This window comes from Falco rusticolus, chromosome 2, assembly GCF_015220075.1.
Source record: "Falco rusticolus isolate bFalRus1 chromosome 2, bFalRus1.pri, whole genome shotgun sequence".
Taxonomy (NCBI): Eukaryota; Metazoa; Chordata; class Aves; order Falconiformes; family Falconidae; genus Falco; species Falco rusticolus.
In genome coordinates this window covers 37,539,185-37,827,542 of record NC_051188.1, presented here as the reverse complement: position 1 = coordinate 37,827,542, position 288,358 = coordinate 37,539,185, and the positions used below count along the sequence as shown (strand labels likewise).

General features: G+C 38.1%; 1 protein-coding gene and 1 long non-coding RNA gene across 4 annotated transcripts; one reads left to right on the top strand and one right to left on the bottom strand.

The window, feature by feature from the left end:
* Positions 1 to 169,603: 169,603 nt before the first annotated feature.
* TDRD3 (tudor domain containing 3) lies at positions 169,604 to 279,924 on the bottom strand. 3 transcript variants are annotated; one of them, XM_037375857.1, is made up of 15 exons: positions 279,713 to 279,924; positions 235,588 to 235,672; positions 232,354 to 232,419; positions 224,767 to 224,927; positions 222,498 to 222,639; positions 216,842 to 216,913; positions 216,155 to 216,304; positions 215,319 to 215,459; positions 208,999 to 209,155; positions 208,507 to 208,632; positions 196,922 to 197,760; positions 194,809 to 194,934; positions 189,653 to 189,718; positions 175,088 to 175,224; positions 170,600 to 171,155 (listed from the first exon to the last, which is right to left on the bottom strand). In XM_037375857.1, the coding sequence occupies exons 1-14, from the start codon at positions 279,751 to 279,753 to the stop codon at positions 175,105 to 175,107; spliced, it is 2,292 nt and encodes a 763-aa protein (XP_037231754.1). In that variant the 5' UTR covers positions 279,754 to 279,924; the 3' UTR covers positions 170,600 to 171,155; positions 175,088 to 175,104. The 3 variants fall into 3 exon arrangements, with proteins under 3 accessions (XP_037231756.1, XP_037231754.1, XP_037231755.1); XM_037375859.1 differs by lacking the exon at positions 279,713 to 279,924 and having other exon boundaries at positions 169,604 to 171,155; positions 232,354 to 232,415; XM_037375858.1 differs by lacking the exon at positions 189,653 to 189,718 and having other exon boundaries at positions 279,713 to 279,921.
* Positions 279,925 to 280,085: 161 nt separating this feature from the next.
* On the top strand, positions 280,086 to 281,512 carry LOC119142680. Its single transcript, XR_005102386.1, has 2 exons — positions 280,086 to 280,759; positions 281,137 to 281,512. It is a non-coding gene; the product is annotated as an uncharacterized LOC119142680 (long non-coding RNA).
* Positions 281,513 to 288,358: the final 6,846 nt, after the last annotated feature.

Genomic DNA, 288,358 nt, shown 5'->3' with positions numbered 1-288,358 from the left:
CTGAACTGAATGACAAAGTGACTAACTCATGCTTCAAATGATATAGGTGATGTTACTCTCCAGAGCATCTGTAAGAGTTACTGTTGTTAAGTATATCTTCAAAATACATGACCCACCTACTGAGTCTGTGTATATCCTAAGAAAACATATTCATTATCTTTTCAGTTCTTTTTCCAAGCCCTAGAGGAAACATGTGCCTCAGCTTTCACGGTTCAAGATGTAAATTTCTAGTAGCAGCAAGAGATGAGCAATACAATACCTGACGCCAGCAGCCATTATCATAAGTCAGATCTCACTTGACTGGATTTCTCTTCCTTTTTTCTACTCAAGCTAAAATGCAGATAAACAGTGACATGAAGAAATGGCATTAGTTTCTGTGGTGACTTCACTTTATCTAAGTTAAAGCTTTGTGCAAAGTCTGTGGAAGATGCTGGTCTTTGTTTATACAAAGCAGCAGTTATTACCCTTAAAGCATGTTTAGATCAGTGCTACACAGAGTGGCTTGTACAAAGATGAGTTTTATATGGGAGAAATATTTTCAAACGGAAGAACCCCTCTTTGATGTTTATACATCCATGCTACTTTTTTCATGGTTGGAAAAAATTAAATATTATGCCCGTATTCACGAAAGACCAAACTCTGCTTTGACTTGCATACACATTAATGAGGTTTTTGAGGGGACAGTATTGCTATCTGTTATTTTCAAGGTGTGAATATGATGTAGCATAGGAAAGACTGAATAAACAAGATAAAACAATAAGCAAATGATTGATACAGAAACCTTTACTGAATCTGGAAAAACAAACAACAGTTGCTGAAAAGAACAGTCTGGCTTGTACACGTGACTGAGGACCTCTGAATGAACACTGAGGAACTAATTCTAAACTTCTGAAAATTCCTATTACAGATTAATAATGTTCTCAGATTTCTGCTTCAGAGACCAGAGACAAGACTATCTAGGTGCATTAAAATGTGTTTCTAAAATGCAGTTCTGTGCCATACAGCCCCTTTTCCAGAAAAAAAAAGTCCACATTCTGCCATAATTATAAGAAATTTAAAAGGAAAACCAAAATCAGACTGCCTGCTAAGTATGGAAACAAGAAGACTCATCTGCATTACCATTCTTCCAGCTTGTGTTCAGCTACATAGTACATTTTTTACCAAAGGGTAAAAGGTCAGTAAAGATAGTAGATCAGCAGATACACGTGAAACTGCCCATCTCATTCTGCTTTGAAATGCTCCTTCCCACCAAAAAAAAAAAAAAAAAGTTTACAAAATGCATCATTGTACTTGCAAAAATGGAGTTCTGCTAGAAACTCAATAGAAAAGACAGGAATTTAAAGGACTGATTTTGCAAGCTGGTATTTACATAGGCAATGGGCGCTCCAGAAGAGAACTCTTCAAAGAAGACATTTTTCTAGAGCTAGGCTTATGGGGAAATAGTCCTGCCACAGCAGACAGATGGAAATGCTGCATATTGTAGGTGACTCGCAGTTGCTACACTTTTTGGATAGAATTATTTGGATTTTGCTTTTTTTGTGATGTCTGTCTGCATTAAATGCATCTCTGATCTCTTCCATCATCTCCTTTCCTCTGCTGTTTCTCATTTATTTTCTCACTGACCTCCTTTTCTTTGTCTTCCTTGTGTATTCTTTATGTTTTTTTACCAACTGATTCCATCAAAGTGGTTGAACCATCTCCCTTCTAAGGCATTTACTGCACTTGAATTTATCATTGGCTTGATATTAACTCATGTCACACAGCATCAACATTAAGTGTAAAGAGAAAAAACACCATGCAGAGATGAATAGTTTTGTGTTGAGTATTTGTAAAGTTTGTAATAAAGTTAAAAAAAAGGAGAAAAAATCTTAAACAGGTTTGAGTAATCAAGTAGGGAACAAAATGGAGCTAAAAGATCCTGAAAGCCCAGAGTTTCGTGAATAAATAAGTATGTAGCCTCTAACCTTGAACTGGTTGCATTAAGTCTAAACACTGTTTTCTAAACTTTTTATGAAGTTCAGAAACTTCACAAAATAAGGCTGTTTAATTAGTAATAGCTTCACAGTGTGAAGTGTCAAATAATGTATCCAAGTACCAGCATTTTCAGCTTACACCGCAACGTAAACTGCTCTGTTCTGTCTTTGAAAGGCAAAGCTCTAACACAGATTCAGGGGCACTCAGCCCAAGAGGAATTTTACTGTCAGGCAGCTGTAATACAGGAATGCACAGCACTAATTGGAAAGTAAACTTGTTTTCCAAATGCTGAACTAAATTTCTGTATTTGCTATGAGAAATCCATATCCTGGAAGATGTCTGGTGTTGGGGGTTTTTGCTTTTCTGATATTTCAAAAATGAGGTAGATTTTAGTCATTAATGCTGGAATAAAAAAGAAGAGTGTTCCTCATAGTCATTCTTTTGTCCAGTAATAAATACAACTCAGTTTATTCTGTTCAATTATTTTAAATAAAGTGTTTAAGTTTCACCTATGAAGTCTATTTGAAACCCAGCTGTCTCTTTCAGACCCAGAGAATGAAGAAATACAGTTTTATTCCCTGTCTTTTTCAGTGTTCAGAAATTTGCATAGGTGGGGTTTCAATCCAAATCCCGTGTGATTTTCACTTTAGCCTTCCTTTGCAGATCAGAATACTTCAGATCTCCAAAACATTCTTTAAACACAAAGTATTTTTTAAATTATTTTCAGGTTTTGTATTTGTCATTTTTTCCCAAGGGGAAAACATTTCTAAGCAGTGTCACAGCAGATCTGTAGTAAACACCAGAACAAATAATGCTATGTCATATTTCTTTTGACAAAACTGGTAATGCTTCCTGAAAGAGGAATGCATTAGTCTCACTCTGCAGATGATGAAACAGGCCTATGAGAACAGAAAACAACAATGTGTATCACTGGAAACCCTTATGTGACCTGCAGCAGCTCTACTCATGTCAATAATCAAATCAAATTCTGATTTCATATCAAGAAAGAGCTTAATACACTGTCTCCTGACTATCTGCTCCTGATCCTAACTGTGGTTAATTGCCTGCCTGTGGAAGTGCTATTTCTGATGTAATTCTACAGCACTGTTTGATATTTAAGCTCCCAAAATCTAATCGCAAGCCTCTATTTCACAACAGGCTATTTTTTTGTGAACAATTCAAGAATATTTTTGTTAGTTAGTATCCTAGAATCATGTCTTTTATCATTTTAACGTTCTTCTCTGTTCTTTGTTAATTGTCTTCTTACCATTTTAATATGATTTTGTTCTCTGTCAAATAATTGCTGCTGCAGCTTACTTGATGATCAAATGGACTGGGTGATCTAATTCATCTTTATCATCTTTCTTTTTACTTGAAGCATAAATCACATCTTCACTCATAAATGTATTCAGATCTACAGCCAAAAGGTTATAGAATTAGTCTAGGAGATATAAACTTCCTTTATGCTTTTCTCAGCAAAGATTATCTTTTTCCCCTCTGAAAGATTTTATTTGTTATCAGCAGTTTAGTCAGAAACCAAGACATGAAAATAACCTCCTTTCTTATTTATTCAGGAAAAACACTGAGCCAAAACTCTCTAAGCAAACTGTACAGGGCAGTAAGAGTTTTTAGATGGGCTATTTCTGCAAAGAAACTCTTAATGAGACACATGCAGTTTCACACATTGCATGCTGGAGCTTCAAATATGTTTTCTTCATAAAGCCAAAACTAGACAGTTTAGTAGGTCTAAAATGACAAGCTCATGTGTAGAGATAAGAAGGCTTGGTTCTGTTCTCAGTTCTGCCTCTGACTGTATCTTGATTTCTCTGTGTATGAAATGACAAGGGGAGCATTTACACTTTGCTATAGTTCCCTTTGAGATCTAAGAAAGAAAAGAGGCATGTAAATGTCAAGTATTATATTTAACTGCATATATACGTTCTTGGTAACATAGCTGTGTTGCCAAAATACTGTTCTGGAGGCAGCCACAGACAAAGGAAAAGAGTACAAGCTAAGAAGGAGATTCACTTTTTTCCATGAATCTTTGCGATACAGTTAGAGCATAGGTGAAGACAGGGAACTAAAACAGGGACTATTGTTTTTCTGCTAGTGTACGAGCTAAAGACATAAATATTTTCCCAGTGCATACTATGTTTTCAAAAGGAAAGGCATGTGAAACAAATCTGTGTAAATTGTACTGATAGCTAAAACATATCAGCAGGTACCTCCTAAGATAAAGTTTAAAACACATTTCTGATGCCCATGTTTCTCACTGACCTGAAAAATTTCCATTCTTTTGTAAACAGAAATACCTTGAAACAGGAAGGAGTAGGTTTTTCTTTCAAGCGTAACTCCCCAGTGCATATACCTACCTTAGAAAATCTTGTATGCCTGAGAGTTTGATCTTTTTTTCTATTTTGGCCTCATCAAGTAAAACCTCATACTTCCACCTACGAGCTTTTTCTTTCCTCTGTCACCAGACTATGGCAGCTGTAACAACCACAACTGTTCCTTTCTCTGCCATTATTAGAGTGAAAGCAGGCTCTTAAAGGCATTGATTGGCCTTCATGGCTATTCTTTTGCCACCCAGACTGTGAGTCAAACCAAGGCAGGATTTTATTTAGTTTGCTAAATTAGAGCTGCCCTGTTTGAACAACAGATCTTAAGATGTTATGCAGCAAGGCTGAAATCATCTTGCTGCTTTCTCCTTAGAGCTCGCCTCAGAGAAGCAAATGAAACAGTGGCATAAATAGAGTTCTGCAGATGGTCAGGGAATTGGCCAAGAAAATACTGCAGAATGTAAGGCTTTATACTGCACAGCATCAATTCCAGCATGTCAGTATTAATGATATTTTGAGTCAAGAGTGAAACCCAGCTGACACAGACCAGCCCTCCTTGTTGACTAGGGAATATTTTCTACGGCTAACTCTCATTTAGAATTCTTCAGTGATGGCTTTCCTACCTCACAGCTGTAAGCTGAGAAAGCTACAAATGAGACCTCTTGTAAAAATAAAAAAATAAAAAAAATTAAAAAATCATAAAGTGGAATTCCTCATTTTTTAAAAAAACAAACACAAGAAGGAGAAAATGTTCTTAGTCATTGGAAAGTATCACTGAAGAGCATCACTTTTGCTGCACTCCAACTGAAATTCAGCTTTGCTTTCTTATCTGTCCTTCCATTTGTTCACTACCTTTGCTGGTGGGTAGTAATTGGTTACCTGCAGAAGTAAATAATACTTCTAGCTTCTTTTACAAAACATTAGTAATATAGATCCCCTGGCTTAGTTATGCACAGTACTTAAGCAATTTCTCCAAGGAGCTAAGCACCGTTACTTATCATTTGTTATACATTCAGCTTCTCTCTTCTTGCAGTTCCAACTTTCTCTGTTCCCTTTAGCATTCTGGTTATCTTGTGTTGAATTTATCCATTTCCATATATAAACAGATTTGAATGATTTGGCAAGGCCATTTGTATGTCAGGACAAGGAATGCAGATCACCTTTTAAAGCTAGAAATGGTTATATGGAAAGCAGCAAATAAAAATGCAAAGATAAAAAAACTATAGTAAAATTTTTCTGCTCTAATCCAAATTGGATGTCCAAACATGGATTAGAATAAGGTAAATCCTGCCTCCTCTAACAAACAAGGAAAAGACAGGCACCTCTAGAAGGGAACTCATCTCTTCCAGCTGCCATACCAAGCTTAGAATTATTCACCTTTTGAAGTGTTTATTGATTGACTATAAAAAGAAACCTACCATTCTTAGTCCAGGCACAGATGTTTCACTCTAGATATCTAAAGGTAGATGAATCTCTTCCTACATGTAAGGAACACCACATCATTGCTGCACAACTGTCAAATGTACAACCCTGCAAAAATCAAACAAGTATCAAGGTGATAGTAAATGTATATAGATTTAATGATATTATTCCTTGTATAATGTTCCTAGTTAAAGAGTTTTATAAAGAATGTTAAAAAAGATTTGAAAGAATGGCTTGTAGACTGGACTGCCTGACATACAATGACAGGTCCGTGTGAATCTGCAGCTCATCAACCACATGCGTTGTGAGCTCTTTGCTTGTTACTAATTCATAGAACCCACAAAATTACTCAGGCTAGAAAAAATCAACTACAATGCCTCTGATTATCTGAAAACAGATACAATATTCTACAGTGCTAATGGCATTAGTCCATGTGACTACTCCTGTTATTGACATGCAACAATATGTAAATTTCTGCATCATTTAATGTGGCCACATCTACAAAACAGACCCTCTTACCCTTCTTACTACCTTGAACCCCATTTCAGATCACAACTGAATTTGCCTTTGGGATTGGAATAATGTCTTTTAGATTTATCTTAAGCAGACCAATTCCTCTGAGGATATAACTTGGCATAGCACCGTGCAGTCTGAAGATCTACCTCAGCATCCACTGAAAAGCTCCCTCTATTACCTTTCCCTGAATCACAATTATTCTTCTTTTTCTCACAGAAAGCCAACATTCCCATGCTGAGTTAATGAAATTTAATTCAGATATCTATTTTTCATGGGCCATGCTGTCAACCTGAAACGTCTGTGCAACTTCATCCCTGCAAAGACAGTCAAGCATTGAAAGAGTTTGCTCAACAAGGCTGTGTACTCTCTGTCCTTGAAGATTTTCAAGACTAGATCAGATAAAGCCCTGAACAACCTGGTCTGACCTTGTAACTGACCGTGCTTTCAGCAAGGGGATGGATGATATCCTGAGGTTGCTTCCAGCCTGAACTGTCTTATGATCCCACAAGCACTGAGACACAGCTCGAAACCAAAAACTGACTAACACCTGCTTTTCTGATATGGTGAAACATCCTTCTGGCTGGCTCTGGGAACTGCAAGAAAGAAATCCATTGCTGCACCCTGTTCTTTGGGGCCTACTTTAGGCATATTTTTTGCCACCATGAAGGGATTGTTCTTGGACCAAGAATGTCCATCTGTTCCATCTGCCTTTGTGATATGAGGTCATATTATCAATAGCAACTCAACAATTCTCTGTAGAGAATTCTAACAGAAATATTAAGCTTATCAAATGTAAAGGATGAAGTTTAGCATCTGGTGTGGAAAAAATGAAAGGAACAAACCCCAAGACAGGGTTTATGAGAATGGCATACACTGATGTCCACTAGATTTACAGGTCACCAAGAGCTCAGACACCCAAACTGAGAAACGAAGGACAGTGAGTAAAAACCTGAAAACTCACACAGCTGGTATGGAATAGAGAAGTCAAACACTGTCAGCATCTAGAAATTATGAAAAAGCATACCAAAACCACTATGGCTGCCAAACTGAGATCCATGAGATGCGAGGAAGACTTGATGGCTGGCATCCTTTGTCCTGCAGGCCGCCGAAGGGAATCCTGGACAAACAGCCTGCATACAAGCATCCTGGTGTATATGAGTATATGGGTAGGAGAGTGTAAAGGTGAATGAATGAAACCAATTTTGCTTAAAAATAAAACCACCTTCTCATGTAAAGTCTGGCTTTGAGATTTGCTGTATTGCTGATTTTCCTATAACAAGACAGACTGACTCTCCCCAAGGACACAACAGCAATGTGCAGGCGGGGATTGGGAGTGAGTGAATTTTAGGACACCACTCTTGGAACTGCCAGGTGAAATTAGAACAGCCAGTAGGACTCCTGAGGCACCAGACCAGACATCTTCATGCAGTTTTATTCTCAGTACATGCAGGGGGTTACATACCGCACTTTGATACACTGTGATTCTGTATAAGAAAAAAATATTTACATGTTTGTTCTTTATAGTTTTCATCGTCATACACTTCTCAGAATTCTGTGGTGTTTGGTCATTTAAATTTTATTTTCTTGGCTTTAGTATGAAACTTTAGGAGTTTAAATTTCTCAGTATTGAACTATTTTTCAATTCAGGCAATTAGATTACCTAAGTAATTTTGTACTATACTTTCTTTTTCTATCAATGACTACTATGCCTCTCTGGTTTTTAGTATCGGGGAATTTTATCTCTCTACTGCACATCTCATCTGGGTCATTGCTTTAAAAAGTGAACAGAATTGCTTTAGCGCTCATCTGTAGTCATGCACTCCCTCTGCCCATTTATTTAAAACATTTTCTCTCTCTTGGTGTTCCAAAGCAGTAGGTCAGACTGTAATGTATTCACCAACTCCGTAGGTGTATTTAAAAAAACATTCTTGCACCCACAATTTGAAAGTAGGAACCAAGGTTTCATTTGCCATCTCTAATGGGAATTATTCAGCTAACAGCCTGTGTAGTACTTTGAGAAATGCAGTTGTAAATTAAGGCACAGACATATTATGTCTGTGACTTTCTCTCATCAGTTTTTTATTACTTCTGTTTTTTAAAAAAATCAAATACTGGCTATAAACGTATTGTTCTAAACACATACTCACTGTACTTAAATTACTGCTCACTGGATACTACCCTCCAGACTGTCACCGATTAGTGTTTCTGGTATATTGATGCTGCAGGATTCTAGCTTAAATATCTACTGTTACTTTAAATTTTCTTAACTCCTTTTTTAAAATGTAGATGGCATAGAAGACTATTCCATTGGTTCCACCATCTGCTTCCAAATGTAGGTGTACAAAGATATACCTTTTTCAAACATTGCCAGCCCATATCCTTGAAACAATCCCTTTCTGATGATAAAGAAAACATAAATCTAAAGGAAAGGACAATTTAGACAATCCTTCCCATCACTCAGTGCCTGGTGAAGTCAATCAGAGCTTCTGATGCTAAAGTTCCAGTTGAGATCTCCTCAAAGAAGGCCTGCATGACTTCGAAGAGCTTCTCTATACGTGTGCTGTTGGAAATCCTTTACTTCTACAGACCAAATAGAAAAAGGTTATTTTAGCCCTTTATTAATTGAGGTTTGTCATGATCTACTCTTATGCATTTTCATCTGCTGAGCACATTTTGATTTCAGTTACATAGACTGTGGAATAGATTTCACAGGAGTGTAATGTGGCAAGTACCCCATAGGTTTGCTTGAGCAACTATCATCTCTTCAGGGGTAGCAAACAATATGAAATAGTCTCGAGACACTGTTTTCCTTGCTGATTTGCCCAGTCAGACACTGAATCTGTCAGTAAGGCAAGAGGTTCAAAGGGGATAAATGCCACTTGTATCCTTACCATGCAGAGTGTTAATTGACTGCAGATGCATCTATTGCTTTTCTTTTCCATGAGACATAGTATAAATCTACTCATTTTAATAAATTTATATTTTTTTCAGGTTTTAAAGAAAACAGTGGCTGTACAAGTAAACTACTATAATTTTTATGGTATATCGTATAGGTTCCTACTTAATTTTACAGTTTGTGGTGGTCAAGAGCTTTCCTATTTACATGTTAGCAAAACAGAGGGGAAAACGTGCTTGAGAGCTTTGACTTGGGCTAACCATGCCACCTGATTTTGCAAGCTAATTATCATTCTTTGATAGCTAGAGACCTCTCACTCTACTGGCATGAATGTTGCGTTTTGTTGTAATTGAGCCTTTAGTAGTCAATATCACATATAAAACTAGCAGTTAGTTAAACTAACAAATGCATTAAGGGAAAAGAAAAAATACTTTTTTTACTTGTCTGAAAACTGAGCGTGCCCTTAAACTGTTAGACAAATTACAAGGAAAGTAGTACACAAACGAAAATAAAATGAAATAAACAAACCTAAAAGTAGTCTGCATGATAATTATACATTCCTCTCACTGCAGTCTCCATTTTGGTTTGTTGGGGTTTTTTTTCCCCTGTATCTCTGAGTGTAGTATGTTCCATAGGGCTGAGTATAAAGGCAAGAGTGCTTACTTTTTCTCCAGTTTTAGCTCCAATAAATAAGAGTTACTGATAAATCCATAGCACTACTGGTTCCTGAAGACAATTTCTCAGTATTTTTATGTAAAGGTCACCTAGCTTTTTAGTTAAAAAAAAAAAAAGGAGTTACATGGTCTATTTACTTTGCAAATATTTTTCACAGATTATAGAAAGAGGGACACAAGAAAAATACATAAAGTGCTTGGTACCCTTGTGAACCCAATTCTTGTTTTCCAGAGTCATAATCAAAATAGACATAGACCTATTCAAAAACAGATGAAGGGTACATCTACACTGTCAAATAACTTTGCACTCATGTTTGAACCTTGGCCTCTTTTTTCAGTCAAGCAGTACAGATAAAATACTACAGTAGACAAGGGGTTCCCCCCCCCCACATTGTCTTCCAAAAACATCCCAGCAAATTATCCCTCAAATGACATCACACACCTTCATGTTAAAGATACACTACTCTGGTGAGCACTGTTGCACTTTGAAACATTATTGAATATTAAAAAAAAAAAGCCACATATCAAAAGGCATTTTTCAGTCTTGGAGTTTACAGTTGGGGCCTAGGGGAGATGCACAACCAAATCCTATACAGTGTGGATGTCTCCAGCATGGGTGGCAGGGGAAATGCCACTCATCATGTGGACATGAGAACTTGTCTCTACTAGGTTGGGTTCCAGACCTTACTGTCCAACATTGAGGTACTTCATATTGGAGAGCTTCCCAGAACAGGACAGGACCCTGTGGCATATGAAGGTACAGACCCTAGGTGAGATCCCCCATCGCACACATAAGTGCCAGTTATATACAATCACTTACCCACCCAGGTTCTGCCCTGGAATATGCCTACATGCAGCAAAGCACCTTTGCAGCTCACTCACACTCCACCAAGCTGCTTACACTCTCCATGCTCATCTGACCAGGTCTCTTCTTCCCTGATACTTAAGCTGTGGGAGGCTCTGGGCACGCCCCTCATTGCAGGCAGGTGGGCACAGAACTGATTTGCAGGTGAGCTCAGAGGCCCAGATTTAGTGTTAGTTGCTTCCTCACCACATTTTAATGCATAATCACTCTGCAGCCTGGCAGCCAGAGAATGAGCAAAGCCTCTTCTCAGAAAGGGCCCTTACAGGACCCCACTGATCAACATTCCCAGCAGGGAGGGGCACTCATCCAACAGCTACAAGGGCAGTGGTGAGGCATATATGAGGGTGGGGTTTTTTTCTTTAATTTCTTTCTTTATTATTTCTAGTAACCACTTTGTAGATCCCTTCCTACTACTATCTTAGAAATCACTAACACTGTGGAAAACCTTAGGGTCACTTTATCTGGTCAGAAATAAGAGGCAAAACAGTAGAAGAGCCCTTGGCATACCAGGGGGCAAAGTGATAGGCTTCAGCTCATAACTCTGCCTTATGAAAGGCTACGAGCATAACTGTCTTAATGAAAGCCCGTGTCTTGTCTCCCCGTATGAGAAGCATTTAGTGAGTCACAGACCAGTGTTGACCAGCTAGGACCGTGGCACAGGGTCTCAGGCTGGGAAAAAGCATGCAACACAACATGGCAAGTGGGAGAGACATGGGCTTACATCTAGGTGCTGAGGTAAGAGCCATGCATTCTCACCCTTAGTGCGTAACACTGTGGCAATTCTAATTACAGACTACAGATTTTGAAACATAACATTAAATCTAACCAAGAAGCATATTTTTAAGATGCTCTGTTTTGATACCACGTATAAAGGGATCATAGAATGGCCTTATTTTCTGTGGATTTAAGATTTAATGTTACTTACTCCCAAGGGAGTCTATTACGCTAGCACTGTTCTGCGGCCACCTGTGAGTTACTGATTAGACAGGATATGTAAGAAACAAAAGGTATCTTTGGGAAAATACAAGAGCAAAAAAATGTCACTGAAACACTATTGTGTATTCCCTTTAGAAACATTCATTTAAGGCAGTAACACTTCTTCAGGAGTGAGCAATGCTTTTCTAATTGCTTGTATTATCTCATTACCGGTGTTTCACAACAGGTAGTAGATAGATTGTAACTGGCAAACCTCTAAAGACTCTAGAGAGAAGCATAAACACACACACACACACACAAATATAATTTCAGTGATTACCTTCCAAGCCTTTAATAAAAGTAGTTAAGGCCTGATTTAAAATCCTTCCCTCTGATGATAATAGCCTATTTGTCAGATGTTATTATACAGTGATGATAGTCATTGTGCAGTAAAATGCTTAGCATTTGGCACTAAATGCTGATTATTTATTTTTTTTTAGTTGTTTATATCATGGCAAGTGGCAGAGAAATTGGCCTGAAGACTGGCCATCTAACCCCAAGAGACATCAAGCTTTAAAATAAACTTTCCAAGCCCACACTTCTATATCTTTGAAAGGGAAGCTATTGTACATTAACAAATAAGAGATATGACCAAGTGCCAACACAATATAATTCTTAAAATGAAAAGGATTTATATTAGATCTAAAAAAAATACTGAATTAATGTTTAACCCATTTAATACTTTATCTTTGAGCTGAAACAGCCTCTTCCTTTTGACTGAAATTGGAACTCCATGAGTGATGTTTCTTTGCAAATTCTAGCCCTTAGGTATGCTATAGCTTTTACATTGTGGTTAAATCTTAATTAATTACTCTAAATTATACTCAGATGTATTTAACTGTGGTGCCATAAACCCAAGCAAAGTATTACTAACCTTTAAAATCTTGACAGCATCCAGAAGAAAACATCAAGTACTCAAGTTGTCTGATCTATTTTTACATTCATATTAGTGTTCAGTCAAAGGAAGTATAAAATACTCACTTAGATGTAAACACACTGTAGATGTCAGAACTTCAGCAAGAGGAATCCCCTTTTCACTAATCCCAAAAGACTTGAATCAGCTTCTGCCTTTTAGAATAATATTTTCCAGACATCTTTTATGGAGTTTTATTACATCACTTTGACAATGAGTCAGATCTTGTACTCTATTTATTTCTGTCCTTTCATAGAATATATGATGTGGAAATCTGATCATTGGTGAATATGTGTTAGACAAAAATTGCTGCTATCCCTCTATAAGGTATTTAAAATCTCTGTGATTTTTCCCATAAATTTACATTAAATTAGACAGATCATAATCGAGCAGTGATAAAAGAAGCAAGACTAAAATTTAGTTCTAGAATACAGAAATGGTAATACTTTATTTACCTTTATTCTATTTACAAATAATTCTTGTGTGTGATCTTTATCTAAAACAGTAAATAAATCAGTGCAATAGCAATAACTGTTTTGAAAAGAACTACAGATTATATTTTCCTTAATCAGCTGTTACTGTATAAATAACATGGATACTTGATATTCAGTGTATGCAATGCAATAGACACCTCACAGCATTTACTTAGTGCAAGCCAAAGAATTTTTTGCTTCCAAAAATCCTTACTTAGAATAATCAGTCTGAAATATGTCAAATTTCCTGTGAAAAGTACCAATATTTTCTGTATGAATGACAAGGTATGCACCTAATTGATAATGGATGCATGCAAAAAATGGGAATATGATCACTTCATAGAAATAATGAACTGGAATTTATTTATTTATTAAAGAAAAATACTGAACCATGGTTAAAAATATGTTACACTGTTACACACTTTTGCAGTCAGGATCTTCTGGGTAAAAATATTTCATTTTATTTGAGAAATTGCTTTAGAAATATATTAGATTTATTTACCTACCTCACTCAATTTTGTCAAGAACTTACAAGCTTATATATATTCAAAATGTAAAGCACTCTTAATATGAGATAAAATGTTTACTGCTTTTATTACTATAGAAGGTACTGGTTCACTGTTTTTTACATATTATCCTCAATGAGATTTCTATCCATCATTATTTCTAATTTAGTCTTCAGTAATTTGTAGTAACAGATTAGCTTGTTATCAAGGAATAGAAGTACACACAAAACCCATGCTTGGATTGGCTGATGAAGGTGTGGAGGCAGTGGTTTGGGGACTTTTCTAGATAAGAAAGGACCTTCTGCTGTTGGACTGATAGCAGACAGAGTTGTACTCTAACAGAGTTATGTTCCTATGTGAACATCTTTCCAACAAACTAAGCACCCCCTAAAAACATTTCCAGATAAATGCACAGTGCAAAACCGATAAAGATCGTCAGAATAGTTCTTTATCAGGTTGCACAGGAAATTCCTCAAAATTTCGTAATAAATACCATTTATTTAATTCCACAATGAATTCATCATTACATATAATACTTACATGTAATATATAACTGGTTTTGCCCTGAATCAGAAAGAAACTGCATTGCATCACCTCCATACATTTCTTCAACACAAATGTTTACTAAAGCTACGTATATGTTGCTGAATACATCTGCCACAGGATCTCAAGCCAAAAGGGGCTACACAGGTTTTTCCACTCTGCCCATGGCTAGCCATGATTATCTATAACAGATCTATAGCAGATTAGCTGCATCAAGATCTCACAGATTTCACCTTTGTGTCTCCTGGCTTCATATGGTGCTTTTGTTGCCATAAGAAAAAACTGGGTGAGAAAGACAGAGGCTGGATGTTGTTTTCAGTTCAAAATGTTTGAAATAATTTGAGGACTGTGTTGCAGGCCAGCAGAGTAGTTTTCTGAAAATGCAACGATGTGAATAACCAACACATTGCATGTAGGGTAGGTGATGGCGTTTGAAGGTGCAAAGCCTTCTGGCATAGCACTGAAGGGTAGAGGATGCAAAACCTGGGGCAATCTTCCCCACGCTGCTTATTTGGGATGAGTCACTTGCACTTCCTACACTATCCAGGAGAAAAAGGTCTTTGTTTTTTCTAAACTGCCTTTTGCAGGCACTGTTCTTCACTGGATATGTATGGGTATGGTGAGTCTAACAGCCAGTTAAATTCACCCGGTTCGTCTACGTAGTCATAGCTGAGCCACTATTAAGCAACTTCCTCTAAGCACCAGTCTGACAGCTTAGGACCACTTCTTCAATGTTGCCCTTTACTCTCACTGTATGCACAAATGTTCCCAAAAAAACCATGAGATGTTTTGAAAAGCCAGTAATTCATGTTAAGCACTTAATGGAAAAAGCGCAGTTTGAAAATCTGCCTTTAACTCACAAGAGGTCTGCCACAGTTTAATTAACTATAACGTACTGATAAGATTACTCACTTACTGCATCCAAATATTAAAAGGATTATCTAGATATTGATTATAAAGGAGCTTGGCCACAGCTGAGAAAAGCATCAATTTTCAGGAAACCATTTAAGCAGTTACTTAAAACCTTTCCTGACTGAAGGTCACTGAAGTTTAGGAGGTTGTCATCAGAACATTACTCTGGTGCTTACGTGTGTTTGAGATTAAAGATAGCATCCAATGATTCTTTTGTACAGACAGCAGCATCTGGATTTCTTCTTTAAACTAGATGAAAATATAAAGATAAACTCAAATCTGTATATAACCTCTGTCAGTGAATCAAATATTGTTATAGTGAGGTTAATTCCCATGAAACAAATATGGAATTCAAGTTTCATCAGAGATGTTAAATACAAAGCTTATTAGTTCTGGAAACATAGATGAGCATATTTTTAATTTCTTTTGATGATATAATATCTTTAGGGAAGATTATCCTTTTGGTTTTTCTCTCTTGACACATTGTATATGCTGTGTGTTGTTTATTAAAACGATGAAATGTATAATCTGTAATTTCTTCTGGACAAAACTGATAAATGCACTATAGCTACTGAAGAAAAGAAAGTTGCAATATGGTGTTGAATTTGTTCTTTCAAAAAAACTGGTAGTAGGTTGAATACGTCACCCACCAGAATTTTGGAAAAAAATTTTTGGAAAAAATTGTGGAAAAAGAATTTTGCATACCTTGGACTATTCAAAAGGCAGGCTCATTCGGTTCTTTTTTATGCTTTCATTATTGCTAATAGTACAGCCACAAAACAGTGCTTCGTTGATTTCTAGTGCTTGATTTAGTATCAGTATATAAATTGTACCATAATTATAGCCTTACTAACATCTAAACTGAATTTAACAATGCTGCAGATTGCGTGGGAAAGCTTGCAAAAGGTGATGCACACTGCACTAAGACCATAATACATTCATTAGATAGCAATTTGTTAGTTTGAGATTGAAAGCTGTACCACAGTTCACAGCTATTACTGAATTTCTCATGTTAGAGACTTAAATGCTAACAACATCCTTTCTAGATTCTGAAATTGCAGCCTGAGACGTACACGGTATTTCTCGACTTCATTTCATGCTTTTAGAACTTTTAATTATTTTTCTGTGTAGGCAGAAGCTACCACAAAGACTCAAATACTTTATGATTACAGAGATTCTTATGTCACTTCCAGGCAATCTCGAGCCATTCACAGTTTATTCCCATGACTCAAACAGAAGTTTCTGCAGCAAGTCTGCATATAGAAGCTGTAAAAGCTATTGATGAAATAATAGTTTTTTCCCCAGCATCATACTACACTTATCCTGAATCACTGAGAGCAACCCTCATTATAAATTCTCAGCTATCCAAGGCTGATGTCCAAATACTCACAGGGGTCTCTTTTTTTTTTTGAAACTTCATGTAATTCCCACAAATGCTTTTGAACCATATTGGCTGTCAGAATATATATTTTATTCACGTAGATCCTTTAACTATTACACATGTGGGGGGGGGAAAAAACCACATTGGTTTTACAACACTAAGAAGCCTGCTGAAAAGGCTGAAGCTGCATTTCCTGCAATAAGATGTTTGCTGCTTGAAATGGAAAACTCAAAGTTAGTAACCCTTGTGGCAAAATTGGTATCCATGTTAAACAGCACCCAGAATGAAATAAAGCCACATAGTGCTTCGTCAGTCTAAAAGATATTCTCTTGTACTGGGTAAATCTCACAGCACTCTCAAAACTATCAAGCTGCAACAAGGTCTTTTACCATCTCATACCAACATACTCCTCAAGCCAGACCCTCTGCTGTCTTTTTCCCCTATTTCACCTAATCCAGGACCCACTCTTTCTTCTCTTGTTTCTTCCTCGGCTGCTCTTTTCATTGACTTTCAACCACTTAACAGAACCAGCCACAGCTGCACCTTACCTACATCAGCCAACCCACCACCCCTGAAGCCAACCCACAGTTGTATATTATCAATGGTAATTAACCCAGCTTCATTCCTCTACAGGTAAAAATACAGTTTCCAGGTTCTTTTAGGTCTTTTGGCTTCCTTATCAAGTGTGTATGTATTGTGGCCCCTTCAATACAGGGAAACAATAGGGTCTTAGAAGACAATGGGGTTTAGTACCTAACTCTCATGGCTTGAATTCTAAGTGATAATCTTAAAATATGTAATTGAATCACTGAGACCTCCCTCTATTCTACAACTGTTAGGCAACATCAGCAAGATTGTGCTTCAGAAATAATATTGGCTCCACTAAGCTTTAGGCAGCCATAAATTCAGGCTACTTGAGTACTTTAAATGCAGTAGAAACACATATTTCATTCCTCTGATACCATTAAAAATATTTATGTTATCATCACAAGTATTCATCACTTACCAGTATATATCATCATTTCAGAAATATTGATTTCAAAAAGATCATATAATAATAGTACATTACTTATATTCTATTAACTCATATTGGTGATACCTGGATGCCCTGTAAAGATAATAAAATTTATCCTGACAACACATACAACTTTCATCCCAACAAATATCCAAATGGTATATGCAAGCCTAATTTTTTATATTTTTTTTTTAAAGTATGTAAACCAGACTTCAGGCAGAACATGTAATTAACACTGACTGAAGATCAAAAATTGTAGATGTTGCTTGTATGGAAGACAGATGTATGTTTTTATCTTTCCAATCTTATTTACAACATGTACCAATAAAATCTTGTCTCATCAGAAAGAAGCAGCTTGTATCTAAAAGTGTTCTGAAATGCCCCTGCTTCATACCAGTGGATAATAATGAGAAACCGAACCTTGATTCAACTGATTTATTAATTTTTCAATATAGCTATCTTCCCACTCCTTTTCAGCCTCCAGACACAGGTAACCATGGTTGCGTCTACACCATGGGATTCCCCACAGTGCAAGTTTAAATCCTGGCTATATCTCTTACCATGCTGTGGTCTCCATTAGAAGGACACCCTGGCATGGGTAGACTGAAAGTCACAGCACTCTCCAGCTGTTTTCCTGACCTGGAATAAGCATACTACGGAATATAAACGCTGCGTAGTCTCATTTCAGCCACTGGTACAAAGTCAAGTGCCGATTTATATGCAGAAGACACATAGTACTGCCTTATCTTCACTACATCAGATTACTATAATTGTAATATTAGAGTGCTGGGAGAGGATTACCTCTTGAATGAAAGTTGGATGAAGATTCAGCTGCGACCAAAGGTGAATCCAATTGGCACAGCAATATTTCTAACATCTATATTCAGGTTGGCAATATTTCTGCTGTTACCTGACAAAAGGCTCTGACTTATCTTGATGGAAAATGATCTAGGCTCATTTATTTATCATTGCTCAGCCAGAGAGTGCCGATGCCATTTAGGAAACAGTGACACCTTCAGTGCTTTGGTATTCTTAGCTGAGATAGAGTGCTTCAGCCCATCAGACCTGCCCTGCAGAAACAAGTGCATACTGGTAGAATTAATGATCAAGTTCAGTGCCTCTAAATGCTTTGTGTAAATGGTCTAGGAATTTCAGCATGGAAAAAATGATGGAGCTATAATAAGAGTCAATAACGTCATGTGTGGTGTGAAGAAGTAAGCAGGGACTGGCTGCTCACTCTTTCTTCATACCAAAGAAGCACAGCAAGCTATCAAATAAAGCTAGGTGTGAGATTAAAATGAAGAAAAGGTGGATTTTCATCCACTGTGTAAGTAATCTGTGGAACTTCCTGCCACAAGACTTTGTAAATACTAAATGGATCTTTAAATTCAAGTGGAGGCTATGCAAGTTCATGGAAGAAATTTTCATCAGCAGTTATTAACTTCAAAAACATCATTTCTTCTCCAGAAATTCCTTCTGCTGCAAGTTTCTAAAGACTGCAAGAAGAGTATGCTGAGAAATTTTAACCATGTTTGTTCCGTTCCTATACACTTTCCTAGATACCCACTTCAGGTTAATATTAGAAAAGCGATGCAGGACCTTTTGGCATGACTTCCTACTGTAATTTTACCTTCATTAAGTCTTCTTTATCATGAAAGCACTCCATAACCATGACCACAAATATTTGAGTTCTGTGTTAATGAAAGAAGGTTAGTGGATTAATTTGAACAGTAGATAGTCTCTATCTGTCCTTTTCTAATATCCCTCCCTGGCTTTGGGCTCATTTCCTATGTAACAGATTTCTGAGCAAAGGCAATCTGAAGGAATAAGAGTTAGGGAATGAAATCTGCTAACTGTCTACAGGGTAAATAAGCTTGTTTTGGTTTAACTCTGGCCAGCAACTAAGTACAGAGCAGTTGCTTGCTCAGTCCACCACCCCTCCCTAGTAGGATGGGGAGGAGAATCAGGGAAAAGGTAAAATTCATGGATTGGAATAAGAACAATTTAATAATTATAATAAGATAAAATATTACAATAACAACAAATGTAATGAAAGGGAGAGAGAGGGAGAGTGGAATAAAACCCAAACGAAGAAAAAACCCAAGTGATGCACAATACAATTGCTCACTACTCACTGACTGATGCCCAGCCAGTCCCTGAGCAGTGATCAGCAGCCCCCAGCTTATATACTTATATACTCGCATGTGCTTATATACTGAGCACGACGTTCTATGGTATGGAATATCCCTTTGGCTAGTTCAGGCCAGCTGTCCCGGCCCTGCTCCCTCCCGGCTTCTTGTGCCCCAGCTCACCGGCAGAGCAGGGGAAACTGAAAAGTCCTTGACTTAGGGTAAGCACTGCTCAGCAACAACTGAAATGACAGTGTTATCAATGTTTTTCTCATACTAAATCCAAAATACCGCATTGTACCAGCTAGTAAGAAGAAAATTAACTCTATCCCAGCCAAAACCAGGACAATGCTGCATCCCTGGGTGGCATAAACATGTCAGCTGATGCCCCTTGGCTTTAGTGCCATGGATTTTTTTCTGACCTTTACTATTTGCCAACAAATTTAGAGCCTCCTCTAAGTGACACCCTCAAGACCAGATTTTCATGCCTTTTCTGTTGTAAACCTACAGAAACACCATCAAAGTTTGTCATCTCTAGCATGTATGACCCTGCATGTCAGCTTGTGCATAAAATCTCTGTACTTCCCATTAAAACTTCCATGTTATTTTTGCTCCAAAAAACATTTCTTCTTAGTGTTATCTGAAAATAATAACAGAAAACTTCAATGTTGTGGCAGATCTGAACTTTCCTGCAAGAAAATGGTTTTCATATTCAGGCAGCCCAAGACTGGAAAATTATTCAATCAGGAGCTGACAGTTATGAATGTTGGCACCATCTGTTCTTGAAGTAAAAGTTACTTTTTTCTACCGTTTTGTCTATTCCACACATCTGCCAGGTTGAAATAATGTAGTACATATATTTCTTCCTCACAGGGATAGGCAAGAATAAACACAGCACTAACATTATTCGCATTGCCTAACCCAGCACTGAGGCTCACTTTGGATGTGAGTGCAGTATAAGAATCTATACATTGTGGAGCAGAATTCCACAAAAAAGAGAAAATGCATACAGAATAAGTGGCATCCAAAGGTTATAAAGTTTATAATTTCTGTAAGAACAAGAAATAAAATTTAGACCTTCCAGTCCAGTGCTTTCATCATAAGATCATTACAAGATGAAAGTCATCTCTGGTCAACACTGCATGCTCTATTCCCAGCTGTACCACATTCTCCAGACAGTAGCTATCAACTATTATGAAGCAACTTAAGACTCCTTTATTAGAGCAATAAGCCAGCCTTTCATAGACATAAAGCTAACTGCCAGTCCTCCCCTATTTAATAGCTCCACAGAGAAAATTTATGAATGTCACTATCTTGACACACCCTTTGTTTCTATCATTGTGTTATGGCCCTGTCCCTAAAATTTAAAGCATTTTGTACCACTGAGGAAAACTGATGCTACATATTTACTGCATGTGCATAAGTTTATCCTCCCAGATGAAGTTTTTCCAGTGTAATTTTTGAAATGTCAGAAGTACAAGTGCAATCTAGCTATTAAAGCCAAAATTCAAAATAGGGACGCCTGTGTTCTAGCTGTCCTTAATCTCCAGTTTTTCAAGTACGAAAAGTCTCCACTTCTTGAGACTGTTACAAGGACAAAAGTTATTCATAAAGTAGGTGGAAATCTCTGTGCAGAAAAGTCACTATATGGTTTGAAAATGTTATTAGGGCACCTCCTTTTTATATAAGCTAGGGCTTGTCCACACAAGAAGATTATTTTGTGCTGATCTGTGGTACTCTAATCAGAACAGAACAAATATTCCACAATTATTTCTATGGCTAGATTGCTCAATGCAAATTTAGTACTGCACAGGGCTACTCTCTCCACAAGATTCTGTACAGGTATTTTGGGGGCCTACGACTGAGTTTGAGATGTCAGTGATCTAGATGTCTACATCTAAGCTAGACACCCTGCTTTTTTGTTCCTAGTCAATGGAAAGGAATGGGCACTTATAGGACACAATCCACATGATCCTTTTAATCATGTCCAAGTTAGAGTGAGATGAATCAGTGATCCTGAGTGCTTTCTTGTGAAAATAATATAGATAAACTGTTCAGATACTGACATTTGCACTGTCAATGTCCATATTTCTCAGATTAATTTTACCTTTCATTGTGTGTGTTAATGGAACACTGTCCTCCAGCAGCAAGCCAAATGCTCAAGTTTTCACTATTCTCTGCTTCTTGCTCCACTGTACAGCTTTTTCTGTACTTTCTGATATAGATACTAATTTTTATCTTCCAGTAAGGAAATCAAGACTAGTAGCAAAATATTTCACATCTTAAGGTGGATTAGCATGTGTCAACTTGGACAAGGAGCTTTGCAGTAGTACCAGTAGTTGCCCGATATCAGCAAAAAAATGAGAAGTAATATAAAGCTCAACAGTTTGTGAAGTTGTATCCATGGATCAGGCTGTGATTCAGCCACAACAGTAAATGAAGCTTCCGCACTCCTGGTCCTGGACAAAAAAATTCCACCCCAACAAGCATTGATTTGATATCAATTATTTCTAATAATTTGAAAACAGAACTAAAACTTTTTATGACCTCATTCCTAGGAGGAAAATACTGATCTGTGGCAAAGGTATAAAGAAAACAAATACCATTTTTCTGGAGCTCTGTGCTGATCTCATTTCAAAACTGCAGGTCAGTATGAAACTCCCTCTATCTATTTATAAAACAGTGGCCATCACTCACGGTTCCGAACATCACTGTAAACATCAGATCTGAACTACAAAAAGCTCCTTGCAGTAACCAACACCTTAATTCCGTCTGGGTTGTCTGTATAGGTTTTAAAAGTGTTTAATTTCTCAGAGGCTGTGGATAGCTTTGAATGGATTTTTGATTACCAAGTTGCACAGGACAACAGACAGAACCTTATTTCTACTGCCTCTCTTCATTCAAAAGTCATCAGTTTCACCATAGGCTTTAAAAGTATATGTGTTTTGAGATGTTACGGATGTTAGTGCTGTGGAAATCCCTTTGTAATTTTTAATAATCCAGTTTTGTCTCTGCTTACATGGCCTATGAATCTCCACTTAGATTCCAGAAAGAAACTCCTTATCTCTTGCCTAAAATATTAAATGACTGTACAGGGTGCATGTGGGAGACTAAGGGGAAGCTGCTGCTGCCTCATACTTAATATTACTTGCTTTGTGCCATGACTGTACAACACATACTCCAAGATACCCAAGGGGAAAACAGAAAGAGCTTCCCTGTGAACCCTGGGAGGTACAGTAAGGGAGATTCTTAAAATGCAGTGAGTTGTCAAAAAACCTTCTCTCCCTTGAAATGATAGATGCCAAAAGCAGTGACTCAGAGATGCTCAGTGTTCCTATTCTGAAGATTAGAATTATTTTAGCAAATTTAAACTTACACTTTACTCAACTGGCTATGAGGTTTCCTTGCATTATATATTATTAAGCATTTCGTATAAAGTCCATGTGATAGTTCATGAAAAAAATCATAGATAATTTTAAGAAATGTTGCAAATAGTTTTGTCAGCTTTCATGTTTAAGAACTGGGATGGCTTGCATGATTGAAGTGTTCAAATGGAAGGATCCAAGATCTTTAGGAAGGACAGGCTGGGAAGATGAGGTAGAGTAAACTGGGGTTGCTGATGTGCAGTAATTTGAACGTGAGCCAGCAACATACCCTTGCATCTGACTATCCTGGGCTGCATTAGGCAGAGCATTGCCAGCAGGTGGAAAGAAGCAATTCTTCCTCTTTTACTGAGCACTGGTAAAACCATAACTGGAGTGCTGGGTACTGTTATGGGCTCTCTTGTAGAGGAATGAAGGCAGTGGGTTGATTAGCATTGATAACATGCAGCTGTGGCCTTGCCTCAGAGGCAGTGGGTTGATTGACATGGGTGATGTGCAGCTGTGGCTCGTTCCTGCTAAGTGGTTAAATAGCACCGAGGAGCGTGGGGTGGGGGAGCAGCAGCAGTGTGGGCTGATCTCTGGAGGAAGGAGATACAGCACAGACAGTAGACTCTGACCAATGGTAAAGCCTTGTTGCAGTCTACTAGTTTCAATGTGCTGCCACAATTGGTGCCCTACGTGAGGCTGACTGAGTTGGACTCTGACTACAACAACTGGTGCCCAATGTAGCTGAGACAAGTGGGAGAACCTGTGCCCATAACAGACACTGTGAGAGGTGAGCTGTTGATAACTAATAGATATGGGTGTATTGCAATGGTTTTTGTCCATCTTAACTCAAATTGTAACTCTACCTAATACATGAGTGTCATGGACATACTGGAGAAAGTCTGATGAAAGGTAACAAAGATGATTAGGGGTCTTAAAGACAATTAAAAGCTCCTATGAGGAAAGCTTGAGAGAGCTGGGACTGTTTAGCCTAGAGCAGAGAAGGCTCAGGGAGGTCTTTTCAATGTATACAAATAACTACAGGAAGAGTGTGGAGAAGATGGAGGCACGTTCTTTTCAGTGTCAGGACCAGAGGGCACAAACTGAACCACAGGAGGTTCTGTCTGAATGTCAGGAAACACTTTTCCACTGAGCACTGGACCAGGTTGCCCAGGGAGGTTGTAGCATCTCCATCTGTGGAAACATTCAAAAATCATCTCAACTTGGTTCTGGCCAACCCATTCTAGGTTGACTTGACTTAGACCCTGCTTGTGCAGAAGCGTTGGTCCAGGTAACCTCCAGAGGTCCCTTCCAACCTCAACTGTTCTGTGTTCTGTGAACAGTTCTTCTGGAACTTTTCATGACTGGATATTTCCTTTCATGTGGTATTTTACTTTAGTTTTAGCTTAGTGTGCTTTTTTCTTTACACATGCTTAATATTTCACAAAAGCTTTATAAATCGTATATGACAATTTCAGAGAGATTTCTCATGAGTGTTTCATGAACTTTCTTATGCTTGAGGGCAAAAGATATTATCAAACATTTCATGAATATTTTCAGAATACTATCCATGTTTCTATGGTAGTTAGGGTATTTCAGAGGTAGTGATGTTAAATATTTATTGACTACTTTCCAAGCAAGCTTTGAATATGTAACTTCTGAAAACAAATAAAGCACCAAAGGGCAAACACTTTAATGTCCTCAGGTATTTTTCAATGGCAGTCTGACACAGAAAGTGTGACAGTATAAGTGTATCCAAGAACATTCATAGCCATACGCATTGTCAAAAGGTGAAAATACATGTCTCTAGAAATTCAACTTGCATCCAGGCATGGAGTTACATAGGGAGGGTGCTTAGAAGAATGTCTCCTTTGCTAATTTTTCTTTCCACCTGCGTTACTACTGTTATTACAGCTATATGCCACTAAAATCAGTTATGTGTATTTCAGGCTTTATATATATATTTAGTCCCTTTACTTGTGGAGAGACACACCTTAGAAAAATGCACCTCTTGATTGTAAAGTCTGATTCACACTGTCTGATGTGAGGTGACTGTGAGATACAACATGTATCACTTGCCAAAAGTGATGGGCTGGATGGGTTGCATTTCTGTCGTAGACAGGAAGGAGACCACTACAGCTGTTTTCAGGTAAAGGAGTATCCAACAGATGCCTCCATTTGTCCTTGGCACTTTTATAATGTCTTGAGCTCTATTGAATCAGCTCTTTAATCTTCCTCTTCTGAGCCCACAGGAACTCCATTTCAGTGATACCTCACTCTTGTCCTTTGAAACTCAGAAAAATCACCAAACGCAATTTTTGCTTTCTTTAGCTACCTAGTCATAGGGGTTGGAAAACCAGTAACACACTTATCTTTGAGTACCAGACCAGTTAAGATTTTGATCCTGTGGGAGAAAAGTAAAAATAAGCTATTACTGTTTACACACTTTGTTCAACATCAGATAGAATATATCACCCTAAGTTTTGGTATAACACTTTCAGCTCTTCTTTTGCAGTATACAGATTAATATAGAAACAGTAAGATATGCTCTACCTTACTTATGTCATGTTTTGGAACTATGCTGCGCTAAGTTGTTTTTTTAGTACTATCTGATGTGTGAAAAATGAATGCAAGTTCTGTGCACTGCTGTTTGGGAGAGCTTGGAAGCATACACTTGACTGGCTCATGAAAAATGCTTGGTTGACTGGCAGAAGTCACTCCCTGCCACTCAGCCTGAACCACTGAAGGAAGCCCCAAGCTACTGAAGAAACATGACCTACATGATAATTTTGGAATCTGTGGTGGGATTGCAGAGAATTGCAAAGAAGTCGCACATGTGTCTTTGCAGAAACTGCTTGTGTTGGAAGATGTCATTGAAATAATTTTTCACAAGACTGAGCCCACTCAGACCAGAAATGCACTCAGTGACGTTGTTTACCCACAAAATATTTGAGAAGGGATCCAATCCAACCTCCTCCTCCAGGCAGGGTCAGCTCTGCAATCAGACCACGTTGCTCAGGGCTTTAACCAGTCAGTCCATGAAAAAACTTCTAAGGATGAGGAATTAACAAACAGCCTGTTAATCTTCTGTCTCCATGGCAAAAAAAAAAATACTTATATTCTGTCTGAACCTTCCTTGTTTCAGTTTATGCCCATTGTCCCTAATCCTTAACCATTCAGCACCGTGAAAAGCCTGTATCCATCCTTTTGGTATCTTTCTCATAGGTTTGGGGGGAAAGCTATTCGATCCCTTCCTGAAACAAGTTTCTTCAATCTGTCCTTACAGGGAACATACTCCAGAATATTAGAAATTATAACTGGATATTCAGACTCAGGTAAAAACAATCTAGAAAAAATATAACCAGAGGTCTAGCTCTGCTTAAGAACCATTTTATGTCCTGTGCAATGTTCGAAGTAAAATAAATATTTTTGCCATTAGTGCTCAGAACCTCAGAGACTGAAAAATTCTCCACCATTTGCTTCCCTGGTGCCTTACTATCTCTGTAAATCTCTATCTACATGTGAGTTTAAACTGTGAAATGTTCCCCCAAAAGGGTTTATCTACTACTAAAGTGCTAGTCTTTGTATGCAAATAAAAATTGCAATTAAAATGCTGTACAATAAATGCTATGGTAACGTATTGTATATGCAGCTATGAAACATGTCTCAAAATATATTAAATCTAATTTCAGCCATAGCACTAACCAAATATTGAAGAAAATAAATTTGGAAGGTGTTTTCTTTTTACAGTAACAAATTCAATTATGTTATTAGTACATTGCAATTTGGACATATAAGAGAGAATGTGTTCTAACAATAGCAAGCAGGGGATGGTATAAGAAATGATCATGAGAAATAAATGTTTTGGAAGGAGCTAAAGCTGACTTTAGGCAGAGAATGTAGAAACCTCAAAAGCAAGTATGTTTTAGAAGCAATCACTTTGCTTCCAACCATATTTCAAGTGTACAGTTTGAGGGGAAAATACTTTGAACCTGCTCCTACTTCTGCACTGAATGACAACACCCAACCACCATCTCTCAAACAATGATTATGTCTTACAATATTTCAAAACTTTTCTGAATACCACTGCAATTGACCATAATATGTCACAGAAATATGTGTACGTAACCATATCACTGTCTTCTGAATTGCCTCAGACTTTTGTCAGATAGTTCAGCTCACTAATAAGATTTCTTTCTGTCCTGGTTTTGGTTGGGAAAGAGTTAATTTTCTTATTAGTAGCTAGTGCAGTGCTATGTTTTGAATTTGGTGTGAGGATAATGCTGACAGCACACTGATGGGTTTGCTTACTGCTGGGTGATGTTTATAGTAAATCAAGGACTTTTCACTTTCTCAGGCCCTGCCAGCAAGAGGGCTGGAGGGGCATGGGAAACTGGGAGGGGACAGAGCCAGGAGAGGTGACTTGAACTAGACAAAGTGATATTCCATACCATGGGACACCATGTTGAGTATATAAACTGGGGGGTGGGGGGGTGGCTGGGGCTGCTAATTGTTGCTTGGGGACTGGCTGGGCATCAGTCAGCAGGGGCTGAGCAGTTGTGCTGTGCATCACTTGTTTTCTTTCCTCCTTTTCCTTTGGATTTCATTCCGTGCCCCTCTTCCTCTTTTTCATTATAAAGGTTATTGTTGCTGCTGTTATTATTATTGCTCTTTCATTTTTATTTGAATTATTACATTGTTCTTATCTCAACCCTTAAATTTTACATTCTTTTCTGATCCTCCTCCCCATCCCTCTGGATGATGGGGAGTGAGCAGCTGTGGCTGTGTGGCCCTCAATTACTGGCCTGGGTTAAACTGCAACACTTTCTCATAAGAACTTGTCTTGGGGTAGGAAAATTAATTAAATTGCTGCACCTCTATCAGCAAATAAACCAGAAACTGCTCTTGATGTCAGCTAGCCTGGAATGTCATGTGTTCATACAGCTAAACCCTTTTGCTTCATCAAACTACATATCTGCATTTCAAACTGACAAGTTGAGAATGTTCCCTGGCCACTGCTTTCCCCCAGAACTTTCCTGGTCATTTTCTACCAGGGTGCTGCTTTGCCTGCATTAAAATTTTCCCTTGGAACATGTGCAGCCACTGTACAGACCATCCTATGCTGGTACAAACATCTGTGCCCAGCATAATTTTACTTCCCCAGACAGAACTGATGACTTCTTAAGGTCCCCTACAACTCTGATTTTTCTTATGTTTAGGAGAGCCCTAGCTAGGCCTTAGGTCTTTGTTCATCGCATTGCTCTCCATAATGAAGGATCTTTTTATTCACAACACAAAATGCTTCCCAAGGGAAAAACAAAAAAAAGCTGCCAACTTAACAATTCTCTTTAACATGGGCAGACAGCACAAACAGGAGAGGTTTGGATATCACATTATATTTTTTTTGTCCATTGCTAGATCTTCCAGGTATCTCCTTTTTCTGATGTGATGTCCTCCTCATTCAATCAGTAATAAAGTTTCTTACTCTGACTAAAGCAATCCAGTGGGCTGAAAAGCCCTCACACAGAAAATTATGCAGGGGCACAAGAAATAGTAGTATATTTTAATATTGTAAGGGTGTGGATCAATGCCACGGATGTCAGGAACTTGCAAACATATTCTCCAAATCTGGCTGTTGTACAGTATTTAAATAGGTGGTACACAGTCCATATGAACCTGAAAAATAAAGAAGTCACATGGAAATCTGCCATTGACCCCTGCAAAATGAAAACGAGCAAGTGATAGTTGGAGGGCTGCCAGGGCATGGTGTAGCAGAGCATCTGCACAAGCATTAACTCAATCCTAGCACTGCAAAGTAAATTTGATATCTAAGATTTCAGGCTAAACATTATCTTGCTCTAACAATTGCATGATATGTACACAGATCGTTTCAAAAGAAATGAAGCTCAGTAAAAATTCAACCACACATAAAGCACAACTTGACAAGCGTTTATCAAACTGCCTGAAAGTAGAACTCAATCAGCTGCCCCAGCTTACCATCACCTATCTCAACAAAACGTTGAGCAAGATGCAGGAGAGTGAGCAACAGTTTGGAGTCACTTCCACTAAAATTATCAAATGTTTTTTGGAGAAAGATGATGATAATATGAAATTATTATAGCGGTGAAGTAACTGAATAAACTTAAAGTAATGTAGAAGCAACTTTTTTCTGGTTAAATCTCATTCCTAGTCATTGCACCTGGCACTGACTCCACTGATCTTGCATCTCTTCACAGCTGTTATCTTCCAGTCCTTTAAAGGCTGCTCACAAGGGCACAGTGCTGGGGGCTCTGTGGGCTCTTTAACCCTTTGTGTTAAGCTGATGACATAACTTTATGACCTTGAGTTTTTCCAAGTGGGCTAGTGCTGTCACATGTTAAGAATTTATAGTCAAGAGTAATATTTGTTACCTTTTTTTATGACAAAAACTCTTAATCTGTTTTTTGCTTTGTGTGACTGCAGTAGTAATGTGCAAAATAGCACCTCTCAGACTGTTTATTTTCCCAGTTCACAATTTTTCACTCCCAATCTTTTTATTCTTAATCTTCGCATATTTTTAAATACTTTCTCAAGTTCATTTATATCTAGCCCCAATTTGTGACATACTTTTTTAAAAATGCTGATAAATACATTTTATGGACAGTTAAAATTTTAATGAGTGTTTCATAGCTTATGTTTTACTTGCCTTTCATACTGATGCAATCAGGCAACTATAGGTCCTATCTATCATGACTCTACAGTCTTGGGCAAGGATCTTCTTTGTCAAATCTTGCCTTGTATTAATTGTTCAAAGCATCGTGAATGTTGCAGTTAATTAGGTAGAAGAACAAAAATTCTCTGCAGTATGCAAGGGTGAGAAGGGAGGCAATAACCCAGCTTTTCCTGACAGAGAATATCATACTGCCACAACAAATCCACTTTTCAAAATTACCAATGCTTGTGAAGGTGAACACAGAATGAAATTTATTGGTAGTATATGCTGCATGTTAAAGAGGAGGAGGGTTTCTTGGACAAAGGCACTACTGCTGAGACATGATAGATGACTTTACATTTAGAAATTTGTAATGTATTTAAGATTTACAAGGACAGATGCTGTAGGTTAAATATCAGATGGTTGTTAGAAGCATTGTAAAACATAGCTATAACAATCTTAATTGTATATAACAAAGTCTTGCCACCATTTAAAACACTAAGAATTTTGCAGCTTTGGTCACAGAAGAACTAGCAAAAACTCTTGCTGCCCTCAGCTAGGGATGTTTTCAAATTTCATATTGGATGGATCCAAAAACCTATAGGAGACTTCACACTGCTTTAGGTAGGCTTTTGATTCAGGATATTAAGAACTAAGTATTAATCAACTGAGATACAAATTGCACTAGCATACTGTGATTTATGTGCAAAAAGATTGCATGTGCCACTTGTTCCTGAAAATCAGAAGGTATAGCCTGAAGCAAGGTTCAACAAAGCTCTTTGCTTCATCTTCATGTTATTAGCCTAAGAAAGGAAAACTTTGCATTGCAGTCACTAGCTTTTCACATATTGTACTAAACGATTAAAAATTACTTACATTTTTTGCTAAATATTTGTGAAAATATATTTGTCTTTCTAAAATGTGTCTACATATCATACTTGAATAAATAACTGAAGTAACAGAAGAAATAACCACTCCCTCTCACATTTACAGTTGACCTGTAAACTGCAATTTAACTTGATGTTATCAAGTACAATGGGGTGCATCTGTGCATCTGGGATACCCCGTCCACCCTTCTTTCTAGAAAATATACTTTTGAAATAGAAAGGGGTATAGTTCTACAACTTTTAACTCCATGAAAGCTCAGCTTGAATGGCTAACACTCACAAGGATGAACAAGGCTGGCTGTTTTGACTTACCTCCTTTTATCTTGGTGAAAAATGTGAGCTTATAAATAAGCTGGTTTTCCTTAACCACATAAAACCCAACATTAATTGTTGTACATACATTTTTTGAGAATTTTTCATGCCTATTCATAGTAACTAGGTGAAGAATTAGAAGCATACTGATGCTTCAAATTTCTTTTACTTTCTTTTTTCTTAATAGGACTGAGTTTGTCTGTTATAGCCCAGTTTCTCCTACCTCACAATCATAAATAATTTCCAATATGTCAACTTAATACTGTGCTAGCAGCATAGCTATTGTTATGTACCACAGTCTCTCTGAGGGGAGGCAATTATGTTTGTCCAGGTCGGACAAAATACAGTAAATAAATTGGAGTAAGGCAGAAAAGTTACGTTGTATCATATATTCCTAGCCTGATATAATGTCATACATTGATTCAAGAGATCCTGAGTATAATGCTTTCGTGCACACAAACAAGCACAAAAAATATCACATTTCTAACCTTACTATTTGTATTACTATAGTCATGAGTAAATAGTCTGAGTTCCTCTAGCTAAGTATATATAATGGAAAGTTTCTAATGTTTCCCCCTATAGCCTACTGCTTCTGAAGCTATAGACCTACTCTAGTTCTACTGCCCTGAAGAGTCATTCCAACCTCAAGCAGAGCTTGAGCACCACATGGTGCAGCACCACATCTCTGTTCTAGAATTATATTTCTTGCCATCACATGGACTCTGTGACATATTAACTAGAGATCATGTTGTTGGCAAATTGGGGTTATGCCTTATTGACCAGTACATTGGACTAGTGCCAAGACTGTGCAGTGACCTGTATAACATATTCACTCCTCTGTCTTTTTTTTAATTCTCTATATTCCCCTTCCTGTTCCCAGTGTTTATTACAGAAGTAGAATTAAAAATGTTTTCGGTATGTTTCACTAAATATTTCTGTTACCTGATTAATGTGTACCAATCCAATGATATTGTATTTCTGAAATCCAAGTAACTGCTTACCTCTAAGCAACAGTAAAAAATTTTAGGTGAAATTCCTGTAAAGACTAAAAAATAAACAGAGCAGTGTAGAATGTGTCTTCAAAATCTGGCATTTGGCTTTCATACTGTTACTCTCAAATTAATTACACTTCTCAGAAAAATGCTTGTCAGGTTTAGAAATGCTATTTTGAATTTTAAAAAGAGGCTTAGCTCATTTTTTTCTCCATGTTAACACATTTGGTGCAAAATTGTTGTGCATTCTCAAGTTTGTTGCTATTCTCTGACATTGTGTTAGTGCAGAGCATCCTGATGCCCCTTTCAGAAGGGGCAATACAGAATTTGCAGCAATGTCACCAGATGACCCAATAGTCCTGAACACCAATCTCTGCCAAGAGCATTCAGGATACCTCGGAGCACTGTGTGTTTGATACCAAAACAAGTTTAATTTAAAAAAAACTTGGAAATCTATCAGCCATTTATACCAAGAGTTCATATCATATTTTCTGTTGAAGCAAAACTCTTTGCAAACGCCTCTCATAGCTTGTATTTCTGAAGTATTTCTGACTTCATGACTTTGTGACTTCTTGTAGTGAGCAAACTGGCCACAAACAACAATAAGCTCTGAATCCAGATGATTTTTTTCTGTTGCTATATAATTTTTATTGGATATTATAGTCTGGTAATTTTAAAGGAATAGTTATATTGAAAAGTTAGTAAGAATAACCACAAATTCATGAACTGTGAAGCTGATGCATTGAAATAAATCACACTAATTTGGCACTATATTTGAAAACTGTCAAATAAATCCTCAGAACATGATAATAAAAAAACCCCACAGTAGAAATATGTCAACTTACGGTATGAATGAGCCTTTTAAACAGAAATAAATGAGTCAAAAAAAAAAAAAGAATTTTACAGATGACATGTTTTCTGAGCTGTCAGGAAAGACTGAGTTCCAATAGTTATTCTTTCATTGAAGGAAAAAAATGAGTCAATATCAGTTCGGTCCAAACAGCCACCAATTTAATGCAAATTAGTTTAGGAGACAACTTAGTTAAGCCACTCAGTACCATCTGCAGAGTCAGAAGCTAGTTTTCTACTGCTGAATAAAAGAGGTCAAGGCTAATGGGCACTGACTGCCTTTACATCATTTAGGACTTCACCCTTTCTAAAGCAGTTTGTTCTTGGAGAAGGCTTTATGGAGCAATCCAGTAAGAATTAGGCAGTGTGGACCACCTTTATTTTTATTTAGCATAGCTTTAGTCTTAGCTGCATTATCAGTCCAAGACTACTCTCAAAATCAATGGAATTAATTTGAAAATATGCTTCTACTAAAACCAGTATAGGAGCTAATTACCTGGGTTTCAGAGCTGCAATTAAATTGTGAACACTTACTAAATTATCCTGTCAGAGGAGTATCGCTGTATTACGGGTAATCTGTCTGCATGATTTAAACCTCCCTGAAAAACAAGGTAATAATGAACATTCAAAATAAGCTAAACAGTCATGTACCCCAGATCAGTAAACAGCAGCTGATAACGGGCTGTCAATTGTATACCCATATCCACAGATTCATTTAAAGTAGATATACTAAAAGTAAAGAACTTTTTTTTTTAGCAAAACTTATTTTAAGTGAAACCAATTTATACGTGCTCAGGCTTTAAGCTATTAGAGTTAAGCCTTTGAAACTTTTCTAATTCAGACAAAACCTGTACTACACCCTGACCTTGTATGCACCTGTCTTTGTTCCAGATGTTGAGCTGTTTGGCCAAGTGGTATCTGTGCATTGAGTAAATGAATTCTTTCCGTTTTACGCAGCTGCTCTGTGGGGATGAAGAATGCCTGATCAAATTCAATAAATGTCATTTGGACACTATGACCCTAATATGTTTCCAAATTCCTGCTTCCAGTTGTCACTTATTGCTATTTAAGTATCTTTCAGCACTTGGACTGTTAATTTACATGATCAAGAACAAGATCCAAAAAGACACCTTCTGGGTACCAAGAATGGGATGTACCCTATTTATCAAGTCTGCCTAAACCTGTAAGTTAGGTTCCCTTCCAAAGCAATGAAGAAAAAGTCACTTTCAGGGTACGGTTGATCTAACTTAAGGCATCTGTATTATGATAAGATTCTGTATCACTTGTGATTTTGCTTGTATAATTACTTAGGTATTGAAAGCTTTATGCACATACAAGGTGCTACCATCTTTGACAAGCTGGCATCACAGCAACTACCTTACAAATACGCAGTTTTGAGGTTCAGATGTCTCCTGAAAAAACTAAACTGCTGTGCACAGTCATGCCCACCAGCACAAAACAAGTTGTTGAATTCAATACAAACCATAACCCTTCGTGCCACTTTCATTCAAAAATGTGGAAGTAATGCAAGTTCCCAACTTTTTATGAGGTATGCGATTGCAGCATTCTCCTGAACACCTGAGCGAACTAGGTTCTATGTTAGCTTCAGCTAAAATGGCTGTTTACTTATCCAGGCCACCAAAGACCTGAAAGTAAAGATCAGTCATCCATTTTTTTCTATACCTTCTGCCAAAATGCAGCCATTGAGCCCAGCCAGCTACAAAAACTTTATATTACTAGATACAGACTCAAGAAAGGCCATATTTACACATTTTTGTCACCTTCCATGACAGTGAATTATGACCTGCGCTCCTAAGGGCCACCAGTTCATTTTAAACCAGAGCCACAGCATAAAACATGCAAGGAGTGAGGCAGTGAAGGGCATGTTCCATTCACTTTCTTCCCAGGCAAATGTATTATTTGTCTACTGTTTTAGTGATGTGTATTTTCATATTAACATTTCAAAGAAGGGGAATTAATCAATCTGTTATGGTAAAAAGGATGAAAAGTAATTAAACAAACAGATTATTCCTAATATCAGATGGGTGTTTATATCAGCATTGCAGAAAACTCTTTAGATTTCAAAGACCTTGAGGACTACAGATACCCCTCTCCAGCCTTTCAGGGTGTCCAGGCAAAGCCATCTCATCCCTTCTTTTGTATTCAGGGTTTGGCAAAAAGTACTCCTTTCCTACATCAGATTTATGGAACCTGCTTGCAGAGCACAACAGCTGAGACACATGTGGAGGGAGTCTGTGTTTTCTTCCATAGTTCTCAAACTGTCCTCAGCAATTGCCAATTGATCATCAAGTGCTTTCTGTATGGGTGACCAGAATGAAAAAAATGGATTCTACATGGCAGGATATGGGCAAGGAAAGCAGCTCGTGATGGCTTGCCTCTGTTGAGAAAAACGGGTAACCTAACTGAATAATAATAACCATCATTAATGCATTTTATGACAGCTCCCAAAAAACCCTTGTCTGGATCTAGGCCTGGTGGACTACGCTGTGGGCTGCAGTCTGGTGCTCTCCTGCTCCAAGAAGAGTGAGAACGATGTTCAAAATAAAACTGAGCTAACAGGTTCCATTATACTGCTAAAAGTGAAAAATATTTACTGACTGTGGATTATGTGGAACTTGTTATCCAATGAAAAATGTAACTGATTGTAAGAATCTGCAATAGCAGTGAACTCCTTCTAAGAGTTACCAGTTCAGAAATCTTGAAGGCAGTTATTAATTCCATACTTTTACTTTTTACAGGGTGATTACATAGGCTGGGGATTAACGCAATGCTTGGAGGAGGGCTGAATTTACTGTTTACCCAATCCTCTTTTCACTGTTTGTCTGCATGCCAGACCAGGAATTATCATAAAATTGACTGCAGGAAAAGAGAATAATATCTCTGGTTGATGATAGGTCAAAACTGAAAAGAAGATAAATAGGAAGAGATGGAAAAGATAGAGCAAAATCAGTCTTTCTCTGTAGTGTTCTGCAGTCTCCTTATATCTGTGTTCCTGAAACACAGAGGCTCTTTAATTTCAGAAATATTTAAAATGAGTGTTTCTGAATTATGCTTTGCATGGAGCATTTAAAATCTAAGTCAAACAGTTTAAGTTTTGTTCATTGCTTTTGTTAACACTAACATTCATAGGATTCCAGAGGTTAATAAATGCGTTAACATGGAAGGATTAGAAGCTAATGGTAAATAAAACCTTGGTAAAATGAGCTTAGGAAGTAATAGCATTAAAAATCAATGGTTCCTTCAAAAGAGACTAATGAAACTACTTAAATTATTCTGTCATTACAAGGTTTCTTATCTTAACAAATTAAAGACAGAATAAGCAAATTAGGTTATTAACACAAAGGCCAACAGATCTCTGTAACTATAATAAGATTTTTTCTATAGATACGGTGGGAGAGAATAGAACCTCTTAGATGCAGAGGAATACAATTGAACCACTTCTTAAAACCTTCATACTGAATCCTAAAACTGTCATTTGTGTTCACATAAGGACGGAGGGACCTAATTATTACACCTTGTTGGTGTGAAAATGGTGCAGATTTGGGACCTTCTGAACACCATCATTAGTTTTTAAAATACAAAACTATTTCATACAGCAAAATCGCAGAAATATTGGCTACTGTATAATGTTTTATATTCCTGTCAGGACAACTGCAAAAGAGTACATCCTTGTTCTCTTCAGGAGATGAAGAGCTTTACCAACTTTGTGAGACTTCTGACTATACTACACCAAAAGAGATATTGACCAAATATTTATTTATTTATTTTTCATTATTATCATTGTCAGTAGAAACTGGAGGGAGAACAAGTTAAAAATAGTTTTCAACTAAATGTGGACCAATGATCAAGTCAAGAACCCAAGAATAATGGAGCAGAGCAGGAGAAAAAGTAAAGGGGGAAAAGCAAATCATATTCATTGTTGCAGAAAGCAACAGATAGCCAATAGGAGATCAAATAAAACTTTACAATATGTCATTTAGAGGAAAAAAAGGGAAAATAATAGTGAACTTAGACTGAAGATGACAAACGCTGGTTTCCAATGGCAATCCACAAACCTGGGCTGATAAAAGGATGGATAAAGGAAAAGATGTAGAGACACTAGGAATATAGAGCTGACAACTTCAACGAACAGATTTAAAGAGGATTTCTATCAGTATATCATGGAATTAGGTTTTCACAAAGTTTTTCCAAGACATTTCATTTTTTTAACAACAGGAAGATGAAGTCACTATCTCTTGTTTTCTCTCTTGATAGAAGGATAAGTGAGATGTCTTCTAAAGGAAGTGGAAAATTTTCCACAGGTTCAACCTTTGTACATCTGATTGCCAAGATTAGAATGGAAATATGACTCTTATAGAGCTTATGTCTCTTCCTTTTTCTCAGTTTCTTTTCTTTATAATGCGTTAAAGCATAAAGGCCAGCTTTTCATTAAAAAAGCAAAAAAAATAATCAATTTGAATCTAACTCTTTTGCTATGTAATTAATTGCAATGTTTGGACAGAAAAGGTAGGATCTCAAAGATGATGTAATATCATCCACTTGTATAACCCAACCAACCATGCTCTGCAACTACCAATAGATCCTTCTTTTCCATGCATATCTAGATAGCCATCTTGAAGCCGTAACTTTACTTTTGTTCACCAACATTAAAGATCTCTATCTTTATCTCATATTTAATAAACATAAAGGCTGAGTAATTAAGATGAAATATACAAAGTTCATCAAAGTAAGCAATCTCTCAAGCACTATACAGTGTTCCTAAGTATGGAAATATAAAAACAAACCTTTCAAAAGTTATTTATTTCCTTTATTCCCAGATACCATAGTTCTCTTGCTCAAAACAGTGACATTTAAAGCAAGCTTTCCTTGTCCTGTATAGAGATTGAGGTCTCAAAGCTAGGAGCTCAGTTAGCCTGGATTTTTTTTGCAAACGGAAAAGCAGATAGTTACAGACTATTCTGCACTCTATGTTCCTCATTTTTAGATTTTTTTTTTTTTTTGACACACAGGAAGACTATATGGTTAATTACATGTCACATTCCCAACAAGTACTTCAGATAAGAGTCTAAAATCAGACGGAATAAACCTAGATGTGGGAAATCTGCAATAGGACATAAAAATAGAACTCAGAAGATGAGTGTTTGGAAAAACTGCCATCTAATTGAACCTGAAGGGCATTTTTGTAGACATACTGTACATGGATTAAATAAACTGTTTGGAGTAGCTACAATGACTTGAAAATTCATTACCAGGGAGAAGTTATGACTCAAAAAAAGTATCTTCAGACTAAATATTTTAATATTTTGGCATAATATATCAACATAGGTAAATTCAGCTTCTTTAAGACAAAAAATACTTGAAAATTAATAATTTCAGGTAAACAAAATGGTTTGATGCAATATTGTGTTGTGATATTTTCCAATTTTTATTCCAGGTAGTTTACACATTTGTGCAGAGGGACTACTCAGTAAGGATGGTCACAATATATCCTTCATTGTCTATGCTGAACTTTAGTTTTGATTTTCCAAGATGAAGATATTTCCTGTGCTACAAAACAGAAGCAACATTATTAAAGCAAATGGCTTGCCTTAATCAATGCAATGCCTTATTTTCTTTACATGGACATTTTTTAGCATGAGTAACATGCTAGTAAAGGATCAATTGCCTGAAAACCGGAAAGCTTGGATTTCCTGGGAAGAAAAAGCAGCACAGTGCAAAGTACATGCATTATTCCTTTTTTTCCTGCCTCTATCCAATCTACAGTTTCTTAGTAAAAATGTAACTGTTGCAGTAGTAGCAGCTATGAAAGCCACAAGGCGGTTGTTTCAGCAGGAGACTGAAAAGCAGGAACCAAGTCATTAGCTGACACACTGATAAACGTGGAGGGTGGTGCGAGGCCCAGAACTACCTTGCTGGTCAACAAGAGCTAGTAATCAGTTAAGGAGTTAAGTACTATATGAAACGGATGGTTTGCTACCTAAAAAAAGTCTTGGAGATGAAGTGGTCATAGAAAATTGAAACATCAAGAGACTGGAAACAAACACAGAAATGTCTTTGGTCAGCTTGTTGCCACTTTATCAAGTGGATCAAACCCAAGTCCTAAAAAGAACCCCTTTAAAGGCTGTTGTGTAATATTATGTGAGCTGCTTTCCATTCTTGGCTAATATCACTGGAAGTTGTTCTAACTAGGATTAACATACTTTGAGAGTGAAAATGCTCCACCACTGAATATCTGGTAGCAATGCAGGGTCCCACACATGTTCCTCATCTGCATTGGATTCAGAGTCTTGAGATGCAATGAAGACCTTGTCCGGACTGCAGAGGATCTTAACTTGGGTGTCCCTCTGCCTTATCAAAAATAGAGAGCATATGTTTGGGTTTGTGGCATCTTTTATAGCTCTGATGCAACATCACTGAACTGTAAAAGCTAGAGAAGCTAGCTCTGCAGACTTTATCGCATAACTACTGATGACCCAAGCACAATATATTTGGAATTGTGTGTGCTCAGTACCATCATACTCAGAACAAAGGAGAAATGAAAAGGAAAGCATCATCTCAGCTCTTTAGCGCTGAATTATGAATGCTTTATTATATCAAACAGCAGGCTGAGAAACCACCCATCTCAGCTTTCATTAAATGCAAAAGCTGCAACACTAAACTATCGAGTAAGCGCAAAACTTTGCTATACATGAATGGATCATGATAGCCATGAATAACATATATTCTGGCCTCTCAAAAGTATTATTATGCATAACTGTCAATTCATATTTATGCACAACAATGTATGTGAGAGATTACATCCAAAAGACAGCATTTTAAAATACCATTTTTATTAAATCTGAAGCATATTGTAAACTATGAGTCTGACGTAAAATATATTTTAAGGAAACCAGTTTTCAATTTTATGGTTAAAGTTAGAAATCTGCATTTAGGCATGATGATTTAAGTACTTAAATGTACACTTAGGCCCATTAGTTTGATAGCTAAGGGCTCGTTTGTAGCAAGCACAACCAAATCATGTTACTTGAATCAGAACCACCGAAGGGTGATTTCTAATTTTAAAGTGGCAACGATAGCGTACAGTGGAAGAATATAAAGGAATGTAATGCAACTTTCTTTAAAAATGCACAACATTTTATCATATTTCATAATATAACATAGGTCCAGCTATTCTTACTGAAGTGCGTTTTTCCATTTGCCTTGTCTCTTTTGATTTGCGAGTGCTGTTATGCAATTTTGTAGGTTACCCTAGTAGGAAATTTATTTGGGAAGGGGGCTGAAAAAGATTCAAGAGAATTCAGCTAAAACCTCAGTTATACTTGTAGCATATACAGTATTTTTTTCTCATATGCCTCAGACATGAGTACATAAAATTACTAGAATGATATTTTTTTCCAAACAAAGAAACAAAAAAAATTGAAAGGGTACACTATAGTAAAATATATTCTATTCCAAGTGGCTCCAGGACTGTCCGACATATAAGTAGATATGGAGGAATACAGTTTAAACACCTATATTTCAAACTGAAAAATTCTTTATCTTCTATCTTATATAAGTTTATGCATTTAAAAATATATTTTTTCCATAAATTATCATTTACACTATTCACAGTTACAGGAGTGAGACATTATCACAAGGATGATTTAGCCCACCATAGCTCTGATATTTGAAATAAATTAGATTAAGTCACTTTTCAGATGTTTGTCCCTCTCAGTGACTCTAGAGAGTGTCTAGATGACTAATCTAGACCTTTCACTTTTAGATAGCTCTAAATAAAGTATTCTTCCTTACACTAAAATGAATCACCTGGGAACAAAATTCTTGAGATAACTCAAAATCAAAAGAAGGCTGCTATATGAAGTTGTTATAGATAACTGCTTAGATACCTATATTTATCTGAAGTAAGACAGCTGAAAATAGGGGGTGGGGGTGAAATTCTCTTCAACTTTCTACATGAAAGGTATAAGACAGATAATTTTTGAGTTTTAGATTAATCTTAACAAAATCAATGGCAGCACCTTTTTCCAGGGTTCAATAAAGTTTTATTTCCCAGAGGAGACTGTGAAACACCTGGTGTGAAATCTTATAATAAAAATTTTAATGTAGCTTTAGATTCCATTATCTGATATCTCAACAGATCAGATCTCATCTTTCTACCAGCAAAACTAGTCTTTTAATTCACATGCAGATTCCAGTAATGGAAGCTGAGCGCCACATACTGAACTGGGGATATATCTCCAGAGATACACGCTGTCCTTGAAACAAGAATTCAGGATCTCTCCGTAAAAGTGTTAGGGCCCTGGAATCATTCATGGGCTTCATCATCCCTTCCCAGCATCCCCAGGGACCTCTGCCACTCTGCCCGTGGCCCAGGGCCCCATTTTTGTTCATCCCAGAGCTTTCAATCCCTGCTCCAGCAGCCCTGTAGGAGCACAGGTCTCTGGTCCTGCCTCCTGGATAGGCCTCTGACCTACACCATGGCTTTGCCTCTTGCCCATTCTCTGTTTGTTTCAGACTGGAGCCCTAGGTGGACTCTGGATCTGGTGCACTACTCGCCATCCCAGGGGCTGTCAATGCACCCTTCTGTCACCACCTATGCTCTGCCTACCATGCTCAATCCTTTCCCAATTGCACTGCTTCAGTGGGGGCACTGCCCATGCTGGGGCCACCCTCAGCTCCTGACTTATCCCAGCTCATAGAGCAGCCCTACTCCTATGGCTCCCTGAAAATCAGTGAGAGGGGCATTAGGACAAAAGCAGATCTTAAAGAATAAATGTCATTCCTTTGAGGGGCAAAGCTGTGTGCGCTATGGAAAAAAAAAAAAAAAAAAACCACCAAAAAAACCCCAAACCACCATGGGAGGCTTGTCCTAGCTGAAAGGAGCAAACTTCTCATGTTTTTCCTTCATGTGAAAGGAATATTACAGAGAAACCCAGTGCAAAATCCAGTTTTGCAAGCAAAAGCATTCAGAAGCAAGAAAGAAAAGGTTTTGTCTTTAACTTTGATGGGATTCCTATGCTGACATAGCCAAATGCAGGAAGAGTGCAAATACTGCACTCTGTATCTCAGAACTATGAGTCCATGCCAGAGACATAGACAAAAGAAAGTAATTTTTGTAGAAATGCAAAAGTATTTCAGAACATCATGCAGGACTACTAAACTTTTTATCAAATTATTACCTGATTTTTATCAATTTTATAATGCCTGGTCTTATGTTTATGCTAAATAACAAAAATCTCCAAAAAATTTACTGTCATAATATTATGACAGAAGCCTTGTTATTGAATCCTTTATAGGAACAGACTAATATAAAGATAAGAAGGAGCCAATTTAACCCAAAACCAGATCATAGCCTGCAGGTCACTCACTGCAAGGAACAAGCTATGAAAATAAACACCCACCCACACACCCACACCCCCCCACACACACCCCCCCACACACACACCCACACACACACCCCCACACACCCCCACATACACACCCTATGCCTGTTAGAGGGCTGGAGTAGTGCATATGCATACACATTCATATATATATATATACATATTCAAGTAGGCTGCCTTTACTGCAAGTGTCTAGTAGGGAAAAATACAACTACTCAGGTACACTGACCATAAATAGAAAAATGGGGAGCAAACAAGACAAGACTCCAAAGTGAAAGTATACAAAGATCTGTCTTCACTGAAATTACATACAGCCCAATATTAATCAGGCTCAAGAACCCAGTGAGCTGAGAATTTATTTAAATGATCAGAAGGTGAAAATTCTAATATATTAAAAAGAACATCTCTTTGTAAACTGTAGTGGAATGAAAACCAAAGTAGTTTTATACAAAAAGTTCCAGAAAAAAATCACAGAAAGCATTTGTTTTTATTGTCAAAAATATGTATGACACAACAAATATAATGTAATACACTAACCAGAATGAAACAAATGGAAAATATAGAATCCAAAATAAAACACTCAGTGTTAACAAAATAAGAAAAAATGTTCAAATTGGTTTTTCAGCCTCTTCCTGTTTTGAAATAGACATGTTCCAATTGAAAGATTCAGTTCCAATAAAGCTTCAGTTTCCAGCAAGAACACTGCTTCATTAAAATTTTTCACCTTTTGGTGAAACAACTGAAGTTCTGCGGGTCACCTACTCAAAGGTGAAGGAATTGTTTTTTTCTGGTGCAATACCATAAGGTCATCCAATCTGTCTGGAAACCCCTCTTTGGGAAGGACCTGGGGGTGTTGGTCAACATCTGGCTGAATATCAGCTGGCCATGGGCGCTTGCAGCCCAGAAGGCTGATTGTATCCTGAGCTGCATAAAAAGAAGCATGGCCAGCAGGTCAAGGGAGGTGATTCTGCCCCTTTATTCTGCTCTGGTAAGACCCCACCTGGAGCACTGTGTTCAGCTCTGGGGTCCCCAGTACAGGAAAGACATGGACCTGCTGGGGTGGGTCCAGAAGAGGGCTACAAAAATGGTCAGAGGGCTGGAACACCTCTCTTACGAAGAAAGGCTGAGAGAGTTGGGTTGTTCAGCCTGAAGAGGAGAAGCCCTCAGGGGCATCTTATTGTGGCCTTTCAATATTTAAAGGGAGCTTATAAGAAGGATTAGGACAGAAGTTTTACCAGGGCCTGCAGTGACAGGACAAGGGGCAACAGTTCTAAACTAAAAAAAGGTAGATTTAGACCGGAGATAAAGAAAATTTTTTACAACAAGGGTGACAAGACACTGGCACAGGTTGCCCAGAGCAGTTGTGGCTGTCCTGTCATTGGAAGTGTTCAAGGTCAGGTTGGATGGAGCTTTGAGCAATCTGATCTAGCGAAAGATGTCCCTGCACACAGCAAGGGAGTTAGACTAGGAAATCTTTAATGGTCCCTTTTAATCCAAACTATTCTATGATTCTATGACTAGTCTTGAAATTAAAAAGTCACTCTAATATTAGTATATTCAAAATACTTTCTCAGCAAAAATGGGTAAGTCTTGATCTGCATACGTTAAAAATGTATTAATGCGATAATTAAAACATTAAAGCTACAGGGGTAATAGTGTTCCTATGGTATTGGCTGTATTTTGTTCTTAGTGATCCAAGGGTACAATGGAATACTGCTGATAATTATATAGTGAAAGTTAAAAAGATGCATTGAAAATGGCATAAATGTAGTCCCCTCAGTTATCATCACAGAATTAGTTGTGTCCTCTCTGGTTAAAAAGAGTCAAAAAGGATTAATTCACATATAATCTTTAAGAAAAAATCTTCATACATCCAGCCTAAATGGTAGCATGTTGTGTAGCTAGAAAAAATAGGTAAACCTCAGAGGAATCAGCCATTCACATTACATCTATCTGTAAATGAAACTTTTGTGAGAACTTGCTTGCTTTTACCTTGTGATTCCTTATCCTTTTCCCCAGTGATCTGAATGCTTCCCAGACTCTGCCACTGAACTTCATTAAACTGAAGCCCACAGTGCACAGCCTAGTCCTCATTTTAGCACAATAAAGATATAAAATTTGTTATGTATGCATAAGGCAACCTAAATAAATCATGATTTAAATGTCTGCAATCTCAAAGTTAAATAACCTAATTTACTTGGAAACAATGTGTACAAGTGAAACATAAATTATATAAATCCAGAATCAAGAATATAAAAAGATCATTTTAGTTTATTTGAGCAAATACTCTTGCCCTTAAATCAAAGGAAATTAGACTAAACTTCACCCTTCGGCCTTTTTGTATCCAAAATTACTTCATATTTCTCCAATTCCATTTCTGTTTAACTAAAACTTATTTCACCATTTATTTTCCTCAGTTAAAACTCACCAAAAACCAAGGGCTCTTCCTGAAAGCCTTCATATTTGCTTCTCATACCTCATGTCCTACCAGTAATTCTATCAAATTTTAACATACATGGCTTCTTCTTTGCCAGCCATTTGAAACCAAGACTAAGGGGTCCAAGGAAAATGCTTACCTGAATTCTGTATTTTCTCATTAAAGGCCCAGTTAAATAATATTCATGAACTTCAAAACATCTTGCAGCAGATCCTCAGTGATACCTGAGGCATGCAGATTTGGTTTCCCTTTTTCTCACCTAATTTCTTTTTCTTAATATGTTCCTTCAGCTAGCTTTCAGTGTTACCTTCTTGTTTCCCAACCACTTTCACAAACGATACACTTGATGTTTTCTCCCATTCACTGTCATGTACCTCCATAACTTTCTTCACAGCACTTTCTTCCTCCCTATGTTTCAGAATGTTTTGACATGCCACACCTTGTGGCTAGTCCTCCTGATGCTACCTATGATGGTCCTCAGCTCCCCTTGAAATCTGCTGCCCTTCCTGGAACACAATGAAGAGAAGATGCAGCATCCCAAAAGGACTGCAGACACAGCAGCCATGCAAAATAATAGGAGCTGACAGCATTTGAGTGTAGCCATAACTAAATTATGGGGTGAGTTGTACCCATATTTGAAGCTACATCCAGATTTCCACCCACAGAATGTATGATCTATGCTATGGTATGGTGCACAGACATTCAAGAGTATATTCATTCCCATTTCTGGGATGCTGGGTCAGAAAGTCAAAGCTGGTACTTCAGATTTGTTAGTAATATAAACCATGATAACATCTAATCTGAATACCAAAATATATTGTAAAGATTTTCTATAGCACAAATAATAAACTAGACTACTGACAGTCTTCCATAAATGAGGGATAGATAGCATAGATTACCAGCTTTAGTATGAAACCTAAGTGTTTGTACTAACACTACTGCTTTTCATTTTCTTTCTCAGTAGAAAAATAAAAATACCATGCACACTAAAATCAGCATATGCTTCAGTAAGATTTCATAGTAATTTTACACATTTCAATTATACACAAGGCATGAAATCCCCATTGTGAGAATGAAAAGTTAAAAACATTATGTAAGCACTGACACTGCATATTTAAGCAATAAAATAAAAATGGAATCTTAGCAGAGCATTGTGTTTCTGGCTACAGAAGTGAAAAGACAGGTTTACCTTGGATTGTGTCACTCTTCATTTGTGTCTTAAGAAGCTTTCTCTCATTTACTGTTTTCAGTTAGCTGCCCCGATATATCTCAAGCCCACTAAGGGGGGGTGGGGGGGGTGGGGGGGGGAAGATTAGGTGGCTTATAGCTAAACCATGCTACACTGACCCTATTATGAGCTTGGTCCAATGCCATGAATGTGAAAAAAAAACCAGTATATGGCTGCTGTGGAAATGGTGAACACTGGATTGAATCCTGACCCTGTTTTTGACCAGCAATGTTGCACTCCTCGCCAATGGACTTTATCCACAAAACTGGGTTAATTTGCTGTAGGGGGATCATCTCAGGGTAGAAACATTTTTTGGTTGCATAGGACTTGTGTTGCATGAAAGAAGAAGCATTGCTGGACCACCTCTGAGATATTCACCATATCTGTTGACAGTGCAAATCTCTTTCATAGTGCTTTTGGTTTTGCCAAGTGGAGATTTTGTTTTCCTAAAAATACTGAGTATAAACTGTACCCACAGTCAATGATATTAACATAGGTACCAGCTTCAAGGCTGGTTATGCCTTAATACAACTGGATAGCTCCACAGCGCACAGATACGGCCACATCCAGAATATAAACTCGTGCAAAAAATGACTTGTAACAGAGAGAAGAAAATCAAAATCATGAAACTAATGTGTAACAATTTAAGGATGCCCGACTTCTGGGACATAGAATATACACAGTGGTTCTGGAGCTACTACTTCTGAGATTAGCATTCTAAGGTCCCTGTATAGTCATTGGGAAGAGGTGACACGTGACTACATCTAAAGCAACAGGAGAGTGCAGTTACTGGGCCTTAATGGAGCTCACTAGGGCTCCTGCCTTATCTGTGTGCTTGGTTTTCTTCAATGAGTTAACTAAAAGCGTGTATCACCAGGTCTCATCTCAGGACATAAGGTGTGACCATATTACCCACCTTGAGATGACTGCTAGGAAGAGCTTTTCTATCACATCATTTAGATACAGCCTCTGAAACCTGGGGAGGACAACTCAGACCAACTAAACTGGGTATTCTTGTGCACGAAGCTAAGCCCTTGTATGGGCAAACCAGACTGCTCTAGGTGACTACCTTTCTTCTTCCATGAGCAAAACATGGAGGTGTGAATACTGGTTTATAAGGAACAGAAGAGATATGCACATCTGTCTGTGCAATCATACAAATATGTTACTCTCCTCTGAGTATAGATATTGTATGAAAAGATGGTAAAATCAGCATCCTCCACATTTTACATAATAGCCTATATTACTAGCCCAAGAACAGCAAGACCTTGGTTCAGACTCCCAGCTTCCATGCTCAAGAAGAGGGCCATAACCACAGACTCCAGGGATTTCCAGGGAAAAGGTAACACTGTGTCTTCAGAACTGGGCCACTGTTTAGCTAATGAAGCCAGAAAGCAGTCAAGAGGGAACCACAGGTAGCTCTGACCTTGATGGATTACAGCTAATATCACCCTTCTGGTTCTTAGTATACAATCTGTACACAAGTTTTGACTTATCATGTGGTATTTACAGTTCAGAAATGTAATTTGTTATATTCTGTTCATTCCTGAGATAAGCCTTGGGTAGGTAATGATAGTTCAGTTTCGTAGTTGCAAACATGTTTCTTTTTTATGGTTAAACTGTTGAAAACATTTACTTTTGACATACAAACCACTATTTCCTATTTTTAACAATTTTTAGAGAAGCCACTCTTCTTTTTGTTAGCTAAACTTTTTCACATTGCTATATAAGTATTTATAGCACAATTTAAATAAACAGCCTCAACTGAGGTTTCTTATTTGGAAACCAACAATACCATCAGGTGACTTTATTTATAAATTAACCACCCAAATATTTATAGAAACTGTCTGTTAAACTACAAATAAACATACCCTAGAAGCTCTTCTATTTCTAAATATTTATGACATAAAACATTTTAAAGTATTTTCCAACAATTCATATTTTCCTGAGTTTCCAAAAACACTCTAAAGGGCTTGTAAAACAGGTCTTTTTCAATAAGAATGTTCCTAAAACTTTCCAGATCAGGTCAAAACAAAAGTTCGCTTTGTGAACAAAGGGCACACAAAAAGGGAGGAGGATGTCTCTTGTCTCAGTGTTCTGCAGTTTTATAGAGTTGTGGTATACATTACTTCTCTCTGAGATCACGTTGAAGTAATGTCAATGCTTAGCCGTTTAGTAATCCATTGTTTGTAGAAATTTGCTTTCTAACTAAAAAGTTTGAAAGGCGGCAATTAACAGTTGCTTTACCATAACTGACACTTAAAAGTTCTTATCAAGTAATGCATACAAAATAAGTATGCATTAAAGTGTTCAATTCTACTACCTTGCAAAATAAATTTCACAAAATGCTTCAACTAAACAGAGGTTGCAGAACTACATTCTAGCCACTGCAATTGGACCTATGAGTCGATAGTGTAGATTTATGAGCCAGGAGGATATATACTTCTTATAGCTCCACATGTCTTTATCTAACATCACATGGGAGCTGCTTTTAATTAGGCAAAACACTCCCTTCACTAAAACCGCTATAAATAAATATACTGCTATTCTACAGGCACCCTGTATATAAGTAATTTTTTCACTTCTTATAAATGTTGCAAACAACCTAGATGAAACAGGTGTAACAAGCTAGCAAGATAATTAAAGTAAGTTTTCTACTGTCCACATCTGTCCATGCATAGGAGAATACTCCCCACGCTTCAATGATGTAAGCACTTAGATACATTTTTGATAGCAAGTCTATATTTCAGGGCATGTAATCAAGGCAACAGACAACACACATTTGATACCATCACTAAGGAGATAAGATCCCAGCAGTCACAAAACTTGCTGAAAATCTCTGTATAAGTGTATCAAGAAATGGCTAGGGCACAGGCTGAGCACACACCTATAGACATCTGCTGCATATCTTCTGGCTCTTGCTCTCTCACACGTGTGGGTTCTGGCCCGCGCCAACTTATCACTTTCCCAGACAATGTCAGGCACAGTTGAAGGACAACAGAAGACAAGGACTGCTCCATGAGAAGGTTTAGGTATAACTGTCTTGCTTTGGTGTGATATTTGGTGTGCAGTTACCACGATGTGCCATGCCATTTGCATTTGGCCTCAGAGCTAGACATAGAGGCCCCAGACTCAATTATTTTCTAGTACAGGCATAGACAGTGTTTCTCCCTTCCCTCAGCCTCCCAGCAAATACAGAAATCAGAATTTGCTCACCTCTTGCAAACTGCTTTGCTTGTCAAAGAAGGCTTACCTGGTCTGTTTCTGTACCACATCTTCCATGGATGACTGGTTTTCAATCACTGTTAGGCAGAAATCGTATCTCTGAACACAGCTGTGCTATGTGCAGCCACCTGACAAGTTTCGGTAACATTAAAGCATTACTAGCCTGGGATCCACAGAAAATGTCTGTCTCCTGCTGCTGAGATGAAGTAATTGGTCCATCAGGGGATGCCTGCAATCAGGAGATTCAGCTGATACAGCTTGATGGCTTTCATTCTCCCCTCTACCTCCTTATTTACTCCAGGTTCTTTATCCCAATACTCCCTCTTTCTCATGTCTGTTTCCTATTCCAGCATTTCACCCTGAAACTCTGTCTATTTCAGAGTTGTTTCAAGCAAGGACTCACCAGAACAAATGGAACAGCTAGGGTTCTCCCATCTCTGCACCAGGAGGGAGAGAGGCCAAAGGACTGCATCTGGACATCTCAAACTCCCAAGTGTGTCTTTTGAACCTAGCAGAAAGCTTCAAAAGAAAGAAGTTTTCTTTTGTCCAAATCTGTTTGTTCATCCTCAAAGTGGAAAAGAAGACATGATTTCATATTAATTATAAACTCTTATTTTTTTACAAGAACAATACCTCAGCTAGTGTTAGTACTTGGAAGCTCCCCAAAGCTTATTGGATTACTTATTTGCAAAACTTAAACTAATTTGTGACTGCAAGGGGAAATATGATTAAAGCAGAAAGCAGCATTAAGTCTTCTTAACAGCTGTCTGAAGAACAAATATATGAGGTGCAGGAGATGAGTTATTTGAAACTACATACAAACCATAAATACAATTCTTCCTGAATCATGTTTAGAATTCTTCAGATTTCATTAGTTGCAAGTATTAATCTTAGGCACCCATCTTATTTTTTTATATAAGGCACTGTGGCAAAAAACATAACTCATAAATACAGACATATAAATTTTAACATTAAGGGTTCTTTCTCTCTTCAAACTTGGTAGCAGATATAGTGAGAATCTTACTGCATTTTCATTTCTATAACACAAAAATACTGCAGGCACTAATTTCAGACTCACATGGGCTGCATTTTTGCTCTACTGTGGCAGCACTGTAGGTACATGCAGAAGCAAAACCCCCAGACAGCTCACAGAAATTCAGGAGGAGGTGCAGATCTTAAATGAAATTTTGAGAGACAGCAGTGGGTGACCTAGCAGATGTATGTGCTGATGGCACATGGCTTTTCTTATATTTGAACTACATCCAACCATATCCAAGATCATCATAGGGCTGGGAACTGTAGTGTATCTGCCCTGTAGCCAACCTCTGAACCGATTTCAAAAGTGCAGATTGTGTCATGATGACTTTCATGACTGCCTTGATCTTATAGGCTGCACTAGCAGGTCTTGAACCACCAGAAAGTACATTTAACATCTTGCAAGAAGGAGTGGTTGAACTCTATATGAGTACTCTGGTCATCAAAGTGGGGACACAGACAACTTGGATAGCTAGCTGATGAATGTTAACACTGTTTTCTGGGAACACAGCATCATTTTTGCCCTGGAGATAGAAGCTGCAGTTCCAAAGATGTGACCATCATGTGTAAGACTGGTGTCCTCAGTGTTTGTGCATAAATCATCCATAGTCATCAGTGAGGTTTTGAAGTACAATAATCAGTAAACCATGAACCCCTCTTAATGAGGATGGCTAAGAGTTCTATACTGCAAGAGACCTGAGGAAAACAGGTCTAGTGGGACTGCTCCTAGAAGGTCTTTGCTGCAGATGTCACAAGTTTCATGGACATGTCTTATGTCTAAGACTGCCCCATGCCCATGAGCAATACTGGGACGGTCAGTATGGCAGGTTAGGCACAAAGGAAGCAGGCTAGTTATTGTACTTGCCGCTGTTGGACTGGCCTCAAGAATGGCTGAACACAGTGAACACAGCAGCACATGAGTTGTTTGTGCTCAAACATGAGCTCAAAAAAAGCATGAGAAACTTTTTTCTCTCTTTTTTAGTAGACTTATTGCCATCTCAATTTAAAATTTATACGAGAGTTGATATTGATTTCAAAGGAATAGAGTCAATTTCTGATATGTGAATGCAAGTCAAAGAACTATATTGTCAGGAACATATAGAGAGAAATCAATAAGGCAGTGGTGTGGAATGGGAAAAAAACACTGGACTGAATTTTGACCAAATTAAAGCCATCCAAGTGCATAAGTAGTGAAAGGAATATTAATGGATTTCTGTTTAGTTGTCTCCAAGAGCACATAATAAAGAAAAATAGTGGCCCATGTCTTTACCAGTTTCCATTGAACTAGGCAAATTGTACATTTGGCAGTATTATACTCAACAGAAGAAAAAGGAGGGACATGGTGACTAAACCACAGTCTCTCCTGAGGGTGCATAAAAGACTCTAGTCAGGGCAGTCAGGGCAGATTATTATCACATACCTTGGCTATTAAAAAAAAAAAAAATCCAAACCAAAATCTCTCTTCTCTCTGCTCTTGAGTAAATTGCTTCTCATGAGAATTCAGCATAAATTCAATCATTTAATTTCAAAAATCTTCAGAACAGGGTTCTTCTGCCATCATGATTGTATGATGACACTAAGCTGAAAATACAGGCAGTACTCCACTAACAATAAAACGTTACAGTGTTTTTATAATCACAATAATAAGGAACAGTATAACTGAAAAGGAGGAAAAGACACTCAGCAGAAGTGATATGACGAGAACTCAAAGAGAAAACTGTCAATTCCTAACTAAATACAGACCAGGTTCCTTAGAACACACTACTGCCTCCTAAACCTATCCAGTAATGAGGTCTTTCCTACACTTCCCCTTTATTATTTTACTTTTTTAACAAGATCTCACAATTTTTCAGGTTAAGAAAACATGAAAATCTACATTTCTCTGGTTATTTCCTGTTTGGATATTGCAAAATTCACAGAATTTAATCTTGCTTACATGATATTGATATTCTGCTGATATATATACTATTTGAAAGCTTTAAGTATACACAGATGAATTCCTCTTAGAGGCCAGATGGCACTTTAAAAAAATTTTTCTTAAAATAAAATCACAGCCTGTTTATCACAGGCTTTCTGCAATTTTCTTTTTCTGAATCTTTTTGTTATTAGAGGCATTTGCATAAAAATAGGAACTTTGTTTCTGGGAGTTTATGTGTTCATTCCTCATTTTAAGCCGTCATCTTTCAGGTATAACAGCATAATCCTGTCTGCTTAAATAAGGAGTGATATCTCAAACACTGTATTTCTGTTTTATGGAAGAATAAACTTCAGGTATAGATAAACTCTTAAAAGGCGGGGGGGGGGGGGGTAGGGGGGGTAGGGGGGGTAGGGGCATGGAAGGAGGTGCTGCAGGGGTGGTTTCAGTGAGAAGATGCCAGACGCTTCCCCCACACCAGACAGAGCCAACACCAGCTGGCTGCAAGCCAAACCCACTGCTGTCCAAGGCTGAGCCCATCAGCAACAGAGGTAGCACCTCTGGGATAACATATTTAAGAAAAGGTAAAAAAATATTGCACAGCAGCTTTGAAAGAGGAGTGAGAGACTGAGAAACAATTCTGTAGACACTGAGGTCAGTGCAGAAGGAGGAGGAAGAGGTGCTCTGGGCACCAGAGCAGAGATTCCCCCCAGCCTGTGGTGGTCCACAGTTGAGCAGATCCCCACCTGCAGCCCGTGGAGGACCCCATGCCGGAGCAGGTGGATATGTCCTGAAGGAAGCTGCACCCCATGGAGATCCCATGCTGGAGCAGACTCCTGGCAAGAGCTGCAGCTCATGCAGGAGCCCATGCAGAACCAGGTTTTCTGGTAGCACCTGTGACCCCTGCTCCTGAAGGAGTGCACCCAGTGGAAAGGATCCATGCTGGAGCAGTTCATGAAGAACTGCAGCTTGTGGGAAGAACCCATACTGGAGAAGTTCATGAAGGACTGTATCCCATGGGAGGGACTCCACATTGGAACAGGCGAATAGCATGAAGAGGAAGGAGAAGCAGAGACAAAGTGTTATAAACTGACTGCAACACAGATTTGCTATCCTCTGTGCCACTCAATGGGACAGGGTAGAAGAGTCAGGAGTGAATTTGAGCCTGGGAAGAAAAAAGTGATGGGAGGAAGGTTTATTAGTTTTGTTCTTATTTCTCTCTATCCTAATCTGTTGCAAGTAATTGGCAGTGAATGAAATTAATTTCCCTAACTGGAGTCTTTGCCTGTGAGATTAATTGCTCAGTGATCTCCCCGTCCTTGTTTTGATCCACAAGTTTTTTATCATATATTCTCCCCCTGCCCTGTTGATCAAAAAGGAGTGATTGAGCAGCTTGGTGGGCACCTGGTGGCCAGCCAAGGCCAACTCACCACAGCTATGATGATGTCAGTAAAAACTCTAAGCTCAAAAAATACAAACCTCACAACTAAAAAATCCAGTAAGATTTTTTCATTCTTAAAAAAAAACCAAATAATAAATCTAAACAATACAGTGTGTATTGGGGATACAGCCTTGCAGGCTTTAGTTTCTAATATTTCAAGATAAAATTATAACTCTGTTCATAGGCCTAATCTTTTTTGCTATTTATAATTTATTTGTGGGTAATAAGCATCTCCTACAAAAAATATAGACAAACACCTCTACATTTTGCCATCTTTTCAAATCTCATTCATAAGAAATCCTTGAACCTAGCTATGAAATGTGCATCTCAATTTCTTGCTTGTTATACTCACAGTATCATACTATACCTGTTATGCTTAGTTTAGTAGCTTGAGTTTCATAGAAGACTAAATATCCCCTGGTTCAAAATGTTTCCAGAACAAAACTGTAAAGGTTAGCATCATCCTTCTATACTCATAAGAATTTAGTCCTTCCACATTATGAATAATTCTAAAATTTGCCCACATTAAGGAAGGATGGTTGTCAGCAGAGGTATGTGAAGGAAGGGGCTCTCAAGAAATCTCCTCCCTTTCTCTACAGGTAGTTTTGCAAAAGATTTGACCACCACAGGCAGATGGCAGAATGTTCAATAGATGCTTAAACAAATCACTAATGTTAAATTAATGATGAATCATTGGTTACATTTAAAGAACTCAGGACCTTGGGATTTTGCTTGGGAAATTAGTTGGAATGGGGCTTAAATATTCTTTACATGCTCAGGGAATGGGGATCTGCCAGTGTCAATTCTATTTTTAAGAAAAGTTTTTACAGTTCATCAAATACCTTAACCTATAGCCATGCTCAAAACAGTGATCTTTTAATACTGACTACCTTGACTGCTTTTAAACATAACCAACCTTTCTTTTTTTTAACTGATAGACAGAAGTAGGAAGCTGCCACTAATATTACCCATGATGATGTTTTATTAGAGAAAGGCTGTGGAAAATTAAATAAATTACTACATCCTCCACAGATTGTCTGACCCCATCTGTTTATCAAGTGTCTCCTCCTTCCTTCCTTTCCTACATAGGAATGTCAGCTATTTTGTAACCCCTACCCACTTTCCACCCTGTCTATTAATTCAGGAAATATTTTATGTAATGATACCTTGATTTTAGTTTTCTGCTTTTATAATTGTGTGGAATTTGTGTTAACTCGGAGGTGCTAAAATCTACAGGATATGGTTATAGCTACTGATCTTCTCATCACCTCCTATGACACTCTTAGCACTTACTCTTAACTAAACTCTTGCAAAGTCTTTGAAAGCTAATAAACATTTTCTCATTCTTGGGATTTATTTGTTTACACTGTTTTAAATTGCTAGAGACTGTAAAAGATAACCCTTCATCCTCCATACCATCATGACCTTTCTGAATGAGAACTGCCATAAAAGAAAACACTGCAGCATTTCAAATCTTTATGACAGTGTCTGGCTGACTGTTCTTTCAACAGTTTGCTGGTTTCCTAATGATCTCTCTTTCTGTTTTATTTCTTCAAACCCACTTATCTTCAGGTCAGTATTATTTGCCAAGGACGTATGCTTTCTCTCAGTACAAGATACCTCCTTTCAAAAAGTGAATAAAATGAAATTGTAAGATTTATTATAATTACTGTTTACAATAAATATATTGATATGTGTATAAGCACTTCCCTAAGTAACAGGCAAGGAAACACCTCATTTTATTGCCAAATATTATTGTCCAAGGAATTCAGATGTTCAACCACTTAAGAACAACATATGTAATATGTGTTCTTTTACAGCAGAGAAATTCAAGATGATCTGTGATCCATATTGTCATCTAATAATTGTAGTCGTGAGACACATCGGGCTTACTAAACTGAACCTACAGTTTGCAAAGGGAATGTATCTTTGACTTGGAAATTCAGTAGAATACCTAGCGAAACCTGGGGTATTTGAAGGAAATAAATTAGCATGCTAAGAAACAATCTAGTAATGTTATCATAACTGTCTTTAAAGATATAAGTAAGACCAGGTTTATAGTAATAAATAAACTCTATTATTAGTTCAACTGACACAGTTAGAGAAAACAGGCATGCAAGCACTTCAAATCCTACAAAATTTGCATGCTTGAAAGCACATTTGTTTTTTTCAGCTACATTAGCTGGTTTATTAAAGTTTATTGCCTTTCCAAAGACAAAATAAAGCATAGGTCAAAGACTGATAACATCTCAAAAGTTGGCATTATATAGTTACAGAAGTGTTGCCTGCATTTATTATTTTTATATATATATATGCATATTTTTCAACCAGCTTCCTAAACTACTGCAATCACTTATGCCTCTGTTCGATATCAACACAGAAGTAATGTCAACAATGGCAAGAGCAGAGAAAGTAAGTTTTTATATTGGAAATTCTATGATCGCCTTAGTGAAAGAATCTTCTTTATAATATTTTCCACTGATATCCTTGGGAAAAGAAGGTTCCTTTTGATGACTGCATTATTATTTTGTAATACATACCAATATAAGGCCCTTATTTCCTTTGGAGTTTCTAACATTACAAACCCTATAAATATCAATATACATAGAAAGAAAATATTTTCAAATTAAAAAAAAAAAAAAAAAAGAAAGAAAAACAACAAACAGCAAAAAATTAGTATAATGATTCCTTAGCCAGGGAGGCTATACAGCTATACTGAGCAAAAGAAATAGGTATGCATACATAACTGGTTGCCATTTACTTTGAATGTCTGACCTCTAATTTTCAAAAAACAGTGCATTTCAATAAGGGATGTTATTATTGTACTTCTCATTAGATCCACACTCCTGAAATAATCACTGCTCAGAATTTCATCTGTTAGACTGACCTTCCCATTTGACTTCTTGCTTTTCAGAACTATTTGGCCTATTAGCTGTTCACAAAAAAAAAAACCCAAAAAACCCAAACAAACCAAAAAAGAAACCCCAACCTGATCCATTTTTCGTGTACTGTCCTAAATAAAGGTGGACCCCTCTTTATAAGTGTATAGGAAATTTCAGGAGCTGACTTCCATCTTTTTTTTCCTTTTGCCTGATGAAATCCTCCAATAAATAGTATTAGCAACAGAAACAAAAGGATGCTTTAAAATATGAAAGGAAGTCTTCAGTTTAGAATAAAATGACAAGTCCCAATTTAGCTTTAACATACTGTCCGTTACAAAAAACGACATACAAACTTTGCCTTCATTATGTTTCTGTGTCCTACATTTCTTCCTTTCTGAATTTTTTTATCCTACTGTTTCTTTTCTGAGAAAATCAGAAATTATGTCTGGGAGAACACTGACTGGGAGAATTTTGACTTGAAGTTTTATTCCAATATGGGGCAAAACCAAAACAAAATACATTTATAATGCATAATCTCAATTATGCATTTGATTTAAAACATGACAGTAAACTTTAACAGTACATTTAGAGGGAGAATGTAAAGGCCTTTTCCCCCATTTTCCAGACAATTTTTGCATAACCAGTCTCAGAATATCACTAGAATAGGACCTTCTTTCCTTTCAAGGGCAGAAGAAGAAAAAGATATTTTTGCATGTTTTCTCCATGTGAAGGAGAATTCGTGCTTTGCCTTTATCTCTAAATGAATTATTATGATTTGCTAGAAGTCCTGAAAAATAACCAGGTCTACCTTTTTTAAATGTTGTCTAATACTGATACCCTGGTAGCTTACCTGAGGCACCAAAAGATCCTGCCGTGTGCATAGCATAAACAGCTGAAGAAAGCCTGTGAGGTCTACAAAAAAATCCTATTCTAAGAGATACAAGGGAAGGCAGAAGCAATCCATCATGCCCCGTAGCTTTGAAGATCTGGTAATATTTGACACTGAGATTATGACACTACAAGTGTATGTTATCAAACATTTGGAATTTTGTGATTTACCACAGCCCTAACAGCACCCCTAGCCAGCCCTAATTTGCACTGCTTAACTTCATCTCATGACATAAGTCATGAGTGAGTCAAATAAAAGCTCTGGAGGCATCAAACATGCTGAGACTAGAGATACTAGAAGCAGCTGTGATGTACCAAATATTGAGTAATGTTGCATATTTGACTGATTGTGAAACTTTGTTCATTTACAGCCAAGTTTCTGTTGCATTTCCTTCTCCTAAAGATTTATGTCCTTATTTGCATGTTGATGCACTTTGAGTAAGAGCAGAGGCTCACTAAGCAGATATGGAATTACAGCCCTTTTAAAATGAGACTATGAGCACTGTACACCTGCTTGTATGATCTGTGGAGATAATACTGCAGACTATATTCAGAATAAAATTGATTGTGTTTACATATTAAATATTCTTTGAACATGACAATGTGATAATACAAAGGGCAGTTCAAGCTCTTTCTAATCTCATTCTTCCCTTCTCAGTAAGAATCATGAAACGCAGACCTGGCCCTTCAATGGGTTATGTATCCCTTATCTTAATATTCAGAGCACTCTACCAAAGCCAAATTTAAGAGGCTGGGTGGTGCATCATGAAGGGAAATGACATAAAATGTAGCTGAATAAAAAAGGTCTTGACAAGGATGTGTGTCTTGTGGGAGAACATTAGATACATGGCAAGGACAAGAAAATCAGATGTTAGGAAACCTTTTATCTTTGTTTTCCTTGGCAGTATAAATTGTGAAGTCATATCAAGACTGTTTGATTTCTGCTTTTCTGCTTTTGAAAGGAAGAAGCCTAGTGAGGGGGGGGGGGAAATGGTGGATTATCTCTTGAGTAACTGTAAAAATAGCTTCCAAAACAAATGGATTGCCTCAAATGCCAATCTGATATATACAGCGAAATTACTTTTTAGCTTAAACTTTTCAATTCTAATTTATTCCCCTTCCTCCTTTCACAGATCAACTGCATGTCTCTTTTTTCTCTGCTATTTAATTAGATTTGGGCTTCTCGGCCTGCGCAGAAGAAAAAGCAAGAGAGCTATACTGGTCTAGTAGAACAGAAGAGGCATTCAGTACAGCTGTGTTAGAGTCTAGAGTTTCATTCCTTGTCAGACTTTCTGTGTACTTGCACAGTCTGAGAGTTGCCCTCTAAATGCCAAATTAGCTCTAGTAGAAGACAAAACTGACTGCAGCCATAGCAGAACAACAGGTCCCAAGTTTTTCGAAATGGAAGTTTCTATTTGTAGAAAGAATATTTTCTTGGAATTCTCTTGGGATCCTTACAATACTGGAAACAACAAAATGTAGTATAGCCTTTTGGAGGTAGAAAAATCTTTTTAAAGGGAGAATGCTTCAAAACACCATAAGAATATGATGATCACTAAATCTTTCCAGACAGTAAAAGAAATTCTACACGTAAATAAATCTTCAGGAATACTTAAGCTATAGTCACTTTTGACCAAAAATATTATCAAGATAGTTTCTTTGACAGTGTGGTGGCAAAAACCCCTGATGCAGAAGATAGAAACAGAATGAGAATTGCCAGGGCTTTTCTAAAGAAACTGGGTTGTTATTCAGAGAGAGTAAACATTTCTGAGAACATTTCTGGACCATAAAATGTCCCCCAAAAAGCACAGTCTTAGGGGTTATTTACTTTTCACTTTGAAACAACCCACCCATATAACACAGCCAATAGGAGCTCAGATAAATTGACAAATAAGCAATTCTTTCCCATCCCATCAGAAAAACAATTCTACCACTGGGTATCAGATCTGTAACATTTTCAGACAGTTTTTGTTTTCTGTCAATAAGATCTTAAGATAAACTTGTTCCATATGCCTAGGAAATAGCCACCTTTAAGTTTTCTGATGAATGCTTTTATCAAGTTACATGTAAACAAATGTTCCATTTCAGCTTCAGGAGATAGAAGTTCTGGTCATTTAGGTGCTTGGAGCTGTCAAGAAGGCAGATTAGGTACAGCAGACAAAATGAGTTTTTGAAGGCATCACCAGCTAAGGACAAATGTCAGTCATTAGAAAAGCCTACAGCCTGGTTCAAAGAATTGTGTTAGACCTTCTCTGCTGACAGCCTCAGTGGTTGATGGCAAAGAAAAGCTGCTCACAAAAGAAGAAATCATAGCCTAACCATGAAGCAATGCCAGTAAGTCAAAAATTCTCTGATGACCTTATGGAAAGACACAACTTTCATCCACCCTTAATACAAGTTTCCAGGTATGATCTTAGTGGCAAGAATTTTGTGGACTGCAAGAGAGTGAACCCAAGAACTATTAGGTTTAATTGTATTTACCTGTGTGGCTAAGGTACTCTTCTCTTGCCTTAGCACTGTTGAAGCAGCTTGATAAAGATCAGTCCCTCCAGGCACTTAAATCTTGGATTGTTTCTGGAGATATTTCTGGTAAGTTTTCCACTGACTGTGCTGGAACAGATGCACCAAGGACCACTCCAATAATATGTTGACATATTTAGCCATGCAATTAATTCATTGCAGAACACTGTTATTTGATAAAGGCCCTGTTAGAATAGTTGCCTTAGGCTGTATAACTTTCAAAACAATGGCTTTTGTACGTTTTCTTCCACTATATGTACCTTTTGCTGCTTATGATTCATACATATATCAAATATGATGCCTAAAAGGTTTTTTTCTGTTGACAGTGCCAACCTGATTAATCAAGTCTTGTTGATTTTTCAGTCCTTCAAGCTCTGCCTTGAAAAACAAAGATCGAGTTTAATCTTTGAATTATGGATGCTTGTGCTCTAAATGTCACAGCAACAACTTCTTCACTCTCAGCAAGCCGGCACTTTATAACACAATGTAAACTTTGATTTGAAACTAGAGAAAAACCACAAACTACATATATATATATATAAAATGTTATATATTTTCTCCACTTTTCAGATTTTTTTCACAATTTAGAACTTTCTACTATGATGCAGAAATTCCTTCTGGATCCTCTGAAGCAGAGCTCATATGGTTTTGCCCCTGCTAGCAACAGAGCACAGGCTTTATACTGGGTTTGCTGCTCCTTAGGGCTGAAGTTTGACAGACTTGCTTTGTCTGAAGTTGTTTTGACCTGTCTTCCACTTTGTTCTAGTTTGTTTAGATGTTACATATCTTTTTTCTAATGAACAGGTGGCAAAGCTTGATTTATTTTACTTTTGTTAATCTCTGCATCCTATAACCATAATTTTATAAAGGTAGTAATAACAAGTAGTTATTCTGTGCAGAATGAAATATTTATGACATTGAGATAATGATGGAGTGTAGAAGAATATGAACCTGGTATGGCATCAGGGGCCTTCAATTAGCAACACAAGACACACTGTAAAGGGGTTAAGGGCACAGGGTGACAAGAAAATGGGCACAGGCTGGCACTGGCAATCTAGAACCTGGAAGGCTAAAAACATGGCAACAGGCAGTTAGAGAAATGCAGACATGAAGCTGGGCAAAAACAGGTAACAAAGAGAAGAAAAAAAAAAGCTATGTAACATATATAAAAAACACCACACAGAGAAAATTCAGTTATAATGTGAACTTGCAGACCAGAGACAAAAGAGCAAGGTGTAGTGCTTGTTAGCAAGTAAATAAAGAAGATTCCCAAATGGATCCTAGATTAAGAAGAAACTATCATTATGATTATACTTCTCCCAACCAAGGGATCGTGATGCTGATAATTGACTGTACACACACCACACACACATATCTGAATTAAATCATTCCTTTTAACATCCAGAAGAACACTGGAAGGGTGACCACACTACCAGCATAAAAACAAACAAACACAACTGGTGACAACATGAAGTGCTGGGTCCAGTTCTGGGCTCCTCAATACAAGGGACACATGGACTGAGAAACAGGACTGTGTCCAGCAAAGGAGCATGAAGATGATGAAAGGGCTGAAGCACCTGGAATCCAGGTGGATGGGACTTTAAGCAGCCTGGTCTAGTAGAATGTGTCCCTGCCCACGGCAGGAGGGGTGGACTAGATAATCTTTATGGACTTTCCAACCCAAACCATTCTATGATTCTGCAATTCTATGATCTCCCCTGTCAGGAAGGGCTGAGAGAGCTGAGACTGTTCAACCTGGAGAAGGCTCAGGAGTATCTCATCAATGTGCACAAATACTGCATAAGAGGAGTAAAACAAAAGAGCCAGAACCTTCTCAGTGATGCCCATTGACAGGACGAGAGACAACAGGCACAAAGTGAAATACAGAAAATTGCACTTAAAGGTAAGAAAAAACTTATTCACAGTGGGATGGGGGGCAGTGGGAGGAACACTGGCACAGGTTGCTCAGAGACATTGTGGAGTCTCCATCCCTGGAGGTATCCAAAACCCAAATGGACATGGACCTGAGCAACTTGCTGTAGTTCACTCTGCTTTGAGGGTGGGCTTGGACTAGGTGATCTTAAAAGGTGCATTTTTTTGTTGTTTTTTTTTTAATTTTAAAATTAAAATTTGAAAATTTTACTTTCATGCAAAAACACCTCAGCCATCCCGTGATTCTGTAATTCTGTGTGAATCTATGATGCTATGAAAAAGGGGGGTGTATAAAATTTTTAACTCTTTTCTTTCTATATTACTCTTTTTTTTTTTTTTTTTTTTTTTAAGAAATCACATCTGGACTAATAATAACTCATTGATGAAAATGTTAAGATTTTAAATACACTAATAATTGAGTAGTTTACATATGAGGTGTGTTTCTTTTCTGCCAATGGCAAGATTTTAAGCATACCACTCTATATACTCAAAAAGTACTATAGAGAGATGCCAAAGTGCCTATGTAGTGTATTGGTAGTATAGTGAATGACTAAGCAGTGTATTCACCCAGATAGCTCATTCTGTCAGGGACTGTACACATGACTGCTTCGCTTCCATAGGGTGATTGAATCTTCTTTTAAAATGGTTACATTTTTTGGTTTTTTTGAAGGTCAGCCCAGTCACATAGACTGTTCCAGCTCTAATACAATTTGACTAGCTGGCAGAGTTTTTAGGAAGTTCAATACCCTTATTCACAACTAAAAGCAATCATGGTGTTTCTCAGGTTACAGCAATAACTGGAGCATACTTTATAGTTTCCATTTCACATGCAGTAGCCACAGCTTTCAGTGTACTTGGTGGGCTTCTTTTTGTGGAAAGGTTTGTTGCTTGTTTGTTTTTTTGGTTGGGAGGGTTCTTTGTTTTGTTTACTGGGCTTCAGGAGAGCTAACTTTGGCCTCTTCAAGGACCTACTTGGAGGAATCCCATCAATTAGGGCTGTAGGGAGGTCCAGGAGAGCTGGCTAATAGTCAAGCATCACTTCCTCCAAGCTTAGGATAGGTGCATCCCTAGGAGCAATAATCAAGCAAAAGGGGCAGAAGGCCGGCACGGATGAGCAAGGAGCTTCTGGTAAAACTTAAACAGAAGAAGGAAGGTTACAAGATGTGGAAGAATGGACAGGCTACTTGGGGGAATATAGGGATGTTGTCAGAACATGCAGGGAGGTGATGAGGAAGTCTAAGGTCCGTTTGGAATTAAAGCTCACAAGGGATTTCACAACAATGAGAAAGGCTGCTTTGAGTGCATTAGCAGGAAAAGGACTAGGGAAAATTTGCACCCACTGCTGAATGAGGTGGGTGCCCTGGTGACAAAAGGCACAGAGAAGGCAAATTACCGAATTCATTCTTTGCTTCAGCCTTTACTGCCAAGGCCAACCCTCAAGTTTCCCAGACCCTGAAGGCAAGACAGGAAGTCTGGAGAAAAGGAAGACTTTCCCTTGTGTTGCAGCTTGAGTCCAAACCAGTTTACCTCACACAGGGCACCAATTGTCACAGTACAAGCAAAACCAGCAAGCTGCAACAAGGCTTTTACTGCGGATCAGATTCTACTGTTCTTACTGTTTCTCTGTCCTCCAGACCACACTCCTCCTTCTCTCTGCTTCATCCAGGTTCTTCTTTCTTGGAGCTCATTCTCCATCCAATCTCCCTCCCACAATCCTCAGTGCTATTTAACCACTTTGTAGGAACGAGCTACAGCAGCACATCATCCATGTCAATCAACCCTCTGCCTTCAAAGCAAGGCCACAGCTGCATGTTATCAATGTTAATCAACACACTGCCTTCATTCCTCTACACCCTTGGTCAAGGAGGATCACGTTAGAAATCACTTAAGCAAACCTGATACTCACAAATTAATGGGCCCAATGGATGCACCCTGAGTGCTGGGGGAGATGGCAGATATTATTGCCAAGCAACTCTCCATCATCTTTGAGAGGTCATGGAGGACAGGAGAGCTGCTTGAGGACTGGTGGAAAGCCAATGTCACTCCAGTCTTCAAAAAGGGTAACAAGGAGTACTCAGGAAACTACAGGTCAGTCAGCCTCATCTCTACCCCTGGAAAGGTGATAGAGCAGCTCACCCTGGAGGTCACCTTGAAGCGTGTGGAGGAAAAGAAGGTCATCAGGACCAGTCAACATGAATTCACCAAGGGGAAATCATGCCTGACCAACCTGATAGCTTTCTATAATGGAATGACTGGCTGGATAGGTGAGGTGAGAGCAGTGGATGTTGTCTACCTTGACCTCAGCAAGACTTTTGACACTGTCTCCTGTAACACCCTCACAGGTAAGCTCAGGCAGTGTGGGTCAGATGAGCAGACAGTGAGGTCGACTGAGGACTGGCTGAATGGCAGAGCTCAGGAGGTTGTGATCAGCAGCACAGAGCCTGGCTGGAAGCCTTTAGCCAGCAGTGTTCCCCGGGGGTCAGTACTGGGTCCAGTCCTGTTGAATTTATTCGTCAGTGACCTGGATGAGGGAGAGCATCTACCCTCAGCAAGGTTGCTGGTGATACTGGGAGGAGTGGCTGACACACCAGAAGGTTGTGCTATTATCCAGCAAGACCTGGACAGGCTAGAGAGTTGGGTGGAGAGGAACATGATGAAGTTCAACAAAAGCAAGTGTAAGGTCCTGCACCTGGGGAGGGACAACCCCATGTACCAGTACAGGCTGGGGGCTGACCTGCTGGATTGCAGCTCTGTGGAGAAGGACCTGGCAGTTCAGGAGGACAGCAAGTTGCCCATGAGACAGCAGTGTGCCCTGATGGCCAAGAAGGCCAGTGGGATCCTGAGTTGCATTAGGAGAAGCATGGCCAGCAGGTTGAGGGAGGTGATCCTGCCCCTCTCCTTTGCCCTGGTGAGGCTGCATCTGGAGTGCTGTGTCCAGTTCTGGGGTCCCCAGTTCAGGAAAGACAGGGAACTACTGGAGAGGGCCCAGCAGAGGGCTACAAAAGGAACTGGAGCATCTGCCTTATGAGGAAAGGCTGAGAGAGCTGGGCCTGTTTAGCCTGAAGAAGAGAAGGCTGAGAGGGGATCTTATCAATATCTACAAATATCTTAAGGGTGAGTGTCAAGAGGATGGGGCCAGGCTCTTTTCAGTAGTGCCCACTGACAGGACAAGGGGTAACAGGCACAAACTGCAACACAGGAATTTCCATCTGAATATGAGGAAGAACTTTACTTTGAGTGTGACAGAGCACTGGACCAGGCTGCCCGGAGAGGTTGTGAAGTCTTCTCTGGAGACATTCAAAACCTGCCTGGATGCAGCTCTGTGCAACCTGCTGTAGGTGAACCTGCTTTAACAGGAGGGAGGGCCAGATGATCCCCAGAGGTTGCTTCCAACCCTGGCCATTCTGTGATTCTATAATTGGTAATTTCTGAGTCAGAGAGTAATGTCATCATTTTCTCAGCCTTTGCTTGTGTTGATGATTACAAATTTAGGTAGCCCTGTCAACAAGGAACATAAAAGTCAGGAAAATACTTATCATCTCAGAGTTTTTTCTTTTTTAATGTTTCACACATGCATTTTAGATCACATTTCACATTCTCTGTTCAGCAGCAAAATGGTATGTTTCTCTGTATATCACATATAAACGTACAAAACACATACAAAGACTTGTAGGAGAAATATGGTGCTGTATAACTCAGCATTGATTCTAAACTCTGGTGCTTCAGTCAGCAACCAAATACCAAAAATCTGACAAAAGAGGAATTGCAACTTCTTCTTGGAGTTAAGTCAGTCAAGACCCATCTGGTTTTAAATAGAGCAAGACAATAAATTTTGCTGCTTATATTGTCAAGGAAGTAAAAGCAGTTGCAGTGGAAAATATGAGTAAAATATTAGAGATGGAGAGACTAATCTGGTTGTAAAGTATTGGAGTGTTGCTTGTGAGTCTTCTGAGAATAAAATCAACATTCATGCAGAAGAAATTTCTGACTCTGTCAATCAATTTCATCATAAAAACCACCCAGAATATTTGCTATGGCTTCTGTCAAAAACCCAAAACAAAAAAGAAAACAAACAAACAACAAAACCAACATTGAGAGTCAGAATTATTTCATGTGTTTAGTGAAACGTTACATGAGTACAGCTACTAGCAGTAATAGGCAAAGGTATCAGCTTTGGTTTCTTTACTATTGGCATTTTTGTCACATCTCATCCAAGGGACAGCGATGTCTTTGCTGCCCTGTCCTTTTATTATAGCTATCATGCTGCGTCTCCATGATGAGGGTCATACTCTGATCAATCAATATTTGTTACTGCTGCTCCTAAGTGCAGAAATAATACATCACATCACCTGTCTTCCTGGTAATTACAGTGGATCCTGCTTGTGCCATTTATACCACAGATTAAAAGATAATTTAAGAAGAAAAGACTTGTTAACCTGCAACTTCTTTTAGCTCTTCAGCATAGGAATTATCCCTAATTGAACTGTTTTACATACAATATAGCAAGAGTGATTAAGCTTTAAGGAAACTAAAAGTCAACTGACATGACAACTGGTGGATGGCATACTGAACAGAGAGTCTCCCTAGAGCTGGCCAAATGGAAAGAGATCCAACACAATATCTTTTCACAGTTTTCTCTGACTTAAACCCCTGAATTAAACAACTTTATCCACTGAGACTATTGCTTACAGAAGTAAATGTGCAGTGCTGTTCTCTGGCATCAAAGTAGCTAATACAGAACAGCCCACATCATACTATTAAATGTCTATACCCTTCAAAATCAGATGACCTCACTAAACAGACAAATTCAAATGGGTCCTAGCCTTTTTGAGTACTGGAAACTGGCACAGTTAACACTATACACAGTAGAGATTTAAGGTATAAGAACATTACCAGGCATTTCTTCATTGATACAGTTAATTACAATAAGAACCATTGATTACTTTCAGAAGATAGGTACCTAACTGAGCCTATTGAGCGTAATACAATAGCCCAGGGCTTAGAGCAGGAAAGCTGGGTCCCAGGCTGCCTAAAGGTTTTTGCTCTTTCAGAGGGGCTAGCCTTTCCTCTTTCTACTGATCGTAGTCCATAACACCATAAAGAACACAAACCCATCAGTTTCATCCCATTTAAAAGATATGCAAGAAATAACATGAATTATAAGAAAGATTCACACTTTTGCACCTTACTTTGGAGAATCTCAGATTTGTTTAAAGCCACTGCAAATCAGTAATTGAAACTGAAGAGCTGGCTTCAAATTTCTATTATGATGTAATGAGACTGCACTGTAATGTTAGGTACACTACAGCTTCTAGGTGTGCACATTGTGAACCAGACACTTTTGGACATGGGATGAGTAAATCTGAGATGAATATTTTTATGAGTTCTTCTTGCATGCTTGGTCCCCAAGTGCTTTTTGAACTTAAGGACCATTAAGAGATGAATTATTTTTTTCTCCCTTCCTGATCCCTCCTGTGGACTTACTAAGCTCAACAAGACAAAAAATAGCTGGACTAACATAGCAACAACAAACAAAACAAAACCCACACAGATTCATGCACTGTCTACACTTTACACCTATAGAAGTCCTTCCACAGCTAATGTACCTGATACTTTTCATGTTCTGGCAGTGAAGCACTAACTCCTTCTTGTCTCACCCCAGAGGTGTTGGCATTCTCAAAAAGTTGGCAGATCCTCATGGTCCTCAATCAGTTAATGACCTATCCTGAAGGCTTTTGCTATTGAGTGCTTTCAGGAGACTAAATTCTGCATTTGGAGCACTCTGAGAACTACTTATATCATTGCAGGTATTAAACAAGACTGTTCCCCATGTCAAGTGAGCACTGTGATCATTAACTAACTAAAAATGGAGAGGTACACCTCCCAGGGATGTTTTATGAACATACCTTGTACAATCCTCAAGTCTCTACCCTTTAAAAGGGATTCAGAGTGGTAAGCCCCATTTGGAGACAGACCCCTCTGCCAGTCTTAGAAAATGTGCTTAGATTCTTGGAAATTAAGAAAATTATTTCAACCACAAGCATTCCCTCTCTGCTTTCCCTCGGCTAATTGGGAAGTATCTCATTGGGTGAAGTGAGGCTTCCATGTTTATGCATGTAATTTCCAAAAACTTCTCAGGCAGGGATGCAATGTACCAAAAAGCTAGGTTTCACTATCATAAATTCCTCTAGGGATCTTAACTTTAATGCCTGCAGCTGCCTGCTTCATGACATGTGGAGACTCTCTGGATGTCAGCAGAACTTGCCCCCAGACACCCTGGCAAACCATAGCTTCAGAGAGAAGCTCCGTCCTGTGCCTCTCTTCAGGTCTGCAATATCAAGTTCATAACAAATGTTCTCAGAATAAAAAGTAATTATTCTTATTATATGATACTCATTACAGACTGAAAATAGAAATGAAAATACCAAACAATTTTTAATAGAGCAGAGTATGGCATGCGTGCTTCAGTTTCAAAGCACACGTGAAGTACCCATTTGCAGTGAAAAAATTGTAAATTTCTGATGCAGTATTGACTGATATAACTAAGCAGATTTTGTAGCACTTTCCAATATTTCAGCCACAGCTGAGCTTTACCGAATTTTCTGAAGTATTCTAAAAAATTACTGAAAGCCTGAATGAATGTAAAAAACCACAAGCATTTGCCATCAGAGGGTTAATAACACTGTGACAGATATATTAAACTGATAATATTACTGATTTTAATCCAAGAGACAGGAATTTTTTTTATGCATATGTTTGTACATACAATGATTATTGTGTGTAAGAAAGAGGATACAAGGGAAAAACAGATTTCTTCCCTTTGGGACATTTGTGAGTCATACTACAACAAAAAAGGAGTTCTTCTTGCACATGTACATAAAACTGCTGCTTATTATGTAAATTCAGTCTGCCCAGCATTAACCCGCCTCTGTTATTCAAAAACACTTCAACAGAAAGCCCCCAAGGACATGCTGCAGGGGTGCAGTTGTGTGACTTTGCTATCACTCATATAAAAATAAGTAATTAATTAAAATGGGAGTGATCATGAATCAAATCTATGAACTAATTATTATCCACATAAACTATCTTAATATAGCCTTATTTATGCATAAAGTCTACCTAATTACCATTGAAAATTGAGATTTCTGAGTTGGCACAAACACTCAAAATAAAGCAGAGTGAATATCTAATTAATGTTTAATTGTAGTACCAGTTACTGTCCCTCATTCCCAAGTCTCTAGGCACATACGCCTCCCTTTTTCTTACCCAAGCATAAAAGTTCTGAAGTCCTACAAAAGGCTTGCACTTTTCTTTTTTTTTTTTTTTTAACAACACAAAGGAAGTCAAGCTCAGAGAAAAAGAAAAACCCTCTTTGTTCTGCTAATCCACAGTTCAGGGACTTCCCAGATGTTTGGTTTTATGTTGTCTTTGGAGTGGAGCTGTGCTTTAAAATTTTTATGTCCTCTTCCACAGGACTATTCTGCTCCTTCACTAAGAATTTCAAACAAAATTTTAAACTTTTATATTTATTTGTAAAACTTGATATACTTGTTAAGTCTAATTAAAAAAATCTTTATACTGTAATATTTAATTCTGCTACTTTTAAAAACTCCATTCTTTTAGCTGTAATACTATTTCAGAATCTGGATCTCTGTTAGAAGTAAAACTATCAACCACCATCATTCAAAAGTAACCACCTGGAAAACCCAGACCTCAGGTCCCATAGGAAAAAAGACACAAGACTTCAAAAGTAATAAATATTCCTTTCTGTATAGCTATCCTTGAGTGTCCAGTGTGATTATATTTCGGATGTTTGTCCTCAACTATAAGGAATACCAAAAACTCCACAAATTTACTTTCATGGTGTATAAACTGAGAGCATAACTGCAGAAACTAGGACTTCGTAACAAGCCAAACATCATGAAACAATAACTTAAGCAACTAGGACCATTTCAAAAGATATTAAGTTTCACTGACTTTATGAATTGGGGGTGGGGGTGGGTGGGGTGTATTTTAATTATTATAAAATATTTTATAAAGTAGGATTTGAAATTATTTTTTGTTTAATATATTATAAAATATATTTATGGGTTTTATTTAATTAATTAACTCTTTATAATTAATAATATCTGTTGCTCAGCCAAAACTCTTGAGACCAGAAGTAAAAAGAAACTTGTGAGACAAAAGCAGAATTCAAGGTTCTATTCCTGGCAAGATCTTGGCTGGTTAATATTAATGCTTCTCAGGTACACAAAAACCCTATCATAAGTGTCCTGACGCAGCTGAGCTGCTGAACAGCTATCTCAGGCCTGTCCGTTAGAAGGATTCCAAAACTGCATTTTTCCTCCAGGCTGGTCATGCAGGTCATGCACCCTCTGCACAGCTTTGCAGTTAGCACCATGCTAGGGACATGGTGCCCACCACTTCCTTTTAAAACAGTGTCAAGAGTGCGCACACCGCTTGAAGGAGGTAAAGGTTTTACCCCTTTGCCTTTGAGAAGATTCATGCCTACAGCCCCGTTCCACCAGAAAGAAAGCCCAACGCATGAGCCCACGAGCTGTTCTGAGTTACAATATTTTCCACATCCCTCTCGCTATATTCCACCCAAGTACAGCTGTTGGTTGATATCTGGGGTATCTGTCCAAAGTGTCCTTATGGTCCCCATGCTCATATGAATGGCTGCACTAGGTAAACCAAAAGTCCATCTAGCACAGGAGTCTGCTTTCCATGATAACCACAAACTGATACCCTGTCAAAAGTAACCCCATAAAAAAATGTGTAATACTTCTTTCTAATTTCTAATAATTCTTTTTTCTCCAACTATTTTTGACATTATAAAATGAATGTAGGCATTTACCACCTTTTAGATCTTAATCAGGGCTTTCAGTCTTGTGCCTCTAGATCTCTTTAAGAAAAACCACATAACTTTTAAAACAATGTCTTACAGAACTAAGCCATTAAGACACTTGAAAATAAAGCTGCAAGACCTCAGTGGAACCCTCCTTTGCTATTCTGTATGTACCGTTCCATGGTGCAATGCAAAATGATTGAATAATGGAAGCAAGCAGTAATTATTCCTCTCATTAAATGAGTAGCTCAAAGTACATTAATAATACTAATCCATTTCATATTTTACTTACAGCAGGTAAATTATGAGAAAGACAAATTACTAGAATGCCTCCTCCATAATCAAGAAGAATATTATTTGTTGACTCTTTATTATTATCAAAACCACATTCATTGAACCACTACAGCACTAGTGACAAATTATATTTATATTGGTATTGATCACATTTATTATTAACCATGACAACAGTAGTATTATTAGTGCTAATCCCAGCTACTGTTATACATTTATAAAAACACATACTTAAGTACCTTGGACCAGTTTTATTTCTTTCATAAATCCAGTAATATTCAACATAATCAGTCCAATATCTACTCCAGAGAATTCACCATCAGATGAAGCAAGGCAAAAAACTAGGCACAGAATAATTCAGATAAAAATTATCTGAGGAATTAATGGGAAGAATGGAAAACTGGGAGAAGTCCTGAATGAATTGTGAGATTTAATAAAGAATTGGGGGAAATGAGACAAGCTCACACACACCAAAAAAAGAAAGGAAAAAAAAAAAAAAGATAGAGGAAAGATAATGGTAGAAGCAACCATACCAAAACCGGAAGAAAAGGAGGGGGAAAAAAAGACATTATGCAGGAATATGAAGGTTATAATTTGCCATGCCAGCTAGGGAGAAACTAATTACTGCCACAGTCAGTGTAACATTTAGCCCCAGAAAATGGTGGGTACTTTTAGTTAATTAATTCCTCAGTGTATTCACTATACATTGAATACACACACACACACAAGTTGTTGACATGCAGCAGCTTGTAATTGCTAATTAGTTGTCCTGTGTCTTGCATGTATGTCTGACCTTTCAGATGCTTCAAATGACCCCTCGTGCTGTAGATGACCCTGCAGCATGAACTGCATAGCCATACACAACTAGTAATAGATTCATTAATTCAACATTTGGTTAAGATACCATCTACTGATTTCTGTAGTGCAGGCAGGCTCTTAAATTGTTTATATAACCGAGGAACAAACATAGCATTTGTTCAAATAAAGTGGTTTTTTTCCTCAGTTCAGAGCATGTTTTACAATACTTCTTATGCCATTTTATATTTCTCCCCTATAGAATCACACAAGCATAAAGTACATTATATTGGAAGGGATTTCTAGAGGCTCTCCTGCTTCTGCTCAAAGCAAGGCCATTTAAGCAGGTGGCTCAGGGTCATGTTCAGTCAGGTTTTGAGTATCTCCATATACAGGGACTCCACAACCCCTCCGCACAACCTGCTCCAGTGTTTGGCCACCCTCACAATAAGAATTTTTCCTTCTATCTATAAGAGTTTTCTGTGTTCCAACTTCTGTCCGTTGCTCCTTGTCCTTCTGCTGTGCATGTCTGAGAAAAGTCTGACCCCCTGATCCCTGTTCCCTCCTGTTAGGAAGTTACAGGCAACAGTAGAGGTCTACCCTTGACCTATTCTCAAGGCTGAATAGACCCAGCTCTCACAGTCCCTCCTTGTACTCCAAGTGCTCCAGTCGCCTGATCAGCTTGGTGACCTCAGTATGTCAATGTCTTTCTTGTACTGGAAAGCACAAAATTGGACACCATACTGAAATGTAGCTTCCTAGGTGTTGAATAGACATCAATAATCACTTGCCTTGACCTGCTGCCTACACTTTTGCTGCCCAGTATGACGTTGACCTTCTTTGCTGCAAGGGCACATTGCTGATTTATCTTAAACTTCCTATCTGCTGGGACCCTAGGGTCCTTTTCTACAAACTAACTTTATTTCCCAGCTGATCAGGTGCAGGACTTCACTTGCCTTGGTTGACCTTCATAAAGTTCAGTAGGCTCATTCCTCTAGCCTATAGAGATCCCTCTGAATTGCAGCCCTACCCACCAGTTTATAAACTGCTCCTCCCAGTCTAGTATCACACACAAGCTTGCTGAGCACATCTGTGCCTCTAGAATGAGGGCTTCTGCTAAATATCTGTCCTTCTTGTTCTTAAAGGCACTGAATGGAGAAGATGTCACTCTTCTCCAGGCAATTTCTCCATTGGTTTAACATTCTTTGTCTTCTTGATTATTCCTTGTTCATTTTTGCATACGCTTATCTCTGCAGAACTGAACTCTATTTTTAAGGTCTCTTCTCCAGCACTGAAATTATCTGAATTCTAATCTTGTCCTCCAGTTCACCATAGGAACTATTGAGGCTTCTATTTCCATAACTGTAAGAAGCAGTCTCCATATTCCACCATCTAGACCAAAAGGAATATTCTGAACAGAAATAAGCCTCAGAAAAAATCCTTTCAGAACAGCCTCAATACACCTTTCCATTTTATTTAGATCCGTAACAAATTACACTACACTCCTATTACATTTTTCTAATCTATTGTGCGTGCATCCAGTGTGTATGATAAGAGCATGCTTCCTTATAAGAATGTCACGACAGAAAGTGCCCAAAGCTTTATTAAATTCAAAAAAGAACTATCCTTTCACTTTCCCTTATTCACAAAGCTCATGAGGTTACTGTGGAATAATGTTCATTTGATTTGGAAATATTAATTTTTGACAAATTTCTCCTGAGTGTTCCTTATCCTTTTAGTAATCTTCCAAATGTCTTGAAATTATTGATGATTTGTTACAGAATTCTCAACAGTACAAGCTTAACCAATATGCTTGTCATACTTAGCTTCCTCTTTTTTTGAGCACTAGCACTACCTTTACCCCATTTCCTTTCTTTCTCCTTGACTTCTCAGGTATTAGTATTAATGATTCAGAACTTGCTTCAGCATTTATGCTTTTAGGATACAGTGCATTCTCAAATGGGTTCTTTATTCAGTGCTTTGCAGCTGGTTATGCTTTAATTTTATATGCATCAACAATATTATCTGCTCAGGGAACTTTAAGGTTTATACTTTTCTCTTTATGTCAGATTAATACCATTAATTTGTCTCAATTTTTATCAATGAAAGCTAGAACCAGACCATCATGATAAGTCAAGAAAATTTGTATTGAAGACAGTGAAATTATACTGATCTGAATAATTGGATTCCTGGACTTCATTTAAATTTCTCAAGCTGACTTTTGTCATTTTCTAATGTAAAGCAACCAAAAATGCTTTTATTACAGCAGCATAATCACCTCTGTTCAAAATTTGAGTAATGCATGAAAAACACAGATGATTTATATTTTCTAAAAACTGGAAGTACATTCAATAACAAAAATAAAGAGTTCAATTTTTAGGTACCCTACCCAATGTTTAGATAAATTGATCTCTCAACAGTTAGCAAATGACTGAGAGAAAACAGAAAACAAGTAATCATCCAAACTTACCGCAGAATTAAATATTTCTAGGCAGTCATTTCATAGGGTTTTGAAATGAAAACTACACTGCCATGAGCAGAGTTAATTAAGCAGGAAAGAAGTATTAATACAATTTTCATGCCATTAAAAAAATTGGGGGGTTAAACATTTTTAAGGGAATATTTCAGCTTAATTTTCTCTTCCTTTTAGCACTGTAGTTAGAAATTAAACCTCAAAAATGATAAATGAGATCATTAGCTCACTGTACACTGCCATCATTGCCAAGGACTTTCATATCTGTATAAAGATAAGTCAAGAAAAACAACAACTTTAGGTGTGTCCAGAACTCTCAATAAGAAAAAAAAAGTCAGAGGAAAAAAAAAAAAAAAAACTATATCATCTCACCTTGCACACTACCAAAATTCCCAGGCCTGTCCAAGACATGTCTCATTTGTTCCGCTCACAAGATTCAAGATTCCAGTGCAAATTCTTAAACTGGAAGTGGCATCTATATAGCACAGTAATACTACATTTCCAGTCTGGTTATAGAAAAATAGACCAGACAATATAACCTTGAAGCAGTTGACCTCTGTGGCACAGATGAAGGCATGGTTTTATCCACAGGTAAATCATGGATATTGGTGATTACGTACTATGTAATGAGTAGCATGACCTAGATTATGGGCTATGGAAGCAAATGGTTAAGCATTTACACTTCATGTAAGGAGATACCTGAATTTGAGAAGCATCACTTAGAGACACAGAAAACCCTGCAGGTCCAATACCCAGCTATAAAATCAAATAAATATAGAATAGCTTTGGTTGGAAGGGACCTTTAAAGGTCATCTAGTCCACCCCTCCTCCACAATAAGCAGGGACTTCATTAACTAAATCAGTTTGCTCAGAGCCCCGTCCAACCTGATACTGGATATTTCCAGGGATGGGGCATCTACCAACTCTCTGGGCAACCTGTTCCACTGTTCCACCACCCTCATGGTAAAAAAAAATCTTTCTTATATCTAATCTGAATCTATCCTTTTTTAGTTTAAAGCCATTCCGCCCTTGTCCTATCACAACAGGCCCTGCTAAAATCTTTATCCCCATTTGTGTTATAAGCCCCTTTAAGTATCAAAAGACCACAATAAGGTCTTCCCAGAGCCTCTCTTCTCCAGGCTGAACAACCCCAACTCCCTCAACCTTTCTTCATAAGACAGATGTTCTATCCCTCTGATCATTTTTGTGGCCCTCCTCTGGACCACTCCAGCAGATCCATGTCTTTCCTGTACTGAGGACTCCAGAGCTGGACACAATACTCCAGGTAGGCATCCCACCAAAGCAGACTAGAGGGGCAGAATCACTTCCCTCGACATGCTGACTATGCTTCTTTTGATGTAGCCCAGGATACGGTTGGCTTTCTGGGCTGTGAGTGCACATTGCTCGCTCATATCCAGCTTTTCATCCGCCACCACCCTCAAGGCCTTCTCCATAGGTCTGCTGTCAATCCCTTCATCCCCCAGTCTGTATCAGTTGCCCCAAACAAGTTACAGGAACTTGCAGGTGGCCTTGTTGAACTTCATGAGGTTCACATGGGCCCATCTCTTAAGCTTGTCCAGGTCCCAGTGAGGTCCCAGGTTCTATATGCTGTAGAATATACCCAAAAATACAAATGTAAGCTTATAAATTTTAGAAGCCAAATACTCATTTCAGAAGCTATTCTGAACTCCATAAGCTATAAGCTTTTATATATTTCTAAGGTCACCCAGCCCTGACACTGTAAAGATCAATAGATCTTGACTGAGTTATAAATTCACAAAGGCTGTGTGCCTACAAGCCGTGTGGTTCTTCTATGACAAGTTAGCATGAGGCATTGCAATTCCTGAACCAGCAGTACAGTGGAAATAACAATGAATGTGCTCCCAGTTCAAGTTATTTCCTTTCTCATCGATACATATTTATTGTAAAAACTCTTCAAAGTCTCCAGCTAGGAACTAATTCCATTCCCCACTCTGCCCCATCAAAACCGCTAACCTATATCTATACTATTCAACTTTTTTAACTCTCACACAGCATTTTTGCCTAAACTGTGACAGTGTCATAGCTGAAGATGCGAGAGTCACAGAAAAGCATATAAATTCCTTTCTTGAGCAAAAAGTTCCTAAAGTGATATGTATATCACAAAAGGCTTCAAACATATTGTATAGCCCTTGCACCTTCCAGCACTCAAATACTAAATTTATTATAATCATGCTCCAAACACCCTTCTGTCCAGCATGAGTGAGTCATTATTTACCAAACCAACAGATAAAGACACATGCCTATGTCCTCAGTTCCAAGCCTGAGTTTGAGCAAAAATGTAGAAGGGACAGTCACTCTCTCACCTACTAAGATTAAATAACTATAAGCGATGAAATATTACTGTTATCTTCAGAACCACCACAAAAAATTTGTTCTAACCGTATTGAGATAGAGTTCATTTTCATGTTCAGACACCTAAATGTATGTGCATACCATGGAACTCTTTCAATGGTGTCTAGGCTTCTATTATGGACAGTGAAAAAAAGATCTTTCAGAGTTTAGCCTGAAGAAGACATGTACATTTGCCCAGCTGAACAGCTGCCTCAGCTCCACTAACTGTATTAAATAGATCTTCCTTGACTGTGTGTGATTTTCTATACATAGCTCACATATAGATATCTGCACTGTACAGACCTTATAGTCAGGAGTCTGAACCTGGAACTGAACCCCATCTTTTAAAACAAGAATCAAACCCCTATTTGTTGCATTCTTCTAGATAAAAGTACTATATTATGGAAGTGAGGTTTAAGCAACAGATTAGCATAGGATTCATCTCAATTTAAATTTATTGTATTTAGATGTCAACAGATGAGCTATTCACCCTAGGCTCTCTTGGTACTCTTACACCACCATTCACTTCACCTGTTTTAGACAGGCACTTTAGGATGAGATTAATTATGCCCTGAAAGTACTTATTTCTTTATATTAACTGTAAAAGAGTTTAGGATACCTAGCTCAAATCTGGCCATCTATAACAGAAGCCGGTCAATCACAAATACGAAATGGCAGAGCCATGCTGTAAACATTTCCTCTGTTCTCTGAGAAGCAATGAATCTTTAACAGCAAGGTCATGTAAAGCTCCTCTGCTCATTTTTACAACCCACAGAAGAGTCAACTGTAGCATCATTGTCTGGTCTAGAGTGGAAAATAGCTAATCTGCAGCTCTCTGAGGATTTAACCTATGAGATAAAGTGGGATCAGGTCTTGATTTCCCTACGAGTGCTTAAGCATAGACCAAATGGAGTAGTACTGTGACATGTAACTACAACATGGCTAGACATGCTTTATGCCCTGGATGAGAGCTTTCAGCCACTGTCCTTTAGTTTAGTAGCCAAGCAACCTGAAGCCAGAAACCTTCATTTTAAAGTATTGCAACATAAATCTAACCAGGGAAGGGCAATACTCTCCCAGATAAAATAAAAGCGAGAAAGCAAGCACAACAAACTCGCAGCCAACAAATCTCGCACAGGCAGCTCAGCACCCTGGAGTCACTGAGGAGCCTGACAGAAGCTTACACCAAAGTGCCCTTTGTGAGAGCTGTCACCTTGTCTGCTGTTAGCTCTGAGCCCCATATAACGGCATGTGCTACTCCTTGGGGTGGGGTGGGGTGGGCGGGAAATGTGCAAACAGAAAGCAACATTGCTTCCAGGTTTCACAACTACTTTAATTTAGACAAAAAAAAGTCTGCTTGAAAGTTACAGTGCAGAGTGAAAGGCAGGAGGCAGGCAGGCACAGTTTCATCAGGGAGAAGCCAGAAAGATACCTGGAAAGTTGGTCAGGAATTTGCCTGGAAATGGGAAAACTGTTCGATCCTGCTTTCTGCTGTGCCAGACTTGCAGTGGGTGCAGGCAGTAACAGGTATCAAAGACAAACTTCATAGCATCCTGACTCTGTTCCAGGGCTGCCCTGGGTTTGGCTGGGACAGAGTTAATTTTCTTCTTAGTAGCTGTGCTTAGTAAACAGTGCTGTGTTTTGGCTCTGGTGTGAGAACAATGCTGACAGCACACTGACGGGTTTGGGTTTTGCTGGGTCATGTTTATACTCAGTCAAGGACTTTTCAGTTTCTTGGGCCCTGCCAGGAGAGGGCTGGAGGGGCACGGGAAATTGGGAGGGGACACAGCTAGGACAGTGACCTGAACTAGCCAAAGGGATATTCCATACCATGGGACACCATGCTCGCTATATAAACTGTGAGGGAATTGTACAGGGCTGCCAGTTGTCGCTTGGGGCCTGGCTGGGCATCAGTCAGTAGGGATGAGCAGCTGTACCGTGCATCACTTGTTTTCTTTTCTCCCTTCCCTTTGGATTTCATTTCTCTCCCCCTCTCCCTTCTTTTCATTATAACTGCTATTGTTATTACTGTTATTTCTCTTTCATTTTTATTTTATTGGAATTATTAAATTGTTCTTATCTCAACCCTTGAGTTTTACATTCCTTTCTGATTCTCCTCCCCATCCCTCTGGAAGAGGGGGAAGTGAGCGAGCAGCTGCGTGGTGCTTAATTACCATATGCGGTTAAACCCCAACATGGGCCAAGCCCCAAATATGGATCATAGTGAAGACTGGAAGCAATTCCACCAAAAAGTTGAAGATTATCTCAAGAGAATGAACAGCTGAGTATTTCCAGCCTATAATGCTTGCCCGTGACTTCTTCTTCTCTGTCTTTGACTTGCACCTTTTGCTGAGTACTGCAGGAAGGAACAAACTTATTCAGCAGTGTCTAGATTATAGGCAGAGTTTTTGTGGGGAAGCAAAATGGAGGAAGCAGGACAGAAAAACTGCCATGATTCACGATGTATGGTAGACAGTCATGGGACTAAATGCACATTTAATGCTTTTTCCTCAAGAGATGCAATGAAATATCTGGATTCCTGGTACACATGTGATCAAATTCTACTTTGCAGTGCACCTTATGTCCTTGCTATGTCTTTGCCTTTTATGTCTTTGATTCTTGTCACAGGATGAGTCAGATCCAACATATTGTTTTAAAACACTTAATGCATTGTGAGAGGCAGCAAAAAAAATTGTGAGCTAGGAATATATGTTTGGGAAGAGAATGTGAAGATCTGTGAATAAGTTTATTTATTGACCGACATCTATGCCTCCCCTTCAGCTGTTGAGTTGTGTGCCATTTAACATCAAAGCAACACTTCTGAGACCTGAAACACCAGTGATGACTAGAGACTAGTAAAAAAATTAACATGAAGACAGGAAAGTAACTACTCTTGATATGTTACTCTAGGATCTCAAATAAAGACCTACTCCATACATATTTTCTTCTCTTCCAATGCACTTCATTTGGCCTTTTGCTTTTCTGAACAAAAGCAGGAAATTAGATCTGAAAGATTCCTAGGTCACTGTCTTACAAATATGTGGTCTTCTCAGCAAATACCATCATATTTACTAAGCTACAGTCCTGAGTTTTGTTCTTGATTGATCCAGTCTTTGTGCCTTGGCTATTTACTCCATTCCAGAAAAAGAATATATGACTGCTTTTGCAATAACAGCAAATAGTTGAGACAACTTCCTTTAAAATATATTTTAATTTAAATTTGAACTATTTTTACATCAATATATTCACATGTATTAGTAGCAGCATATTTCTTAGGTCTGATATGTTAGGTTAATAATGGATTTCCCAACATTTTCAAGGAGAAATTCAGCTCTTTTCTGTTTCACCTGAGCAGGTGATTCAGACATAGGATCCCTGTATATTTCCATTCTAATTTGTATTTAGTTACGTCTTTGAACTCTAGGCATTAGTGTCAGGAAAATATAGCTCAAAGTAACCATACCTCTCAAACCAAAGACATGTAACATTGCTCATTAATGTCACAGGGCTGTCCACTCATTTTTAGATGATTCAAGTAGAAAGAGGATTGGCTAATACAGACCTTCTTTTTAAATATCTTGAGGTAGTACTCACATGTTTTGAAGGCAAAGTGGAACACAACTTTCTTTTGTAGTACAAATCACTGTGACTTATATAAGGTTTTCCCTGAGAATAATTATGCACAAAAAACCCCCGAAAAAAAACCCAAAAAACCCCAAAACTTGTCATAGCTTTCTGGAAAACCTAATTCAATCTCCTGGAACACTTTTTTTTTTTAATAGTATTTATCACCTTGGTTGGTATGTAACAGTATTTCTCAAGAGTACCCTATAGTTAGTATTTGGCCCATTGACACTTCACAGGGAGTTTAAAAGAATACTGTAAATAACAGATGAAATTCTGTGATGATAAATGCAAAATTATGTCCATGGGGCGAAAAGAATCCTAAATTGCATGTAGAGTGATGAGTTCTGAATTACCACTGAAGAAAAAAAAATATCTTTGAGCTATAATGGGTAGTCTAAGGAAATGATCAGTAGCTGTCAAACAGAAAAGCAAAATACTAGAAATTATTTGGAAAAAGATAACACAACTGATGACAAAATTATTTCACATTCCAGTTCTGTGAGGCACCTGTATCTTGTAAACCATGTGCAGTTCTAGTTCTCACATCTCAAAAAGGAATATGGCAGCCCTAGAAGATTCATGAAGAAAGGTAGCAAACTTTGTCAAAGGTAATTGTAGTGCGTTGCCCCAGCCAGCAACTAAGCACCCACCTAGTCACTCGCTCACCACCCCCAGCAGGATGAGGGAGAAAATCAGAAGAGCAAAACCTGAAAACTTATGGGTTAAGATAAAGACAGTTTAATAAGTGAAACAAAGCTGCATGCACAACAAAGGAAAATAAGGAATTTATCCACAGGCAGGCAGGTGTTCAGCCATCTCCAGAGAAGCAGAATCTCTGAATACTCAGTGGTTGCTTGAGGAGAAAAACACTGTTACTATGAACATCCCCCTTTACTCCTTCTTTCCCCAAGCTTTTATTGCTAAGTATGACATCATATGGCATGGGAAAACCTTTGGTCAGTTGGGGTCAGCTGTCCAGACAGCTGTGTGCCCTCCCAACACCTTTCCCACCCCCAGACTACTCACTGGTGGGACAGCTTGAGAAACAGAAAGGCCTTGAAGCTATGGAGGCATTGCCTAGCAATAGCTAAAGTGCTGGTGTTTTGTCAACACTCCTTTGATCACAAACCTAAAACACAGGACCATATGTGCTGCTATGAAGAATATTAACTCTATCCCAGCTGGATCCCATAAAAAAAGAAAAAGCTTAAATATAAGAAATGACCAAATAAAACAAATAAAGTTTAATGATTAAGTAGATGATTCAAAACAAATAAAGAAGAAGTGCTTTCACACAATATGTAATTAATATGTAGAATTAGTTGCCACAGGTTGCTGTGGATTCCAAACTTTACATTTATTCACAGAACAATTTTAAAAAATCATAGAAGAAATATAAATCAAATAACAGTCAGTAAATGCAAAGGTAACTTAACCAGGAACAGATTTCCCTGTACTTGCAGATCTGTGGAGGCAAAGGGAATATACCTGCAAAGAACTCCCACATAATCTCCATGTTCATATATTGTCACATAAGTATCTGTTGTTAACTGCTTTTGGACACAGGACTTTTCTCACTTTTACGTATTGAAGACTTCAGTTTCCTTTAAAAACATGAAGGAAGAAGAGTTTTTGAAAAAGTAGTGAGATATCCATTGTAATGACATTTTAAAACAGATGCGGGTGTTTTCTTTCTCACCTACTTAGCCCATTAGCCTGCAAACTGATCCAGAAACAAGGGCAGACACATTCACACCATTCCCTTTTTGTTTCATTCATTTTCCTCTCCTTTCCTTTCCCTGTGGAAATATCAGCTTGCTTTCTTTTCTTTTCTTTTTTTTTTTTCCTTCCCCCCTTTTTACCTCCACACAGTTACATAGCTATCTGGAGCTAGTAGGTATTACACTCTCACAGAACCTAGATGAGAAAGGGTATATGAGCTCCATTTATAGCAGCATATGACATTGATGCAGTGGACTGCAAATAACATTGAAAACTTTGAAGTGAATGAACTGAAAAGTATCTTAAATTTCTTTCTGATCTGGTGATTCCAGCAGTTACATGTAACGGAAAATCTAAACAATAAAGGCCTTGGTCCCATAGAAGTCAATGCCAATTAATTAATGAAAGTCCAATAACCTATATTAGCCAGGACATTAAACAGTGACTTCTGATCTTAAAATATATGAAGGTCATGGCCGTTTTGTTTTTTTTTTTTAATATTAAAATGACATTACTGTTTTGTCCCACCCCCTCTTTCACCATAGATCTAATTACAGCTACATTCCCTAAATACAATTAATACGTATTGACTGAATTTTTAGCTGCCTGAAGTCCAGCTATACTGGCCTTGTCACTGGTGGCACAGATTGAACCCTGGTTACTAGGAAAAGTGTGGGCAATGGCTCATGCCAATTTTCTTTGCGCAATGCAACTCCCCAAAACACACTACTCTTTCTTCCATACCCAGATTTCTACTGCTCATTTCACTAGTTAGAATCCATGACTGAATTAACATGTGTAGTGTGCAGATTATTGGTAGAGCTATGTGCCTGAATTAAAACAAGAAAGCAAACAGATTTGACAGTATATGTGCAAACAGTGCAATCCCATTCCTGCCCAGGCTAAGAATGTTGCTATTTATTTTAATAAAGACGTAGACCATCTGATTGCTAATGATTGTTTGGCAGATCTTAAGAATACTGAACTTTTAAACACTATTTCATTGGTTCAAGCATAATCTTGAGAAATAATGACACAAAAAGACCACATGTATGTTAGTTTTTAAACAAAGATGCTAATTGCAGTGAATTGGGGCTACCACTCGATTTCCATGCAAAAGATTGTTCATACCCCATAAATCAACATTGCAAAGCATGTCTCTTCTATTAGACTCAGCATACAAACTGAAAATTAAGCACTTAATTCAGCTGTCTCCAATCTCCAGATCAGGCATAGAATATAAACTAAATAAAACCCAGCCAATCATAGCTGTTACCTTACGCTTCATGTAGGAAACCCCTGGTTTTCATTGCTGTTAAGACAGGGATTTCCAAAAACATTAAATATATTTTAAAATAAGTCCACACCTAGTGATTTAAGAAGAACATGGTCATAATGCAAATAATGTATAATTTATTTCATTAAATTATTTTTAGATCTTCCCATATTTAAATGTGTTTCACCTGTATTTAATTGTTATCTAGGCCAATGCAATGTAAATCTTACAGAACTTATTCACTCTACCTATAATTTCCAATTAATATTTATACTTTGGTATATAGATTCATAGAAATAAAGGTCAAAAGGGATCTGTTAGGTCATTTAAACTGACTGTCTGCAGATGAGTGATGGTAATATTTCAGCTGGTCCTTTTCATAACTGAACAAATGCTTGCATGTGACTACAGCATATAATCTTGAAAAGTCTTGATCTGAAGCTACAAAAAGGTGAAAAATCCAGTGCTTCCTTTGGTAGAATATCAATCTACTGCTGCTTGTTTCATCAGCTTACTATTAATAATTCATACCTTACTTAATCTCTCTGGCTTCACTTCCAATAACTGGTTCTTGCTGTGTCCTTTTTCACTTGTTTGTAAAGTCTTTTATACAGTCTACTTTCCTTCTCTGGGTATTTATACATTATAATCACATCATTTTCTCACCCTTCTTTTTAAAAAGCCAAATAAGCTAAGTTTTTCAAGTGTTCCACTGATTTGGATTATTTCTGTCACTCCAACTACTTGATACTTTTTTGAAATCTTTAGAATTATCCTGTACCTTTTTTAAAATATGTGCACTAAAATGATCTCACTATTCTAATTAAGGTCTCAGCAGGTGCACTACAATATAGAAAGAAGACTAATGAATGATCTTGAACACCAGTCATCCACCCTGATGGCTAATTCCTTTCCTGTCTCTGCTTTCTACTGTTCCAACCAGCTCTCTTCAAGACAAACCTGCTGTACAGAAGGTCCTAAGCATCATGGATGTGAACTAATAAGTCCACCCTGACCCCAGGGCACAGACATAATCACTGGCCCTCTTCTATTTATCTGCCTCAGAGACATTAAAACCACAGACAGAAGTAAAAATCTCTAATTCATAGCATCCCAGGATTATTGGCTTTTCTCTCCACAGCTTTATAATGGGAGCTCAAACTCAGTTTTTTATTTATTATGATTCCTAGAAGATCTTTTAAAAGGTTATCTTAGAAACCTTACCAAATTACAGCCCACAGATTTTAGCTAAGCTTTGCATTTGTTATTTTGAAAGGGCTGCATTTGTATGTGGCTATACTGAGGCACATATTAATGGAAAGGCCACAGATAGGAATCCAAAACTGTTAATTTTCTGTGTTGTGAGCACTGTATTCTACTCTGGCGGTTGATTCTGCAAAGTTTATCAGTGGGACTTCTATATTCCCTTTCAAATTATTAATGGAAATGTTAAAAACACTGGTCCTATTATTAACATCAATGAAGTAATTAAGACAGTTCCTTTCAATAAGGATATTTCTCCACTGACTACAGCTTTATTAAACCTCAGAATCCACATAAGGTGTGTTTTGGTGGTTCTGGATAATTATGTTTATATAATCAGCATGCCAATAATACTAAGTTAATAGTTATACACAGCTCTAACTATATTCTATGTAGCTACAAATTTCAGTCAAATATGTCAACCTGTTGGAACATGAAATAGCAAGACATCATTTTTATGTCATCACGTGGGGCTGGCATTAATAATTATTCTTCTCTTTATATCTCTTAGCTGTTTCAGCAGTTAAATGTTTTATCCAGTAACTGTCCCATGCAGGTATTTCACATTAAGATGGAGCTCATGATCTTCCTCTCTCCTTTGTAGCGGACAAACCTGACCATTGGGTGACTGCTATGCTCTTCATCATAGGGTTGTTATCTTTTGCATAGCTTCAGTGTGATGGGTGGAAAGTATCTATAGCTTCCCACGTGAAAGGTAGAAGCAGTTGATTTGATCCCCTCAGGTACTACAGAGAAATGAATCAGTTTCTTGTTCCCTTGATGTGTGTTCTCACCACAGATATTTGTTAGAGCAGCAGAATGCTACTGTTCCTGCTGAAACAGAGCAAGGTTTTAAAAAGATTAGTCAGAATGAGTTTGGTACAATGCTCTGGGTGATACTCTGTTTGTTGAGAAAGGAATGTACTCTGAATAATAAGAAAAGGTTCCACTGAGGATGTTAAAGTAAAGGAATGTACTCTGAATAATTAGAAGAGATAAGGTGGGCACCTGAAGGAGATAAGGAGACCATGAGTTAGGAAATCGTTTAATAAAGAAAGTTGAAAGGTTTATTCCACCTAGATTCCATCTATTATGAATAGAATCATTAGGTGTTGAAATCAAATGAATATGTATATAAAGATGTTGTAACCTCTCATGAAAACTGTATAAATTACCTGACTTTTCACTGAAAACTTCAGAGCTAGTTTGTCCGGTGTGAATCCGCTAGCTCCCCAGCATTGCACAAAATAAATATCTTTGCTGCTTAAAGACAAAATTAATCTCTGAGCAGTTACTCTGTGCCATTTTGGCATCACTGCCACAAAAAAAAAAGGTGGATTTTTAAAAGAAAATTATGATCTTTTTTTCATCATCATCTACCTATGTCTCTTCAGTGAGAAAAATTATTTTCCTGCGCTGTTACTGAGATATGCAGTAGTGGTATTTCAGGCTTGACCCTGTGTTTGGTGTTCAGTGGCTCGGAAAAGCTTTCCCATTAGCAAGCTGACTTCCAGCTATAACCTATTCAAGATTTCTCATGGGGGACTTCAGCCTACCAGATGTCTGCTGGAAATACAACATAACAGATAGGAAATAGTCTAGCAGGTTCCTGGAGTGTGTGGAAGAGAACTTCCTGACACAGCTGGTGAGTGAGCCAGCCAGGGGATATGCCCCACTGGACCTGCTGTTTGCAAACAGGGAAGGACTGGTGGGTGATGTGGTGATCGGAGGCCACCTTGGGCATAGTGATCATAAGATCATAAAGTTTTTGATTCTTAGGGAAGTAAGGAAGGGGATCAGCAGAAATGCTACCTTGAACTTCCAGAGGGATAACTTTGATCTGTTCAAGAGCCTGGTTGACAGAGTCCCTTGTGGATAGTTCTGAAGGGCCAAGGGGTCCAGGAAGGCTGGACATTCTTCAAGAAGGAAGTCTTAAAGGTGCAGGAGAAGGTCATGCCCATGTGCCAGAAGATGAGCCAGTGGCAGAGAAGACTGGCCTGGCTGAACAGAGAGCTTTGGCTGGAAAAAAGAAGTTTACCACCTTTGCAAGAAAGGACAGACAGCTCTGGAGGACTATAAGGATGTTGCAAGGTTATGCAGGGTGAAGATTAGAGAAACAGAAGTCCAGTTACAGCTCAGGCTGCCCACTGCCATAAAAGATAACAAAAAATGTTTTTACAAATACATTAGAAACAAAAACAGGGCCAAGAGTAATCCACATCCATTATTGGATACAGCAGGGAACATTCCCACAAAAGATGAGGAAAAGGCTGATGTACTCAATGCTTTCTTTGCCCCAGTCTTTAATAGCAAGACCAGCTTCCCTCTGGGTACTCAGCCCCCTGAGCTGGAAGATAGGGATGAGGAGGAGCAAAATGAAGCCCTTAGAGTCCAGGAGGAAACAATTAGTTCCCTGCTGCTTCACTTGTGCACAGACATGCAAAAGTCTGTGGAGCCAGATGGGATCCACCTGAGGGTACTGAGGGAGAAGGCAGAGGAGCTGAACAAGCAGCTCTCCATCATTTATCAAAAATCCTGGCAAATTGGAGAGGTCCCAGAAGGCTGGAGATTATCCAGTGTGATGCCCATCTACAAGAAGGGCTGGAAGGAGGATCTGGGGAACTAGAGACCAGTCAGGGTGACCTTGGTACCAGGGAAGGTTACGGACCAGAACATCCTGAGAATGTGCAGGACGATTGGGTGATCAGGCCCAATCAGCATGGATTTATGAAAAGCAGGTCCTTCTTGAAAAACCTGGTCTCCTTCTAAAACAAGATGACCCATCTGGTGGATGAGGAAAGGCTGTGAATGTTGTCTACCTGGACATTAGTAAAGCTTTGACATCATTTCCCACAGCATTGCCCTGAAACAACTGGCTGCTCATGGCTTGGATGAGTATACTCTACAGCGGGTTAAAAGCTGGCTGGATGGCCAAGCACAAAGACTGGCAGAAAATGGAGTTACGTCCAGCTGGCAACCAGGCACAAGCACTGTTCTCCAGGGCTCAGTATTGGGGCCAGTCCTGTTTAACATCTTTAACAGCAATCTGGATGAAGGGATTGAGTGAACCCTCAGTAAGTTTGCATATGACACCAAGTTGGGTGGGACTGTTGATCTGTTTGAGGGCAGGAAGGCTCCTCCCATAGGGACCTGGACAAGCTGGATTGATGGGCTGAGGCCTTGTATGAATTCAACAACGAGAAGTGCTGGGCCCTGCACTTGGGTCACAGCAACCCCACTCAATGCAACAGGCTTGGGGAAGAGTGGCTGGAAAGCTGCCCAGAGGAAAAGGTCCTGGGGGCGCTGGTCAACAGCCGGCTGAACATGACCCAGCAGTGTGCCCAGGTGGCCAGGAAGGCCAACAGCATCCTGGCTTGTACCAGAAACAGTGTGGCCAGCAGGACAAGGGAAGTGATTGTCCCCCTGGACTCAGCACTGGTGAGGCCGCACCTCGAATACTGTGTTCAGTTTTGGGCCCCTCACTACAAGAGGCGCATTGAGGTGCTGGAGTGTGTCCAGAGAAGGACAATGAAGCTGGTGAAGGGTCTGGAGCACCAGTCTTATGAGGAGCGGCTGAGGGAACTGGGAATGTTTAGCTTGGAGAAGATGAAGCCTGGGGGGACCTTATCACTCTCTACGACTCCCTGAAAGGAGGTTGTAGCAAGGTGGATGTAGGTCTCTTCTCCCAGATAACTAGCAAAAGGATAAGAGGAAACAGTCTCAAGTTGCACCAGGGGAGATTTAGACTGGATATTAGGAAAAAACTTTTCCACTGAAAGGGTGGTGAAACGTTGGAACAGGCTGCCCAGGAGGTGGTGAAATCACCATGCCTGGAGGTGTTTAAAAAACACCTAGATGCGGTGCTTAGAGACACGGCTTAATGGTGGACTTGGCAGTGCTAGGTTAACTGTTGGGCTTGATGATCTCAAAGGTCTTTTCCAACCTAAACGTTTCTATGATTCTAAGGTGCTGGCGGTGTGGATTTCCTTCCATAGTGCCTCAGAGGGTGTGCATAGTGAGACACATTGCCGCAGGATGTGGGACACTATAGGACATTCTTGTCCATAACACCTAGGCATTCTAGAGGTAAACTTGAAGACTCACAGCCCTGTAGTGGATCTTGAACAGTGAGCCTTTGCATTTCTGTGCTTTTGCAAAAAGAGGGTGTGCATAACTAAAGCTATGCTTGGACTAGGAAAAATTCAGTCCTGATGGTGCGTTGTATCATCCTGACAAGTCATGATCTCTTCTAGACATTTCAAGCAAAACTATCTGATTCAGCAAAAGCTCAGTATTGACAGTACAACTGTTTGTATAATGGAAGCTTCTGCTGTCAACCAAAGATCACATTCTTGATGACAATCACTGTGCTGGAGGACGATTTTATAACAGACACAGAATAAATTGCATACACTGTGAACTGCTTTGACAGGCCTAAGTAATCTGGGCCTAAATATCTGTATTGCTATTGAAAGGGTACTTGGACTTGAAAGGCATTTAAACATTTTCAAAAGTTTTACTTGGTATCTCATGACAAAGTAAACAATGAAAAACTGCTATTATTACTTTTTCATTTTAATAATGTGTTAGAATATTCCAATTTATTTTTTTTTATTTTTTTTTTTATGAATTTCTAGCCTTAGCTCAACAAGCACTCCTACCTGGGTAAAAAAAAACCCAGGGTTTCATTTATCTACTGCTCTGAGGCACTCAATGCTGGTCCAGCTGGTGATTTACAGCTGTGCAAAAGGTAAGTAAAATGGTAGTCAGAACACTTGCTATTTGCACCTGCCTTAAATACCATAAATAACAGTATCAAATGGTAAGCCATAAAGAATCAGAACCCAAGCATCATGCATTTTCTTTCTGAATGGCAGAATAAACATGTTGAGTCTTGAGTGTTCTCCTAAATTTGGGAAAACTTCTGTTCATTCCAGTTACTTCAAAACTCCCTGGAGTTAAACATTATCAGTCCCACAGAATTTTGTGATTTCACATAACACAGAAATTATTGACTGCTTTTCCCTCAAGAATGTTCTTCTAACCTCATTTTTTACTACCATTTGATCCTAGCTATTTAATGGACCTAGCATGTGTTACACATAAAGGAACCATTAAGACAACATTTGCTTTATTGATTCTACAAAAGTAAAGAAGGAAAGAATGGGACATCACATAGACCCAGCAGACAATATAAATGCAAGATCACATCAAGCCAACACATTGTCTTTACTACTGGAAAAACCTATAGGCAAGCATCTGGGAGACATTAAAGGATAAACACTTTATTAGTGTATAGTGCTATGTATATATTCCATGGCCTTACCACTTTATGATGTGATCAAACAAAATGTCACAAGCAGAGCAGAGAGGAGCTAGTTTGGTACTTGGCCAAAAGAGCTCCAAGGAGCACATAGCTACTGCAGGAAGTGATGTTAGCAATTCATGGCATGGTATTTTGCTTTGAGCAAGCATCCAAATGTAATAAAAAGGGTGACTGCTTGCAAATTGTCATCAGTATATGAAACAAAAATTGATTTCTGAGAACTTATTTGAAGCAACAGGCTTATCTTAGCACCAGCTTTGCTAACTATTTTCTGCCTATCTACATTTTCATGACTTTTCAAGTAGGCATCATTTCACATCAAACTGTTCCTATCAAACTCTTCATGTGCAATAGGACCAAATGAAACAAAACCACACAAAAATTGAATGGTAATGCTTTTTGATGAGCTGAATTTATGACATATTTTGCTGATGCATGGTGTAATCACTTTTCAAAAATACAGTAAAGAAGAGTTGAGTGGCAAGTTACCATCTGCAAAAGAATTTTGATCACATGGGGGAAAAATGAGCCAATGGGTAGTTTATTCAGATTTAGTATTGCAATATTTCTAATTAATATCAGGTTTTTTCATAATAACACTTTCTTCAGTCAAAAAAATTGTGCTTGAACATCTAGAAATTTTGAGCAAAGTAGGTTGGATCCACTGAAAACTATTAACAGTTTTGGGGGGGTTTCCCCCAAACTATATATTTAAAGACACACTTATGTTGGTTCTAGTCTTTTGCACAGTTATCCAATAACCAAAGTTTTCAGCCAGTATATGCAAGATCAAGGTTCCGGATCTTTCCTTGTTTCTTGTTGTTTGGGCCCGCCATTCAGATAAATGCTTTTATTCCTGCTTTTTGGAACATTCTGAAAAGTTCAGTTACGTGTACAAAAAGAAATTGTGTCAATAGTAATTATGTGTAGCCTGGAGCAGGAAAATGAATGTAATGCTTGTGCTGATAGGGAATGTCTAATCTATAGAGTCACTTGTAAGATCTCACTTAACATCTTGACATAGAAGTAAACAATGGAATCTCCACAAAAAAAATGCAATTCATCTGATCTTAAATTAGGAACGGGATGCAGTTCATCCTACTAGATTTAACTGTGTATGATGTAGGATACAGTTCACCTTCAACTCTTTGTCTAAATATGTATGTCAACATATGACCTAGGAACTTCAGTTCCCATTGAAGTCAAAGGAAATTAAAGCCAATATAAAAATAAACCTATATTGTGGTTCACAGCTAATTAGACAAATAGTGGGTTTTTGCCATGTTTTAAAATACATCCCCAATATAATAAAATAAGAATAAAAGAAACCATTGTATTCCATCTGAAATCTGCTAACCTACACATTTCAGTAAAAAAAAAAAAGAAATTTTTTGCTTCCAATCAAATTCTTTGATTAAAAAACTAAAAATCGATTACTTATCAAGCACCATTCTTGACATTCATCTTCCAAGAACTCCTATTAGCATGTTATTTGCACCAATTCACTCAAAAGATTTCTGTATTTTGTTTCAAGATCTTCAGCTCTGAATCTATTTGCAAAGCTAATTTCATTGAAATTCTTCTAATTTTTTAATGCTTCATTGCTAATTGCCATGGATTCACTTTTCACAATTAGTTCAAAAGAATACAGATGAATATAGCCCCAACCTTGTAATGAGTCCTTTTTCACTTTCTTCTAGAAATTGTAAGGAATGAGACTAATTTGATACAGTGCTTTATATAGTTAGTTGAAGTAGATGACAGCTTGGTAAGGCACTTTATGCTGCCTTTGAGATACATTTGAATTAGGATTAAATTTTTTTTTATTAGTTTATCACTGACATATTAACAAAGAGATAAAAAAAGAGCTGAGATATGAAAGACTAACTTAATTCCATGTTATTTGTCAATTATTTGGAGGATAAATCACAGCTTTCTCATTCTATGGTATTTCTTTATGACTATTAAATGAAATAAACAGCCTGTTTAAAAGCAACATTACAGAACAAACCTCAGCAATGGTGAGCAACACATTAATCTTAGTGAGCACATTTCACCTCATGTTACTTGCAGTTCTGTTAATGACAATAATAGCTGACTCTCATCATATCTTTTAATATCTGTGCTATCAAAAAAGAGTCCCTTAACACACTTTGATTATATAGTAGATGAGCAGTCTATCAGTAATAGGTTTAATGGTGCCTTTTGACAGTCTTATGTAACCATGTCATTAGTTCAGGACATATTCCCAAACTAAAGCAATTATAAAAAGACCTTTCCTCCTTGTTCCAGCTTGTTTACTTTCATTTAATCAGTTTCCTTTTCCTCAAATTGTATTTTTTCTGTCTTTAGAAAGCTTGTCATTTTTATTAATACTCAGTAAATATCTCAGCTTTTATTCAGTTTCTTCTTACAGATACTGCTTTTGACATCATGTTGCTTATTTTTTTCAAAGTTCTGTTTTCTGTGTCTTTTAATAACTTCCTTTCTAATATTAAAATCCTTGTTACTAGCATTCCACATAATTTAGTTCTCTTCATACACTGTCTTCTATTTGTATTATCTTAGCATAAGTTGTTATTGTAGGACATAGCCTTGTGCATTATGTGATGACACACTAATTTGTTGCTCTTTTTTATGACTTGTTGACAAATACTATTTCAACTTTATCATAGATGAATGCAAATAGCTTGGCCTTAATGTTTTGAAAGCAAAATCATTACAGGTTGGCAATCCATTTGCCCTGAAAATTTAGTAATTTTTCCTTTTAAACTTTTAAACTTTTAAATTTTTCCTTTTAACTTTTCCTTTTAAAAAGAAAAAAAGATGATAGTGTTTCAGGTTTGAATACTCATATAAAAACTGAAAGATCTGATTCCTCTTGTTTTTTAAGCTATGAGGCAACATGTGCATGGTTTCATTTGGTTCTTTTACACAGCTTATCTCAGAACTTTGACTCTTTAGTATATTGGCTTGGCCAATTTTTTTATCTTGTATGTTGATTGGTAAGTGTGATATAGTTTATCTTCCTAATTCTATCATTCAAAGACAGAAGCTTTTTCCAAATGCAACCAAATGAATTGGCTAGGAAATTTCCATACTATGGTAAAAAAAAAAAAAAAGTTACAAAAATATCTAATTACCTACGTTTAAAACTTCTCATCTGAAATTAGAAATTCTAAATCACAACTTTTTTATCAAGACATAGTCAGAGTATATGCTTGGGGCCTCACTAAGAACACTACATGACAAGTGTTCCCAGGATTTCGGATCTGCTTCCTGTTATTTGTGAACAGAGAAGGACTTGTGGGTGATGTGGTGGTTGGAAGCCATCTTGGACATAGCCATCATGAAATGATAGAGTTTTAATTATCAGAGCAGTAAGGAGTGGAGTCAGCAGAACCGCTACCTTGGACTTTGGAGGGGAGACTTTCAGCTCTTAAACAGAGCCTCATTGACAGAGTCCCTTGAGAGACAGTCCTGAAGAGCAAAGGAGTCCAGAAAAGCTGGATATTTGTCAAGGAGGGAATCTTAAAAGCACAAGAGCAGGTTGTCCTCATGTGTTAAAAGACGAGCTGCAGGGGAAGAAAACCACCCTGGCCAAATACAGAGTTTTGGCTGGAACTCAGGACAAAAAGGCAAGATTATGACCTTTGGAAGAAGGGGCAGGCAGCTAGGAGGGCTACAAAGCTATTGTGAGTTTATGCAGGGAGAAAATTAGAAGAGCCAAAACCCAACTAGAACTTAATCTGTCTACTGCTGTAAAAGAAAATAAACAATATATTTTTATAAATACATAGCAACAAAAGGAGGGCTAAAGAGAATCTCCATCCTTTATTGGATGTAGGAGGAAACATAGTGACAAAGGCTGAGGAAAAGACATTTCCCACAGCATTGCCCTGAAACAACTGGCTGCTCATGGCTTGGATGAGTATACTCTACAGCGGGTTAAAAGCTGGCTGGATGGCCAAGCACAAAGACTGGCAGAAAATGGAGTTACATCCAGCTGGCAACCAGGCACAAGCACTGTTCTCCAGGGCTCAGTATTGGGGCCAGTCCTGTTTAACATCTTTAACAGCAATCTGGATGAAGGGATTGAGTGAACCCTCAGTAAGTTTGCATATGACACCAAGTTGGGTGGGACTGTTGATCTGTTTGAGGGCAGGAAGGCTCCTCCCATAGGGACCTGGACAAGCTGGATTGATGGGCTGAGGCCTTGTATGAATTCAACAACGAGAAGTGCTGGGCCCTGCACTTGGGTCACAGCAACCCCACTCAATGCAACAGGCTTGGGGAAGAGTGGCTGGAAAGCTGCCCAGAGGAAAAGGTCCTGGGGGCGCTGGTCAACAGCCGGCTGAACATGACCCAGCAGTGTGCCCAGGTGGCCAGGAAGGCCAACAGCATCCTGGCTTGTACCAGAAACAGTGTGGCCAGCAGGACAAGGGAAGTGATTGTCCCCCTGGACTCAGCACTGGTGAGGCCGCACCTCGAATACTGTGTTCAGTTTTGGGCCCCTCACTACAAGAGGCGCATTGAGGTGCTGGAGTGTGTCCAGAGAAGGACAATGAAGCTGGTGAAGGGTCTGGAGCACCAGTCTTATGAGGAGCGGCTGAGGGAACTGGGAATGTTTAGCTTGGAGAAGATGAAGCCTGGGGGGACCTTATCACTCTCTACGACTCCCTGAAAGGAGGTTGTAGCAAGGTGGATGTAGGTCTCTTCTCCCAGATAACTAGCAAAAGGATAAGAGGAAACAGTCTCAAGTTGCACCAGGGGAGATTTAGACTGGATATTAGGAAAAAACTTTTCCACTGAAAGGGTGGTGAAACGTTGGAACAGGCTGCCCAGGAGGTGGTGAAATCACCATGCCTGGAGGTGTTTAAAAAACACCTAGATGCGGTGCTTAGAGACACGGCTTAATGGTGGACTTGGCAGTGCTAGGTTAACTGTTGGGCTTGATGATCTCAAAGGTCTTTTCCAACCTAAATGAATCTGTTTCTATGATTCTCTGACTCTAGTCACGAACAAATTGGTCAAGACTTCCCATTACAGAAGTTATATAGTATTGTAGCTGAAAATTTTCCTGCAATAACAGATTAATGTCAAGAAACTTACGTGCATTTAAAAAAAAATATAGTCACTGGGCTTTCTTTTTTGGTTGTTATTTTTTTTTTTCTACTCATACTACAGAGACATCTATCTCCTATTTTTTATCCTGAAGCTTAGAAGATTAAAATAACAAGGGAAAATGCCTTTATTTTCCTGCCTTTGAACTTCGTTATTTAAGGTAATGGAACTATTTCTTCCACAGAGTTTACTATCTGTAGTTTAATTCTTTCTAACTCTGCCTGTTGCAGTACATTGTATGGGATTTTCAAGGAAATATTTAACAACCTTATCTAGGTTCACTAGTCACCAGCCCAAAAAGTCTAGAAAATGATTGGTGACTACTGAAGTTATTCACATCAATTAATCTAACCTTTACATCATCAAAATATTTAAATCCTAAAGCCAACATCCTACTTAACAGAGACTCTCACTGAAGCCAGTCACTTGCACATAAAGTGCAAGAGCATGTTTCCACAGAAGTGCAATGAAGAACTGTAACACAAGGAAAAGGTTTACTCATTCACCTGAAACAATTTCCCATGCTACGTGGCACTCAAATACTTAGCGGTAAGTTTTAAAACATGAAACAGTCTTGAGGAATAGTTCAAAATATTAGTTGTTTGAAACCTGTTAACATAGTTCCTGGAGGGCCAACCTTGACAATAAAGTCAAATTCACAGTAGCTTTAAAACTAGCAATTGTGTGAGAGCTAAAATAAAGAATCCTGGTTACTATGTATGACTGTAGAAAATATCAATATAATCAAATATTTAAGGATTCACATTAAAAAAAAAATAATATTTTAAGACATCTCTCTCTGTCAAAGCAATGAATCAACCAGCAGATTCATGCAATGAACATGAATGCCTACTACAAAACTGAAGCATGAGCTCTATTCCTTAGAAAGTTTAGTAATAAAAAAACCCTGAAGTAGCACCTTCCAGTGAAATTATTGTAAACTCTTCACGCAAGACAATGTTGGTGATTAAATGGGAGGTATATAATGCAGAGAGGAGTAATGACAGAGAAATGTGAATTAACTTTGCTGATGACTGCCAATTCACAGGATATGGGAAGATTCATTGAAGAAAAGGAAAAAAGAAAATTTCCAAAATGAGAATGACTATAGAATGGTTACCTACAAAGTTATTCAGCACAGACAACTCTTACTTATTCCAGCAAGGTTGCACTTGCTTTCACTGTACCTGTAAAGTCTTGGCAAAATGCTTTACATAAAAATTATTCTTTGAAGATAATAATTCTGAAATACCATTTCTATTCAGTAATAATTCAGCAGCTCTTGTTAAAATTGCAGAAAACTTTTAATAAGCCATCAGCTGAACAAAAAATACATATGTATGTTAGATTTTAACTACTGCCAACAATGTTTTCTATTTAAAAAAGAAAACTGCCAAACTTTTCTTTCATTCTTATTTCCTAGAAACGTTGACTTATATTTTGTAACAGCAGTTCTGAAAATACCAGATGAAGACTCCTGGGGATAAATCAGCATTTCTCAAAGTGATTTGCAGGAAAAATCCTGTAATGCAGGACATATTTTTTACCACTTCATAGCAAAGTGCAGCTTGGCCATCAAAATACTGAATCTGAACTTCCACGTGCACATTGTGAGCTACTTACTTGCAATAACTGAATTTTTCACCTACTGGTTAGAAACTGTCAGTCATTTTAATTTCAAAAGATGTATGACAGACCCAACAAATTATTATTGCCCACTAGATTAGATGAACTCACATACTGCTATACCTTTCCTTTTTTTGCACAAAGTAAATATGTTTTAGAAATGTAACTTTTCTGCCAGGCACTTACTGACAGAATGCAGTTTTTCAGTTTTTCTAGAACTACTGCCCTAGTTCCTGCCCAGAAAACCGTGGACAACAACTACATTGTCTGGCTACCCAGTAAACAATATTTTGTACCTCACAAAAAATAAGCTAATAATAAACAAACAAAAAAAATATTTAAATAAATAGATTTTATTGAAGGGAGAATAAGAAAGTGCAATGATATGACATTTGGGGAAATGTGCATATTCTCTGAAAGGCAAAATACCTTTCAGAATACAGGGAGAACACTCCCAAATAAGCCTTTCTTCTTTAGCTGTATGTAACTGCTCCAGTAGTGTGCCATCACCAAATCTCAGGCTCTCAGGAGCCCAAATGACAGTGTGTTAATGATGTTAAATACAATGTACTCCAGGTTTGTGCTCTCGGATTAAGAGGTCCCACTAGGGTCTGCTCAATTCGATTGCATGTTTTACAGCCTGTTCGTCCACACTGATAAGGGTAACTCACGTGTGTTTGTTGTGTATCAGCTGTGACTTTGATTAGCAAGGAAAACCCTCACCATCCCAGCTTGCTACTAGCTCCTGCTATTAACTGCTTTCTTTGCAGTTTCTTCTCATGACCAGTTTCTCCACCAGCTGTGTGTGTTGCCCAGGACCAATGAACCAAACTACATACCCAGCTTTGTAGCATAGTATTTCTTAACAGCAGTACAGCAGTAAAGGGGGGCTACAAGCAGCCTCTCCTAAGAAAATCTTTTCTTTCCTTTCAGAAAAGATTTACCAAGCTTTCCTTGCCTAAAATTTCTCGCCTATGGACTACAAAGCTGTGCCATCAGCTTAAGGTATCTCTTTCTACCGTTATACATGGAGAACAGTTGGCTTGTCTGCATTTCTCCAGCCTGATTGTAAATCTTACATTTCCCCCAACTTTTTAACTGATTGGCTTTAACAGAAATGCCTCCAGAAGTTTCAAGACCCATAAATTAACCTGTTTCAGTGTGTCTATTGGACCGTTCTGGCCTGCTTCCCAGCAGACCCTGAAAGCCCTTACAGGCTTCCATCTCACTGGAGATCAGGGAAAGATCAACCTTTCTCCTCAGACTTCAAGCTGCCAGGTTTACCTAGGATTATTCTTGCATTCTGTGGGAAAAAATACAGGCAATAATTTCTAAACTGGTATTTTTTATGGAGTTAAATTAATAGGTATCAGAATGTCTTCAGCTAATTCCAGCTCTATCAGTTAGCTGGAGATATGCAAGTACTGTCCTGATTCACAACTTGGGATGCATCTCACCACAGAAAAGCACATGGAAGTACAGTTAAGATGAAAATTGCACTGTATTTTGATTTATATTCACTGGGACAAATAATATGTTCACAAGCTGTGTGCTGTGAGACAAAGTCTTTTTAGGTAGCTGTTCTTTTCTCACTGCCATCTTAAGAATAAGTATGTGAATATAAAGACAAGCCAATTTGGTTTTACAACAACAAACTGAAGGATGTATAAAGCAATATGAAAAGCATGCACAAAATATGAAATCAATTTCTTGCATGAAAGACAACTTACCTCATCAGATGAGTAACCCAGTGACTGAAGCAGTGAAGCCATACACTGTTGTTGAATGATAGTGAGAGCAGGAAAATGAACTTCATCATACAGCGTCATACTACCTGGATGGCACAGGAGAAAATATTCTCATCTTGCACAGAATCTAGACACTCCATGAATACAGCTGATGTTGTTTTTCTCTTGGCTTATGTGCATTTTCTCTTGGGTTATGTTCATTATGTGTACAAAAATATTCTTCATGAAGTTTTTTTCTTTTTCTCATCCCCTCCCTATCTGAACAGCTGTGAAAAAAAATAGAATTTACTGCTTGATAGCTTCATGAGCAAGAATATCATTGACTACTCCTGCTCCACAGGAATTTGTACTGAGGGGGTAAAACCAATAATGGGGGAAAAAAGCAGACTGACAGCATGAAGTGTGCTTTTAAGTCACAGCAACAAAGGCTACAGGAGTACCCTGCAGCATCCACTCTGATTGCCAGAACAGACTTAGGCATTTTTGTCTGTTTCAGTTAAAATAACTATCAATAGGACAAAGCCTCTAAAATGAAGAAAATTTTTTTTGTCTTGTGTGGCTAAACAGGAAAAGGATACATATTGTGCTGCTGTGCTTTGAGGGTGCAAGCTGCATGGTGGTAAAATGTCCTCTGAAACCTCTCGTAAGCTAACACTTTTTCACATAGATCATGCCTCTAACTGTCCTCTGCCTTGAAAGGCAGTCCCTGCTTTCAACATTTACCCTCCTCAATTTCTGTTTGGGTTGTGCTTTGTGCAGTTTTTCAGTGTGAGGGAAGGATGGGTTGCCTACATGAGATGAAGTCAGGCCCTGAAGTCTTTTTTTTTTTTTTAAATACACAAATGGAATTGAATCAACGATTAAGAAGCAACAATTTTCATCCAGTTGCCCAACAGAAACATATTTTGCTACATTTCAACACTACAAGAAATCCTTGCAGGAAAGATTTTGTAGCTGGATGAAGACTCAAGCTGACATGAAGAGTCAACTTAAGACACCGGCTTTAGGAGTACTATCCCAAAATGGGTGAGACAAATACTTGGCTGCACATTTGGTCTGCATCTTTTCTTCTTCCTCATCTGTCAAAACACAAGCAGACAAAGTTTTTAAAACTCTCTGCTAAGGCTGAAGTAAGTGCTTTCCCCAAGCCTTTGGCAACCTTTCAATGAACTGGACAGAGAAGCACCTGCACAGGTTTTGTTGTCCATTTCTACAATGTACCATTGGAATACTGTTTCTTTTTTACTTGACAATAAAACCAAGTGCCATTCATGATTGCAGGTGGAAAAATATCAGCAGTAAAAACTGACTCCAGGTTTTCCTTCCATCTCATATATTCAAATCTGAACAAATCCATGGTAGTAAATTTAGAAAAATATACTTCCTTATATTTTAATGGACTATCATGATTCTGTGTCCAATGGGATACATGGTAGAGTAGCTTATCTGCAAATCACCTAAGTTTGAATAAGCACTGCATTAGAAATTTGGTAGCTCACCAGTTGTCCTTTCAGAGGAAGAAATATATACAGAAGTTAGCAAATCTCCATATCCCCTTCACTGTTTTTCTCCAAACTTCCAATTTTTGCTTTCTTCTTTCTCAGTAACCTTATTAGAGAATTCTTTCAGTGAAGTTTGAAAGCTAGTGACTCAACATTCTTTATCAGTCAATTAAATAAAACAACTTCTCCAAATAATAATATAAAAATACTTACATCGGAGTTCTACTAGAAAACCTCTGAATTTCTGAATAACCAGATAAATAAATACAGTAAACTTGTGCAGAAATGTTACATCCTACAAACACTATTTTCTTACTTTTATCATCCTGCCAAAAAAGTAAAGAACTGAAATAGCAAACAAAAACAAGCAGAGGAAGGAACTGCTGAGAAGAGACATTTGGTGTAAAGAGTTCCAAGTTATACCAGGGCTTTGGGCAATGCTGTCTTCTCAGAGCTGATCTGTGTTTACATGGCTTACAGAGGGGTTTGGTGTCCTGGATGCCTCAACGACAGAAATACAGTCATTGTCTATCCTTTCCTATTTTATAGAAAAACATACTGATACTTAGGTCTGGAGACTTACTCCTGGAAAGTTTCAGTATACAAGATAGTTCCCTGAGATTTCTGTTATTCAAATGGAAGATTTCTCTGATATTGCCTAGAAGAATTACTTCTCAACAAAAGTGTCTTTGTAAACTCCTGATTGCGAAGAGGCCCAGAATTTGGAAAGGAAGTGCAATCAGCACTGTTCCTCTCATGTCTGCTGTTTATGTCCCTTGTCTCTGGGTGGTCAGAGCCTGCTGTAACACCTTCTTATCTGAAGAACATTATGCTCTATGAAGAGTTCCACCAGCTCCATTGTGCCTGTGTGCAGAATAGGTTCTACACAGCAGAACTAAAAAGAATTACATCTGTACAAGGAAAACATTATTACTATTGTCTAAAAGATCATAGAATAATAGAATCATTCACATTGAAAAGACCCCTTATGATCATTGAGTCCAACTATACACCTAACACTGCCAAGTCCACCATTAAACCATCTTCCTAATCACCACATCTACATATCTTGTAAACACTTCCAGGCATGGGGATTTAACCACTTCCCTAGGCAGCCTGTTGCAATCCTTGATAACCCCTTTGGTGAAGAAATTTTTCTTAATATACAATCTAAACGTCCCCTGCCACAACTTGAGGACATTTTGTCTTGTCATAGAATCACACAATCATAGAATGGTTTGGGTGGGAAGGGACCCTTAAGATCATCTAGTTCCAACCCCCCTGCCACAGTCAAGCACACCTTCCACTAGACTAGGCTGCTCAAACCCCATCCAGCCTGGCCTTGAACAATTCCAGGAATGGGACATCCACAATTTCTCTGGGCAGCCTGTCCCGGTGCTTCAATACACTCATAGTGAAGAATCATCCTATCATTTATTACCTGGGAGAAGAGACTGACACTCACGTCACTACAACCTCCTTTCAGGGAGTTGCAGAGAGCAATAAGGTCTCCCCTGAGCCCCCTCCTCTCCAGGCTAAACAACCCCAGCTCCCTCAGCTGCTCTTCATCAGACCTGTGCTCCAGACCCTTCACCAGCTCCATTGCCCTCCTCTGGACACACTGCAGCACCTCGACGTGCTTCTTGCAGTGTGTCAGTGTGCCCAGAACTGAACACATTATTCAATGTGCAGCCTCAGCAGTGCTGAGTCCAGGGGGACAATCACTTCCCTTGTCCTACTGGCCACGCTGATTATAATCCAGGGTGCTATGGGCCTTCTTGGCCACCTGGGCACACTGCTGGCTCATGTTCAGCCAGCCATCAACCAGCACCCCCAGGTCCTTTTCCTCTGTGCAGCTTCCCAGACACCCTTCCCAAGCCTGTAGCATTGGGTGGGGCTGTTGCGACCCAGGTGCAGGACCAGGCACTTCTTGTTGAACCTCATACAATTGGTCTCAGCCCATCAGTCCAACCTGTCCTGATCCCTTTGTAGAGCCTTCCGGCCTCAAGGAGATCAATGCTCCCCCCGCAACTTAGTGTCATCTGCAAAGTTACTGGGGGTGCACGTGATCCCCTTGTCCAGGTTGTCAATAAAGATACTGAACAGGACTGGCCCCAATACTGAGCCCTGGAGACAGCATTTGTGACCAGCCACCAACTTTTCTATCCTGTGGCGTTTTAAAAATTTCCTACTGTTTGTAAGCATATTTTGCCCATCATAATCTTTTGATCCTGTTGTAGAACTTGCAGAATTACATGGCCTATTTATCTTTTTAGAGTAGTGGTTAGTAATTAAAAAATAGGTGCAATTCAGGAGATTTTATTTAAAAATGTAGGCATACAACAAATACATAATGTAGAGGTCCTGACTTTCAAGTTAAGATACTCCTTTTTTTATGGGGCTGTTCTAAGTTGCTTCATGGACAGTTTCACTTTTAAGACTTTCGTAAATTGCTGTGCCCCTGCAGCACCTGTAAGCAGTTTTGGTTTGGTTTGGTTTGGTTTGATTTAATTAGAAATGAGGATATATTTGCTTGTTTGAAATTTTTCTGTATATTTACTTAAATATCTTTTGCCATATTTTAAATTTTGGCTCCATTCGTTATGTTCCCAGCGTTGAAATATACTCTCAGACCATGCTGTCATTGTGGCTGATGCTAGCTGAGAGCACTGTATTTCTTGACTAGCAATGAAAAACATGCATGGCTCCCAGTCGGGTATTGTACTGATTCAAGTCCACTTAACGTATGAGACATGGAAGAACAGCAAGAGAAGTTTAGGAAATTTTTAAGTTTTATCATTCTGTATCAAGCTATAGTCTCTCTTCCAATACTGGCTAAAGTGTGTCTGGTTCTCAGTTAATCCATCAAATGACACCTGTACATCACAGAGCTCGCTCTGTTTAACTAAGCATTGCTTCTCGCTCTTTGAACTTTGAGCCTGATTTTAGAGAATCATCGTCTTACATTCAGAAACTAAAAGAAACATAAAATAAACCTGTATCTGTAACTTTTCCATTTCTTTTCCTCAGTTGTCTCAGATTTTAAAGAAAAGAAAGGGGAGGGGAGAGTTTTCTTTGACTGAGTTTTGCTATAGCAGTTGAGAATGTTTAAGAAAATGTGACTCCTGGGAAGAACAGGAAAAACATAATGTTCATAGCCCTTGCAAGAACATAATTACAGTTCCCTTCTGCTACTCTAAAATATGCACACCTTCCACTTCATGGCTGTGATCAGACACAGAAATGGGCATATTTAAACCTGACGGGTGGAAAATGTTCTTGTTCCATGCACATTTGCTTTCATCCTTACCTGTTGATTGTCAGTGTTGCTGGAAACAATAAACCAGCCAGGAGATCACAGCTTGTTTGCCCCAGAGCTTGAAGCTTAAGCTATTTTTTTTTCTTACTTGTACTTCTAATCTAACTTGAGATGTAGTTAATACTTCTTCATCTGCCCCCATTTTGATATGTCAACTTAGATTCTCAATGATTCGCTATTTAAAGTTTAATTTTAAACAACTGTATCCAAAGAGCCCCACAGAGAATGGCATACCTTTTTAACAGTTTATGCAAAGTTCTCTCCAAGAAGAGAGGAACTTTTGTGTTATTTTAATGCATTGGCTCAGCAGTATCTTCTGTTGCTGAACAACAAAACAACTTTCTTGAATCTCTTACCCTGAGGCAAGGACAAAAAAGCTAGTTAGAGTTAGACTATGGGATTCAGGTGTCACTGTGCCAGCAGAGCTTAGCAGAGCAGACGGTGGCTGATGAAATGCTCCTTTATGCAAGGAGGATTTTAAGCCTCATGAAACATTTCTTCTTCTGTTACAAAAGCTTATCAGGTTCCAGAGGCTTTAAAAAGTCCACATGGGAAATTCAATTTATATAGAGGTGATTTAATCAGCTATATTAAAAAAGACTGTGAAACAGTGAAAACTTATCCAAGTGAACAATATCCTACATGGAACAATGAAGGAAACAGTATCTGTGGTGTTGCTGGGGCACAGCTGAAGGTCAGGACTCCTTTGCTATTGTGGGTATTAACACTATTTACATAATGCAGTTATCAATGCAGTCATCCAGGCATGATTTCCAAATTAACAGCAAAGAAAACTAGGGGCTAATTGAGCATTAGGTGTTTGAAACAGAATGATAAAAGCTCATCATTACATCCAAAATCTAGATCATAGTTAATCCATCATAAGCTATACTACAGTCACAGATAAGTAAAATTTATCAACATTTTATTTTGGTCTCTTCTTTGGACTAACAGTACCAAAGAGACTGACTGAGTCTTACTGTTGGAAACTAGAAAACAAGTTGTAGTGAAACTACACACAACAGAGAACTTGGACGGTAACAATGAAGTTAAAATCAGAAAAACAACCTAAATCCAGTGCAGTAATTTTCTATTAATTGATTAACTGTTAAAATAAATACGTATTTTTGAATTATTGCTAAAGAGAGTGAAAAGAACTGTGAGAGGATTTCATGCCATAATAAGAATTGCAAATGGAGAGGAGATACAGCATTTTATCTTATAAGGAGGCCAGAAGGGAGTATTGACAGATGTTTAAATCATCTTCAAGAAGATCAATAAATATTATGAGAGGTGCATAGTTCATCATTCCTGTTGACCAACAGGAGTAATGAAATACACAATAGATAGGTGTAAACATTGAAATACTACTCTTTGAGGGCATAAATATGCCCTCTGAAAAAGAAGAGATCCCCATTTTAACAAATGGAGTATCAGAGGCAAATCCATTCACTACAGCAAGTCTATTTTAAGTAAATTATGTATTTTAAATGGGGAGAGTAAGCTAGTAGGTCTCACCTAAATACGTATTTGAACATGTATGGACCACCAAAAGAGAGTTCAGATCTGCCATGGGGACCTGCATATATGACATTTCACCTAATTAGTATAAACCTGAACCAAACACCAGCCATCTCTGATATAAAATGGTGCATTGGAGTGACACTAATCTTAAATTATTCCCTTCCTAAATCTCAGAAGAATCGCTTGCATTGTATCAGGTACAGCCTTGCCTCCAAAGGCTTACAAATGCATATGAACGTTTACAACCATAAAACAAGGATTTGTGCAAACAAATTATTCAGAATTTGTGTACATTTTTGAAATTGTACAGCCATTCTGGTTCCTGCTTTTGACCATTACATAAAGATTTAAATAATAAAAAGCCACCAACTTAAAAAAAAAAAACAAAACACAACAAAACCAAAAAAACAAACCCTCACCATAAAATCTGGTATGGGAGCCAGTTACATGCTTTGGCAAAGTATGCAATGAGACTTTTGAAATTTAGTAACTTTTCAATCTCAAATAAAGGCTTAATAGCACAAGAGATCATAAAGCCAAATTGATGCTGCCTTGGTGAGGTCAAGTTGCCACTGAGGTAGCAATACAAACTGGCATAAAGTGGCTGAATATAGATGGGAGATGGGCTTAGTCAAAGAGAAAAAGGAGCAGATGCCACCTGCCATAGCTTTTTTCCCTGTGACGAGAGGGACATGCTCTATAAGGTCTCTATGGCAGTGTGGAGTGTGTGCCAACAGGAGCTCCAGGCTCTTAGGAAAGCTTTCCCAGACCTGGAAGCTGGTGAGGCAGAGAAGTGCATGACTGGCTGAGCCAGCAGCCTTGCTGGAAAGCGAGTGCCTTAACCTATGTTCAGAGCTGCCTTGGCCCATGCAGTATCATACACAATGACACAGTGCAGACACACTGTCACAGCACCAATGTCCTGAGCCATTTGGTACAGAGGTTCAGAAACTGTCTTTAGCCTCATTCCACTTCTAGTACCTGAAACACACAAAGTAGGAGCTGTAACCATCCCAGTCAACTTTGGCACTACTTCTTTGACCCATAGAGGACAACAAGCATCTACCAGGAAAAATGAGCTCACACATAAGAGCTGAACTGCCCTCTGAAGTCATATCTCTCACTCTCTTTCTCTCCTCCTCCTCAGCCTCTGGGAGACATGACCTCCCTTCTAACAAAGAAAGAGGCCTAGCTGAGGTTGGATAAATATGCAACTTAGATTTTATTATCAAGTCTGGGAAAAAAACCTCTATACTGTTAACTTGCAATCATGGAGGGAGGAGGCGATTCTTCATAATTTCAAAAAATTCCATTCTGTTGGCTGAAAGTACACACTGAACAGCTCTGGTCCACCAGGGTAGTAAATAAACTGCCCTTAACTGAGTGTCAAGCAGCAGCTACTGCCAGCACCCAAAAAAGAAAAATTAAAAAAAAATAATCCTAAACATGTTTGTTACTCAATCGGCAGCCATACACCTCGTGTTGACTGTATATTACTGATCAACAAATGAATGTTAGTTTTGCCCTGAAGAAATCAATAAAGTGGGGCATAAAATTAATAATTAATGTCAGTGCATATGAGTAATAAATAGGTTTTAATGTCTTCAGCTCCTTAGAGGGGGAAAAAAATCAATTTCTCTGTAAAAGTTTGATACTTTTACACAAAGCTCATTCGGACAAAAACCACCCAAACATTTTAATTTAAAAACAAACAACAGCAATAACTTTTCCAGCTAAACTATTATCCTATTATAGATTTTTTTCTGAATTCTTTCTTATAACTTTAGTTTAGCAAAGAACTAACAACCCTGTGATCAGATGACATAATAAATCAATGAATTAGTAATGTATAACTTTTTTTTTTTTTTCAGTGTACTGCCTAAATTCAAAAGATGCAGGTATCAGTTTGAGGTTTACTTGAATCAAAAAGCTTAAAGATATGGAGCCAATTTACACTTGGAAAAGAAATGACTTGGCAGATGAGAGTGTGCACTGGCAGTACCACTTTCCCCCACAGCTCCCATCCCTCTGCTTCATCTTTTGTTTGCACAGCATCCATCCAATTTAGATCTGTCCTGATCTGTAGCTTGGGTATTTGCAACACACCTATCATCTTTATATCTAAACTCCACAGATCAAGAACTTTGTCCCACAGGGCAGGTAATCCATCCAAGTCATACAAGTATGCAATTTCTGAATCACTGTAATTAAGCAAAGGTGTCTGTGACTGTGACCACTGGCATAAAGGGAAAAAACACTAGATGTAAGGAGATAAAAACCTACAAGGGGAAGACAGCAGAAAAGATAAGGCGAGTGAAACCCATCTCCCAGAAACAGGAGGGAGACACCAGGCCCTGGAGGCTGAAGTGTCCAGTTTTGAAGTTCGAAAGCCAGAGCCAAAAAGCACTTCCCAGAGATGTTGCCTTGGAAAATCTGTGTAAACCAGGTGTTGAATCTAGTCAAAAAAGGACTTGGATAATTGAAGAAAATGTTTTAAAGCTTTTATAATTTTCCTCACTGAGCAGCTGCCAATAGTTTTCAACAACAGCTTTCCGGATCCATTTCTGTTAAATCCCATGTTGCAGCAGGACTTAGGGCCAAATAACTATTCTTGTCCTCTTCCTTTTTTTCCCAATTAAAAATAAGGATGAAAAATTACTAGGAAAATACAGGTATAATTGACATATTTGATGAATGTGTTACTCTTGGTTCCTGATTATCTGTCCAAGAACACTGGTAGCTTATCATCCTGTTCAGCAGTTAAAAAATGCACTGAGGGCTGAGACAAAGACCTTGTAGGAAGAAAATAGAGGAAGCACTTACACAGGAGAGATTTTTTAAAAACAAGATAATAATCCATCCTCATACATGATGCAAAATCTGGTCAACTGTAACACCAAATTGTATGTCCTTCAAAAATATTGTTTTGAGAGCTATTTGCAGAACAATGTGAGATGAGTTACCAAGCAGGACTTTTACATTGTAACAGCTGGTTGCAACACACTTTCAAGGAAGGATCTGATCTGACCTCCTCCCATTTGACTGCAGAATTTAAATGTGCTCTTTAAAGTGCTTTTGTTTTTTCTAGTGAAATTTCCTCAGGAGGGAAGATTTAATTTTTGGTTTAGGTTTTTCAGTAGTAATTTGTTTTATAGAACATTTACTTTTTTCCTGAAAAATCTGACTGAGTTCTTCCTCATGTCTTCTTCCTCTCCCAAATTTTTCCATGTAAAAATAGCTAAATAACTGTTCCACATAGCTACAACATTCAGAGACATGTTCAGGGAAACAGCATCTACAGTAGAAGGAATGGTTTGTATTTCTTAAATCTTCAAGCTTACTATATCCAGCAGACTGAACTGGTAGCAAAGGGGAGACCTTGTATTTATAGTAACAGAGCTGTCCATCATATATGAGATTGATTACTGCTCATCCATTAAAGTCCGTATATAATCTGTTCACTCCTTGCCCCTGGATATCTAAATACATCAGAATCTTTTCCTGGTAGGACAGCAACGATCACAGTGATAGCTAAAAACCCAAAGACTAATCCATATTTAAACAAAACCTTCCCCTCAGCTATCAAGGTACCATGAAATAACATAATGAGCCACATGCTTCATCAGAGAGGGATAGTGACCACCATGATGAAATAACAAAACATGAAAACCTCTGCTCCTACAGTTACAGTGACCAATACTTCTTTTTTCTTTTTTAATGAAATGGTTATCAAACCATACTGAGAGTCGAGTATGCAAACTAAATGTTTTCTCATATAGCTGATCCCTTGAATTTGTGAATACACTCAAAAAACTGATTTAACCTGATACTGTTCTCATTTTGTGTGTCTTAGAAGCAAAGAATAAAGTTAACATTCATACACTGTGTTTCTAATGCGGTTCTGTATGGATATTTCCTTGGCTTAATGCTGTTGAAATTGTGCTGAATCATCTCAAAACAACCTTGTTTGTGTGGCCTGTATTTTAATAATGTTAAATTATTATTTAATTTAAATTAAACTTTTTTTTTAAAGTTTAAAGTTCTGCAAACTTGCTTTTGCTCCAGAGGGCACACAACTTATTATTACATAGTCCTTTGCTAAATACAGAACAAAGATTTAAACTGTGCTTTTCCAAAATACTTCACCATAATGTCATGGAATCAGGTATGTTCATTTTTTTCTGGTAGACCTGCTCTGCTTTGAAGAACCACTCGTAGAAAACTTCTTGGCTGCTACAATACCTGTTTTCCTCAGACCTTCCCTCAAATATATCTGGATACATCAAATCTGTAGGAGATCTGCCAGAAGATCAAATGACAAAAGCGCAAAAGAGGCTTAAAATAAACCTTGTGAACTTCATCAGTACCAATGTTAACATGGAATATTTTCTACTCTTGGAAAAACCTACTGAGCTGAGAAGACTGTTCATTGTGCAAATTTCTTCTCTGCTGTCTGTGGAAACACAGTGTTCAGTGGGAGACATAATTTTTCTTACCTCTGAAAGGTATGGTTTACATAGATCTTTGACTATGGTAAATTACCTAGGCTGTATCACCCAAATGAACTCTTCATAAAAACCACATTTTAGGCATTTGCAATATAGTAAAAATATAAAAATTTTCTGTCAGCTTCCATACTTCAAAGAAATTTTTAAAAACCTATTCTGATGAATACTATAGCTCAACTGCATATTTTATTCAAACAATTTCTACTTTAGACATTCACTTAGGACATAGCACTTGAAAGACAAAGAAAAAAGGATAACTATGCTTTTTGCTCATCTAAAACAAACTAGCTCTACTAAGAATATGCCAAATTAGAATCATAGAATCATAGAATTGTTTAGGTTGGAGAAGACCTTTAAGATCATCAAGTCTAACTGTTAACCTAACACTGGCAAGTCCACCATTAAACCTTGTCCCTTTAAAGGACATCTATGCATCTTCTAAATATCTCCAGGGATGAGGACTCAACCACTTCTCTGGGCAGCCTGTTCCAGTGTTTGAAAACCCTTTCGGTGAACAATCTTCTAAACATCCAATTTAAACCTCCTTTGACACAACCAGAGGCCATTGCCTCTCACCCTATCACTTGTTACTTGGGAGTAAGCAGTCTTTGCCCTTCTCTGGACACACTCCAGCACCTCAGTGTCTTTCTTGCAGTGAGGGGCCCAAAACTGAACACAGTATTTGAGGTGCGGCCTCACCAGTGCCAAGTCCAGGGAGACAATCACTTCCCTAGTCCTGCTGGCCACACTGTTTCTGATACAAGCCAGGATGCTGTTGGCCTTCTTGGCCACCTGGGCACACTGCTGGGTCATGTTCAGCCAGCTGTTGACCAGCGCCCCCAGGTCCTTTTCTGCCAGGCAGCTTCCCAGCCACTCTTCCCCAAGCCTGTTGCATTGAGTGGGGGTGCTGTGACCCAAGTGCAGGGCCCAGCACTTCTCCTTACTGAACCTCATACAATTGGTCTCAGCACATTGATCCAACCTGTCCAGGCCCCTATGGGAGGGCACCTGGCAAGGTGGGGTAGTCATGGAGGAGATGCACCTGCTACGCTGGGCAGGAACTTGTTGCCATTTCCCCCCGTCCCATAACTCATCGCTTTCAGCCAGGCAGAGAGAGAACAAGGAAACTTCTGTACCATGCATCCTGTCTGCCTGCTGGGCCAATCTCAAGGATGGTAGGGTGGATTTCAGCAGTCTCTCTCCCTCTTGCACTTCCTGCTATTCCTCAACCTACTCCCCTCCTCCCGGAGCCCTGTCACTAAGCGGAGTATCTCCTCTCCCCGGGCGCAGCTCCCACAGGAGCGCTCACTTGTGCCACCCGTACTGGCACAGCAGCAGGGCACGGCCGGCAGCCCGGCACCTGGGTGGCTGCGTGTTCCCACCCGAGCTCTGCCTGGGCAGCTGCGTCAGCCGTGGTGGGTGCAGAGCTGAGAGAGGCCGTGGCTTTCTGCTGGGTGGGTGCCATTGCTCCCTGGTGGAGCTGGCAGGGCTTCAGTGCCCTTCCTGCGCGCCCTTCTGTGCGCACTGCTGCGCAAACTGCCGCGCCGTGCCCTTGCTGACGCACCACGCCCTGTTTGCCCGCCCTGTAGGTGGCGTCCTGGTCACGTGTGCTCCCTCAGGGCTTCCCTGATATGTGGAGTGCGGCTCTGCCACCGTTGCTCCTGCCCACGTCCCATCAGCCACTTTTGCATGAGCTGTGGGCTCCTGGCAGCTCTCTTGGCTCCTCATGAGGTTCCCTGGTTTTGGAAACCCCCTTGTGCACTGCACTGGAGTGCTCCACTGCTGATCATGCTGACATCAGAGCTTCTCACCTCGGTGACTGAGTGATTAATCATTATATGAATTTTATATTTATATACATATTCATAACTGTGTATATAAATATTCATATATGTAGTCACATATGAATTATATTAATTTTAAAAAATACTTATTTATTCTGTGTAAAATTTATACAATTTTTATCAATTAAACAATGGTCAGCCAGTGCTTGACTGGTGTATCTATTGCAAATTATAAACTTATACTGATGCCTCATTGTAGATTATATGACCAAGTAGTCTAGGATGACACACCTATGTATTGTTCTTCCCTTCCACACTTTGATCTCTGCAGTACTGTCAGTTATGCAAGCTACAGACAGCTGAAAAATTCTGTTACATCCTTTGGGATACAAATACTTGAGTGCACAACTAATTCTACTCAAAGCTGAAACTTCCATCTTAAATCTGCTAATTTTTTTTTCTGATATAGATAATATTTTCCACAGATTTTACACAGTTTGTGTCAAATATTTCCTTCCACGACGTGCTGAATACAGCATATTTTTGCACATCCCTCCATACAGGAAGCCAATTTTTAATTAGTGGGATCCTAAGCCAGTCATGCTGCTAGCCTTTTGGCACAGAGATGACCTCATTTGCTCATTCTACAGGAGCACCCTAACATTATCACTAGATGCCTGTGGTTCAGAACTGTACTCACCAGACAGGATTTTGGTTCTCTCTGAATTAATGAGAATGACCACAGAAAAAAAGGCCATCCATTTATTTATTTAGGTCAGATACATTCAATTAACTATCTTATCTTTTTTATTATTATTATTATTTCCAAGGCAGAAAAAAAAAATAAATCTTAACATGCTGAAAATCTTTAGAGTGAGGGGCAGGGTTGTTTGCCTGATATTCTCATCTGCCCATTGGACTGAGAATGTATTACACAAATTTCTGTGCAAGTGGATCTTCAAATATTAGTCCACAGGCACTTCTCCATTCCATATTGATTTCATTTGATTGTTTTTATATGCTTCAGGCCAAAAATACAAACTTCTTCCCTACTAAGCACTGTGTAGCTCTAAGCAGATGTTGCTTTAACCCTATTTCCAACATAGAAACTAACAGAAACTTCCCAGAATTCCTGTGGTTTGCCTTATGGCTAGCTTAAATGACTGCAATATAAGTCTCTGTAAGCTTTTTCCTGAGCTTAGTTATTCATTATTGTTTTTTTCTTACAAAAGACTTCTTTTCCCTTTCCTAACTCCCTTTTCTACAAAGTAACGCTCCATCTTCTACCCCTGCTGATAAAAAATTAGGTTTTCATTTTTCTAGCATGTTGTAACAAACTCAGATTCTATCATCTTATTATGCATCTCATTAACTCACATTTCTCACTTTTTAACTATATAAATTTGGTGTCATTAAAATCTGGCATTGCCAAGTGCAATCACTATTCTGATAATTACATAGTATCTCCAGTGACTGAAGATACCTATATGGAAGGATAGGAATAGCATAACTGTGGACATCCTACCAACTAACAACCTCTTCAGAGTCTTCATTTTCATAACATTTTTCTTTCCCCATTTTCCAGCTCAAAACGCTAGCCAAGGGAAAGAGTGATGGAAGCAACTTCTGGAGAGGTATTTGAGAAAAGAATAATACAATTGGTAGCTCATTAAGAAAACAAGCTGTTCAGACTTATACAGAAATGTTATATTTGCACCTTCAACAAGGTTTGCAATCCATCTAATACCTTGTTTTAGTTAGACTCCAAACAAATATAAAGTAAGGTTTCCAAAGAAGCAAGACTTATTCTTAATATTCAATCTAATTTTGCCTTTAAGAGGTGAGGTATTGTGATAGGGAGTCATGACTACTCATCACACAGCACAGCAGTGCTGGCAATGGTGCTTGCAGGGTCCACTGATATGAAGAAAGCAGACAAGCCTTGACTTTGTTTATACAGCCTGTGTAAAAACAAATTGATTACTCTTTTTTTTCTTACACGTTTTACAGGGAGGATTATTTTCTACTATTTAAAGTTAAAAAAAGAAAATTCACATCTTGCATATAGGTTGAGGATAGGATTTACAGAGTTTCTAAGACTGCTTACGCATTAACGCTGTGCAAGAGTCTCAATACAGGTAAAGTTTAGTGTGAGCTCTTCAGTCAAGTTAGTGTAATGGACTAATATATTGACTGTTAGTATTTAATCTACAATGTCAGACAAAAATCAGAGGAACTGATGAGATAACAAAGATGATTGACATGGAAATGACATACATAACCAGAAAAGATTAACTTATATAATGTTATCGTTTAAACTGGGGTAAAGCCATCTGTCATTTGCTGTCCCAGCCACAAAATCATACATCCATAAAGTAGAGAAACAAGAAGCATATAATAGTCCCGAACCCCTTAATGATTGACTCAGCAAGCCACAATACAATTTGCCCATAAGAAAGGCAGAACAATTTGGAATGGGCTGTTAATTAAAAGCAAAGCACCTGAAGATATGTGAATTGAATCTCACCAGCACTTAGTGCTAAGAAAAATCTGAAGAGATATTACTCAACCGAAAATGCGGCAACTGAATTTACAAATAAAACTTGGGTACAACCCACAGCATGACAGACAGCAGAACTTTTCTAAAAAAGCTGAAAACTGCAGTAGCCAGTGATGAATGGAAATTGAAAAGAAAAAAAATATTAAGATAATTGAAAAGGGTATGTTCCTAACTAGTCAAAGAAAGAAGCGAGTGGTCTCATGTAGGATTGATGAATACACAGACTTCCATGTATATATGAAAACAGTCAGATAAAGGTTGAATGTGCCATTCCTCAAAAGTACCACTAATAGAGAAACATTGCACATTCAAGCTTTATTTGGTTGACGTCTCCATATGTTTCATCTCTCACTCTTGTAACTTCCTTGTTTCATTGCATGTAGCATATTCACAGACCTGTCCCAACTACTGTTTGATTCTGCGAAGATTCAAAAAGCCCAAGTCCAAACAGCTTAACCAGAGTGCAGTGCAGCAAGTAGCAAAAAAGGCAGGTTGGGCTATTACAGGCAGTAAACTCGAGAAGGTAACAGGCAAACATTGGAACAGGTTGCCCAGGGAGGTCATGGAGTCTCCATCCTTAAAGCTATTCAATAGCAGTCTGAACATGGACTGGGGCTACCAGCAATAGATGACCCTGCTTGAACAGGGGGGTTGAACTAGATGACCTCAGAGGTCCCCTCCAATCTGAACCATTCCATGATTCTATGAAATGAGAGGATGCAACTACCCCAAAAAAACTGAAGAAGGTGCATGAAGCCTACTAATAGCAAAGCGATAAACAATTCATCTAATATTTTGACTAGCCTGATGCAAGTCCCTGCAAGCCTGTACAAGTATCTACCTTACTAAATTTAGCAAGCCTCCTTATACATAAAGCTGTCCTATTGAAAATATATTACTGATAACTTCCTTTAACATACTCCTGAAAAGAGGTTGTAGACAGGTGAGGGTAGGTCGATCTCTTCTCACAGGTGACAAGGGATAGGACAGGAGGAAATGACCTCAAGTTGCACCAGGGGAGGTTTAGATTGGCTATTAGGAAAAAATTCTTCACTGAAAGGGTGGTCAAGCATTAGAACAGGTTGCCCAGGGAGGTGGTGGCATCACCATCCCCGGAGGTGTCCAAGAAATGTGTAAATATGGTGCTTAGAGGCATGGCTTAGTGGTGGAGTTGGCAGTCTTGCATTAAAGGGCCAACTTGATCTCAATTTTTTTTCTTTTCCAACCTAAATGATTCTATGATTCTATATTGTACTCAAAGCTGCATGACCATCTTTATATAGTCTTGTTAGCACTTTTCAGGAAGCTTGCAGAGCTATTTTCACCATCCCCTCTATGCCATTTACAGCACTGACTGCTCTTGAAGGTTTCCCAAGTGATGAGGTCATTTTCAGAGTGAATGGGACCATGTGTACAAATGGTCAATCTGTCTGCTCAGGCAAACACAGATAAATCAAAAAGACTCAAGGACAATATCAATAAACTTATGTAAACAAAAAAAAAAAGTATTCGAGCCTGATAGGTGCCTCTCAGGTTAGCTATACATTCATTTTCATTACAAGCTAAGGAGCACTGAGTAGAAACCCACCAAGAACAACATCACAGTTAGAAAAGAGAAGGGGAAACAGAAAACTGTTCCAGTGCCATAGGGAGCAACTGCTAGCATATTACATGTTTATAGCCATTTTTCCAATGACATCTAATTTGATTCAGTATCCCAGTGAAATTCTATATAGGATATATATTTATTTAATTACTGGATTTCAGACTGATCTCCAGAAGCAGGACACTATGTTTTTTTCTTGCAGTTAATAAGCTATATAGAGAGTAATTGACTCATCCCCACCTAGGCGTCACAGGACATGTCCATTTTGATGCCACTTAAACTGGTCATAAATTATCCCAAAACCAGACACACCACAACCACCATCTGGTTACCACTCCAAGTGCTATTTTTCTTTATATTATTAGTTTTTTCTTAGGACTCAAAGGCAGAAATTAAGTTGGTTCAAATTAACACAATATGTTTGGGTTTTCAAAATCAGTATTATAACTTTGAAATAAATAGTATTCAAAGACAGTTCACAAATATTAGATACACTTTCACTGGTTATGGTCATTAGTTATGTATTTCACAATAATCAAGTGCCACCAAATAGTTTTTGGACATAGCTACTCAGTTTTCATCCATATGTCTCATTCAGAAGACAACTCACCTAACTATCAAACTCACACCTTGGTAGTCAATATAACATGTTCTCTGGCTGTATTTAATTTAATTAATGGAGTTAATTAAGTTAATGGAGAATATCCATACCACAAAACCAATCAGTCCTATGGGCTCAGTTTCAGACCTGAACACAGCAAAAAATATAGCACCTATCTCATGAAGAACTGGAGTCTTGTCAATGTTTAGTCGGTGTGATTCAAAGAACATTGCATTTTGAACTGCAGTCTTGTAAGTATTGCATAATTACCTTTACTATAAACCAAAGAGCATTAAGACAGGGGCCTGCAGGTCAGGGAAATCCATAAGTAAGGAACACAACAGAGGATGTGATTTTGCATAATCACACAGATCTAGCACAAACTGGGGGGCAATCCCCTTGCAACTGAGCATATAACCAGGGGAAAGGAACCATTCCACTGAAGAAGCTCTTCAGTAGCTATATCAGACAGATACAGCAACCAAAGCCAGCTCTCCCATTTCTGGGATGAGGAATCACTAGACTGTTATAAGACAGGCTGATGGAATTTTTTTTCTTTCCAAAATAAGGAGAGAAGGTCTGATTTTTGCAAGAAAAATATTTGTGTTAGGCATCCTCAAGATATGACAAATAGGTCTGGCCCATTGGGGGACATAACAGGAATCTGGTTTCTGGATCTAAGCTAGGAACAACACAAAAAAAAAATGCTATAAATAGAGCATGATGATGCAAGAAATCTGGTAAACCTTAAAATAAATTTTAAAAAAGAATGGCATATAATGACTATATTTATTGTGAGGCAGTACATGACAACAGGGCATAAGGCAGATAGAAATGGTGAGTCTCTGGTAAACAATTTTACATCTGTGCCACTTCATTCTAACAGCCTTGCTTCACCCATCAGTCCTTTTCTGGATCTACTCTATCATCAATGCAACAGAGGAAGCAGGAAACAGTAGAAAGCAATGCTTTTTATGCCAGGAAGAGGGTTTAAATACAGTCATCATCTATGTTCAGATTATGCCTTTCCTTTTACCATTCCATTCTTTAATAAGAATGTCTACAGTTCATATAAATTAACAAGAACACTGTCTGCATTAGATAACAACACATTGTGTCTTTCACTGTCGTCTGATAATACCACTACTAATGAGCTGTGCATGGTAAACCAAACTAAAGACACCAGCTATCACAATGACCATGACCTCCATAAAGCTGATTTCACTGAATTAAATGAGTTAAAAAGTCACACAAATAATTCTGTTTTAAGCTAAACTCACCAAGTAATAAGAACCTGTTCAGAAAAAATGTTACCATTTACTGCACTGTACCTAGAAATTATGCTATCTATAAAAATGGGTAAATAGACTGCGTTTCTCCTGGAGCGTTAGAAGTAGTAATAGCAGAAATTGTAATCTCCTTTATGTTCTAGAACAACCTGTAATTATTCTCTCTCTGCTCCTTCTAGGTGGGGGTTTTGGTGGACAAGAAGCTTAACATGACCCAGCAATACATGCTCGCAGCCCAGAAAGTCAACTGTATCCTGGGCCGCATCAAAAGAAGTGTGACCAGCAGGTCAAGTGAGGTGATGCTCCCCTTCTACTCTGTTTCTGTAAGACCCCACCTGGAGTACTGTGTTCAGCTCTGAGGCCCCCAACATGAGAAGGACATGCAACTGTCGGAGTGAGTCCAGAGAAGGGCCACAGAGATATCAGAGGGCTGGAACACCTCTCCTATCAAGACAGGCTGAGACAACTGGGGTTGTTCAGCCTGGAGAAGAGAAGGCTCTGGGAAGACCTTATAGCAGCCTGCCAGTACCTAAAGGGAGTCTACAAGAAAGCTGGAGAGGGACTTTTTGCAAGGACATGTAGTGATAGGATGAGGGGGTTATAGTTTTAAACTGAAAGAAGGTAGATTTAGATTAGGTATTAGGAAGAAACTCTTCACTATGAGGGTGGTGAGGCACTGGAACACGTTGCCCAGAGAAGCTGTGGATGCTCTGTCCCTGGAATTGTTCAAGGCCAGGTTGGATGGGGCTCTGAGCAACCTGCTGTAGTGAAAGGTGTTCCTGCCCATGGCAGGGGGTTGGAACCAGATGATCTTTAAGGTCCCTTCCAACCCAAACCATTCTATGATTCTATGATGATCTGATGCTCAAAACAGCACAAGTGAAAAACTCCCCTATTAATAACAGGTGTCATCTGCCAAGAAATTATGAGGATTTCATACAGACAAAAAGGTGCTACAGGCAAGACATGCAAGAAAAACCCTATGATGCCCCATGGTGGGGTCAATAACGGACTAACAGAGACCAGAAATAAAGGAATGATAGGAGGTGAGAAACTGAAAAAATAAAACTAACCTAGCAGAAGAGTGAAAATGCAAAGCAAAAACAAGGTATGAAGATTTATAGACACTGGGCAGAGAATTCAAACTTTCAAACTTACTCCCAGCTCTGGAACGATCTAAAGTGCATGAGTGGGAGAGATAGGGAAGAAGTCCCCAAAGCATCAGACAGCTGCTCTTCTAGCTTCATCCTCTTGGACTGGTTGAAGATCACCTTTATTGGCACTACGATGATGGAGGAATCTTAGGACTTCTGTGGAGCTCACAGAACATCGTACCCAAGCAAAAAGAAGTTGTAGCTTCTGTAAAAGATTACAGAGAAATAGGAAAGCTGCATTTAACAGGAGCATCACTGAAGTGCCAGTAGCTTTTTATTTATTTTTAACCAAAAATGCTTGATTTCTGGTCACACAGCCACGTGCCACAAGAAAACTTATATGCCTTCTGCTCGAGGCTAACGTATCTCCCCAGCTTCCCAAAAGCAGATTTGCCCTGGATGAAGGTGGCTGATGGGGTCCACAGCAAAGTGAGAGAATGAGCAGCGTGGGTAATCAGGATCCAAGAACTTGAGCATGCTTTCAGATTCTCTTTTTTTTTTTTTTTTTTTATCAAAGTGCATGTACTCAAATGTGTGGATTGGCAGCTGCAGAAAATAAAATACCTATTGACCCCTGAAGGGGGTCTGACAGGTACAGGGGAGTGAACGTTTCCCATGCGTTTCTCCAATGTATCTCAAATCCATTATGATAGGACCACTTCCAGGAGGATGTTGAAGCCATTCAGTTTCAGAATTACTTACAGAATATCACTTTTCTCCACTCTGTACATGCAAGAACTTCAACAAACACACCCAGTAACAACTGTGGAGGCGGTTTTATGATGTGGGTATCTGTCCCCTGGGAACAGGTTTGACACTACCAAACCCAATTTGCATGGACTACCATGCACTTCTCAGATGGTAATAAATTAAGGTGACTACTGCTAGCTAAAGGCTTGGTATCCTTATTACAAAGCCCTCAGCAACACAGACAGTATATAGCTTTTGAGACTCTAAATCAAACCTGCAACATTTTGTGAACATAGGTGGGGGCATTTTGTATCTTGTGTTGTGTTGGAGAAAGAAAAGGCAGACGCTTTTAGAAGCTGTTTCAGGGTGGGGAACATATCAGCAATGTTAAAATTAGCTGAGCATAACACATTATTCTTAATATGCATTCACAACACACACTGTAATCACTGAGAATGCTGCAAATATTGAATGTAAAGTACTGCTAATGTGTTTTACAGACCCACACCACAGAGCACAGTCAATCATGTTTCAATTTGCAGTTGACAGATTGACATATACCAATTGACAAAATACACTGTAGTGGAATTCTTGACATTGCTATTATCTATCATAGAGTGTAGATGCACGATCACAGTAGGACACATTTCAATGTGAAAGATTAGTCATAGGAAGTGGTGCATTACCGTGTTTCAGTAACACTGACTGTATGGAAAATTAAGGATGATGAAGGTACACTGGCAGTTTTTGCTGCCATTTCATAAAATGTTTCTTTAAATATTGCAAGAAGTAATTAAAAGAAAAATACCAATGTGAACTAATAAACTGAAATACTTGGTTTACGTAATCAATTTGTATCTGGAAAATAAACAGGATAGAAGCAGAAAAGTCAAAGGTGTGTTTATACCCCAGCTCTTAAAAGTACATCATTCATTTTAACTTGCAAAAAAGTCACTCTGTGGCCTTATGGCTCCTCTACTGAAAGATAATGACAAAATAGAAGTTTCATCATCGATTTGAATAGGAGTAAGACCGTCCTTTATTTTTCCTTAAGATGCACAGATAAATGCATTTTTATATATATGCATATGTATGCATGCATATCTGAACAAAAGTCCTGAGAAAGGAAGTTTATGACATAAACTTCATCATGGCTTAGGTTAATGCTCTCACCAAAACGTAATACAAAATTCTTAAATGTTTGATTAAAAGTAACACTCAACAGGCAGCATGACAGCATAAAGTGCTAAAATACGCCTATAAGAATTGTTACTCTTCATATATTTTATATGCCACGTGGATTTTCTTCTTTTCTAGATGTCTCATATTCATGTTTGTTAACAAATTCTCACAAATGCCACAGGAATGAATCAAAAGACCATCTCACGAAGCATAATGTTAGAGGCAAAATAAATAGATTCAGGCATGTATAGAACATGCCGGTCTCAAGAACATTCCCACAGGAATGTCACAAATACAGAAAAACTGAAGGCTTTCTGATTTGTAGAAGAATGAACCTCTAACAATGGAAAATCTAGATAGTATTAAATATATATAAATTGCTTTAGTAGATATTTCAGCAGACTGAAAATCTGAATCACTAGACAAAATATTTTTGAAATTTGAATTGTCATTGCATTACCAATAGAATTATATTGCCATAATGTAAATCAATCAAAATAAACCATAGATTTCTTGTTATTTGCCACATTTAATTAAAAATCATTCTCTGATCCATACTTGTATAATTTCCTAGACCCCCTGTGGCTCCTGGTGACAGTCTACAGCTACGATAGGGAATCAGCTCATACAACAATGCATACTAATGAAGCAAGTGATGCAGCATTCTCTGCCAGCATAAGAGAAAATACAAAAAATCTTGTTGCCTTAATTGTGCAGATCGCTGGGAATTATAACAGGATTTTTTTTCTGTACTATTAATATATACTTTAGAGTTCAGCTGCACAGTGTGCCACAGCAATATGTTAATTCCTTGATGCAAGTTTAATCACTTCTTGTTGACAGAATGCCAAAGGCTTCTAAGTTGCTTGCACAGCTATACCATTTAATTTTTTCTTTTCCTTTTCCTCCTGACTTCTCTTTTCAGAGCACAGTTTAGCATGTTGCAATCTTCTGCCAGTTATGGGAGAATTATAGATGTTGCTTTGAAAAAACAAGATTCCTTGAAACATTCTGAAAGGAAAAAAATAAAATAAAAAGGACATACAGCTAGACATGTAGAGCATTCTGTTAAAGGTTTTAACAATTAATTTACTGTCTGACAAAGAAATGATTCACTTACTACACCTATGTTTCTTATTACTGTATACACTTTCACTTCTGTCAGTTTCATATGATAAGGTGGCATCTTGTTTGTTATATATTAAGTACCACAAAAAATCCCCAAATACCTATCTGTCGCAGCATAAACAGGACAGAGAAGGAGCAGTCTGGCCTCTGGAGGAAGGAGAAACAGCATGGACAGTGGAATCTGACTGACCGCAAAAGCCTTGTTGCAGCCTGATAACTTGCTTGTGCTGCGACAACTGGTGCCCCGTGTGAGGCTGAGTTGGACTCCAACTACAACACCTATCAGCAAATGTTTCAACTAAATGATATTTTTCACATTTCCAGCTGCAGCATGTTCTCACTCAGGTGCTGGATATAAAGCAGTTTAAGGAGATGGAACTTAAATTTACAAAAACCCCAAAACTTTAAAAAGGAAAATATACTTCTTCCTGCATTTTTTTAGCAAGATGTCTGATGTTCTATTTGTCATTCAAATTGGACAGCTCAGTCCCTACCTCTTCCTAAAGTGTGCACAATCCAGCTGATTGAACACCGTTTTACATGAAGTCAAGAGACAACAGAAATGCATCTCTAGCAGCAACTAGATGTTCAAAAATGCAAAACAAACGTGTTGCTTAGGGAATATAATGTTTTGACAGATTCATTCCTCATGTTAGTCTTAGTTGAGACGTAACAGTTCCCCATGTGTAGAGATAGTGCAGCAGAGCAGGGGTGACTGAAGTGTGGACAGTGGAACAAACCAACCCATAAAGCAGTTTTAGATGGTCTCTGGGAATGCTGCTGGCCAACCAGTCAGATCAAACTATCAGCTGGCCACCCCAGAGACAAAGCTCATGACTCAATAATTCCCAGACAGGTTTTAACTCATTAGTGTACGAAAAGAAGAGCATTTTTCCTTCTGCTTCTGAAAGTTTTCTCTCAAGTCTTATGTAAAGTGAAAGGGCTAATAATGAGGCAAGTAATCAGCCAGGAACAAAAGTTGGGCCAAACCTTGGCTCACATTCTTACTGCTGCTCAACCCGGAAGAGGAGACCTGGCTGAGAAAGACCGCATTTTTCTTTGCCTCCTATTCAAAACCTGAAGTAGGAGGAAGGAAAGAAATGCAGGTGTCCCCATACAGAGTTAGCTTCTGCCTACCTGCAATCATTAGGTCTGGCTTAGCCCCATACAAACACAAGGGCCAGCCTTGTACTGTTAAGGGAAGTTAAGGGTGGTCACCTCCTCCAGCCACCCCAGCCCAAGTACCCTCCCGCCTGGCCAATGGAGCCCAGCCCAGTGCCCCAGGAGCCCAGGGTCTCTTGGTAGGCTGAAGGATGCAACTTCTGCTGTCCCCTTTGCAGGTTCAGCCAACAGTGAAGCTGAGCACATATCCCAGGCACACACAAAGGACATGGACACAGCTGGTCACACAGATGGCAGCAGACAAGGCGCCGCCCCAGCAGCCCCCAAGTTCAGGTCTCACACCAGACACAGGCACAGGCAGCCACGTCCCCTCCTCCTCTGGGGCTGGCAGAGGCAGAAGGTCACCAGTGCAGCGCACACACCACACTCTCCAGGTTCACAAGTGTGCACACACACTCGTGGATCCTCTAAGCACCAGCATAGCCCCTGTGCATGCCTGGCCCCCCTTACACCCCATGGGTCCCCAACTCACTGGCTGGCCCAGGGCGTGCTCGCTGCACACACGCAGCACTCACACACTCATCCCACAGGCACCCCATGCTCATGGGTCCCCCTGAATACCAGCACAGACCCTCTGGCCACCTGATACCCCTGTCCAGACCCTGGGCCTCCTACTCCACAGCTGGCCCAACTCAGAGTTTGCCAGTGAACCCACACCCCACACACACGGGTTGGGAAAGGCACAGACACCCGTGCCCAGCAGCTGGCAGCCAGCACCAGGGATGAGACCTGCAGTCCTGATCCAGCTGCTTACACTGAGCCCCTCATTCACGCCTGTGCCCCAATGCTCCCACCCCGGTGGCTGGAGGTTAAAGACCGCCCCCCAGCTCCAGTAGCTAGCCACCTCCTTTTCTTATTATCCCTCTTTATCAGTTGCAGAGAGTCCTTAACCAGATACCCTTAAAGAAACAGAGACTCTCTTTCTATATACCTTTACATGAACCAAGGGGGCGGGGGGGAGCATGTGTGCCCGAATAAGAGGTATCCTGCAACCCAGAATTCTGGGTTAATACAGAGGTTATACACACACACGTAAATTAAACTTGACTGTGGCGATTCTCTGGCATTAAGGAGATCTGGCATGGAACAATCCACAACCTAATTTTCAAATTGCCTTTTCCTCCAAAATCCTGTGGTTGAATTCAGACTGTTGGGAATGGACATTGGGCTATGCGAGCTCACAGTTTAGTTCAGACCATGCCAGTTAGCATGGGCAAAAAGCACACTACCTATTCTGTAAAATTGTTAGAACAGTTTCTAATGGATCCCCAGTGCCTAGGTATGTTCTTTGGCATTTCTTAATTTGCTAGTGTAAAAATTGCCTATAAAGCTCTGCAAGAGTCAACTGGGGTTCAGCAAAATCACCACAGAATTAGAAGTGATACAGCTAAATAGACCAGGGGTGATGTAGTATGGTCTGACATCTCTCCACCGATGCCCACAGTTACCCTGTTTTATTTATACCATCCAAATAACCACATTACTTCCGACAATTAATTTTAGAGTTACTCTGTTTTAGTGGTCAACTCCCCAAGTATATACATGAGAAAAAGGAGAACAGAGACATGTAGACTTTGACCTTCCATGAATATGAAGCCTTTTTAGCTTTTGCATACACAATTTCAGCAAGGATTTTAAGAGTGGTCAGAACCACAGGTCCAGATCAAATAAAATATAACAGCCTATATGTATGGGGGGTGTGTGTGTGTGTGAGACAAATCTTGAGCTATTTTCTGAAACTTTGGTAGCACTTGATTAGTGATGAGCAAGCAGTTGAAATGTTCAGAGTATCAATGTAGTTATGTTTTAATAGATTTATTTATTAGCTTTGACAAACAGCATAGGGGAACACTACCATGTTTCCTCAGACCTAAAAGAAATACTGACTGACTTACTCCAGTCTGCTAAGACTCCACTGAGAATACTAAATACAGCCCTGAAGTCCCCTATACAGGAAAGATATGGAACTATTGGAGCAGGTCCAGAGGAGGGCCACAAAAATGATGAGAGGGATGGAATATCTCTCCTATAAAGAAAGGCTGAGAGAGCTGGGGGTGTTCAGCCTGGAGAAGAGAAGGCTCCGGGGGAGACCATTTTACAGTTTTTCAGTACTTGCAGGGGGCTTATAAGAAAGATGGGGACAAATTTTTAGTAGAGCCTGTTGCTACAGGACAAGGGGTAATGTTTTTAAACTGAAAGAGGATAGATTCAGACTAGATATAAGGAAGACATTTTTTACCATGATGGTGGTGGAACAGGTTGTCCAGATATGCTCCATACCTGGAAACATTCCAGGTCAGGTTGGATGGGGCTCTGAGCAACTTGATCTTGTTGAAGATGTCCCTGCTTATTGCAGGGGGGTTGGACTAAGATGACCTTTAAAGGTCCCTTCCAACACAAGCCATTCTATGATTCTAGAGGCGGGGGGGTGGTGTGCATGTGTGTAGGTGGGGGGGTGGGGTGTGTGTGTGTGTGTGTGTGTATATATATATAAACCTAACAGTATCTAATCCACCACTAGGCCATGTCTCTAAGCACCTTAACTACATAGACTTTAAATACCTCCAGGGACTGGGACTCAACCACTTCTTTGGGCAGCCTGTTGCAATGTTTAACCACCCTTTTGGTGAAGAAAGTTTTCCTAATATCCAATCTACACCTCCCCTGGCACAACTTGAGGCCATTTCCTCTCCTCCTATCACTTGTTACCTGGGAGAAGAGACTGACACCCACCTACACACAACCCACTTTTAAGTAGCTGTAGAGAGTGATAAGGTCCCCCCAAGCTTCATCTTCTCCAGATTAAACAACACTAGTTCCCTCAGCCACTCCTCCTCAAACTTGTGCTCCAGGTCCTTCACCAGCTCCGTTGCTCTTCTCTGGATACGCTCCAGCACCTCTACATCCCTCTTGCAGAGAGGGGCCCAAAACTGAACACAGGATTCGAGGTGCAGCCTCACCAGTGCCAAGACCAGGGGGATGATCACTGCCCTGGTCCTGCTGGCCACACTGTTTCTGATACAAGCCAGGACGCTGTTGGCCTTGCTGGCCACCTAGGCACACTGCTGGCTCATGTTCAGCTGGCTGTTGACCAACACTCCCAGGTCCTTTTCCTCTGGGCAGCTTTCCAGCTGCATTGACATAGCAGTGACCAGAAACACCAAACAGCACTCATACGTCACTAAGTGGAAAGTTCAAAAGGCTTATTAACAAAAAGATAATGGTTTGCATAACTTGATAAAGAAATTCAACAATATATAACTTCCTGCTGATAGCTTTTAGGTCATATTTGTCATCCACTATATTTTATATATCACAAAATTACAAGGCATTTCTGTCAGTTTCCCATTATTCTTTCTCTTGACAGGAAAGCTTTTTCAATGGGAAACTCATAGATGAACAGTGTCAAATTTTTAGGTATTTAAAGAAAAAGTATTATTACTAAAGAAATAATTTACATGTATCTTTTCCTGCCAACATCAACAGTCAAGTGCAAAATTATTGCCTTCTTGATTTGAGGTATGCACATCATTTCAAAGTTTTATTTCTCAGTGCCTTTGAACATCTCATCATAATAAAAATACATCCCATTAAAAAAAGCCTGCCTGTGAGTCTGAGTGTTTTTTTGGGTTCCTACCCATTGCCCAGCGATTATAAAGGGCAATAAGAAAATTAAAGCTAAAGAGTGAAAACCTGAAAATAAAAACATCACATGGACCATCTGCAGCATCACACAGCACAGCTAATTTATGGTGTGATGTTGAAAGTCAGAACAAAGCTCAACTGTACATGCCTAAACTTTTTCCTCTACAGAGATAAATAGAAAACAACCAATCCAGTGTACTGCTCTTTCAGTAGACTTAATGTACAGTGAATGGATAGTAATTAAACTTTAAATTTCTAAATTGTCATTGTGCTATGATCTTACTGTTGGTGGGGTTTTTTTGGTACCAGCTATAAATTACACTATAATGTATTACTAAAAGGATAAAGGAGTCAGTATTGAGATTAGAATATCAAAGTACCGCAGCAGCAAACAAGTAGGGCTCTGCTTTCAAAGAAATTTTTATCCTACAAGTGCAGTAAAAGAGCACGTGATGTTTCCCTGGGAGCAGAGACGGAAGTTATACGTGATTAAAGTATTTGAAATGTATACTAACGAAAACAGATCCCCTTTTGGACAGCATAGCAGAACCAGATGAAGGACTTCAGACATGAAGTCATGAGCTTCTACAGAAGAAGCTAAAGGCCAGCTTTGGTCATTAACATCATAGTAGACTAACAACTCGTAACTAGCAACATAGCTCAGATAATTAATGCATTTGATAGCTGCCCATTCACTGTCACGGTCAATATCCCATGTCCTCCCTTGCCCACACTTATTTATGTCTAATTTTAGCTAACAGACTTTAATGTTCAAGTTACTTGTCCAGTTTCCTCACACTCCCTTTATTGTCAGTTGGGAAAGGCAAGCTTCTACAGAGTAATTTGGAAGAGGAGCCTAAATGGAAGAGGTCCAGATTTCCCTTGAGCAGATTAATGCACTCTGCTGACTGGGGAAAGGCCAGTGACAATGCCTCTGGTTTGTGCATCTAAAACTAGGCAGCTCAGTCCCAGTCAGTCTGGCCTAAAACATCAGTACACTCTTTGTTTTTTAAATAACAAAAGGCACATTCCACTCTCAGTTTCTTTTCTCACAGAGAGTTTTGCACTGGGAAGGAAATAATTTGCTTTGAATCACAGTGAAATAACCTGGTCTGTAGCAGGGCAGGACCAGCAGCTAGCTCATTTCTCCTTCAGCTGCCTGGGAGAATTCATCCAGCAGCTGATAGACCAAGGCTTGCCATCTGATATGAACAGATTTGGACAGACAGAGCTGGTTGAAATTGACTGCTGGCCACCAAAGCATGGTCAGTTTTGTGTGAATAGTCCATGACAAAGTGATATGTGAGAGTGTGTGTGTGTTTGTACAAAGATTGCAGCAGCAGAACAGAGCGTTAAAATTTAACAAAAGATGAGGTGCTAACCTCCTCGAGAGGAACCCAAGATGTCTGTCAAGAAAGAGAAGAGCTAGTTTATACTGGAGATATCAGAATGAATAAATCACCTGTGCATGACTCCATAGTGTAGAATTCCTTGCTACCAAGGGGTACTGATGCTAAAGGTCTAGGTAGGTTCAAAACTGATGGGACATCACAGGGGAAAAAAAAATCCACCACGGGCTGTTAAATGCAGATACCCCTCAATCCGTAAGTCCGTCTGCCAGGAACAACTGAAAGTTGGGAGAATATACTGGAAAATACCAAACACTGACTTTCTTCACATACTTTTCCTTAGGCTGTTGTTGGATAGCAGGTATTGACTCTGATACAGTAGGGACATTTTGTGTTTCTTGTCATATGCTTAAATACTCTTACCAGACTGGGGATTCTCCCTCAGTTCCTAGAAAATCTGTCACTGTCTCCCTCTAGAATGAACCTAGACAAGGATGTTGGGAAAACAGGAATGTTCAAAAGAAAAGTCTTGCTTGATCAAGGTGCTCCAAAGGGAACAGAAAATGATTTTTTTTTCCTTCCATAGGCACAAAGGAGATGAAAAGAAAATTCCACATGCAGCAAAGAAACATAATGGCAGAAGAAGATTTAGTCTGTATCTCTTACACTGACTTTTACAGTCTGAATGATGATACAAATGCAAATTTCTGGATTCAGGACTAGCTACCTGACTTGTTCAGTTCCCTGTTAAGTCACTTTCTTCATCTGGTCATCTAGAATGTTTTAAGTAAAAGCTCAGACATTCCAAAGAGCTACCAAAAATACCAAGAGATTTCCACATCTGTTAACCTGCAGCTATTCTAACCTTTCTTATAGAGTAGCTCAGTAAAACATGAGCATATCCTTCATCCTCTTCTATTCAGCAAGCATTCTACTACACACACATGTTTTAGAGATTTGTAACGTAAGGATAATTGGTTGAATCAGGGTTCAAACAGCCACACTTCTTTATAAATCAGACTTCTATATAAGCTCTGAGGTTCAGAGAAGGGTAAAAGAGGCACCATAGCTATGACAGTGTCTATTCTGCCCTGTAACACAGGACACAGGTATTAAATTCTGCTTTGGGTCCAGTAACTGTGGTTAAGCCAGAGCATATATAAAGGTTTTAGCAAGAAATAATTAAAAATTAAATGGGGCCAAAACACTAAACTTTTCAAAGCTGCTCAGAAATGACATTTCTTAGAGAAACAGAAGACAATTTCTCTCAACAACAAAGTCTAGCACATGAGTAAAAACTAAACCGGAGATTGTAAAGATAATTCAGTCTTATGTATTCAATCAGACTGAAAGCAATAAAATACACTAACTATGCTAGACCTAGATATTTCAGTTTAAATTATAACCCTAAATCAGAAATGTTAGTTTCCTTACAAAGGCAACCAGAATACCCAAAGCATCTGGCTGCTTTGAATAATGCATGAAAAGGTAAAAAAAAAAAAAAAAAAATCTTCCTTAGAAAAACAAGCAGAATTTTTGTTAGAATTCTAAACTTTACAGTCTCATTTCAGAGAAATAAAAATGCCTTAAGAGACAAAAAATATTCTTAGACTAAAGCGATATATGTTAATTTAAACAATTTATTCTGATTTTATTCAGAATTTATTGATATACCACATTTAACTAAGACAAACTGTAAACACCTGTTCATGAAAGGGTTATGAAAGCTAAACACTGATATCATAACATCACTTTAACTTTTAACCAAGATTCATTTTAATAAAAGCCTGATATCACAAAGATTTTGATGTGTGCTTCAGTTTATGTACTCTGAGTTGTCCTATCTGCTTCAATAGGAATAGTCACAAAGGATAAAACTGAGCAGTCACATAAGTCTCTGTGTAGGATTAGAGTTTAGTACATCTGGGAAAAATAATTTAACTATTAGCCTCTGGGTGAGAAGAACCTGAAAGGCACTGATCCCAAAAGAGATCTTGGAAATTTTAATTGGGAATTAATTTGATTACTACATAATATGACAGGAAAATAAAAAAGGCAATGCAATTCCGATTGAGGTATCCCATCACAGAAGTAGGGAGAAAATAATCCTCTCTGTTTTAGTCAGATAAGAAAAATAGTATCTATAATTAGAAAAAAATACATATAATTACATTATTGAAAATGAAGACATTGAATAATTATTAGAAAAAATATTCTGATAAGGGGAACTATTAAACTGTGGCATTATCATTTGGAGAAAAGAGTAAAAAGCAGAGCAACACTTAAGAATTTCAAACCCCATGAGACATAATGTTAGAAAAAGGATTCCTAGGACAAGCCTCATAGGCTAGAAGGCAAGGTACATAGCTTCCTTTTCGTATTTCCACCACTTGTCATTCCATGAGCTTTCCGCTGTGTGAATAGCACTAGGGACCCTGAGCCAATTTTCAGTGCAGTGGCTCACACAATATATAAACACACTGTGTCTGAGAGCATTCCCTCTTCACGGGCGAGACACCAAACACATCTCATGACTGAGTCTAACTGTGGTCATAACTAAATAATTATAATTGCTTACATTAACCATAATTTAATATAATTACCTAAATTATCACTGTAAGTTTGTGTCTCAAATTAGCAACATTTTCTGCCGTTCAGAGACAGATGCCCTTTGTGGTAACTGTCAGTGCTTTTGTTTGGTTGTTTGTTACAACCTCTCTTCCCTTGCCAGTTTAACTGAACAACAGGTCCCTCCCTGGCCCTCAGAGAATTTATGTCATTAGTTAAAGAATTTTGAACCCAGCTTAGTCTTAAATAGACATGTAATTACAGCTCCTGCAAGGCTGTAACAGTGCAGAGGACACAGGTTTCCAATACTTTCTATTCTAGAAATGTGAGGCTTGTTTTTTGATTCTTCAACAAATTGAACAGTTCAGACCAAAATTTTCTTTGTGCTGTGATTTCAGTTTTAATGTTTATAACCATGAAATACTCTATAAGCACTGAGAACACTTTGTCACAGTTTCTAAGCTAAAAGAGACTTTTCATTTGCCATCCACATGGAATCATTACCTCTTTCCACTCAGGAGCTACTGGAGGCCAAGACAGTTCCTTCCAGGATAGTTTATGGAATTTGCTAGGCAAGAAGGCAAAATTGAAAACAAAGAACCTGGCCCACCTCTGGTATCAGGGGCAATCATCTTCCCCCCTCCCCCACGTAGGAAAGCGTAATGGACAAGGAAACCATCTGATTTGACTGCATTAAATACAAAACTTAAAGGAGGCAGTGGAGGAAAAAAAACCAGAACGTTGCCAAAAAAAAAAAAAATAAAATATCTGGTGAGGCTGGAAGAAGATAAACCAGGAGCTTAATGAGAGAAGACCATGACTGCCTGGTTGATAATTTTATTTGGCAGAAAGAGATTAGGCAAGAAAGCTGTGACTAGAAACATGCAAGGGTGAGGGAAGAAGAAACTATCTCAGCAGAGGTGGTTAAGCACACACAGTGTGAAGCGCAAAGCATGGTGCTGTGCTCACCAGGCTAACCAGCTTTCAGCAAGAAGTCAGCTGTGTTGGCCCAGCCCATGGCACTAGTGGAACACACAAACAACTGTGAAGCAGTTATAAATACTTCTGGGACCAGCATGCCACAGGGATGAGAAAGGGAGAAACGATGGCTTTGACTTCTCATGCAAGGTAATTATTCCTACACAGATGTCATTTGGAAAGCATGTTGTCTTCAGACCTGTGATTGTGCAAAAAGGGAAAGGCACATTCCCTTGGGTGCCCCAAAGGAATCAGCCAAAAGGAAAACCATGGAGCAGAACAATGGCATTCCGGAGTGGGCCAAGGCAGAACATCTGAGAGGGCTGGGCAGGGCAGTGCTGAAAGGAAGACAGGATCAGGAGCTCCAGGCCATACTAGGAACATTCCCATTTGACCCTGTACCATTTGGCAAAACTTCCTTTAACATCCTACTTTTCCTAGTTCATATATTTTTGCTTAACAAACTAGATCTGTTAGTTACATCATCTAACAAGCACTACATAGAGTAGGTATCACATATAGATTCATTGCAGGTAAGATTTAGAAATGCTTTAAAATTATATGAATCCACGTCACCACACTAAATAAACATACACAACTAATAGAATCCTCTATCATGAAAACAGCAAGTTTCTTTTATGTCTTTACAAGGGTCAGATCAATCTGCCTATGAAGCCAAAGAAGAGGCACAGCCTTCAGCAGTTCTTGGATCAGGTACCTACTCTCTTTACCTGGTAATATCAAAGTCTGGGTGCAAGTAGAGGCGGGGATATATAATTGTGCGTCAAATACAAAAGTAATTTAATCTTTTTCTGTTTCATGGGAACATATGCTGCCTTTAGCCACAGGTAACATGTAAACTAGATCCTACAATTTAGCATGCAGCCTCCCACCCCAGTCCCACACCCCAAAAAATAAACCTCAAGCTAGTAATTTCCCTAACTGCAACACTAATTGTAATAGCCAAGTGTTCATTGCTATAACATCAAACAAAGAAGCTTTTCTTGTTCTGTTGTTCAAAAAAGGCAGTTTAATAAAGTGAGTTCCCCTATTCTTTGTGTTTTATGACTTCTGATTCTTCTGCTTGTCAGCTCATTTTGAGTCTCCTCATTCCATGAAAATAGCTTGTGACACAATCTTAAGAATGAAAAGTCTCTAAGGATTACAGAGCAATATTAGTGGATGTATGAATGAACCACCCTCTGCAAGAAGGAAGTTTAAACCTGCCTGGCAGTAATAGATCCATCTCAAAAAATATGCTTGCACATAAGGATTTTTTGGTAGGCTGCTGCACCTCTGTGACCACATCTCCAGCCAGTAGTAAGGTTGAGCATTCATTCTTAGTAAGCACACATGCACATTGTACAGTGTATATGTATAGATAGAACCATATTCACACACATCACATAGATCAACACAGACAGAAAACACACAGCACCTGCACAAACAGGCCACGTGATTCCTGTTCCTCCTCTCCAGCTGATCAAGAATGAAGTCTGTCAATAGAATGTAAATAGGAATCCATACAGACAGTTATAAATATGTACATTTGTTACATGTGGATGTGCAATATCAACGCCTCCAGCAGCTGGCCTAGATACTCAGTCTATCCAGTAGCTGGTCCCCGATCCCCTGGTCTCCCCATCTGTGGGCCCCTGAAGGTTCATGGTCCCACCCCAGCTGCTGGTACTAAGACCTCTTCTCCTGCTCACTGGTTAGTCCAGTGTCCAGTTTTAAATTCATTAATGTTCACATACACACACTCAGGATGGAGAGCTCACTCAGACAGTAAAAACAGAGCTTAATAAGAAGATATGGCAAACTATGATAATTAAGCACAAGGTTCAGTTAGACAACTGTAGGGACCAGCAACCTGATTACACTCAACCAGGTCCTTTAACCCCTTCTATTTTCCCCACACTGTTCCTCCCCAATCTCCTCCTCTCTTAAAATATCCCACAATCAGTCCTACACAATCATCAACGTGCTCTTCCACCTGCATCCACGATGGGTCCCATTAGCCCTGTAGACAGTAACATACAACTAAAGGGTGAAGAACATTTCCTAAGTCTCACATAACTTCCCCTTGTGCAGGAGACACAATCAATTACTTTTTTTTAGAGAAACCTGAAGCCTAGCATAATATAGTAATATTACCAGCAAGGAAAAACAACAACAACAACAACAAAAGGTTTTGGATTTGCTTATGCACATCGTTATATTTAATATTAGCAATTCTTTACTCTGTGGTGTAGAAGTCTCTTTTACATCTGAGATGGATGAGATAGTAGCTCCAAAGCATGTATCAAATTATCTAATGCAAAGTGTTAAATAATTTCCCCACTGAGGGCTAATTACAAATACAAAATCATGCAACCATGAGGATTAAATGTTTGCATTAGCCACAGAGAAATTAGTAGAGCAACTGTCTGTACTGGACCAAAATCTTCCCACCTTTTTGCAAAAAGTATCTAGAAACTCTGGAATAATCATTAAGCATCCTCTTGTGAACATCATGTTTAACTACACTAAAGCAGATGTGTTGTTATATCTGGAGCTACTTCCTTATGCTCAAGTGGTGGAATGGACAGAAACATTTTTCCCTCAAAAAGAAGAGTATCTGGGCCTTTCCAGACAGAATCTGATTTGCCTCAAAATACAAGGCTAGTCTGAACTTGCAGGCAGTACAGATTACTGCAGTCTGTTTTAAGTGAACTCACTGCTTAAGAGCTCTGCTTTCCAATTCATTTCTCAGTAGAACTGCTGGATTTTGATGTAAAATGTTTGCTTTAATCTATAAGACTGTAAGTAATTGCCTCCAAGTGATATGAAAGATAGCTTACAGCCACAGGAGAGAGCAAAGTCTTTCTCTGGACCCCCATTGCTGTTGTCAGGACTTTCTCTGGAAAACAGCCTTGGTTTTTTTGAACTTGTTCACTTTTAATCTCTTCCTTTTTCCAGTGAACAGATCTGCTTCTGCTTTCAGACATGTAGCAGAGGTCACCACTTCTCAGGCTATTTCTCTAGAGGAGATTGCAGTGATTAACTTCACAGCCCCTGCTTTTCTCTCTCTGTAACCCACAAGATTGAATACATTAAATAAATAATAAGCAAACTTCTTGTTGCAAAGCAACCAGGCAGAGGGAGATTTCATACCCATGGCTGCTTGAACCGTTCATGCTGGGTACTCGGGCAAATGAGGCCATTTAGCTTCAAATAGAAAGAGGAAAATGCACTATAAGCAGAAATGATTAGTGCCCAATCTTTATTTTTTTATTTATTTATTTTTCCTCTGAAAGCTCAGTTTTCTGAGCATATATCATACTGCATAGTACTGAAGTGGAAGGAGAGATAAAGCTGCCTTAGTTCATCATTTGAGCCCCGCTAGGAAATCATCCTTCACGTTCATCAAGTGACATGCAAACACGTAATAGACTCTTCATCTTGAGCAGTTCACAATTCCAAAATATCTTTCAGGAACAACTACAGGTACATAAAAGAATAATAGAGAAAATGATTTTTTAACAAAGTTACTGAAAGTTAACATTAAGGAAATATTTAATACTAGAATTTTAAGACTAAATCATAATAGTTCACATACAGTCCTCAAATATAAGCCTACCAAATACTTTAGACTTGTGTATGTACAGTAAACGTCAAAGTATCTCTTTACTTTGAGGTGATAAAAATCATGTCTCTTGAGTATTTTCCAAGCAATGCTGCTTCTCAAATACAATAAAGTTCTTCACTTATGTTCAAAATTTGTATTGCTTCGATTTTGTAAGGTTTAAATTTATCTCATTAAAAGATTTGCAAAATATTTTTTTAGGACAATAACTCTGACCATAACATGCAAGAGGAATATACACACTTCTATATATAAATGCGTGTATAAATATATATATACACAAACACAGGTATTTAGAAAATTCACACTTACATGTGTGTGTGCACAGCTATGTATACACAAACATATACACACATATGTGTATACATATATGCACATAAAAGTGCGTACACACACACACTCTCACACAAAGATCTGTGGTTCATATGATCTATAATTTCCTTTTCCTTTACTGAAAGAATCTATCAAAAGCTCCATTAATCTGAATTATGAGATGTCTTTAAAGTAAACAAGTGAACCCTCAAATACTAAAACAATAAAGTTCCAATTGTTTCTCAGAAAAATTCTAGATCACTTTCATCATCATAATGGAAGTGTTAAGATACTAAGGTTTTTCTATGAATTTGCAATAAAGCAGTACATAGCACTCTCTTTTCCAAAGGCAGCTAGCAAAACTTTTCAAGTAGTCATTGTTGTAATTTTTTTCCAGACATTGTGGATAGCAGATGGCATCCATGGAGGAGCAGCATCCATTGTTAAGACCATAGATGATAGCTTCCCACCAACGCCATGGCTTTGTAACTCCAGAAAGGAGCACATAAGGGAACACAGATTTTCAGCCTAGAAAACTTCTCAACAGTTCATCCTGCAGACAACTTCATCAGAGAAAATCAACAGGATTCCCTCAGTCACCATTTTTGCTCTTTTCAATTATTAAGAACATCACATTTACATAACTTCAGGCAAGCTTTTAGAGTCCTTGAGAATCGCTGTATCCAGCCATGGTTCTCTCTCCTTGTCCCTCTGATCCCGTAACATTCTGAAGCGCACTGTGTCATTTCAAGGGTAGAGCACAAAAATGAGTGACAAAAAGAATTATTAAAAAAAAAAAAAGAAAAAAAAGAAAGAGGAATGTGACTATGAGGCAGGAGGTTGAAGTAAGAGGAACAGACAGATTAGAAGAGCCCTGATTTTTTTTCCTGCACATCAGCAAGCCTTCAACAGTAGGGAAGGAAATGTTATCTGTTCAGATGAACTATTGCCTAATAGCTAAGGCAATCTGTGGGAGATGCAAATATGATTCCCATCAAATGAGGAAGGGATTTGTAGGTTTACTGTGAATGCTCTTGTATCATTACCACCTTCTGCTTCTGTTCTGCCATGTTTTAAAGGAGGAACATAAGCAGAAAGCAAGCTAAGTGCCTGGAGTCCAGTCCTCCTTTGGCAAGTGGCAGGTACTAGTATGAAAATCAAGACTAAAACATCTCTGAGCATTTTTGAAGTTTAGGCACTGGCCAAAATGCACAGCCCTTTCACATCAGGCATCATAGATTACAAGTTTGCACATCAATGCTGAAATTTCAATGCAGGGTTAGCATAAAGGATCAAGGTTTTTCTTTGCATCGCAACCTTTGGGACTCTCCCACACGAGCAAACCATAGCATTTGTCAGAACTCTGCATGGAAACGCACAGCTTCAGGACAGGGCACCAGCACAGATAAAAGCTAACCCTATTGTCAGCAAGTCTAGGTGGTGACTTTTTAAGTTGTTACCTTTCAGGGACATCACATATTATGTATCTGAGTATGCACTGAAACTGCCCAGAGTTTCTTTGCAACACGTGCATCACGTGTGTTGGCAAACCATCCACTCTGTGGCAGCTTATCAGTGTTTTGCCATTCTTCTGCCATGAAAGTGCTGGCATTAAAATGTAATCAATACAATTCTGTAAGTGATCTTGATCTAGCTTCATAAAAGCATATAATTGGATTATCTATTTAATTGTAACCTAACAGCAACTGCAGATGGGGCTTCTTGTGTCTTAGTCAAGGACAGGTGAAGTATGAGAGCATGTTATTGAAAGAGGAAATTCCATTAATAAAGTCTATGTTTAATACATTTCAGTATGACCTGAATCTCCTCAAGTCTGGAATCTTAATCTTCTCTTTCCAATTTATTAGCAGAGTACCTTTGAGGATATGAATAAAGGAAAAGAATTAATGGAGAGAATGCAGGAATTTGAGTTTTTTCCTCCACACATCCTACTAAGGACTGAAGAACTCATTAATTACCAAAGAACAAAAATCAGTCATTTAGCCTTTTGCACACAAATAAAAATTAGGAACTCTGTAGGCACTATAGGTTGCAAACTGGTTTTGTGGATTTGTTGGATTAGTAGCACAAAGCAAAGCACCTAAACTTTATCTGAAGTTTACCTTACAAGCTTGCCAGTCAAATTATTTAGGAACCATTCTTGGCTCCTAAGCTGGGAACAATATCTGAAGTGTGAGTAAAATCTTGTATCTTTATTCAGAGTGCTGCTACCTTTGTTTAGGACTGGGGCAAAACAGAGATCTACTCTCTTTTGAAGGCTAATAGGAACGGCCATGCTGTTCCACAGGGAGGGATTTTAATAGTAATATGTATATCAGCTAATTACATAGGACTGGACTTTCCCTGAGTGCTTTAACTAACATGTTTCCAACTACGAGAAAGGCAACAGCAGTAGAACTACTACAAATATTTTAAAACAAAGGTCACACTCAAAGCATTATCCTCCCCTAACCTCAAGCAGCTGAAACCCTAAAAACCAAACAAAAAAACCCCACCCAACCAACCAACCAAACAAACTTCAGAGCCCTCGATCTGGAGGGAAAGAACAACAGAAGTAAGGAGAGGCTTTTCATGGATCAGAAGATAATGACTACATGCAAAAAAACCCTTCCTTCTTTTTTTGCATCTTTGTTCCTTTCTAAAAAGCTTCTTAAGTTTTGAGACCCCATTCTTAGGGGATTAGTTGTACAAAATGTTGTAGAGGGAAGCCCAGATACCAGGTTTGGGACTAAAACTGTCTTTGACTAGTTATGTGTGCATCTAGTCCAACATCCTTTCATTTCAAATAAGACATGGGGACAAGGAGGACGAGAAGAAGGAGGATTGTGCTCTCCTTTACCCTTCAGACTGTGACTCGCTAGTGCACAGGCACTGACACAGCACCTCATGCTGCCAGGCTTCAATATCGCAGCACATCCCAACCACAGAACCACCTATTCAGGCTTAATTTAACTTAATTTAATCTGCTATAAAAGCAAGAGCAGTAACATCCCAATGTACATTTTGTTGCTGGGTTATGGTAGGCGCCTGTAGATGAATAAGCATAGCTTTTGGAATATTCCAGGAAGTATTACTGTGAAATAGTCATGCAGGCAACTGGGAAACAAATGCAACAGAAGACTGAAATTCCAGGATGACTTTCAAATCCACTCTGTTATTATGCTGTTTATATCAAAGCCCACGGCTTTGTTAAGGGTCTTGTCAGCTTTTCCACTATATGTTCTTATTTTCAGGGATTTGTTGGTCACAGAGATTCACTCCAGGCAAAATGAAAACACTAGGAGACTAAAATTTAGCCAAAGGCAAAGAGCATTGTTTACAGTTGATAGATTCACAGCTGGACCAACTCTCTGCTTTAACAATGTCAAAAATAAATGAAGAAGTAAGCATGTCTTCCCGTAAAATGAAACACTAATAAGAACAAAAATCTTTAACTTGTTTTTTATAATATCAGAACCTATGAAGTGCTAAAATGTTGGTGAACAAGATAAATTCTAGGCAGAGCTTTTCAACATGGTCACACGCACTTTCATACTCATCCGCAACTCAGAATTACAGGGTAGGAGTAAGAGTACTTTGACATCTGCATCCACATGGTCAGAGTCTGCCTGCATACATAAGCTGGATTCAGTTACAGACCTGAAAGTACATGTTGACCACCTCTACAAATCTTTTCCCAGGTCCTCTGAAGCACCAACAGCCTCGGTAAAATGGATGGTCCTGAGCTGTAAACTGAGATCCAAACACCCATTTCAGCTCACATATCATAACTGATATGTATGAAATCAGAAACACATACAAAGCACCTCAAAATAAGAAAAAAAAAAAAAAAGACATTATTTAAGCATCACCTAGGTATATCTGAAGATAATAATTCACTATATTTTTAAACTTCTCTTACTAAAGATGAATATCAAAGTATCTGATAAACACAGACATGTTTTAATTTTTAATGACCACTGAAGAAAAATTTCAAAGAAAATTCAGATGTTCACTTCTTCAGAGAAACTCTTCCAACAATCTCATCATCTGATTCTTACCTAGAAAATATTACAATGTTGAATCACATTAACACTTGAATCAAGTTTATTCAAAAATAAAAAATGAGAAATTAAGATATGTAAAGCACAAATAAATAGCTTTAAAGAAATAGTGCACATTTCTGAATACCTTCTTAATTTCTTTCAGAGCAGTATATATAAACTTCAGAGTTACAGACATTTGGATTTAAGTAGCTTACCAAGATTTCATCACTTACTGGTTGGTATCTGTGATACTCTCAGCTTGCCAGCAAGGAAAGGAATGTAACATGGGGCTGGGAGTGAGGGCGCCAGGTTCAGTTTCTGGCTATGCTCTTCACTGCCTTTGTGATCCCAGGGAAGGTGCCCTGCTGTCCTTCTACAGAACGGTGTCATGAGATGTTCAGAGACAACAGGCAGCAAATTAATCAATCATGTTAGAAAAAACCAAAAGATGAAGCAAGGCTTGCTTCTAACATGAAGAGACATCTTTCCCACTTTGTTCTGCAGATTAAGTGACACCATTAACTCTTGGGGTGATACGTAGAACCATTCAGGCTCTGGAAAGTACATGTCTTTTGCCCATAAACACATTAACAAACATTTGTCTGAATATTTTGATTACAGTCCATTCCTGCAATACTTAAAAAGGCAAGCCATCCCAAAGCTTTTCTACAGAGTGGCACAGCCTCTTGGATGAGCACAACAGTATTAGAGCACCACAGTCACCCTGTTAGATTTGAAACCTGTGCAGTTATCTACAATATCTTTTCAGCTCGCCTCCAAGTTCTAGTCCTTACACCTCTGGTTACTGCAGTGGTCTGCAAACAGTGGGAGGGAGGTCTCATGTATCATGCTAATACTTTTGGCACAGCAGCAGGACACACTATAATTGCCTCAGCAAAATCACTTCATTTATGTGTTTACATCACTGAAGAATTTGCAATTATTTTAAAGTATTTGCTGGTCGGTCTTTTAAAATATATTTATTGAGCTAACATTCTGTGCAGCTTAGAAAATATAAACCATACAGTCTGTTCATTATTGTTTTGTATGTTACACTTCACTGATGCTACCATGTCTAACAGAAGGAATCCTGATGCTTCTATTGTCACGTGGATGTTAACAGGCTTTCCAGACCACGCAGGTACTCTCTCCAACTCTGCAAAGGGTCAACATGAGCTGTTGCATTTCTAGTGGCCTATTAAGATGAAATAGAAATTACAAAGCACATAGGATATACAAACCAAAAACAAGTGCTCCAACCTCCTCAGATGATACTCATCAGACAAGCCACAGTGCTACAATTTCCTTCTATTTAATATATAATCTTAATATCTCTATGCTCAGAATAAATAGATGTTCTTTACACTGCTGCCGCTTTCTAAGTGAAGAACATTAAACATTTTGATAGCTTTACTGTACCTCATTGTGCATGTTTTCCTTTGTCAGGGCAAATTGGAAGTAAATAATATCAGCAAAGCATTAAGAAGGACAAGCAAAATATCCCTTGGCTAAGAACTTGGCTGAATGGGAAAGTTTCACCAATAATAAAAATTTCCCTCACAGCAAACAACTCCCAGTACAAATGGAGATTTTTTAAATTATGGTTTGAAGCCCCTTTCAAGTAACACACAATGAAATTAAAAAGGATAATTCTTTTTAAATCCCAGAATAAGCCTCAACACTTGCAGTGGGTTGGGGAGAGGCAAAGGCTGCAGAAAGTTGCTTTAGGAAGCAAGAAGAAAGATGTACCATTGACAGTTAAAAAGAAATTGTCAGTGTGGTTAAAAACATGCATTTGAAAGCTAATTTCTGGATACCTACAGGCAAATCATAGTAATGAATTTCTGTAGGTAAGAATCATGATTTAGAGTCAACAGCCCCAAGAGAAGTCCTTTTCCATCAGCTGACAGTAAGAATGTACCAGGCTCAGGTGATTACTTGGTGTAGCATGACTTTAAGGTAGCAATAAAGGGACTGTCTTGAAGAATATTTGCATCCAACTTAAAATACGGGATTTCTGAAACACTGTGCAACTAACACAGGAAAAAAACCCCACACACAAATTCAAAAGTAACTAGGTATATTAGCTAAATTACAAGGTAAGCCAGTATAAAAGACAGTCTGAACATAGAATAATGTATTTATAAATAAAATATAGAAATTGCCAAAAATTAACACTTTTAAGAGCAGCTGAAAAGTTACAATAGTCACAGAAGTCCATTTGCAATTACTGAAATTTTCAAACGTGTGCTGCCACATCTAACTCATTTCAGATGAAATGGAGGGGTATAAAAAGCTATACTAATTCTACACACAAAAACAGACCACTAACTTGCTTTCATGCGCTTTCCTGCAAAATCACTTGAGCTTTCTAGTCAGAGTATCTTCCTAAAGCACTTGGCTCCTTAAGACCCACCAACCACCTGAAATCTGAAAAGAAACTTAAATCTGTTCATGAATTAAATTGAGCAATGATTTTATTTTAACTCTAAATGAAATTAAAAGCAACACGACAGAGAAAGAGCAAAGCAGCCAACTTCAAGTGTAGTCACTTCCCTTTAGAGCACTTCTAAGTAGCCGGATTGTACTGAAGTACTAGAATAATACTGAAGTATTAGAAACTGAAGCACAGTAAAGGGAACAATTCCAGAATAATTGCCATTATCTTTCTAAAGCTGTAATCAGTTAAGAAGCAGTGAAGATATTTAGCCAACTTCACTCAGAAATCAACACAAAATTCAAAATGTAATGATCAACACTAAATTCTGAGTTGCATTTAGCACGTCATTTGCTTGATAACAATATTGAGGGCAGTGATTAGAAACAGACATAGGGGAGCACAGGAATGAGTCTTGTGCCCCCCTCCCTCCCCCCCATCTCTAAACCCTTTCTTCTGCTGCAGGGAAGCAGCCCTGCGTTGCACTGCAGGCAAGAGCTCTAAAACTGACATAGCTATTAAAAAGGAGGATTACTCCAAGTGCTGGGGAGCCCTCCAGTGGGACAGAGTTATCATGACGATTTCTCCACTGCCTCTGGCTCCAACTTGGAGTGAACTACACTGATGTTTGCTGGGCAGATGAACACTCTGGGGAGTCAATCTCACCTAGAACAATAAGCATGTTGTTCCAAACCATACGGGCAATTGTCCAGCACATGTAGAAACCAGCATGGAAGAAAAATGAAAGAAAACCATCCATTTACATTAAAGCTACATGTCTGCGAGAAACACAAGCTCTTTGGTTAAAGCATGTCTTTGAGTTATGAGAGCCAAGTTCAAGCCCCAGACCTACCATGGGGTTAAGCAAATCATTGTCTGATCTACTACAGGGTTAGGGCAGACCCCCCTCCCAGTCCCCACTGCCCCACCCCCACTGAAGGATGGGGATCCAGCTACACAGGGTAGGTTTTTAAATAAATACGTTCAAGGCAGTTGAAGCCAGACTGCAAACATGTGTAACTACACAAATACTACAGAAGTTTCAAAGAACAGACAGACAGCTCTCCTCTGGTTCCTCTGTGAGTCCTGGCCTCAGTTCCCAGCTATTCCTGCTGCATTTCTCAGTAAAGGCCATTAACTGTAATGACCCAGAACAGCATCATGGAAGACAGAATTTTTTTGTTAGAAATGCCTGTGGATTAATGCAACATTGATCAGCATTGATCAAAGCGTGGATCAGCTGCTATAACCCTCCGGCATCAGGGCACTTTATGAAGCCTCAGTTGAGGTCCTAAGCCACAAGAGATATCTCCAGCAACAAGGGAGATTTCCCTAAGAGAGATCAAAATACTGTATCAGTCAGCTGGCATTACCAGGTAAATTGACAAGTGTTCACAGCCCAAGGACAAGTGCTCCTATGAGGGTATTTCATCACAAAGCAAATCTGATACTTCTGGTTGCTCAATCTGTTCCCATTCAACTTCGATTTTGCTTCATACTGACTGCAGCTTTGGGAAGTTGTGTCTAAATATCCAAGAACAAATTAGGTCAAAGAAATAGAATTTGAGATTGTTTGCTTCTCACATGTTTGGAAGCATGCTATTTTCATAAAGTAGTCCATGCAGTAGCATCAAGCTAACTTTTTTGTGCTCCATTTCTTCTGTAATTCCATAGATTTCAGTTTGACCAACAAGTTCTGTAGTCACTTCAGAATATAAACCCTTCCACTAGCGTACATCACACAACTTTCAGTCCTCATGCAGACATTCTCTTGACTTTAACGTAAAGTACAAGTACATTCAAGTGGCAACAGAAGTAAATCTCTGTCTGTTGTTGCAGTTTAAATTGCACAGTTTACAAAGTAGAAAAGCATATTAAATTGTTCCTGAATGTTATATTTCTAAAATATATACGATTGAGCCTGGCTCAATCATTTGCATTTTTTTGTAAAACATTGAAAATGTTGTTGAATTCTAAGAGCAAAGTGGTGGAACATTGGCATTTCAAAAAGGCGGCAAAGACTAATTACTAAGAAGTCAAAGCAAAAATATGGGTTTGTTCTGTGCTTTCATTCTCTTCCATTCAGCAAGAACGAGAGCTGATTGTACTAAAATATTACATTAAGCCTTGAATTTTCAAAGGTTGAAACAAGCTGTTCAGTGTTTAAATGCTCACAATACAGGAAAAAGAGTGTAATCAGCATAATTACTGAGGAAGACAAAAGAAGCTTTTCTTTCACTGATGCCAAACAAAATATAACTTGTTCAAGACAAATGGCTGCATCATCACTGTATCAATTTACTAATATTAAATTAGAACACATAAGATCAAATTTATATAATTAATCTCTTCCAAAAAGAACCAAAACCCAAGGAAATACAAAAATGTAAATTATAGGGGGAGAAAAAAAGAGCCTTATTTCACTGTACAACAGGAACTTCCTATTTCTTATCATATTCTCACTACATGCATGTAACAACACTCTTGCCCATAGCTTTTGCTTATAGAATAATTAATAGCTATTAATGGATGGTTATGCTGCATAGCTTCCCATTGTTACTGTAATAGAAGAGTACTCTAATATACAGTAGATTGTTCTAATAGAAGACTATACTTTAATGGAAGAGTATTTAAAATAGAAATTAAGGTAAATACATGCATTATTTAAAAGAAAGATATAAACTTACTAACTAGTTAGTTTCCAAATTAATCTCACAATAAGAAGTGTCTGATTAGTTTTAAAGAGTGACTTCTCTGCAAAGGAGGGGAACTAGGGCAGTCCAGTTCAGCCACCAGACCCAGCGGGAAATGAGCATGCACTCACATGTAAACTCTGTAGCCCTGGGGCAAAAACCATCATCTAACCATGGATGAAATGCCAAAAATGTTTAACTTCATTAAGCTACTGAACATACCTGTCATGGGTAGAGATCAAGAAAGGGAGATTTGGCATAGACTGGTTTGGTCCTTTAAGGACCAACTGGGCATTTCAACAAAAATTCAGTAGCACCTGGTGAATTCACGTGATATGTTCCTGAATGACATTCTGGTTTTACCCGTTTTGAGGTCTGTACATAGAGATGTCCTGCGCCTACAAAATATAATTACCATAAGGAAGTAGTTTACCATGCACCTAAGGTTCAGACTCTGCCTGCTGCAAATATAGGAAACAACCCACACCGAAACATTTCTTGGACTAAGTGGAGGAATCACAGGCCTAATTCAGTAAGTATTTAAGTTTTATGAGCTACTAGCATGAAAATAATCATGTAAGTAAGAAATTTCTTAGACAAAAATGTTTCTAGAAGCTAACTGTAATTATCAAAAATCTACCACTCTTTTGACAAACAGAATGGCTTTTCCAGACTTCATATCACTAAAATTTAAATTCAAATGGATGCTTGCAGCATCATTTGTTAAATGTTTCTCAGACAGAAAAGAGAAAAATAATCTGCCTATTTAAAAAAAAAAAAATTAAACATAACACAATATGCCACAAAAAAAAACATAGTGCTGGGTCAAACACTGAGGATGGTAGTCATCTGACAAAGCACAGCATTCCCCCAGCTATACATCTGATCCAAACTGTTGTTAGGAGGTAACTCCCTTGCAGACTGAATGGTTACATCATATGTTGTCTTAATACTTCATCAATTTACTAATATTAAATGGAGTCCTGTTAGTAGGAGCATTTTGGAAATGCTGGTGCTTTCACTGGATGAACTGCTCTCTGAAAGTCCTTTAAGGTAGATGAGATGATTCGTAGTCTTGAATACGCCGAGTTTCCAACTTTTATTTGTTATACACAGTAAACCAATATATGCTAAAGTGATTCTGATTTAATCCCAGATCAGGGTCAGGCAGGAGCAGGAGAGAGGCTGCAGGGAATCAAGTTCTGGGAGTGCATGAGGCCATCATTATGGTATAACTCATGTGGAAACAGCTCGGAGTTGATCTGTGCTCTTATTTTATTCATGACCTGCTCTGCCCCCCAACAGAATAATTTGGTCAAAAAGTTCACTTGGAGTCTTCTCATTTCAAAATCAGCAACAAAACAAGAAAGAAATGCATAACCTCAGGGACTGTCAGTTGGTTAAACTGCTTTTGCTATACTCACTTCAACGGAGTGATGAAAATTTACACCAGCTGAGAATCTGCCCTGATTTGTTTCATTTACTCTTGAAGTCTTTTATAAAACATACCAAGTTCATGTGGTAATTTTTTCCCCAAACTTTTGAGGTCAGTTACCCCTACCTACTTCTGAACATCTCTTTGAATCAAAATGGGAATTATAGTGTTTCTGTGCATGGAAAGAGATCGATTCCTCCTAATTTTCAAAGATTTCAGTGAACAAAGTAATGATTCTATCTACTGTGATACCCCACAAATAAACATAACAGCAGAACCAGTGCTGTTGCCAGTTGTTCCACAGGAAGCTATCATCCTTACTAACAATATGTCAATATGCTTAATTAAGGACTAGAAAGCCAATGAAAGCTCAAGTTCATGGCAGGTTTTTAACCCAAAATTCACAAATGTGTGTTTGCATCCCAGGATACAAAGGAATTAATTAAAACGTAGCAAGGCACACATAAAGAAAAACTACTTTAAGACAAACAGTGATATAACCCATGCAAAACCCACTTAAAAATACTAAGTCATTCTACTGGTACGTACATGGAGAACAGATTTTCCTATTGAACGGCAAGGGGGCAGAAGAAAAAGAGGATAATAAAAAAAAATATAAACCTAGAAACTTATAGAAGCTCAGTCTCAGTGAGACTGACAAATAGAATTCTCTCTATGCTATAAAAATATTTTTAAAGTAACATGCAGTTTTCAGGAAAAAAAATAGGAAACTTTCTTAGGTCTAGAGATAATGACTGATTTAGGCAAATGAATATAATGAAAAGCTTTCTGCCAAAACAAAATACAGTTTTGTGTTTTGTATCACCTGTGGTGACTAGCATTTTACTGCTTAAATTACATTACCTATAAACAAATAATCATCAGTGTATCAAAGGCAAGAAAAAAATTTCATACAGACTGAAACTGCCTTTAAACTGCAAAAGATTCTGGAGAGAGCTATGTCACACACTGCTTCATAACCTTCTGTAATACCCCTGGATGTGGATTAGAAAGACTTCTTGGATTAAGGACAGCATCTCCTAATGGAGTCATAGAATCACAGAGTGATTTGGGTTTGAATGGACCTTAAAAATCATCTGGTTCTAATCTGTTTCCATCACCTTCCCCTAGACCAGGCTGCTCCAAGCCCCATCCAACATGGTCTTGAACGCTTCCAGGGATGGGGCATCCACAACTTCTCTGGGTAACCTGTTCCAGTGTCTCAACACCCTCACAGTAAAGAATTTCTTCCTCAATATCTAATCTAAATCTACCCTCTTTCAGTTTAAAGCCATTATTCCTTGTCCTGTTGCTACAGGCCCTACTAAAAAGTCTGTTCCCATCTTTCTAATAAGCACCTTTTTAATTATTGAAAGGTTGCAATAAGGTCTTTCCAGAACCTTCTCTTCTCCAGGCTGAACAACTCCAAACTCTCTCAGCCTGTCTCCATAGGAGAGGTGCTCCAGCCCTCTGATAAATCAAGCTTTTTCACCGTTAGTAAACACATCCAAACCCTACACCCTTCTGAAGGTTAGTAACCTTCTTGTGATTTCTAACCTGATTTTACCCATGGAAAAATGAATACATCTCTGGCCATGTGCTCCCACCTCCCTCCTTTACCACCTGACCTTTATTCAGGTGGTATAAAACCACCACCTGACCTTTATTCCATAACAATGCTCAAGTGACAACTATCAGTGGTGGTTGTAAAGTAATAGATGCTCTGGTCATGGCGACTGCCTCTGACTCAAAGTGGATTCCAGGGAGACTGATAACACCACAATAGCCAAGAGTTAGTTTGAACAATGCTCCCATCTAACAGTGCTGGTCAAGGTCCAACTCAAGCCAAGTCTGAAAGAAACTAACTTCTGTACTTGGTATGCAAATATGACAGTAAGTCAATTGCCTTACTCCATAAATAGTGGACAGCCCAGGGCCTGTTGACCATTCCTGCACAGCAGTGGGCTGCATGACGGGATCTCCCCTGAGCAGGGACACCTCTCAAATTTACTCCTGGAGGCTGAGAGATTCCTTGCTGCAACACGTTCTTAGTAAGCAATTAATAGCATGCTAAACTTTGAAATCTTAGCAAAGGGGTATAAAGGATTGCTAGTGCACATTTAACCCTTTAAATATAAACCATTGACCAAGTCTGAGACTAAGCCTGGACCCAGCCACACCTAAAATCCCCTCTGAGAAGGAGTTCAGGGCACAAGGGGGTCCTTTCTGAGCCTCATGACTCAACAGGAGGGTCTCCCAGACAGTTTTGTCTGACCCTGTCCTCTGTGCAGTAAATAAGTGTACCTCACCACTGAATCTTTTGAAACCACTGTCACATATACCATCAAACTTTGTTAAATTGCTGTTTTATAGCAATAAAACCATTGCTTCCTTTTTTTTTTTTTTTTTTTTTTTTTTTTTTTTTTTTTTTTTTGGTGTGTGAAGTGCATCACTCATTCCACAACATCTGGCTTCTCTTCTACCATTCTCCTTTAACACATTTCCTAGCATTTATCTGGATACAAATCAGACCTTCTATTGCTAGACTGAACAAACTTATTCCTTTTTACTTGTTCTGGAAAGATTGGCTCTCCATTCCCAACCTAGTACCACTTTCCTGCAGCTTTTTGCATTTTGAAATAACCTGAAGTCAAGGAGGTTATATGAGAGTAAATCTGTAGTAGAAAGAAATAGGAGATGGTCTATGGCTGGGGTCCTCAAACTTTTTAAATGGGGGGCCGGCGCGCGGATGAAGTGGCAGGCAGTCATCTGCGGCTGCTTGGTTTCCCCCCCCAACCCCCAGCAGGGAGGGGGGGGGATTCTGTAAATACCTGGGGCCAGATTGAGGACCCTGGGGGGCTGTATCCGGCCCACGGGCCGTAGTTTGAGGACCCCTTGGTCTATGGTATAGACTTAATGGCACCTGCGTGCCCTAGACTATATTTGCTGCTTATACGGGGTGAAATAACATTGCGCTAATAACTTGGCCTCTCTAGTCTCATTGTTTGTTTCTTCTCAAACTGCTTTATTATTAATTGCAAAGAACATATCAAAATAAAATTGGAATGCAGAAACTAGTCTGTGCCAAAAAAACCTCTCCCTAACTTCAAGGACATTTTGCCATTAGCAAATGCCTCATATAAAACTAAAAATAAATGCATGGACTCAGCTTACAAAACTGAATTTCCAGCACCCTCGTCACACTGCCAAACCAGACAAGGGTAATAGAGCCTAGGGTGCTCTGTTTCCTCTCCCTGAAGGTTATAATTGCTTACACATTAGCTTATGCTTCAGGAATTTATAGTGTAGAGTGATAAACTCATCATTATTTCTGCCTAGCTTTTTCATTTTTCCAGTTATTCCTGGATTTACATGGAAATGTATACCAACACACATAATTTCATATTTCATTGGGCTGATCCCTGAAGGCTTATAATTTTATATGTGGCAACATATGTGAAATAACCTCAAATGTCACAGCCAAAGTCTCAGGTCTTCTTATTTTTCTTGTCTTCTAAAAGACTGAACTAAATTTTGCAGAAAATGTCAAAAACACACAAATGAGCACTGTTGCTAACTAGGGTTCCACCACTAGATCAAAATCTACCATGTGAGAAAGGCAATTTCAACCGCAGAGACAAAACATGGCAAGCAGACTTTACTGAATTCTATAGTATTTTCATAGACTGAAGGACTCAGATTTTAACCAGTCTCAGGTTGAATCTTTCCTATTTGTTCCTACCAATATGAGACAATACAGTCTAGATTCATCCAATCGAAAAAAGTTACTGTCTTTACCAGTTCCCTCATCACATACTTGCAAAACCGCAGATGTGATAGGACAAAAACATTAATTTGCACATTAGTAGCAATGACTAAGGAGATAGTAACCACTTATATCAACTTAGACAGCCTTACTATGCAACAGGTAACAGCCCTAGACTTAGAAAAATGTTCACAATTTTTCAGTTAGATAATTTGCTGACTGCATTAGTGGCAGTATGGCCTGAGAAGGCTGGATCTCAGTCAGCACAAGCATCAGGATTATTTCTTCATGAGTGTTTCAGAATTATATACTAATTTAAGTTGAAAGGGACATGAGAAGGTCATCTGGTCTAACCACACATGTGAAGCTTTGCCATTAGATAAGGTAGCTCACAGCTTTATCCAATTGAGTCCATTTTAAGCATCTTGCACAACTTTTTAGAGGTAACCTATTCCAATATCTGATTGCCTTAACTATGATTTTGTTTTTCCTTAATGTCTAATTAGGATTTTCCCTGAGGAAGCCTGTGTCCTTTGTCCCCCCCACCCCCCGCCATCCTTTACTTGTGTACTACTTAAAAGAGACTGGCTCCATCTTCTTTATAGAAGGAAAAAATCCTCCTCCCAGTATATAGCTGAAGACAACAGTTTATGCACAGGAAATAGGGAGAAAGGTGAACATCACCATTTTAACACTTGTGACATGTCAGAATACTGAAATAGTCTGTTATCCAAGAACTGGAAAAGACAGGTTCAACCTATGAATAAAAGCATGTGTTGGTGATCTTAAGCTAACATCAGTAAGATTAACCTTCTCAAGAATGGGAAAACATTTTGTTGAGATAGAAAGCCCTGTAAAATGTTTTTATAAATGGTTTAGACTGGCTATCTTCTCTCTGTGAACTCCAAAATTATATTTCCATCACATGAAAAGTGAAAAGCAATGAAAAAAATTTAAATGATTCACTGAACTTTGGCATGAACATTACTGAGATAAAACTCATACTCTACATTCAGTCAAGCCTTAATGACTTGCAAATTTTTCCCCTGAAGGAACAGTGATTGGATATAAATTTAGAAAAGGTAAAGGGATGTGATTAAAAAACAAACTACAACAGAATCAAATTACAACAATGTGGAATCTCATTGTATGATGAAATGTAACTACCCTATATACACTACTCAGCATGGGAAGAAGAAAAAAAATTGCATGGTTCTTCATCTCAGAGGAAGCACAGTATAGATAGAAAAGTCATCATGCATTGCAGAACAGGCAAAATCCATCCCTGGAGTGAGTTACCTGAGCTCTTTCTCAGTCTCCAGATGGATTTTATTAAGCCTTCTATTTCATTCTGCTCAAATGATACAGGAAAAACTTAAGTTTTATTCATTTCAGAACCAGCATTATTCTAGAGCTTGCTCTGTACAAAGAGTAACAAGATCCAGTGTGTGCTGTGTGGGTGGCTTGAATACCGCCTCTGTGTCTGTTTACAGACAGTTGGTTAAATGCAGAGACTAATGAATTGGAAAGTACCCTTAAATTATGATGGTGATTCAGTTTTAAGGAAATAGGTACATTGAGCTGAAGTGACGTATGCAAATCTAGAAGAATTTAATTTCATTTTCCTATTTGATTTCAGCTCACCTGTCTCTTTAATGTCTCCCCCTCCCTCAGTATTTCAGTAGACATGAGGTTTTATGCCATATTATCTCCATCCCAAACCTAACCCTAATCTCAAAACAACATCCCAGAACTAACTCTGCCTTACCAGAACATGAATCTATCTTAACCCTGCAAAGCTTGCAGGATCCATCAATAAATCAAGTTCTTCAGATTCTGGTACCCCTAAACTTTATCCCAGCCCTGACTATTAAAACTATTACACTGGCTCCTGTCCATCCCAGGTCTAGTCAGAGGTCACGTGCCCCCTATCCTAGCATTCTGAGTCATCTAAACTTCCAGGTCACCATGATCCCAAGAGGGAGTGTGCGCCTCAGTTGGGCTGGTCATGTCCTGTTCTTCATGTATTACCTGCATTTCCCCCTTCCTTCACCTTACAGAGAAGACTCACACCTTCCTCTATTAATAAAAAACAAAACAAAACAAAACTGTACATATATATCTATTTTTTCTAGAGGCTGAAAGTTGTCTGCACATGTAAACATATACACAAAGGTGAAGCCTACATTGCTGTGGAGAAAAGAGGTCTGGGGACTGATCCATAGCTCTGAAGTCAAATGGCACTGACTGTCTTACACCTACGCACTACACAGTGCTTGTGGAAGAGAGGGTCCATCTCTCTCTTTCTCACACCCATCCCTCCTGTTATTGTTCCAACCAAAGAACTTACTCTGAAGTCACTTGCTAGGTCTCCTCCTGTAACTTCTCCTACATTCTATAAGTTTACTTCTGCTACCCACCTTCCTCTGTTCACAGCCCTGTGTTGTTTTTCAAATGCTTTCCCTTCACCTATCCTAATCAGAGCTGAACTACTGAGCTTTAAATGTTTCACACACACCCTTGATTCCTTTCCTGTTGATCCTTCCTCATTATCTCATTAGGTATCCTTGTCCCATCATTCCTCCTTCAGTGCAGCCAGAGGAGCTAGCATCCATTTTCCTTTTCCCTACACCTACATGGTTATCATTCCCTTAAATAATTCTCCATCATCTGACTGAATTACCTCACTAGTCACTCTCTTTTTCCAGATTATGTATGGTATGTTAAACAGTATAGATCTATTTCATAACACCTTATTATGACATTCCTCCTTTTGGAAAACTGATTATTCCTGTTCCTCACTTCATGGTCTTCTAACCTCTCCCAAAGGTACATTTTTTTCTGATAGCAGCTTAGTTTTATGAAGGTTAAATCAGGTCAAAGATTTGTTTTGACTTCCATGTACACTGTGTAACAAGATGATATTTAGTTATGCATTTGTTGATTTTTTCAAACTTACACATTTAAAAGATGCAATACACTAATGTAGTAGAGAAGAAACAGTACTTTGTAGAGGGAGGTTAAATCTTGTGGAAAGAAATAAGATGGTGCAGGGCCAGGGGGAAGAGTGTGAAGAGAGATTTGTTGACAGATTTTTGAAGACTAATAATGGATAATGCAAGAGCGGTTGTCACAGAGATGTTGCAGTTGATCCAGGGGTAGGTAGGGATGCCTAGGTAAGTACAGGGGTAGGGCTATCCAAGTCTTGAGACAGAAGAGTCTGGAAAACGATCTTTAATATTAACTATTTGTTGTAGTATTCTACATTGTCCATAGCAGTAGTATAAGGGTCAGAGCTGGTAAAAAATAATGATATTTGGTTATTTTTGAGGTATACACATCAGAGATGAGAGAAGACCTGCACGGCATATTGATAGTTCTTGCCTCAATTCTAGCCAAGAAAAGATGAGATCGGTAGTCTCCGAGGTTAGGCTCTTATAAGTCTGGAATGGAAGAATTAAATGTCCTGGTGAATCATGCACAGCACACAAGCTAAGATGACTTACACCACCAACAAGGACAACTAACTGGGACAGATCACTCTGTCTGGTCATAGTAGTTGTACTCAAGGAACAGTTAGGAAACTGCTGCAACTTTTGAGGATAACCCAGATAGAAAATAGGGTAACATAAATGCCTTATTGCAAGGCTCTTCAGAGAATTGCGAATTAGAAGATATAAATTAGAAAATTAGATTATGGTCAGAATTGTGGCTAGGATGGGAGGGGAAAAGCTAAACTCCCTGCACATCATTAATCCAGCCCAGTGAGCAGTTAGAAGTCTGTATAATGGCAGGTGTTCTAGTGAGAAATCTAGCTAGAATTAAGCTAAAATGGGATTAAGATTTGGGCCACTGTGAGTAAAAAGAAGTTAGATCCTCCGAGACCAACATGGCTAGAATGAAAGAAGGTACTGGCAGAAACAAGGCTATGGTTACTAATAACCTCAGATGAGGACAGCATGTATTTCAAGTATGGGTATTCTAGGGGTTCAGCTGAATTAAGATGAGTGATAGAAGCCGGACAGCTAGGTGCTTACACTGAATTGTGCACACCTTGAAGCTGACAGCTTCTGCCAGGGAGGGAGAATGGCTGAGATGACTGCTGATGCAGGAAACGCACAACAAACCCTAGTGTTAAGCCACAGAGTCAAGGTTAAGTGTATCTTAACCTTCAAGACATCTGGGAGTCTGGTAGCTCAGCGAATTTCACAGGGGTCAGAATGAACTTGAGAACGGTACATTACCGGGCTGTTTCAAATCTAATTTGGGTAACTCCTAGTTTCCAGCCTACGTGTATTCACAGCCAATTTATATTAATTTGTTGTTGCAGTTAGTTAATGATCTAGCGATATAGGAATCCCTGTGCCCATGTCCAAGTTATTATGCAATTAAAACCCACTTCTCACATAAATAACCTTGCCTAACTCTTCAAACCAGATGGAGGGTCTGTGTGGGTCTTACAGTCTGTGAAGGTTATTTCGCAGCTGAGCCATCAGCTTTACCTATTTATGTTAGTCAGCAGAGCCATTCACCTTTTCAAGACCCATCTAGTAGGTTAATACACTCTATTCCATAACCCTAATTCCTTTCTGTCATACCTGAGGAACAGACCTTTAACAATCTCCTCCCCAGCATTACCCCCTTCTGATTAAAGGTCTGTATCTTCAACAAGAATGCACCTTCCTCTTCAATAGGTTGCTCCACTCAATATATTTGCCAGTTACATTAAACTTGCCCTTGTCTCTCTAATAAAAATGGAAAACTTGACAAACTGAAAAAAAATAACTAAGAGCACTAAATCCTGCTGTACATCCAAGGGAAAACAAAAAACAAACCCACACCACCAACAACAAAACCACAGAGTTCCTAGCATGCGCTCAATCGACTGACTCACAGTCATATTGGCTGAAACTGAAGATCAGATCCAAAGCTCCAAGGGTTAAACAGTAAGGTTTTGCTCAGCCGTGTCTCAGGGCATGCTCGGGCAGCAGCTGTTAGAAATAGAGAAGAGTAGATGGGCTTGAACAGCAGTCCATCTCAGATTCTTCTGACTTAATTGGAGGCTTTCTGTGTTAGCTCAGGAATGACAACACCTATGATGGACCTGGAATAGGAATGCATAATCACGCAATTCTCCTTCCAGGCATAATAGTACAGCCTCCTTCTACGGACAACTTCCAGTACCTAGAGAGAGCTGAGAAGAGCCGTATGCCACTCTTCTGACTCAGCCCATGGCTTTTATTTTCTGTGGGCACTGACCCAAACAGAACTTGCCAGTTAAGAGCCCCTTTTTGTTATTACAGGTCAATCTGACAAGACTCCATAAGAATCAGTGTAAGTTTTTTCACATAAACATGGAGTCTGCACATAGCAAGAGGGGCTACGGGAGAAAAAGAGAACGTGAAGAATGAAGGATGGAATGCCAGCAGGTCCAAGCCCAGCATTAAAGAATTTTACTCCACTTGCCGCAAAACTTAAGGACAGGTGTAATCCTGTGTAATCTTCACTTTATTTATATAAGAAAGTGAACCTGTCTCTCACACACACTCTTTCACACTATTTCTTTTTTCCTAATGCTCTCAAACCTCTACCTTTAGTCAGTCAACCTTACTGTAAATCTCTTTAAACTGTAATTGCATCAACGCCCAGTTCTGGGGTGCTCCTTTGTCACAGGAATTCCTGGGGAAATGGCTCCTATCTGAGGAAATTATTTGTACATTCATGCTCCTGTAATTTACTTTCTGTCAAATTAGACTCTGAGTTTATGAATACTGTGATCTGTGTGTGTAGGAATTCAGATCTTAGCCTGTGCGCTTGCCACCCCCAGCCTTAGAGATCTCATACATCTAGGCACTGTTTGACTGATTTTCCACAATCAGTTTCTTTTTTCACTCTGTGTACCTATAATCCTTAGTCACATGCAAAAGCCCTGCACGTAACAAAAAAACATGCTACTGAAGCCACCAGCACTGTATAAACCCATGTAGTTTCCAACAAGTATAGCTGCATGGAGAAAATGCAAAATTACTGTAGTATTTCCATGGCATGTATAGATTATTTGATTTTCCCTGCTGTATCTTGCATTGCTGCTTACCACAGCAGCAGGGGTGAACAGCTTTGTTGTGAGGTGCGGTCTAGTCCTTTCTGTAACTGCCTCTATCAGGAAGAGGTATCTATCACATCAGAATGCATTCAAGGAGCTACTCTGGAGATGTGGTAAGGAACAGCAATTGAGCCAGTAATATAGGAATACTACTGAGCTGAAAAGCCACCTTTCTGCAGGTCCTCTCCTGTTCCTGAGAAGAGAGTGCAGGAGTTATCCCCCTGAACTCCCTGACATTTTGAGCCAAAGAGTGAAAGTAAGCATTAGCTGTGATACACACAGTGCTGCCTGGGGCAAAGGAAACGAAACCCTATGTGTCTGTGATACATTAAACAGCAGGGTGCATCAAAATGCACCTGTACATCTTAATTTTTTGTTCTAGCCAAAGAACTCCATATACCATGTCCCCCAGACTAACAAGTACCACCCTGCACAGATTTATACACTGGCTGGTTGCCTTGCTCCCCAGACAGCTGTGCTTCTGAAAAGAAACCAAATTATCTGGTAGGGGAGAACCTTGGTGAGAAAGAGAGGAGGTGAAGCTGAGCTCTGTCTCGTGGCAGTGGAGCTACTATGGCCACTCTGCAGAGCAGAAGACTATGCCTGTATCTGAAAAGGGTATGCTGCCAGAGGTACTAATTAAACATCTGAAAACTCACAGCAATTCATTATAGTCACATTGATACAATCAGCAAACCTTCTCTTAAGAATACTCACTTCCATTTGCACGACTTGGTTCTAACTGTAAAATTTATTAAATTCTCTCCCTTTGAATGCAGACAAAAAAGGCAAATTAAATAGAAGGTAAGGTTTTCCCTGCAATATAAAAAAATTTGAACAGAGAGCCAGTATTAGATGAAAACAAGAGAGGCAATGGGAAAAGCAGTCCTTTGCTGTGGAACTTCACTCTATTTTATAAACCAATAAAAATACAAATTAATAGATTCCTTGTGCAATTAAAAAGGCAATAGGACAGATATATTTCATCCTCACAATCCATTTAACCAGAAACTTCTGCACTGTTCTGCGAGAAGTACCTTCTAAGGACAGAAAGAGAAGGAATGCAAAGAAAGGCAAAATTTTGTGTAACAGAAACCCAGCAAATTATCCAAACTGTACATGATTCCTGGAACTAATAACAAAGAAAGATAAACATACTTTTGGAGTAAGAGGTACTGCTCTATTAAGAGAAAAAGACAGTAATCTTAAATACAGGATCGACAAAGCAACTAGCAATTACACTGGACTACATCAGTTCCTTCACATCACATTACAAATAGAACGTGTTGAAAAAAACACAAGGAAACAAGGAATATAAATCATTCTATGAAAAAAACATTATGACAACTCAAACTGAGACCTTAAAGCAGTATTATACACCTCAGCTGGACATAAAGACATTCAACTGCAAGTATTTATTCACCATTTTGTCCATTATTGCCTGCAATTACAATCTTGCCTTTCACAGAAAGGTACCATCAGTTTAAGAGGTTAAACCATGCTGGAAAGTCAATTAGCCTCCACTGCTTCATCTTAGCTTTCAGGCTAACAAGAGGCCCAGTGACATGGGGAGTGGGGAGCAGAAAATTCACAAATACCCATTTTAAGAACCTCCTCATGGGCATCCACTAGGACATTCTGCCCCATAACTGAAATGGCCAAGGAATGAATGGCCTCCAACTACAATCCACCTGTGAGTTCCTATGGCTAGGTCTGTACAAGCAGACGTCACCATCCACCACATGCTTCTAGTGTCCCTTGCTGGACAGTCAACGTAAACCACATTGCTAGACCTTCTTCAATTCACAGAACTCTGTCTTAAAAGTTCAAGCACTTCACTCAGTCAGTATCAGGTTATAATAAATTTATCTGTGAAAGTCTAAGCTCTTCTCCCAAAACTTACACACTCAACAATCAATCACCTCCATGTGGATGCTTTGGGGATTGTTTCTTTGCTGTCAGGAAGATCTAGAATGCTGACTTCACTCCTAACGTTCCCTCCCTGGGATGGGAGGCAGGGAGGAAGAAGGGATGGCTCTCAAGGTAGCCATGAAGACATGACTGTAGTTCACAGATTCCAACTCATATTTGCCAACAAACCATTAAATATTCTTACTAAATGCAGCTCTGCTAATCAACAAACTGCTTATAAATGACAACAAAGGATACTAAACTTCCTTGAAAATAAAATGCTGAAATAATTCCTTGAAAATGCAAATTAAAGGCTGAAATCAAGACCAATTTGGAAAAGACAACTACTGTACTTGCAGTGATGCAGTGAGGACAATGACTATGTTTAGATAAACCATAAACATAGACTCCAAGGATCTGGGAGGAGCTTTCAAACAGATCAGCAGACACAAGCCTGTTAAGGTCATAGATTGAACTGTGAGCATCTCTGGTTAAAATACAATGCAGTGCAATTTTAGCCAGCATGGATAGAGGTGTAACATACTGCATTTATTAATGAAAACAAACATAACCGAAATCAGAAATAAAACCAGTTAGGTTTTTTTCATGCTTTTGTACCTTCTGTTTCAAAGAAGTTTGCTCTAGAAGTCAATGCTTCTAGAGAAAGCCATTACAGAAACATAACGTCTGAAGTGAAAAGGAAATTGCAGTTGTCAGTCACGTTCCTCCCCATCGTTGTAAGTAGCATCTGCTTGAAGTTATCCCTAATAAGCAAGCTGTATTCTTAAATTTCTGCACAATCTGAAAAACTTGATTTAGACATTTTTCATTCAGAACTGGAGGGATTCAGTTTGAAAGACTGCCTGGATGTTTCTCAAAGTAATTACCAAATTCTCAAAGTAATTACCAGTTCTTGAAGTAATTACCAGAGAATCACTGTCAAAAACTCTGTCAAGAGGTGCAAAAAATTCAAGTAATCAACATAAGCACATTGAAGAGTACACATCACAGGCAGAAGTTTAGATATTCTTAATGTAAGTATCACTGAAGAATTAAGATCCAGCTTTTACTGACTCCAGAAAGTCCTTTAAATCCCCTTCCCTCAAAGATGGAAAAGCAAAGCATACCGTGTGAGGAGTTTTGAGACAAAGTCTCTGTATTTGCCTGAATGCAAGTGCTTTCTGTCAAAAAAAACCATAATTACCCCTTTCTTCTACCCGTGAAAATACAGGCTATCCTAAGCTCTCACATTAACAGGATTCAGCTGTCAAGGGCAAAGGGATTTTTCTCATTATATGCAGATTCAATGGTATTCCTTATGCAGCATTCAGATGCTCTGTAAGAAGGAATTTTAGGTCTGGATCCCTCAAAAGGATTCAGGATTATAATATTTTTTTTCAGGTAATGAAACCTTTCAATGGAATACAGAATGATTAGACGTTTAAAAACGGAGCTTTGCTGTAGAAGCTTCCAAATAACAAAACCTTAACCATGTGAGAAAAATAATTCATGCAACCTGCAAAAAACTTCGCAGTTCAGGGGTGTTAATAAGAACAGGAATGATTCCTTTCCAGTTCATGGAAACCACACTTTTTTGGCAGTAGGCAATGCACACATGAACACATGTATTAAAGTCATCTTAGCTATTGGTAATTACTCTAGTCTTCAATACATACTGACACAGAGTGGTTACCGAGAACTAGAATGAGCAAAAATTTCTCAATTTCCCATGTATCTCGGGGTGGGTGGGGTGGGGTGGGGAAGAGAGGAGTTTTGTATATTTAGAATAAGCACTTACTAATTAAAAATATAAAAAGAAATTAGCATACAGTGCTTCTCCTCATATGAACACTAATTTTGAATATTATTTTGTAAGTAAAACATTAGAGAAAAATATTTCTGTATTTTGCAAGCTTATTTAGTGAATCTGTCAGCATTCATAATCAGCGACACCTTTTCACTCTGTTTTGAGCACAGCACATACAGAAAGCTCATTTCAAATGTTTTATTAGAACATATATTTCAAAAGCCACAAAGGCAAGAAGCCACAAAAGGATAATGCAGGAAATTGTTTTGGTTTCGTTTCGTGTGTTTTATGTTTGTTTGATTTAGGAAAAAAAAGTTATCTACTTGTTACTGTATCATAGAAATGTGAGCTTTGAGCTAGTCTAGCTCAACATACAAATTCCATGAGCTTCCGGTCATTCAAGCTGACCTCCCAAGTCGAGGAATACAAGTGCCATTAAGGTTTCCTTGCAGAATCAAGCCCTAATTTTTATTATATAAATAAGAAAGTCTCTAATTAGTGTTTCTGTATATCCTGGACCGACCTTAATTTCAGACCTAAATTAAACTGATTTAAAACTGAAATTTAGGGATATCAGCATACAGAGAAATCTTAATCCCTAGGAAAAGTATCTTATAAACCATAGTGAATATCAGAATTACTTTAACAGAGAAACAGAAAAGCCACAATTCAAAACAAAGGTATCAAACCAGAGTAAAAATAATGTTAGAACTTATGCTAGAACCCAAAGCAATTAAATATTATTTCTGAAAGCAACGTTTTTTATTCTCATATAAGAAGTAACAATTTCAACAATATATCTGCAGTTTTAAAACTGGTTTTGAGACAGATACTTGCAATTGTGACACTAATTTAGTATGTTTTTACATTACACCATATAGCCTTCCAATACAGTAATTTTCCTGCACTACAAAAAAAATGTCTTCAGTACATGGACATAGTTTTCTAGGGATTCAAAACTCTGTTCTGCTTGTAGAGGGTTTAAAACATTTTTCTAGTGCAAAAGTTAATCCTTAGCGCTTGTTAGAAGAAATGCAGTTCTGCATGGCTTTAAAAGAGCACTTAAGCCTATTAGCGCAAACCTGGATTCCTGTAAAATGACTGACAAAAATGCAAAATGTGGGCAAAGACAATGTACAGAAGTAGCACAGCAAATCAAGAATATGCAGAGCACACAGAGATGAATAGCATTTCACGTCTGGCTGCTCTAGATTTACCATTATTTGCTGTAATAAAAGTAGCAGCAGTTTCTCTGTTTTCTTTCTCAGGTACAAGATGAGTGAAATACAGCCAGCATTCACTCCAACCGACTGCCAATTTATATCCTAATTGCAATGTAAAATTGTAAGAATCGCCAGGTAAAAGGTCCATTGACTACAACAGGCTCTGTTGACAGCAGGATTGCTTGCCTGTGTAGAATTAAAAAATAAAACTAAAAATAAATCATACTAGGTTAGTACAATCCACACAATGAAACAGGGTGAGTGGGGCAAGACAAAAAAATGTCAGCTCTTCTTGGACAGCTGTTACCATATAGACAAAAGTATGTGAGGTGATGTATGGGCAGAATTTTCACTGGAAAAAGGTTGCATGGAGTACTGCGTTTCTTACTGTGTTTATACAGTAAGGAGGAAAAAGGGGGACGTGATGTCCATTCATATTCTCTGCGTCAAACGGTAGCACAGACCCCTGTTTTTCCATAGTGCAGAGGCAGCCACCTCCAACCGTCTGGAGCAGGGCATCTTCTAACACTTCCTGAAGGTGGTGAGCCAGCCTGTTTCAAACATTGCCCAACAAACATTCAAGAACAAGTCCTTATGCTGCTCATACGGTAGAAGACATGGACACATGACACAAAGACATGAATAAAAATCATTCTGTTTTGGCTATACTGGTACAGTAGCAGTGTTTATATACTGCAATCTGGTCCCATAAGGGAAAAGGAATGACTCTAAATGATCATAAATCTGTAATAGGAGTATTTCTACCAGTATAATTAGCTCTGGAAGGAAAAAGTATACCCTTATGTGATCTAGTTATTAGGCAGAGAACACATTTAAATGTATTCTAGGCCCAGGTTTAACTGTGCCAAGATATTTATAAAGAACTCTGTTCTAGAACAACTGCTAGGCTCCAAGTCACGCATTTCCCTAACAATGTAAATATTAAATGAAAGGCCTTAGGTGAATGAACAATGATCTTAATCACGCTCAATGGACCATAGTATCATAATTTGATCTTGCTCATTACGTATTACTTGGCATTAGATAAACTGGAAGTACTTTTTGAATTTGCCAAGCACAGCTGAGGTATCTCCTCCATAACCCCTTCTATTAATCAGATATAAATGTTGACTTTTATATCATACTTTGGGTTATTTATCTTCACAGCATATCATAACTCATAATAAATGAACTCGCAGTATAAATCTCCATGCAAAGTTTCAAATATAATAACCATTTTTGTATTTGGTACATTCAAATAAGCAGATGGAGGAACTGAACCAAAAAAAAGCTCAATAAATGTAGAGTCTTCAAAATGTACTCTCACATAAATCCTCAGGTGATGCTTTAATTCTGCATTCCACAGGCAAACTCAGAGGAGGAGATGTACCTGAAGTGATGTGGCAATCTAACAGAAAATAAGATATTCTGATCTTTCAGATTACTCTGTAACCAGCACAGTCTATGCCAGGTTTTATGGGATAAACAGATATGTTACAGCTCCTGCTCGTAACTGTTAGCAATAAAACATACCCATTGAAAGCAAGTCCTGGAGAAAATGAGCATTTATTTTTCATTAAATGGGCGCTTCAGGATATGCTGACCCTTTTTTATTTGTCCAGTTCCGAGTTTCTTTGAAGGCAGTTTGGAGACCATGCCAGGAGCTACATGTTCCTCAGGTCCTGCTGCTGGGAATAGACTCATTAGTCCAGCCTTTCTGTTGCCAAGTCAGTGTTCGTCAGACTTTGTTCATCTTGTGCTCAAGGCCAGCCCTGCTCCTGACACTAAGACACTAATTTCTATTCCACACTGGAAACACAAGTAGCGAGCACAGAGATTTTACTCTGACAGCATAGACCATTTTGCTTCTGGATGCCACCATACTACATAACTTATTGCTGTCAGCAGATGGCTTCCCTGCCCTACTTCAAAGCACTCCAAACAGCATATTTAAGATAAAGAAGTTGCTTCATACTGATAACATCAACATAATAAGCAGCCTCTTCTTCCCCAGGCTCAGTTACTACTGTCTGAGTTTCTGTGTCAGGTGTACTCAATTCTTCACCTGTCTTTATATTCAGGGTGGAGTTTAACAAGCAGTCAGGTCAACACCTTGTCAAGAAACATCAGCAGGTTGACACAAAACTCCCAATATCTGCCAGCAGAGCATGGTTTTGCTCTGAGCAACAGTCATCTGGCATACAAAGAGTATGAGTCAAACTATTTTAGAAACATATTAGAGCAAATTCACAGTAGCAGCATTAGATCAGCCAGGCTTATGAATTATACAATCCAGGCCATTCTTTCTGTCACAATTATATCCTTACCTTTGCTTTCTTTAAATTATTTTTAAAATAGCCTATTTTTTGATCTTCCTAAGATTGTACAAGATGAGACTTCGTAAGATGGAAAAAATGCATGGAAATTGTAAGTAGAATAATAACTATCACATGGCATGCTGCAGCAAAAGGTACTCCCTGCCATATAGTCTGACTGCAGATCCCCCTTACTGAGCAAAGGTTTCACTTGTCTTTTGAAGCACAGATCATTACTGTTTGACAAGCCCCCAGTTAGTAATAAAAAGAGGTGATTATTTAACTAACTAAGCCTTATCCTACCAAGTTCCTTTGTAATCCTTTAATCCAAGGATTAAGGAGACAGAAGATGATTCAAGGACCTGAGCAGTCACCAAGTGCTGATACGCTATGTCTTTGCGGAAGACCAACAAACCTACTGGCCTGGAGGTTAGTAACCACAGGAGTACCACAGAGGTCTGCCCTGGGATCTGTCCTGTTTAATATCTTCACCGTTGACCTGAAAGAGGCTATGAAGTAGTTACTCATAAAGTTTGCAATGATACCAAACTGGAGGTGGGGTGGGAAGAGAAAAAATTATATGGTTGAAGACAGGGCTACCATTCAGGCAGACCTAGACAGGCTGGAGGAATGGGCTGACAGGAATCTCGTGAAACAAAGGACAAATAAAAGGTCCAACACCTGGGAAGGAAGAACCCCTTGTAGTGCTACAGAGGCTGGGCGCTGACTGACTGGGGAGCAGCTCTGTGGAAAAAGACCCATGGGTACTAGTAGACAGCAAGTTGAATACAAGCCAGTGATATGCTCAGGCAGCAAGGCAGGTGAACAATATCCTGGGCTGTATCGACAGGAGCACAAGCAGCAGATCAAGGGAAACCATCATCCTTCATCACTGAGGACTCATTAGACCCCACCCTAGAATATCACATACAGTTTTGGATTTGGCAATATAAGGAAGACATCAATAAATTGCAATGAGTTCAGTGGAGAACTATACTGCAATGATCCTTGCTCCCTGAAGAGAGGCCCAGGAAATGGGGCTTGTTGAGCCTGGAAAAGAGACAGCTGCAGGGGATCTAGCAGCAGCCTTCCCGTAGGCAGATTTATCAAGGCAGGGCCAGGCTCTTCACAGTGGTGCACGGCAGGAGGACAAAAGACAGTGAGCAGGCATTGAAACAGGACAGGTTCAGACTGTAAGGAAAGACATTTTTCCCCATGAGGGCAGTCAGTCAAGCACTGTAGCAGGTTGCACTGAAAGGTTACACATCTGCATCCCCAAACGTTTTCAAGACCTGACAGAATAAAGCCCTGCGCAATCTTATAACCCTGTCATGAGAAGGCTGGCCTAGAGATACACTTCCTGAGGTCCCCTCTAACCTGAGCTGTTCTGTAATATAGTCTTTTTCCCTGATCACTAGAAGAAAGGCACACGAAACTACAAGTTTAAAGCATTCATCAATTCAATGAAGGCACATACAGCTGAACAAATTACTGCACACAGTATAAGCCTGAAGGACCACGTAAGTCATAGAACCTTCTGTGACAGCATGCTGCCACACCACAAATGGTCATCGAAGGGGATTGGCAGAATATTGTTCTTCCATGCCTTCATTCAGCATAGTTCACAACTACCCCAAGGGTCAGATAAGAGCACTTTACAGTCAAGGTCAATGGCGACAGAAGCACCAGTGTGTATAACTGAATACATTTAGGCTGTAATTAGAAGATTTTTAGCTTTCTGAGGAATTTAATTCTCTAACAATCTGGTAATAGGAGTAATTGGGGGTAACAGCTAGAGCTCCTTCAAGAGCTAAGGAACTTTACGAAAGAACTAAGTTAATCAATCTCCACAAAAATTAACAAAGTTCTTATATGCAGAGGACTCAGGAGATTCCTATTTGCTATGTTGAAGGAATATCTGGATAAAAGCCCACAGCCTATGTGATGAAAGTCAGAACTGCCTTAAAAGTGTGGCATTGTAATGTAAAGTAGTACTGACAAGCAGTCTTTGATGAAAGGATCTGAGACAAAAGTACATAGTAGTATCAATCCTGCCTAGTTAATCCCCTACCAAAACCCTTTTCCCTGTTTTACAGTACTCTGTTTTGCCTTTTTTTTTTTTCCCTAGGAAAAAGCAACATAGCGAAACCAAACCAATTTTCATTATTTTTCTGCATTACGCCGGCTTTGAATTGTAGGTGTTATGTTACCTAGGGAAAAGTCACAGAAACAGCTAATGCAATGGTTATGAGTTTACAGACTACAGGTCAGAAATGGCCCAACTGAACAGCGTGGTTCAGGTAAACACTCTGGACACACATTTTTCTTGAGATACATATGGATGACCCCGTGCACACTTGTTCCACAAAGAGAATGTAATTGCACCTAACAAAGAAACAATGTGACCCACCATTCACTAATGTTTCTCTACAGTAGGAGGTACAAAATTACAGGAGGACACATCAATGTTTTGGTCGGATAAGGATACAAATTCAGTTACACAGATTGGCTAGGGTTCAGCATGGCCCCCCAATTCCTCCGTAAGAGGCTATAGGGCCTGCTCTTACTAAAAGATCAGTGTCCATTACTATCAAGGAAATAACAATGTGTAGCTATTGTTATTTCTAACCATCAACGAAAAGAGAAAACAAATAATCTAGTGGCAGACTATTTTTATTGGCCTACTAGAAAATAACAGCATCTTACCTACCACCTTAGGTAAACAGTGTTAAAGGCCTTCTTAACATACACATCAAAATAATGACCCTATTGCAAAACAGAAAAGTCAAACAAATGGCGCAACATGGATGACACATTCAAAGAATCTTAATTTTTATATTATTTCTGTAAATTTATATTATTTCTGTAAATACTGTACATTCTACCCATTCGTGGCTGCATTTCAAGATGCTAAGTGCTTTGCAGATGGCATACTTTATTTGGTAAAAATGTTACTGTATCACCATTTAAAGTTATTTTTCCCACCTCTCACGTTCTTGTTCAAGTACACACAACTCCAGTTTGCAACATGTTAACGATGTAGCATTCCTCCTTAACAACTATTTAACCACAGTGTCCCAGCATCTTCCATGCTTTCCAAGCAGAGTACAGCTGCTCACATGGTTAGAAGGAACTCATAAACCACTGTCAGTAACCTGTCTATCAACTTCTATCTGAGATTCCCAACTGCTGTCTGGCTCCTTGCAAAGCGCTGTGAGAAAGCTAGAGTGCCAGAGGCAACTAAAGCCAGGTTTCTCATAGAGTACAGAGACTGAACGAAATGCTGGGGTCGGTTCTCTTCAAATATGACATTCTATATCAGAATTTTTAAGACCTTTAATATTTTTGAAAAAATGCCATATTCCACAGCCACCGAGCGCAAAGGTTCTTGGCTGATGTGCATAGCACATTTTCACATTTCATGACTCTTGCAACTTTATTTCTTTCTATAGATGCAGTAGGCATCAACTTCTTTTTTTAAGGTCTGTCACATTTTCAGTGTTTTATGTAGAGCTGCAAGAATTTATTCGTTATTTTTCCTTCTGAAAATGAGAGTTCAAAGTTAGGCAACTAAGTAAAATGGAGCAGGACATGTTGAATCCTATTATCATTTCTGCAGCTGTAATACGCTGAAACTTAGGTATAACTCCTACTCCTGATTAACGTCTGCATGACATTACCTCAACTCTGCCATGCACAATGCTAAATAAAGTTTTGATATACATTTTAATCCACCCAAGTGAAGTAAAAACCACACTTAATAGCTGGGCATCAAGAATACCTATTATTGGGAGCATTTGATCATAATATACCCAAGGATACTGATATGTCAAAAGCAGTGAAATGCCAGAGTAGATCATCTGCCTTATCCCATCAATTAAACTGGCATTAAATCTTTTTTTAATTGGGGGCATATCGAATTCACACATTAAAATATTTCACTTTTGAAGAAAGCTATTTCACTCATTCAAATAGCACATGGAACACTTGCATATGCTATTCTAGTCCCTCAGTATAAAACCCACTCAATGTTTAATTTGTGGCACGTCAAAATGATAGAGCATTCCTTATTTATTCTGCTTTTTACTTTTATTATTATTGTAAACAAACTGAATTCCTTTTCTAAATAGCTACACAAAAATAATCAGCACAAAATTGATGGTAGAGATTTAAACGTGTGCACAGACATGTAAGATTACAGCTGTTTTAGCAGAGGCATAGCCATTTATCTAGTCACTTACAGAATATACTTGGGTTGAAGACTACATTGACTGTAAACCAAGTATAAAATATTTATGTTCTTTAACCTTTGCAGTTTAGAAATATATGGTATAAAAGCAAAGCAAAGCATTCCAGATCTCATGACATACTAAACTGCCTGAAAATTACGTATCTTCTGCACAGTACTTATCTATGCATCCATTTTAAGATAGAAATAATTAGTCAAGCTGCATGAAATATTGCAAGGCACTATGACTGCAAACATTTTCCTTAGAAGCAGTTGCAGAATTTTTTTAGAACACCTATAGTGCTATGTTGCCATTATACACCTAATCATTTGCCTTCCCACAGTTTCTACGTATTTGAATACATGTAAAGATTTATTTTTAATATATATTAGGATTCACTTATACAACCATAATTTTGAGAATATAATTACGGCCCTCAACAGCCCATGTATCTGCAAGGAAACTGACTTTTTATGGTCTCTCAACCTTGTGAGGAAAATTAAGTATTGATGTAATTTTTATCTTCACTTTTAAATTATTTGTAATCATTCCCAAAACAAAATTGGAATTTAAAGCCAGAACAGACGAATATATGCAACTGATATGAAATTAATATCAAACCCAAAAAGACAACTGGGAGTCTTTTACGAGTGCTTTGAACAGTATTACCAATACAGAAAGCTTTTCATAGAAATATCATAGAATGGTTTGGGTTGGAAAGGACCATAAAAATCATCTAGTTCCAACCCCCCTGCCAGAGGCAGGTTCACCTTCCACTGGAGTCCAGGCTGCTCAAAGCCCCATCCAACCTGGCCTTGATGATGCTATGAGAAGGTACCTACATATCTGGAGTACCTTCTGTAGTGTAGCTGCTCTCCTACAATAGGTTGCTCTAGAACCTTTCAGAAACAAAAATAAAAACAAGAAAACACCTCAATAGTTGTGTATCAAGTAAAAAGCTAAACCAAGCTAGCCAAATTGTGCAATTAGTCATTCTTGATGCTTATACAGTTCTCAAGAAAGTTAAAGATTTTACTGGAGCTGGATCAAGTCACGTGATGAAAGGACAATCAAACTAGGATTCTTGAAGAAGCATCTACAGACAATAATTCTGAACCATATGTTCCTCTGTATGCACAAGCACTGGGGATTTTTCTGTATGAAGTCTCCTCTAACCTCAATGCTATAAAGGGACTGTTTAAGCTATGCTGCCAATTCTTTCAGCTACCTGGCTAACATTAGACCAACCTTCATTAGCTAGCGTGGCTGTTTGGGAGTTCTCTTCCAAATGAACCTTCAGATTTACGTCAAACTGAATCTTTATCTTCCATTAAGCTTTTACTTATTCTGTATCCAATGCCAAGTGCATCTCATGGGTAAGATTTGTCCTTCTACCACCCTTCAATACTGCCTTGGAAAGCCATATTCCCAACCAGTTCCATCTGCATAAGGCTCAAGTCATTACAGAGAGATTCTGCAGAGACAATTCCAGCAGTTTCTTGGAAGAGCGACCTTGACAAGCGATCCTCAAAATGCTTTGTACAGTTGTTGCCAGAGACTTATTAAGTGCCTGTTAGTGACAAAAGGAAAAGCTATATTAATATATATTAAAAATAGGTATGAATATCTATCAAGATGTTAATCCAAGGAAGAATTTTAAATGAAAACAAAACTCTGAAAACACATAAGAGAAACACAGAACATTTCCACTCTTTGTTTCAAAATGATGTTATATCTCAACGGGGGGGAATAAAATTTTATTCAATGATAGCATTACCAACTTGGCACATTGGCACATAACTTTTAGAATAATTTAAATCAGAAATTCTGCCTTTTTTTAAATTCCTGTTATCTAAAAATGTTGTATACAAGTCCAGGGACAATGAAAACATCTCATTAAAATTCCATTCCTAAATTCAAGACAGAAATGCTCAGAAGCTGTATCTATTACCCTAGTGAGGACAGCCATGGACCAGGGACCTACTGGTTCACAGGTCAAGAAGCACAGATGGCTCATGTCACACCTGCCAAGGGCAAAGGTTCTTTATGACAGGTTTGTCTTAGAAACAGCTAGTCAAGAACACTCCAAAATAGACTCAGAAATCAAGCAAGCTAGTAAATAGTGTGGGTGATCAGGATCCAGTGCTCCTCATCAGCCTTTTTTCTTTAACCACATGGATGTTGCCCCACAAAGTTCAGGAGCTTTCTTTTGACAACCCAGAAGTTAATTTTTACATCAGTTTTGAAGATCTTCCTAGTCATGATTACTTTTCCTGGACATAAAAGCTAAATAAAGTTGTTCTTGTGTATATAAACTCTACTACATTGTGACTGACAAATTATTATATTTGTGGTTTTGATGGATTATGCAAATCAAGAAAATAATCTATATACATACCTAGTTCATCATCATGTTGTTTCCAGATACAAGAATCAATGAGGACAAATATATGAATTCTTGCTTTTCAGAACACATTGATACAAATAGTTTTTATCTACTCAGTCACTGTTCTTCAGATCCTAAATAGGCAGAGCTTTTAAGAGAAGTTATTGCAGAATCGTAAAGCACACAAACCCAACAGGTCTCTTCAAGGAAACTCTCCAGCTGTTTGCTTACTCTGGCTCTCCAGTTCCTCAGCACCAGTGAGAAGACCAGGACCTCATCTCTACTGTTTTACAAAGAAAACCAACATTCTTGAATATTTAATTTGCCTAGAGACAGCTGCAGATACACGTAGCAATTTCAGAATGCCACAATCACTACATAGGAATGCTGCATTGGATTGCTACAGTCTTAAAATTTTCTTAAGTAGGCTTTATTTTTCAAAGTTCACTACATCAGACTGCATTTTTCTGAATTTTATGATTTAGTTCACAGCAAGTATGAAATCTCAAAAGAACACCAAAGTTATTTTGACTTCACAAGTTGCTTTGGTACACTGATTGTAGGGCTCGTTTAGCGCACAGTCTATTTGCAAAGAAAAATCAAAACTGCTTTTTCAAATGAAGCTACGGCTGCACTGCTTTATGAAGCTGAATAGCTGCTATCAGTGGTCTCAGCAATAATTCTGGAAGTAAAGCATCCAACATCCAATGTATTAGATCTACAATTTATTTATTTTCTGGTACAATTTAGCAGAACTCACCAGGATGATTCATAGTATTTGGAAAGTGGTTTCTAATTTAAATCTAACAAAATATGTTGTCTGCCAGTTGACAGTGAAGGACTTAAACATTATACAGCTCATGGTTTAAGCTTCCAAAATTCTTTAGAATTATTAGTGAGTTGCATTATAATTCTCAAGAAGCCGCTTAGGATCCACTAAGGCAGCAAACCATTTGATTCCTTACTATCCTGAAAATATTTATATGATGGGTAAGATTTGACTGCATTCGGACAGTAATCCACATTATGTACTGCAAATACATTCAATTACATCCTCAATATTAAACTTCTTTTCATCCAAATAAACTGGGTTCTATCCAAAAAGAATTTTGTAAGGAGCACTCAAGAGAGAAATTCAGTAGAATTAATTGTACAATTTATACCAATGTCAGATAGAATTCTGTCTTTACAGAACTACCTCAAAACATAAGTGCTATTTCAGTCTTAAATGGTCAGAATAAAGCTTAGAAGGGATTTGCATGGTACATAGATCTTGAGTGCTTCTATGCTAAAGATATAGTGAAATTTCAGCTATTTGTCATAATCACTTAAGTCTCAAAGATACAGCTTGGAATGAAAAGTAGTTTGACATAAGATTCTTTCAAGCATCAATGATAAGTGAAAAAAATTCTAATTCTATGAAACAATAAAAACAGAATTTAAAGTTACAAGAAAGTTAGAACCTACGATTCAACAGGTTGCAGATGTGTGCATGTATACACAGATTTACGTTTAAAATACTCATATGCATCTTGCATTATTTTTTGTTTAAACTAATTTCCTGTACCTTCTAGAAACATTTCTATTTCTGTAATATAAATATTCCTAAAAAGAAAATATGTACCTAAAATTATTTAGAAAATGACTACTGAAACGGATATTTTTTTTTTCTCCCCTTCAACTTTTTAGTCACAGATCATGAAAAACATTAATAGGCAAACTTGTAATTTGGACTTTAGCAACTTTGGAAAATAAACATGGAAAACAGTCAAAACCTATTCAGAATTTCACTGTACAATAATCAACTGAAATTTTTTAACACGTTTCACTAATGCTAGCCTCAAATCTAAATTAAAGGCCCAATCCTGTCTGCTTTTGAGAAAATATAAGTTTTACTTTTACTTTAATAGAAACAATATTAAAACCAAAATCAATTCAAAATGAATAAAAATCATGATACATTAGTATTATATTAACTAACAATGGAGGCTCAATAAAAGGAATGCAAGGCAAAGAATAGAATAGTGCACTGTGGTTTTATTGATGGCAGCAATGACAATTTGCCTCTCACATGTAAAAAGTATTCAGCTTCACATAACTAACAACTTTTAAAAAAGTCTCTTGTGATGTCAGGTCCAAATTCCTTCTGCTCACATGAGCTTTCTTTGATCCACCCCTGTTTACTTGGAAAAAGACAGCAATTCTTCTAGAGTCTTCAGCAAGTTGGAGCTGCCAGTGAATCTCTCCCCACTGTGAGGTGGTTTCTAAATGAAAAAAAAAAAATAATACAGTAGATAAGCATAAAAACTCTCTGCTCTTTGTGCAACACATGCTTTACTGTTCATTCATCTTCTTCCTCCAAAAGAGCAGGTATCTGCTTTTCAGCACTCACAGAGACACAAGTCTTTAAAAGCATAAATCAGAAGGTTGCATTTCAATGCAATAAACACAATCAGTATAATAAAAAGAAAGAATGCTTTCTAGCAATGACTTCTCACAAAAATTGCAGCTTCTCCAGTGGTAAAGACTTCAATACAGATTTTATAGCAAGTGTGACAAGGTGTAGATTAATTCTGCCCTGTTGCAAAGGAACACCCAAGAAACAGATAACGACCAAGCACCCGTAAGTTCACACTCTTCAGTTCTTTCAAGCTCCTCCAAAAGATACGATACTTCAAAACACTCCTTTCCGATTACTTGTTCCCCCTTCTTTTTCATACTGTCAGGACATTCTATACAGGAAGTGTAAGCTCAGGATGTATTTTTATTATTGTTAGATTCTAATTCTTATATCTTGATTCTCTAGGAGGAATATCTTATTTTACAGACCTGTTTAAAGACAGTATTTAACTCATACCCTAAACAACCTAGACTGAGTTGAAGGGCTCTCAATGCAGTACTTTAATAAAATTCTGAGTTAATGCTCTCTGCTTCACACTGCTGGATATTAATAAATGGTCATTTCTAGGTCAACTGCAACCGTGGTGGGGCACTGACTAGCCCATACTTCTCTTACTTCACCTTAACATGACTACTCTATTGCTCTATCTTCATAATAAACACCAAGTGAAGACTTCCTGCAAGTCTGCAGCAATTGTTCTTAACTCAAGCACAGAACAGTGTGGCATGAAGCCCTTCAGAAAGACAAAATCATAAAATGGTTTGGATTGGAAAGGTCCTTTAAAAGTCATCTAGTCCAAACAGCCTGCCATGGGCAGGGACACCTTCCACTAGATCGGGTTGCTCAGAGCCCTGTCCAGCCATCAGGACTGAACATTTCCAGGGCTGGAGCGTCTACCATCTCTCTGGGCAACATGTTAAATATTCCACCACCCTCATCATAAAAAAATTCTTTCTTGTATCTGGTCTGAATGTCCCCTCTTCTAGTTTAAAACCATTACCCCCTGTTGTTTTGACTGGAATCTGATAAAGGAGCTGATTAAAATAGCCAGATTTAGCAAATCATTTTAGTATCAAATACACAAATACTCTAATTGATTATATATTAGCTACTTAGAGTTTCCACTTAAAAGTTCAAGACAATTAAGTTATGGCAGCCAAATAAGACTGCACTGAATGTTTAGATCTAAAGGGAATGAATATTCCTATCAAGCACGATTTTCTCATAATGAATTGCTGTTTACAGTAATAACTACTTAAGGTATGCATAACTCCTACAATATTTGCTATTTGTTTTGCAGAAGATAAAGTGCATAATATTCCAAAAAAGTTAAGACTTACAAAAGTAACCAAAATTTACCAGGTTTAAGCTAATGCTGGTTGTACACTGCACAGGGTAAATTCAGTTTTGGATGGCAAACTGGCACTATCTAACTTTAGCAGATGTTGAAGTAAACAGTCCTGGGCCAAAAAAGGACACAAGAAATACCTCATCTCTTCAACCGAGTTTTAAATTATAATGAAGATAAGAACATATCTGAAAATATTGTCAATAAAAGATGCACTTTTTAAAGTAAGTAGTAGCTGAAAAATTATGTTCAGCTTCATTTTCCAAAATACACCTTAATTATTCCCCGCCCAACCCCCCCCCCCCCCCCCCCGATAAAAAGAAATAAAAAGAATCCATTGCTACTTGTTGACAAATGTTTTTGGGTTTATTTAACTGACACTACTTACCACCTGAATTTAACACCTTTATCTGGAGATGTCTGACAGAAAACAATAGTATTTGAACTGGTGCAGGGGAAGGGCTGTAACTATTTTTTATGGTAGGTAGGTTTTGATACTGAGTCTGCTATCCATTTACATCAGGGTCCTGTTAGAATCTTCAAAGCAAGGTATGAGAACACCCGCAAGGAACAACCACCTGTGCCTTAGGTTGTTCCTTACTTGCCAACAATTTGTTTGCTCTTCTTGAGATACAGGAGTTTCTATCACTCTCTCTCAATATCTGTTTTCTCCCCTCTCCCAGGTGACCAAGGCCAAAACATAGCTTTCCAGACTTATACTGTAATATTAGAGACATATAAAAAATAGTACCTAAAGACACAAAAAAATCTCCCTCGTTTTTAACTGCTGTGTATCCTGAGCACATTTCATTTGGCTGATCACACTGACACTCCTCTGAGCAAACTGAGCTGGTTTGGAGCTCAGATCAGTGCACATGCCAGAACTATTTCTGCATAAATTATCTCATGACATGTTTATTGATACTGATTGATACACTTAAAATGAAAAAAATCAACTTATATGTGCAAAAATAGAATAATTATCACCTTGGCAAGAGTCAGGAATAAATTTTGCTCTTACATTGCCAGTACTCCCCAAAATGAAAAAGGTATTTCAGCATATGATTAAAAAAGCAAAATCATACATTATTGCATGTCAGAAATATCCAAAGCTGCAGAGATCAGAAGCACCCTGAACTTGGAAGACTAGAGCAAGGTAAGGAATGGATCTAAAAAGAGCTCTGGAAAAATAAACTGATGAGGTGGGGTGGGGGAAATGAACAACAGATTCAAAACAAAGACATACTGTAGATGTAGACCAAATAGCCTGCAACTTTACAAAGCTTTCTTTATTCAGGATAAGCTTTTAATCAACATTTGAAAAGTAAAGATTTAGACAATCCACAAGTAAAATGAAAGCAGTACAGCATGCTTGATTCTTTTAGTAAAATAATTATACTGTTTTATCTGAATGGCCGTTTTAGATTTTTGAATGTTCATCTCAGGTGTATTTTCTGAGGATATATATTCCCTTCATTTCTGCTAATCGATAAAGTATAGGTGCAAGTATACCGTTAGGATTCAGAGTATTACAAATATTCCTAGGCCTTGAGCTTGCCATTGAATGAGGAGGTACACAGATTTTAGATTTTAGTGTTGCAAATTCTTCTTCCCATGTTAAGCAAAAGAAGAGAAAGACTATTCACAGAAATGGCTCTTCAGAATTAGAATATGGGACCCTGGACAGAGACAGACAGTATGGCGTTCAGCAGGGACTACACCTGCTTATTTCAGCAAAGTTGGTCCAATGTATGTGAAAGAGAGATTTGCTACTGTTCTCAGGTGAAAAACATATCAAGTAAAAGCTTGCTGACATGAGTCCTTACATAAAGCAAAGTTAAAAAGCTATTTGTCAAAGTGTTTTTATTGCCCTCTTCCCACAGGTGTGTTAAGACTCTACCTACAGCCACAAAATCCAGAGAAACAGATATCCAACTTCTATCATAAATACACCAATATCCCCAAGAAAAAATTAGAAGCAATATGCCAAACATATCTTCCATGTAGGTGATCACAAGTGGTTTCTAAATTAAAAAGACACAACCATAAAACTTCCACTTAAATTATGAGACCTGGATTTATTATCACTAAGTCTCCACTGGTGTAGCAACCACTGCTCTGTGCTTGTTCCTTATAAAGAGATTACTACTATCAAAGAAAGTACGTCACACGTGTGCTTAATTTTTTTTTAATAAAGAGTAAGTTTTTTCTAGGAATTTTAAGTTCTCTCTTTGCTTGCAAAATGGTGATTACAGTAATTTCTTTGATCAAAATATTCATCATCTGCAACCCAGTGCTGAGGGTTCTTGTACAACATACTGGAAAAGTTGCAGAAAGTTCTCTCACAAACTCCACAAAGATTGAAGAACACTGAAGTACAGAACAATCCAGATCTACTTATTTTTAAATCTAAACCCATAAATAACATGTCAATATTATATATTTACCTTTTATTTCTTATTTATTAGTTTCTAGCTCTTGGGGGTTGATAAAATTGTTGAGTAGGTCGTGTGGACCGTCTTGGCTGACCATCACCTCCTCTGCGGAATTCTAGAGTTTGCTCATATGTTTCTTCCTCTTCCTCCTGCAGGCAAACAGCATTGTTTTAAATGGAATAGTAGGAAAATACATTATGCATACATACAAACACACAGAGCTCCCCCCCCACACACACAAATGAATTCTTACACACATAGCAACTGCTATTTCTGTGTTGATGACCACTTCTGAAAATAATTGACATTATGGGAGTGGGTTTTTCAAGCCTAGGAAAGCTAACAAGAAGGAGAATCTCAAAACTCAATCCCTAGGGCAGAACTTATTAAATATTTGCAGGAAAAAAGCATATATATTAAAGTAAAATTATTTTCAAAGAGTCATACAGACAACAAACTCAAGAACCAAGATAACCTCAATAACATGCCAGAGCAGGAGAAATACGAGCTTTTGGGAATTTAGAAATGAGTGGGAAATGAAATAAAAGAATTAGGAAATGGAAATGCAAGGAACAGCATCTGGCAATATGCATGCTAGAAACACAGATCTGAAGCAGTAAATACAAATCTGTGATGCAGTAATAATGAAATAAGCGTACAAGTATCGTGGACAGCAATTTAGGCATGACTTTGCTAAGTGCAGCAGTAATAAATATAACCTCTAAATAATGAGTGGAGAGATAATTACATACTTCAATATTGCATTCATTCCAAGGCATCTCATTACCAGAAATATATTGACAAGTTACATGGAATTGAGAGATAAAACCAACAAAAATAATCAAGGCACTGGAGAGTGATTTACAAAGAAAGATTAAAATAGCTCTGTATTTACTTTGGTCATGAAATAGTGAAATGAAAAACATTCCTATCGTGGATTATTTGAAGGTGGTGCACATTAAAGGTAGAGAAGAATTTTAAAAGCATTAGAGTTGATAAAAAAAAAAAACAGGAGGAAAAATTATAGGCTGAAAAAAATTCAAAAAGTTTCTGAACATAAGTATGATTGTCAAATGATGCCTCAGGGAAACAGTTATACTTCCATTTCTTTAATATCCTAATACTACATTGTAGCAAAGACCAGGTAGGTCCAGAGGGAACATCCTGTAAGAAATCAAAAGCACTGCGTATGTATTTCTTAATTCCCTTTCATTCACAACATAGGAACATACAGGAACACAAACCAAGAACATTAAATGATTCATTAAAAGTTCAACAATTCCAACACCCAGGAACTGTCTTAAAGACTGCAACATGCATGTAACAGTGAACAAGTCACAGCAGTAAAATTCTTACTGTAAGAGACAGAAAGGAAAATCTGCAGCCTAAGTTTCTTTCTGTCGTGAAAAGTCAGATCTTGCTCAAGAAATGTCTCTTTCTGAATCAGCTTGAATATCAATAAACATGCATTTTAAAAATAACAGTTACAGACAACCACATTCCTCATGGTATGGTCTCCTATTTACATGGCACATTTGTGGTCTTGGATATATTTCCAGAACAACAGATTAAGCCCTACTACAAAGAGTCTGCAATAACTGTAGAAGAAAACAGATTTTCAGCATGATTTAATACAGCATAATTGATTTATATCTTTTAGTTTCACTGTAGCCAAAGGCCAAGAACCATGGAATTCTGCCATGAAACTTCTCTTCTCAGTGTACCTCTTTTACTGCTTGCAGCACTATCGATTCCCTTATATAGAGGTCTGGAGACACTGATTATCCAAAAGAAAAAGAAATAGAAAAGCAGATGTCTAACAACAACAACAACAAAATATCCACTTTGCAATACTGTTAGCCCTAGTACAAACCCTCAGCTTAGTATATGAAGTAATCTCCCATCAGTGACAATGCAAGCTTTTTTAACGTTTTAACACCAAAACGTTAAAAGGTAAGCTAGATGCCTCAAGTGTTCCAAGCACCTTTAGCTCCTTCAGTATACTCTAAGAAATGCGAATACCTGAAAATAGTTCCATATTATTTGCCAAAAGAGTAACAAAAGATGCAACTGCAAGTTTTCTTAAAATTCTTTGCCAGAGCTTCATTCTAACATAGAAGAGCTCACTCTTCAAGAATAAACTGGTGAACTTTTACGTGCTCAATATTTGGATTTCTCCAGAACTGTAAAACTAAATGGCATATATGCATAACTGAAAATTTAGCAATGCATACCAGTGTTTTCAAGAGACTGTAGCGAAATAGCATGAATCTTTTCTTTCTAACCTTGGTAGTCTTTGCTCAAAAAGAACAGAAATTAAATAGTTTAGTGCATCGCCTCCCACCTCTAACAGCCAACCCCTTTCTACAAATAAGTGTATCAGAGTAAATTTTTAGAGCAGCAAATCTTTAACTCTCAAAAGTTAATGTTGTTACTTTGAATTCAGTAAAATCAAATTAAAACTAGAATTTGTCTTACACATTTGTATTTTGGTGTAGCTGTCTTTACACATAGAAATGAAAGCTTCAGATTGCATTCCAATTTAAATATTTTTATTACAACAGGCAAGAGTGAAATGTGAAACCACATTAACTTTCTTGAGCCTCTGAATGAAATGAAAGCAAGCAATGCAGCAAATAACAGTAAGAATAAATTAGCAACAGAACACCTTCCAAATGTTCCCCCATACTTCTCTATATAGGCACAGTGGCTCCCCACACAGAGTTACTGATCACCTTGTTTAAGCCTGCCATCTCCACATCAGATGACACATCGTCATTTGCTTCTTGTGTCTCACGTATTCACATTTAATCCTAATTGGATTTAGCAAGGTGTTATTTTGGAGAATGTTAAGACATATATTTATTAAACATTGTTTCTTGTTTTGCAAGTACTTGCATTTCTTTTCTTCCACCATTTCTTGATCACTGACCCTCAATCCACCACCACCACTGATCTTTCATCTTTCTTCTGTTGCCATTTTATTTTATTTCCATTTTAAGGATTTTTTTTTTTTTTTTTTTTTTTTGGGGGGGGGTGTCACCTTCATCTCAATTCACTTTAAAATCTCTCCACCCCATGCTCAAAACTGCAATCTCTCTTCTGGAACAGCATCTACCCTTTGTAGGCAAAACTTACGATCTCTAATGTTCACTTCCTTGTTTTTCCTGTTCAACCTAAAAACTTCAGCTGCCTACATTTTTTCCACTATAACCTTGCAATTAGGTCACACAACTTGTCACCAACTCTATTTTTCCAATCTTTCTTGCTGCTTCCTTTCAATTTATCAGTTGCTTGTGACTCATTCTAAATTGTTCCATTTCCTACTTCCTTATCCATGTAAAATCTAGATTACATTTTATAAAGCAAAGGTGGCCACAAACCTCTCTCAGATCATCTCCATTCTCCTTGTATTACCAGTAGAGGTTTCATATTAGTACATCACTCCAAAAACTTACATATATTATCTCCATCTTTCAGCTTATTATTCATTATTTATCTAATATTCCTAGATCCAGGATTGAGTTTTCTAGTACTTGCACAATGCCCACTTAGGACTCTGTACCCTGAGATTAAATGATACCAACTAAGCACAACTGCAAAAGACAGCAAAAACTGGCGGATCCTTCGGAAAAAAGTAAAGTTTTACAGTGCAAACAATGAACCGCACAAAGAAATTACTGCAGTAACAGGTCAGAATGACAAAGAGAATGTGGAGAAGGACAGCATTCTTCAGGTATTCAAAAACCATGGCAATCAGGGAAGCATACGTCACTGGGAATTTCATCTTCTATTCACATTTTTTGCCATAAAAATTTGCTGTTAGTTTGGAAATTTTTATTCCATCACATAAGACACACAAGAACTAAAGTGTAAAATGGGTATATATGCATGCTCAGTGCATTTTGGACCCATATATTCTGAAGAGCTTGTACCACCACCACACTTTATCAGCTGAATGTAGTGAATCAGCAAGTAACTTCAGTCCAGCCAAGTGACTACCACTGTGCTTTTACATAAAAAAATTCAACGGATTCCATAGCTGCAGAACAAAGTTATAAATGCAGCATTTAAAATACTTTAACTATTAATTTACTCTTAAAATTAACAATATTAAATTTATATTTCATTAAAAACTCTCTCGTTGAATTTCAGCTACAAGACTTCTTTCAGTGCATTCAAAAGAACTGTTCAGAAACTTTTTTTTTAATGAGTCCTTGAAGTACTTACTGTATAAATTCTGAGAACAATCAATAGGTGAATGACAGTAAAGAGCAGGACAGAAGTTACGCATTATACAAAAGCTTTGCTGAATGTTCTGCTCACATACACTGAGGCTGTGGCTTGAAGTCACAGGTGAGCAGCTCCAACCGTTTGCCACCTGCAGACTAGTTACCTCTGTCCATTCCTGCTTATGAACAGAAAATTCTGCTCTATTCCATGGCCCTACTGCTAAGGCTTTTCAATCATAGCTCTCTGTGGGCTATTAAGGGATGAGCATCAGAGCTTGTGCAAGGAGGCATGAAAGAGTAGAGTGGGACCAGGAATCATGGGACAAAGAAGAGACAGAAGGCAAAGTAAGCAGAAGACATTTTCCATTTCAGTAATGTCAAACTACTGTTTCAGTTTAAAAGCTTTAGTTTTCATTTCACTCACGTAATCAATGCATGAAAAACTTGCTGGACTCAGTAAAAAGGAAGAGTGTTGGCTTCCTTGCAAAATGAGCTTTGCTTTCATGTGCATTTCAACTCCCATTTCCCGGTTCAGATTTAATGCCTCTTTGCATTGCCCACTATGCTGGCAACAGCTGTCTCCTGCTGTTAGCACACCAAGTGATCTCTTGTTTTGCTGGTTAAATTCCTCTCTTAAAACTTGCTTCTTTTGCCTTGTCATCCAGTGTTGATCACCTTGAGTACTTAATTTTTTTATTTTTGCAGCTTCTACATACCTGCACTTGTATCAATCAAAAATAGACTAAGATTTTACAGATGTATAAAAAAAAAAAAAGAAACTAGACAATTAAATTCAACTACACTATGGCCATATGGAAAAATTCATGTTTACTAGAAAAAGCTAAACTTAAATATTTAAACTGCAATATATTACATATCCTATTACTTATAAGGGGGGGGGGGGGGGGAAATCACTGGCTAAAGTGTCTACAGTATTTCCTTAAACTTTTACTTTATCTGAATACTTAAATGGATTCTTCAAACTCCATAATAGCTAAGAATGAAAATGGGATGCTGTGAAAAAAAGAAAATTTTTCATTTAAATAAAGTAACATTTTTAATATTCATACAATCTTAGAGCAGCTTTAGGGCACAATTTCAAAAATTACTATCAAATGAGGTGTGAAAATTCCAAGTAAAATAGAAATTGCCAGTAATACAGATTTTTCATTGTGACAAGAGCATTTTTGAAGTGTCTATTACAGAATAATTCAACATATTTGGTCTTGATCCGTTTTCCTTGCAAGTTATGCTTGTTACTTAAAATATCTGTTCCCCTCACAGTAATCTTCTTGCAGAATAATCTTTGTGAGAGTGCAGATGTTCACATTTTTTTTCACAGTACACAACACATTTACATTAGACTGGGCCTACAGCCATACAAATTTCTGGGTTAAATTGTGAGTGAGAAGACAAGTGGGATTCAAGGTTATACTGCTAGACCTGCACAGAGCTGACTCCTCACTGCTGTCCGATAATTAAACTCAGCCCTATTAATGTGCCTTTAAAGGAGTCAGGGCAGAACTACATTTTTGGAAAAATATACTTATAGTATGCTCACATATCATGTAAGGCATTGCAGCAATGTATCACTGATGGCTAAAAGTACACATAACCAACTGTAAAGACAGCAATCAAAAATGTTAGTTTTTAAAAAATGTTATAATAATCATATGATAAAAGGGTTTTTTAAATTAACCTTTTAACATACCATTTAGAAGGTTAATGATATTAATTAACTTGCCCAGATCTTCTGAAGTGTATCAGAACACTACAATTAAAACTTTTGTAACTAAACAAAGGAATCAACTATGTTACACCCTCAAATTTACAACCAATTCTGACACATGGGCTGTAGTGCCATAGACAGTTGCACCAATGTAATGTCCTGCTACTAAAACTGTTTTTCTTTCTCTTCTTCAACCTTTTCAACACTCTTATTTATACTTTTCCTCTCTCTTTCTTGCTCACATGTACAGTTGCAATTTTTAAAGTAATGCAGGTTCAAAAGGCAGGAGGGTCAGGACTAGGGAGGAAGAACTGCTTGCTTCTCCCAGAGCCAACAGCTGCTCATCGGCTCAGTCCATGAAATCATATCCCTAAGTCACTCTTTTCCCTTAAACTTATCTTATGGAATGGGAAATTAGTCTGCCCTTATTCAAATGTTATGGGTGTGTGAAACAGATTCTGATATTAGAACCAATTGATTAAAAACAACCAAAAGTATCTCTGAGGAGGATACTTACTTATAAGCTGAAGTAGAACTTACACCTTCTTACCAGAATGCATGTGTATTTGCTTTTTTAAAAACACAAAGAGTTAAAACAAACCCTACTCAGGACTTTTTCATTTTTAAGTTAACCCCCACACATGATAATCCATGTCCTTCTAACAGAGAACCATTTTTATAGTATAGAGTTCATTGGTTCTATGTTCTATGTTCTCTTAGTAAACATGACTTGCTCTGATTTTTTTAAAACTTAAAAACAGTATGACAGTTTTTAAAATTTAAAATCATTGCAATGGATTGTAAGGACATTTAGGACTTAAAATAGGTTCTCCAGATTTCTAATTAATTTTAAATTATCCTAAAGACCAAAACCATTAGCTTCTAATAGAACTGGTAACTTTACATGGCACCTGTGAAAACGAAGTGAGAGAAAGGCAGAGATAATTCAAAAATAAAGGATCAGGTATTTCTTCATTCTTGAATCACGAATGAAGGGGGGAAAAAAAAAAAAATCACACGAGATATGAAAGGCCATATGCATTTTTTACCTCCCAAAACCAGAACAATGACATTCAAGCTACGTTCTTTCTTTCTCATTCTTTCTCTCTTTCTCCATATACATATTTCTAGGTTACTGAAGTGACAAAGATCTAAAATAAACATTTTATCTTCTGTTTGGTATAAGAAATTGTTTGCTATTTAGACTATTCTTAGAAAAGCGTATAGAAGATGTACAGAACAACAAGAATACATCTTTAAATTATTTAAATGCAAAACAACAATCCCAAAATGTAAAGAAAATGTTTACACGTGCTTTTTCAAATTTTTCTCTCTCATATTGAGAAAGTACTGTTTTGGTGTTGATTTCTGGATACAACCATCAAGTTGGTGAACTACAGGGTATTTAACCAATAGACTAACCAGGTTCTACTGTAACATGGAAACAGTTGCATTGCTCTGAAACAGCAACAAACAAAACAGGAAGAAAACAAAAATATCACATGCATGACGTGATAGGGCCATGTTTGGCATCATTGTCTAAACACATTTCTTTTTACAAGCAACACACTTCTATCCTGAATTGGTAAGAATCTGTAAGGTCTGCTCAAAAAGAAAATACCTTGATTTTGAAGTAAATTTTATCCATACCTTTTAAATCAATCTAATTTTAAATTTCTGTAACAGTACATGCCTAAGGCAGTATGAATTTGTCCACTTCCAATAAGGAAGCTCAACTCCATAAGCAGTAAAGACTACATCTGACTTCAAAGATATTTCTTACCAACTACACTGATACACTGGCATTATTTTCTGTCTGTAAAGGATATGCAGGATAAACAACTGTAAAGGATATACACATGTATACACTACATTTATAGTATTCCATATGTAACTTGATTTGACTTTTATGTCAAAAGCATCCATAGCTTTGCTGAAGCTTTTAGCTTTACTGTAGCAAAATACTATAGTATACTGTAACAAGACAGTGGTGACAGAAATAGCAACATTAAATGTATTATGGAAACTACCCAGAGATTTACTGCAAAATCTTAAAGAGAACTTTAATTGTCCTGAAAATGATACAATTAACTTGCTGGATAGTACTGTATGATTTACTAAAAACCTCCTGAGACTTTGAACTGCAAGTATATAATTATCATTTGTTGCCATTCCATATGCAGCCAGAATAATTCCTACCCATTTATGTAACATTTTATACCATAATAGTGCCATCTTTCTCTGTTCTACTGCTTCTCGAATTGTATGGGATTTTTAAGTACCATACAAATAAGACACAATACCTTCTAGTGCTGTACATCGCCTTTCATGCAACAGAGAACTTCAGTTAATGGTTATCCTAATGCAGGAATAATCAAATCCAAAAGTTACTGACAATTCATTAAAACAAACTTGCTGAAATGTCATTAAAAAAAAAAACCACACACACAAAAAAAACCAACGACAAAAGAACCAAAACACATATAAACCATTTGTTTCCCCTATTTACACCTAGAAAAAGGAACTGATCCTTATGAGGGTGTGTCTTTGTCTCCACTGAACACATGCAGGTCACAAGTAAATATGTTCCTAACTACGGTATGTAAAACTAGGTTGTATGGAGCTATGCCATAGTATCAGTTGCTTTTTCATTTTCAAAACAAAAATTTCAGGATGGCACAGTTTTTTCTTTACGCCATAAACAAACTAATAGTAAATCTTTTGACTTTTACTAACCAAACATCAGAAGTCAAATAATTTTACATTTTCTTGACCAGTTTTTGTAAAATTCTACAAAGCATTCTTCAATGCCAGCAATTTATCAACTAAAGCCTTATTACACGCTCATTTAAGATACTAAATTTATAAGTGATTCAGCAATCCTGAAAAAGTTAAGACATACACTATTAACATTTTTGAGTGAAGCAATAAACATTAGATACCAAGTGACAGAAAATTTGTAATTCTTCAGAAAAAAAAATAATCAAGAACTGGAAAATAGATGGATGGACAAGAAAAATAATAAAATACTCTAAATCTGAGATCACTAGAAAAAATAAGAGTTAACTTGTAATCAGACATTTCTTTATCTTCAACTCTGAAAACAAAGCACTCATTTGTTTTCTAACTAGACTACATTCCAACTACATTTCCATAAAACTAGGATAATGTAAGCCTTGGGCAAGATTATCCCACAGACATTTTGCTAGCATATCTGTTCACCTTAAGGATATTGCATAGGTTATTCATACTTGCAGTATTCCCTGTGGCACATAATAAGTGTACAACTCTTCTTGTGAGGTTTGTACTTGAAACAAACATACTCTCCTGCAAGTTGTCACTATGTTCTCCATACAGAAAAAAAACAATTAATTTTAAAAGTTCCTTAGAAATACGTATTTAACCCATTCACAACATATCCCTTCTATTAGTAATAGCTTTTACACTGAGTAGTATCAAGTTTTATTTTCCATAATTTCTAAAAGAAAGGTAGATAAAATGAAGGGAGATCTATACAAATAACACACAACCAGCAGATACACTGAGCTTTCTCAATTCAGGAAGAAGAAATGTTTTCAACAAAACACATAAACTTAGTAACATTAAATCAGTTAACTATAACCACTATAAGGAGTTATGTGCCATAAGGAGTAATGTTATTACGAGGAGTAATTGTCCCACTTTTCAGAAAGGAGCAGCAATATAAGGATCCATCTCTATCCCTCCTCCCAACTGTCAGCTGTTCCCCCTCCCCAACATCCCCAACTTTTTTTTTTTAAATAAATAAAGTATTCATCCAGTTTTTGAGAACATCAATTTTGAACGAAGACCTCTGGAAAGATCTAGTTTACACTCATAATACAGATAGAGTCCTAAACATATAGTAAAAATGAACACTTGCGCAGATTGGGGAAAATAATTCAGCATTCTCTTCCTTTGCACTAAAGAGCACTTGTAAGCAAAACCATCTGCTTCCATATGGGGGGGGTGTGTGTGTGTGTGTAGTATCTGCTCTATTGCTGGACTTATTTTACTATGTAATAAGAAAATTCCATCAACAAAAATTTCAGAAAGAGAACACTAAGTAATACTACGAGAAATTATTTAATGCTTTGCTGTTAGGGAACGAAAACATAATCAAAACCTAAACAAGCAAGCAGTGACATCTGGAAACTGTTTAGGTGAAACAAAATGCTGTGTGCACACTTACTCATGACAAAATTTGGCATACAAATCCCCAAAGTCAAGCACACATACGTATATCCAATAAACAAATGCTATGTGATTTTACTTGTGAATGATGAGCTGTACAAAAAAATTATGAACTACAACATGGTAAAAGATATTTAAGTAAATACACAAAAAAAATTTAAACAAGCAAATATATCACAATTTCAATTAGAAAACAAAACAAAACTGCTTACAGGTACTGCAGGGGCACAGCAATTTTGGAAAGTCTTAAAAATGAAACTGCTCATGAAGCAACTCAGAATGGCCCCATAAAAAGACAGTATCTTAACTTGAAAGTCAGGACCTCTACATTAAGTATATGCTGTATGCTTACATATTTTAAAATAAAATATGCTAAACCACACCTATTTTTTAATTACTAACCACTACTTTAAAAAATAAATAAATAGGCCATGTAATTCTACAAGCTCTACAACAGGATCAAGAGATTATGATGGGCAAAATATGCTTACAAACAGTAGGAACTTTTTAAAATGCTACAGGTTAGAAGAGTTGGTGGCCAGTCACAAGTGGTGTTCCCCAGGGCTCAGTATTGGGATCAGGTCTGTTTAATACCTTTATCGATGATCTGGACAAGGGGCTTGAGTGCACCCTCAGTAAGTTTACATATGACACCAAGTTGGAGGCGGGGGGGAGCGTTGATCTGCTCGAGGGTAGGAGGGCTTGACAGAGGGATCTGGACAGGCTGGATCGATAGGCCAAGGCCAACTGTATGAGGTTCAACACTGTTCAAGTGCCAGGTCCTGCACCTGGGTTCACAAGAAGCCCATGCAATGCAATCAGGCTGGTGAAGGGTCTAGAGACCAAATCTTATTGCGGAACAGCTGAGAGTACTGGGGTTGCTTAGCCTGGAGAAAAATAGGCTTAGGGGATACCCTATTGCTCTCTACAACTACCTGAAAGGAGGTTGCAGTGAGGTGCGTGTCAGTCTCTTCTCCCAAATAACAAGTGATAGGGCAAGAGGAAATGGCCTCAGGTTGTGCCAGGGGAGGTTTAGACTGGATGTTAGGAAAAATTTCTTCACTGGAAGGGTGGTCAAGCACGGGAACAGGCTGCCCAGGGAAGGTGGTAGAGTCATGGTTCCTGGAGGTGTTTATAAGACATGTAGATATGGCGCTTAGGAACATGTTTTAGCGGTGAATGTAGCAGTGTTATGGTAATGGTTGCACTTGATGATCTTAAAGGTCTTTTCCAACCTAAATGTTTCTATGATTCTAAAGCTCTAAAATCTAATCTTCAACAAATTTTTATGTCTACACATAATTAGTCAATAAGTTAGGAACAAAGTAAAAAAAACCAAAACCAAACAACCAAACAACAACAACAAAAAAGCCCACAAACCACCAAAATGAAAACACAGCAAGCTTCTCCATGTATAAGAAAAGCAATACATAATGAAAGTCACATACACATACCAATCTACTCGCATTCACAGTACTTCCCTCCTTGATACGGAGGGAAGTCCTCTTCCAGGTCAAGAGATCAACTTTTGTTGAGTAGCTCCCCCCTTTAACTGTCCTGGAACTCATGGGAGACTCAAAACTCTCACTGGGGACTCTACTTCCCTCCTCTCCCTGGCCAGCGATGAAGGAACTAATATGACTCATACTGTAATTTCCAGTGGCTGGGCCCCAAAAATGCCCAGCAGGGAGGATTACTAATGTAACCTAATGTGTGTCAGACATCAAGAGGAGGCTGATTACGAGCACAGGGAAAAGAAGCAGGACAGGAATGGGCCAAGGAAAGCAAGCAAACAGAAGCCCTACCAAAGTTTGTGTTATATCGTGTAAAATTTTACTTCCAGTGCTAGCACTCAAGAAGGTTCATCATCACTGTCACAGAGTGAAAAGGTTCACTGAAGAAGCTCCATCAGGGAAAGAACAAAGGTTACTACAATAGCTAAACACCACTGGTTTCATTTTCTCCTACATGCCATTTGACCCACAATGCAGGTCCTATATGGACAAATGCAATGTAGGGAAAGAACAAAAACATCCAGGATATCAGAAAACTGATCAACCTGAGGAGCAAATTAAAAAAGGAAACCAGATACTGTGATTTAACTACACAAACCTTTTCAGCAAAATATTTCATATCTGCTGAAATGAACCTACATGAAATAAGCTCTCAACATTTCTAGTAAAAAATCAGAAATAACATTTCCAACTAGGTACTAACAGAAATGCTTAGTGCGTATAGGATAACAAAGAACAAAAACAAAAAGAAAACCGATAAATGTGCTTAATAAGCATGGGAGAACCTTAAACAATCTTTCTGAGCAATGAAGATATTCCCTGATACCCTCCTGCATGACAGCATGTCCAAAGTCAGAAGACCCTATGGTTTTTGATGTTCAGTATGTGGGACATACACAATAAATGCATAAAAGCATGGAAAAAACCCAACAAACTTACACAGCCATCACATATTTATTGCTTTCCTATTAACCACCCCTGCCCTCATCAGAGAAATAGGTATTCCATTTTGGCAAAGAGCTCTTCAACACCGTACTTAATCTTTAAAAGGAATATATAATTAATCTCAAAATCTTTAACATTCTAACACCCCCACTACTAAATAAAAAACAAGTTGTCATTTCTATGCTTATAAAAAAAAAAAATGCATCTTGACTAACTTAGTAAAGATACCGAATGCTTTGTGTAAGACTGAAGCAAATATTACTTCTCTAAAACTTTGAAAATCTAGATATACCAACCAAAGACAAGCACATTTTGTGGGAAAGATGTCAGATCAAAACACTTCCTCTTCTATTTATGCTCTCTAAAGATATTCTAAGACAACCTGATAAATTGCTGCTATTTGACATGAACTATTATGCGTAGCTGAAACATCCACATGCACTCATTTAATAATAGTCTATAAATGTCTCTCCTGGGACATGGAAGAAACCTGCAAATGACATTATTAATATGAGGAAAATAAAGTATGAATAGAGGCCTTGTCATTGTTACAAACCTCACAAAAAAATTACTCTAAGAAAGTAAGCCAACAGAAGCAGAAAACCACATCTCTAAAAATAACCAACCCACCCCCAAACTCTAAAACCCCAACCAAAAAAAGTAATTAGATGTGCTTTAACATTTATGAAGAAAAACCAAATCACCTTTCTGCAAAAAACTGTCTTCACAGTCAACTTTTTTTGTTGTTCTTACATTATAGAAAATCTCTTGTTTACAGATATTATTACTGGTAACACCTGCAAGTCATGAAACAACAACAACAACAAAAAAAAACCAACACCCAAGCATCCCAGACATTAACTATCTCTGCACATGGAAACTTCAGTACATTGAATAACGTGTCTATGCAACATGCACTGTATACTTAATGAGTAAGATCTGGATCATATATACACACATAACCCACTACAAATTAGGTTTGTCGTAGCTTCTCTTCTGCAATATCAAGCCAACATTATCATGACTCTCTACCTTACAAAGTAACTAGTCAAGAATACTATGCCAATTCCTCCAGTTTCCTCTTTAATTAATACCCTTTGAATTAATCTATTAAAAGCGGACAAAATCGGAACACTGAAAGGTGAAGGAGACAGGGAAATCAGAAGAGAAATGGTGATGGCACAAATGGTCCAGACATTTTTACACATCTAACTTATTTTATATACTCAACATATTCAACCTCAACACACTCAATACAATACAATCCAAGCATAAAATCCTTCAGAAGTATCAAAACGTGAGTCTGAAGAACTTTCATTGCATGACAACAGGACCAAACACTATTTAAAACAGGTTAAGCTATGCTATCTCAAAACAAAACTGCAAGTCACTTTAAAGGAAAGTGTTTTGTGAGGAACAGTTTCTCTCAAAATAAACCACCCAAGAAGCACATATGCAGTCTCCAAATAATGAATCATCATCATATACAATTACATTTAATAACAAGTGGGTGGGTGGGGGAAAGAAGAATAACTGTAATGCTCCAAGCACCCTGCTTTAACTGTCACAAATTATTTCAGTAACTACAAACTCCAAGAAGAATGTGTCCTTAATCTAATTTGAACATCTGGCAATAATTTACAATGATATTTCATAGTCTGATGAATACAAAATGCTCAAGTGGAAGACACAAACATATTTTGCACTGAAAATAGAAAGCCACTGTTTTATGTCCACTTAGCATGAATTACCTCCTCTCAACTGAAATTTGTCTGCTTTTAGTTTATTAAAAAGTAAAATGCTTTTCCTTAACCATCTTTAAACATCAGTTATAACATTTCAGCTAAAGGCCAGTAACTTTCAGAGGAACATGGAAATACCAAGCTAAAGTCTGAAAATCTATGTAGTTTCTCAGACGACAGGAGTGCTAAAGAAAAATACTTACTAGTAGTTTATCAGGGTAAGTGCTTTCCACAATGCTTGTCTCCAAATACTGCCTCTTAAAAGAAGGCTGGGGAAACAAATATAAATTTGATAAAGAACTATCCTAACACAACCTGAATGTTAATTCTGTTTAAAGGCATGTATGATGATGCACTGCAAAATATGTGATGGAATCTGAAGCAACATTTCTAGTAAGTGAAAAAAGCCTCTGGTGAAGAATATTAAAAAAAAAAATTAAAAAATGTACAGGATAGACTATGAAAAGTAACTTTTCAGCCTGGCAGAGAACAGAGGCAACTGAAATCACCACATATTGTTGAGATGGAAAATGAAGCACATCTCAACAAAATGACTGCCTAAATCTGAAGTGTTTTTATAAAGAAGACAGAAAGATAGCCTTTTGTGGAAACTAAATTCACACTAGTAACTTTTTAAATTCACACTAGTAACTTTTTAGATTAAAATTAATTAATAAATATGCACTAGCATTCAGAACGAAGAGTAGTTTGAAATACTCAGCCTTCATTTAATTCTTTTAGTCATTTAGTAATTATGAACTGTAAAATTATTCTAGAGATTTTCCTAACAGTATAGAAGCCAAAGCACTAAAGACATCAATTTCTTATCTGACCCAACCATTTAGGGACATTTTTTCTACAGTAATCTTAGAACTGATTAAGCAGACTGTACTATTCTCTTTCAACAGCCTTGGTTTTAGTATACTCTGAGGGAACAGGCGCTAGATAAGAGATTCAACCAAGACAATTTACCTCCTGGACCTACTTAATTATTCAACGGGAAAGCATTCCTGCTTGACACAACACAAAAAGATGATAGTGTGATGCCAAGGCCATCCAGGCCTTAGAGCCATAAAGAAATGGCAAGTAAGTATTTGCCTGCAATAAGTCGAGACACTGGAATGGATTATAAACCGCCATAAAACATACAGGCAAGCTTTTCCCCAGAAAATGTAAACCTTTGCCATTTAGTGGTTTTCAGTGTTGCTCTTAACATTGCTGCAGAGAGGTTTGAACACCTTCAGAAAACTGACAGGAGTTTAGTTCTTCACTTACCTGAAACAGGGGACAGGTATAAGAAAGCCCTGAATTATAGTTTGATTTAAAGTAATTCAACATCTGTAGAAGGTCTAAGAGCTCTGTGAGGTAGATACAAGGCACAACGTTACCAAATTTCAGTTCTCAAAAGTCTGCTGTCATGAATAAACTGTAATCCAAGACCCTTTTCTATTTTTCTTTCCTCAGCTCATTCTTTACTGGAGGAGTGGGTTGAGGAAAGCTTCAAAGTGGATTTTCAGTCTCCACAGACCAAAACAAATTATAGAAGAAACGGGATTATGTACAATACTTCTATCTTACATAAATTTTTGCCACCTTACCTCTTTAGGTAGAAATACAATGCAAGATATAGGAAGAGGAAACTAAGCTAAACTACACGTTTGACTTCATAATACTTTTAAGTGAATTACTGCAAGTGGAGAGTTCATATGCATTCCATCTTTTTGAAAGCAATCAAAATAAGGCCATTAGAGAGAGAGAGAGAGAGAACTACAATCTTTATTTCTTTCATAAAATCATAGCAAACAAAGAAAAGAAGGGTAATTGCAGTGTCAACGGCAGAACAAGTCCTACCACGTGACTAAGGAAACACAGAATGGAAAAGGGAATGCAAGGACTTGGCTTTGGGGGAAAAACGTCACAAGATAAGCGCTTAAGACTACACACTTTCATAACTTAGTAAGGAAAAAAACCCCTACTAGTTAGAGAATAAAACTAAGACTTAAAGTTTATAGTATTATCTTGACTTTATTTATTTCTTTATTTCCACAGAACAAACTATTAAGTGAGTCAGGAAGGCCCTTAACGTTCCATGCTTTTTGGTCGTTAGTATTATCTTACATATTTTACAAAGGAAAAAACAAGCAGTTCTTATTTCTACAATGGCTTTTCAGTGAATTTTTCATTGGGGTTATACCATTTTCATTAAGTGGCCTCTGCTACATTGAGAGAAACAGGAATACAGTATTGTAGTGTTACATCCAAGATACTTAGAAGAACTCTAAAACAGTGGCATCCAAATGTAACTTTATTATTAAAAATATTTATGAACTGCATACCTGAGACACATTTTGCAATCACTAAGAAAAAAAATAATCAGTTTTAGTACTCTTAAATATATTTATATGGGTATTGTACATGAGTATTAAAAAATAAATCCCCACTAGCTTTTTTATTTAACTTATGTAATAGAAAGCTTTATCTTCTGTACTTCCAGCCATCAGAAAGATAAGTAGCAGCATATTAGGTGTGAGAGGGTCTGAAACCTTATAGGACTCGGGGAAAACTGTGTGATAGACAATATACAATTATCAAGGAGTCTTAAAATCACCTAGTAACATTTCTTCCATTAAAGGGGAAAGTACAATGTACCCTGAGAATATCAGGCAGATTCAATCTACAGTCAAGGAAAAAAACCAAAATAAACCCACAAAAAACCCCGAAGAAACCTCACCAAAACCACAAAAATTGTAGTAATGCAGTACAGTTCAGCATTAAAAAGACAGGAGGAACAGAAAGAAGAATGTTAACTAGCAGGGGCTAAAGAGAAAACAAGATTATATTAAACCCACTGATAACGTCAAGGTTTTTAATTAATTTACCATTTTTAATAATTGTCAGAGTTGCCAAAAGTAGAGCAGAAGCTCACATGCTTAAATAATAGGTCATGCCATCATCAAAGTAATGTCACTGTGATATCTTGGATATTTTTCAAGTGACTAGTTAAGCAACTTTATGTTATGCTTTTCTTTTTTTTCCCTTTGCTTCCTCCCAGTGGCATACTCTTATCAGTTTATATTTGTTGGGGAAAAAAATTAAATTCAATACATAAGTACCAGAAAGCATGCTGGAGTAAACAGTAAAAAATAAGCAGTTTAACACAGACAAATTTATGTCTTTAACTGAATTCATTTAGTAGCAAGAACTCTTTCAAAAAGGCATCTGAAAAACTGGCAATATTAGGACATTACAACTCACATACAGTATATTTCTACATCAGTAACAAGTCTTCAGTAGAGACAGCTAAGAAAGACTTAGCTATCTGGAAGAACTGAAATAAAACTCAGCATAACACTCCTAACAAGTTCATTGTTGCTGATAACATCAAGCAGTGAAAAAAAAAAAAGTAATTATTCAAGTCAGTTCAAAATCTGGTTTTTTCTCTTGTAAAGAAGAAGCCACAAAGTTACCTAAATCTTATGACACAGTATTCATGAGAACTTAATTTTGCATTTGTGTGTGCTATCAAGATTTACATATTAACATGAACACAGACAGAAATGTGATCAGAAGTGTTCAGCTTAAAAGATAAACCTGAGTATCAGAGCACGACTCCAAGAGGTGATTAAGAACTGCAAATGCATGATAACAACTAGAGTTAGCATGCAAACACAAAAAAGTGAAGAGCAAGTTCCTAATCAACTTTCTACTGCAAAAATCCTACAGCTGCAAGGATCTTTCAGCAACAAACCAGCAAAACCTTGGAAATAAACCATAAAAACTTCTACTGTGAAGATGTTGGTTGGCATTTATCTTATATAACTATAATGATCTCAATTTAGTTGTTGGAATTCACCTAGGCTCCCTTGAGAGAAAAAAGAACCTTGAGAAAGGTATCTTTCATTTCTGAATGGACTGAAAGGTCCTTGGAAAATCCTTATTTCTCCCCAGTAACAACTGGGGAAGCCTCAGTGACTAGATCAGGATGTAGCAGATGTTAGCACTATGTTAACTTCATTGGCAGAATCCCCTCTCCATACATTGTCCCACCATCTTCTATCAGATTTAACAAACTAACTCTGAAATAAACAAGCCTGGAGGGAGCCAAAAAGAGGTCCATCTCACTTGACTTATCCTGTGGCTACATGACTGATGATCCAACATAGGTGGAGAGGAAAAAGGAAGAATATGTGGTCAAAGACAGGCAGAAGAGGCAGGAAGAATGACCACTGCTCCAGGCTGGCACCTTGCTACTAGACCAACAAAGTCTTAACGCCAGGCCAAGTTCTTAGAATGTGAGAGCTAACTTTTGGAGGGTTAAAATGAGTAAAAGCAAATCCTCAAGACCGTAATCAAAAACATGAAGAAAATGGTGATTATTAACCCAGATAAAGGATCAAAATAAGTACAATTATATAGAAAAAACCTAGCTCCTTACAGCTCAGCTAGTGGGATAAAAAGAAGGAAAAAGGTAAATTATGATAGAAACAGCAATGCGTCAGCTGGGAAGAGTTTCAGGTATCTTTAATACAAAATGGCCATCTGAGAGCTACTGGAGACAATACAAGTTAAAAGACCACTGGCAGAAACAGCAGTTGACTGTTCAGCCTCTGAAACAGTAGTAACATGGTGGCATGATCCAGAGGTAAGAAATTAAAATAAGCACAGTCAACTCTTCATTAAGGAATCAATATGCAAATATGAGTACTTTTTGTGCAGCTCTTTAGTGTAAAAGTAAACAAAGAAATGCGCACTCATTTTTTTAAACTAAAATGTACCTCTGTTTCCATGACATCCACAGAGCCTTTTGAAATTTCCAACTTTCATAAGGCTAATACATTCTAAACCTCAAAACAGATTTTGAGGCGAGCACCTCCACTACAATAGTTGGCAAAGTCGTCATTGAAACAAGCATAAAATCATGACACAAAATAAAGTGATACAGGTGTCTTTTAGCCATACATAAGCACGTAGTAAAAATCTTCAGAATACATATTTTAAAAGACTGTTTTCTAACCTTTACAGAACAGCATACATGAACTAAAACAGAAAACGGTGTTAGATAGAGCAAGCAACAACTTTTAGAAAGAAGATTTTCATAAAATTGTTTTGGCTAACAGGTCAATTATTCATTTTCAAAACATACAATTGAAATTTATTATACAGGAAGAATACCAAATCACAATACAGTTCTATGCAGTTTCATATAAACAACTAGAAGTTGAGATTTTGTTCATGTATTCACTTAATTATTACATGCAACTAGCAATCTTTGCATGAGTAGGCATATATTTCTGAAGGGTTACAAATTTTGTACAGACTACGTAGTTTGTATTTTTTAATACAATTTTTTATCACATACCCACGTGTCTGCATGAACAGGCCTGATGTTGCTGAGAAGTACCTCTTCGTAATTTCCATAATCACTGAATTTAACAACTGCAGTTGTCCCAGAAGAATGAAGAGCTTCAATTTCTGCCCGATAAAACTTAAAAAAGAAATTTTCAAAGGTCAAAACTTGAAATATCACAAAGAGCTTAACAATAACCTTGTTTATATGTGTGTGTGCATATATGTGTGTGTATATATGTGTGTGTGCATATATATGCAGTCTTAGTATTATATTTTGAATAAGATTTGTACCAGATATTAAACTAGAAACATTAAACTTGCACACAGTAGACTGCAAGGACACAGCAGAATGTATTTAGAATACTCACTGAGAAAATAGGCAGCTTATGAAAGCAGACTGACATTTGAAATACTTGTTTTCATTTCTCAGTGATGAATTGGTTCTGCTTTCAAACACAAATGCTGTTGTATACAGAGAACTGTTACTCTAAAACTATCTTAAAATACATGCATCAATATGTGCCTACCAGCCATATACACTGCATATACTAATACATACCTATTTAGCTCATAATAAAATATGGTAAACATGATAGAACTGCCCCATCAAAAAGTCCTTTTTCTAAACACAAAACTTGGACTTTTTTGACATTTATGCAAACATAAATCAGCTTTCTTGAAGATGTTCAATCACTTTTATGACATTGAACAAAATAAATTGCTGTCTCCTAACATGGTTAAGCTCGGTACTGAATTTTATCACCTCATTTCAAAGTTGTCCTAGATGTGAGCAGCAGCATTTATTGTAACTACCAAAACCCAGTAACTCTCAAAAACCCCTCTTTTATGTGATGAATACTTCACAGGTAACAGTCTGGGATTACCTCATATCTAGTTATTTTGCAAGTTTCATACTTTCCAGAATTTAAAAAACCTATCTCACAGTAATGTAAATATGCTTCTCAAAACAGAAAACAATTCCATTATATGCCATGGTATTTCACACTAATCCATCCACCCAAGCTACATATTCCTATTTCAGAGTCAACTTACTGTATGTTACCATGATGAAAATTTTCCATATCTTACCATCTGTTTTAGTCATATAAACAAAAGAGAAAAATAAGTCATGCTGCTAACCTATCTTATATAAACACTATCTGCTTCTTGTAAAAAACAAACAAACAAACAAAAAAAAAAAACCAAAAAAAAGGAGAAAACTTAAATAAACAACATAAAATAAGCAACAACAAAACAAGAAAGAAAATGGCGGGAGTAAAGCTATTCAAAGAATAATAATATTTAAGGTAGTACTCAGAATATCAGAAAGGGTCAAAAACTGAAGAAAGTATCCATGAGTGACACAGAACTCCTGAACAGATAGTAACAAATCAAAAAAATTAGCCTAAAACTTTTTTAGCAAAGGAGAAGATGAAAGGAAAGTGTCTGGCTCCAACAGAAATCTTATTACTTGGAAAAACAGATGAAGAGGAAGTATTTAAACTTTTAAAAATCATTAAAACAAAACTATCGTGTAGCATAACTCATTTGTTTCACAAATTCTTCAGCTAAGAATCTACTAGGAAAATAAGCCTTTTGTTGTTTCCCTTCTGTAATGATTGAAATAAAAAGAAGGGAGGGTTTTTTAACAGCCCCATTCCTGCAGACTCTGCTCTTTCCTTTTACTAGTAAAGGCTGTATGCTAACTTATTCTAGAAAAAGGCGTTACACATTTAACTATTACAGACTATTCTAGATAGCACACCATCCCCTTTGTTGTTCCTTGGAAAACAATATAGGCACCTAGATCCATATTCATCCCTTCAAAATTTCAGCACTTCACTTACAAGCTTAGTCATCCCAAAATCAAAAATCCACCTAAACGAGAGAAACAATCACCTTCAATCAAGATGACTTAATTTAAGCACTTAGTTTCATGCAATGAATATAAGCGACATACCTGATAAATAAAATTAAAAAATAGAACAAGAAGCTAGCCAAGAAGCACACCACATACCTATGAACAAAACCTATGTCACTGCAGTAGCACGCTGTCTCCCACACGTACGTAAGAAAACATTAAAGGTACAATTTGAGGTACTTCTCATTTGACAAAGGCATACCTTGTTGTCTTCCCAATAAAGGGCAAAACATTCATCCCCTGGTCTCCAGCTTTTTCCATATTCCATATGAATTGATGATTCTAGTATTTTCTCTGGTTTGATGGGCCCAGATCTCCTCTTGGGACCAGTGTTGTAACACAACATTTTATCATCAAAAGATGGGATCGTAGCGGGTCCTGATGATTTGATAGGTCCTACTCGTCTTCCTTTCTGATGATGCTCAGTATCTCCATTTGGTACAGCATTAAAATTATCAGTTCTACCAGGATTTTGGTAATCATTATTAACACCAAAATGCTGCTCACTTTTTACCATAAAGGACTCACTACTAATTGTTCGTGCCTTCCTATCACAAAAATTTTCAGAATTGTGTATTTGGTTTTCCCTTTTCCCACGTTTCTGGTTATTGTTGTCTGTGTTATCTTGAGCAGCAGAGTTCTCCTTGAATTCTGTGAAAGACACCCCTTTTCCTACTCTGTTTTGCATATTGTTATCCCTTTTTTTGAAAGTAATATCGCTCTGGTGAGTGGCTATGGGATAACCCAAATCCTTCGGCCTATCATTTCTAGAATAATGTCTGTCACTTTTATTTTTTTCATCTGTCCAATGTTCTAAAGAACTGTGCCTTTCAGGACCTCTGTTTCTTGGTAACCCAACACTTTCAAAAGCCTGCCTTGAATTTTGAATATCCCTTTGAAAACGAGGGGGTTTCTCATTCCTTGGCTGTCTCATGTCATTGCGAGACATGTGTCTTGAATGATTCTCTTTGATGCCATTCTGTTCTGCATTCATAACTTTATGCTGTACTTGATGTGGTTGCTGAAATAGCAATTTTGGTTCTACAAAGAAAAAAAAATTCAATTATTAACGTATGTCACACAAATATATTTTAGAAATACTGTTTCAGATGCTAACTGATAAAGTAACAGGATTATTTAGAAAAGTATGCAGTGTTTACCTTTGCTAAATTTTCTGTGTACCATTCCATTTCTGTATCACAGAGACATTTGAACTGTAATTCCTAGTCATTGGAAAACATGCACTACTGTGGCCTGTACTTAGAACCAAACCACTTAACAGTATGAGAAAAGCTGAGCATAGATTTCCACATACTCATTTTTCCATACATACATCAATAACTCACTTGAGTAACAGTTGTTTAAGACAAAAAAAAAAAAAATCAACATGGAGAAAGGAAGAGGGAGGAAAGTGAGGAGAAAAGAGTCATACTTTTAATCTGAATTGAAACTTTCTATAAAAATAACTTGTTAACAGCTGTTCAGCATAAAAAACAATTGCAAGAAATAGACACGATAAAATGAACACGGTTGAAAAAATACAGATAACAGGAACAGTAACGAAGCCCAGAACTCTGGAGAACTTGATCAATGCGACATAATGGGAACTGCTCAAGCATTACCTTCAAGAAATTCAACCAGATGGACCTCACGAGAAAAAGCAAACCTGCTATGGGATGCTGAAGAAGAAGGGAACTGCGGGTATATGTGAAGCTTTTTATAGAACTATGTTTTTTTAGACAAGTATGGGATTATTAATGGGGTATTTCGGTGAAGAACCAAAGGAGAGGAAGGATCAAGATGAACCCAGGAGGAGCAAGCACGAAAAAATGAAGAAGGAAGGAGATTAAACAGGACAGAGGAAAGTTGCAAATAAGCAGGCTCTTGCTCAATATACTTGCCAGGCCAACTCCTGCACATTATCACTGTAGCCTGTCTCACCTCCTTATTAAATTCTGTTTCTAAAAATCTTCTGTGTGATTAATTTCTCTATTGTGTGCGTGAGAGGACACATTTTTTAATCTGCTGGCAAACTTGAGACAGGATAAAATGGTTTAAGTTGGACAAGAAAGACCTGGAAGCTGAATACTGGAAAGACCATGGGTCTGAAGGCCATCTACCAGACAGACCACAGGTCTGGGCTCAGATACTGGACAGACCTACGTTACGTACACTCATGTAACCCTCCTGCAAACTTCAGGTCGTACTAGCTAAGCTGGTCAAGAGGCACCTGAGGTGGGTACCAGAGATCAAGGGTCTTGGGGCCAAGAAAGACTCACATGAGTGTGCGCACGTGCATGGCTGTGTATGAGATCGGTAACAGACTTTGAACCTGATTGAAACTGAAAGCATAAACCCATTAGAGTGACTCAGGTTTGTAAGAGCAATTTTGTGTCATGTGGGTGCCTGCAACTGTGTCCTTCTCTTGCCTGTGCCCGTCCATGGCAGTTGGCCATGTATGTATTGTACGCATGAGTGTGGGGCGTGTGCATGCGCCTGGTGGGACTATGTACTCAGCTCTGCTACCTGGCCCTCAGTACACTCCTATGGGTAGGAAAAACTAAGAACTTTAGTTCACATGTTACCACTAGAAATAATGAATGCTGATCCTCGACAACAAATGTATAAATTTTCCTACCTACTTGCTACATGGTAAGAATTAAAAAGCAAATTTTAGCCTTAAAAAAAATACTTCCAAGCATCACATTATTAATAGCTCACAGAATGCTTATCAATTTGACTAAATTGGATAATGAGAATCTAGTTTTATTTTTACATACACTTGATTTACCCTAACTTTTAGAAGTCAAAAACGTTTGACTAAAATGACCGAGTGGCAGGTTTTTTGTGACATAGGCATACATGAGGCTTAGCATGTTTGTAATCTTGACAAAAACATATCTTACTGTAAAATTTATGATTTTGAAACCAATAATGTTTTTAATGCATGAATACATGTGAATGTGTATTACTCAGAAAGACCCAGGAGTTTCATAAATATTTTCTTTTTAAAAATGAAAATATGACTTTTTGAGTCTTGTAACATTTAAATTTCTTTTTTTAGATTAAATTCTTAAAGCTTAAAAATACCTCTATCTCTTCTTTACAAATGGAACATGAGAATACTGGTTTTTTTGATTTATATTTCTAACTTTTCTGTATCTTCATTATACTTTCTCACTTCTGTATAATACATACCAATCTTCTAGATTTTCTATCACCTAGAAAGGTTTATCTTCCTAATGAATTAAAAATCTTCCTTCATGACATTCGTAATTTATACCTCTTCTCCTCTGATAGTAAAATCCTTGGACTTCCACTCTTCCTATTCCCAGCCTCAACTCTCATGTCTTAATGGTAATGACACATGAAATGATTGAACTGTTTGATGACCTCTGAATGTTTGCTGTCTTGTATACACCATTAAAGAAAAATGTGCATAAAATTCTAAAGTACTTCATTATAAATCATCTTATTTAATATTTTAATATCAAAATAATTAAAGTCACTCGCACAGGGGAAAGTTGCTCTAACGGTAAAATTAGAAATGAGCAGAAGACTAGACTGGGCATGTGAATACACTGCTAGTTGGCAGGATTTCAGGACTGGCTAAGAATTTAAGTGTCTCCTCTCAAGGGGTGTCCTTTAACCATCTTCTTAATTAAAAAATACTTTCTGAGCTGAGATGGATAGTCACCTCAGACAGCATCTAGTACATACAAGGACTCGGAACAACTTCAAGACTTATTCCCAAAGCATGCAGAGCAGTTGTAGTACTTCAATTTAAAGCCTTGAGGAAACACTGAAACATACACATATTCTTCCATAATTGGAAAAAGTTTACTGAAATTTCTATTCAATTTCACAGCATGTAGTGATTTTAGCTGTTGCCTAGGCACCTTAATGAAAATAGGTAGTTTTACTAGACACCAAAAAATCTGGATATAATAGATCTCCAAGCAACCTGCTTCTGTCACAGCTGCAGAGATTATCTCTTTCTACCCTTCTTCCACCTCTTTGACCTGCTTTCCAATAAGAAGTTATAAGCATTCTCAAATGAGACAGTATTTTCTGTCTTTAGAAAGGCAGTATTAATCTTCAAAATCTAGAAAGATGTAATTAAGAACTAAAATGACATTCATCTACTTAACAAGGATTACCTGTAAAATAGGACTTTAAGAAGTTTCATTTAATTATAACCCACTATTCCACAAAGCAGCATGGAGAACTAAAACAGAGTAACTGCTAAGAAAAAATAACAACACATTTAAACAACGGCATGAGTAACTCCACACAAAGCCAAGTAGTTAGGACGAATTCTTATTATCTCCTTTTCCCAGGCAACTGAAATTTTAGCAGTATGTTAATAGAAAAGGCCATCTGTTGCACATCTATTTTAACAATAAATTTCTAATGTATCAGTTGCAGAAGTAGGACTATTGGATGATCAAATAAATTATTTCTACTCTACATAATGTGATCATAATATAAATGCAACAAGGGGACTTTGAAGTGTGTTGAAACTTTCAGTTACAGAATTTTTTTTAATAGTATGGGAAAATTAAAGTAATAGTAAGTGTTAGCACAGAAAGAAAGCAGAGAATTTCAAAACAGTGAACATGAGCATCTTTTTTTTCCAGGTCTATTTACTGTGACATCCAAAAGCTGCTCACAAAACACCTCACATCTATTCTAACCTTAAGGTATGTAAAATCTAGTAAACTTATGTTTTCCATGAAGAAGATGATATTGTGCTAAAAGCTTCCCAGGGGAATACATCACACGCAACAGTCTGGAACGAGGAGGACATGCTAACTGACTGTTTAACATTCAAGCACAACCCATTCCAAATGAAAACTGCCAAATAACAGTAAGCATTACTTTGTCAACAGTAGTCAATGACAAAAACCCAGAGATGAGAAAACTACAGATTCTTCTTGAATTTGTGCTGTTTGGCCTGATCACCAAGAAACTGAAGGGAATCTACAGCTTCTTCAACAGAAAAAGTTAAGTGATGAGAGATTGTCTATTGCAGCTACTGTTCTTTGCTTCTACTTCTTCTTGTCACACCTCCTATGAACCATTGCTAACGTTCCCAGAAAAGCAACAGTTCCTACAGGGCAGTAACAAACAAATATTAATTTGGCATTAAACAAGAATATATTGTACGCTACTCTGCCAAACAGCAAGACGCATCAGCCAGTCATCATCATTGTAACTGGACATTCGGGAACGCGGCTTGAAAAATCAATTTTGAAATTAATGACAAGGCTTTTATCATCTACTTGGTAGTTTTAAGATGACTACTAGCATTTCTCAGTTTGAAACCATCACTCAGTTGTTATACTTATTTTAGCTTTTGTATGTGATGACCCAAGAAAACCATACAGAACCAGTCACATTCCCCTGCTTACAAGAAATCAGCAGGACCTGCTGCAGTTGGAAATGCCAGCCAACACAATTTAAAAAGAACTGCTCTATGCACAATGGAATTTAAGTAGTACGGTTTCCTGTCCCTCTCTGCTGTGGATTTTATCATGTTCAATAACATGGTTAAAACTCAGACAGTGGCCCTTCCCACACCGGTGGCAATGATTTGGGTTTCTCCTTACAACTTGAATTGTATTTTTATGAAACTTTATGGAAGCATGTCTTTGAGAGAGCTACCCCACAATGTCAGTACCTCTTTTGTCACATATCTCCTGCAGACAACACTGGTGGCAGAGAACATAAGGGTAACTGCAGCAAAATCAGGTGAGATGCTCAGATGCAGAGGGAACAGAAGCAAGAGTCTATGTGATACTGATGTTACACAGCATCATTCAAACCACTACAAAACTATGGTCTGCAGTTATGGGATGCATATTTGAAGAAGAAAACTGACCAATTAATTTCTTGAGAAAAGAAAAAGTAGTTTGAGAAAAAAAGTCTTTGACAGAGGCTAAAAAAGCTCAATCCACACAGCTGATGGCTAAAATATAGGTCAATTATGTCTTATACATAGCTACTAGGAATGCAAATTTTGATAGCTGTCTATACGGCAAGAAAGACAATATTACACAGCAGCTAGAAGCTGAGTATAGAAAATTCATATCAGAAACGAAAATATTTTTTTAATGCTCATCTTTAATTGCTGAAACAATTAACCTTGCAGTAGAATTACTTCACCACCACTAAATCAAAACTGCATGTCTAAATTCCTCTTCCAGTCAAAGCCTAGCTGATGGAGCAAGAAACAGAGACTACAGCCCATGACTTTCTCCCTTCAACTAAAATGGCCCTATTAACAGACTACACAGACATGCCACCTCTCACTTGCTTTTTCTGTGACCCTGTTAATGCTGTAGCTCGCTGCACAGGAGGTTCAGTTTAGCAGAAAGAGCAGAAATGTCCACCCCAAGCACAGCCTGTCTCCTGCGAGAACTGAAGAGGCAATTCTGCACAATCTGAAACTGAAAAGTTTTTGGCCTTCTATGTGCTGGGTCAATGCTCTAACAAAAACCATTGTTATGTTTCTCACCACATACCACATTTAATAACAAATAAATATACAATTACTAAAAAGTTAGTCTCTGAGTCTTTCCAAGATGTAGATGACTTCCAAAACCTTTAGCGGCTTTGGACCCTGAGTGGATGGAAGCAGCATCCTGTTCTCAGTCCCTAAGAACAAAAGAGAGCAAAAAATTTCTAAAACATGCCTGGTTCTCAGCATTTCGTCCATTATTCTTTATAGTCAAAGCTCTCAGCACTGTTTTGTTCTTCCCAATAATCCTTGTGTTTACTTATTTAAACTGGCACAGATGGATGAATTGTTCCTCGTAACAGAAGAAAAATAAGAGGATTAATGGAAAAAATCTTTTGTATTCGGTAGCAGAAATAATCCAAGTGCAAGCAAAGGCAGCTAGTTAACAGCAATTTTGTCTACTGCTTTTGTTATCTCTCAGAGTCAGCAGGTTTCTCTTGCCAACCAAAATTGGAACTACTTAATTTCAACACAGAAATATTTTCATAGGTGTCACCAATCATTCACAGTTAAAAATAATCAAATAGATACGCAGTATAAAACAATGGGTTTGTTTGTTTTAATTCTTTGCATTTCATTTAAATAAAGTACGTTTACTATACGCAATGTTTTACAATTAAAGAACTAGCAGATCATGGAGCCAGGTATTTAATAGTTTTGACAGATGTAATTACTTACAATAATTAACCGAAAACTTTGAAATCAGGAGATGAAATGTAAAAACCCCTCACAAGACACTATGTACAGGGCAAAAGACTAACATCTTACTTTATAACTATTTTGTATTACTTTTTTTAAAAAAAATTATCTTCTTTTCAGACACTATCCCCTCCAGATCACACAAGTAATTTTTGAAGAAAAGGTGGCTTGACAAAGGATTAAAAAATACTTAGCTCAGTGAAACCGTCTTTTGTTTTTGCTTCCACACAGACTCAGTCATTTAAGAAGAAAACAACCTCTCCAAAGTGTAAAGAAACCTAATGCTTGCAATAATGATTCAATTTTAACCATCACGGGTAATCATATGCTCCTAATCATATATATGGATTAGTGTGATAGTAGAGGTGTACTCATTTATTCAAAGTCACTATTCCTATATAAAGGCCATATCTCTGAATATTTAAAAAACAAACCTGGATTTAAGAGACCATATGAGACAGCAAGGGGCCAAAAATACTGCAAAAAAAAAAATCAAACTTCTTTTACATTCAGTGGAAGCTGTACTACACTACACATAAATGCAGAAAAACCTGTCTGCCTGGGCCCTCCCCTAGTAGAGTTACTCTGTGGAAAAATCCATGAAGAGACCTTACTCTTGACTATGTAACGTTTCAAATTTGTTTCTAGAAGTTTCCCCAATGTGCCTTTAATTTTTGACCACTACTTTTATAATCCTAAGACAGAACTACATTTCTACTGTTAACAACTGACAGGATAAAATGAAATCAAAAAGGTGTTCGTAATACATATCCTGTTTTCTGCAAACACTGGGATGCAGACTTCATGATGAAAGAGTTCACAATCATAAGTATCATCACTGTGCAAACACCATTAATGATCACATCATCGCAGTTTGCATGGAACTTAAGACAACTAACAAATAAGAACTTGAAGGAGACTACAACCACAGATGCATAAAAAATTGCAGAAAAATAACATTTGCAATAAGTGATATTTAAGATGTGTTTGAATTAACCAGACTGCACAGGTTCTCTCAAACCTAACAAAGGAAAAAAGCAGTTTTAAAGACACAAATAGCCTGCAATTCAGCATATGCCTATGTATTTCTTGAAAAAATCCATTTGAAGTAGACTACAAGATAAAAATAAAACCTGACATACACAGGCACAATCCTATAGGCTACACACATTCAGTAAGGGAAATAAATAAAAAAAAAAGACAGCCCACTGACTTCCAAATAACAGAAAGTACAAGAAGGTGTATTATTATTTCTTCAGATGGAAATAAAAAATATGACAGAAATACTAAGAAATATTCAAAAAGAATTAGAACACTTTCTGAACGCTTAAAAAATAGTATTTTTGAAGAAGTTTGGGGGGGTTTGGTTTTGGCTTTTTTTTCTTCAGAAAAGTGTGACTCGGGAATAGTACACCAGGCTGCATACTGATCATTCAGATAATGCTAAAAAAACCAACATAGTGTTAAACAACACAACGCCAAAACCCTTGTGTCATGTTAGGAAATATACCAGAACTTCACCAACTGAAGGAGTACAAAGCCTTTATAAAGTTCTCATAGAATTATGTTTTTCTTCTTATGACATTTATGGAATCTTTTTATTTAAGAGGGAAAGAATACACAAAAGCAAAGTATAATTATCTTTAAAACACAATATTGAAGATTATAAACTGAAGCATAACACTGTTTTTTACACCACATTATGTTGGCTAGATACATGTACTAAAACCCAAAGGATCATAAAAGTTCCCCTAAGCAAACGCTATCAATCAGTAATATCATTTTAAAAGAAGCAATTCACTCATTTCACAATTCTTGGTAAGCTACTATAACTTACTTATTGTTGGTAGTTTTGTAGTAAGAAAGGCATATAACCACAGTGATTATTTCTATTATTTTTTCTTTAAATGTCTTTCAGTCACACATAAAAGCATTCTTTTGTCTTTCAATATAAGCACCAAATTTATTCAAAGAAAAACCAGTGTCCATAATGTGAGAGAAAACTCTACCACCGTTTTCATTTTCTGTTCACTGTAAATATCTAACTCAACTTTGTTAAGCAAAATGAGTTGCCAAAAGATGTACTTCAAGCATAATTCCCTACACAGGCTTTTGAAAATGTGATTATATTCATTACCTGAAGAGTTCACAAAACTGCATCAGCTAATTCAGAATACTGGTGTATTTGAAAGGGATTTTCTTTAAGTATTTTAAATTTCTGAGAAATACAGTGAAGACTCATGACACAAATTTTTAATCTACACCTAGCTGCATTTCATAAAGAAAGCCATAACTTGTGGATACTCACCATAAACAAACTATAAACAACATAGGTAAGAAAAGGAACACTATCATAACTTTTTTGTTCGCTTTCTACAAACTGTTTTAGTAAGACCTAGACCCAACTAAAACATAAAACATTTAGCTATTTAAAATCACTTATTTTGCATGCCAAAAAAGACACTGTTGCAATGAAATACAACCTAGGTACAGCAAAAATATAGTATTTACTATCAAAAAAACCTATAAGCCAACATTTAAAAGCAAATGCTTTTCTGTTGTCTTATAACTTAGCATGTCATAAAAATGTTTAGTAAAATTTGAATGGCTCACAGCGCACCTAATTCTACCAGCTGCAGCAAGAGGCCCCTGGTTTGATAGCAGGCTCACTAGCTCCTAAGCCCACCTGCCTAGGCAAGTTTTCTATGACAAAACATGTGTCATTTTCTTTGTTGCTCTTTCCTCTTTTTGTGGATAAAGGTATCCTCTGCACAGCTCCAAGAACTGTATTTCTGACTGCTGCATTTCCTTCCATTTGAATATGCTGACCTTTAGTTGCTACACGCTGCAAAAAATTTTCCGACTAATGCAAAATGCTACAGTGCTTATTGCAAGTAGCAACCACAAATGTGCAGCTTCAAAGCTCCAAAAGATCTAACAAAATAATTCTTGAAAAAAAATATGCTATGCATTTAATGGAAAGCGAATGGTCCTAATAATTGTCACAGAAAACTGGGGTTTTCATGCACTGACAGAGCCTACGTGGCTTTAAGTTCTCATTTCTAATCAGAACATTCAGCAATGACTCTCAAACTCAACTAACCTTAATTTCACTCCTAAAGCAAAAAAAGACAAGTATTTATACAATTTTAATACATATAAGCTACAAACAAAAATAATACATTCAACAAAAGATCTGTCACACACTAACCAGAGTGATGGGGATGTTCTATTTCCGATGCAGGTGCCTACTGACATTGCAGCCATTCACACCTTTCCCAACAGGGCAGCCTGTTCACTTTCCTTTACTACAAGCTTATTTTCCACTTTCTCCATGTTACTTTTCTTTTTAAATCCCAAATCCATTGAAAATATGCAAAGCAAGAATTTGTTATTAACAGTCAACAAAGAGTATTTTGGGACTTAAGTTAAAAAGTAATCATGTATAAAAACCAGTCATTCCTTAAATGCACTCATTCTTTAAATGTACTCATTCTTTAGACAACTCCAAAATACCAAATGGTTCATATAAACTAATACGAACTTTTTCCATCCTTTATGAATATATGTCATTTTATAGGGGAAAAAAAAATTACAACTCCATCACAAAACCTTCATGTTAAATAATGGAAGCAGATATTTTCATTTCACGTTGGCCACTGAAACACCTCCAAGGCCATACCCAGAAGAAAAAATGATCTCCATTTACTACTCAGCTTACTGCGAGTAATATTACAGCAGCCTCTTGAGACCTCAAGGTGCATGGAGTTTCCTCTTTTTTTCTTTTAATGCATCTGTCAAAGTTTCCAAAGTACTGAATAATTTAGACCTAAACAGGCATCCTGGTGCATAGACTACACTCTCATATGGCTTCTTCAGAAAAAAAGTAACTAAAAGGACATTAAAGAAAAATCCCAGATCTTTTGCACTCAATCTGAGGGATTATTTGACTTCCGTCTTTCTAAAATCCTTCCTTTCCTTCAGTCCTTACAGGTATTAAACAGGAAAACCAGGTGGGAATGTGCTTAAGTATTTTACAGCAGCCAAAACCCTCCATGCTCTCCCCCTCCCTCTTCCTTCCCCCCCACCCCCAAGAGGAGGAATACAAAAACAATTAAGCTTACCACAATTACTAGATTCTTAAATGGGCAGCATGCAAAATATTCTGTTTATAAACTGAGGAAGAAGGACTACAATTATGGCTTTTATCTTTATAAACTCAGCAACAAAGAAGTCAATTAAAGTTGCAAGAGCTTTTATCAAATTAAATTAATCAACTGGGATTTATGTCACCTTATTTCAAAATTACTGACTTTCAGACATCTAAGCCTGAATCACACACTCTTAAGCTCTTCTGTAATCAAGACAAGTATGAACGACCACAGTGCAATTTATTTGACCTTTCTTCAAAGGATAGTAATAGCTCTCTCTAGCACTCGGGTATTTTTACAGCCAACTGCGAAAGAAGCTCTAAGAATCCTCTTTTTAGATGACAAAGTTAGGGAAAAGTATTCCACTAACACTGTCCAATATTGAATGCAGATACATTACTTTCAATAACTTACCCTCTACTGTTAGAGTACCCATTTTGGATTCCAAGAAATCAAACAGTGTGCTTGGTGCAGATGGTCTGGCATTTCCTAGCTCCTCTTCATCTTCAGGTCTTATTCGGCCTCGGCCCTTTCCTTTACCTGTAAAGTAAAGCAAAAGTTATTTGTGAGTGGGGAATGAAAAAATAAATTTTAAAAGTGTATAGACTTTTAAATTTGATTTCTGAATTATATTTTCTATCTTTAAAAAATTCTTTCATAGACAAAACAGATGCAGATATTCTCCATTTAAGGCTATTCAGATCTACGACTTCAAATTCCAAAAATCTGACAAGGCCATAATACACAAAGGCTTTTTTAAGTATTTGCTTTCAGGTTTGCAAAGCGTTCTAGCTTGCAGGAAAAAACCATGCAGATACACCCTTCCACAACTATGGTAATAATCCACCATACACAAACTCCTTTGCTCGTAAACACTGTTTTAAAGCATTTCATTGCAAGTTTTACCTCGAGGTGGTGGTCCCTGAATGGGTTTTTGTTTACTGCTGTTCAGAAGAAAATTTAATGCTGCCTCTAGGCTGTTACTGTTATCCATAAGTGCCTGTCTTGCTGCTTCTTTGCTGAAACCCATCTCTGTTATGTGTTTTAGAGCCTTTTCATCAACCTGAAATAAAAGTTACACAAAGAACTGATCATAAGATACAACACAGACTCTATAAAACCACCAGATTTTACTTTAATTTTTCATTATTTTTAACTGAAATATTTTATATTTCATTGTGATAAATATTTAAGTTTTTACATAAAATCTTCACATATGATCTTTCATGTGCAAACAACTTGCTAGTAGAGGGTGTTTTAATATTATGATGATGATGATTAATTTATCAGTTCTTAGTTCTAATATTATGTGGTTTCAAGCAAAATTTTCCCCTAGACTACCTCTTCCTCTGCTGTACACAGGAATAGTACAACAGGCTAATATACTTTCTCTGAGATGAAAACTAAAAGGAATCTCACAAAGTAATACCAGTATAAAAACTAGCTATTTGTTCCTGTTTGAATGCTTTCATAACTTTTACAGACAATTATCTCAGTTATACACTCAGGTATACACTTCTTAAAACATGCAGAAAATGTAATTGCTAAAGGTTCTGTAGAAGAAAGCAAAGAAATACAAACAACTTCCTCAGGAAAACAAACTTTCTTCTTTTAAACGGTATAAAGCATGACGGCAAGAGGCAAAGCAGGAATCAGAGTAGTAATTACAGAAAATAACCTTACTTCTGCACTGTGCTTTAAAACACTGAAGCAAGAACTGCCTCTTTCAGTGCAGACAGACCTACATGCAGTAAACATGAAATGGGACTAGGCCCTCTGTTCTGCCTCATTCCACACCCAAACAAAACTATGCCAGTTATTAATCTACAGCAACAGTTGCAACCAAATACATTCTTAACTCAAGCCCCATAAATAACATTTTGCCTACAGGTTCCAAAATAGTTATATTGTGACCTTCCCCCCCCCAAAAAAAAACCCAACAACAAACCAAAAACACAATGGAAAAACACCACCAACTCCCAAAAACACCCACAAAACCAAAAAACAACCAAACCCAACAGAGTCTAACCTCCAAGATATACAACCCCTTCTTTTTCCCACTGCTTAGAAGAACACGAAGTTTAATTGCTAGAATGAATTAAATTACAATCGTATGACAGTTGTATAGCAAATAACATTTAGCCCTTCCTGTTGAATTTTCTACAGACTTGTGATGTAATTTCTCCAATTACGATTTCTCCTGATGTTTTAATACATTCACTTTTTGTCTTAATTCCTGCTACACACTGTGCTCTGGGACAACAGACAGGAGAAGGTCTCCTTTTCGGGGCAGAGACACAAAATCAGTGCTTGTGGTTGCTATATCTACACAGAGGTACTTCAATACAGTAAGCCAGAATACGTAACAACTCAAGTAACTTTCCTAACTATGCTTAGCTATGCAAGAATTGCTGTAATGGTGCAAGGCACAACTTTGCAGCACTTGACTACAACTCCCACGTGCTCAGCAATGTTAACTCCAATGCTTTCACGTAGCCGCCTTCATTCCCAAACTCAACACCACTCTTAATTTAACTGTTCAAAAACTAAGTAAAGGAATAGCAATTTAAAAGGTCTTTGAAGATCAATAGGGCAGAAATATGACCTCAGCGTCTACAGCAAATCATCATCCCACTTGAGTCTGACTTCAAGTTGCCTAACTAACGTCTTATTTTTAATAGGCCATTCTCGTAGATTCTTCTGTATGGCAACAAGGGTCCAACTGAGAGTACTTGCTCAGCAAATCTGCTTCACTCATCTTTGTAGGTATGCAGCTGGTTTGGATGAGAACCTCTAGCCATTACTCCTGCTCCACCTCCTTTCAATGGTGGAAATTCTGTGCATGACAGCTACATTCAAAGACCAGTAGGAACTGAAGACTCATAGATACAGTACCTGTACTCTCAGCTATGGATTAAAAAAAAATCTTGGATAGGTCACAAATGGAGACCCAAGGGAATGGCGACTTCCCAGATACAAAGACTGTTTGTGAAAAAAGGTAGCATCCTAAGTATCTTTGGGTGTCAAAAACTCTCTCTTCAACTTCATTTACACAGCACAAAACTTGTTTCTCCTATACAAAACTGGAAAGGCAAAGAAAACTGTAGGAAATATCCTATAAGGATTATTAAGAGAGGAGGATGATTGACCTCCACAATCTATTGTCTGCCTATGAATAAAAAGAGAAAAATCACATCTTTGTTTCTTGTTTTGTAGGTATAGCGCTTCAGGTTTCTTGGAAGGTAACACACCAAATGGATTACAAACATTTAACTGTTTCCAAATACAGACACAAGTCAACAATATACATGAAAGTCAACATCAAACCTATTTGATGTCACAATTCTAAAATGACAAAGTAAGTTATCCATTGCTTTAAGATCTTAAAATCATTAGTTTGAAGACAGCTTTCTGTACAGGCTTGGTGGGTTCACATTTGCTTCTTTTAAACAGCACCTAGGTATGTTAAATGACTTAATACTAAGTTTTGATAAATTGAAAGTATTACCATTTTATATCAGTAATATAAGACATTATTTACAATGTAACACAAACTTCTTGCAACTCATAGAAAAAACAAAAGATAATACTTTAAACAACTAATTTAAATGGGGAGGGGGGAGGGGGGCACGGTGTTGCTGTTGGCATTTTTATCTGTTTGGTTGTTGGGTTTTTAAATCTATTTAGGTTGAGACACAGCTGTCAAGAATGTACCGGGCAGAGGGATAACTAAATGACCTCTTGAGGCCCTTTCAGGCTGTGTTTCTACAATTCTATATTGACATTTCTGAGCACAGTGCTGAAGGCAGCACTGCTGGAGGTTCTCCTTGCTGTGAGATGACAACAGACACTATTAGGACAAAATTGTAACAGGCAGTTACTGTTCCTAAATATCTTTTCTTCTCATTCTTAAACCTTCGTTAAAGGTAAATAAGATGAAAAATATTCAACAATAAATTATATTTATAATTAATATTTTAATACTGGTTCACTGAATTACTATATTGTTGTGATGGCTCTTTCAGTCTTTCATCATTCAAATCAGAATCATTGTTATTACATACTTGGAAATTCCTCTCCAGAGTTGTTCTTGATAAAAATATTTCCTTCATCATAAACTTTTAGATTACTGAAGTAATCAAAACAATCATCAATAACTTCTCATTTTATACCCACCTAATTCAATGCAGTGATCCCAAAGAACACTTCTCAGTAAGTATAAAGTTAAGAAATACATTGGAAGGTGATATTTCGGGTTAAGGGGAAAAATTCAGATTCTCCAATGGTAACCTGCCTTACTCAAAAGGGAACAGTACTTGTTACCATGTAAGCATGACATTCTCATGTCACAACAGTATTTCTACTTGGTCGTTTTAAGTGTCAGAGCACCACTTGGTTTTCTTGATGTCAAAGCAACAGTTGAAAACAGATTCTTAAAATAAATATTAAATTAATTCAGAAGAAAAGCTACATTAAAATTAATTAATAAATCACAGAATGGTGTGGGCTGGAAGGGACCTTAAAGACCATCTGGTTCCAACCCCACTGCCATGGGCAAGGACACCTTCCACTAAAGCAGGTTGCTCAAAACCCCACCCAGCCTGGCCATGGGATGGAGCATCCACAGCTTCTCTGGGCAACCTGTTCCAGTGCCTCATCACCCTCACAGTAAAGAATTTCTTCCTAATACCTAATCTAAATCTACCCTCTTTCAGTTTAAAACTATTACCCCTTGTCCTATCACTAATATTCCCTGGTAAAAAGTCCCTCTCCAGCTTTCTTGTAGAGCTCCCTTAGGTACTGGCAGGCTGCTACAAGGTCTTCCCAGAGCCTTCTCTTCTCCAGGCTGAACAACCCCAACTGTCTCAGCCTGTCTTGATAGGAGAGGTGCTCCAGCCCTCTGATCATCTCTGTGGCCCTCCTCTGGGCTCACTCCAACAGGTTCATATCCTTGTTATGCTGGGGGCTCCAGAGCTGAACACAGTACTCCAGGTGGGGTCTCGTAAGAGTAGAGTAGAGGGGGAGAACCACCTCCTTCGATCTGCTGGGCCACACTTCTGATGCAGCCCAGGATATGGCTGGTTTTCTAGACTGCAAATGCACGTTGCCAGGTCATATTGAGGTTTTTGTCCACCAGCAACCCCAAGTCCTTCCTCCCCAGGGTCACTCCCAATCCATTCTCCATCCGGCCTGTACTGATAGTGGGTGTTGTCCCAACCCACATGCAGGACCTTGCACTTGGCCTTCTTGAACTTCATGAGGTTCACTTGGGCCTAGCTCTCTCAAGGTCTCTCTGGACAGCCTTCCTTCCTTCCAGCATGTCAACCACACCACACAGCTTGGTGTCACTGGCAAACTTGCTGAGGGTGTACTCCATCCCACTGTCCATGACACCAACAAAGATGCTGAACAGCACCAGATCCAGTACAGACCCCTGAGAAGCGCCACTCGTCACCAGTCTCCACTTGGACATTGAGCTGTTGACCACAAGTCTTTCAGTGTGACCATCCAGCCAATTCCTTATCCATCAGGTAGTCCACCGACTGAATCCATGTCTCTCCAGTTTCGAGACAAGGACATCATGTGGGTCAGAGTCAAATGTTTTGCACTAGTCAAGGTAGATGACATCAGCTGCTGTTCCCTCATCCACTAACACTGTAACCCCGCTGTAGAACTCCACCAAATTGTCAGGCATGATGTGCCCTTAGTGAAGCCATGCTGGCTGTCACCAATCACCTCCTCATTTTCCATGTGCCTTAAAATAGCTTCCAGGAGAATCTGCTCCATGATCTTACCAGGCACCAAGCTGAGACTGACCAGCCTGTAGATTTTCGGGTTTTCCTTATTTCCCTTTTTAAAAAACGAGGATTATGTTTCTCCTTTTCCAGTCCATGGCAACTTCACTGGACTGCTACAGCTTCTCAGGTATGAGGGACAGTGGCTTAGCCACTTCATCCACCAGTTCCCTCTGGACCCTCTGAATCCATTTCACCAGGTCTCATGGATTTGTGCGGCTTCAGTTTCCTTAGTTGGTCTTGAACCAGATCTTCTCCTACATTGGGCAGTTCTTCACTCTCCTAGTCCTTGCCTTTTCTTTCCGTGACTTGGGCAGTGTGGCTGGAACACTTACCAGTGAAGACTTTGGCAAAAAAAGTCATCGAGTACCTCAGCCTTCTTCATATCCCAGGTAACCAGATACCCCATTTCCTTCTGGAGAGGGCCCACATTCTTTCTGCTCTTGCTTTTATCACCAACATACCTACAGAAGCTTTCCTTGTTGACTTTGATGTCCCTAGCCAGATTTAATTCCATCAAGGCTTTAGCTTTCCTAACCCGATCCCTGGATGCTGAGACAGTTTCTCTGTATTCCCCCCAGACTACCTGCCCTTGGTTTCTGCTCTCTGTAGGCTTCCTATTTGTGTGGAACTCCTTGTGCAACCATGCAGGCCTCCTGGCTTTTTTGCACAACTTTGCTGGAACACACTGCTGCTGAACACAGAAGAGGTGATCCGTGAATATTAACCAGCTTTTTGGGCACTTCTTCCCTCCACGGCTCTATCCCATGGTATTCTATCAAGCAGATCCCTGAAGAGGCCAAAGTCTGCTCTCCAGAATTCCAGATAGCAATCTTGTTGCACACCCTCCTCACTGCCCTAAGGATCCTGAAGTCCACCATTTTGTGGTCACTGCACCCAAGGCTGCTCTTAAGCTTCACATTCCCCACCAGCCCCTCCCCGCTGGTCACAGGGTCCAGCGTGGCACCTCTACTTGTTGGCTCCTCTATCACTTGGAGGAGGAGGTTATTGCCAAATCATTCCAAGAACCTCCTAGATTGCCTATGCCCTGCTGTGTTGTCCCTCCAACAGATATCAAGGTGGTTCAAACCCCCCATTAACATGCAAGACTGTTGAGCTTATCTAAACGAGAAAATAAAACTATACTGTTATGTCCTGTTCCACACACACTACTACTTTTCTTTTGCAAGGACTTGGTTTTAGAACTTACTAGGTAAGACATCAATTTATTATTACTTGATTTTTTTTTTTTACAAAAAATCACATTGAAACTCATATATAACTCAGTAAAGTATAAAAATACCTTAAGTATTCCAAACAGACTTCAAACTAAATTGAAAGGTCAGGGCCTCTTGGTTTTATTTTTGTTACATTTGTTTTTTGTTTCTTAACAGTACATGTTTAAGGTTCCATTTAAGTCTTCCACCTTACCAGTTCTCGGTAGACACCTTCATTCTTTCCCTCAGGTTTTGTTATCTTCTCTTTCTGGAACAGTTCCCTGTTTCGATTCCCTCCAGCACTCACACTGAGATTACTTCTGCTACTACCACCACCTCCTCCAAATGTCTTAGTCTTCAGAGAAGCACAGAAAAAAAAAACACATTTCAGTAAACAGAAATTATGAAAATAAGCCTTAATATTTAGCTAGTAGCAAAAGTGCAGTAAATTTGATGCAGTGATATTTTTATGATTATACTTGCATCAACAAATAAAGGACTAATTTACACATACAAAAAAGATTAATTTATTAGGTAGGTATTTTTTCCCCCTATGCCCAAATGAGGCTGTAAAAAGGGTATATAATTCTAGTTTTCATGACTTCCCAAGCAAACCTTGGGAAAAATAAACTAAAAAGAAAACCAAGGAAGGGCATAAAACCCTGACATGTTAGAACTGAACTTCCTAGGTATTCGTTCTGACTGAATGCAGGGAATCATGAGGTTTTGAGAACTGAAAAAAAGCAGTTGAAAATCGATAACCTGTATTTATTACTTAACTCTCTTTAGCTAAATTGTAAAAAACACTTTTTTTAATACTTGCACCAAATAAAAATCGTATCTACAATAAAACATTTAATATACATTTATTAGCTTTATTACAATAAGAACATACTCATCAATCCAAAGGACACAGTTTGATTCCTCTTTTTAAAGATATATGTAGAATTATAAGAATGCAAACATCAGAAAGCTCTTGTCATTTAAGAAATACTTAAGAAGAAAAGATCAATCACAGTAAGTAAAATGCTGTAACACATGCATTCTAACCTCCTTGCTCTTTGCTACTTCTGCAATAGCAGCTGTTCTCTGCTTTTCAAATTCATCATTGTCCACAACAGTTTTTACAGTATTTGTCATTTGCAGAGTCTTTCTGCGATCAAGCTCTCTACTGTCCACTTGCACATGAGATGCGCATTTCTGAAAAAGCAAAAGAAAGTTTGAATTCACTCTTCTGCCTACCCTCAATTGAAAAAAAAAAAAAGGATTACTCTATTACAGTAGCACAACTTTATCTAAAGAACATGATAATAAAAGCATACACCTAGGACATCTAACATGCCTTAGCGGAAAGCACACTCCTCAGGTCCAATAGAAAGGCCAAAAAGAATGACTAATGTTTTAAGCTTAGTTCATGGTGTAGCTCATATAATTCTTGTAAATAGCTTCAGCATTTAAGGAAGGACTATGTTACTGTCTACAAGATCTGACCAAAGAATCAAAGGCTCCACATACTAAATAAATTTTAATTTGAAATTGAGAGGAAAAATGTTAAATTTTTAAATAAAATAGCAAATTGACATGGATCAACATTTTTTTTCAACAGGCACATTTTTTAGATCCAAGTCATCATGACCTAAGATGTACCGATAGTCTTTATCTACCTGGAACCAGGTCCCCTAGATAACATGATACAGGGTATTTTTGCAAAATAGGAGAAAGAGAAGTACACTGTACCTGTCCAAAAGGTACAAAAGGGGGAGGGCCACCTTCTGTCCCAATGTTACTCCTATTGTGTTTTGCTAAGCTCTGTAAAAGAAAGTTGTTGATTCATAAATTGCAAGATAAACATTTTCAGCATAAAAAATAAGGATATACTGGAAAACCTGGAGCACTTAAGGATAATGCTGGATGAGGGGCAGGGAAACAAAGAAAGTAATGAAAATTTGCAAAGTCACATAAGCAACACATACAGCAAGTGCAGAAAAACCAGCTATATACCAAAATCTACACTAACAGAACAAAGGGGCACACAAATAGGCATCAGATGTTCCTTTACACAGTGCCCAGTGAACTTGCTGCCACTAGCCATTGTAAAAGGCGTAGTTCCAGCATGTTTAAAAAGAGATTGGACCAATTCAGCCTAGAGAAGGCTCAGTGGGATCTTGCCAATCTACACAAATACCTGAAGAGAGACTGTAAAGAAGATGGAGTCAGACCCTTTCCACTGGTGCCCACTGACAGGACAAGAAACCATTGGCACAAACTGAAACACAGGAGGCTCCTTCTGAACATTAGAAAAACTTTTTTAACCATGAGGGTGACTAAGTGCTGGCACAGGTTGCCCAGGGAGGTTGTGGACTCCCCATCCCTGGAGATATTCAAAAGCTGCCTGGACACTGGCCTGGGTAACAGGCTCTAGGTGGCCCTGCTTGAGCAGGGAGGGTTGGACTAGATGACCACAGAGGTTCCTTCCAACCTCAACCATTCTGTGAAATTCATGAATTCATGCATAAGCAAATACTGAAAGGATTAGTCAGGATTGTATCCCCTGATAAAGCATAATACAACAATTCTGGATGCCAAGGCTGTACAAGAGCTCGGGCTGTGTGCTATCCTTAAAAATCATGTCTTTTTGACACTGTTGGAAACAAAATGCTGTGCCACTAGGAGATTTCCCCTATGGCTTTATGAGAAATACAGTGCCTGTGCTAAATTGATCAGCAGATCTTTGAATCTCAAAGAACGTAACAATAAACATAACAATTACTGATACATAAGAGCTACAGATGTCTCTAAACTCTTAGCCACAATCAGGTAATTGGTAACATAGGCCTGAAAATAAAGCATTCACAATACAAATTACTAGTTGCCAACAGTAAAAAAAAAAAAAAAAAGAAAAAAACAAACCACAAAACAGAAAAACCCAAAAAACTCCATTAAAATATCTGTTCATAGTTGATACACTTTTTCTTTCTTTACAAACTGTAGCAACAGCAGCAACCTGCAAGAGTGAAATTCACTGAAATCAATATATTGGTTATTTTGTATTACACAAATATTTTGTTTCAAAAGTGGAAAAAGGAAGAACAGGGTTCTTAATGCTTCAAAATTGCATTCCGTATAATGCATCTCTTTTATCGGGTTCTTAATGCTTCAAAATTGCATTCTGTATAATGCATCTCTTTTATCATCTTCATTTCTTGTTGTCCCTTCCTTGCCCACTAGGATACGCATGCATGATTATATACTTCATTTACTACACCCCATCAGCAGAGAAAGTTTCGATTACTTAAGACTCTATTTAACCATTTACCTATATATTTATTATCCTGATGTAAAATTGATTTAATTCCATCAGGTGAGAGCTGTAGTATAAATGTGAATATGCTTTAACCCAATATTTTACGAAATTCTCACATAGTATGGGAGATTAATTTGGCTAATCAATACCCAAATCAAAATTTCTGGTCCACTTTTTGTAAGTTAACTACTTCCATTCAGGAACCAAAGGCCATTTTCTATATTAGTTATGGCTCCTTTCAAGGGTCAAGAAAAAAAATAAAATAATCATAAATCATAAAAAAATTCTGCTTTAGTTTCAATCACATCACTTGAAGTGCTGCCTTAGAATTATGAGCTAACCAAGGGCTGACCACTGTAGCACACTCATAACCTTCTGTAATCTATTAAATGAAGCAGCAGGGTTCAACAGTGATTTCATGGCGAAGCCGCTTCGCTGACCCAAGGTAGGCACGCTAGGTCCAATAAACCCTACTACACTTTTTGTTTTGTTTGGATCTAGAGAAATGTAGGCAATTCTGGAATAAACTCCAGCACTGAATCAAATTATAATAAAAATATTTATAAGATAGCCTAAGAACTCAAACATTTGATCATCGTTAATTCCTCATGTCCTACAATCAGGGAGAACATGTTTAAGTTTAAGGTCAACCTTTATTTCTTTTCTTTCCCAAATCAGAATGAAGGAAACACATACAAGAAAAAGACTGTTTCAAACTACTGCTCAAACATGTAATTTGACAAATAGCTAAAAAGCATTTAAGAACAGACTCCATATTTACTAACATTTAGCTGTTTTTGAATCATATATTTGAATCATCAAATAACAATCTATTGCATAAAATTGTTATCCAAAATGAAAGAACTCTGCCTAATAGTAAAAAACAGCCTTGACACCTTCCTCTCAGGTAGCCAGCTGAGAAGTGAGAACAACTGTTCTGGAAATTAAATTTCACTTTGCACCAAATAAAAAGCAAACTGGCAACAGTATTTTTTTAACCTTATGGTTAAATTTGCCCATAGCACAGCAGCAGCAGGTACCACTTAGAATAAACTCTTTTAAAATACATTTAGCATGCCTTTCCCTTTCTGCTGTATTTCGATTGTGACATTAAAAAATTTTCCGAGGGACTCTCTTAAGATACAAAGGCTTACAATAGGAGACTGAACTTATAGATATTATATACTGTTATACCCTCAGACTTTCTAATATGAATTTTGAAGTATACATAAACTACCCCCTTTTCCCACAAGGCAAACTCAGTATTTAGCCTCACCTTCACTAAAATTGAAGAATCATTAAGTATACTAGAGAACTTTACTTTCAGATAAAATGTGATTTCACGGATTATGCATTTTTAAAATATAAAAGCCTACCAGTCTCCCCAATCATCTCAGCAAAATTTGCTTCAACCGTCACTTTACATATGACCTCCTATTCTGATTAATAGCAATACAAAGTACTCTTCCTTCATAAGAAGGGTGCCAGCAACCTCTTGCAGATATGGATCCTCACTGACTTAAATTCTTACCGACTAAAACACCAATCACCACCAGAAAACTATGAAAGACAAGTTATTTGGAACTATATTCGCACCTAAAGAAATCCATGACATATTTCCTTATATTTCCAAATAATCTAGAAGATCACACAGGAACATTCTCATTAACTCCTTATTTATTGACCATCACTTAAACAGCGACACTTAAAAAAATCGAAATTTCTAGGCAAGAACTAGCTTATGGTAAAATTGAATGCTACAAGGAATACCACATTCATTCCACATGCAGTGTAATAATATCACATTCATTCCACATGCACTATATTTTAGCGTGAGTCTCCCATTACTAAAACTTGATTCTTCCCAAAAGCAAATTTCAAATGTCATTCTGAACGGAACAAAACGGTAAGGTAATGCAACTACACAACTAGAAGCTGACAGGTAGGTGCAAGGGTAATAATTTAAGACTGGATAAACAACTTCAATTCTAAAGTTCTGCAATACTATTTGACTTTATAGCACTAACTTTTTTACTAAAAGACATTTATTTCATCACCTACACAAGAAGCCCAATTAACACTTCTCAGACACTGTAGTGGAGAGAAAAAAACCTGGCTTCAAAACAAGTAATTTCAAGTAGTCACCCAAATACAATTTTTCTTTATTTTTATGCTACCACAGTTTAGCATTTCATTTAAGCTTCAGTGGCAAGATTAAACAAGGAGTGGCAATGTCCTAAGTTAAATATCATCAAGAGTTGACAGTCTTGCTTATTTGTCAACCGTTTGCCTCTGTAAAGCTTTCTGAACAAGACAGAAACATAGAGTTCATAAGGAAACTGCTATGAAAGTAGCACTTCACTTCTATAGATTTGTTTGAGCCCTATATGCCTAGCTGTCAGTCTGGATATAGAACTTGAACTACGATTTCCAGTGGTCACAGTTCACCTGTCCAAACTGATTTCTTGTCACCCACAAGTTTTCTGACACAGCCACATTCATGCTGGGAACCTGACCATGTGCTGTCAGCTGGGCAACGAGAAAAAGAAAACAATACTCTGGCAAACTGCAAGATGGAACCAGAGAATTGAGCAGATAGCAATAAGCAATAGTTACCTTTCTATACTTAATGTTACCAGAGTAAATCAGTGAAAATTTACTTACCTCTCTTTTAAACATTACATAAAGCCAACAGAACTGGCTAACAAGTGCTGAGAGTTGCTGTAGTCAGCAGCACTCCAATGTTATTAAATTATTTGCTTTCTTGTAAAGAACATGTTTCAAATTATTTCTTGACATTGACCTCAAAAACAAATTAATATGTATAAAGTAGCATTCATTTATTGAAGACTGGAAAGAACAAAAATGAGGACTGTCCAAATTATCACCAAGAAAGCTAACTGATTCTACTGACCCTTCCCTTACAAATTATATGTCATCCTTCAGGACACATTAGTTCTATGTGTGTCTCTCCTGTCCCCATCAATCTCAAAACTTAAGTGTTTTTTGACTGGAGAGAGAACTCACAAGACTTAAAAACCAATAAAATGGGATGTTTCTGCTGTTGGCCCCAGAAACTTCTTTTTAATCAGACAGCTTCACTTAAAACCAGGAATGTTTTTTAAAAAGTATTTTCAACTACAAAAGAACGAAAAGGATGCCAGAATCTAATAGAATGGACACTGTGTAACCCAAATGTTCAAACAGATTTTGGGCCAGTTTGCTCAAATTTGTAAGATGCAAACAAACACCAAAGATGGCTAGCCATAACAAAAGCAACTTTGCCAAACTCAGCATCACCAACAATAAAAGTAGTACTTTACACAGAAATGACCATCATGTTCATAAGCAGCTACTCTGTTCTGGAGATGCAGATGTAAAAATAGAGAGATATGTTTGGTAGTAGTAGTGAGAGTTCATCTGACAAGTATTTAGGATTGATGGCAGCAGGGTCAAAACTTCCTGCCCTAGGAATTTGTGAGAAAATGTATGGAAAAGTCTTCCTGCAGCAACTTTTGTTCTATTGAAACAGGAACCAAGCTAAAACAGAGCAAAGATGTTTAGAAGTATTTATAGCTTTTTGAAAGATTTTATACCCTCCAATTTGTCTTTCTAATCACAAATTTACCTAAAGAACTGATAAAATCTGCAATACAGAATTCATACTTAAGGTTAACAACTTCAATGCTTTCCACACACTAACTGGTTTTTTTTTGCCTCAAAAATACAGAGCCTGCAGATGGTAATAGTAAAAGGCATCACACCATATTTTGGTACTGAACATACTGTTTAGGAAAGCAACCACCCATGACTGTAATAAAATAAATTTTATACATTTGATTAATGTTTTCAGTCCCTGCAGACTATGAAATCAATCAGTTCCCACGGAGGGCCACTTATCATTTCCTCATTTGCAACACTATACATAAGGCCTAATTTACATATATTTGGCTGCATCCCTAAAACTATTGGGACAGTGAAGTTCCAAAAGCTCATCACATGAAAATTCACAGTCAACACATTAAGGTTGATATCATTAAATGTAATATGCATCCTGCAAGACAAGCATTTCCAGTGGTGTTACCTCACCCTTTGTAATTCCCACTTTTCTATCAGATGCTCCACTTCACCTCCAAGAACTGCTGTGTTACTGTCATCCAACAGCAAGAATCCATTTCTCACTTCAACTATTCCTGAAAGCTTAACTTTTGTTCCAGGTGGAGTGTTCAGGCTAGAAGCAGAAACAAAGCCAAATGTTTCAAATACAGTTATTAATATTCTGCTACCAAAAACATACAGAAGTCTCTCATACTTCCAACATTGTCATATTTTATAATAAAAAATAAGCATCAAAAACCTTTGCAATAATTCCTTCAGTATGCACAGTACTTTTCAATAGCTTTATTGGAATACTTCCTACTCATCACACAAAAATGCCATATTGCAAATTAGATTCTAACAGAGATTAATGTTTGCAAATTGTCTGTTTGGTTAAAATCCAATTTAACAATACCAAATGAAGGATATGACTAGTTTAGACTAACAGAAGATATCTCAAAGCTAGTTGTCTACGAGTAAATTCCTCATCCTAGGTTGTATTTATAGTTAATAAATAGAGGATCTCCAGACGGTTAATGATCTCATTTGTTTTAGCTGTTTAACTCAGAAGAAAACAAAGAGCTGTTAGAAAAGAAGCTTTCTATACATTACTAACAGCCAGGACTGTACCACAATAAATACAAAAAGTATGCATCTTGCAGTGCTGCTTCTCTCATTACTCTATCATTTTAAAACATATGGATGCTCTCTGTGGTCACCTCCCAAAAGGAGGTGCCTTGCCTTCTTGTCATGTGAATCTAACCAGTGAAAAACAACAGCAGATGCATAAAAGAATCACACATCTCCAACCCATAATTGGAAGGTAAGACAAGCAGCACAATCTGGAAACTGATTGTTCTTGTGAGAAACAGGACACAGTCAGATGTAACCTTTCAACTGAGACACAATGAGCTCTTTAAAATATGCTAAATCTGTTGTTGGAATCACAGGACCATACCACATGGTGAGGAACATTCACAATGGAGTAAGCCAATTTCAGCACCAGTGGCATTAACCTTAGCAATATTAATGGCTTTTCACTATTGTTCTGATAAAAGCAAAGAAAATGAGATTGTAAAAATTAGACAAGACAAGAAATATAGAAAAAATGAAAATTGTGCAAAGGAGGGGTAGGGTAAATGAAAACCCTAACCATTAAGAACTTTCCATTGAAAAGAAAACTTCAGGGTTTATTTATTTAAAGAAACACTATGTACTGAAACAGCGTATTATTCCATGTTAACAGTCTAACTTCAAACCTGAAATAACCACACACAGCAGAAATTAAATTTCTGTACAACATTACTTGAAAAGAGCTCACACCATTACTAGAGTGATGAGTTCTCTGACTTGTTTGAAATTTTATCTAAAACCTTTTAAATTATGTCTCCTTCTGGGTTTTGTTCTTTATTTTGTGATCTAGAATCTACTTACACAGGAGCCTGTTTGCTCTTCTCTTTATATTCACATTGGAATATGATATTCCAAGTTCTGCTGGCTGAAGCTAAAATTAAAGTATCATTAAGTGTTCTACCTTTTAAGACAGCACCACACTAAACTGCAAGCTGGCTCCTGCTGAGAAGGAGCATTTTAATAGTAAAATATGATATTAAAAAATGAAGTGTATATCTGTATCTAACTGTTGCAGCTAGCAGAGAGAGGAAGATTATTTTTTTTTTTTTACATTGTCATCTGAACTAAAGCAAAGTGCACCATGACTCCAGAGACTAAACACTATAAAGAGAATTTTCAGCACCTTCATAACCAAACACACAAAAAATCCCCATCTTCAACAGTAATTAGTGCTCTTGGTCTTCACTTTTAATTGAAGAAATATTTACTAATTCAACCCAAGTTAAAGCTTTGCCCATGGTAAAGCAGCACTAGTTGCACTAACTTAGGTATGTCAGATCTGTGACGTTCCTGCTACCAAAGTCAGGCAAAAGCTCTGCTACTCCTAAAAACTGGGAATTTGGGTCAAGTCTGCACACACTGAAAATGCTGCAAGCTGTGTCAACACAGACTCAGCAGATAGCTGCAAAAATCCACTTTCTTCCATTATGTACTTCAGCATACACGGTATTGTATATTACATTCATATACACCTTTGCATGCTGAATTCAAGGTCCTCCTTTATGTACAGAATTTGAGAAGGAAGCTTGTTTTGCCGAGCAATTTTTTCCAGATATCACTAAGACACTTTCATTATTTAAAGGACATTTAAGTATCACAGTAAAATTTGAAAAGAAACGTTTTTCACCTTATTTTTGACATGCTACTGTATTCTATAGCTGTGCAGCTTGTGTGTCCGTCAGTCATCTGTAAACGTAACATTCTGGGAGCAGCCTGAGATTCTTCATTATCCTTTGGTGCAGCAACATTGCGTATTTTCTGTATTTGCAGAACACATGGCCCTTCCAGCTACATATGCAAAGCAGAAAAGACAAAACTGTTAACACCATTAAGCAAACACACTGTAATACCTAGACACACTAACAGATGCCCCCAGGCAAAGAGAAGTGTAATTTGATCAGGCAGTCATGTCCAATATCTATTACTCATACACTATATATTCTAAAGCATAACAAAACCAGCTTTTTTAGAGACACAGTTGTGATACTTCATACATCTCTGCAATACCAATTATGGAAAAAAGTTAATGAAGCTGGGGCAAAACAAACCAACCCACAAATAATATCACTTCCAACATACTATGCAGTTCCAGTAAGATTTCACATGCTGTACCACACTGTCTCATTGACAAAACGTTCTAAAGAAAGAAAAAAAAATAGGCCTGAAGACTGGTTGCATCAAGCATACATTTCAAGTACAATCTCTTTGTAAACACTAAGTAGAAACACAGCTTCTTCAGAGGTGCAATCAGAACGTAAGAACCTCAAGGGACGTCACCTAAAAATGCAGCATGCTCCACTTTACACACCACAGTTTATGTTGAGAAAAAAAAAAAACCACAACACAAAGAAAAAGCCAAAATGAACTGACCAATCCACTTCACATTTCAGTTATAGCTGAGTACAAAGTAATTCTAATCCCCATGAGAAACAAAAATGAATAATCTGTTACTGCTCAAGTGATTTCCAGTACTGAAGAGACAGCAGAAAAGATGAAAAAGTGCACATTTCATCAGCTTCTTCCCTTTGAGAAACAGAGCAGGTAGCCCAGAATAACGCTAAATGAGAGCAGATAACCAGGAGGTAAACATACATAAAGAAGAAAGAAATTAGTAAAGGAACAGAAGCAGTGAAACTAGAAAAATCAGAAGATAAGGAAACAGAAACTTTATTTAGGATGAGAACAAAAGAAAAAGGAAAATACTTTGGAATATCAACAAAGCATGAAATTGTACTAGGAGGAGGAAGAAAACAGTCACTAAAAGGAGCAAAAGCAGCATCCTACAAAGGTCACTTCTTACATGGTTTTGTGATCTTGAGACAATAGCCAGTAATATAAGCTAAATTTTCTGATTTTCCTATTCTTGACACTTTCAAGTAAATTTAAAATTTGAAGGCACCTGCATTGTCTATGACTTCAAATCAAACCATGGAAAATACAGTATTGGGATGGAGGATTACTCAAAAGCTGAAGAACTCCTTTATTTGGAATCTACTGAAAATTGAAGCTTTCTTATCTTTTTCCTTCAATCCTGAATGTTCGAAGAAAAGAGCATAAATAAGAACAGCAGTATTTTTAGTAAATGCTGACTGAACATTATTTCTTTCAATAACAATTAAAAGACCAGTTCTGTTTCTCATACACATTGAAATTTTTTCCCCTTTATTTCAACACAAGCAAAACCAGATAAACTAAAGTATACTATGAAAACAAGTTTCCCTCCTCTATCAATTAACTACAGCAAAGCCACCACACAAAAAAAATTCCCTTTAAATTTTTGTATGGAAAGGTTCTTTCTATAGTAGTGAATGAACCACAATGCCACGCTCACTAGTTGCTTCAACAAAAATTTATGCTTGTCATAAATTAACACTAATAGTTTTTAACATTATACAATGTCTTCAAAGATGAAGAAACACTAGGCAACTAAGAAGCATTTCTAGTTAACCAAACTAGGTTTGTCAGCCAGCTGAATAGTAGCTTTACTACAGTGGCAATTTCTTTCACAAATGTTGAGCAGGTTCTAGTTCTGGGTACTTGCTTTTGGTTTTAAACAATTGTTTGGTAGATCCCTTAAAATCTGGAGTGCAAAGATACGCAGGCTAGGCTAACTATGAACATACAAGCCAGTACGTTCAGGGCTTTTTGTCTGCAGCGTCAAACATGCACTACAATAAAGCAGAGCTGTGCATGCATTGAGCTTGGACAGTAGTTTCTGCTTCCTTAACACAGAAAATTACATGTCACTTCGGAAAATAGGTGTAAAAGAAGAATGAAAGTGTGTAGTTTCCTCAAACGTACCACATTAACACAACTATTTTTATAGACTTAATCAAGACGTTAGAGCATCAACATCCCCCAGTTCCAATTCAGCTCATTTCCCCTCTCACCACATAAAATGAGCACATAGTGACACCATAAACAGGAGTCAGTCTTCCTGCAGGAGGAGGACAACCATCACTGGATTCCAAGTGAATCCAGAAGGCCTATGCCAGTCCTCCTTGTGTGGACTATTTTAAAGCACCATTGTGAGAATCATGGCAGGAAAAAAAAATATAAATTAACAAACAAAAATCAGATCAGTTATGGTCAACAGGTAAACTTACACATTTAATCAGAGTCAGCCAATCTGAAACTTCTTCAGCAGTCAGGTGCTGAATGTCATATAGAGAATGGTGAGGCAAATTTCTAGTAAATTACCAAGTATCTTAAGTAGTAAGGCTGGTTCTATCCCAACGATTAAGGTTTTGTGTCACTTCCCATTATAAAAATGCAACTTGCAGTTCCCTTACTAACACTTTGAATAATTTGAACAGTTCATACAGTTACGTTGAATACATCAAACAATTTCTACATCAGCTAGGGTCCAGCTCCTCCCTGCAGGAAGTGGAAGAAAAAACATGTCACGACATCAGCTAGATCAATTTAATTCCTTCTCAGAATGGACAATATGTTTGGATCATGATTAAAATGGGTTCTTTCAACACTTCTACAAGCCCTACCCTTTAAAAAAAAAGGATTTCATTTGACAAAACTGTAATAATACCTGGAATGAAAGGATATGTGTTTTGTAAAAATTAATGGTTTTATAAAGATTTGTACATTTTACAACGTTTTGTAAAAGTTAATGGCTATTCAGCATATGAAACAGATGAGAGGATGAAAAAGTAATAAATTAAATTCACAGATACAGAAACCCTAACGAACAGCCCATAATGGAGACAGTAGTGAAGTCCAGAACTCTTAAAATACTGACTGATGGACCACTGCAGTGTAACTCAATGGCTCATCGAGTCTAATCTTTTCATGGATCTCATAGAAAAGACCAAACTTCCTACAGGATGGACACCAAGGTTAGACACAAAGGGGCACAGACGTGATGATGGGACTGGAACATCTCTCCTATGAGGAAAGGCTGAGAGAACTAGGACTGTTCAGCCTGGAGAATGCACAAAGCAAAATACAGGAAACACTTTTTTACTCTGAAGGTGATTAAGCACTGAAACAGGCTGCCCAAGAAGATTGCAGACTCTTCACCTTAGAAGACACTGAAAAGCTGTCTGGACATGGTCCTGGGCACCCAGTTCTAGGTGGCCCTGCTTGAGCAGGGATGTTGGACCTGATGACCTCATCAGGTCCCTTCCAACCTCAACCACTCTGTGATCCTGTAACTGTTCTCTTATATACAAAACTGTATTATTGAGGTAATGCCTTCATTCTAAAGTTCCAAATAGTACAGCTGCAGCTTGCTCTCTCCAGAAGTATCTTCTAACGGGACCAGCAACTGCACACATTAAGGCTGGAATGCTATGAAAAGCAGTTCAGATGACTAATTAATAATTGTTTAAAAAAAAAAAAAACAAACTAAAATAAAAGAAACAGTAGAATAATAAAGAAATATTATGTGCCATAAAAGAAGCACTAAGCTTTAACTACTTAGAGTCTAAAGGATGGAAATAAGAGTACATAACATAGGCTAAATGAGTTGAGGAATGAACACTAGTTTTATCCATCATTAATCTCATAATTAATGCTCTGTCTCCTTTTTCAAGGTGAAAAATGTAATAATAATAATAATATCTTATACTACATAATGCCATTTATACTGTAGGTTTTACATTAATGTATGTGAAAACTGCTGGGTAAATCAGAGTCTGAAATGTGAAACAGCAGAAAGAGGGATAAGAGGAATGACTAGAAATAGAAGTTTAATGTCATTGAGACATACCATGTCACCTTCCTCTTTATCCACAAAACCTAGCAGTGCTAATTCCAGAACATACATGACTCTTTGAAAGGGGAAAAAAAAGAAACAAACAAAACCAAAAAACACACAAACAAAAAAACCCACCACAAAACCAGAAGCAAACAAATATCTACATATCATATGATAAAATATACTCAGCTCTTTCTGGACACAGGTTAAATTAATTAAAAGATCATTCAGTCATGCAGTTAGCTTATAAGCTACTTCAATATGAATAAACAAATCTAAGCACATCATGTCATGTTCAGAAAAAAAGTATTTCTGAATTATTAACTACACACACGGACTGGAGGGGACTAACTGATCAACAGTTGGAAACATGGAAATACTACCTCTTTCTACAACGAATCAATAGCCTTTCCAGGAAATCCAGGATGTCAGTAAAACTACTTTGTAGCAGTACTTTCCAAACAGTACTTACACCTGCCTCAATGCCTGCCAATTAAGACATTACAGCTCAAAAACAGGAATTAAGCAACTACTGCCATCCTTAGAATGAGGGGAGATGCTCCAGATAAAGCTAGCCACAAAATATCTATAAGCATACTTGCCAATGTGATCAACGTAGAAAACAATGTTCTAATAAATCTATCTCTTTAGATCTCTACCTTAAAGATAAGATCTCATGCAATGCCCAATAACTGGTGAGTAATTTTCAACCAGTTTTGCAATATAGCAACTAGACTATATTCTACTGTTTTCAAGACTGTTATTGGACCATCTTCTATGGGCACTGCTTTGACACACTCGAAGTGTGGTCTGAAACCAAAAACTAGTCAGCCTCTCACAAATATTTAGCTTATTGTATCTAACATTATTTACTTTTTCTCAAAAATCATGCCTTTTTAAAAGCTTCTGAAGTAGGCATTAGGAGCTAAGAACACAATCAAAACACTCATCAAGGTGAAGAGCTCAAGGCCCACAGCTTACCTAAAGCTGGCAAAGAGCTGTTTCTAAAAAGACTACAACTTAGTTTGATCTGTCAGCATTACCACATGCATAGTCTTGACAAAGCCATCTCAACTAGAAAAGAAACAAACAACTAAAAATGTATAGGATAATTTCTGACACTTGGAGTTTCAAACACAGTTACATCAGGAGATCTGTTATAGCAATCACTCTCACTGGAAGATAAAGATGAGCACCTCAAGATTGGAGGGTTGTTTGGTTTTTTTTAAATGCTAGTCAGTTGTAACTGGAACAGCAAATCTGATCATCCCTTTAACAACAACAAAATATAAAAAAAGCACACCTGTAGAAAACCAAAATCCACATTCAAAGAGACACTAAAAGGCAACAAAGCACAGTTAGTTGTATTAAAGTAATGAGACAGAAATTGGGAGGTGTATGAGTAACCTTAAACAGGAATTAGAATCACTGGTAACTCATGTTGTAACTGCTTATCATCCATCTGTCAGTACTCTTAGCATGTCTCTGAGCTCGGAAAGGAAATCCTTTCTGAATGCTTCTTCTGCAATGAATGTTTCCATTGTAATGAAACATAAATACTCAGAAGAAAATCAGTTATGCCTTAAAAGTAACAGCATTACTAAATCATATATTATAACTTTATAGCCTCCTTTGCATTTTTATTGCATTAAGAACACTTAACATGTATTTATGGTATATAGCAGCCATCTAGATGGAAATGGGAGGGTTCAGCTTTTTCAAATCCTATGCAAATGTGGCCATCTTGTGGCTAATGCTGGTAATATTGATTTTTTTAAAACTACGTAACACAGACAAATGAGTGAATACAACATTTCTGTGTATTGAATACTGAAGTTAATAACCACCTATAAACGGTCAAACACCCACATCGTTTCACACTAGGACATCATCTCAGCTTTTATGCAAATATTTGCCACTAATACAAAATAAGTTATTTTCTATGCAATATGGAAATACATATGTTCTCAAGTTAAATAATACTGAACCTAGTCTTGGATGACAGGAAAAACAGTAGCATGTAATTTATATTGTTTTCTGAAGCATTGCTGAACCACAAATAACTGCTTTCTACTGAGAGATTATATTTAGAAGTTACTCCTGTCTCAACCGTATCCTTACTTGCATATAAAGCAAATACAGAAATATGTGTTGATAAATGACAGTAACATAAAGTATTTATATACATTGCAAGCTTAATAGCAGCATATATTAAGTAGTCAGATTTGCTTAATTTTACTTAAAAAAGGAAACAGGAGTTAAAAAAAAAGCAGAGTCAGTACACTAGCAGTCTGGACTAAAAACTATAAATAAGAGACAAACACTGACTTTTTCTGTGCAATCATTACTTCTCAAAACCTGAAGTATTATCATCCTTCAGCAAACAGTTTGCAGGTGTTTGTTTTGATTTGGGCTTTTGGGGGCAGGGGAGGTTGACTAATTTGCTAAGATCTGTGATCCAAATAAAAACAGTAATTTCACTAGAAGTTCACATGTAAAAACTCCTGGCTCCTTAATGATAATGACAGATGTACGTCTCTAGAATTTAAAAAATGCCGTTTTTTAAACAAACATTTCTCATTAATGAAGACCATTAGGGGCCATAGTTTTCTTCTGTTCTGTTTCCTCCAGCTTCTCAAAATTCCTGCCCCTGTTGTCAGAAGTCATTACCTAAGAGAAAGAAAATTACCCTTTTCCTTGTATTTTCAGTCTTCAATGATTAAAAATGGAAAAAGCCTGCAAGGACTGATCTCTCTCAACTATCTGACAAACTGGGAAACAGAAATACCTTGAACCAAACTTTCAAAAAAGTTTGGATTGGATCAGATTCCTGCAGCATTCAATCTTCTTATCCAGTCCTCCATCTCCATCAATTGTAAGACAATCCCATGTGGAAATTTATCCAGCTCCATTCAGTAATGGTCCCTGTTTTCTTATTTAGGATCCTACATATATACTGTTTTGTACTGTCAGTAACAAAAATGAGAATCCTCAAAAGGACACACAGTAACACAAGGAAGCACATACTCTGAGGGGACAGCAGCAAACTTAACAGGGATCCTATAAAATTAAATTGATTTTCCCACTTTTTCTGAGATGTTCAGTTTTACAAAATAGAAATTTATTTCTTACAGCTGCTTGGCTTTTTCTAACCTGCTTTGCTGCCCTCACAAGAACAAAGGAGAGGGAAAAAATGAACTTCTGATACCATGTCAAGATCAAACAGGTTAAATAACCTTTGAGTGATAAATCAAGCGGCTAGGATTCTTGACATTCGTTTAAGCATTTCAAAGCTGAGAAATAAAGAAAGAGTCCTTTCTTTATGAAGCCTAGTGGGCAAACTAATATGTTCATATATTTATCCTACAACATACTCAGGTATTAAGTTTCTTTTGTATATGAAATGATGACAAAACCAGACTAATGCACCAGAGAAGGTTGTCATTACACAGAAATCACAGAACACAAAAAAAAAAGTTAAGTAAAAATATTGTCTACCTTTTCCACCTTTCCGCCATTGATGTCACTGGGGAGGAACTTCTTGCCAATCGTTCTTAAATCTGTCTGAAATTAATATAGGAGACAAGAGAATATTAACCCAAAATACCCTGTTTAAAAAAAAAAAAAAAAAAAAAAAGGAAAAAGAAGGGTATTTTTCTTCTATAACGCCAACTATTTCTTAAAAAAAAAAATAAATCACTAACTGCATATGCTGCAAAAAAATCAATTAAAGAGTTCACAGAATTAGTCTTTTACCTTTTTAAATTAATTTTTGTTTTAAGCACATTTTCAAGGATGATTAAATGCTTTTAATAGAGGAAATGAAACAACTAAGTAATGTTTTATTATTAGACATAGCTCCAAAGTTTAACAGGAATAAACTTCTTTCTTCACTCTCCATCTGGCACTTACAGAAAAGCATTTTTAGTCTGTATGGTTTTACATATGCAAATCCTTCAAAAAGATTTAGATGATTTTTGCAATTATACCTGGAATAAAAGCTTCAATTTTATTTCCATTAAATGCTTTTTAACTGAAATGTCTGATTACTTCTTTTCAAGTGAGGTAGACAGCTGCACGCCATTATTCAGCAACTGCACAACGTAGCCACTGACAATATTAAACTAAAGAATTTGTATGATTGAACAAAGGAATCTCTACAGAAACACTTTTCTCACCTAACACTTTGGACAAGCATACCAATCAGGGCGATGTGTGACAAAAGGATGCACTGGATGGCTAAAAGATCAAACATGAAAATAGGAAATGGAATAAAACCCAATTAAACTTTACACATTACGTTTTTACTGCATTTACATGTGTTCCTTTCCCCTTCTCCTCCCCCTTTTCATACTAATTGTTATTAGAATTACTATTATTATTTTGTGGGTTTCTCCTATTTTAATTATTAAATTGTTCTTACCTCAACTCTCAGAGTTTACATGCCTTCCCAATTCTCTACTCCATCCCTCCAGGGGACAGGGAAGTGGGTGAGTAAGCAGCATGGTACTCCATTTCTGGCTGGTATTAAACCACACAGCACAGAAGTGCAGCCTAAATCACCAATGTTTTCTAAAATTTTCTAAATTTCATTACTTGAAATAAGCCTGCTGTTTTAAATATGACAGGCTGGTGCAGACTACTGTACTGAAGGTGAAAACACTCCTTATTTATCATGACCATTAACACTTCCAAAAGGAGGGCTAAATGTAATTACTACTACAGCTTGTACACTAACTTGCCATTAATATATACCAATGGACTGCTGTTTCAGCATTCCAATCTAGAGCTGAGCAGTGCTACATTTTAGTATCTAAAACATCATAAACAAGTGGTTTATTCTGTTTTTCAATGAGAAATATTGGTACCCTACAACAAAAAACTAAATGTAGGTATGGTCTTCAAGTGTATTTACTCTGAGTAGCTCCGAATAGCACACATGCTCCTATAAACTGTTCCCACATGTTCCATATGCATATAATTGACCGGTCTCCAGCAAAATGCTTTGCAATCAGCAGCAGAAGGGGACACAACTTCTACAAAGTCTTTGCAATATTTTATACAAAATAAAAACATCTGAAGGACTGGAAGTACATTCATGTCTATTTCATACTCATTTAAGCAATTCACACAGAAAATAAAAGGTCAGTTAACATTTTGGTTTCTTCCGCCTGAAATGTGTCTCTAGCAGTCAAGGAAAGAATTTGTGAATTTCTAAGAAGTGGAATCTAAATTCACTGAAATCCTGCCAATCAAGCCACACTGATATTCCCTAGTTACCTAACAAGCAACTTAATCTTCTGGGCATCAAAAAAAACTGACTTAACAAAAATTTGATAAGCAATTAAAACCGGCTTTGGAGTACTTGTGCAACATTTCTATCTTATTTTAATTATCCACCAAACAAACCTGAAATACAATACATATATGTATATATGATTATGTTAGTGCTTGTTCCAGCATATAATTTACATGTTGGGGAAAACCCAGCATGTATTTAATTTTTATTTTTTTTTTATAAAGTAGTAATGCACTCTCAAGATACATATAGCCATGCAACTACAGTCCAGAAACCAAATGCTTGCCCTCTGCATGTATTCTGTTACATTCTTTGCATTTTTGCATTGTAATTTTGCTTTACTTCTTTTCAAATTCATTACATGAATTTATGCAGGCGTACATACGAGTGACTGAACACAATGCTTCAAAGAATAAAATAAAGGAGCAGAGGGGATACTCTTTCCAAAGCATCATCTCAAGCCAGCAGTTTGGCTGAATCTCAAAGATGAGCAAAATAATCTGTAACAACTCTCATCCACAACTTCGTTAGGAAAGAATACTTTTTTCAAGCGCTCTACTATGTTATTTTTCCCCTTGGAAAATATAAGTCCATATACAGCGCATACAAGTTGTAAAATTTTTGAGTATGGATGACTAAGAAGTTTTAAACAAAGAAAATGTAAAATTCTCAAAAATCTCCTTCATAATTTTGATATAATAAATTAAAAATAAGTAACAAATGCATGGATTGAGTAGCTGCCCTCTTTTTATTGTTACTGAAAAGGAGCAGACTTACTAGTGTGTACCAACAACGTATATACTAGAACTATGAAAAACAGGAATTCATATGCACACTTGTCGAGTCCTTATAAGTATTAAGGTTTATTGCTTCTAAGTTGTTTCTCTATATTCTATATTTTTGTATTTATTGGTAGGCAGGAACAACTATTACTAATCCAGATTTCTACAGTAAATAAAAAAACCTGTTTGTAGTTACATAAATATGTACACAACACAGGAAAATTCACCATTAGTTTGAATATGCTTTAACGAGTATAACATTCAAAAGTCAAACTAAGTAAGGGTGTTTTATTCATCTCCAAAAAATTAATATTTTGTACTACAATTTCATACTCCTGTCAGTACATAGCACTTCTGACTTTATTACTGCTTTTACTTCAACTTTAGATTTACATTTCATGAACAAAAAGTTTTTTCCTAGTGCAAATTACATTCATTTTTCTCCTCCAGGCTTCACAGTTTGGATTAGGTGTTAATTCCAAATAAAATTCACAACTCATACACACAAGGAGAAAGTATATGTATTCTGTCCTTTCTGTAAATCACACAGACAACAGTACACTTAATTAGCTACACAAACCTACACTTGAGCCATCAGATATATCATTTTTAGCATGATTTGTCAGGAAAGTTTTCACAATCATAACTTACATTAAGGGCAACTAGGACAATGTCATTCGTATTAACTTTTTCAGAGGAACTTATGCAAGCTTCAATTCCTTCATCTGAAAGATACCTGTTAAAGAAAAAAATATTACAGTATCACATGATGTATCTTATTAGGAAAACTTTTTTTCTGTATATAAGATTATGCCTCTCTATCTTCTGTGCTGGTGAAGCACAGATTTAAAAATACTTGGAAAATTACTTCATGTAATCAGTTTCCTTACAACAAGATGAAATCGAGTAAAAGATTTCTTATATAATTTCTAAACAAAAAAACTAAAAAAAAAAAACCACAAAAGCTCTACTTACAAAGTAACAGAAGGCATCATTCAATTATTTCAGAGTAACACTGCTCTCCTCATGCCCCTCCGCTCCCCCAAACTACAGGAAACTGGTTACAAGATCAACTATTTGTGCTTGATTTCATTTAAGTGTTATAATTTCACTCATGCACTTCCAAGAAAAAAAAATCCCCGTCCCACACACAACAAACAACACAACCACATCTTTTTCTAAAGAGCAAGACTGTATGGTTAAGCCCTCAAGGGCTGGGGCACCTAACATTGCTATCCTATAAAATTTATTCTTGCTTGCCTAGGCTACAAAGACACTCATATAAATGGAAGCACATTATAGTGGATCAATACTGTCAAATACCATGAAAAAGTTAAAATTAGAATAGAACATCTCCTCCACAATCACATTTGGAAACAGCATTTGTGACCCTTGTGGTGGTAGTCCAGGATCAGTATCTTTCTGCAGAAATTCTGTAAGCATACAATAAACTTGTTCATATGAAAACCAAGCAGGTTTTAAATGGATTCAGCTAATCAATTCACAAGGGCTGACCTATTCAAACCTCCAAAAACACTTGGAAATAAAAGGAAGATAATTTTAACTTGAGTGGTCAGAAATTGTGACATTTGCTATTCGAAGCCCCAGTCTTCATTTTTATGCAGCTGGCAATCTGCCTTCTCTGTATAGCTCTTCATTTTATTTAAATATATCACAGCAATCATTAAATAATTGGTATTTGCTAGATACTCAGTCTGAAACAGAGTACTTGCCCAAATAACATTTGAATCACTACTTACCAAGAAATCATTTCCCAAAGAATAGAAGAATGACTTAAGAAATAAAGCTTATTATACATTAAGAAATATTTAAATATTCATGAGTGCTTCAAGACATATTTCTTTTAGGAAAAAATAACATCCACAGTGTAACTTATAAGCCATGCAAAACATCTGAAGGCAAGTACACTTGATAGGCCCAGGTAACATTAACATCACTCTCTCAAGCTCTGCCAGTGTTCCCAGACTATCGATCCCAGGTGTGCTCTAACCCAGACACTTGATGGGATCGAACGTTCAAGTCAAAGTCAGACACTGACATCTAGCAAATCCTGAGGGACTACACCACCATCACCATCGCGCACACACAAACAAAAAAACCCCACAACCCAAAACCCACATGCATGGAATGAGATATCTAAAAACGTTAAGAGGAAACCATCCTTTTTTATATATAAAAGGCAGACACTTGAGAAGAATAAGGTGGCAAGATTTGGTAGCTTGCATAGGAGTGCAGGATTTCCCAGCTGAGTGACTCTGAGCTCGCTCGAATACTATGACCTGTGAAGATTCAGGTAACTACTGTGAACTAGCAGATCTTGTTAGCTAGAGTAGGAAGGTAAAGCAGAACAGCATTCCCACGCTGTGCCAGAGAAAAGTAGAACAGATACATTCAACAGGCACTATCCTACTCTAAGGCTTCAACTGTGGTTTAATTACACCAACAGACCTCCTAGAAAGAGCAGCATCGTAGCTCCACAAGTTAACTTTTTGTCATCTTCAGCATAAAATTGAAGACAAGTCCCACACCAGGGGTTAGGGGCAGTACAAAATCCATAAGCTAAGTTTTAGACTGTCAGGCAAGTCATGGAAAGATTTCTCTTCTGCTCCCAACGTAAATTGAGTCATTCTTCAATTCTACTGAAGCTAAAGGGATTGCACTTCTCTTACAGTTACTTAGCCTGGTATTTAGATGTAACAAATACTGTTCTGCAGCAAGAAAAAAATGTTTTTAAAGAATGAATAAACAAGAATCTGACCTAAAATTAAGTTTTCCCTATATAGGACAAGATCAATTCTGCTGCCACTAAATTCACTTCTGAGTCATGTTTTTACTTTCTCACTTCAAAGTGAAGACTGAATCACAGCTGTCAAAATCCCACTCTACTTTAGTCAAAATTTTCAGTTTATAACTTACATATAAATTTATATTTAAAAAAAACTTTCTGGTTTGTTTTTCTCATTACTTTGGAGGGTTTTTTTTGAGACAGAAGGATAAAAAAAAACCCACTGGAAAAGACTATTCACTTCTGACTTTGTGCCAATTTAAACAACAACGCTTAGCAGAAACATTGCCCACCTGACAGAAATCCCTGCCAATGTAACAGAGGCACCAATCATGAAATGCCATTGGGGACATCTGTTAGTTTGATTTGAACAAACACTAAAGGTTTTCAGCAGAAGATCGATTAATATGGTTATTTAAACAGTCTTCAAAAAAGCAAAATCTGTGAACATCAAAGTGGGTGGGATATTTTATAGTTTGGGGTTGGTTGGTTTGGTTTTTATAGATACTTGTTACATGAAAGCATAAATTACTTGAATGCATAAGAACAGGATTAGAATTATTTTCGGTAAAAAAGATCAACAACTATGTCAGAAAAATTATGCTGAAGAACTTCAGAGAAAAAAATGGACATTAACAGAACTTTCCAGTAGCATGTCAGGTGTTGCTTCTGTGCAACAGGACATAAGAGTGCAGATTTCATCAGGAATTGGTGGGGAAACAAACCACAACCAGAAAACATTGCACAACAGAATTAGCCACAGTACAGAGCTCTCTTTTAATAGAATCTTGGAGCTAGTCTACATCAAGTCAGTCTTTTCCATTTTGCCCTAATAACTTTCTTACACAGACTATAAAGCAATGAGTACTCAAAACATGTTTACATTTTCTTTACAACCTTACAGAAAGTTCTAATTTAAAATAAATTATTTTCTCCTCACTGTCTGTACAGTCTCTCCTACTAGACCTACCTAAATTTTAGTTTTTAGTATTTCCTGCTACAGGCCCACAAATTACTTGGAGGGGGGGAATAGTATTTTTAGGAATTTGTTTTATTATAAGTTTATTTATACAGAAAAACTTACATGTGTATCTCTAAGTATGGAGAGGGAGTTACAACAAGCACAAATAACTTTTCATCTGGCATGATCCTTCCCCCCCACAACATACAGATCATTGAATTAGAAATTAAAGGAAAGAGACCCCTTTTCTATCTGCTCTTAATAAGGGCATGTGATATGCTGAAGGTAGGACCTTTACAGCCACTCAATCTTTCTGTTCTCTGTATTAGACGACAGAAAAAAATTCTGACCCTGAACAAAACCAAAGACAGGAAAAACCTCCTCCAGAATCAAAGAGAACAGCCCTGCAGCTGTGTCTCTATTACAGTCATTTAAGTACCTCACATCTACATTACCCCTTCTATCCATTTCGCAAAATAACATGACCTATCACAACCTTAGATAATGAAAGGTGAACCACACTGTGATCCTATTACATTAATCCAACATATTTCCTATTGCCAAGGGGTAGGAAGCAATCCTAAACCACCCACAAACCAGAGCACACTGCTGGATGCAGCTCATGAGCTCCCAATCCCCAAGAGGTACCCTGGTCGTACTGTACAAGCAGTGTCCTCATCAGTTCTTGCTCTCCATACTTCTTTTAAGGGGTAAGGGGGCACGGGGAACAACCTGGCACAGAAACGCTGCTGCCACAGTCAATAAATATTTCCCTTTGTCCTTCCAGTACACAAACATATCAGAAATATGCACTTCTGCTTAAGGTGAAGGAGCAAACAAATAAATAGTAAAATAAATGGTGAGAAGCACAGAGTGAGAAGCAGCCAAGCTCCACAAAGCTGTCAAAGGACAGCCACTAGCTGACCACTGATACCTTACACTGATAGCAACAAAACAAATTATTTCCTTAACAAAATGCAGATACTACTACCCTGGAAGATGAGTCAGAAAGACTTAAAAAGGGGACAACTGTGTTCCAACTGGCAGCTTAATTTTTGGCTCTATCCACCAAAATCTTAAGCATCCTGAAGAGAGGTGTATATTTTTTTAGATTTTTTTTTGAAAAAAGTTTAAAGCCACCACACAAAAAAACCTTAACACACACACACACACACACAAAACCACACGGAGGATTGGTAACTACAGCAACATACACTGCAAGCGCCTTTGGTTTCCAAGAAAAAAAAAGTACTCACTAAACTTCTTTGTTGCACGCATGTTGTTTTAGAACAATCTCAAAAGCTATAAATTGAGATAATGCAGACAATTAAATTTATTTCAAAGCAATTAAAGCAAGTAATGCTGCATGAGTCACTGAGGGATTTTGTGACCTTAGAACATTAATACAATTAAAAAAAACAAAAACAAACAAAAAAAACCACATTAGTTTGCTGCAAATGGTTGAGATGGTTATTTGTGGAGCATTCTATCGAGAGGGGAGACCAGAGGAGAGGGGGGGAAAAAAAGTGTTTCTACTGCAATTCTTCCATGTTATGCTTGCTGAAACCTGAGGTATCTCTCACCTATTCCCCCCCCAGCTCCACTTGTCTGAGACATGTAGCAGTACAATCCTCTTAGCAACAGCTTTTGTCAGAAGTATGTCTCTTAGAAAGTACCTAGTTTCTTACCTTCAAAGTAAGCATTAAAACAAAGCCATTAGTAATGAATCAGCATTTTTATGTGAACAATTCACATAAAAATCCAGATCTGCAATTTTTCTGTCAACATGTTCTGAATAAGCTTCTATGAAAAACAGATTACAGTAATTCTTCCTTTGTAATACACAGAAAAACATACTACATCAATGACAGGGGAGCTGTTTGCCCACTGCTCCTTGATACCAAGTATGATAGCAATTTAATAACCCCCTTTGGCACATTCTAGGTATGCACATTCTCCTTTTTGGTATTTCCCATTGCTAAAGGCTGTAACTCTCTAGTACCAATTTCACCTGCACCTCTCTACTTCCCTCATTTTATCTTCTACTTTACTTCATCAAGAACAGATTAGGCCTGACACGGCCCACACAGACAGACTGCTATACTGATACATTATTACCACCTATGTCTGAAACACTGACTGAATTGACCCTATCGAAGGAAGATGTGGTGCTTGTCTGTTCTGTACTGCTGGATCAAATACTTCATCTGCAGACAAACATGCACATGTACACACACACACTTTAAAACATTTAAACTAACTTTATTCTAGAATCAAACCTACCAGGTAAACAACTTGCCTAATAATATTTATTTTTCACAACCAACTTTGTTGAAAAACTTGTTTTCTCTATTTGTAACTAACAGTTCATGCACAAACACAAACTCTCAATCTTCCATCCTTTTTCTATCCCACATTAACTTTTCTAGAAATACTCTGTAATTTTCTCCTATCGTCTCTACAATTAATATTTCTTTTAAGGAAAAGCTTTGTTTAAGGAAAGAAATAAATAAGGAAAATTAATATTAATAAACCTTCTTATAAAATTTACTATTTCAGATTCACAGCTCTTCACAGGATAATTGTGATATTAGCAGAAAAAACAAACTGAACTAACTCTACTTTTTTTAATTCTGTGCCAGCCACATGGAACAGTGTAGAAGTTTTATAGCACATTTTATATAGCTATTTTCAACATGTGTATACAGAAATCAGAACGTTCCTTCCTTTACCTCACCAGTCACACACATTTCTATACAATCCCGTCATACAAAAGACAAAGTTTTAAAAGGAAAAAAAAAATTGCAGAGAGCGTTCAAGTTTCTCATACTCGGTGACACCACAAAAGAAGAACAGTTTTAGCAATAACGCAGAGTGCAACGTCAAAGAATGCAGTAGTAGGAGGCTACCACTGGGTGCCAGTATTGTTCCATAATAGAACAGCAGCTCCTATATTGGCTCTTCGGGAGTTCTCTTAACAGGGTTTCAAAACGTTCTGCTGAATTTCAGTTGTATAGAGAAATTACGCTGCAGTGTTACAAATTTTATTGAGGGGCTATCATCAGAGTTGTTTAAAAAAAACCAACACATTTTAAAATACTATTATGCTAGATATGAAAATCAGGTTTTAAAGAAGGTTTCTTCACACCCTATAAGCTGCGTAACAATACTGGGAACGCACCTGAAACCCTTCCCTCCAACTTCTGAGCTTTTCATTTCAAGAATAATGTAGTATTATACAAACTACCATATATAAAAAATACTTAAGGGTAAAAAGAATAGAGAAGATTTTAGAAAGATTCAAAAGACCTGCCAAAATCAGGGCCAACTGCTCCTTTATATGCAAAGCAAACATCTGTAAGGAATGACAAATGTAGATTCAGAGGCATTCTTGGCAATTTTGCTATTAATATTCTCACATACAGAAAAGTGGTGTTTTTCTTAATATCTAACCTCACTACATTAGCTTCCGTTGCCTCCTGTTTTCTCCACAACTGTGGAGAAGTGAGTGTGCCTTTCATTTTTGCAATCACATTTGAAGACTTACTTCCTATGCCTTGTACACCTTGCGCTGTAACTTGTACATCTGGTATATCTTTCCCTGTATCTTGTACTTACACCAATGATTATTGCTATCCAAGTGCAGTTTTGTCCTATTGCTTCTCCAATTCATCAACAGCACTCTGAATTCTGTCCCTGAGCACTCACAGCTTTGCATTCCTAAGGAGTTTTTTCTGGTGTTTAACCTTAGTACTTCATGCTCCATCATCCAGATGTTCAAGAAGAGTTTCAAATAAAACTTGACCTAGAAGATGCCTTCATGCAGCCTCAAATTTTGATAGTGAATCATCCGTATCCATTCCTTCTAGTACAGTCAAACCAGTTTTATAATTGCCTTATTAGATTACTAAACTGTTTCCCTATGTCACTCCTTAAAGATGCAATACTAAAATATTAAGATAATGTATTATATCATTATTAAAAACTCACTAAGTTTTAAGTGGAATTATGCTAGCAAAAGCTTATTTGCACCATGCAGAAGGAATACTGAGAATTACATAAATTTGGTTGTAACTAGGTAAGCATTTAGATGAACAGACACCAAGATACTTAAGACCATCTTTAAAAATATTACTGACATTCCTAAAACTGATGCACAGACACTACAATACACAGTTGCCCAGGCAATTAACCTTGCATCCCACCACAGCTACTTAACTTTCCACTCCTAGGGATAAACCACTTCTTTAAGTTCAGTCTCCAACCCAGGTCAAGCTGAAATCCCAGAAAAGAATTCATAAAATATCCATTCCCAAACTCACATTCTCACAGGTTTAGCTGACAAAATTTAAGGCCTAAACCTCTCTCAGATGTCTATGACACTTGACTTTCAATAAAAACACCAGCTAAGAGAGCCTCCCTATTTTCAGAACGAAACAATAAAAGGGCAAGTTGGGCTTTTTTTCACATTACATAGTAAAAACAGAACATCTGTCATTACTGCCCCACCTCTTTTTTTAAAGGTCTGGAGGCAACCATGAGTTAATTATCTAGTTGTAAAATCTATTCTATCAGTGAAATCATGACCTAAGGAAAGCACAGCAAATGCTCAGAGCCAAGGAAAAGGGTTTTTTTAAAACAACAAAAAAAAAGTGCAGTGCTTTAAGCAAAACCAATGCATTAGCTTTTTCCCTAAGTTACTTCTACCTGAATCTTTCAGTAGGAATGGGATAAAGACCAATAATTTAGGAGCGTTACAGTCCTAAACTGCATTTAGTCCAGCCAGCATGGGTTTGTGAAAGGCAGGTCCTGCCTGATGAACCTAATGTCCTTCTTTGACAAGACAACCTGCCTAGTGGATGAGGGTCAGTCTGTGGATGGTGTGTATCTGGGTAAAAAAAAGCAAAGGTAAAAGCCTTTGACACCATCCCCCACAGCATTCTCCTGGAGAAACTGGCTGCTTGTGGCTTGGACAGTTGTAATGGATGCTGGGTAAAAAATGGCTGGATGGCCAAGCCCAAAGAGTGGTACTAAATGGAGTAACATCCAGCTCACAAGCGGTGTTCCCCAGGGCTCGGTATTGGGGCCAGTCCCGTTTACTGTCTCTATCGACAACCTGGATGAGGGGATTGAATACACCTTCAGTACGTTTGCAGACAGCAGCAAGGGGGGGGGGGGGGGGACGACAACTGCTGATCTGTTTGAGGGCAGGAAGGCTCTGGGTAGGGACCTGGACAGGCTGGATTGATGGGCTGAGGCCAATTGTATGAGGTTCAACAAGGAGAAGTGCTGGGTCCTGCACCTGGGTCACAGCAACCCCACACAACACTACAGGCTTGAAGAAGAGTGGCTGGAAAGCTGCCTGGAGGAAAAGGACCTGGGGGTGTTGGTTGACAGCCAGCTGAACATGAGCCAGCAGTGTGCTCAGGTGGCCAGGAGGGCCAACAGCATCCTGGCTTGTATCACAAACAGTGTGGCCAGCAGGACTAGGGAAATGATTGTCCCACTATACTGGGCACTGCTGAGGCTGCACCACGAATACTGTGTTCAGTTTTGGGGCCTTCACTTAGGAAGGGGCACTGAGGTGCTGGAGTGTGTTCAGAGAAGGGCAACGAAGCTGGTGAAAGATGTGGAGCACAAGTCTTATAAGGAGCGGCTGAGGAAACTGGGGTTGTTTAGTCTGGAGGAGACTCAGGGGGGATCTTACTGCTTTCTACAACTAACTGAAAGGACGTTTTAGGCAGGTGGGGGCAGATCTCCTGCACAACAAGTGACAGGACAAGAGGAAACAGCCCCAAGTTAAGGCTTAGGTTGGATATTAGGAACAATTTCTTCACTTAAAAAGGCAGTCAAGCATTGGAACGGGCCACCCAGGAAGGTGGTAGAATCACCTTCCCTGGAGGCATTTAAAAAATGCCAAGATGCGGTGCTTAGGGACACAGTTTAGTGATGAACATGCCAGTCCTGGGTTAATGACTGAACCTGACAATCTCAAAGATGTTTTCCAACCTGAATGACTCTATGAAACACATGCAATACTGACCACCACAGAATTTTTTTCACAGAAGAACAGCAGAAACTATACTAGTCCAGCATCAGACAGCAAGGCCCGATGCAAGCACTGACTGCACTTTTCCTTCACGAACCCTGTGCTCCCCACCCAGCCTACCTGATCTTGTTGCAGAGCCAGTTCCTTCACCTCCTACCAACAACTGAGAGGCAAAGGGTCAGGACATCACTGCTCTCCCTAACAAGCAGCGGTTTTCCCCTCTCCTACAATAATATGGGACTGGAGAGCTGTCTTGTACCTGGGTCAGTAGGTCCTAAGACAGGATTTGGTGGTAAGGAGATTTCTGCTAGGGGTTACCAAAGACAGATGGCACCCCGGCACTCCCTGCAATACTTCAAGTGCTTCAAAGCCTGTATTTGTGTCATGATTTTTTAGTCACCTTTACTAATCCAGCTTCTCATCCATTCCAAAAAAAACAAGGACTATTTTTATACAAAAGCCTGACTAACCACTTAGAGTTTTAGAGTTATTCTTTAGCATGTTTGACATGCAAACAGAAGTATAAGTCTATTATTAGGTTAGCCTGACAGTCCGTCGTTCTCTCTCACACTTACATATACCCCCACACCATTGTTCTCTTTGATTACTGGCACATGTATTTCCCACCCACCACCCTCCGTGAAATTACTCTGTTCCAAAAATTAACTACTAACAGCAAGTTTTCAGCATATTCTTCATGAAGTTCTTACACAGAGAACATGCATTTTAAGACATTTTAACACTTACATCAATTGTTGCTGTAGTACCTCCCATAGTGTGACATGTAATGTGACATATGCTTTTTCAAATCGTTTTCTTCTACAAGAATCCTATTGCTGGGAATGCAATTTTTTTTAAACGCAAAAATGTATACAACTATATTATGAGACTGTCAGCACATCTTTCACAAGCATTTTGCAACAGAAAAACAGAAAATTTTCTGCTTGAACCAAACATAAAACTTTTAATACCTTTAACAGCCAAGTTACCTATCTCCAATAATGCGACCATCAAAAATCTCACTCTATGCTTGCTCCTTCCCAAATGCAATATATTTCAGTCACCAAATGCTTTATCTAAACTGTGTAAGCAAAACTAAAAACCAGAATCAGTGTCCACTTACAATCTCAGTTCCCAACAGAAGAACATCAAATAATCACTTGTAACACCCTGAATAAGAGTCAGGAATCTTAAAAATTAGATAATGTCTCATCACACAGTACTACAAGAGGCTGGTTTGAGGACACTCACCGTTCTTCTCCAAGCAAGTGACTGGGAAAGGGAAAAATGCATGTGGAGGAGCCTTACTTGAATAGACGAGAAACTACTAAGCAGGGTACTCTCTGAAAGGGCTGCGCAGCTGTGGATTTACTTCATTATGCTTTCGAAAAGCTCAAATTAGATGGCCTTCACTGAATGCTGTAATGCTCATGTCTTTTCATTGGCATCTGTAAACAGGGTAAGAAATCACTGAAGGACAGGATAAAAGCTACAAATTAAGTTGTCAGATCTGCATGTGGTAGATTTTAATAAATTGTACAGCTGCACTTTTAGAGTATTATTTGTGATATACTTTTAAATTGCATTAGCAGCACTGTAAGTATAGACAAAGGTAACTACCCTCAAGGCTTACAGAAGTAAACAGCCAATCTATTTTCAACTTTAAAACAACTGCAAAAGCTACTGATAAATACTTTGACAGGTGGCATATATTCAAAGATTAGCTAACAAAATATGTATTCTTTCATACTGAAGATATCAAAATCTGAAGCACTTGTTAGCAAGTAGGGAATGAAGTGGATGAAAAGATTAAAGAGAACAGAATTTTCCAAAAGATTGCAACCAGCAGCTGCTTAGCATCAGTCTAGAAGGAACTTTTGCCTGTCTCACCCGTGACTGTATTTCCACTTCTTCAGTCCTGCATGAACACAGGAGAGACAGAGCATAACTTCCTCTACTGTCAGTAAACAACCAAGTTCCGTAACTCAGGGGTAACCATCAATCACATTGAAATGCAAACACAGGAATCATTTACTTTACAACCATGAATGTAAGAGTAGGAGTGTCTGAGTCAAACAGAGAACTTTATTCTGCTTCATTGGCTGCATACCATCTTTTTATTATGAAAATTAGAAACATATATAGCTCTTGCTTCACCATGTTGTAGTTAATATATAGAATCTTATTGACAGAATGAGTTGCTATCAAGTTCAAGAAAACAGCCAAAATCTCAGCAAAAACAGGCTTAAGATACTATAAAAAATATTTTTTAAACTGTGAGGAATTACTATTTCATTAAGAAAAAGGTTATGGTTTTGTGACTTCCCAGAGAACCTTATTCCAAGACCATTACTACTGATGGCTTAAGCGTAACAGTAAAGGGTAGTAAATTTGGTATTTAAACCCTCAGATTAATGGACATGCTTCAAAGGAAAAAGAGAGGTTAATTATACAAACCAAAAAAAAAGTCAAAAGACAGACTCACAAAAATTATTCTGGAGAATCAATTTAAGAAACCTGATAGATGACAAGGCTGATATATGACTGAGATACAAAGTACTGATAAAGAAAGAAAAAGCTGCAGTATGTAAGCTCTTTTTTTAAATTATTTCTAAACTAAGTATCTACAACAGAGATTCAGAAGGTTTCCAAACTAAAGCTATTGCTGAAATATGTAGCTAAGCAAGTTTCTCAAACTGGTATTACCGTATAAAAGGTCTAGAATAAATACAGCAATGAGAACAAAACCCACAAGGACCAGCAAGTATGCATCCAAGAGCTCTACAACACCCAAAATACAAGACTACTGACATGCTTTAAACCAACACCTCTATCAGAAGAATGGAAAGCAGTAAAACATCACACAGTATTTTTAAAAGTAGCAATCATGTGAAATCCTAGGACTTACGTAGACCCTTATGATCAAACTCATATAAACTGTAACAGAGACTTGGATCTGTAGGCTCATGAGAACCCTGTGAGCTTTCAGGTGATGATGATACTTCTGGCAGATAGATGTCCCACCCACAGGTATTAGACTTCTCTGAAAGCTGAATAAAATTAGCAGAGTGGGGAAGAAGGCAGGGAGGAAGGGGTGGACAGACTTGCTAGAAGAGCTTTGGCAAGATCCTTCACCAAAAGTTCTTAAAGAAAATAAATTGTTAAGGCACAAGTAGAAAGAATAATCTCTTCTCATATACTAAAACATGGGAAAGGAAGAGTATGAATACAACCCCTCTTCCAGAGGATTAGTTAACAGTAGATATATTCCAATGGTCTGCACTGCCTACCACAAATGTTAAGACAAAGCACTGGTTAGCAAAGTGGCAACTGGTGATGATTATACATAGTTCTAGATGACACCAAAATCTAAAGCTCACTGCCCTTTGTGACCATAGGATAAGAAGTCAGGTGAACTTCAACATTAATAAACACAAAGTACTTTGGAAGGAGAAAAAAATAACCATAATGTAACCTGCTGAGTCCTGAGCTCTAACACAGTTATCATTCACGAAAAATATGCAGTCATGTGATTATTTTCTTGGCACTAACTCATGACTCAGTAGCAGTCTAAAACACACCAAGAATATCAGAATCTTTTTTCAAAACAACGTAAGACACAACATTATAAAACAATGCAAATTGAATCAGAATTACTAAGTAACAGTGCGGCCGTACATAAATTTCATTATAAAAGCTGAAACTTACATTTAATTTTTAACGCAGACCTCCACCACAGGTCACGCAGTGCAGCACACAAAACCCAAAATGGCTGCTGAACCTTCATCCTTGGACTTCAAGACACCGCTAGGCAAAGCTACAGCTGACCTGATCTAGAGTCCTTGCTGAACCAAAAGCTTTCATTAAGGTGACTTTCAGGGATGTCATTCAATCAACATTTCTATTATTTCAGGAACTCAACCCAATTTGCAACTACACCTGAACACTGCATTTTAATATGCAAATATAAAGGCTTAAACAACCTAAAGTCTTTCTGCCTTCAATTAATGCATTTTACTTATATTTTTACATATAAATGTATATAAACACAACGTAAGTATTTTTACTTTTAATTCCATAGTTTTAATTTCAACTGGAATTATGGCATAATTTCACAGATGTTGTTCTAGACCCTTCAGGTCCTGTGTTCTTTCATACCTCAGAGCAAAAGCTATTTAGCTTCTATGAATTGATTTGGTAATTCTTTAGCAAATAATTAACATACACATTTTAAATTTCTCTTAATGTAATTCTTACATAAATGTAAAGTCAGTTGCTAACACTGGTAAAAAGAGATAAAGATACCAAATCCCTGTTCAGAATACATCTAATACTCTATGTGGTACACGTTCCACCCTTCTGAGAGCATGAAGTGTAGTCATAGGTTCAAGGTGTCTCCCTTCAAATATTACATTTCTTTTGTAATTTATTGTCCTGATTTACTAACATTTATAAGACAAAGCAAACAGTTGATACGTATGTGGCCTCTGTGTAAGCAAGATGATTACATGACAGATTACAGAGCTCAGCTTTCTATAAAAAGCCATACAAGAATTAACCAAGACAAGCTCTGAGCATATACAACACAGCTAATGAAGTGGTAATTTACTGTACAGGAATTTAGTATGTATTTTCATCAACTAATGACTTGGGGAGGAGCTGAGAATCAATAATGCCTCCAATACTGAAACAGTTCTGTAAGAAACTACCACACAGATAAATGGAGGCAACTGAGTCTTTGTGTTACTGATATTGATTTGGTTTTTCCCCCAAAATCAGTCACAACTACAAGTTTTAAGCATTATATAACCACTTTTAAGAACCTGCATGCAATTTTGTGACTGATACTTAAAGATTTTATTTGGCAGGATTTTTTTTAAGGCTGCTTTGCTCAATACCTGGCAGGAACACAGCAATGCATTCTGGTCTACCAACATGATCAGTCATCCAAAGTTAAGATATCACCACCACTTAGTTGACTAAATGATAGAAGTCTACAGTTTGGTGACACAGAGCATCCCTGAAACCACCATCTTTGATGGCTCTAGTTGTGTATCAGCACTGAAAAACTTGACCAGACGCAAGCCCTTCACCCACAGAAATCATTCTTTTTTTCCAGACAGGCACAACATAAAGACAGGATTAGAATAAGGATGCGGAGAAAGATGATAGTAAGGCTACTAAGTAATTAACTGTTACCTACAGTAACCTGATAAATACGACATTAAAAAAAAAAAAACAAACACAACTGACTGGGTGTAAAACAGCATGAATTTTAAGTCATCAGTCATCATCTTGCTGTTCAATTTCATCTTCATAAGCATGTATTTGTCAATATGTAGTTCCAGAACCGCCTTGGTTATTTCAATTTTTAATCAGTTTAGTACTGTTATATTTTCCTCCTGCACTCAAACTGATGTTACTGCCTTCTAAATTCATGTGATTTATAACGGTGTTTTTCCAACTTGTAAAATGAAGGTAAATACAGCATTTATAATATTTATGCCAAATTATTACAGTAAGGGACAAAGTGAGGCTGTGATGCTTCTGGCATTTTGCTGCATAGAAAACCCAAGTCTACCATCAGACAACCACCAGTTCTCAGCCAAAACAAAAAGAAACTTTTAAAAAATTGAAACACAAAGCATGGCAGCAAAAAAGTAAATTCCACTGACCATACCAAAAATTCATACAAAGGAAAAGCAGCTCCAACAAACACAGGGTTTTTTTCCTTATAAAATAATCATTGAAGTATTTGTTATTGCTGAAGTCTATTAACTGTTTTTCAGAAACACTGCCTAATCATCAAAATCAACTTTTTTATTTCAGTCTTCTGAACTGCAAAGCAAATACTGGGAAAGTAACTGAGTTTATCATCAACACTAGATAAAAACTGCTGCAAAAACCTTATTACATGTTTTGAGATTTCACCTTACAATGACTGCTACAAAAGCAAGGATCTCTGTAAATGCTCTCCTTTCTAGCCTGCCAGCGTTTTGTTCATTTTGTCTCCAAATAGTGACCTTATAGGTATAGCCACTTTTGTCAACACTTTTAATTAACCCACAAGGATGGTGTTTCGTCATTTATCTAAAGTAACTGAAGCTTTAAGATAAGCATACATAGCACCTTCAGTGGCAGAAGGGTTCATTCCTATTTCTTTCCCTTCCCTATCTTCCTCCTTCCCATGGATCTAAGCAGTTATTACTCTCAAACTGAAGGACTGTAGAAAAAAGGTAAGCTGATCTCATGTAACAATATGCAAGATGACATGTAAGGTAACAGGCCTTTACAACAAAGATGTGACAACTTTTGAATAGGCAGTTCACATTATTCTCAGAGAAAACAGCCACAGTATAAATACGTTTCCTTGAAAGTACACAGTTCTCCATGTTACTGCAGTATAATTACACTCACATATAGAGGATTTATATGCTAGCCTATAAATCATATAGTAACTTACCTACTCAACACTGTTTTTATTTTTGGTATTGGTCACATCAATCCTACAAGCAAAATAAATTTACCCAAATATACTTTGTAGAGGTAGGTGCAAAGTAGGTGTAGAAGTCGGGTGTGTTTCTTGACCACACTTCAATCAGTACTGCCCTTAAAGTGTTATAGACAGCTATGAGAGAAGAAGATAGTTTTCAAATATTTCAAGACCGAATTTCCTCGGCTTCTTTTTTAAACTACCCAACTCTTTTAGCCTTTCCCTAAAAGTTCATGTTGTTTTCTAGTTCTCTCTTTTTCTCTCTTTCCTTCTCCCTACCCACACAGCTTTTACACAGTGCTGCACCCAAACTGGATACTGACTCTAGCTAATGCCTTACAGCACTGACCAAAGTGAAAGAACATTTTCACATATCTTACAAACACCATATTTTAACAACCACAACAGTTGTTGTCTATACCTCAATCAACAGCATGATACTGCATCATACTATGTATGGTGTGTAACAAAACAGGAAAAACCCTCAAAATATTTTTCTGCAGAGCTGCCTCTTACGAACCCTATGACATGCAGGTGACTAATCCTGCCTCCACTACAGCATAATCTGCACTAAACCTATTGAGATAGATTGCCTTTGTTTTCCCTTCCATTCCATACAGTTTTCAAAGCAAATTTTAAATTCTAAAGACTTGCCATTGAAGTGCTTTCAAGCCTTCAGGTCAGATATTGTCTCATATTTTAAGCAGTCCCCCATCTCACAAGCAACTGTGTCTGCTGTGTATAAATTTACTACATTTTCTCTTAAGTACCTAAAAAAAACCCAAAGAAACAAAAGCTTCATTAAAGATACAAGACAGTACTGCTTTTCCTTGTCAAAACTTGTCATGCCTTGTTTCTTTAAATTTCTGTTTGTAGTTGCTTGTCATCCTATTATATTTGTTTATAAAAACACTGAAAAATTATTAAACTATTTACAGAATATAATGTTAGCCTGAGGGTTTTGAGAATTTCATTTTTACAGGAAAAAAAAAATATCTAAAGGAGCAGTACCAATGGCTAAAGCCCATGAATCTTTTCTACCAGTGTTCTTCTGGTGCCACATTTACAAAAAGCGTGAGGTGTGAATCATTCAGTGTTACATCTAGTGAAAAGCAGGCGTTCTGGAGGTAATGTTGCTACCCAACTGCAGGCCAACAATTTTAATCTAAACCTGGATGGAGATAATCCAGATGAATAGATCAAAGACACAAAATGAGAAAGGAGGAGTACTTCATACAGTAAAACCCTAACCTTAATCTGTTCCTTGTGATACTACTTCATTATAGGGGGAGAGAATTCTTTCTCTTCTGGAAAGAAAGGCCTCTTTCTCACACCTAATTAAATCAAGTAGAAAGGGGGGGGTGGGGGCTACACGACAACACAGGACACCAAACATTTACCAACTCTTCTCTCAAGAAGATTTTTCTTTATTGTTCAGATTTTTGGAGAAGTGCTAGCATTCAACTATGGCACCTGAAATTTAACTGGAGTCAGTTTACACTATGCTTTGCAGTGTTTACAGTCCTCCCATGGCATCCTGGATCACAGGTCACAACGTTTTACACTTAAATGTTGCTGGTTACCACTCATGTCATAGGTCAGATGAAAGTGAACAGACATCTACTGTAACTTGTTCCTGCACATGACACTATTTCAGCAACAGACACCTTACTGATACTTACATATGCAATGATTCAGTCATGCAGAATCTTAAAGTGAAAAAAGGATTTACTGTCTACAAGAGGAGTTTCTCACACTGCCTTACAGTGGGGAAGCTTCTCAGCAACAACTGCTAAAGGCATTAATTGCATAGTTTGCATGTAAGCTATCTAATACAGGCAGAGCGTTATTATAAATAGGCCAGACTTGTTCCCTGGAGACAGTGCATGCTGATTTGAGATGGGTTGCAAAGGTTAACCTACATGATTTGGCATCAAGACTTGGATGCAGGCTATTCTTGTTTTGGGATGGCAGCCAAGTAGCTGTTGGCAGCATCTTACAACTTTTTTGCCTTGACAAATTCAGGTGGCTGCACCAATAATAGCGAAGAATGAATCTATCTTTTCTGGGGAGGGGGTGGGGAATTATGCCTATCTGTATATCCTGGTTTCAGCTGGGATAGAATTAGTTTCCTTCTTAGAAGTGAATGAGGGGCTGGGTGGTACTTAGTTGCCATCTGGGGTTAAACCTCTACAGTAGTGAAATTCAGGGCAAAGATTATCTGGAAGCTCTCAGTGGCAGTCCCAATCCTTTCTGTGGAAATGTGGTAGCTTTGCCATCAGAAGAGCAGCCTGCAGGTAGTTCAAGCAGCTACAACCACCTTCAGTTACACTTTCGTTATAAAAGGTAGATCTATTCCCTTCTTTCATTTAACAAAGCAGTGTATTTGTGCTATAAAATATCTTAGCTAGGAAAAACACTTTTGTGACCTTTTTAGGCAATTCAGCACATTTCCCCAGCCCCAGTCCCTACAAACTCTCCAGGAGGTAACTGTGTTTTACTGGAAGTACAGAGGCTTCACAACCTTCCTGAAGTATGTTTGTCAAGCTTTTTAATCAAGTTGTATGAAATATGCTGGTTCTAATGTGCCCTCTTACAGCCTATGAAGAAAAATGCTCACTTGTTAGCCCAAGCTGTGTTACAGCAAAGGGCTATTTTTATTCTCGTCGTACTAAATCAGGAATGGAATAAACTAAAAGCAAGTTAATTTTCAGCATACTGCCAACAGCTTTGCATTGCTGGATATATGCACCTGTATACCGATGTTTATCTCCTTCTGCTAAGTACAGGCTAACATCATGCTGTGGCAAAATATTTCAGAACACAATTTCCCAATTGTACACACAGATGGGGCATTTATTAAGATTTATCCAATTCCTAAAGCCAAGACACACTAAGCATAGTATTCACATTTGACTCAATGTAATGAAAAACTTCCCAGACAAAACCAAGCTACTACACCACAGAAGGAATTCAAACAATCAGTAAGAAAAACTCCCAGACACCAAGAAAAACTTATTTCATCAATCAAATAACACATCTCAAAGTCTTAGGCATGATCTTCAAGGAAAGAGTGCCCCTGCTTCCACCTTTTCTTCCCTCTGTCTACTGGGTGCTAAATTCCCTTCTCCCCATCCCTACACTCCTGAGATCTTGAGTATAAAAGCTTAGCTGCTGATCCAGAAAAACTGTATCTACACTGATCTGTGTTTACCTTACATTTTGGTCATTGCTAAAAACCAAAAAGATTCTGAACCCAAAAGATTGTTCACTTTTTCCAAATTCATTACCTTTCCATATAAATCTTGATTCCTTTTATCTTTGGCCCATCATAGCTACAGAAAGACTACTACTGTAAATTAACAAAAAAAAGAAAAACATCACTTTCAGGCAGTCCACTGGACAGCAATGCCAACATTGTAGCATTTGTTTTTAGACCAATCACCTGTTTTCCAAAAAAGAATCTCACAGTACTTTTAAAGGTATCTCACCTTTACCCTCCTATAATGTTGTTCCACATATGCTAGCTGCAGACTGTGAATGCCCAATGAAACAACAGTTAATGGCTAAGTCACAACAAGCAATCAAGTTCAGCAGCTAGTAGGTTCCTTCATAATCTGCAAAAATGTCTTCGGGTTGACAGTAACATCCTGATCCCTGAATTGTAAGTCAACACTACAAACAGCTGATCCCCTCCAACCATTTAAGGTTACTGTAACTGCTGTTGAAGAAACTTAATTTCCTTCTACAGTTCTTCCTCTTGATGAGAGAACACATCTATGATGGCTACCAGTATTACAGCTAAAATAGTAAACTGGAAAAAAAATGGGTTATAACAAAATACAAGGTTTCAGAGCACTAAAAAAGTAAAAATCATACAGGATGAAGAAAAAAAAAAAAAAAAAGAGCTCATTTCTGGTCAGAACTTAAACTGGGGTGGATCCAAACCCAGGAGAAAGACAACAAAATGCCCTTACTATTATTGACAACCTGTAAGATGTGTTTTCAATGCAAGTATACAAGAAATAGTCCCCTCTTTAGGAAAGGATGTCCAGCATACAACAAACTTGACATCTAAGAATGCAGAGACTGTAAAGCCTTAGATAATGCTTTGCAAGAAAACAAAACTTTTTTTGAAATTTAATTCAAGTCAATTCTTATTTTCATGTGAGTTCCCCTGGAAATATTCTGCAGGATGGGGAAGAGACACAAATGGGTGTCCCGGTACCAGAGCAGCTTTCAAAAGCCCCAAATAACTACATTTCTCAGACTTTAATGCTTCTCTGATATTTTAATACTGCTAACTGTAACTTTCAGCTTCACATCCAGTATTCAGTATGAAACCAAATTAATTTTTATAGAATTACAGCTGAGATAATTCAGATCACTTGTTGAAAACTACTACAGAATTGACAAAAAAACCATTTTTGCTCATTGTTGTGACCCTGCTTCCACCTGCCACAACCCCAATTCAGGTAACAGCCCTAAGTTTTGGAGTTACAGTTTTATATTTCCCCATATAGAGGTTAAAACAGGAACTACACTATCCAAGTATTTGCCGCAATATAATATGGATGACTTATGAATTTAAGGTTTTGTAAAATGCCTAGCATTACCAGCCTTTTCTGAGGTAGTCAGAACCACAGCACACATTTCCTTTACAAACTTTAAGGTGTAAAGACTTCCAGAAGGTTTACCAGCACAATTATACCTGCTTAATTAGAAGTGAAACTTTCCCATTTAGATCAATCTTACGTTGTCTTCTATAACTACAGCAGAGAAACAAACAACAACAAAAAAATCTACATCTAAGCAGTGAAAATGAACTGCAATACACTAACACAAGTACAATTAAATATTCCTACATAGCTGCTACTGTATTAACAGTGTAACATCACTAATGACAACCCACAGCACAGTGAGCTACAAAAAATTTGGCACAAAGCTGTGGTGGGGTGAACTATCACTGCCCTCCTCAGCTGGGCAGGGGAGAGAAAATGTCATGAAAGGCTCATGGGTTGAGATAGAAACAGGGAGAGACCGCTCACCAATTACTGTCATGGGCGAAACAAACTCAACTTGGAGAAATTAGTTTAATTTATTACCGATCCAATTAGAGCAGGGTAATGAGAAAAAAAACCCAAATCTTAAAAACACCTTCCCTTCACATCTCCCTTCTTCCCAGGCTCACCTTCACTCCCTATTTTCTCTACCTCCTACTGCGAAAATGGCACAAGAGGACAGGGAATGGGGGTTGTGGTCAGTTCATCACACGATCCCTTACTGCTCCTTCCTCCTCAGGAGGAAGACTCCTCACACTCTTCCCCTTCTCCAGTGGGGGTCCCTCCCACAGGAGACAGTCCTCCACAAACTTCTCCAACATGAGGTCTTCCCACAGGCTGCAGTTCTTCATGAACTGCTCCGGCGTGGGTCTCTTCCATGGGGTGCCATCCCTCAGGAACAGACTGCTCCAGCCCAGGCTTCCTTTGGGGTCACAGCCTCCTTTGGGCACTCATCTGCTCTGTGGTCCACGGCATGGGGTCCTCCATGGGCTGCAGGTGGGGATCTGCTCCACCATGAAGCTCCATGGGCTGCAGAGGGACAGCCTGCCTCTGAAGAACCATGGTTCTTCACCACAGGCTGCAGGGGAATCTCTTCTGCTGCCTGGAACACCTTCTCCTTCTTCTCCACTGACCTGGGTGACTGCAGGGCTGTTGTTCTCACATGTTCTCACTCCTCTCAATTGCTGTTGTGCAGTTTCCCCCCCATCCCATCTTAAATGCGTTGTCACAGAGACTCTGACACCATGGCTGATGGGGTTAGCCTTGGCCAGCAGCAGGTCCATTTTGGAGCCAGCAGGCAGGGACTCTGCCAGATACAGGGGAACCTTCTAGAAGCTTCTTACAGAAGCCATCCCTGTAAACCCCCTGCTACCAAAACTTGCCATGCAAACCCAGTACACAAACCGTCATACTTTAAGTCAAACATGCAGGAACTGTAACAGGGCACGTTGCATGTTTTTTACAAATGAGAAAAGACCGTATTTACCAAAAAGTTATGTTTGTTTTCTATAAATAACTTTAGTTCTAGACATTTCCTACTTTTGGCAGCTAATGGTAATTAAGAAATCATGCAAAAAAATTTAGTTCAGACTGGAGATGTTACTTTCCCCAGGGAACTGGAGCATTCAAACACTATCAGAATATGTCAAAAATTAAGGTAGTCCGGTAACAGGCATCTTGAAATCTTTACGTGGTCAATTTAAGTGAGCTCTCTATTAAGGTACCTACCAGCACTATCTGAGACACCATCAGCTCCCAGCTCAGATGCATACCAGATTCCTGTAAACTGTCATACCTACCAGCCCTTAATCTCAACTGGCATTAGACACTTGCCTGTTGAGGCAATCTAACAGAGCCCTCGCGCCTACAGGACTTGGCATTTTGCTCGCATGGTCACGCAGTCCTGTTCGCTTACAATGAAAAAACAAAGACTCTGCCACAGCTGCCATCTACAAAAGACCAGTAGCAACATCTCTCTACCTCACAAAAGCAGTGAAGGGGAAAAGTGTATTTGAGGTAGGAAGCATTCAGAGACAGAAAGTGGATATTTTTGTGACCTAATTCAGAGACTTTTTAATTACCAACTAAATATTTGAAGCAACACAGTTATTACACGACATGTTCAGAAACACTTCAAAGACCACAAAAAAACCTACACTCCTTGCTCTGTTCATTTTCCTCCATGTCCTCCAAGGAAAAAGGCACATGAAAAAGCATATTTATTTTATATACAGTGATTTATTACATCTGTTGTTATAATTAAAAATGTAATTAAAAAGCAAAAAAAAATTAATATTGTCTACAACTGTTAAAAAAAAAATCACTGGACTGTATTATACATCCATCTTAACTATAGCTACAAACCAGGAACAAAGACATACTCCTTTAAAAACATCTCAGGTGAAAGGGAACATTTTAGGAACTACCGATAACCCTCTGAACTGGGTGGGACTCCAGAACCAAAAGGTGAAGGTGAATCCAAACCTCCAGAGCCTCAAAGGCACACAGTGAGGGTCAACTTACACTTTTAAAAAATTTATTTATAGAGTCCAAACATTAACCTAGCACTAACCAAGTCCACCACTAAACCATATCCCCAAAGTGCCACATCTACACATCTTTTAAATATCTCTAGGAATGGGGACTCTGCTTCCCTGGGCAGCCTGTTCCAATGCTTGACAACCCTTCTGGTGAAGAAAATTTTCCTAATATCCAGTCTGAAGTTCCCCTGGCACAACTTGAGGCCATTTCTTCTCGTCCTTTAAGTTGTTAATTTGGTGAAGAGATCGACACCCACCTCACTACAACTTCCTCTCAGGTACGTGTAGAGCACCGTACGGCCTTCCCTGAATCTGCTTTTCTCCAGGCTAAGCAACCACAGTTCCCTCAGCTGCTCCTCGTAAGACTTGTTCTCTTGACCCTTCACCAGCTTTGCTGCTCTTCTTTGGACATGCTCCAACACATCCATTATTTTTATTTATACTTGTGTGTATATATATGTATATGCATACACACACACATATAAAAACTACATGGGTAGAAACAGGATGAAGCAATCTGCAACTGAACTAGTGCTATCTGAACAGTTCTGATGAGATTCAGTGACCCTCACTGCAGAGGGTAAGCTAGATATTTGAATCTCAACGAGCCACTCTGCTCCACTTATAATCACCACAGCAATTTATCTTTCTTATCTTGGACACCTAGCTTAGAAAGAGATGAATGGCCTTCTGGAGGTAATTATTTCTGTAAATTTAATGGAGACTTAAAAGTAACCAGCTCAACACAGGCACCTCAATTTTAGACAACTAAATTTGGACAGAGAATTAAAACTCGTGTCTACTGTTGGAGCATAACTCCTAGACTACATGTTCTTGACAACAGGCACCAAGACAAGAGCTATACTTTCTGAAGCACAGGCTAAGATTTACCCAATATTTGAATGCAACTGCAAGACAGGCTTTCAGTACATCAGAAAAGAGAAAGCCTCTGCACAACAGAGGAAATGTTGTGCATAATGCTAAGGAAAAAAGACTCTCATCAGAAATAACAATTAAAAATATGTATATATGTAATCAACATCATCTGAGAATCCCAAGAATTCCCCTACTTTCCTCAATATTGAAGATAAAGTCCTTAGGAGGCAGTACACCTGTGCTCCCTGCTCTTTCCTCTAACAGGAAGAAACAGCTACTACACAGTCAGTCTTGTAGAGGTCTTTCCCAAGAAGTTCACAAATCATTTGACCATCGTCCATCAATGACTAACTTGTTGGCTCATGGAAATTATACAGATTGATCTGGATGATTTCAGGGACGCTGCTACTTCATACTCTAAGATACTTTTACACCTATAGCACCACTGGCTGCAAGCACGCAGAAGAGAGACAGTGTAAGTCGGGATAACTGAATGACAGCCCTTCTGGAAATCACTATCTCCAAGCACACCCAGCACTGCAACCCTCACATCCAACACCACAGTTACAGCCATAAACTCCTTGCATAGCCTGGCCTAGAATATTTTAACACCAGATAGTAAATGACTGCCTCAACATTAAAGGAAAAAAAAAAAAAAAAAACCAACATGACAAGCACATAACACACATAATAGCAATACCTCTGAAAATCTGCTATTGCAGGGGGTCTGTTTTCAGAAGAAAATTGCCGTTACTTTTTCAATGAAGAGACACCAACTTAAATTTCCACTTTGTGTAGTGCAAACTTGCCACAAATGGTATGCAGCCAGTCAACAGCAATAATGCAAAATCTTACAAACTCTACTGTTTCATCCTATAAGCACCATAAAAAAAGTCTTCCATCTTGCACTTTCATGATTTTCTCAAATTGATTTTATAACTGTACTTTCACATATAGATAGAAAATTCAGTAATAGAAAAATAAAGCTCTCAATAGCTTATCTGATGGGATATCTTGAAAATCTACAGGTTGCTTTCAGATCCTATGTATTACTCTACACAAAAATTACACTAAAGACACACTAAGGCTTCAAAGACAATACCAGAAAAGAGAAAAGACAAACACTAAAGATCAAACTAGGTTTCATAAGCAGTCTTTGTATGTGTATTTACAAACACCACTCCAGGCACAGGCAATACCATAATATACAGTCACTCTTATTTTCTATAGCTACTAATTGTAGTCCATACAATATACAAAATTATGCCATCCCTTAAGATTTTTTTTTAATTAATCTGAGGATACTGTCATGAAAGAAACCAAGTGAGCAATACCAAATAATTAAACCTGCCTTCAAGGGCTTCTGTAAGGTGAGATGGCGTTACCTTCCTTTCACAATATGGAATTAAGCTCAGTTAAATTTTAGTTAAAAGTGTCAAAAAGATAAGCATTAAGTTTTAATGCCCCACTTGAAACAACTACACTTGTTTTTGTCTGACAAGTTAGCATTTTCATACAAGGTAGAGGTATGCACTGAATGTACAATAGTCATAACCTCTGCACTTCTGAAAATCCCAGTTCTAGCTTTCCTAATCGCTCTGTTTCTGTCCTAGTTAGAATCCCCACCCTCTCATTTCTCTGCCCCCTGTATCCAATGCAAAGCAATTTTCTCTCAATCACTGTCCAAAAGTAAGAAGATCCTCAGCAAAGTGTTACAAAGACACTTAATAACATGCTCAGGAAGGCAGGTAAAGAGTACTTCAATTAAGTATGCTCAGACAAAGCAACGTGGCATCTGGGTTGCCATTTTGCTGTTCTGGCAAGACCAAGCCGAGCAGCATGCATGACACATCTGAGCGACAGCATGCCATCCAGAGGGAGGACCAGCTCGAGAAGTGGGCCCATTTGAACATCGTGAGGTTCAACAAAGGCCAAGGTACTGCACCTGCGTGCTGGTAATCCCCGGTATCAAGACAGGCTGGGAGATGAAGGGATTGAGAGCAGCCCTGCAGAGAGGACTTGGTGGATGAAAAGCTGGACGTGAGCCAGTAACACAGGCCCAGAGCCCAGAAAGCCAACCACATCCTGGGATACATCAAAAAAAGAATGGCCAGCAGGTCAAGGGAGGCAATTCTGCCCTTCTACTCTGCTCTGGTGAGACAGAGAAGTTAAATTCACAATTCTGTTTTCTGACTCCCAGGGAGAGCAACCTGACTAACTTAGACTTAAGACAAGTCGTGGTGCCTCATCATAGAGTGGGGAAAAAGTAAAATTTGCAAAGCAATGCTTAGGACCATCATCTTCCTTACTTTGAAGGCATTGCCTCAAATGAAGTTAAGATTCATTGAAACTTCCACTTTCTATGAAAAGAATCTCCTTCAATTTTGTTTCTCTTATGCTCTGCACGATAATTATCTGCCAATAACTACACAGGCCCTGTAAACTAAATCGTAAGAGAAGAACGACCCTGTCAGCCATTTTTATTTTGGACAAATTCTGATAAAATCCTTGCCGCACCTGTTGAAATTTTACCTACCTCACAAGTCTTTCAGGAAATGGTCACTTCCAAACTGTCTTCAATTACGAGCTTAGTTTCTGCTTCTAAAAACATGAATGGATTAAAAACACTTTACTGTGGCTGCACATTCTTCTAGCAAAGAATAAATGCAGTGGATAATTGTACAACAAATAACACTGTGCACAAAAATTAGAACAAAAATCATAGCACTGCATGAACATTAGCATCTTTCCACAGTCTCAGTGCTAGGTATCTGAGCTTTTGTCAATTTTGTCAATTTAATTTGTTAAAATACATGGGGGGTGGGGTGTGTGTGTGTGTGTAAGACTGACTCACTAAGCCTATGGGGTCATTTGCCTGAGATGTTGAGGCAACTCTAGAGGAAGTTTTGATTATTTATAAAACACAGAATGGCATCAAAGACTACAGACTATTTCACCACAGTGTGTATTACAGATTCACAGACAAAGCACTCTCCTGCAGGAGGCAGACTACATGATTCAATTCCCCAGGGCCTGAGCTGATATCCATTTCACCTATACTGAAACACTAGCTGCTGAACTAACAAGCACAAGGAGAGACACTTTTGCCAAATTTCTCCTCCCTCCTTTTGTATTCAATGTTGGGAAAAAGCAAACACTTCACAGATTGGACAAACCATTTCACATGAAGTCCCGTTTCTTAATTTTTGTTTTAGTGAACAAATCCAAAAGTTTTTAAAATGCAGTTTATTTCCATTACCCTTAGAAAACATTGCTTATGTATTATGCAATATGCCCAGCAGCCCTGTCACACCAATGAATTCTAATCACGCAGGCCAATTTCAGCCAAATTTGACAGAGAAACAGTAGTCTCAAAGATGCTGAGTTCCCCTAAGTTCACAGAAATCAGCTGCTGGGTAGAAGCAAGACATACAAATTAGCAGTTGCATTGTGGAAAGGGGAAACAGAACTTGGCGCTCTTCCATTTCAAGCAGCAGCAATCAACTGGTCAATTGAAGCACTTGCTTAGTTCCAAACCAGCCATAACACATGCTGATCCTTGCCAAATGGAGAGGGATGTGAGAGGAAGACAAATGTGTTCTAGGGTAGGACAGATCACAAGAAGGAAATGAAGGCATGATAGTACCCAGGCACTAGAGAACACCAAGGGCACTCACTACAGCAGGTAGTCACAGGAGTCAAAGGGCAAAGTTTACAGTAAGTTAGCTTTAGGAGCAGAGAGCACAAGCTTGAAGACACCCACACTTTCAGATTTCCATAGCTCTCAAAAGCTTATTTTCAGCTTGGTTTTCATTTTGTTCATAGAGTCAAGTAATCATATGATGCTATGAGCCAAAACCAGACTATTTACTTTCTTTAATGCAGGTTACTTAAGTTTATGCCCTAATATTCTGATTAAGAAATAGTGAAAATCAAGTGTGTGTCACAACAATTAGGAAGTAATATTAAGCTAAAAAGTACACAGTGAAATATACATCTGCGCTCCATAGAAAAGTATAATTCACCGTACACAATCAGGTCAGGACTCCAACAGATGCAGGAAGACAAGCAAGAGCCAGCTGAGATAAGACTTCTTAAGGAATAACCACCTCTCAGCTGAGAGGCAGTAACTGATGACACTGTTCCTCTACTAAATAGTAAAACAGGTATATCATCCTCACAGAAAGAGACAGCATGATAAAGCTAAAGCTTTTTATTCTGCATGTTTAATGAAATAGGAATATATCCACATCCAGTCACCAAGTCTCCCAGAAACCTGTGCAAGCCAAGCTCTACCTCTTAACTGCAAATGACTGTCACACTCCTACGCTCATTATTCTATCCAAACTGGCAAGTATATACTGGGCTAAAAAGCACCACCCAAAGGCCACATGCCTGCAATTTTGAAACTTGCATGGAATTTATCATGCATTAAATTTAGCTTAGTAAATTGTTACTTAACTTGGTTTGGGAGCCAGGAGACTGAATAATACCACATTTGCATCACATGACATTTTCTCAGTCATTTAGTACTTTCCTCTATAATGACAGAGATTGGATGATCAGTATCTGCAAAGTATCTCCCTTCATTTTCCTCCTTCTCCTTGTCAGATCACTTTTTTTCTAAACACTCCCTCCTTTCGCAATCCTCTGTCTTCTGTCTGCCCTGCTTTATTTAACAGTAACAAAGCAGATCAAACATACCGACACCTTTCTTTTGAAGATTAACTATGCAGAATTGGCTTCTTCACCATGAAAAAGACTGAAGAAGGGATTTAACATACCCATATGGTTGCAAGTGACATTAAAGAGATAAAAAGGGACTGGTTATTCACTGTCTTTAAATTAGCAAGTGGGAAAATCAGCAAACTTAGGAAAAGGGTGCTTCATACAGCATATAAAAGTTGTTATTCACTACTCCGTGGCTGCTAACATTTTCCATAAGTTCAAAAACCAATTGCACAGATCCATGCAGAAGAAATTCATCAAAAGTCTTATTTAATAGAAATGGAACATTCAGCTAAAGAAATTGCTGAAACACAAATAGTTAAAAGCTGGGGAAACATTCTGAGAAATAATCTCTGCATATTTGTCACACTTTAAAGCTTCCCTACAAACATCAGTTATTGGACTTGATTAGACGCACAGTACTGGGACAGAAACTTTGATCAACACAGCAAAGGACAGCACAAGATCATTCAGTGTAGAGACAGCAAGGAAAGATGTGCACAGCAAAAGAACATTTTAAGTTTCCTGGATCTGTAGCAAAGTTTACTCAAAATACAACTTCTGCTTAAAATGAAGATATCGTTCATCTTTCGTATTAGTCTCCATTTCACAAATTTGAGAAATCAGAAGTTTAAGTAGCTGCTAAACCAAAAAAAGCATTCTAGCAATGGTTCTTACTAAGTACTTTCTGTATACCACATTTCCTGTAATCAAGTAGTACATTACAGGTATTTTTACTATACACCAGCATAGCTTGTGCTAGCGTAAGCTTGTCAAAATTATATTAACATAACCACTTTACAGCTTAAAAGAGATACACAACTTTCCATCAAGAAAAATATAACAAATAATTTTCATTTTTTCTTCTGGGGAGGGAGGGTGCAGGGGATGACAATGCTAGTAAAAACTGAACTATGTAAGAAGCACCACTGTAGCAGTTCCTTGGCCAAAAGTAAGATCATGGAGCTCAAAGGTAAGCGTCAAGCCATGTGCCTTGCAGCCACTGAGGCTGTGAACTGGCTGGACAGAAGGCAGCTCTGTGGGTTCATGGCAGAGAACAATCGCAACACAAACCAACGTGCCCATACAGCAGTAGAGACTAACAACATACTGGGCTGCATTAGCAAGACTGTAGCCAGCAAACCAAGATGGCGATTACTCCCCTCCTCCCAGCACAATCCCACATCTGAAATATTGTGTCCAGTTTTGGGGGTCCCTATTATAAAAACAGGCCCCTGCAATGTTTTGGGGGCTGCAGCCCATGTCATAGGAGAAGACACTGAGAACGCAGTTTCATTTGTCAAGTTTGCTCAGCCTGAAGAAGAGCAGGCCAAAGGAAGAACTCATTCCTCTCCCCCTCGCCCCACTATCTGAAGGTGGTTTAAGGAGACAAAGCCAGTTTTGAGAGGTGTAAGGTTGTCCTGGTTTCAGCTGGGATGGTTAATTTTCTTCTTAGTAGCCAGTACAGTGCTGTTTGGGCTCTGATGTGAGAACAATGTTGATAGGACACTGATGTTTTTAGCTGTTGCTGGGTGATGTTTATACTAAGTCAAGGGCTTTTGGGTTTCTTGGGCCCTGCCACTGAGAGGGCTGGAGGGGCACGGGAAACTGGGAGGGGACACAGCCGGGGCAGCTGACCTGAACCAGCCAAAGAGGTATTCCATACCATGGGATATCATGCTTGGTATATAAACTTGGAGGGTTAGCTGGGAGGGATGTCGTTGCTCAGGGACTGGCTGGGCATTGGTCAGCAGGTGGTGAGCAGTTGTACTGTGCATCACCTGGTTTTTTCCTTTTCCCTTCCTTTGGATTTTACCCTTTTTCCTCACTTTTCCACCCTAATTGTTATTATTATTATTATTACTGTTATTGTTAACACTGTTGTTCTTACCTCTTTATTCTGTTTAAATTATTAAATTGTTCTTATCTCAACCCTCAAGTTTTACATTCCTTTCTGATTCTCCTCCCCACCCCTGCGGGGGGTGGGGGGTGGAGAGCAAGCGGCCGCTTGGTGCTTCATTGCCGGTCGTGTTTGGTTGCCAGCTGGGGTTAAACCACAGCAAAGGTGAAATGATAAAGCATAAGACAAATACAGGACATAAAGGAGAGAAAAACGCTCCCAAAAAGTGGCTAAGCACTGCAGCAGGCCAACCTGGAGATATTCCAAGCTCAACTAGACAAAGCCTTCAGCAAGCTATTCTTACTTCAGAGTAAGCCTTGCTTTGAGCAAGGGCTACAACTAGGATGGCCTCTCCAGAAGTTACCATCTATAAAAAAGTTTGCTTGGACATGTTGAGTAACTCAAAAGAGAAAAACCTGGCATCTTTGTAAGAATTAATTCCCAAAAATGCTTTCTCAAACAAACATTTTGCACAATTCTCCCAGTAAGGATACTTAAAATGTTGGCTTATTGAGACTGGAATATGTAACATATACTATTCATAGATATAAGTAACAACAGGCTATATTTTTAGTTGATCAAGTATAAATTTGATTTGGTTTAATCACCTTATTTAGCTTATCAACTATAGTCATGAAGGAGACTTGTTAATATTTTTCAAGCAAGCTGTAAAATCTCACTTTATTACCACACAGAAACAGCACTGAACCATAAAACTACAAAATTAAACTTGGAAACATCATTAATTGGTATTTTGTTACTAAAGAGTGTCTTCCATATCAGTGTCAAAGACCTGGACTACTGCTTCAGGACACTTCATATTAATTTCAGAAATAGTAGAAGCTTAACATCCCCAGTGTTTACTGACTCACAAAGCAAGATTCTAAGCAAATGCCCTCAGTTTTATTTCAAATATTTAAAATAGAATTTTATCACTGAAGTCCCCAAGAATAGTTGCTGCAGGTACTATTCTTACATAGCTCTAACTAAAAAAACATAACTTTTCAAAATGCCCCAGCACATCCCTCCCTCCCACATATCAAAATTGACAAAACCCAACAAATAAAAAAAGAAGTTAGAATGTGCTCAGAAGATAAAGGTGAGTATTCACTACTAAAACAAAGAAAGTATATGCTGTAACTGAAAATGCTAGGCAGAAAATAATTTCTTTTGCAGCTGTGGTCATCAATGCTTAAAATACACACATCCCTATTACTATTATTGAATAATTTTAACTCAGCACAGCAAATTTTTCTGCATAGAGAAGTTATTTTCAACCCAGCAGAAGTGGCACATTTTTTTTATTCCACTTTATGCTAAAATAGCTATTTCTACAGCCCTTGAAAACTAGATTTATAGCATATTTACAAAAAAAAATACTCAAGCATGTGAAGGCATGCACACCCTTGCAGTGTAAAAGAACACACACTAAAACTACGACATTTTACAATTAATTTGAAAAGTTCTACAGCTACAGAGATTCATAGATATCTAAAACTAAAAAAATACTACTAGATCTGTTAAAGGGCTTCCAAGGACTGCTTCCAAGTTGCAGTCCATCACCTGTACATGAGCTACAGAAGTCTCATACAACCACTGACCTACAGACAAGTATAGGTCTGTAAAAAAAATTTTGTCAGCCATACTACCACAAAACCAAGTTAGGTATCTATAAATGCAGTTTGAACACACAACCAGAAGCATACTTTTCCTAACCGGTATTATTTTTTATTAAAATGCTTGTTGTTATAGCAGCGAAGTTTTACTAGAGCTAGTATTTTTTTACTAGTATTTTTTCAAAGTTAGTAAGAATTAAAAGACTAGTTTGCACAAGAGAAAAGATGCACTGCACTTCAGTGCTACCGCTATAAACAAAGAATAAAAAAGCAACATGGTAAGATACCAAATTATGTTCCCTTTCATATGGTTTGTTTAAACATTCCTTGAGATAACAGGTAAAAATCAGGTGTTGAAGTAGTTCCTTTATTACTAGGACTTATTTTCATATTCTTTGGTTAAATTAATATTTTCAATTTACTATTTTAGCATTATGGCCTCAGGAAAAGGAAGGATTTAAACTAAGGGCTAAAATACTCCAGAGATCATCTAACCTCCTAGACAGGCAACGCGTAACAGGAGAGCAACATACAGCTTTTATTTTTCCTGCTTTTTTTGAATGATGCTCTAACTCAGGGGTCCTCAAACTATGGCCCGCGGGCCAGATATGGCTCCCCAGGGTCCTCAATCCGGCCCCCGGTATTTACAGACCACTCCCCCCCCCCCGCCGGGGGTTGGGGGGGGGAAACCAAGCAGCCGCAGATGGCTGCCTGCCACTTCATCCGCACGCGCCGGCCCCGTTTAAAAAGTTTGAGGACCCCTGATCTAACTCAAGACTACACTTCCTTTCCTTCCTAAGGCAATCACAGAAACATTTAATCTGACAGAAAATTACTTTTTTCTAGGCAGCCAGTAACTGGAGGTGGGGGGAGGGGGGAAGTCAGTTTTTACTAAGTTACTGGAAGATAAAAATTATGTTATTAATTTAAGAACTGAACAACAGTGGAACACAGTAATTATTCTGCACAGAACAACAAAAATGAAAAAATTACAAACTCAAACCTAAAGAAGAAACTGGAAAACATTGAAGAGTGGAATTCTGCAATCAAGCACTAAGTTGCCCTCCCTAATTGAAATAGCATGAAGAAAATATGATCATAGCTAGAACATAACAGCAATTACTATTCTAGATTAACTTAAGCTTTTTCCATTTCTTCATGTTATTATCATATGGCAACATGGTTAGGTTAGGAACTGAAAAATAAACAGGGAAAAAAAAAAAAGACAAGACATGGTAACTAATGAAGTGATTAGAAAGATGTTTCCTCTTCCCTTCTCTTCCCTATTCCCAAACTTACGAGAAAAATTACACACTAGTAAAACCCTTCAGAGCATTATCCAAGGAAATCTTTTTCCATCTCAAAACGACACAATAGAGAATCTTTTTGCCTAAGCGTCCACGACCACAATGAGCATCAACTAATTTCTGTAATAGATGTGTGATCAAGGCTGAAAACTTGGTGGATTGACAAAACTGAACACCTCAGGCATAAAAACCGCTCCAAGTTCTTCTTTCCTCATTTGCTTATTCCACAGGGATTCTCTCCAGTTTAGCCAATCCTTCAAAATAGAATTCTGAAATGTATGCAAGAAATGTTTCAGGCCAATTTCACAGTGAGAGACTTCATCAGCCATTAAAAGAAAAAATTACAAGTCTTACTATTTAATGACACAAAACCAGTTTGAAATCATTATATGCTACACATTCAAGAATAATTTTAACTATTAAAGCTCAAAGTGGTTTAGCTTAAAATATTAATTATAAATATTGATGCATACCATTCCTTCACTTACTCTGATTTTCCCAGTTACAAACAATCTGATATTATTTGGTATCTAAAATTGCAGATAGCACTCAAGTGAAAAGTTGCAGAGGTATTTGGCAAGTACTTGCCACAAGGCTGAATTACAAGCTGTTTCTCAGACTGGCTGAGCTGCAACTCTCAAGTCTATCAATAATTACATGTGTATTACACAGATGTACATCTGTGTATTATATGTTACATCTAAATTTAGAAACACAACTCTGAATAAGTTTTTTAAAACCAAGAATCATGACTGTGCTCATTAAACGTTCTGTTTCCAATGAAAAGCAGCTTGATGGATGGTATTTTTTACATGAGGATCCTCTCAGCATTCCTTAGCAGCTCATCACTTCAACACAAAATATGCCTCATTCAGAAATCACCACTCTGCACAGTCAGAACCAGACCCTTGAAAATCACCGATCTTCTCCTCAGCTCCTTCACCAACTTTTCCCCCCCTCACAGTCTCCTCCAAATAACACTTACATGGGAATCTTAGCAGCACTTGCAAGTACTTTCAACTATAAAACAGAAAGTGTTCTAGGAAGTTGAAAAACATAATGCTTCACTAGCGTTAACATTCTAAGAAGTAATGTAGAACTGAACATCTCTGCTTTGTATTTAAAACTGTCTTGGATACAGCATCACAGTTTAACAAGTAAAAATATATGTACTTGGAACCTCCAAGTAAGCTTAATTGCGCTGATGCCTTTTGAAGTCTCCCCTACTCCCACTGTACAATGACCCTAACAGTAATTATGGCAACACCAACCAAAAGAAAGAAGTGTAAATGTGCTTCCATAATAAATGGTAATTTCTATTCCTATCATTCCATCAAACAGTATTACATAATAAGATGATATAGCTGTTGAACGTTGTATTTTCCCCACTCAGTATATTGCCATCAATATCTGAGCTAAGTGATTTCGCATCTTCACAAAATGGGAAAATAATGTTATTAATGCACTTGGTAGGGTCCTGGATAGCATACACTTTTAGCCCATGTTTTAATGGGATATCCTGATTTACATCTATGTAAGTATTTAAATGTTGAGATAACATACTGTATTTTGCAACAGTGGAAGAATATAACAGATTGAAATTTCAGCAAATTGAAAAAAATGTTAACATCAGTCTCTACAACTACTTAATAGAAGAGATTTAGTGTTAAGTACACACAGTGTTATCCAGCAGCAACAGCTGCAATGCAAAATTGTCAAACTTCTCCAGGTAACACACAGAGATGTGCCCAAGATAATCTCACCAATTTCAAACTTTGATAAGATAAGCTTTCAGCAAGCAGCACTGCTGTAATACAGCAGATGCCAGAAACAGCCCCTACAGTCAGAAAGTGCTGGACAAAAGCTCTTGCGTGCTTTGCTCCTTGACATTTGCTACTCCCCGATTCATAACAGGCCACAACAATTGAACATGCAGAAGTCGCTACAAGAAGGGTTTTCTTCCTTCACCTAATGAAATACATAATTTTTTTTGCTCAGATACAAGCTGTGAATACTGTTTCTCACTCACATTTCCCCAGGAAAATATTGGTGGCCACCCTAAAGCACTAACCCGAACACAAATAATTCTAAGGTTGGGACCACGCCAAAGACACAGCTGCCATGCCACTGAGAGTATCCTGAAGCTGTCTGAACACACATGGCTTTTTCTGCTCTGGCTTTCAACAGCTCTTTTTCAGACATGACACAGCAAAAGCAGCTCCTGGGCATTCCTGAAGCACTATGAGACAAACAACAGAAAAGAAAAAGGTAGTCTTGACCACACTCCCCACACAGCACATTCTGACAAAGAAGCAATTTCAGCAGTCTGTTCTCTAACTCCGAGTAAGTCTTTGCTTGCCGTCCATTAATGCCATCACTCCTATTTCTAAAACCTACGTTACATTTCTCAAAGTGAAGGGCTGAAAATTATACCAATGCAAGAATATCCATCATGCTTCAATTACTCACCAGTATTACAAAAAATATTTAAACCAGTAACTTACTTTTTCCTTAAATGTGCAAAGCAGCTCAAAGGTTGTACATCAGTCCTGGAGCTGTCCGGTCTTCCTAAATTCTGACACCTGACAACTATAAATTACATTAAGTACATAAAATTTTATTAGAAATATTCACATACCATTCATCCCCCAGAGAACCTTTCCTTCCTTCTGTCAGTTGTATTGGAATTAAATATCCTCCTTTTGCTCTAAAGTAGAAAGTGTACTACTCCTGAAAATATAAACAATATGCACAGCTTCGAGAACCACTCTTAAATTTATTTTAGTTACGACTATCACAGAATAAGCAATCTATAAGAAATTAACCAGTGTATAGGATTTTTAAAATGCAACATTTCTAAGCATAATTCTACCTAAGTTATGCTTCAGAACAGCTTCATACTTCTATACCCCTACATGATTATTTACATTAAGTTGTGTTTTATCCAGCAGTATCACTTATACAAAATATGCACATATAAAAACCTACTGAATATCAGTTCATTATCAGTATGAATGACAACAGCACCTCACTCCAAAATCACCAGCTACCCTCCCACCAGCCTGTTGCTTGGGGATTCTGGGTCTGGGAAGTGTAAGCACATAGAAACGAAAGACAGGAAAAAAACCAATCTGTCTCAAGAGTCTCACAACATGACTTCAGAATGCAAAAACTTTGCAAAGAACTTCCTCCTGAGACCTGGTTCATCTATATTCCAACATCTACTCCAAATGCCTCAAATTTCCACTCTCCAGAAGGTACAGGCTTTCTAACTAACAATTTAAATCACCAGGAACACACAAGTTAAAAAAAACCCACACCTACTTTTACTTCTGCTCAAATAGCAGAGATACTGACCATCAGGAAAACGTAGACTTCCTAAACACACTGCTACTTTTTTTAACTCACTCTTCTATTGGGAAGTTAACTTGAGTTTGTTGGAAAAGGCAAATAATAAAAAGCATGCTGCTATTCCATCCTGCCTAGGTCCTCTCCAAACCCTACCAAAAATCACATTTTTCACATGCTCCACTTACACTATACTTGGAAGCCAAACCTGTGGGAAGTAAATCAGCCCAGAACAGTCAACCACAATTGTGTAATAAGCTCCTTGTTTAGGTGATTATATCAGTTTACCAATAGACAAATCAATAGAAAATACTGTGAAACTCAGCAGACATCTTCATCTCAGAGACACTGTGCACTGTTTAATAGGAGGTCAGTCAAAGAGCATGAGGACAAAAATAAGCAGGCAGACAGAAGGAAACTACTATGTCATTGAGTCAAATCCATTAAGTGACACTTATTCTAATAAAGTATTTGCATCTCAAAACCATGGGAAAGCCTGTGAACTATAAGTAAATAATTTCTGAAACAAGGCTCAGTACATACAAAATCTCTCCGGGCTCCAAAAACGAGACTAGCTATGGAAAGCCTGCACACTCCTACAGAACTCAGTGATTGGAGAGAATCAACCTGAGGCAACCTGTATCAATAAAAGTAAGGCCACTGAAAAGATGGATGTTAAAAAAAGGTCTGTAACAATTTAAAGGACTTTCAGCTTTCGATGTGTTGCAAACAGACTACACTTTTATTCTTTCCTCATTTTTTTTTCTTTTATTGAGTGGTTCACAGTAGCAACATCTTCATTGCACAATTCTACCTATCAAGGACATCTTACACTAGCGCTCCAGCTTCCTAGCAGATTATTCAGGGAAACCAGCAGGTGCAGCCTGTGTCCCAAAAGTTGATGCATAAATCAATTTGCAATCTGGCATAATGAGAGAAGAGTCTTCCAGCAACTAATGAAAACCTGAAGGTTGGAGTTGCAGTAAGGCAGTGGAAATGGCAGCTGAGACTGAGTGCATAGGGGACTATCACACTTGCTTTGTCTTTTCTCTCTGCCCTGTTTCCAACAGTCTTGTTCATTTCTCTCCAGATTCCCACTCCCTCTTCCTACACCTCCAATCAAGAGTAGAATACCCTTTCTTCAGCAGAAGTACCATGTGAAGACACTTACTTAACAACGTAAAAATAAGAACATAAATGGTGCTTTTACTCATGCAGTCTACATCTAGTCTAGGCCCACCTAACACAGTTCTCTTTTTTTCAAGGGTGGCCAGAAACAGATGATTAAGTAAAGAACGTAAAACATGGCAAATAGCAAGAAGTGCTGGAAGAATTCCTAGCTTCCAGCCATTTTAAGAGCTGGTAGTCCAACTCCATTGTAAAGCTCAGTATTCAGCACACCTATCCCTACCTAAGACTTTGCCTCATTACAATTTTAACCCACTTATATTTTCTGCTCCACAATATCACGTGGCAATTAAGTTCCACAATTTAATTACACACTGCTTGAAAAGCTACTTTAGCTTTCATCGGTTTGCAGGTTTAATACAGGCCCAATTCTTGTCTAAAGAAAAGTAGCTGTTCTTGCTTTCTATTTGTCATTTCTGTATGAGCTACAGATTTTGCAGACCTCTGTCACCTCTCTCCTTATTGTTCTGTTTTCCATACTAAAAACCTTCATCTTCCCAGCACAGAGGACCTTCACATCTCTCATACACTTTTTCACTGTCTATGAAACCTTTGCTGTGCTGAGGTGATTACATTAATGCACACTGTTAATGATTTGGACACACCATTAATATACATAATGACTTAACGATTATTTTATTCTTTGTGAATAATTTCCGACAGCTTTCTGACCACTGTCCTTCTCTGAGTAAGTAACATTAGCAAATTTAGAACTCATCTCTTTGTAGATAGCTTTGCACTATTTTTCCCTGCATGAGCAACACCTGGCATTCACCATACTGAACTACATTTGGATGTGCAAACACTAGGCAATGCTATCCTAAGATTTTGTTGCAACTACCCAACCAATTTAGATTTTACCAACCCCCACATATCAACAAACTGCTATGGTGCCACAACACTACCATTCCTTAAGACTATTTTTTAAGATGATAAACCTCTAGATCCCAGCAGAAATATACTGCTAAAATCCTTCCATCATGAAGCAATTATTTATTTATCTAGTTTCTTATCTTTTAACCAACTGTACTAATCTACAGGATAACCTCTTGTCCTTGGCAAATAAACTTTGGTTGAGGTCCTCAGTCATTTTCAAACCAGTTTGCTACTAGTTTTGGTAAGTGCTCCCTAATTCTAGTGTTGGAGCACTCAGCGAGTAATACTCTTGCAGGATTTGACGAAAGTTCTACTTCCATCTTATGTACTGCCTGCAAATTACATAAACTTCACTAAGCTCTCCCCCTTCAGTTTTCTCTTCTGCAGATTGAAGGGTTTCAAACACATTAGTCTTACACCTCCTTCCATCTCCTTGTTTTAGCTATACTTCTTCACACCTTTTTAACTATTAATTACAACCCTAAATCTGTTCCTTGTAAAAGCTGGGACAATACCATCTGATACCAGTAATTTTTTATCACCTAGCACCTTCTTTAAAAAAAAAAATAAAAATTAAAAGCGGTATCTGCATTAGTTTCTTAAGCTTGTTTCCCTTAACAGGAAGTAAAACACTGGACCTTTTCTGCTCCTCCAGAGTGAAAATGACAAAGAATTCAGGTTCTAACCACCCATTATTCACCATCCAGCAAGAATACAAACAGAACAGACCAGCTGCCAGTAAAGGACACACCTGAGCAAACAAAAAATGCATGATGCAGTGTTTTGTTTTGTACTGGCACTTTGAGATTTCACTGTACCAATCAAACATCACAAAACAGTGTACATGACAAAAGGAGTATCAAAAACCTCAAAACATATGCTTCTCTCCTATGAATCACTGTGTTATCCCTGTGTCTAAGGAACATCTTGTATCCAGCCAGCCTAGGCTTGCCTCATATGCAGGCACCAATTTCAGCAGAGCTTTCCAAAGATATTTTAGTAGAACTGCAAAAGAACACACAGGAAAAGCAGATGATCTTGCAGGATCCTAGAACTGACTACTGTGCCAAATTCCTGCTGCACTCTTAGAAAGAGGTGTTAGATTCACCCCTGTGAGCGCTTCCTAGCATTTCCAGGCATGCACCGGCTTCCTTGGATCACATCACATGATTAGTCCTACAAGAAAACAAGTCTGAACAGACCAATCTTAAAAATTTGAAGTTATCAAGTATGCAGCACACTACTTGAAATACTTAAAATTTTGTTTAAAAGTTTAGTATACACCAACTATATAGTTTTTAACTTACAGAGTATATAAAACCAAAATTACATTGATATAAGGGTTTTCTCATGGATTACTGAGCAGTTGTTTCCAAACAACCAGTACAACTCCAATTCTTCTTCATCTCTGGGAATAGCTTTTCATAGTTGGAGCACTGTTTACATCATCTTCAAAATATTGATCTTTTATAAGACTACATGATTCTGCCACAGATTTACTAATTTTTATGGCACCACACACTGCAATTAAAAAATCTGCACTACTTTACAAGGATCTCACATGTACACTTATTTGTACTAAATAATTCTTTAGTTATCCAGTTTCCATGTCTTGCTTTCCCACATTCAGAGATCAATGAGTCACCAGGCCCAAGACATGCAGAACCACAGGCTAAACCTGCTGTAGGACATGGCATATTGTGTATTTTTGGACAACATAGAGCTACTTCCACGTAATAAATTTCCATGTCCTACAAAGTTCTAGGACACTGAAGAGGTCCTGGCTTGTCATATTCTCTTAATAATTTTCTTAATAAATGCCACCTGGGAGACTTAAAAAAAAAAAAACAAACCACAAGTTTCCATTGCAAGCCAGTGAGAAGTGTTCTGGATTCATTGTTTACATACTTCTAGTATGTATTTTATTTATTTATTTATTGTTTCTTACTTTTAGTAAGAAAACTGGATTCAGTAACTCAGGTTTTATTAAGGTCTCTATTTTAACGGGAACACTGGGAAATTGATTCCACAATTTATGAATGTAACTGTAACAATACAAAAAGGTACTTTTCTCTGCCCGTTAGCCTTCCTCCTCGTAAGTGTCTGGTAATTAAATAAAAAGTTAACACAGAACTTCTGTTCCAAGACAGAATGCCTTTTTCACTGCAACGTAATACACCTTATCTCATTTCTGAAGTCAGAGCCAGTATCTCATTCCAACGTACAGTATAGTGCAGAATGAAGAGCTAGCCTCAAAAAATGCATACTTTTCAAAACAGCTGCAAAGACATCTCTTCAGAAAAATTACAATTCTGCATGCAGACTACAGGGGTCTTGTACCATCTTCATGAACCACCACCACCACAAACAAAAAAAAAATTATCAACTTTAGCTACCACTGTTACGTGTACTAGGCAGGGGTACTTCATCTTTCAAAAGCTGATAAAAATTTAATTGACATACTGAAACAAGCTTAAAGGGCACATTTACAAATGTCCAGGCAATTTTACAACAGATGACTCTTGTACAGTACCAAGTTGGAAAAAATATATATAACTACCATTCTATATTAACTACACCATTACTGCTTTACTTGAAAAATAACTTGACTTTGTATTCGGAATCATAAAAAACAGAAACCAATTCCATAAATTCACATAAACAAGTGTCTATATTAACTCTTACCTTTAAAGATTTAAGAAAAAGTTATAGTAAAATCCAATCAGTACAGGCAGTATCTTGCAAGCTAGCAAATTTGCAACTATGGAAGAACAACAGTTTCTTACTTGGTTTGAAGTGCTAAGCAGTGCTTCTGCAGTTTAAATGGGGACAGATTTTAAAGTATAAACTCAGCTTCCTTTTTGTACTAGAAAACATACCATTTTGAGATGAGGTGACAGCACCAGTGACAACCAATTTTATACAGAACATGATTTAACCACCAGTGTAGTCAGGCATAGTCAGAAATATACTACGTTAAATACCACTGAAGGATTACTCATGCATGTGTTAAATAACTGTAAGACCTAACAATAATATGAGAAAAGTCATAAGCATAAGAGCAACAGCAAAAGAGTTAAAAAAGTATGGGTGGGTGTATAGGTTTTTATTTTTTTTTAGAAGTGCATGAACAACTAGCTAAACAATATTCTTCAAGCATTCTTCTTCCACTTCACATTCCTCAAAAGTATATGCATTCATTACCCCCTCTTTCATACTACCCTTCCCAACTTGGGCAAGATATAATTCCAGTGGACCTGCTAATCAGCCCATTACTTGCCCAATGATCTTTCCTGCCTCTGTCTTTGGGTCACAGCCTGCAGTACTGCAAGAATAACAAGTGTTTGTAGCCGTTCAAGAGTATATGCCCCTAAGGGAAAAGGCAAACACTGTGGAATAACAGATCATTTTAGAGACGCCTCATATTTGTACTGCCAAAACCTGAAACTCATTTACCAATGGCACTCGTTCAACAGATTAAGCAGTAAAACAACTAAGAAATGAAAACTGTGTGCTCAGATTTTGAATATCATTAGAAGGCAAGAAAAGAAAACTATGAAAATAAAAATATTTTCTATGGAAAGCTTTCTCCGTTTCAGAGAGCTGTTAAGTATAGAAGAGAAGGGGGGGCAAGTTTAAAGTTACTGTCAAAAATTCCCTTTAAATAAGCTAATGTTATGAAAATTTGCATAGTTACAATTCAATTCACCAATACCCAGGAATCACAAGATTGTGCACTCTAGAACTGCTTACAGCAGTTTTTTTGAAACATGACATGCTAATCTAAGAAACAGACCTCAAGACACCCATTTTCTCAATCTGATTAGTATTATCACAAAGTAACACTGTAGAAGCTAGGTAAATAAACATTATAACCAGCCAGTCAGAAGAGGCGATTACCCCACTGTATTCAGCATTGGCACAGCCTCACCTTGAGTACTGTGTGCAGTTTCTGGGCCCCACAATTTAACAAGGATGTGACAGAAGGTACTTGAACGTATCTGAAGGAGGGCAACAAAACTGGTGAATGGGCTGGAAGGAATGTCCTGTGACAAGCAGCTAAACACTCTGGGTTTGTCTAGTTTGGAAAGCAGGAGGCTGAGGGGCAACACATGGCTCTCTACAGCTTCCTGGGAAGGGCAAGTGGAGAGGGAAGGGCTGAGCTCTTCTCCCTGGTTTCCAGCGACACAATGTGTAGGGATGGTTCAAGGTGCATCAGGGGAGGTTTAGACTGGATGCCAGGAAGCATTTCTTTACCGAGAGGGTGGTCAAACACTGAAACAGGCTTCCTAGAGAGGTGGCCGATGCCCCAAGCTTGTGTCTGTGTGTTTAAGAGGCATTTGGACAATGCCCTTAATAGTATGCTTTAATTTCTGGTCAGCCTTGCACTGCTCAGGCAGATGGACTAGATCACCATTGCAGGTCCCTTCCAACTGAACAATTCCATTTTATTCTAAATCATATAACGTCTGTTTTAATCTTTTACAACTTCGCCATACATGAAATCACAATCCAGGAGAACCACTAAGTTACACAGCAGAGTATCCACAAAATACCATTGGAAATAACTATGCTTATTGTAATTTGAGCAGTTTTTCTCAAATACAGACAAAGTAAGTAATTTTGTGTTTTGGTAGTCAGTGTTGACCTTTTGTTTTGGTGAAAGACTTGTAAGTAGTGAAGGAAAAAAAGACAAAATGTTGACTAATAAGCAAATTACTTTCATCAATTAAAAAAATTAAAAATCAATTTCCAACAGTACCAAAACACCTCCAGAATAGCAAATAAGAGTTTGCACTAGAAAAGCACAACTCACTGAAACACATTGTTCCAAAACAGATAGTAGGCCCAAAGATTAGGACTCGTTAGAAAACAACTATGTGGCTGTATGTAATACAAATACCACGTGCCCATTTACTCAACTTCACTTTTTTCACCTTATCTTCCTTGATGAAAAGAAGCACAGTGCAATCAAAAATAACAGCACTATCGAGGAAGCACCAGGCCTCCTGGCATTTGCTATGAGCGACACCCAGCCGAGAGGCAGGCCTGGGGGAGAGGGAGAGGCAGGCCGCAGCGCGGCCTCGGCCGGACCCCACCGAGCCCCGCAGGCCCCAGCGGATGGCTCACGGCCCCGCCAGCAGGAGCCTTGTCCCGCGGTGGGGTGACCGAGGAGCGCCCCTCTCCACAGAGCCAACAAGAGCGGCCGCAAGCAGCTCCCCGCGACGAGCAGAAGCCGCTCCAGAGACAGGCCTCAAGCGTACCGAGGGAGGCAGCACCCCCGTCCCACGGACACCGCGCCTGGCTCCAAGCCGGGGCTCGGCCGAGGATGTCCCCTCACCCTTTGCAGGCTTCAAACACAGGAGAACCCACCCACCCAAACCCCGCCGGGCTGTTCGGACTTAACCACAAAGCTGTACTTCGCCCAGCTGTTTTACAAGTACAAAGATGTACTGGCCCCAGGGGTGGCAGACAGGCTCCGGCAGCAGGGAAGGCCGCGCTGCAGCCGAGGATGCCCCCACTTACCAGCCCGACTCGGACAGCGCCGCTCTCGTCCTGTCGGCCATGGCGCCTCCTGCTGCCGCTCACCCACAGACCTCGGGGCCGCCGAGGCGGGGCTGGGCAGGCGTGGGGCCGTCGGGCGCTGCAAGGAGCCCCAGTGCTCGGAGGGGGAACTCGGGGCCTGCTCGTTCCCCCGGCCCTCGGCCCTCTCCGGGCGCTCAGCCCGGCCAGCTCCGGCGGGGCGGGGAGGGGAAGGGAGGGGAGCGGAGGAACGGAAGGAAGGGGCGGAGGCGGCGCAGGCAGAGACGAACAAAGCCCGCGACCGGCTGCTACGGAGATGAGGGAGGCGGCTGGAGAGGCGGTTTTGCCGCCTGGCTGGAAGCCATTGCTGCCATGGCGGTGAAGGGAAGGAGTGAAAGCAGAGGAGGAGGCGCCGCAGGGCGGGGAGGCGGCGGCGTGCGGGCCCTGCCTTGTGCCTGCTGCCGGGGCTGCCCCGGGCTGCCCAGGGGGTGCCACAGCGCCGGGGACCCTCTGCCGCCCAGGGGTGGTGGGCAGTGACCCGCCTTCTTGTGATAGCGGGAAGTTTATTTTAAACGCGTTTCATTTATAAGTAATGTTTTTGCTGCTAACACGGTGTAGGGCAGTAGTCCTCCATGCCCTTAGAATGGGTGTTGTGGCTGAGGAGGGATTTGGGGCCTTTAAGAGTGGCAAGACACAAAGGCTGTTCCTGTGTTTGCTTAATGTTTTTCCCTAAAACACTGGCTACTGCCATAAGCGTTTATTTTCGTGATCTGCCTTTTTAACGGGAATGAAACTTCAAAAGAATAGCGCTGTTTCTGTACTGCCTTTGTAAGTCCGCGGTTCCCTCAGGCGCCAGCACCGGGCGGGGCGGGGCGGCCGGCGGCGCGTGCTGTGCTGCCCTCCCCTCCACGCTGCGCCCGCGCGCGCGGGAAACTGCCAGAAGGTGAACGGGAGCGGGTCAGGAAAGAAAATGCCTACCCGAGCCTTGGTGCTGAGGGTGTCTGCCTGCAGCTGAGGGCAGCTACCTTCCAGAAGAGACGGTTTGCATCGGTGAGTCACCTCCAGCTCCTTCTGTAACCCCCCTGGTACCAAATGTTAATTCTTTTTTTACTGCACTGAGGTTTCAAAACCTAGGTGGCTGCAGTGTTTGTCTGTTAAGGACATATTTTTCTTCACGGGGCATTCTTATCCTTGGGATGTTTCAGTTTTCATGCAGCACCTTCAAGTCAAATCTTGTAGGTTTTCTTTTTTTTTTTTTAATCCATCTGAAAACTTTTCTTTGCTATTCTCAGTAGAAAGTGTTCATTAATTTTATACACAACAAGGTGTGCTGGCCAACACTGGGTTTGGTTGTTTTTTTGTTTTTGTCTGTGGGTGGTGTTTTGCTACATGCTGCTAATTCATTTTATTCTCTTTTGTATCTATAGATAACATACTCTGGGACAGAGGTTTCATCACCAGTGTGTATGGTGTTCTGCATGGCTACTATTTTACAAGAAAGTACACATTCCTTTTTTATATCAATAATTAAAAAAAGCTTGGCACATAAGAAGAAAACAAAACATGTATTGGTCAAATTAAACTGAGCAATGTCTAACACTACACATACCCTTGAAGCTTTTCTGATCTGGAGTCTTAAGAGTGATAATGTATTCTAACCCTAAAATAATACATTTCCTCTTAGAAGACTGAAGTATGCGATCTTTGCCAGTAAAATCTCAAAACAATCAGTATCCCATTCAGGGAAGTTTTAATCCTCATGCTGGTTATTAAAATAAAAAAAATAATTAAAAATAATAATTACCAGAGGGAGCGTTATTAATTGGGAAAGTGCAACAATGTTTTTTTGATGCAAGCTCATAGAGAGCAAACACCAGAGCCATGTGCACAGAGTCCAGTAAACTGAGCCAACCCGGCCACCTGTATCGTTCTACATTGAATAGCCTCATCACTTACTTGGATTTTCAAAGGTTGTACAGTTATGTATCATGGCAAGGCTGCAGGTGAATATGAGCTTCTAAAGGAATAACATGAAAGAGAACTAATATGAGCCCTGAAGTAGCCCTACCGTATGTCTATAGCAAAGAAACCCTTAAATTAGTGCTGAGGAATACACTGAAGTTAAGCAGAAGAACCATGCTAAAATGTTAAGTGACCAAGTCACACCCTTGTTGAACATTTAACAACCATAGCAGCTGCTGACATGGAAGAGTACCATCAGGTAGGTGGGAATGTAGTGGCAGTTCAGGCACTTATACAAAAAAAAAACAGGAATAAAAGCACCTGGCATTTGGATTCTGACCAGGCTGCACATTATATTATCAAAAAAAGGTTTGTAAACATTGTAACTTGAAAAGGGGGGGGTGCCCATACAGCCAATTAGTAAGGGATGGAGTATGACCTAAGAGAACATAATGAAACTTATGGACTTCATGTATTACCTCATGTTAAAGTCATGGGAACTTTTGCTTACTTAAATCTTAACAGAAGTCACCAGGCAATTACACCAGTAATTTATGCCAGCTGTGGCATCTATGGCACAAAACACCATCTATAAAGAAAATGTAGTACTCTGCACTGTCCTTAAAGGTCTGCAGTGCAGGCATTTGTTCTAACAAATTAATTATATGTAAGCTGAGGGGGGTGGGGGGGTGTGGAGAGATGCACATCCTTTTGTACATGAGAAGTCCCCATTAATATGTGTTTCTCTTGCCACAAAGGGCATTGCCTGATCTTTGCTGTTTCTAGCTGCTGTTAGCTGTGCTGCACAGAGGTAAATAATTAGCCCCACTGTAAAACAGATGGTGATACAATGCCTGGCCAGGCAGTCAGAAAACCACAAATTGGAGGCATAAGACCCTCTCTACCAACTGTTTGTGGTAAAACATTATTGGAGTTTATCTCCATATCCATTGCCTGTAGAAGAAATCACATTGCAGAAGCTAATGGGCATCAGAGTACCCGGGGCTGTACAGGGACTAAGCCTAGGCTCCAGCACACCTGTACGGGGCTCTGTGCCTCCACAGCTTTCTCTGAAAAATGCATGTTACTCAAGATGAATCAGTGCAGCACTGTTCACAAAGTTCAAGTGGACTCCTTCTGTCCAAACCGTAATCTAGTTTGATGTGCTTCCCTCAAAGTTGAAAAGCTTTTTCCAAGTTTTTTTTCCAAGCATCTGTTTCACAGTGTTAGCCATGGAAAAATGTGAGGTTCAAATCCAAGATCTATGAGAAACAATTAACACTGCTAAGTTTCATATATGGCTTCAGGATAATTCGCGATACACAATCGTTTTTTGTAGTACCTTTAAAAGATGTCAATACCAGCCAAAAAAAAAAAAAAGTAATTTTTAGTCATTGGGATGGTTTGCACAAAATCATCTGCATGCATGGCTAGTTGACAGTTCTCTCTAAAAATGCTACATGCGTAAATCAGCTATGTTAAAATTTAAGAAATGCCTCAACCAGTTATTCTACCGATGACACGCAGAAGTGTCATGGAACAGTGAGGGCTGGCTGCATCTTAAGGGAAGACAAGCCAGGAGTGGGATGCAGTACCATGTCAGGCAGGAGGAGCGACAAGTCCAGGTCAGACAGGGCCAGAGACAGTGGCCAGGGTCAGACACAGCCAGTGATAACCCAGCATGGCCACCAGGATGAGACAAGTCTAACCTCAGCCGTACGCCAAGTCCAAGTCAGGATGAAGGAGGTACCTGCCTGAACGCACATGTAGCTGTGACGCAGTGATGATGTAGCCTAGGTGGGGGCTGGCAGTAAGGCCACTGCTGAAATGTAGCTCCCACGGGAACGGAGAGGTAGGGCCTCGCTTTTACCTTCTGTGCAACAAGTCTTAGTGGCAACAAAATTGACCATGAACCTGACCAGCTAAACTCATTGACTCAGCTAACTAATCTCCTAGAAGGGGGATATGCTCCGGGCCCTGAGAATGACAGTTCTGCTGCTGTATTAATGTGTGAACAGGTCTAATGAGAAACATACTCATTTATCCATGGTTTGTCTCTGAAGATGGATTTTTCAGTGTTTCAAGCAGAAACAGGCTTAATAGTAACAGCATTCTGAATCATCCAAAAACCAGGCATGAGGCTTAACAGCTCTGGTACATCTTTTACAAAGGATTTCAGCTTTCAAGGAATACTGGAGAATTATCTCTATTGATCTTCCCCTTCAAAGAAATAAAATGTATCTAGTACTTGGTATCTTCAAAGTCCTGTGCATGAAGCTATTTACATTTTAATAAGGTCTTCTTAAATCAATAAGATTGTTTCATTAAGTTTTAGATCTATTAAATTTACCTTCTAGGTATTATATATGTTCAAGGTATGACATGGCTATTTACGAAGGTAGAAGGCGTAAATGGGGAAAGATTGCTTAATATGTAATCTTAAGCATGCTAACTGCAAGTATGCAACCATGTCCAATAATGTAACTTGAGACCAAGGTAAGCAGTAACGACCCTGTGCTGGGCTCTGCTTCTAAGCTGTATTTAATTATGCAGTACAACTTGTTTTCTATTACATTCAGATTATTAATCATCAAAGTCTGAAGTATTACTATTTAATGCTGTATGACTATCACTTTGCTTGCATACCTTGTTATTTATCTGCTTTACTTATTAGAAATGCAGGAGGCTAAAAGCAGAAATTGAATTTGAGCAGCAGCTAGCTCCTGTTGTTTATTTTAGCAAAGAATAACTAAATCCTGTAATTTCTTCACAAAAATCAGAATATGTACACCATGTCATCCACTGACTGAGGGAGACAACCCCTCCTCTGGAGTACCGGGTAACGACAGGCATGTAAAAACGTGCCCAAAATGCAGTTCTTTACTGCTGCTCATGTGACCTGGTGTTGCAAGGAGAGGTAATTTCCACTAAGGCCAAGGCTAGTATTTTTGTCAGGCTGCTCTAATGGCTTTTGTCATCTGACTGTCTGCTTCTGGAACCATTCAGTTTGACCACACTCCCCAGTTTCTCCTGCAAATCACTAAGTGCATGGCAGGCCGTGGTGATCTTGAAGGTATAGTCCAGACTGGTGATATGTCAGTCACAAAGACAGCATCACTGCTGTGAAGACAATGACTGAGGCACTGTGGTTGTTGGAATGGGGGCATTTATATATGGCATGATGCTATTGCCTGGTCTGTGCGTGGCTGCTTATCAAAATGTGGACAGTTCGGATCTGAAAGCATGGATGAACCACAGCAATGATCACTAGGGCACAATGGATCACTAAGGACAGCAGAATGTTATCTCGTATAATTGTGACACAGGTGGGGCCCCTTAAGGGCCTGCACAAGGGCTTATGTTTGTCAGTAATTCCGGCACAGCTCCACCTACTAGTCCCCTGGACACTGAGTTGGTAAATAGCCAGGGAGCAGAGCATCAAACAGCATATGGCTTCGCAGACTTTCACCAGGCTGCAGTAAACATCCCAGCCCTGAACAGCTGCGCCTCCTCTCTAACAAGATTACTTTTAAGACACTGATACCTTCTGGACTGGATGGAAATCTGGAAATAAGCATGCTGCTGTCAGGGCTCTGAGTGCACCGAGAGGCTCTGCAGCTTCTCCCCTCCCCACCCCCACCCCAAGGGGTTTGGCTGTCCATGCTTTATTCCTGTGATATGTGATATGGCACAGTTGTAGCCTTGGATAAGGCTGCTGGGGAAAGAGCGATGTGAGAAGGAGCTATGGGAAGCCTCAAGGGGGCCTCCTGACTTTTGCTTGGTAGCTGCGTTGAAGCTCAGGCCTCCGTCCGTGAGACTTGCTTGAGGTATGTCTGTGCCTGGCCATGTCGCTTGCTGATCCTGAACCACTGATCTGACATGCTGGCTTGACCTTGCACTTGTTTCATCACTGAAGACATGTCTAGTAATCTTGAATATTGGCTGATCCTGCTCACTAGCATGGTACCTGCTCAGGTACTGTGGGATTGTGTCTGCCTAGGTGGGATCATTCCCTTGCTGTTGCCCTCAGCTCCTGGCTTCCTTCCCTTGTGGGGCATTCCATGCTGCTGCTTCCTGAGAGCTCCTACCCCAGAGCCATCAATGTGGTCTGTTACATGAAGAAGTTACTGTCCCATTGGCAGTCAGTTCATGTCTGAAATCAGTACACATGATGTAACTGAACAAAACTCAGTAATACTGGAGGGACTGCTAAAGGCCAACTGCTATCCATACAGTCACTCAATGTATAAGACAGCAAGAGTGGCCTCAAATAGAAGGAGAGCAGGTAGGGTCCATTCTGCATACTTCTGCTTCCCTTATGCTTCCTCTGCCTTTCAAGTTGAATTTGTCATTGTATGTCTCTGAAATTAAGGTCAATACTAATGAACACTGCTGGGCAGAACTCATGAAGGGCTGCATGGTGAAATCATGGTATATATATGAGCAGATGAATTAGGGAAAGCACTTGGAGGGCCTTCTCTCCATGCTAAACCTGCTGAACATGCTAAAGGCCTTGTGGAATAGTGTCATGCAAGAGGACACCTTGCACAGTGTCAGGTATCTCTCAGGGTGACATAAAATACCTGAAGTGTGGGCATGGATGGAACACCTTTGAGTTGCCTGTCCAGCCCCAAGGATGTCCCTGTTAAAGCTAAGCCCGTTCCTCTAGGGTAGGGTAGCCATACTCAAAACACTGGAGGTGATGGAAGCCTGTAGATCAACCCTTCAGAGCAGTACAGACATAGACACCATCGTCCTGCAAAATACACAAACAGAATACGACCTTAACTGTAAACATAGATTAGATTGAAGAGTACAGCTGCGCAGCAGAGCAGTGACTACCTATTATGCAGCAATATATATGGCTGTGTAGTAACTCTGTATATTGGTTTTGCTATTATTACTATTAAAAGCCATAAAGTTTTAATTTTGTATATCCACAATACCAGAAGGCATCATATGAACAGTTCGGGGTGTAAATGATCCAGCAATCTGTGTCAGCACTTGACTTAATTGCAAGGTGGGACAAAAAGACTGAATAAATACCGTTTTCTCATGGAAATCTAAAAAGATTATTTTTGGATTATTAAAGATTCACACTGTGGTTTTCCTCAAGTGCTGTCGTATATTTGTGCTTGAGGAAAAGCAAGTTACTGGAAATCCATGCCAGGCTCCAGCTAAGCAGTTGACTTTCTATCTGTGATTGAATACACACTAAACAGGCAAGAATGTTTCTGTGTTATTTCCTGGCAGTGAAAATACACTCTGTCATGCATCTTTCCTATTCAGATGTGGCAGCTTTTGCCTACCGCTGCTTTTCCACAGTAGTCTGCAGGCCCAAACCGGCACAGTTTGGACAAATAACTGAATTTCTTAAGAACTTGAAGAAGCAGCAAAATTAACACTTATATTAACAAACAGAAAATTAACAATCAAATGCAATAACCAGACATTCTATTTACTGGCCTTCACTTATGAATGATTCAGTTCCTTTCTTTTCTGATTCTGCTTTTATTTATGTATCTTTTCTGTCTCTGTTGATTTTGGTTATTATTCTGTCCTCGGTGCTCCTTGTTTCCTGCCTGTTAGCAAAACAGGAGAAACAAAAAGAATATGAAAGAATCATCAGATCTTCATAGCAGATTTATAATCTTCTTTCAATAAAGAATTGGGCCCTATATTCTGAGTAACTGCAGAACTATGAAAGGAATTACAGATTCACCTTTAAAGCACCCATCTATATTGTAAATTTTTAAAAGGAAAATAATCTTTTTCCAGCTATATGTTTCAGGTAACTTTTAGGTTAAATTCTGATGTTCTCAAAGAATGAACAAAACCAGTAATGCTAGAGCCCTGAGCAACTTCTCATTACTTCCAAGTATACACTTTGAGCTTCCTTGGCTCGGTTATTTATCCTGAGTGCCTAAGATATTTCAAACGGAGTCCATACGGCAGCAGGGCATAAGAGTAAAGGGGAGCACCTCAGAGACCAAAAAAGCTGCATAGCCTGAAATCCACAACTGGACTTCTGTTGCCACAATTGTTTTAAAAGCTGGAATTCCTTTAATTCAGTACAAAAGCATAAGTTCACTTTTTCCACAGTCTACAAAAAAATCCTGATTCAGTTCAGAAGCAGATATAAGTGCAAATTCAGCAAGTAGTCTATGCAGAATCCAACAGTTGACAGCCTGGGAGACACAAATACACTCCAGAAAGCACAGTGCTGTCTGCCAAATTAGTGAACCGTTGAGAACTGGCACTCACCATGAAAAATGAGCAAAAGGGGGGTGAGGGGGGTGGGGTGGGTGGAAGGGAGAAATGAGAGATCAGAAGAAAAAGTTCTAGAGGAAGGCCATAAAAAATTGAGAGAATAATGAAAAATTGGCAACAACTTGGGCCACAGCCTAGAGCAACAATTTGGGCCAGCCATGTCAACTGAAATTCAGACCAGTAAAATAAGATGCAATGAATGAAAATAAATTCTTATCATGAAACAATAATACATCAAGTAATGCTGCTAGTAAGCAAACCAAAGTAGATGCAACAGAAAACCTTATGGAAAGGTCATTAAGCACTCCCTTTTTTCTTCTCACACAAATTGCCTTTTGGCACAGAGGCTGAAAACAGTTTTTATAATTTTCTATTTTTCCCTCATCTGGCCACAAAATCAGAAATAATCAGTACTCT

Coding starts and splice junctions, on each gene's coding strand:
- TDRD3 (XM_037375857.1), bottom strand. CDS start 279,753: ATGGCCGACAGGACGAGAGCGGCGCTGTCCGAGTCGGGCTG. Junction 224,928..232,353: donor ATGGCGGAAAGGTGGAAAAG/GTAGACAATATT, acceptor TTGCATATGTAG/CTGGAAGGGCCATGTGTTCT. Junction 216,914..222,497: donor AAAAGTGGGAATTACAAAGG/GTGAGGTAACAC, acceptor TTTCTTTTACAG/AGCTTAGCAAAACACAATAG.